The 288358-nt window shown below is 42.7% G+C and overlaps 4 protein-coding genes across 18 annotated transcripts in view; 3 read left to right on the forward strand and 1 right to left on the reverse strand.

Annotated features, from left to right (window-relative positions):
* The first annotated feature begins 62895 nt into the window (after positions 1-62895).
* Positions 62896-89102, forward strand: mrps5 (mitochondrial ribosomal protein S5). 2 transcript variants are annotated; one of them, XM_071393489.1, is made up of 11 exons: positions 62896-62988; positions 67185-67322; positions 70074-70199; positions 70917-71150; positions 76177-76211; positions 83619-83709; positions 84108-84154; positions 84520-84577; positions 87603-87665; positions 88208-88359; positions 88508-89102. In XM_071393489.1, exons 1-11 carry the CDS (start codon positions 62910-62912, stop codon positions 88730-88732), a joined length of 1248 nt encoding a protein of 415 aa, XP_071249590.1. In that variant the 5' UTR covers positions 62896-62909; the 3' UTR covers positions 88733-89102. The 2 variants fall into 2 exon arrangements, with proteins under 2 accessions (XP_071249590.1, XP_071249591.1); XM_071393490.1 differs by having other exon boundaries at positions 88223-88359.
* Positions 89103-100830: 11728 nt separating this feature from the next.
* On the forward strand, positions 100831-143985 carry LOC139571025 (tau-tubulin kinase 1-like). Of its 6 annotated transcripts, none has more exons than XM_071393493.1 (16): positions 100831-101198; positions 102867-102954; positions 103946-104104; positions 104503-104650; positions 105407-105480; positions 105724-105867; positions 106266-106370; positions 109144-109209; positions 109385-109477; positions 109781-109906; positions 114111-114268; positions 117877-118081; positions 118475-118656; positions 129258-129807; positions 138179-140187; positions 140435-143985. In XM_071393493.1, the coding sequence occupies exons 3-16, from the start codon at positions 103997-103999 to the stop codon at positions 140886-140888; spliced, it is 4422 nt and encodes a 1473-aa protein (XP_071249594.1). In that variant the 5' UTR covers positions 100831-101198; positions 102867-102954; positions 103946-103996; the 3' UTR covers positions 140889-143985. The 6 variants fall into 6 exon arrangements, with proteins under 6 accessions (XP_071249594.1, XP_071249592.1, XP_071249596.1 ...); XM_071393494.1 differs by lacking the exon at positions 100831-101198 and adding an exon at positions 101206-102038; XM_071393491.1 differs by lacking the exon at positions 102867-102954.
* Positions 143986-173461: 29476 nt separating this feature from the next.
* On the forward strand, positions 173462-227521 carry LOC139571026 (zinc finger CCHC domain-containing protein 24-like). The gene is made up of 4 exons (XM_071393497.1): positions 173462-173996; positions 181603-181803; positions 218062-218226; positions 225030-227521. The coding sequence occupies exons 1-4, from the start codon at positions 173760-173762 to the stop codon at positions 225141-225143; spliced, it is 717 nt and encodes a 238-aa protein (XP_071249598.1). The 5' UTR covers positions 173462-173759; the 3' UTR covers positions 225144-227521.
* Positions 227522-250508: 22987 nt separating this feature from the next.
* Positions 250509-288358, reverse strand: part of LOC139571027 (zinc finger MIZ domain-containing protein 1-like) — a 201415-nt gene continuing 163565 nt past the window's right edge. For 3 of the 9 annotated variants that reach the window (XM_071393499.1, XM_071393500.1, XM_071393498.1), the window contains 20 exons: positions 269385-269420; positions 265291-265435; positions 262196-262310; positions 261467-261672; positions 261139-261343; positions 260594-260881; positions 260009-260191; positions 259810-259866; positions 259455-259617; positions 258548-258749; positions 258127-258205; positions 257894-258025; positions 256569-256674; positions 256190-256350; positions 255931-255998; positions 255757-255825; positions 255373-255641; positions 255028-255227; positions 254289-254570; positions 250509-253959 (listed from right to left, as the gene is read on the reverse strand). In XM_071393499.1, the coding sequence (XP_071249600.1) occupies positions 253852-253959; positions 254289-254570; positions 255028-255227; positions 255373-255641; positions 255757-255825; positions 255931-255998; positions 256190-256350; positions 256569-256674; positions 257894-258025; positions 258127-258205; positions 258548-258749; positions 259455-259617; positions 259810-259866; positions 260009-260191; positions 260594-260881; positions 261139-261343; positions 261467-261672; positions 262196-262310; positions 265291-265435; positions 269385-269420 (3074 nt within the window). In that variant the 3' untranslated portion in view covers positions 250509-253851. Of the gene's footprint in view, positions 253960-254288; positions 254571-255027; positions 255228-255372; positions 255642-255756; positions 255826-255930; positions 255999-256189; positions 256351-256568; positions 256675-257893; positions 258026-258126; positions 258206-258547; positions 258750-259454; positions 259618-259809; positions 259867-260008; positions 260192-260593; positions 260882-261138; positions 261344-261466; positions 261673-262195; positions 262311-265290; positions 265436-269384; positions 269421-274687; positions 275126-275350; positions 275500-288358 lie in introns of those variants that run through there. The other 6 variants (XM_071393505.1, XM_071393502.1, XM_071393506.1 and 3 more) reach the window with 6 other exon arrangements.

The raw sequence follows: 288358 nt of genomic DNA on the forward strand, positions 1-288358 counted from the left end.
TCCAGTCTGGAGCCTCCAGCGACGGTCTCCAGTCCGGAGCATCCAGCGACGGTCCCCAGTCCAGGGCCCGCAACGAGGGTCCCCCATTTCGGGGCCCGCAACGAGGGTCCCCAGTCCGGGGCCGGCAGCGAGGGTCCCTAGTCCGGGGCCCGCAACGAGGGTCCCCAGTCCGGGGCCGGCAGCGAGGGTCCCCAGTCCGGGGCCCGCAACGAGGGTCCCCAGTCCGGGTCCCGCAGCAAGGGTCCCCCAGCCCGGGGCCCGCAACGAGGGTTCCCAGTCCGGGGCCCGTAATGAGGGTTCCCAGTCCGGGGCCCGCAATGAGGGTCCCGAGTCCGGGGCCCACAACGAGGGTTCCCAGTCCGGGGCCCGCAACGAGGGTCCCCAGTCCGGGGCCCGTGACGAGGGTCCCCACACCAAAGTGGGGTGAGCCAGAGGTGGAGCGGGGTCTACTTCCCGCACCAGAGCCGCCACAGCGGATAGATGCCCACCTAGACCCTCCCCTATAGGTTCAGGTTTTGCGGTCCACTTCTTTTTACGGCCGTGACACACTGCTCCAAAACCGCCATCAAAAAGCCAGACTACGGTTTGCAACTGCACATGAGGACGTTCATTTTGGAGAAATGTCCTCTGGTCTGATGAAACAAAAATAGAACGGTTTGCCATAATGACCATCGTTATGTTTGGTGGAAAAAGGGGGAGGCTTGCAAGCCGAAGAACACCATCCCAACCATGAAGCACGGGGGGGCAGCATCATGCTGTGGGGGTGCTTTGCTGCAGGAGGGACTGGTGCACTTCACAAAATAGATGGCATCATGAGGGAGAAATGATGTGGATATATTGAAGCAACATCTCAAGACATCAGTCAGGAAGTTAAAGCTTGGTCGCAAATGGGTCTTCCAAATGGACAATGACCCCAAGCATACTTCCAAAGTTGTTGCAAAATGGCTTAAGGACAACAAAGTCAAGGTATTGGAGTGGCCATCACAAAGCCCTGACCTCAATCCTATAGACAATTTGTGGGCAGAACTGAAAAGGCGTGTGCGAGCAAGGATATCTACAAACCTGACTCTGATACACTAGCTCTGTCAGGAGGAATGGGCCAAAATTCACCCAACTTATTGTGGGAAGCTTGTGGAAGGCTACCCGGAATGTTTGACCCAAGTTAAACAATTTAAAGGCAATGTTAAAACTTCTTGCAACTATAGGGGGTGCTGTTCCGCATTAGCATTTTTTGGTCTCCAAATTAAACTGCCTCGTGCTCAATTCTTGATCGTACAATATGCATATTATTGTTATTATTGGATAGAAAACACTTTCTAGTTTCTATAGCCGTTGGAATTTTGTCTCTGAGTGGTACAGAACTACTTCTACAGCACTTTTCCTGACAGGGAGTCAGATTTCAGAAATTTTGACCCCTGATCTGGGGTCGGTTTTAAGGTGCCTGTAAATGCTATGGAGAAACCGACACTGCCTACGTCTTCCTCTGGGTGTCAGTACGTCATGACGTTTTGAATGGAGTCGATTGCACAATCAGAGCCACTATAAAACAACAAAACGTGGAAGTATCGTTCTTTCCCTTCGCGCGTCTTACGCAAGATGGACATCGGACTTGCCTCCTTCCAAATGGTTGTTTAGCCAGTAACATTTCTCCGGTCATGTTTTTACTCGTTATAGTTGTTAAAAACATCATAATGTAGTTAATTTGAACCGTTTTATAGCAATTTATATCCGTTTAGTGCGATTTTGAGGAATTTCTTTGTCGTGCACTTTGAAGCTTTGGGCACGTTTCGGGGTCTCGGTCGATGTTAGTGGACATTTCGAAGGACAGAGGACATCTATCGACCAAAAGAAGATTAGACCCAAGAAAGGATACATTGCCCAAGAATCTGATGGAAAATCACCTCATAGTAAGAAATATTTAATATGATAAATCGTTGTTCTGTCTAAATATTTTAAACGCATAATCCGCCATTTTGTTTGTTATCGCTTCACTTGGCGAACCCTGTATTGCACAGTAAGGATAATTTTAGAAATGTAAATCAGCGGTTGCATTAAGAACTAATTTGTCTTTCGATTCCTGTCAACCCTGTATTTTTTAGTCAAGTATATGATTAGCTTTCGATTAAACTAGATCACTCTGAAAGATGACGTCCGACATTTTGAGGCTTGATTTGCTACTATTTTCATTGTATAACCACGGTTTTGTATGGCTAAATATGCACATTTTCGAACAAACTCTATATGTATGTTGTAAAATGATGTTACAGGAGTGTCATCGGAAGAATTCTGAGAAGGTTAGTGAAAAAATTAATATATTTTGGCGATGATTACGTTATAGCTCTCTTTGGCTTGAATCGATGCTCTGGTAACGTTTGCACATGTGGTATGCTAACTTATCGATTTATTGTGTTTTCGCTGTAAAACGCTTAGAAAATCTGAAATATTGTCTGAAATCACAAGATCTGGGTCTTTCCATTGCTATGCTTTGTCTATTTTTATGAAATGTTTTATGATGAGTAAATTGGTCATACACGTTGCTCTCTGTAGTAATTCTAGTCGAGTTGTGATGGTCGGTGCAATTGTAAACTGTGATTTCTACCTGAAATATGCACTTTTTTCTAACAAAACCTATCCTATACCATAAATATGTTATCAGACTGTCATCTGATGAGGTTTTTTATTGGTTAGTGGCTATTTATATCTTTATTTGGCCGAATTTGTGATAGCTACTGATGGAGTAAAAAACTGGTGGAGTAAAAAAAGTGGTGTCTTTTGCTAACGTGGTTAGCTAATAGATTTACATATTGTGTCTTCCCTGTAAAACATTTTAAAAAACAGAAATGATGGGTTTATTCACAAGATCTGTATCTTTCATCTGGTGTCTTGGACTTGTGATTTAATGATATTTAGATGCTACTATCTACTTGTGAAGCTATGCTAGCTATGCTAATCAGTGTGTGGGGGGGGTGGGGGGTGATCCCGGACCCGGGGTAGAGGCTCGTGAAAGGTTAACAAATACTAATTGAGTGTATCTAAACTTCTGACCCACTGGGAATGTGATGAAAGAAATAAAAGCTGAAATAAATCATTCTCTGTACTATTATTCTGGCATTTCACATTCTTAAAATAAAGTGGTGATCCTAACTGACCTAAAACAGGGAATTTTTACTTGGATTAAATGTCAGGAATTGTGAAAAACTGAGTTTAAATGTATTTGGCTAAAGTGTATATAAACTTCTGACTTCAACTGTAAATATGAGATGAGTAATGTAGGTTATGTAAACATTATTAAAGTGCCGTTATTTAAAGTGACTAGTGATACCTTTTAAGTCCGTTTATTTAAGTGGCCAGAGATTTGAGTCTATATGTTGGCAGCAGCTTCTCTATGTTACTGATGGCTGTTTAACAGTCTGATGGCCTTGAGATAGAAGCTATTTTTCAGTCTCTCGGTCCCAGCTTTGATGCACCTGTACTGACCTCGCCTTCTGGATAATAGCGGGGTGAACAGGCAGTGGCTCGGGTGGATGTTGTCCTTGATGATCATTTTGGCCTTCCTGTGACATCGGGTGCTGTAGGTGTCCTGGAGGTCAGGTAGTTTGCAGACCTCACTAACCTCTGGAGAGCCTTGCGGTTGAGGGCGTTGCAATTGCCATACCAGGCGGTGATACAGCCCGACAGGATGCTCTCGATTGTGCATCTGTAAAAGTTTGTGAGTTTTTTAGATGACAAGCCAAATTGTAACGGCAGATTTCCTCCTCTTCGTCTGAAGAGGAGGTGTAGCAGGGATCGGACCAAAGCGCAGCGTGGTTAGTGTTCATCATTTTTAATTAAAGCCAATAAACGTGAACACTACAAAATACAAAACAACAAAATGTGAAAAACCGAAACAGTTCTGTCTGGTGCAGACACACAAAGACATGAAGACAACCACCCACAAAACCCAACACAAAACAGGCTACCTAAATATGGTTCCCAATCAGAGACAATCACTAACACCTGCCTCTGATTGAGAACCATATCAGGCCAACATAGAATGCCCACTCAGCTCACGTCCTGACCAACACTAAAACAAAGAAAACACAAAAGAACTATAAATGGACGGTAAAGGTAAATGGACTATTTCTCAGGTCCAGATCGTAGAATATGCATATAATTTACAGATTAGGATAGAAAACACTCCAAAGTTTCCAAAACTGTCAAAATATTGTCTGTGAGTATAACAAAACTGAATCTGCAGGCGAAAACCTGAGAAAATCTAACCCGGAAGTGATATTTTTTCAGGCTTTTATTTTGAAAAATGAACGAGATTTTTCAAAAGTAGTCAGGTGTCCTCTGAATAGTTCCTGCGCGGGAGAGGGAAGCTCTCCATTTTGTTTTTTTCTCTTATTGAATAGGTTACGGTCCGGTTGAAATATTATCGATTATGTTTGTTAAAAACAACCTGAGGATTGATTATAAAAAACTTTCTATGACCATTACGGATACTTTTTGGAATTTTCGTTGAACGGAACGAGGCTGTAGTTTTCTGAACATAACGCGCAACCCAAATGGCGTTTTCTTGTTATAAAAGTAATATTTATCGAACAAAAATAACATTTGTTGTGTAACTGGGAGTCTCGTGAGTGCAAACATCCGAAGATTATCAAAGGTAAGCGATTAATTTTATTGCTTTTCTGACTTTCGTGACTAAGCTAACCAAGCTAATATAAGGCTAACTGTTCAATTGATTGATACACTCACAAAAGCTTAGATTGCTTTCGTTGCAAAGCATATTTTCAAAATCTGACACAATAGGTGGATTAACAACAAGCTAAACTGTGTTTTGGTATATTTCACTTGTGATTGCATGATTATAAATATTTTTAGTAATATTTTTGTATCTGATACGTTTGGGAATTTTCTTCTGCCTTTCAGCACCGGAACGAGGCTGTAGTTTTCTGAACATAACGCAACCCAAATGGCGTTTTTTTGTTATAAAAGTAATATTTATCGAACAAAAAGAACATTTGTTGTGTAACTGGGAGTCTCGTGAGTGCAAACATCCGAAGATTATCAAAGGTAAGCGATTAATTTTATTGCTTTTCTGAATTTCGTGACTAAGCTAACCAAGCTAATATAAGGCTAACTGTTCAATTGATTGATACACTCACAAAAGCTTAGATTGCTTTCGTTGCAAAGCATATTTTCAAAATCTGACACAATAGGTGGATTAACAACAAGCTAAACTGTGTTTTGGTATATTTCACTTGTGATTGCATGATTATAAATATTTTTAGTAATATTTTTGTATCTGATACGTTTGGGAATTTTCTTCTGCCTTTCAGCACCGGAACGAGGCTGTAGTTTTCTGAACATAACGCAACCCAAATGGCGTTTTTTTGTTATAAAAGTAATATTTATCGAACAAAAAGAACATTTGTTGTGTAACTGGGAGTCTCGTGAGTGCAAACATCCGAAGATTATCAAAGGTAAGCGATTAATTTTATTGCTTTTCTGAATTTCGTGACCATGCTAATTTGGGGCTAGCTGTTGTAGCATTGATTGCTACACTCACAAAAGCTTGGATTTCTTTCTCTGTAAAGCATATTTTCAAAATCTGGCACGATAGGTGGATTAACAACAAGCTAAGCTGTGTTTTGGTACATTTCACTTGTGCTTGCATGATTATAAATATTTTTAGTAATATTTTTGAATTTGGCGCCCTGCAATTCAGCGGTTGTTTAGGGAAATGATCCCGCTAAAGAGATCTGTGCGCAGAGAGGTTAACAAACCTCCAAACGAGCTTCAATGCCATACAACACTCCTTCCGTGGCCTCCAACTGCTCTTAAATGCAAGTAAAACTAATTGCATGGTCTTCAACAGATTGCTGCCCGCACCCGCCCGCCCGACTAGCATCACTACTCTGGACGGTTCTGACTTCGAATATGTGGACAACTACAACTACCTTAGTGTCTTGTTAGACTGTAAACTCTCCTTCCAGACTCACATTAAGCATCTCCAATCCAAAATTAAATCTAGAATCAGCTTCCTATTTCGCAACAAAGCCTCCTTCACTTATGCTGCTAAACATACCCTCGTAAAACTGACTATCCTACCGATCCTTGACTTCGGCTTGACCTTGGCGACGTCATTTACAAAATAGCCTCCAACACTCTACTCAGAAAATTGGATGTAGTCTATCACAGTGCCATCGTTTTGTCACAAAAGCCTCATATACTACCCACCACTGTGACCTGTATGCTCTCGTTGGCTGGCCCTCTCTTTATATTCATCACCAAACCCACTGGCTCCAGGTCATCTATAAGTCTTTGCTAGGTAAAGCCCCGCCTTATCTCAGCTCACTGGTCACCATAGCAACACCCACCCATAGCACGCGCTCCAGCAGGTATATTTCACTGGTCATCCCCAAAGCCAACACCTAATTTGGCCGCCTTTCCTTCCAGTTCTCTGCTGCAAATGACTGGAACGAATTGCAAAAATCACTGAAGCTGGAGACTTATATCTCCCTCACTAACTTGAAGCATCAGCTGTCAGAGCAGCTTACCGATCACTGCTCCTGTACACAGCCCATCTGCAAATAGCCCACCCAACTACCTCATCCACATATTGTTATTTATTGTTGCTCTTTTGCACCCCAGTATCCCTACTTGCACATCATCATCTGCACATCTATCGCTTCAGTGTTAATGCTAAATTGTAATTATTTCGCCACTACGGCCTATTTATTGCTTTACCTCCCTAATCGTACTACATTTGCACACACTGTATATAGATTTTTCTATTGTGTTATTGACTGTATGTTTGTTTATCCCATGTGTAACTCTGTGTTGTTGTTTTTTGTCGAACTGCTTTGCTTTATCTAGTAGTAAATGAGAACGCAGTAGTAAATGAGAACTTGTTCTCAACTGGCCTACCTGGTTAAATAAAGGTTAAATAAAAAAATTACAAATACATTTTTTTAATAATCTCTGATGTCTCTCTGGAAGACAACTCGTGTCCTAATTTCATCCACCTTGTTATCTAGAGATTGGACATTGGCGAGTAATATGCTCGGAAGCGGTGGATGGTGTGCTCGGCTTCTGAGTCTGACCAGTAGGCCGCTCCGTCTGCCTCTCCTGCGGCACCCGTGTTGTTTTAGGTCGGCCTCTGGAATAAGATCGCATGTCCAGGGTGGAGGTCCGAACAAAGGATCCGCTTCGGGAAAGACGTGTTCCAGGACATAATGATGGTAAGTTCACATCGCTTTTATATCCAATAGTTCTTCCCGGCTGTATGTAATAACACTTGAGAATTTCTGGGCTAACAAAGTAAGAAATAATACATAAAAAAACTAATAACTGCATAGTTTTCTAAGGACCTGAAGCGAGGCGACCATCTCTGTCGGCGTCATCTTGCAGCACTCCACCAATCAGGTATTTATGGTAGAGTGGCCAGACGGAAGCCACTCCTCAGTAAAAGGCACATGACAGCCTGCTTGGGGTTTGCCAAAAGACAACTAAAGTACTCTCAGACCATCAACAAGATTCTCTGGTCTGATGAAACCAAGATTCAACTCTTTGGCCTGAATGCAAAGCATCACGTCTGGAGGAAACCTGGTGAAGCATGGTGGTGGCAGAATCATGTTGTCTGGATGTTATTCAGCGGCCAAGACAACCCAGGAGTGGCTTCGGGACAAGTCTCTGAATGTCCTTGAGTGGCCCAGCCAGAGCCCGGACTTGAACCCGAGAGAACATATCTGGAGAGACCTGAAAATAGCTGTGCAGCGACGCTCCCCATCCAACCTGACATAGCTTGAGAGGATCTGCAGAGAAGAATGGGAGAAAGTCCCCGGATACAGGTGTGCCAAGCTTGTAGCGTCATAACCAAGAAGCCTTGAGGCTGTAATCGCTGCCAAAGGTGCTTCAACAAAGTAATGAGTTAAGGGTCTGAATACTTTTTACTTTTATGCTTTTGCAAACATTTCTAAAAACCTGTCATTATGGGGTATTGTGTGTAGATTGATGGGGAAAAACTATTCCATTTTAGAATAAGGCTGGAATGTAGCAAAATGTGGAAAAAATACTTTCCGAATGCACTGTACAAACACACTCCCACACACTCGTGCATGCACCCATACACAGGAACAGTTGATGAACAAGACCCTTTTTGACCTTAGTCAGGCTTAACAAGCTGACAATGTGTAAATCTCCTTCCTCCCTGGTGAGTCAGAGGAGATGAGAGAGGAGGGACTGTTGCCAGGATAGTTTACACCCCCCATTCTCCTATCGAAAGAGCAACAGCTGCGTATCAGCCTTAACCTAATCGATAGGCGCAAAATGCTCATCATCAGCACCAGAGCATGCTGAGTGGTTGTAATCAATAGCAGCTCCCCTGGAGTGCAGTGATGAGACCTGGCCTCTCACAGAGCTGCTGTTAAACCACAGTAACCCAATCACAACTCACTGACCAGCTCACAGTAAACCAAACACAGCCAATATAACCTATACAAAGCAAGGCAATAGACTTACTGCTGGTTCACAATGGCTGGCCCAAGATAAGACACCACACAGGTTTAAAGATCTATACTGAACAAAAATATAAACGCAACATGCAACAATTTCAACTAATTACAGTTCATATAAGGAAATCAGTCAACTGGAATAAATTCATTAAGCCATAATCTATGGATTTCACATGACTGGGCTGGGGCGCAGCCACTGGGTAGTCAAGCCCAGCCAATCAGTTTTTCCCCACAAAATGGCTTTTTTACAGACAGAAATACTCCTCAGTTTCGTCAGCCGTCCGGGTGGCTGGTCTCAGACGATCCCACAGGTGAAGAAGCTGGATGTGGAGGTCCTGGGCTGGCATGGTTACACGTGGGCTGCGGTTGTGAGGCTGGTTGGACGTAATGCCAAATTCTCTGAAATGACGTTGGAGGCGGCTTATGGTGGACATTCCTGCAGTCAGCATGCCAATTGTATGCTCCCTCAAAACCTGAGACATCTGTGGCATTGTGTTGTGTGACAAAACTGCACATTTTAGAGTGGCCTTTTATTGTCACCAGCACAAGTGTAATGATTATGCTGGTTAATCTGCTTCTTCATATGCCACACCTGCCAGGTGGATGGATTATCTTGGCAAAGTAGAAATGCTCACTAACAGGGATGAAAACAAATTTGTGCACAACATTTTAGAAATAAGCTTTTTGTGCTTATTTCAGCTCATGAAACATGGGACCAACACTTTACATGTTGCGTTTATATTTTTGTTCAGTATAGAAATAACCTTAAATTTCAAACAACTGGGCATCAACAAATCCTTACAGTATGTACTTTACGAAAATGGCAGACGATTATTTGCAGATTACTTCCTGAAAGGATTGAGAAAGCTTGTATTTTTGTATATGAAAGAGTTATCCTTCTGGAATAAGGAAGAGGTGGGGCTCTAAACGTTGCTGTGAGAAGATAAATGCATGTTTACATAAAGACTCTGTAACAGATACTGCAGTATACAGTATAATGCTAATTAAACATTCTCATTACAGTACTTTACAAATAATTATAAAATCAATAGTCTTTGAATAGAAAAATGACAGTCCTGTTCATTTAGGAGAAGTGAATGATACGTTTCATATTCTGATATGTTCTTAATATGAATGACAAAGATCATGCAGCATCGGAGAGGCAGCAGAAAGGTTATTCATGTGGATGTAAAATCATAAAGAAACAGTGGTGAATGCCCTGGCGGATTTCTTTCCGCAGATTTTCCGCTACAAAGTTCGCTAACTGCCCCTGGGTCATGAGTCACGTGTGAATTAGCATGCTAAATGCAGCTTTTTTTGAATGTGGATGAAGACTGTGTCACTCTGTACCCTTGAGTGATGCTTAAACCTTGTGAATTCAGAAAAAAATATACAGGATTGCTAGTATCACCTCAATAGAAAGATGTTACATTTCCCTGAGGCAAAGTTCTCTCCAAAAAATCGTAATCATTTGCCTTTGAAATGTTAACTGCCATATGAATCTGCAAATAACCTTTTACTTGTTCAAGGGGGTCGACCTTTGCTATTTTCGTACATAAGGATCTGTTGATGCCCAGGTGTTCGGAATTGAAGGTTATTTCTTTGTTTTGTGTAGGCTCCCTTGTGGGATTCCTGTTGTTGTTGTAATTTTCATTTGGATTTAGTGCCAGATTCAGTTCTAAATTATACCAATCTGCGGAGACATTTTACTACATGTGGGCTCTCTACACACAAAGGGGACTCAAGCCTTCTTACTCCAGTGTAACTAAAGCTTAGGAAGTAGACTGTAAGTGGCTGTGTTTGAATTATTTACACAGGGGGAAAGTGTGTTTAGTGTGGTTACGGGGGAAGGCCTGGAAAATGTGATCTATTGGGGCTTCCTATTTCTGAAGCGTTGGGCAGGGTAAGTGAGGGCAGGTCAATAAAGGGAACATGGGAGCACAAGGGTACTGTGGGCAAACTGGGCATGCAAGGCACATGTGGGGCATTAACTTCTTATGGCTGCAGGGGCAGTATTGAGTAGCTTGGATGAAAGGTGCACAGAGATGCCCAGAGTAAACGGCCTGCTCCTCAGTCATAGTTGCTAATATATGCATATTATTATTAGTATTGGATAGAAAACACTCTGAAGTTTCTAAAACTGTTTGAATTATGTCTGTGAGTATAACAGAACTCATATGGCAGGCAAAAACCTGAGAAGAAATCCAAACAAGAAGTGGAAATTCTGAGGATGGTCGATTTTCAACCAAGATCCTATTGAAATCACAGCGAGATATGGATGAGTTTGCACTTCCTACAGCTTCCACTAGATGCCAACAGTCTGTAGAACCTTGTCTGATGCCTCTACTGTGAAGGGGGGCCGAATGAGAGGGGAATTAGTCAAGTCTGCCATGACCTGACCATTCTTTGACCATGCGCGTTCACATGAGAGGGAGCTCTGTTCCATCGCTCATCTGAAGTCAATGTAATTCTCTGGTTGGAACGTTATTCAAGATTTATGTTAAAAACATTCTAAAGATTGATTCAATACATTGTTTGACATGTTTCTACTGACTATTACGGCACTTTTGGACATTTCGTCAGCTTTTAGTGAACGCGCTTCCTGACGTTGGATTTGTTTACCAAACACGCTACAAAAATAGCTATTTGGACATAAATGATGGACGTTACCGAACAAAACAAACATTTATTGTGGAAGTGGGAGTCCTGGGAGTGCATTCCGACGAAGATCAGCAAAGGTAAATGAAGATTTATAATGCTTTTTATGAGTTTTGTTGACTGCACAATTTGGCGGGTAACTGTATGGAAAACGCTGTTTTCAGATGAATATATCTGAAAAAATATATTTTAATATTGTGTTTTGCCGTAAAGCTTTTTGAAATCTGACACAGCGGTTGCATTAAGAACAAGTGTATCTTTAATTCTATGTAAAACATGTATCTTTCATCAAAGTTTATGATGAGTATTTCTGTTATTTGACGTGGCTCTCTGCAATTTCTCCGGATATTTTGGAGGCATTTCTGAACATGGCGCCAATGTAAACTGAGGTTTTTGGATATAAATATGAACTTAATCGAACAAGACATATATGTATTGTGTAACATGAAGTCCTATGAGTGTCATCTGATGAAGATCATCAAAGGTTAGTGAATAATTTTATCTCTATTTGTGCTTTTTGTGACTCCTCTCTTTGGCTGGAAAAATGGCTGAATTTTTCTGTGAGTTGGTGGTGACCTAACATAATCGTTTGTGGTGCTTTCGCTGAAAAGCCTATTTGAAATCGGACACTTTGGTGGGATTAACAACAAGATTACCTTTAAAATGGTATAAGATACATGTATGTTTGAGGAATTTTAGTTATGAGATTTCTGTTGTTTGAATTTGGCGCCCTGCACTTTCACTGGCTGTTGTCATATCATCCCGTTAACGTGATTGCAGCCATAAGAAGTTAAGGCACTGTGCATGTGAGGAAATGTGGCATATGGGGACACAGACAGGACAGCTGTGCTTGGTTAGTGTTGAGGCAACCCACATGGGAGTTCTTTACTCATGACATTAACATTGGAGGCCATAACATAAACCCTTTCAGAAGTAGAGGAGGACATTTGGCTGGAAAACACTGCCATTGTTTCAGGAGTCAATTGCGTATGTATAAATGCGTGCAACAGATCAGTCACCTACGGGGGATGGAAAGAGCTGACGGAAGAGTCACCTACGGGGGATGGAAAGAGCTGACGGAAGAGTCACCTACGGGGGATGGAAAGAGCTGACGGAAGAGTCACATACTGGGAATGGAAAGAGCTGACAGAAGAGTCACGTACTGGGAATGGAAAGAGCTGATGGAAGATTGTGCTTTCATGCAATCATGCAAAAGTGATCTTTGCAGCCAAGGTGTCTGGTCTTCAGTCAAGTGGAAAATGCTTCACATTAAGGTCTTTCCAATAAACACTGAGGAAAGAGAGAGAGTCACCAGCCAGGTAAGAATCTCGATCATTATCAGGGGAACCCCCATGCTGACAGCGCGGATCAAACTTCTTCCTGAAACTCTCTCCCTCTAATTTTACACATGACTAGGTTTTTCCTCAAGAGCGTTGAGTAGAGAAAATAAGATTCACTGTCAATGGACTAGTAATGGTACACAACAGAGCTGGGCTTTGGCATACATACCTGACTTGTCAGTGTGACATATCACCTTTAAAATTATAAGGACGGGACTCACTCCAGGAAACATTCAAGTCTTTTCTTATTTAAATCAAAAATAATAATGCCAAACAAACAGAAACAGAAGCCTTATGTTTCACCTAGTTGCCTTTGTCAAGAGCATACATGCATTTCACTTTTTAAGCCATGTGGGGAATTTGACAACAGACAGCAGAATGTAGAAAAGTTGTAATTCTGTTGTTTCTATGCAGGAATACATTGAGAATCTTACAAAATAGTACCAACAATACACACTACCTCTGTCAACATCCTTGGGGGCACAGGTCCAATTTAGATTGTTCCACAGCAATGAACCCAGAACAGAATGGATGGTGGAGAACAGTCACTTCTTCCTGGCACGAACCAAGAACACTCCACATTATGACAATACACTTTCCTTTTCATGCACAAACCAATTCATTTTCCATATTGTGTTGTACAGCACTTAAAACAATTTGTTTCATACACATAAAAACTGAGAACAAAAAAACAGTATATTTTCAATGAACAAGTCAATCATTTGTTGTGCATTCATTGGATTTATAAAGAAAATGTTTTTATTTGATAATGTGTTTATCTGAAAGTTGTGTGGTCGAAGCAAGACATTTGATTAACTTTAAAATGGGTCAAAAGAATTGGGGGAGAGAGAATAATAAAATAAAATGATTTTGTGCGTTGAAATGTGAAGGCAACCGCTATTGTGGAGGAGTCTCAATTTGTAGCTCAGAGGCAGGAGTCTCCCGATTGATTTAATTTTTCATTAAAGTCACTCAGGCAAGTCCTGTGTCAATGCAACTGAAATTGACTTTTAAAACTGCTGTGAGAAGTAAAGAGTAAACATGGTAGTACACGGACGCCAGACGCCCCTGGCAGACAGGCAGACTGGTAGACTGAGGTGCACTATGAGGTCACTGAGGGCTCAAGTCTCAAGGCAGCCATTTTACAACATGTTTGCAGGCAAACAGTATGAATGACTGGTTGTGAGATGGCATTCAATAAAGTATGAGTATCTATAAGTGATAGGCTACTGCAGGCACATTACTGTAAATTAATTGCTTCAAATACTCTGATTTGTGTGACAGTTCTTGTATCTTTTTGTCTTGAAACAGAGGAGGGTGTATTCACTGATTGCAAAAAGAACAACATAAGTGCCTAATGAACATCACATATCACCGTATTAGATAACATACATTTATAGTATAAGTTCAGGTTTGCTCTGAGCTCTAGCTGAGTGTTTTCAGCTAAATGCACCCAAACTGTTTCAAAATCATTCTAACCACCATGTAGACATGTACATCCATGTTGCTATTAGTTGAGAATGATGCAGAGAAAATCTAATTGTACCCTACCTAGGGATCCTGACTTTGACATCGGTCTACCAAACTATTTAAGGGCTTAACAGTTTTATTTCCCAGAGCCTCGCCTCACTGTTCTTCCTCCACTCTGAGCAACCCAGCAGGGCTGTTACCCTAGAGTTGACTAGAACGTGTTTATGCACAGGCATTCTGCTTCACTACTTACATTAAGAATGTCTAAGAGCGCACTAGTGGCATGTGAAATGAATTGCGCTGATTTGATATTTATGACAAGCCAAGTTTGAGCAGAAAATAAGATAGACAAGGGCCCTATTAATGTTAGCCCAGTGAGACACTACCCGCCAACTAAATAATGCCGCTCACTTTGTGATTTTAAATCTGATCTCATTCTTTTGACTGGCACATACACGCCTTACGCTTTATTCTTTTAAGCAGTGGTTCTCAACTGGTTTTGCCTCAGGATCCAAATTGAGCCAGGTCTCAGTCGCGACACAATATTTGAATCGTGAAAAAATAATAGACAAAATACAATCAGGAAAACTATTTTTGATGCTATATTGATAGTACATGTTACAATTATATGGCAAGGGAACAACATTCCCACCTCTTTCATTGTCAATAATAAAATGCTGCCCATGTTCTTGATGAAGAATGTTAAACTCACTGGTTTGAGACCACAAAATAGCGCTGCTAATAGCTCTATATTGAAATAATGTGATTGAAAAAAAAAAAAATTAGATAAAATGATTTTACAATTTAAATTCATTATAATTTCTACACACTTTCTATCTGGTTTAAGTCATTTAAGTTCAGAAAGGAGTTTATTTTCTCTCATAAAAATAAAAATAAAAATATTTATTTTTATCTTTACATCTTTTTACTCAGACACCAGCAACCCATTCCAAACCTCCTGCAACCCAAATGTGGGTCTCGACCCAGCAGTTGAGAATCGCTGCTTTAAAGAGACCTGAGCTAATACACAAAGGCATATTCTGCATATTCTAAACACCCATTGATCATTCTGCCTTGGGGAAATAACGCTGTCACGCAGACAGATAGATTCAAATATTATTTATACATGTATGTTTTTACCTCCTAATACAGCCCCTCCTGCCTCTGTCCACTCTCCTCCAATCAGATTCAGCTTTGATGTCCACATGGTCTTAGGGAGCCCTGACAGTACATTAACCACAGCAGCATACACAGCCTCTCTCTCTCTGTGATTTACCACTGACACGAGAGCGGCTGCCTCCATTAATTTATAGATGAGGGAATGGTTTAAAAACGTTTTCCCTAGAATATCACTTTGAATGGAAAAAAACACTCTCTGCCTCAAGCAAAGAGAGAGAAAATCAATATCTAATTTTGGAGTCAAACGTACAGGCAGGGCAGATTCTATACAATGTGATTGCAGGACTTCTTTATCCTTCTGATCATGCAAATTGGACTGTAATGGATTCAATTCCATTTGATGCTTCTCTCCTGGTAGAACATATACCTGTCCTCTCAGTAATTGGCAAATTACTTTGTTTGGGTACGTACACAGTGCAATCACAACAAACACACAGGCAAAAAAAGTTGAATTCTACAGCGCTGGTTCCCTGATGCTATCCTCAGTTTTTGCATATTTCTCTGGCCATGCAGACTAAAATGAAAATAACATATTTTTCCAGTTAAACAGGCCAGGGAATAAGTGCAAGTTCAATAAACTGTGAAATAACCATCCTCTTTTAGATCAAATCAATCAAGCACAATGCTTTTAATGTCTTCATTTCCTACGTTTCACATGCTTCACATGTCATCTGCTCAGCCGAGGGTAGTCTACCTGCACTGGAGACATGAGGAACATACTGTAGCAGTCTTCTGCCCTCTACTGATTGAATCATTTCCACTCCTTATTAAAACTGGGTAGAGTATCCCAGCACCACACATCTACTAAAAACAAGTGAAGGCAAGGACCAGACCAACAGAAAAGCACCTCCTGAACTCAACAGACAAAATGAAAATATAGAACACATTACAATATGCAGAAACATTATAGTCAATATTTAAGCTTTTTTCTCTGTGCAATCAGTCACTCAGTCTTAGAAGTAAATAAATGACAAAATGATAATAGAGGACTCTGCTTGTGGGTGATTACCTCGACAGTGGAGGTTAGCGTGAAAACATTGCTGTAGTGTTCCTGCTGTGAAATTTAACAGAAATGGGAGACATCTGGAATCTGGGACTTCATTAACATGCTAGCTGCATATTTCATAGTTGGCAGGTTGAAAATGTCACATTGTAAGTTTGAATCTTACATTTATGGTTGCATTTGTGCAGTAACATTTGCAGGGGAGTTTCTAGTAGGCAATTGAAACATGTTTCAATACGTTGCATGCTAGGTGACTTTAGAATGAAAACCATATTGGATTTAATTGTTTCCTGTGTAAATCATAAGGTGACAGAAAACAAATAGATTAAATTAGACAACATAGACAGATATTGTAGACAGACAGTATTCTCAAAAGGGCTCCATTAGAACATTTAAAGTTGACACCTCATAGGCATAAGCACAGAGAGTTAGCAGCCTACAGAACATCACTTTCAATAGAGAAATGGTTCTCTGCAAGTTCCCTCATTCTTGGCACTTTCATTATTATCATCATCATCATCAGTTTGTGTGTCATTACCTTCTGATGGCCTAATTACTGTGGAAGAGGATTGCTGATAGAGCCTCTAACCAACCTTTGGTGAAGCTGTCAATGCTGCGGAAAAATATGATTGCAAGTGGCGGAATAAAATAGTGCATCCACACCATGCATTGGGAAACAGGTATTTGATGGATGACACTGTTTACCATCTGAGTTTAAAGAGAGAGAGAGAGAGAGAGAGAGAGAGAGAGAGAGAGAGAGAGAGAGAGAGAGAGAGAGAGAGAGATGCAAGGCTATTGCAGATGATTATACTTTATTTAATGGAAACTTTTTTTTAAATGTAAAGACAAAGTCATCAATCCTCTCTGGCTGTGCGGTGGAGCAGCTTACCTGCCGCCACAGACTTTGGCTGGACGTTATCCAATTACACACAAACACAAACGTACATACACATGCACGTACACACGCACGCACACACACTGAAACCGAAAGGAGGACTAGTAGTAGTGTGACTGAACATACCAATTGGAGGCAAGGTTATTATAGTCAACTAAAACTGAAACTAAAACGGAATCTTGGTAAACTGAAATAAAATACTTAACAAACCCATTTGAAAACCTAAAACTATACTGGAACTATTGTCTTTGACTCCAAAACAACCTAAAATAAAATAAAAACCATCACGATTTATGTTCAGGTTTAGTTTTTTGACAACTTAGCGCGAAAATTTAATTGTGTTTTCAATTTGGCGGGTAAATACTGCCAGGAGATGGCAATGTTTCAAATAGTTTCCAGCAATGTATCAATGTTAGCTTTAACACCAAAGATACTACAAACTAAGATATCAAGAAACTGCCTCTCCAATAGAAATCCTTGATCAAGCTTGTAGACGACGTCATGGCGATGTTAGCTAGCTAAGCTCATGCGCAGAAACACTTAATCGGGTCTAATAGTCGTCTTGCGCAGCGCTGCGCATGTGCAGTGCTTTGATATGAAGTTGATTTTGACAAAAATGTAAACGTGTCAGTTTGTCACTTTCACGAGGTTGGAGGTGAATAAGTAGACCAGAGCCAGGTTTTGTTCAAAAATTGTCAAGGTTCCTGTCTGTGTAAGTGGCCGTTCCCTCTCTCCCTTGGCCATCCTACGTGACAGAGGGAACGCCCGCTTACACAGAGAGGAACCGTGACAATTTTTTTCAAAGGTAAATGCCCTTTATGCAACATCTTCATTATCCATTATTTTTGGCGGACTTCCTCCCCAGACCTTGTGCTGACTATCTTACGATGCTCCAAGGTCTGGGATATCTGAGACTATATCACTATCACTAGCTATCACTAGCTAACAGGGAAAAAATCAGCTAGGTCGCTAACTTGATTTTTCTTACTTGTACTACTAAAGTTCAAAAGCATTGGATTGGTGTAAACATGTGCGAGATAGAGTTTCCATCATATTTTCTGCGCTATTTCTTTTAATCCAAGTCACATAGAGATTTACTTTATAATTTAAACCTAACCGATGATCTGACACATCACTTTGTGTTTCTGCTCTCCCAGGGGCAAGAAGTGACATCCCCCAACAAAACTATACAACACAAATGCCTCCTAGCCTCCCACGCATGCTTTCTGTTCCTAACAATAAAACAAAACTTGAAACTAACTAATATAAAAACGAAACAGAAATATTTTTATACAAATCAAACTATATAAAAACTAACAAATCGGGTCTGTAAACTAACTGAAACTAAACTGAAAACTCGTAAAAGGAATAGAAATAAAAACAAATATAAAAACACACAATTATAATAACCTTGATTGAAAGTTATTGAGAAGGTGATTTACATTGATGTCATCATAGCTCTCTTAAAACAAGGCCTCACTTCTGGATTATTCTTGCATGGGAGCATCTTGACTGAAAAGAGACAAAGGGTACATTTTAATTCTCTCATACCGTGGAGACACACTGCAATAATGCACAACCTGACACACACACACACACACACACACACACACACACACACACACACACACACACACACACACACACACACACACACACACACACACACACACACACACACACACACACACACACACACACACACACACACACACACACATTCATCTCCCTGTCTTGGAGCCATATCCAGGAATATTATAGTTTATACATTTATTATTTTAGCTTTTTCCGCTGTGTTTATACCTCTGTATCTGTGTCTCAGGGGGCCTGGGGGGTTTGGGTGGTAATCAGGGGTCATACTGTACGTGTGAACCCAGCCTCCACTAATAAGATCCTTGCAGTGAGACTGGGATTGATGCCGGCTTTGTAATGCATTGGCCTATTTGGTCGCAGTAATGTGCAATCTAAACTAGTGTCCAGTTTCATTGACTTGATGTTGCCATGTTCCTTGGCTACGACGATGTACACAGAGGGTAACGGCCATTAAAGAATAGAGGCATTTTGAAAAGCTGTAATTTTTGTGTAGTACACAACTGAAGGACCAAGGAGCAGTTTTCTGTGGCTATATGACATCTTGCCATTATCATGCTATAGTGAACATGCAACTGCAGCACTGCTCCAAGGTCAAATTATTCAATTCGAGCAATTTAAGGAAGAATGAGGTCAAATGGAGGATAGAAAAAGTGAATAATGGGAGCGTGTCGTCTTTATAATGTGTGTCTTGAAAGCGCAGTAAGGACAATTCATGTGAAAGTAGGCTAGCCACAGTCAGAGCCCCAAGGGTTTCAGCATAACAGCATTAAGACAGAAATCACCTTTTTAACAAGTAGCTCTAATGAAGAGTAAGTGCAGTGCATGTGCTAGCTGTAATGAGTTGGGGATCAGGCCTGGGTAATGGATGTTTTGGGTATTTACTAATGAATCTGAATGAGCTATTGTGTTTCAATGACTGGCGTTTTATAATTATGTAGGAAGGCAAATGAACAATGGTGTATGAATAATAGACGTCTTATGTAACTGTAAAATGCACAGTAGGCAGAAATATTTGCTAATCTATATGACCTATCCAATTAACACAGGGTAAAGTGTACAGTAAGGCTGCATGTTCACATCAGATCTTTTCACATCAGATCTTTTTCAGAGCTGATCTGATTGGTCAAAAGACCAATTAGTGAAAAAATATATTAGATTCTAAGATTCTAACTCCCTGGGAATCTGTGCCACAGGTCTGGCAGTGGTAACGAAGCCCTTTTCTCTTCCTACTACATCTGACACTGCTCACTGCTCAGAGCCTGCAGGCGACTCCTTTGTTGTGAGCGGATAGCTTTTACCAAAATGATGACTTCAGGTTTGCAGGACTTGTTTTCGCTCACTTTCTCAGATATTCCCTGAGACCATTTTATATTATATCATATTTTTTGCTTTAAAGGTGCTAGGAGATATTCTGGATGCTCTAAACATCCTTATACTGTAGGTCACTGATAGAAGACACAGCACAGGTATTCGAATAGTAGTGTTTGTATGTGTGTGTGTGTGTGTGTGTGTGTGTGTGTGTGTGTGTGTGTGTGTGTGTGTGTGTGTGTGTGTGTGTGTGTGTGTGTGTGTGTGTGTGTGTGTGTGTGTGTGTGTGTGTGTGTGTGTGTCCATGTTTGTATGTGTGTCCTAATGTCAACAACAAAAATATCCCACTAATTGCTCTCATATTGTTTGCGTTAATTATTTACTTTCCCAACAAGCGGAATATATTAACATGGAGCAGATTAATGTGCATTTTTTACATAGTGATAAATCACAGTTCTGATGGAACAGAACGGAAAGATGAACAAGACATATAGTTAAGGTTATAAATGTTACTAGAGCTGCTAAATGAATTGCTGCCATCTTGATGTTGCATTACGGTGGCTTTAATTTCTCCCACAATGACAAAGCCCTTTTTACAGCCAGGCTGTACTGACATGGAACCGACTGTGTCTGAGCAAGTGAGCGAGGCAATTGACTTTATTCGTTGTGATGAGACTAACAGATGGGGAAGATCCATTGCGCTCTGTCTCTAGGCTGGCTTGGTGTGCAAGGTAGCCTAGCGGTTAATAGCGATGGGCCAGTAACTGAAAGGTCGCTGGTTAAAAAAGTCTGCCTTTCTGCTTTTGAGCAAGGAAGTTAACCGCCAATAACAACTGCTCCCAGGGCGCCGATGACGTGGACGTCGATTAAGGCAGCCCCCCGCATCTCTCTGATTCAAAGGGGTTGGGTTAAATACAGAAGACACATTTCGGTTGAATGCATTCAGTTGTGCAACTGAAGGGTATCCCTCTTTCCCTTTCCCAATAGCAGCTATAACAGGACTAGATATGTGCTTGCCTTATAAATGCATTAGCTGCAGAGGGTGAAAAATTGTCTGGAAGTGAGTCTCAAAGCCCTTGTCTGGTGAAAACAGAGCTTTTAAGCCCCTATAAGTGAGTCCATCATCTCTAATCTAGGTGCCACTAAAACAAAGGTAATCAGCCCTGTGAATGTGTGCGTAGGCATGGCCATATCTCCACATGTACTCCGCAGAGGGAAAGGGAAAGTCAAGTGCCTCGAAAGCACAGCGTAAAGCATCAAAGTAATGACTCTTCAGCTGATGAGTATGTCAGTATGCCATGTGGCTGGAAAATAGCGTTGATTTCGAAAATCTCTAATGCTTTATCAAGGAACTCAAATCAAATCAAATTTTATTGGTCACATGCACATGGTTAGCAGATGTTAATGCAAGTGTAGCGAAATGCTTGTGCTTCTAGTTCCGACAGTCCAGTAATATCGAACAAGTAATCTAACAATTCCCCAACATGTACGTACCTAATACACACAAATCTAAAAGGGGTGAATGAGAATATGTACACATAAGTATATGGATGAGCGATGGCTTAGTGCCATAGGCAAGGTGCAGTAGATGGTATAAAATACAGTATATACAGTGGGGAGAACAAGTATTTGATACACTGACAATTTTGCAGGTTTTCCTACTTACAAAGCATGTAGAGTTCTGTAATTTTTATCATAGGTACACTTCAACTGTGAGAGAAGGAATCTAAAACAAAAATCCAGAAAATCACATTGTATGATTTTTAAGTAATTAATTTGCATTTTATTGCATGACATAAGTATTTGATACATCAGAAAAGCAGAACTGAATATTTGGTACAGAAACCTTAGTTTGCAATTACAGAGATCATACGTTTCCTGTAGTTCTTGACCAGGTTTGCACACACTGCAGCAGGGATTTTGGCCCACTCCTCCATACAGACCTTCTCCAGATCCTTCAGGTTTCGGGGCTGTCGCTGGGCAATATGGACTTTCGGCTCCCTCCAAAGATTTTCTATTGGGTTCAGGTCTGGAGACTGGCTAGGCCACTCCAGGACCTTGAGATGCTTCTTACGGAGCCACTCCTTAGTTGCCCTGGCTGTGTGTTTCGTGTCGTTGTCATGCTGGAAGACCCAGCCACGACCCATCTTCAATGCTCTTACTGAGGGAAGGAGGTTGTTGGTCAAGATCTCGCGATACATGGCCCCATCCATCCTCCCCTCAATACGGTGCAGTCGTCCTGTCCCCTTTGCAGAAAAGCATCCCCAAAGAATGATGTTTCCACCTCCATGCTTCACGGTTGGGATGGTGTTCTTGGGGTTGTACTCATCCTTCTATTCCTCCAAACACGGCGAGTGGAGTTTAGAGCAAAAAGCTCTATTTTTGTCTCATCAGACCACATGACCTTCTCCCATTCCTCCTCTGGATCATCCAGATGGTCATTGGCAAACTTCAGACGGTCCTGGACATGCGCTGGCTTGAGCAGGGGGACCTTGCGTGCGCTGCAGGATTTTAATCCATGATGGCGTAGTGTGTTACTAATGGTTTTCTTTGAGACTGTGGTCCCAGCTCTCTTCAGGTCATTGACCAGGTCCTGCCGTGTAGTTCTGGGCTGATCCCTCACATTCCTCATGATCATTGATGCCCCACGAGGTGAGATCTTGCATGGAGCCCCAGACCGAGGGTGATTGACCGTCATCTTGAACTTCTTCCATTTTCTAATAATTGTGCCAACAGTTGTTGCCTTCTCACCAAGCTGCTTGGCTATTGTCCTGTAGCCCATCCCAGCCTTGTACAGGTCTACAATTTATCCCTGATGTCCTTACACAGCTCTCTGGTCTTGGCCATTGTGGAGAGGTTGGAGTCTGTTTGATTGAGTGTGTGGACAGGTGTCTTTTATACAGGTAACGAGTTCAAACAGGTGCAGTTAATACAGGTAATGAGTGGAGAACAGGAGGGCTTCTTAAAGAAAAACTAACAGGTCTGTGAGAGCCGGAATTCTTACTGGTTGGTAGGTGATCAAATACTTATGTCATGCAATAAAATGCAAATTAATTACTTAAAAATCATACAATGTGATTTTCTGGATTTTTGTTTTAGATTCCGTCTCTCACAGTTGAAGTGTACCTATGATAAAAATGACAGACCTCTACATGCTTTGTAAGTAGGAAAACCTGCAAAATCGGCAGTGTATCAAATACTTGTTCTCCCCACTGTACATGTGATATGAGTAATGTAAGATATGTAGACATTATTAAAGTGCCATTATTTAAAGTGTCCAGTGATTGGGTCTCAATGTAGGTAGCTGCCTCTCTGAGTTAGTGATTGCTGTTTAGCAGTCTGATGGCCTTGAGATAGAAGCTGTTTTTCAATCTCTCGGTCCCAGCTTTGATGCACCAGTACTGACTTCACCTTCTGGATGATAGCAGGGTGAACAGGCAGTGGTTGTTGTCCTTTATGATATTTTTGGCCTTCCTGTGAGATCGGGTGATGTAGGAGTCATGGAGGGCAGGTAGTTTGCCCCCGGTGATGCGTTGTGCAGACCGCACCACCCTCTGGAGAGCCTTGTGGTTGAGGGTGGTGCAGTTGCCGTACCAGGCTGTGATACAGACCGACAGGATGCTCTCGATTGTGCATCTGTAAAGGTTTGTCAGGGTTTTGGGTGACAAGCCAAATTTCTTCAGCCTCCTGAGGTTGAAGAGGCGCTGTTGCGCCTTCTTCACCACGCTGTCTGTCTGGGTGGACCATTTCAGTTTGTCTGTGATGTGTACGCCCAGGAACTTAAAACTTTACACCTTCGCCACTGCTGTACCTTCGATGTGGATGGGGGGTGCTCCCTCTGCTGTTTCCTGAAGTCCACGATCATCTCCTTTGTTTTGTTGATGTTGAGTAAGTGGTTGTTTTCCTGACATCACACTTCGTGTGCCCTCACCTCCTCCCTGTAGGTTGTCTCGTCGTTGTTGGTGATCAGGCCCACTAATGTTGTGTCATCTGCAAACTTGATGATTGAGTTGGAGGCGTGCATGGCCACGCAGTCGTGGGTGAACAAGGAGTACAGGAGAGGGCTGAGCACACACCCTTGTGGGGCCCCAGTGTTGAAGGTCAGCGAAGTGGAGATGTTGTTTCCTACCTTCACCACCTGGGGGCGGCCCATCAGGAAGTCCAGGACCCAGTTGCACAGGGCGGGGTTGTGACCCCGGGCCTCCAGCTTGATGATGCGCTTGGAGGGTACTCTGGTATTGAATGCTGAGCTGTAATCAATGAACAGCATTCTTACATAGGTATTCTTTTTGTCCAGATGAGATAGGGCAGTGTGCAGTGTGATGGCGATTGCGAAATCTGTGGACCTGTTGGGGCGGCATGTGCAAACTGAAGGGGGTCTAGGGTGGCCGGTAAGAACTATATTATATTTCAGTAAGAACAGACAATCCTAGCCCTCTAACAATACTGGGCTGCTTATTATTTGAAATTAATGTTGTTGTTATTCACTCATGCTGTCTGCAGTGACAGTCAAAGAGAGAGAGGGAGGGAGAGAGAGAGGAAGAAATTATTTTTCTTTGTTTGTTTTCTGGTGCTCTGATTTAACCTAGCTAAATCCCAGGGATTTTGGTCCAGAGACAAGAGAGAGTGTCAGCTGGTTGTCAGACTGTGGGATGGAGCCAAGGGATGAAAGGAAGGATATGAGGGACAAAGCTTTTTAAGGCACAGAAAGAGTCAACATAGATACAAAATTAAAAGAACCCAATAGATATGCTTGCTGAATTATGTATAGCTGTGCTATGATCACTTGCTATGTAGAGTCTTACCATACCTCATCACCTTATAACTTCTGGTATATAGCTCAGACCTAACCTTAGTATGCAGGCAGTGTACTGTAGTACAGATACTGAGGTTCATATAACCACTTCATCATGCATTCTGCTGCTTTTGGGAGCCTTTTATCAGCAGAAGGCTAAGACAGATGGTCTAGATGGCGCCGACAGATATGGCAGCTCTTATTCTAGCTCCTAAGCAACTTTGCAGTATTTTGTTTTTTGTGTGTCATTTCTTACATTATTATCCCAGAACATTTTTGTGTTATTACATACAGCCGGAAATAACTTTTGGATATCAGAGCGACTGTAACTCACCAGCATTACGACCAGGAATACCACTTTTTCCACATTGGATCCATTGGTCATACCCCCCAAGGCAATTTAATTTATTCCGGGGAGAAGAGGATATTTGGAGTGGACTTCTAGTCCGACTCAGAGGGGGTGCACACAATTACTCGGTAATGTTCAGTCTCTGGACAATAAAGTAGACTAGCTCAGAGCGAGGATCTCCTTCCAAAGAGACATCAGGGATTGTAACATACTCTGTTTCACGGAAACATGGCTCTCTCGGGATATACTGTCCCCGTCCTTACAGCCAGCTGGGTTCTCAGCACATCGCGCAGACAGGAATAAAGAACTCTCCGGGAAGAAGAAAGGCAGGGGTGTCTGTTTCATGATTAACTACTCATGGTGTGATTGTGATAACATACAGAAACTCTAGTCCTTTTGTTCACCCGACCTAGAATACCTCACAATTAAATGCCGACCGTATTACCTCCCAAGATAATTATCTGTGGTTATAGTTATTCCTTTATTCCCCCTCAAGACGATATCACGACGGCCCTCAAAGAACTACACTGGACTTTATGCAAACTGGAAATCTACCAACACATTCACTGTACTACTCGCTCTGAAAAACATTGGACCACTGCTACTCAACTTTTCAAATCTGATCACGATTCTATTTTGCTCCTCCCTTCCTATAGGCAAAAACTCAAACAGGAAGTACCCGTGCTAAGGTCTATTCAATGCTGGTCTGACCAATCAGAATTCATTCTTCAAGATTGTTTTGATCATGCGGACTGGGATATGTTTTGGGTGCCTCTGAGAATAACATTGACGAATACACGGATACGGGGACTGAGTTCATAAGGAAGTGTATAGGAGATGTTGTACCCACTGTGACTATTAAAACCTACCCAAACTAGAAACTGTGGATAGGTGGCAGCATTTGCGCAAAACTGAAAGCTCAAACCACCGCATTTAACCATGGCAAGGTGACTGGGAATATGGCCGAATACAAACAGTGTAGTTATTCCTTCCGTAAGGCAATCAAATAGGCAAAATGTCAGTACAGCGAAAAAGTGGAGTTGCAATTCAACGGCTCAGACATGAGACGTATGACGCAGGGTCTACAGACAATCACGGACTACAAAGGGAAAACCAGCCACGTCGCGGACACTGACGTCTTGCTTCTGGAAAAGCTAAGCACCTTCTTTGCCCGCTTTGAGGATAACACAGTGCCACCGACGCGGCCCGCTACCAAGGACTGTGGGCTATTCTTCTCTGTGGCCGAAGTGAATAAGACATTTAAGCGTGTTAACCCTTGCAGGGCTGCATGGACGGCATCCCTAGCTGCATCTTCAGAGCATACGCAGACCAGCTGGCTGGAGTGGTTACGGACATATTCAATGTTTCCCTATCCCAGTCTGCTTTCCCCACTTGTTTCAAGATGTCCACCATTGTTCCTGTACCCAAGAAAGCAAAGGTAACTGAACTAAATGAATATAGGCCCGTAGCACTGACTTCTGTCATCATGAAGTGCTTTGAGAGGCTAGTTAAGGATCATATCACCTCTACCTTACCTGACACCCTAGACACACTTTAATTTGCTTACTGCCCCAATAGATCCACAGACGATTCAATCGCCATCACACTGCACACTGCCCTATCCCATCTGGACAAGAGGAATACCTACTGTATGTAGGAATGCTGTTCATTGACTATTGCTCAGCATTCAACACCATAGTACTTTCCAAGCTCATCTTTAAGCTCGGGGCCCTGGGTCTGAAACCCGCCCTGTGCAACTGGGTCCTGGACTTCCTGACGGGCTGCCCCCAGGTGGTGAAGGTAGGAAACAACACCTCCACTTCGCTGATCCTCAACACAGGGGCCCCACAAGGGTGCATGCTCAGCCCCCTCCTGTACTCACTGTTCACCCATGACTGCGTGGCCACGCACGCCTCCAACTCAATCATCAAGTTTACAAACGACACAACAGTAGTAGGCCTGATTACCAACAATGACGAGACAGCCTACGGGGAGAAGGTGAGGGCCGTGGGAGGGTGGTGCCAGGAAAATAACCTCTCACTCAACATCAACAAAACAAAGGAGCTGATCGTGGACTTCAGGAAACAGCAGAGAGAGGACGCCCCTATCGACATCGACAGGACCACAGTGGAGAAGGTGGAAAGCTTCAAGTTTCTTGGTGTACACATCACTGACGATCTGAAATGGTCCATCCACACAGACAGTGTGGTGAAGAATGTGCAACAGCGCTTAGCCACTAAAACCCTCACAAACTTTTACAGATGCACAATTGAGAGCATCCTGTCGGGCTGTATCACCGCCTGGTACGGCAACTGCGCCGCCCACAACCGCAGGGCTCACCAGAGGGTGGTGCGGTCTGCCCAACGCATCACTGGGGGTAAACTACCTGCCCTCCAGGAAACCTACAGCAACCGATGTCACAAGAAGGCCAAAAAGATCATCAAGGACATCAACCACCCGAGCCACGGCTTGTTCACCCTGCTATCATCCAGAAGGTGAGGTCAGTACAGGTGCATCAAAGCTGAGAGCGAGAGACTGAAAAGCAGCTTCTATCTCAAGGCCATCAGACTGTTAAATAGCCATCACTAGCCGGCCTCCACCCGGTTATGCAACCCTGCACGTTAGACGCTGCTGCCCTATATGCATAGACTTGGAATCACTGGCCACTTTAATAATGGAACACTAATCACTTTAATAATGTCTATATACTGCTTTACTCATCTCATATGTAAACTCGGCAAAAAAAGAAACGTCCCTTTTTGAGGACCCTGTCTTTCAAAGATAATTCGTAAAAATCCAAATAACTTCACAGATCTTCATTGTAAAGGTTTTAAACACTGTTTCCCATGCTTGTTCAATGAACCATAAACAACTAATGAACATGCACCTGTGGAACGGTCGTTAAGACACTAACAGCTTACAGATGGTAGGCAATTAAGGCCACAGTTATGAAAACTTAGGACAGTAAAGAGGCCTTTCTACTGACTCTGAAAAACACCTCAAGAAAGATGCCCAGGGTCCCTGCTCATCTGTGTGAACGTGCCTTAGGCATTCTGCAAGGAGGCATGAGGACTGCAGATGTGGCCAGGGCAATAAATTGCAATGTCCATACTGTGAGATGCCGAAGACAGAGCTACAGGGAGACTGGACAGACAGCTGATCGTCCTCGCAGTGACAGACCACGTGTAACAACACCTGCACAGGATCGGTACATCCGAACATCACACCTGCGGGACAGGTACAGGATGGCAATAACAACTGCCCGAGTTACACCAGGAATGCACAATCCCTCCATCAGTGCTCAGAATGTCCGCAATAGGCTGAGAGAGGCTGGACTGAGGGCTTGTAGGCCTGTTGTAAGGCAGGTCCTCACCAGACATCACCGGCAACAACGTCGCCTATGGGCACAAACCCACCGTCGCTGGACCAGACAGAACTAGCAAAAAGTGCTCTTCACTGATGAGTCGCAGTTTTGTCTCACCAGGGGTGATGGTCGGATTCGTGTTTATTGTCAAAGGAATGAGCGTTACACCGAGGCCTGTAATCTGGAGCGAAATCGATTTGGAGGTGGAGGGTCCGTCATGGTCTGGGGCGGTGTGTCACAACATCATCGTACTGAGTTTTTAGTCATTGCAGGCAATCTCAACGCTGTGCGTTACAGGGAAGACATCCTCCTTCCTCATGTGGTACCCTTCCTGCAGGCTCATCCTGACATGACCCTCCAGCATGACAATGCCACCAGCCATACTGCTCGATCTGTGCGTGATTTCCTGCAAGACAGGAATCTCAGTGTTCTGCTATGGCCAGCGAAGAGCCCGGATCTCAATCCCATTGAGCACGTCTGGGACCTGTTGGATCGGAGGGTGAGGGCTAGGGCCATTCTCCCCAGAAATGTACCGGAACTTGCAGGTGCTTTGGTGGAAGAGTGGGGTATCTGGTATCTCACAGCAAGAACTGGCAAATCTGGTGCAGTCCATGAGGAGAAGAGGAGTCCATGTCCATGAGGAGAAGCACTGCAGTACTTAATGCAGCTGGTGGCCACACCAGATACTGACTGCAACTTTTGATTTTGACCCCCCTTTGTACAGATACACATTATTGTAACGATCGTCATTGGTGGAATTAGACCAAGGTGCAGCGTCGTACGTGTTCGTGCTTCTTTATTAAAAACCGAACACCAAACAAAACAACAAAAGAACAACGAACGTAACGTCTTGAAGGCTTACCAGAGCTAACAAAAACAACATCCTACCACCTAAAGTAGCAAAACAGGCTGCCCCTGATTGAGAACCATACCCGGCCAAAACATAGAAAACCAAAACCTAGAAATAAAGAACATAGAATGCCCACCCAAATCACACCCTGACCAAACCAAAAAGAGACATAAAAAAGGCTCCCTAAGGTCCCTAAGGTTTCTGTTAGTCACATGTCTGTGGAACTTGTTCAGTTTATGTCTCAGTTGTTGAATCTTGTTATGTTCATTGAAATATTTACACATGTTAAGTTTGCTGAAAATAAACGCAGTTGACAGTGAGAGGATGTTTCTTTTTTTGCTGAGTTTATATACTGTATTCTATTCTACTGTATTTTAGTCAATGCCACTCCGACATTGCTCAATCTAATATTTATACATTTCTTAATTCCATCCTTTTACTTTTAGATTTGTGTGTATTGTTGTGCATTTTTAGATACTACTGCACTGTTGGAGCTAGGAACAACAGCATTTTGCTACACACACACAATAACATCTGCTAAATATGTGTATGGGACCAATAAAATTTGATTTGAAGATTTGATTTGAGCTCAACTTGAGATCAGAGTTAACCTTAGCATAGCCTGCAGTGCCTACAGCTGACGATAAACAGCCAACAGTAGCTAATGTAATTGTTTTGTTGTGGTCTGAGTAGCTGAGTGTAATTGTAGTGCACAGCTTTGGCTCAAAGCTAACAGCTATGTCACATGAAGCCATAGTTGAGGGTTAACCTAACTACAGCGTACAGCTTTAGCCTCTAGCTCAGAGGAAACTTTAACTGAAGCATTTCGCTTACTCTTGCAGACGCATCCATTTACGCAGAATTTTAACAGACAGGACCTCGATGCACAATAGGACCCGTTAAGCATTGGCGAAGTGCTAAGGGGAGAAAACAGTCAAGTTGCTGCAAAGAAAGCAGGGTTTTATGTAGCTTGACACCACTAGAGAATCCTTACTCTTGAGTTAGGCCTACCGCTGTTGGCTATGATAGAGGCTGAAGGCCCATCCTCAAACATCCCTCTAAACAATCATCCTAAGATCGCAGTCTGGAGTTCAATGGCCTCCAAAAACAGAGAAAAAGGTTGCAGGGCCTTTATAATGTTATGAAAGTTAAACTGTACGAAGCAACTGAAACTCATCCCATGAAAAATAAATACAAGTTATGCTGTGTATTTATTTGTCTTCTCAACCCAGAGAATGACACAGGGACAAAAGTATTAGTTGTTGATTAAAAGCAAGACAAAGGTCAAAAACGTTCTCAACTAGAGCACAGGTAGGGCCTAAATGTCACGGGCTCACGCCCATTTTCCTTTGGAAATGCTGCCAATACATTCCCGTATTGTTATCTTGCATAGTCACGTGTATTTCAAGTTAGGTGTTCTAGACAGAGCGTCCCTTTCTCATGCAGTACTTTGGGATAATCCATCCCGAAATATCTGTAAAATAAATGTTAATTGTATCTCCTTTTGAAGTATAATTTTGTTTCATATGAGGATCCACCTGTCGTTGGTACTGGTCATGTTCCATGAAGACTACATTGCAAATGTTCTATTAGGTCAACCAATGGATGAATGCCATGTCATCGACTGTGTACTCTAAAACCCAACTATCGGACCTGAAAATGGTCCGTCAATGTTATTCTTAATAAACAGGAAACATAAATCATAGGAATAAAAATAAATAAAAGTGCAGCTGGAGATTTGAATATTGAAACAATGTTGCAAATGTCGGAGGACAGACAGCAAGGTTTATACAAATATCTGCTGTTGAAAACAAAATGTTAGTCTAAAAGAAATATGAGATAATGTCTAGTTGCTTTTTATAGTGGAGATCAAGTTTATATATTGCTTGGCTGGGCTGATGAGACAGTGGATTGTGCAGATAGATAGGAACAGAGTAAATAGGCATTTTAATATCATAGATTTAGCCGGTGGTAACTTGTGGAATAGACACCGAATGGAATGCGGTTTTAACCAATCAGCATTCAGGATTAGACCCACCATTGTATAATGATGGGTAAATCAATACAATCCAGAGCCACATTATTTAGGACTAATACTGATGAGTTAAATTGAAGAGGAACCAGGTGAGACTGACCTCCTCCACCAGTGGAAATTGAATAGATGTATACAAAATGAACATGGAACTCATTTCAGAAACACTTCAAATATCTATAAAATACCAATAACCCTTCAGTGACATGAAGATTGCTAAGTAACACTGGTCCTGCTCTTTAGAGCCCACTAGAAGCCACCTATGTAGGAGTGAAGATGAAGCTGATGGTCTTCAGCCTGGTAGCCTGGGGATCATTAAGTCCTCATGGTCTAATATCCAGGAGACTGATTGTGTGGGTGACATTTGTGTTTGGAGGCAGTAGGGGTTCACGCGTGTGGACTGTACCATCCCAACTCTCTGCCCTCAGCAGTCAGGCAGTCCTACCGGCTCCATCAACCACAGAGCAAAAACAAATTATCCTTCCAGCTGACCCCCAGTCCAACCCAGCCATCTATGAAACAAAAAGTGTGTGTGTGTGTGTGTGAATGTGTGTGTGAGTGTTTGTGTGTCCTTCCCTTATCCCTACAACCTAGACATGAGTATCTCACCTTATTTGTGATAATTTCAATGAAATTGGTGTCTCTATCAAATCAGCCATGTAAGTCTATGGCGTTCAATAGCAATGAAATAGCCAAGTTAATCGCCCTACCAGTCACCATTTACAAACTTCATTGTACCTCATTCATGGATGACAAAACCCATCGTTAACCCTACTGTTTACTGATAACTTAACATCCTCTTAGAAGGCCTGATAGCACCTTTAGTCAGTCTCTCATTTATTTTTAGTCAAACCATTGAGCCGCTGTAATCCAGGCTGGACACAGCGGTAGCGTCCATCCTCTCATTACCATAATGGCAGACATTGCTTTGACTGAGAGAGAGAGAGGCTCCTGCAGAATCCAACGATTTACCTCTCCGATTTTAAAGCTTTCCGCTCTCCTCAAATCAGTCAGCCACGCCGAAGCCCATGTCCTTGGTGACATGTTTGATGGCTGTAGTTTTTTTCTCTCTCTCTTTCTTTTTCTTCTTTAGCCTGACAGCTTGTTTTGTATGTAGATGAATGCATTTCATAGAGGAAATAAATAGCTGCCAGGCTTCATAGCGCTCACATTAGCTTCTATAGGCCCATTCAGAGAGAGAAGCTCCATCTGTAGCTGTCCTCTTCTACTGCTCCCAAACCATTAATGGTTGCAGCTTGATTTATGCCAGCAGCCAGGGATAATTAAAAACGACATGTTAGGCTATATGAATCACTACATGGATAAATGATCACACATCTTTTTATACAGTATTGATTGCACCATGCTTTGACCACATTCATCTCAACACAATATGATAATCAGTCTTTGTGGATAAGGGGTGACCATTAATCATCTTTTAAAGTTATGTGCATTGTGTAAAATGATTGTGTGCTTGTGTGTGTGCACTTGAGATAGAAAGGGAAAGGTGGCACCAGCATGAGTCATTAGTGGCTCTTGTAGTGTAATTTCACATGCTCCAGTGGACCCTGGAAACCTGATCAGTAACACACACACACACACACACAGTTAGATATGAGGGGACACTAGTCTGTTAATGAGCAATTGTAATGATACTGGATATAGCAAGGCTTTTCTGATCTGATCCTGAGGGTCCCTGAGTTTAGCAGCAGATGGTCTCTCCAAGCCTCAACACTCTCTAGGGATGTGTATGTGATTACTGTGCTGCAGCTTATCACCTCAACCACAGTCAATACCTACTGTACTATCAATCAATCAATCAGAGAGAAAAGACAGACATATCATGTCATGAACTCTGGCCCTAACCCGTATGTGTGTGCAGGTATGCCGGTATGCGTGTGTGTGTGTGTGTCTGACAGTGGGGTGGGAGGGAGGTGAGATGTGACTAATCCCATTCCCATGACACAAACATTCCCATGACACACACACCATACACACACACAATCTCACTCTCCATAAATAATTCAGTATAATGACTAGACAAGAGCTGTTTTATTTTTAACACACCATTCTTATTTGCTACTCACGCACTTGTGCACGCGGACTCTCTCTCTCACACACACACACACACACACACACACACACACACACACACACACACACACACACACACACACACACACACACACACACACACACACACACACACACACACACACACCAGTGGAGGCTGGTGACTTGAAAAAGGACCCACAGTATAGGCGCACAACGCACAGAGATGACAAAAAATCATCAAAGCATTTAATAAAGACCTTTATAGTACGATATTGTGGGGAATGGGAATGAGAGGGCTACTTACACAGTGTTGGAAAGGGCCGAATACAATAGGTGTAGACCTTACAGTGAAATGCTTACTTACAAGCCCTTAACCAATAATGCAGTTTTAAGAAGATAAAAACAAGTGTTAAGAAAGTATTTACTAAAATAAACTGAAGTAAAAAATAAATAAATAATATAAAATATAAAAATACGAAAAATAACTAATAATTAAGGAGCAACAATAAAATAACAGTAGTGAGGCTATATACAGGGGGTACCAGTACAGAGTCAATATGCGGGGGCACCGGTTAGTCTGTATGTTAAACTAACTAGGAAAACTCTGGACGTATGTCAGTGATTAATCTGTTGTAAAAATGTTTTATATGGGCTATGATGGGACCCGTTTTTCCTAATCAGGTCACATGGTTTTAAAAAACTGGCCCTGGGGGGGTGAAAACCTGTCAAACTGCAGCTGCCTTATATTTGTTCATATAAATTACATTTAGACTAGATTAGGAGGGGGATTTCCTCTACCCAGACACATAGACAACAACTGATAGACAATAGAACTCACAGGGCTGAGCTTGCTTTATGCATGTTTGCATCATGCAGGCCTATGCAACATTTAAATCACATCTGTCATCACTATTATGTTGATTGATTAATTCCAGTTAATAATTTTGGATTAAAAACGTATCGGCAACCTAGCCAGCCCAATTTTGTATATAAACTAAATTTGATCACATTTTCTCCTGACACAGCATAGGCTGTATGCAGCTGCTCTTATTAGTAGCCTACAGTTGATCAGAATGAAAAATAGTCTCGTTTTCATCCCATACAACATGTCAGATTTCTGACATGCTGCATGGGATGTTTAGGTGTAGCCTAGGCTGCTGCAACATTTATGTAATGAGTTTCTGTCCGGAGTGATTGTGTTATCATCTTTGCTATATGAGTACCGGAGGAAAGTAGAAAGCTTACTTGAGCTCACGCGAAATAATGTGGTGTGTCAACCTCTCTCTTTAATTTAACTTTTAATGGATGATGCGATGGAAGCCATCAAATAATTCAGAATTGTTTTCGACATCCCAGAAAAGACAGTCGAAACTTCGATAGGTTCAGCAAGTAAAGCATCGTACCGTGCGTGCAATTACTTCTGCAAGCTCCTTATAGTTGCTCTTGTTGGCTGAACGTTCCCTCTCGTCGTGTCCTCTTAAAGCAAATTCTTGCATACCCCAAAACGCAGTGGTGTTGATAAGAAGCTTGCGAACATACAGTTGAAGTCGGAGGTTTACATACACCTTAGCCAAATACATTTAAACTCAGTTTTCACAATTCCTGACATTTAATCCTAGTAAAAATGCCCTGTCTTAGGTCAGTTAGGATCAACACTTTATTTTAAGAATGTGAAATGTCAGAATAATAGTTGAGAGAATGATTTATTTCAGCTTTTATTTCTTTCATCACATTCCCAGTGGGTCAGAAGTTTACATACACTCAATTAGTATTTGGTAGCATTGCCTATAAATTGTTTAACTTGGGACAAACGTTTCGGGTAGCCTTCCACAAGCTCTCCACAATAAGTTGGGTGAATTTTGGCCCATTCCTCCTCACAGAGCTGGTGTAACTGAGTCAGGTTTTTAGGCCTCCTTGCTCGCACACACTTTTTCTGTTCTGCCCACACATTTTCTATAGGATTGAGATAAGGGCTTTGTGATGGCCACTCCAATACCTTTACTTTGTTGTCCTTAAGCCATTTTGCCACAACTTTGGAAGTATGCTTGGGGTCATTGTCCATTTGGAAGACCCATTTGCGACTTCCTGATTGATGTCTTGAGATGTCGCTTCAATATATCCACATCATTTTCTCCCTCATGATGCCATCTATTTTGTGAAGTGCACCAGTCCTTCCTGCACCAAAGCACCCCCACAACATGATGCTGCCACCCCCGTGCTTCACAGTTGGGATAGTGTTCTTCGGCTTGCAAGCCTCCCCCTTTTTCCTCCAAACATAACGATGGTCATTATAGCCAAACAGTTCTATTTTTGTTTCATCAGACCAGAGGACATTTCTCCAAAAGGTACGATCTTTGTCCCCATGTGCAGTTGCAAACCATAGTCTGACTTTTTTATGGAGGTTTTGGAGCAGTTGCTTCTTCCTTGCTGAGCGGCCTTTCAGGTTATGTCGATATAGGACTCGTTTTAATATGGATATAGATACTTTGGTACCTGTTTCCTCCAGCATGTTCACAAGGTCCTTTGCTGTTGTTCTGGGATTGGTTTGCACTTTTCGCACCAAAGTACGTTCATCTCTAGGAGACAGAACGTGTCTCCTCCTGAGCGGTAAGACAGCTGCGTGGTCCCATGGTGTTTATACTTGCGTACTATTGTTTGTACAGATGAACGTGGTACCTTCAGGCATTTGGACATTTCTCCCAAGGTTGAACCAGACTTGTGGAGGTCTACAAATTTTTGTTCTGAGGTCTTGGCTGATTTCTTTTGATTTTCCCATGATGTCAAGCAAAGAGGCACTGAGTTTGAAGGTAGGCCTTGAAATACATCCACAGGTACACCTCCAATTGACTCAAATGACATCTCATTATGTTGACAATTCAACCATAATTCTCATTATTTGGCCAAAGCAAAAATATTAATATTCGACTAACAACTTGATCACAGTTCCAAGTAACAATCAAATTCTGAGTCATTGCATAATTTGGATCAGCATTGTGATCATTGTGATTAGCATCATTACATTGCTTTGATCAGAAGCTTCTAAAGCCATGACATAATTTTCTGGAATTTTCCAAGCTGTTTAAAGGCACGGTCAACTTAGTGTATGTAAACTTATGACCCACTGGAATTGTGATACAGTGAATTATAAGTGAAATAATCTGTCTGTAAACAATTGTTGTAAAAATTACTTGTGTCATGCACAAATTAGATGTCCTAACCGACTTGCCAAAACTATAGTTTGTTAACAAGAATTTTGTGGAGTGGTTGAAAAACGAGTTTTAATGACTGCAACCTAAGTGCATGTAAACTTCCGACTTGTACTGTACCTGTTCTTCAGGTCACTATATCCACCTTTCGACCAAGGATCGACTTTCCAAAAAGCAGGCAAGGCCAGTAAAACAGGTGGCTTGATGATAGGCTGCCTGTTAGCCAGATATACTTTTGATATCAGTTGGTATTGAACGCCCTCACCTTTTCATCCTTCTTCATGAAACTGATCTCAGGCAGAGGTCCACCCTCAATTTAATTCACACTTTTTCCGTGTACCCCAGAGAATGGGGGTTCTTCAACAAAAAGTCCACAACGTTTTTGGCAGCGGCCATTCTGGCGGAGAAAACTGCACACTCGCGCTGTTAGCTAGCTAGCTACTGAAGTTAGCAAGGCAAATTTAAATAAATTACACTAACTGAACACAAAAATAAAGATCTAAAACCAAGAAAACAATTCATAATATACCTCCTCATCTCCTGTAATTTAAAAAAACGAATTTCAATTGAATAATATCAAAAAAATGCTCAACTATTACTCTTCACTCTTAATCTCTATCCAACAATGTCACCAAGCTTCTCAACACATAGAACCCACATAATGCTCTGTGGCACAATCCCAATACAACACATTAGGTTAATTCTCTGATCCTAATTCTATGATTGGATGGACAACATGTCAGTTCATACTGCAAAAGCTTTGATTAGTTGGAGGACGTCCTCCGGAAGTGGTCATAATTACCATGTATGTCTATGAAAGGGGGTGAGGCCTACGAGCATCCTAGGTTTTGTATTGAAGTCAATGTAGCTAGAGGAGGACGGAGCTAGCTGTCCTTCGTCTACACCATGGTGCTACCCCAGGCATTGCTGTTGAAGTTACTGTGGACCTTCATTGCAAAACAGTGTATTTTAATCAATTATTTGGTGACATATGAATATTTAGTATAGTGTTATCTAAAAGGATAACATTTTTAATGTTTCACTATTTATATTTTTATTAAATTTCACTGAGGAGGATTTCACTGTCCTCCCCTTCCTCCTCTGAGACACATATTCTCACTCCTCAAAACTAATTCAATATAATGACTAGACAAGAGCTGTTTTATTTTCAACACACCATCCTTATTTGCTACTCACGCACATGCGGACTCTCATTCTCACACACACACACACACACACACACACACACACACACACACACACACACACACACACACACACACACACACACACACACACACACACACACACACACACACACACACACACACACACACACACACACACACACACACACACACACACACACACACACACACACACAGTTGCAGCCAAGAACCCACATGAAGACAAATGACAGAGAAAGACAGATCACCTGCAGATAAGAGTTAGAACATCTTAGTCATATTGCTATTAGTATAACTAAGTTTGTTATGACTAGATAATATTTAAAAAATGTCAAGCAACACAATGTCAACAACGTGTTCCAAGTCATAGGCTATGTAATATCAGAGCATCATCACAGCATCACAGACATAATAAATGACTAGTCACACAGTTCACAAACAGTCAGTCAGTGGCTCTCTAAGGCTGTGTTGACACAGTCAGCCCAATTCTGATATTTTTTCCACTAGTTGGTCTTTTGACCAGTCAGAGCTGATCTGATTGGTAAAAAGACCAATTAGTGAAATAAATATCAGAATTGGGCTGCCTGTATGCATGCAGCCTTACTCTCCCAAGCTAATTGTTAACTGAGTTAACCCAGCCCATTTTTTATCTAATTTTGAATGATTAACCTGCTTGAATTATTCAACACGCATAATAAGTCCTGAACGCACACTAATAAATAATTGAGTGACAATAATTTAAAAGGACATTTTCTGAGGAATGGTATAGCTTGATGCCTGGCAGTGTATAAATACGAGCTGACATTTTAGAGCAGGGTTCCCCAACTGTGAGCTGAATTTGGCCCAAAGGTGGTTTTATTTGGCCCCAAGTTTTCTGAGCACATCAAAACAAAAAAAGTATATGTTTTTTTATTTTCATTGTTGGACATCAAAGACAGCAGGAAATCAGCTCCAAATGATTTTAATTTAGGAAATCTGTTCCCAAGTATTCCCAGACATTATAGAAAGACACGTGATAGTATACAAATTAGGTTTTAATCAAATATTATATCCGTTTGGGATTCTTGTGGTCAATTTGCAGTCCACAAATGATTTGAAATGATGTTCCGGCCCCCGACCATCTGCTCAAGAAAAAAATGGTCCCGCGGCTGAATCTAGTTGATGGTCCCTGTTTTAATGACAGAGCGGGTCCAGGCTGGGGCGAGGTCACTGTCTCACCACTGACCCTGATTTACACCATGTGTCCCTGGACACATTTATTATTGTTAGCCCCCATCACATCCAATAGAGAGACAGTTACTGTAGATAAACACATGAGCACAGTAATGAAAGGAAGTTCTCCCTCTAGTTCTCTCTCAATTATTGTCACTATTGGGATTACTGGGATAACAATGGTAGAGGAAGATAAACACTTTTTCCTCAGGATTATAATGTAATTGTCACGTTCCTGACCTGTTTTCCCTTGTTTTTGTATTTATTTAGTATGGTCAGGGCGTGAGTTGGGTGGGTTGTCGATGTGTGATTTTTATGTTGGGATTTTGTGTGTTCGGCCTGGTATGATTCTCAATCAGAGGCAGCTGTCAATCGTTGTCCCTTATTGAGAATCATACTTAGGCAGCCGGGGTTTCACGTGTGTTTTGTGGGTGTTTGTTTTCCGTGTCAGTGTTTGTACCACACGGGACTGTTTCGTTTGTTTAGTCTGATCCTGTTCGTGCGTTCTTCGTTATATGTAAGTTCACATGTTCAGGTCTTGTAACGTCGTTTATTGTTTTGTAGTTTATTAAGTGTTTTTTCGTCTTTATTAAATAAATTCGTTATGTCTTCACAACACGCTGCATATTGGTCCGATTCATGCTCCTCCTCAGACGAGGAAGAGAACAATCGTTACAGAATCACCCACCTACAAAGGACCAAGCAGAGTGGGAAAGGACAGCAGCGGCAGAAGACACAGGACTCGTGGACTTGGGAAGAGATCCTGGACGGCAAAGGACCCTGGGCTCAGCCAGGGGAATATCGCCGTCCCAAGGCAGAGTTGGAGGCAGCGAAGGCAGAGAGGCGCTGGTATGAGGAGGCAGCGCGGCGACGCGGTTGGAAGCCCGAGATTCAGACCCAAAAATGTATTGGGGGGGGGCACACGCGGAGTGTGGCAAAGCCGGGTAGGAGACCTGAGCCAACTCCCCGTGCTTACCGTGGAGTGAGAGGGCGTCGTACTGGTCAGACACCGTGTTATGCGGTGGAGCGCGCGGTGTCCCCAGTACGCGTGCTTAGTCCAGTGCGGGCTATTCCACCTCGCCGCACTGGTCGGGCTAGGTTGGGCATCGAGCCGTGTGCCATGAAGCCGGCCCAACGCATCTGGTCTCCAGTGCGTCTCCTCGGGCCGGCGTACATGGCACCAGCCTTACAAATGGTGTCCCCGGTTCGCCAGCATAGCCCAGTGCGGGATATTCCACCTCGCCGCACTGGCAGGGCTACGGGGACCATTCGTGGAGTTCGTGTTCGTGTTCTCCTTCACGGTCCGGTATATCCGGTGCCACCTCCACGTACCAGTCCTCCGGTGGCAGCCCCCCGCACCAGGCTGTCTCTCCGTCTTCTCTCTCCAGTTGCTCCCACCTGTCCAGCGCTGTCAGAGCCTCCCTCCTCTCCAGCGCAGCCAGAGTCTGAGCTGCCTGCCTGCCCAGCGCTGTCTGAGCTGCCTGCCTGCCCAGCGCTGTCTGAGCTGCCTGCCTGCCCAGCGCTGTCTGAGCTGCCTGCCTGCCCAGCGCTGTCTGAGCTGCCCGCCTGTCCCGAGCCGTCAGAGCTGCCCGTCTGTCCCGAGCCATCAGAGCTGCCCGTCTGTCCCGAGCCGTCAGAGCTGTCCGTCTGTCCCGAGCCGTCAGAGCTGTCCGTCTGTCCCGAGCCGTCAGAGCTGTCCGTCTGTCCCGAGCCGTCAGAGCTGTCCGTCTGTCCCGAGCCGTCAGAGCTGTCCGTCTGTCCCGAGCCGTCAGAGCTGTCCGTCTGTCCCGAGCCGTCAGAGCTGTCCGTCTGTCCCGAGCCGTCAGAGCTGTCCGTCTGTCCCGAGCCGCCAGAGCTGTCCGCCAGACAGGAGCAGCCAGAGCCGTCCGCCAGACAGGAGCAGCCAGAGCCGTCCGCCAGACAGCCGTCCGCCAGACAGGAGCAGCCAGAGCCGTCCGCCAGACAGGAGCAGCCAGAGCCGTCCGCCAGACAGGAGCAGCCAGAGCCGTCCGCCAGACAGGAGCAGCCAGAGCCGTCCGCCAGACAGGAGCAGCCAGAGCCGTCCGCCAGCCATGACCAGCCAGAGCCGTCAGCCAGCCATGACCAGCCAGAGCCGTCAGCTAGCCATGACCAGCCAGAGCCGTCAGCCAGCCATGACCAGCCAGAGCCGTCAGCCAGCCATGACCAGCCAGAGCCGTCAGCCAGCCATGACCAGCCAGAGCCGTCAGCCAGCCATGACCAGCCAGAGCCGTCAGCCAGCCATGACTAGCCAGAGCCGTCAGCCAGCCAGGACCTGCCAGAGCCGCCAGCCAGCCAGGATCTGCTAGAGTCGCCCGCCAGCCAGGATCTGCCAGAGCCGCCCGCCAGCCAGGATCTGCCCCTCAGTCCGGTGCTACCCCTTGGTTCAGTGGGGTTGATATGGAGGGTGGTTGTGGTTAGGAGGCCACAGGGGGCGATTAAGGAGGCGGGAAAAAACATTGTTTAAGTGGGGTCCACGTCCCGCGCCAGAGCCGCCACCGCGGACAGACGCCCACCCAGACCCTCCCCTAGAGTTTTAGGTGGTGCGCCCGGAGTTCGCACCTTAAGGGGGGGGGGGGGGGGTTCTGTCACGTTCCTGACCTGTTTTCCCTTGTTTTTGTATATATTTAGTATGGTCAGGGCGTGAGTTGGGTGGGTTGTCGATGTGTGATTTTTATGTTGGGATTTTGTGTGTTCGGCCTGGTATGATTCTCAATCAGAGGCAGCTGTCAATCGTTGTCCCTGATTGAGAATCATACTTAGGCAGCCGGGGTTTCACGTGTGTTTTGTGGGTGTTTGTTTTCCGTGTCAGTGTTTGTACCACACGGGACTGTTTCGTTTGTTTAGTCTGATCCTGTTCGTGCGTTCTTCGTTATATGTAAGTTCACATGTTCAGGTCTTGTAACGTCTTTTATTGTTTTGTAGTTTATTAAGTGTTTTTTCGTCTTTATTAAATAAATTCGTTATGTCTTCACAACACGCTGCATATTGGTCCGATCCATGCTCCTCCTCAGACGAGGAGGAGAACAATCGTTACAGTAATTAATCATTAATGTACAGTCAGGGAGAAATTCTGGAATGCTTTTAGCTTGCAGTTACAGATGCAGCTTTTAAGAAGTTATGATGGCTAGGGATAGGTTAGCTGTTGAATGGGAGACCCGTAGCGGTGCATAGGGTAAAATGGCTGAGGAATATGGACAAACAAAGCCATATTACAACCTATATGTGATAATTGGGATGTTTGCTCTATAACCTGTTAATTCATATGCCTTGCGACCGTTGTCGTGGCAGAATCAGATTTAGCTAGGTAACATAGATAGATAAGATGTTATTTTTATCATATGTTTGTGAGATACTGTGGGCAGTTGCATTTTCCCTTCTGAGCTAGGGCTTAGTCACTTGGGGCCCAGAGAGGGGAGAGGTCAGGCTTGTCTTCATATGTCAATGTATCTGTTAAACTATGTGGTGCTATGTAGAATATCAGAAGGGGAGGAGGACAGAATTGAACATTGTCTTCTTATGGGAATGTGTCTGTAACTATTCCTAAACCATGTGAATGGCGTTATTAATGGGGAACCAGTTAGTTATCTCATACAATGTCTGTACGCCAGTCACTCCCTACTTTTCTCATGAGGGGAAGGAGTAAGGCAGTGTTTGGAACCATTGTATGTCCCCTCTGAGGTTGCCCTTATCTTGATCTGGTATATGACCTAAGAGGCTCACTGTCTTTTCTGAGCTTATCCAGGAGGGGTTGTAAGTTGGATGGGAGTATCTAGACTTGACAATTGATGTATGCCATTGGATGAGGTAATGTTTTGGTAGACAGTGAAGTACCAAGAATGAGATTAGAACCTTGTCTTGGGAGACCAAACTGAACGATAATTTATAGCTGATGCTGTCTAGCTATGGGATACTCCTCTTTCGGGTAAAGGATTCTTTGTAAGTTGAGAGGGGTGTATCTTGGCTATAAATGAAACTAAGAATTGTTTTGTAAGCACTCTCAGAGAATTCATTTATAGACACTGAATTGATCTGAGAGTCAAAAAGGGCTATGGTGAAACTTATATATTATTAAAGATGGACTTTATAATATAACTCTGACTTGTGTGTGGTTGGCTCTCTCATCATTGAGTAATACAGGAAATTACCACCACACCGTAATATATAGGCCTAAAGGCAGAGACAATAAGAAGACACAGTGGCAGAATAAATTCAACAACGCCTTTATTTTTATCACAAAACCGGATAGCAACCTCTGTCCAGTGAAGTCCACAAGGTATATTGCATGTACAATAACAGACAGTTACATGACCTACAGCATGGTCAAGCAAGTTAATGTTCCGACATTTTCGGACCACTAAACAACTATTGATTGAGAACCACAGAGAGTTACCGCAAGTTGCAAAGAAAACAGGAGCTGCCACCACTATTCCAGCACCATTTCAACATCATCAAATCACCTCTGCTTAGTCTAATACGGTGACAACTAAAAGATACCCAAAACTATTTAGTCAAATCAACGCAAGCTATTTATGATGTGGCTGTCCATGGTTCTGATTTGTGTTTGTGTGTGTGTGTGTGTGTGTGTGTGTGTGTGTGTGTGTGTGTGTGTGTGTGTGTGTGTGTGTGTGTGTGTGTGTGTGTGTGTGTGTGTGTGTGTGTGTGTGTGTGTGTGTGTGTGTGTGTGTGTGTGTGTGGGTGTGTGTGTGTGTGTGTGTGTGTGCCTTCGTGCAAGTAGAAAAACATGTTGACTCACCCTACTTCGCCAATGCCATCCTCCTCTCTTTCATGTTGACGAAACGGTCTATCACTCATACAGTACATGCTTTTATTTTTTGTTGTCCTAGGCTACCTGGCTAAATTGCTTGCTCGCTAGACTAACTTCCATTCATGGGCAATGTTAGCTAGTTAACATTAGCCTTCTACACCTAGCTACATATTGAACTTCCATCCTCTCAGGCCAGGGGCACAACAATGTATGAATTAATGGTTGGATCAGAACCGCCATTATAATCATTGACAAGTACGGAGAATTAAGTAAAACCACAAGTCCAAATCCCTATCTCCGTCCATGGCTAATTTAAGATAGGGACAATTTTAGGAAGCTGGCTAGTAGGCCAGAGGACAATAACACAACTAGATGAAACAATTCAAGTTTTTCTGTCAATAACGTTAGCTCTCAATGGGATTTGATATGAGTGACGCCAAATCCAAGCAGGCTTCCCTTGACATTTTATTTTGGTGCGCCAGAACCATTCGGAGTTGAACTTGCTCAGTTTAGCTCAACGCTGATTTGCAATTTATATATTTGGATAAATAAATTGGCTGACTTCCCTTGCCTTCAATGCTACGGGCGGCAACAATGTCACATTGGTTTGGACCAAACAGCAGATGCAAAATATAGTATTTGTTTCTCCCCAGAATGTGATCCAGGCAATAATATATTTCGATTTTGTTTCCTAAAAAAGAAGGTTCAAGCGAGGTTGAGAGAAGCTGATCCTAGATCAGGCCTTTGGTATTAACTCCCCCTGGAGCAGGTACCACTGTTGAGTTCATCATTATTTAGACATGTCCAAGAGCTATTACATGCTACTGTTTTGTTAGACTTCAGTGCGGCTTTTGACATTATCGATCATAGTCTGCTGATGGAAAACTGTATGTGTTATGGCTTTACACCCCTGCTATATTGTGGATAAAGAGTTACCTGTCTAACAGAACCCAGAGGGTGTTCTTTAATGGAAGCCTCTCCAACATAATCCAGGTAGAATCAGGAATTCCCCAGGGCAGCTGTCTTGGCCCCTTACTTCTTTCAATCTTTACTAATGACATTCCATTGACCTTGAGTAAAGCCAGTGTGTCTACATATGTGATGACTCAACACTATACACATCAGCTACTACAGCGAGTGAAATCACTGCAACATTTAACAAATAGCTGCAGTTAGTTTCAGAATGAGTGGCAAGGAATAAGTTAATCGTAAATATTTCAAAAACTAAAAGCATTGTGTTTGGAACAAAAACAAAATCTTGTAATAAATAACGTGAAAATGTAGCAAGTTGAGGTGACTAAACTGCTAAACATGTCGATACAACAGTAGCTAAGATGGGGAGAAGTCTGTCCATAATAAAGCACTGCTCTGCCTTTTTAATAACACTATCAACAAGGCAGGTCCTACAGGCCCTAGTTTTGTCACACCTGGACTACTGTTCAGTCATGTGGTCAGGTACCACAAAGAGAGACCTCAGAAAATTACAATAGACTCAGAACAGGGCAGCATGGTTGTCCCTTAAATGTACACGGAGAGCTAACATTAATAATATGCATGTAAATCTCTCATGGCTCAAAGTGGGGGAGAGATTAACTTAATCACTACTCGTTTTTGTAAGAAGTGTTGACATACTGAATGCACTGAGGTGTCTGTTTAAACTACTAGTACACAGCTTGTACACCCATGCATAACCCACAAGACATACCACCAGAGGTCTCTTCACAATCCCCAAGTCAAGAATAGACTATGGGAGGCGCACAGTACTACATAGAGCCATGGATACATGGAACTCTATTCCGCAGCAGGTAACTGATGCAATCAGTAGACTTAAAAAACAGATCAAAATACACCTTATGGAATAGCGGGGACTGTGAAGAGACACACACACAGGCACAGACACACATATACATGAAAAGACACGCACTCTACACACACGTACACATGGATGTTGTATTGTAAATATGTGATAGTGGAGTAGTGGTCTGAGGGAACACACTAAATGTATTGGGTAAAGTGTTATGAAATGTAATGTCATATTTAAAATAGTATATAACTGCCTTAATTTCGCTGGACCCCAGGAAGACTAGCTGCTGCCATGGCAGGAACTAATGGGGATCCCTAATAAAATACCAAAGTACAAATAGTGTTCCACCCTTACATGACCTCCGTCCTCCTCCTCCTGGCCAGTGATGATGACCTCACGGTGCGGTTGCTCTATGTGCAGTTGTTGCTCGCCAGGAGAGCAGTTCCATTTCATTACACCCACAGTCCCTTAATTCATCCAGCCCATTAGAGTCATGTCCATTCAATTCATCCATTTGAAAAGAGATGTACTTATTCAATAAAATCATCAAGCCATGACTGTGGCTTCTGCTTGTCTACGCCAATGTCAAACCCAGTCCAATGTCCTTTAGATCAGAGGTAAAAGTGAATCATTGCATGACCTATAATGCCTGTTTGTCCCATCAGCGTTGACTGTGCCCAGACATCAATTAATATTTGATGCTGTGTATAGATTTGAATGGATTGTTTGTTGTGTATGGATTTTAACTGGATCCGTCTCTGCTCTCTTTGCCTCTTCGTGTCTGTTTTATTCTCTGTATTTTATTCTCTCTCTCTGGGTGTCCGTATGTCTGCGTCTGCTCTCTCTGGGTGTCCGTATGTCTGCATCTGCTCTCTCTGGGTGTCCGTATGTCTGTATCTGCTCTCTCTGGGTGTCCGTATGTCTGTATCTGCTCTCTCTGGGTATCTGTATGTATGTATCTGCTCTCTCTGAAACTTTCTCTGTATCTGTCTGTTCCTCCTCTACCTCCTTCTGTTTCCTGTCGGTCCTCGCTCTGGGTTTTGTCTCTGTAGGTCACCTCTGCTCCTGTTTCATTCGTCTCCAGTTAGTCTGCTGTCATTTCTGATCCCCCTCCTGCTGTTCTTACAGCCCCGCTCACCTTCCTCCTAACAACACACTCACGTCCCTAACCCCCTCATTCCCCCTCTCTCATTTTCAACCTTTCATTCCCTCTGCTCATCTCTTTTTCTCATTTCCTCTCCATCACCTTCTCTCATATCACCTTTCGTCCCAACCTCCTACGTACTTGCTCTGACTGTGTCTCATTCTGCCCTACAGTGCAGGAATGTGCAATTGTCTATATTACTGATATGAAGAATTATTCTGGTCCATTAGGCTTTTTCTCTCTCTCAGTCAATCCCTCCGATGATGTGATTAATCAGTGACACTGTCGCTCTCATCTGATGAAATATTGAAGCCATTTAAAATATGCTTAATACATGCAAAAAAATCAAACCCTCTTATTCCCCATCTTCCTTCGTAATTAACACTGTGTTGCTGTTCAGTAGGGCTCTCCAACCCTATTCCTGGAGAGCTACCCTCCTATAGCTTTTCATTTCAACTCCCGTTGTAACGAATCTGATTAATCTTATCAACCACCTAATAATTAGAATCAGGTGCGCTAGATTATGGTTGGAGCGGAAACCTACCTAACGGTAGCTCTCCAGGAAGAAGGTTGGAGAGCCCTGCTCTACGGGATCTCTCTTTTGAACAGGCCAATGTTTGCCTCCAACTTTGCTCACTTCAATTAATATTACGTCGCTTTTCACAATTAATATTTAATCTGACATAGAGTTGGTTCAATTATTCATCGGCCATGTGTGATTTTCTTCAAACTTTGTGTTAAATTATGAAGAAATGAGACTACAAACTTTTACAAAATCTATGACGAAGGCCATGAGGCCGACCTTTAAGATTGAATTTAAAAAAGGGATATGAGAAGCGTGCAGGTTTCTCTTTTCTTTGAAGTAATCGCATTGTTCCCACACCTCAAACGAGATAACTCCGATGTGAGAGTGCTTTTTAGAGTTTTTAGTTATGAAAAAAATCAAAGAGAAGAGCTATTTTTAATGCATTCTGTTTTGGTTAATATGCTAATATCAGTTCACGTGCTGTCGGAGTTATCGTAAGTTCAGAGTTCCGACTGGGAAGTTTCACTTGAATGACCCTCCAAGTTGTAATTATAAGAGGGAAACTCAGATAAGTAGTTGTTACCCGAGTTGCAACAATTCACCACTAACCTTTCACATTTTCATCCAAAAGATGAAAGCAAATCCTATTTTGACAATTACAAACTTATCAGTGTGCATAATGTGTAGATATTTTGACCATATTGTCAATCTTAAAGTAACTGTCCAGTGAAAATCTCATTTTTAAAAGCTCATATTCTGTTTGCTCATACCCAAATAATGTTGTTGACTCATCCTTTACTTTTAGTTACGGCCAAAGCATAAATTAGAGTAAAACCCCATCTCAAACTGTATTTGAAACAAATGCTTTAAATTTGCTTGAAACATGACATTATCCTCTTTGGCCAAGACAGGCCCATCTGTGATTTGTCGAATGTCCAGCAGGTTTTTCCTTTTTTTCCCCAAAATTCTCTGGTGTGAAGAAGGTGGGATACACAGACTCAGGATTGCGCACAGGACACAAGCTAGCTAGCTAGCAAGCCAAGCAATCCACAGCTGGTGTTAGCAAAAAGGACAACTCCTACACAACTATCTTGCCAGCCATGTCTATTTCAAATGATGTAGTTTGTAGCTAAACTTTGGATGTCAAGAGGAAACCTAGTTACCTAGGTTGCGGCAGTTAGCTAGCTAGCTTAGCTGCTAGTGAACATGATTAGCTAGCTAGTTAGCTAGCTAACAACTAAAATGGAATAGTGACAATAATGTGAAATAATCAGTCTGTATTTATTGCTGTTATAGTAAAGTGCCCTAGTAGTTCCATCGTGCGTTTCCAAATCCTGAATCCATCAATACTATTTTACTTGGTTTGCTAAACCTGGGGAAAGGGCAAGCCTGTCGGGCAGTTCGGCAGTGACTTCGCCGAGAGAGGATATACGGACATGCCTGGTGCCCAAATTGATGACGTATGTCACGCAGCTGAGAGTCAAGTGGAGACAAAAGGATTCAGGTCAGTAGGTCATGCTGTTGAGCCCTTTCAGCTAACTAGTTCATGCTTATGGCTAGAAACTTTAGCGAGAATGTGAAGCTTGTCTGCTGAAGTTGGGACTTCAGAGACTGTTCAGAAACATTACGTTTTTATCTGAGTAATTGTTCAGTTTTTTAATGCCATACGTCTAGTTGTACATTTTCAGTGAAAATCACTAGCTACAATAAATCTGCTTTAACTGTCACCATGGCCTGATATTGGCTACACTAGCTAGCTACTTCCCTCTGCTTACAATACAGCAGTGCTCGGCAAGCGGAAGCGAAAGACACTGTACCCAGTGTTTTTGTGATGCCGGCTTGCAGCGCAAACTCTCCCCATTGAGCAGTAGACTGTATCATGGTGACATCCAGATGGTTACTACCAATATTAGAAGTTATTTCTCATGTAGGCTGCTATCTTACTCAAAATAAAATCAATTGGGATGGAAATAATTGGCCACGTCAGCTACCACCAGCGACATGTGATACAGCTGCCAAGTGGGAAGCAACTTCTGCCCAGTGGAAACAACTCAAGTCAACAAGCACCTTGATACAACATAGTTGCACTGGTCATTTGCACCGGCTTGTCGTAACGTTAGCTAATTGGCATGTCACGGTGACATCCAGATGGTGACCAATAATAAACGCTTATTTTACAAGTTTTAATTAGTGCCATCCTGCTGTTGCAGCCAGCTAGCAAGCATAAACGAGCTAGCTGGGAAGGGCTCATCAGGATAACTGAACCGAATTAATTCGTCTCCACTCGATTCTCAGCTGTGCGACATACTGTACATCATCAATTTGAGCACCAGGCGTGTCCGTATAGCCTCTCTGTCCCCACGTGGGAGCACATTTTAATATCCAGGTGTATGCGCATCTCATTGGCTGAGCAAATCAGCTGTTTTTGACTGGTATATGCACAAACTACTTTGTTGTTTCGTAACAGGCAAAGCAGGGGCAGAGATAAAAACTGCTTATGTCACGACTTCCACCGAAGTTGGTTCCTCTCCTTGTTCGGGCGGCGTTCGGCGACGCCAGTCTTCTAGCCATCATTGATCCACTTTTCATTTTCCATTTGTTTTGTCTTGTCTTCCCATACACCTGGTTTCAATACCATCATTACATGTTGCGTATTTAACCCTCTGTTCCCCCCATGTCCTTGTCCGGAATTGTTTATTGTAAGTGCTTGTGCACGTTATGTCTGGTGTGCGACTAGTTTTGTACCCATTGTATTGATTGTTTTTGTTTACGGTGATTTTTATTATTAAACTGCGCCGTTGTACACAGTTTTTGCTCTCCTGCGCCTGACTTCTCTGCCACCAGTACGCACCCCTTACACCTTAATTATATTTTTTAAACATTTGATTCATATTGTAATACATTTGAGGTAATATTGTCACGATCGTCGTAGTGAGGAGACCAAAGCGCAGCGTGATGTGAATAAATCTTATTTAATGACAATGAAAGAACATCGAAACAAACTATTTCAAACTATACAAAATAACAAACGTGACGCTAAGAATAACGAGTGTAGACATGCAACATCAACATAGACAATCACCCACAAACTAAACTGGAAAATGGAAACCTAAATATGATCCCCAATCAGAGACAACGATAAACAGCTGCCTCTGATTGGGAACCAATCCAGGCCACCATAGACCTACGTATGCCTAGACTACACACAACCTAGACATACAAAAACCCTAGACCAGACAAAAACACACATACCACCCTCGTCACACCCTGACCTAACCAAAATAATAAAGAAAACAAAGATAACTAAGGTCAGGGCGTGACAAATACTTCATAGAAATCTGGAACACTGGACAGATACCTCAAGCAAACTAACTTTTTTAGCAATGTTAGCTAGCTTATCTAGCTAGCTAGTTTGATTGGTTGAAGATTTCTTCCAAAAAGCACTTGAACACAATCATGTCGGACTTAAGATTTCCTTTTTTTTTTACCCCCTTTTTCTCCCCAATTTCGTGATTAAAATCTTGTCTCATCACTGCAACTCCCCAATGGGCTCGGGAGAGGCGAATGTCGAGTCATGCGTCCTCCGAAACATGACCCGCCAAACGGCGCTTCTTAACACTCGCTCGCTTAACCCGGAAGCCAGCTGCAGCAATGTGTCAGAGGAAACACCGCTCAACCGAAGACCGAAATCAGCCTGCAGGCGCCTGGCCCGTCACAAGAAGTCACTAGAGTGAGATGAGCCAAGTAAAGCCCCCACGGCCAAACCCTCCCCTAACCCGGACGACGCTGGGCCAATTGTGCACAGCCCTATGAGACTCCCGGTCACAGCCGGTAATGACAAAGCCTGGAATGACACAGCCACAGCCTGATGCTTTCTTCAGCACTAATATTTGTAATGGGTGTTTCAGGGATGAAAAAAATCACAGGAAATGGCCAGAGGACCTGCCAATACTTTGTCTCATGTTTTGCCAAGCCCTAATGTGACAGCCTTCAATTTCATTATGGCTGGATATCACTTCAGTTAAATGTACTTTGTGTTTCCAGCTTACAAAGTACACAGACAAATTTTCCTCCAAATGGAACGGGAGGAAATAATTGCTTTTCCCCAGAAAAGCAATTATTTCATATCAATAATGTTAAATAAAATGTCTCAAGCTAAATGGCTATGGAGTGATATCCCTGGAGAGGAAAACAGCATACGCCTGGGAAGATATCAAGGCCAACAGGAAGTTAAAATCATAAATCATAATTTCACCCATGAGACTCCACCTGGTTGAAATAGTTTCTCTATGCATGAGGAGCAAGTGAATACACTAAAGCATCTACAAGCTTGAGGTCAACCGATTAATCGGAATGGCCGATTAATTAGGGACGATTTTAAGTTTTCATAACAATCGGAAATCGGTATTTTTGGACACCGATTTGGCCGATTAAAATAAATAAATAAATGTACACCTTTATTTCATCTTTATTTAACTAGGCAAGTCAGTTAAGAACACATTCTTATTTTCAATGAACAGTGTGTTAACTGCCTCGTTCAGGGGCAGAACGACAGATTATTACCTTGTCAGCTCGGGGGATTCAATCTTGCAACCTTACAGTTAACTAGTCCAACGCTCTAATCACCTGCCTCTCATTGCACTCCACGAGGAGACTGCCTGTTACGCGAATGCAGTAAGCCAAGGTAAGTTGCTAGCTAAAATTAAACTTATCTTATAAAAAACAATCAATCAATCAATCATAATCACTAGTTAACTACACATGGTTGATGATATTACTAGTTTATCTTGCGTGTCCTGCGTTGCATATAATCGATGTGGTGCGTATCGTTGCTCCAATGTGTACCTAACCATAAACGTCAATGCTTTTCTTAAAATCAATACACAGAAGTATATATTTTTAAACCTGTATATTTAGCTAAAAGAAATCCCGATTAGCAGGCAATATTAACCAGGTGAAATTGTGTCACTTCTCTTGCGTTCTTTGCACGCAGAGTCAGTGTATATGCAACAGTTTGGGCCGCCTAATTTGCCAGATTTTACGTAATTATGACATAACATTGAAGGTTGTGCAATGTAACAGGAATATTTAGACTTATGGATGCCACCCATTAGATAAAATATGGAACGGTTCTGTATTTCACTGAAAGAATAAACGTCTTGTTTTCGAGATGATAGTTTCCGGATTCGACCATATTAATGACCTAAGGCTCGTATTTCTGTGTATTATCATGTTATAACTAAGTCTATGATTTGATAGAGCAGTCTGACTGAGCAATGGTATGCACCAGCAGGCTCGTAAGCATTCATTCAAACAGCACTTTCGTGCGTTTGCCAGCAGCTGTTTATGACTTCAAGCCTATCAACTCCCGAGATTAGGCTCGTGTAACCGATGTGAAATGGCTAGCTAGTTAGCTGGGTGCGCGCTAATAGCGTTTCAAACGTCACTCGCTCTGAGACTTGGAGTGGTTGTTCCCCTTGCTCTGCAAGGGCCGCGGATTTTGTGGAGCGATGGGTAACGCTGCTTCGAGGGTGGCTGTTGTCGTTGTGTTCCTGGTTCGAGCCCAGGTAGGAGCGAGGAGAGGGGCGGAAGCTATACTGTTACACTGGCAATACTAAAGTGCCTATATGAACATCCAATAGTCAAGGGTTAATGAAATACAAATGGTACAGAGAGAAATAGTCCTATAATTCCTATAATAAATACAACCTAAAACTTCTTACCTGGGAATATTGAAGACTCATGTTATAAGGAACCACCACCACCATGTTCTCATGTTCTGAGCAAGGAACTTAAACGTTAGCTTTCTTACATGGCACATATTGCACTTTTACTTTCTTCTCCAACACTTTGTTTTTGCATTATTTAAACCAAATTGAACATGTTTCATTATTTATTTGAGGCTAAATTGATTTTATTGATGTATTATATTAAGTTAAAATAAGTGTTCATTAAGTATTGTTGTAATTGTCATTATTACAAATTAAAAAAAAAATAATAATAATAATTGCCCGATTAATCGGGACCGGCTTTTTTTGGTCCTCCAATAATCGGTATCGGCGTTGAAAAATCATAATCGGTCGACCTCTACTACAAGCCCCTATTATAAGTTGATTTCTTACAATGGTCTCGCCATTTTCCCTAATAAAAACCTTTTTGGATCGAAAGGTTCCCATCATTGGTAGATTCTGTTCAGTGAGTTTCCTGAGGGGTAGAAAAAGGTTGGATCCCTGGGGCCTCTCTCTCTTTCTCCCGCTCTACTTCCCTCCGCCCCTCTATCTCTCTTTCCCTACCTCCCCTCCTTCCAGCTCTTTCCTCAGTAGCTACCAGAGTCAGTGGCTTGGTCCAGAGCTGCATGGTGCTAACAGGCACATATCGATCCCAGTCAGGTTGCACCCAGAGTGGCCTCACTAAATCAGACTTCTAAAGGTGGCTTTGGAGATTACAGGCTGATATCAATCAATGTGAGGGCAGGAGGCTTGCTCCCCATCAACACCTTCAGGATCCCTTCAGGAATAGCCTGGCCTGGACAGTAGACTCTGGACTGGATATGGATAGGAGGGACGGTGACTGTGTGTATGGATATACTATACCTGTCTGTCTGTCTGTCTGTCTGCATGTGTGTGCTAATTTAATGTTTCAAAACTGGTTTTGACTCACCTTTTTTAGTCAGTCTTTTTGTGAAGAAGCCCTCTGTGTGTGTCACTTATCTTGATAACCGTAGCAGTTAACCCCCTTCCATAAAAGAAATTCTTGATATTATTGCTTTCACTGTCACTCCTTTGATTGCAACGAAGAAAAGCAATGTAATGCAGTGACAATTACACTGAATAGCATGCAATTGCGAATCACACCGTGGATATTTTACCCGCCTCGCCACACAGCAATTACAGCTGAGCCATACGCCAGGAGTGATGGGTGACCCGCCGCACACACAAAAAAGGACCCAGCCGGTAGCCCGAGGAAGGGTAATTATACATAGCAGGGTGAATAGAGTGTGATTATGGAAGTGTCTATCACAGACCAGGACGAAAGGCCTGGGGAACTGATGAAAAATAGCATGCAGCTCTAAACTAGACTGAAGCTTGAAGTGTCCACCACTCTAGTCCCCCGAGCCTGCTGGGCCAGACAGATGAGGTGAAGTGATAGACTTGTCCCTCTTGTAAAAAAAGAGTCATTACAATGTAATTACAGTGTCATTACAGTCATGCGTCATTGCACAGTGATATTGACAATGTTTCAGAACATATTTGAATGGATATGGTTCATTATTTTGCTCCAAAATAATCAAAGTAGCGATGTGTCATACTTGATCAAAAGATAATCTGTGGAGTATAATTGGCACTGGAAAGATATCCATTCTATCACTTAAATAAAGCACGGATGGCCGGGAGTTTGAGAAACTTGGAACTATTTGTTCATTTAGATTCTTAGTGCATTATGCTTATGCAACACCTGCATCAATATGATAAGATATAGCTCTCCTGCCTCCTACACTGTCCCATATGAGTTGTAGCTTCACTCAGGTCTGACAGTCAGACGAGTAAACACTCACATTTACACTTAGAAAAAGGCTGTACATTTGTAATCAAGATCCCAGGAAGAGCAGATAATGGTGGAACCTGAAGTATTTTCATCAAATGTACTCCATAATTGCCTTATTCGAACCCTGTAGATTTTATAATTCATTTTAAGGGGGAAAAGCTTGAACTGTCCTTGTTGCACTGACAGTGGGAGAGGAACCTTCAAGAATCTTAATTTGTTGCAGAAGCCTGGGTCTGGTGATGTACTGAGGCTTATCCTGTTGGACAGAAGTTTATCATGCTGATGGAGCTGTGTTGAGTTGTATTCACATACTCAGGTTCCTTTCCTGAGCTTTCCTTCTTTCTCTTTGTCCAACAGCAGGCAAGGTAGGTAGGTAGATACATTGTCAAAATGGCAACAAGAAAATGCACATACAGTACCAGTCAAAAGTTTGGACACACCTACTTATTCCAGGGTTTTTCTTTTTTTTTTTTACTATTTTCTACATTGTATAATAATAGTGAAGACATCAGAACTATGAAATAACACATATGGAATCTTCTAGTAACCAAAAAAGTGTTAAACAAATCAAAATATATTTTATATGTGACCGACCGGCTCAAATCGGTCTTATGAAGCAAAATGTTAAATTGTGTTTTTTTTACATTGGATAAAAGTAGAGACTCAGAGCTACAAAACAGTATATCATTTACTACAGTTGAGGAACAATGGGAAAGTAATTTTGCTTTGAAAGTTGATAAACTTGTAAACTCACTTTTGAGAAAATGGCCTTTGAATGTTTTGGTACTACTACTGGAGAGTCCTTCTTTGTCTATGCCCATTCAGCATCGTTCACACCCTCTTAAGTTTTAGCCCCACACATCTCTTTAAGGGATGATCCGAGCGTTCTGTAGTAACAACAGAAGTGAAGCACTCTACCAGCCTCAGAAATCGTTTCCCTTAGAAATCGCTTCACAGAGTTCAAGTAACAGACACATCTCAACATCAACTGTACAGAGGAGACTGTGTGAATCAGGCCTTCATGGTTGAATTGCTGCAAAGAAACCACTACTAAAGGACACCAATAATAAGAAGAGAATTGCTTGGGCCAAGAAACACGAGCAATGGACATTAGACTGGTGGAAATCTGTCCTTTGGTCTGATGAGTCTTGAAATGTTTGGTTCCAACCGCCGTGTCTTTGTGAGACGCAGACTAGGTGAATGGATGATCTCTGCATGTGTGGTTCCCACCATGAAGCATGGGGGAGGAGGTGTGATGGTGCTTTGCTGGTGACACTGTCTGTAATTTATTTAGGCACACTTAACCAGCATGGCTACCACAGCATTCTGCAGTGATACGCCATCCCATCTGGTTTGCACTTAGTGGCACTACCATTTGTTTTTCAACAGGACAATGACCCAATGCACCTCCAGGCTGTGTAAGGGCTATTTGACCAAAAAGGAGAATCAGATGACCTGGCTGCCACAATTACCCGACCTCAACTCAATTGAGATAGTTTGGGATGAGTTGGACAGCAGAGTGAAGGCAAAGCAGCCAACAAGTGCTCAGAATATGTGGGAACTCCTTCAAGACGGTTGGAAAAGCATTCCAGGTGAAGCTGGTTGAGAGAATGCCAAGAGTGTGCAAAACTGTCATCAAGGCAATGGGTGGCTACTTTGAAGAATCTCAAATATAAAATATATTTAGATTTGTTTAACACGTTTTTGGTTACTACATGATTCCATATGTGTTATTTCATAGTTTTGATGTCTTCACTATTATTCTACAATGTAGAAAATAGTAAAAATAAAGAAAAACTCTGGAATGAGTAGGTGTGTCCAAACATTTGACTGGTACTGTACATAAATTCACCTTTCCATTCCATGCAGTGGGTCACCAATAAGAGAGACAAGAGCTGTAACAGGATATTCTGGCTAAGAAGACGTTTTTATTTTCACATTTCACTTCTTGCCTACTGCAGGTGTTAGAAGTCTCATTAAATGCTGAAACCTTTGTAATTAGAACACACAGTGGCAATAAGCATAGCAGGAGCCATGCTCTTTGAGTTGAACCTGTGAACAAGGGCGTATAAGCCGGGGGGGACCGGGTCAACAAAAAATGTTATTGCTCATTTGCTACGTGAGGCTTATATGATTTAATAGAAGTTTCATAATGGTTATATTGTTACAAATGCACTGATATAAGTGGACAAACTTGGCATTTGATAAAATTACTTCACATCGGAATTGTGCCTGTTGTCATAGAAATACAGTAGATAGAGGACTCATCATGGATATAACCCGTATTAGCATGGAGATTGCCACTGAGAGCTTCCACAATTTAAAGTGGGCAACTGTGTGGCGATTCCTATGAGTTGGGAACAATCAGCCAATGAAGAAGTATAACATTTACTACATTAAATGGAGATAGCTTCAATAGTGCTGCCCATGCTGTCACAGACACTATAATGGGAGAAAAAGCACTGTGCACCTCCACCATCATTACTTACCGCACCGTGTAAAGTAATTGATGGCAACAACAAAGTAAGTTTAAGTAAAAAATGTATGAATGTGAATAAACTTTTATATGTTAGTACGAAAGTCAGCAACTATTAGCTTTCTCCTGGCTATGAGCTAGTTTGTCACGGATTCCTCTTGTACTGCTGCTCATTCCGTGCACCAGCTCCGGAGGTCTACGTCACAGGCCTCTAGGCTTCACTGAACTGTTTCATTACACACACCTGGTTCCCATTTCCCCTGATTAGTAATTGTATATTGTATATCTGTTGTATATCTGTATATCTGTTCACCATTGTCTTGTAGGTTACTGTTCCCATGTCCGTCCGTCTTAAGTGTAGCTGTGATTTGTGGTTTCTACTTTTGTGCTGCGTGTATTGTGTACTCGTTATTACGGGTCTCGTCCCGTGTATTGTTATTACGGGTCTCGTCCCGTGTATTTATTAGAGGTTTAACCTCGCTCTTTGTTTGGGTTACTTCCCTGTGTTTTTGTATACATGTTTGTTTTGGGATTCGTCCCTGTGTCTTTCTTGGCATGTTGTATTTTTGGGTGGAGTATTACAATACAACGTGACATAGCTTTACATTTACAGTTGAGTCATTTTTTGCTGTGTCAGGTTTAATCTAACTAGCTAGCGCTGGGTAGTTCTCGCTGTGTGGAAAACTGATGGTGAATGTTTTGAAGCCAAGAACTTGCTACCTACATGACTTGCACAATCACTGTCTCAGTCTTCATTATAGGGTCAGCAAGTTAGCAATGGATGTGCTACCAGACAAGAAGAGAAAAGAAAGATGACATAAGAGTTTTTTTTCAAAGGAGGCAAAAGACTGTTAGTAAGGTTCTTGGAAGCTGGCAAATTGGAGTGCTTTCAGCTTATAGTGCCTTCGGAAAGTATTCAGAACCCTTGACTTCTTCCACATTTTGTTACAGCCTAATTCTAAAATAGATTACATAAATAAAAATACTCAACAATCTACACACAATACCCAATAATGACAACGTGAAAACATTTTTGCAAATGTATTAAAAGTATTCAGGCCCTTTGCTAGGAAACTCAAAATTGAGCTCATGTGCATCCTGTATCCATTGATTATCCTTGAGATGTTTCTACAACTTGATTGGAGTCCACCTGTGGTAAATGCAATTGATTGGATATTATTTGGAAAGGCACACACCTGTCTATATAAGGTCCATGAGGTCGAAGGGATTGTCCGTAGAGCTCCGAGACAGGATTGTGTTGAGGCACAGATCTGGGGAAGGGTACCAAAACATTTCTGCATCATTGAAGATCCCAGAGAACACAGTGGCCTCCATCATTCTTAAATGGAAGAAGTTAGGAACCACCAAGACTCTTCCTAGAGCTGGCCGCTCTGGGCCAAAATGAGATATCGGGGGAGAAGGGCCTTGGTCAGGGAGGTGGCCAAGAACCCGATGGTCACTCTGACAGAGCTCTAGAGTTCCTCTGTGGATATGGGATAACCTTCCAGAAAGACAACCATCTCTGCTGCACTATACCAATCAGGCCTTTATGGTAGAATGGCCAGACGGAAGCCACTCCTCAATAAAATGCACTTGGAGTTTGCCAAAAGGTACTTAAAGACTCTCCGACGATGAGAAACAAGATACTCTGGTCTGATGAAACCAAGATTGAACTCTTTAGCCTGAATGCCAAGCGTCACATCTGGAGGAAACCTGGCACCATCCCTACGTTGAAGCATGGTGGTGGCAGCATCATGCTGTGGGGATGTTTTTCAGCTGCAGGGACCGGAAGACTAGTCAGGATCGAGGCAAAGATGAACGGAGCAATGTACAGAGAGATCCTTGATGAAAACCTGCTACGGAGCACTCAGGACCTCAGACTGGGGTGAAGGTTCACCTTCCAACAGGACAACGACCCTAAGCACACAGCCAAGACAACGCAGGAGTGGCTTCGGGACAAGTCTCTGAATGTCCTTGAGTGGCCCCGCCACAGCCCGAACTTGAACCTGATCAAACATCTCTGGAGAGACCTGAAAATAGCTGTGCAGCAACGCTTCCCATCCAACCTGACAGAGCTTGAGAGGATCTGCAGAGAAGAATGGGAGAAACTCCACAAATACAGGTGTGCCAAACTTGTATCGTCATACCCAAGAAGACTCGAGGCTGTAATCACTGCCAAACGTGCTTCAACAAAGTACTGAGTAAAGGGTCTGAATACTTATGTAAATATGCTATAGCAGTTTTTTTTAAATACATAAATTAGCAACATTTTCTAAAAACCAGTTTTTGATTTGTCATTATGAGGTATTGTGTGTAGATTGATGAGGAATAAAAACAATTTAATCAATTTTAGAATAAGGCTATAACGTAACAAAATGTTGAAAAAGTAAATGGTTCTGAATACTTTCCGAAGGCACTGTAGATGTCTTTAACTTCATCAGAGTGATTATGGGTCATGAAGGTGTGTTCCATGTGTTAAGACTTTGTTTGGTGCTATCATGATCATGGCAGGAACAGAGACTAGGATTTAATGGCGGGAACCAGGTCACAGAGATTTCGCGCCCAAACCCACTCCCGTTTCCCAGGATAAATAACTGTGAGAAACCAGTAAATTATGATAAATTATTTTTATGTATAGCGTGATGTGAAATGGAACTGTTAAATTATTTGGTCTAAATCTGGCTTCTCTATGGCCTTTTCTGCTCTGCTATATACATCAACACTCAGTGTGTCTATGAGTGCGTGCTCTGTTGTAATAACATATCTTATTTACTTGTTGTTTATGCATGTTGTTTATGCTGAAACTGTACACACTACTTTGAAATGCAGTTAATAGGCCTAAAACTGTCTCCCCGTTTTGACTTACTGGCAGGGGCGGTTCTAGGAATTTTCTGATGGGGTGCCAATGGGGGACCAAAAACCAGTCATGGGGGGCCATGGGAAATCAGCAAATTGTATCACAAATAGCATTGAAAATTGGATTGAACTACAATCAACTGTTAATTTCTATGTGCCCTAATTTATTAAAATAAATACATTTGATCCATGTTAAAGTTAGATACATGTTGAGTGTTGACTCCCCCTCCAAATGTAATAGATGGAGCTATACACCTTTAATGATAGTCCATAACTCCCTTGTGTTTAACAGCCAACCAGTATCACTCGAGATTGAAGGTCAAGGGGATATGTAAATGAGCGGTCTTACAGTTTGAAGTGTGCCTGCGTTAACAGTGTTAATCGTTACCATGCTTCAGATATAAAGCTAAAAGTATTAGTACTTCAGTCTCCATTGTGAAGCTAATTCTACTGTGCCATCTAGAGCAGGACACCAAGGAAGATGCCCCCCAAAGGAAGCGGCGTTACTGCATTTCTGCTAAATGTAAAAGCTCTCAAAAACTTTGTGGAGAACAGCAAATACAAGTACAAATTACTCCAGCCATTATCACCGTAGCTGCTGTAGTGTCATTCATCTCAGTCGATAAGGAACATACATAACATTTTATAACAAACATACAGAAATTAGCTATTAGCTAGCTCAGCACCGTGATTAAAACCGAATTTAGTTTCCTTTCAAGTCAAACAGCAGTTGTCTTGCCATCTTCTTGTCTGCACTGCTTTCGTCTACTCAACTGTGAGAGAAGTTGTGCTGTTCGACAACTGCAGCTGTGCTCTTCAAAGTCCTAAAGACAGCCAGCCAGCCAATCAAACAGCCTTCCCACCGGCTCTGAGCCATCCACATGGTTCTAAAGTCAGCCCACAATACTGCTAAACTGCCTTAACAAACGTACCCTTCTAAAACTGCCCCTGTCTACCAGTAGGGTAGGCCTACCTACTGTGTAGCAGAGTTTCACTTTAAGAAATGCAAGTGCAGAATAAAATGTAGCCTATATATTCGACAAGTGGACTAATCTGACATGCAGGCCTACACCCCCAAGTGCAGACAGGGCGCTTCAGCTACTGCAGCAAAACATCCTAGAAAGATGCAGTTTTACCTCAATCCGACGCAAGCACTGGATGAAATTGTAGCAGAAATGGCTGCGAGTGATGGGTTCCCCTACCATGCCATTGCAAACAGCATTGTGCTACACACAAGATCTACCTTATCTGCCAGACTGTTCCATCGTGTGCTGCAGTCCAATTTCATCTTGAGCTCTGCAGTCCAATTTCATCTTAAACTCATTCCTTAACTCTTCCTTCATATAACCTACCCCTGTAGCTTGTCATCATTGACCCCTGACTTGTGAAAGTGACACACAATCTTCCTTACTTTCTTCACTGTGCTGTGCAGGTCTCCTCTTAGCTTGGGTGCAGTTTTATTCATGCTCCCCATCTTCTTCAGCATCAGAAGGCTCACATTTATTTTATTTTATATTGTGGTTATATTTGGATAGGATGTAGGCTAGCCTATGTGTTTTGACGAACATTTGATTTGGTGAAAAGCTTGATTTATTTGTATTTATTTAATTATCATAACATTTCTATGAATAGCCTATGCCTATGTTAACAAAGAACGCCTTGATGTACCCTTAATTTGTTTTATAAAGTGTTTTGTTCATTTGAACCGGTTATTTTTTTGCCTCTGTGATTCAGTCAGTTTCAAATCCAACGACATAAATAAAACATTTAAAACAAGATCTTGAGAGATGACCAATAACTTTAATGATAACAAATGCAATAAGAAAATGTTAGATTTTATTCTCGGGATGGACCATTGGTAAAATAACAGGAAAATATGAAATCCTGACAGAGACGGGCAGAGAGAGAGGCCACAAACCAACAGGTAAGATAGTGTGAATCAACAGACTGTGACACAATCTGAATTATTGTATGACTTAACTTAATGCAAGAGAGAAGCAGTCATGAATATATTATATATAGTTTTTGATAATAATTTCAGTTTGCCTACTTAAAAATTTTTTTTTAAAGTTTTTGACTGTGTATGTTGCTGGTTATTATTCAAGTATAATAACTAGATTTTAAGTTGAAAATATTATGCTAAATTTGAAACCATACAGTATGTAGAGCAGCAGTAGTAACAACCTGACAGGGGAATTGGGAAAAATACTAGGACATTAATCAGTAGCAGGGAAAGAGTACAAAATGGTTGTTTAATTTAATATATCAACATTAACATTCACACTGGTATTCAGTACAGTGTTTCATGGCCATAGTACTAAGACTGATTGGACTGTACCTCTGTAAGGCCCCCCTTAGCCTTGTAAATTTGCCCATTTGTAAATTAAGATTTGTCTGTATTCTTTCCCTTTAAAAAATACAAATCTATAGAAATTAGCATTTAAAACCTGATAAAAAATGTTTTTTAAACGTGCCCCCCCCCCCTCGCACTGAATAATAGGGTTGCAGTATATGCCACCCCACCCAATAATTATTAACCAGTCAGCCATATACCAATATCAGATGTGGAACAGATGGAGCCTATACACGTAAAATCAAAACACTGTACTTCATTAGCTATAACTTTCATTACATTTCATATAGCTTTCATCTAAATGCATTTTAAACATATTTACCTGTAGTTTATCAATAATGTAACGTTATCTCTTTTCCCAATTACAAAGTTACAAACTCAATCATATTCATTCTTAACAGGCACATCTCAGCCTACCTGTTATGCTATTCAGGACCTTTCACAACATCAAGATGGCGGCGTCCATACGGGTGTGCTGTGCCCTCCGAATTACGCTGGGAGGTGAATATATTTCCTAAATTACACATTACTGTCACACAGATGTTTTACCCAAAAAGGGCCCTAGAATATGTAATCGGATTGTATACTGAACTGTGTAGTCTATTGGAATAATGTATATTTTCATAGACAAAGTCTGCACACTATGCTATGGTTAATACTAGCTAGCTATAGCTTGTCATCCTCGGCATGTCATTTAGCCAGACAGCCAGCTAGCTATGTAAAACTAACCATTCCATCATAATGGGATTCTTATCCGTATTTCGTTTGGATCGCTTTCTGATGAATGCCTGGTCCATCGCGTGACGACAATGACTAGTTGCCTAGGCCAGGGGTATTCAGCCGGGGGTCGACGAAGATACTGCACGGAGTACGCAAAAATGTTAATAAATAAAAAAAGTGGAAAAAAGTGCTATGTTTTTATGAATATTGCTAGCAACAACAGAATAAACTAATTTTTAATTACATACCTACACTAGAAAAAACAATTTATTTTAACGATGTCACCTTTTATTTCTCAAATAATATTGAGCAAATTAGAGTTGCTACTGTCTTTGGTATTACACTCACTGGAGTGTCTGACATAGGCTTTGAAAAAGCACCCGCGAATTGGCTACCAGTGTGGCAAGTGCCGCTGGCTACCAGTAAGCTTTCTTGACTTGGACATAAATGTTTGCCAACACATGGCTAACATTTGTTTAACCAGCTAAACAGCTGCTTGGCGAAAATGTGTTTTGAGTTACCTTTCTAGCTACTAGGTTATGTAAGAGTTCACAGTTCTTCTCATTTATAATGTGGGGAGGTCAACATAATGAGAAACTATTTACCAATTAATTTTAAAATGTTGATTGCTTCTCCTTGCCGTTATCATTCCACTGATGAGAAGACAAGACTTTAATAGTTGTTTTGCTAAGGTATTATGGGGGTCGACGGTTTGCCTGGTAGGGGGTGCTGAGGAGTATTTCTGTCTGTAATAAAGCACTTTAGTAGGGAAAACTCATTTGGATTGGCTGATGGTTGGGCCTATGCCCACCCATTGCTGCACCCCTGCCCAGTCATATGAAATTCATAGGATAGCGCCAAATTAATTGACTGATTTCCTTCTATGAACTGTATCTCAGTAAAATCTTGCATATTGCGTTTTATATTTTTGTTCAGTATATATTCATATGTCTATTTGTCCTAATCTTTAGCCATATCTGGTATATACTCACCGGACAGTTTATTAGGTACACCCATCTAGCACTGGGTCGTACCTCGCTTTGCCCCCAGAAAAGCCTGAATTCTTCGGCGTATTCTACAATATGTTGGAAACATTCCACAGGGATATTGGTCCATGCTGACGTGAACAGCCTGTTCCGTCTCATTCCAAAGATGCTGTATTGCGTTGAGGTCTGGGGACTGTGCAGGCCACTCAAGTAAACTGAACTCGCTGTCATGTTCCAGGCAATGTTTTTCCCGCTCCTCAATTGTCCAGTGTTGGATATCGCGTACCCACTGGAGCCGCTTCTTCTTGTTTTTAGCTGATAGGAGTGGAACCCGGCATCTCAGAACGCTGCAATAGCAGCAGGATCAATGAGTTGTGCGTTCTGAGATGCGGTTCTGCACACCACTGTTGTACTGTGCCGTTATGTCTGTTTGTGGCCTGCCTGTTAGCTTGCACGATTCTTCGCATTCACCTTTTTTTTGTATTTTGCATCGTTCTCAGTAAACCCTAGACAAGCCCAGGGAGGCGGACGTTTCTGAGACACTCGAACTTGCCACCGACGTTCATACCATGCTCAAAGTCACTTAAGTCCCATGTTTTGCCCATTCTAACGTTCAATCGAACAGTAACTGAATGCCTGTCTGCCTGCTTTATATAGTAAGCCATGGCCACATGACTCACTGTCTGTAGGAGCGATCCATTTACCTGAACGGGGTGGTGTGCCTAATAAACTGTCTGGTGAGTGTATTTCATCACACAGACAAACAGCCATAGTGAAGGAAGTTTACATAGTGCATAAAACATTGCCACCAGAGGAGCTTGCTTCTCTGCTCTGGAGAGATCGCAGGTAGTTGGTCAGAAGGCTCTGGAGGTCCATGGAATATTCTCTCTGTAGCACATGTAGCGAGATGGATAGAGATACTGAATACACTGGAACGAGAGCGAGCTATAAGGGTGCCTTCCAATCACACAAATGGATGCCAGTGTTTCCCTTATATGCACTTAGTAGCGGCGCATCGCCATTGGAGGGGGGAATAATTTTCAGGTTGCTAAAAGTTTTCAGTGTATACTTACAGTTAACAAGAAATTTGTGGAGTGGTTGAAAAACAAGTTTTAATGACTCCAACCAAATTCTATGTAAACTTCCGATTTCAACTGTAAATGGCTAAAACCAGATAAATTGTCATAAATATAATGGAGCAATATATTTTTAAACAAGATCATCTTTGAGAACTATCACCAAAATAAAAAAAATAGACAGGGAGAATAAAACATTCCAGAAATATCATGACATCGATGCGGTAAAGAGTTCAATAGAATGCAGACCGTGGGGATAGAAGAAAGACGCCGGATCGGCGCACATTCAACAAATCTGGTCTAACAAATTGGATATTCGTCAAACCCATCATGAATTGGATTTGAATTTGATTTGATTCATGTATTGTAACAGGTAAACAATGTGGATAATGAAGTTCGATTTTGATATATTTGTTTTTTGCTGCATAACATTTATAAGTCCCTTTTCAGCTTTAGAAGAAGTGACTGCTAAATTCTAACTCCTGTTCCTATAAGCTGGTAGCATAGCAAGAATACAGAACTCGGTGTTGGTAGCCAAAGTCGTTTTACTGTAATGCAGTTGATTGGTGATGATGGCATGAACATATATTGGGGTTGACATCCATACAAGCATTATATTCAGATTTGTGTGAAATATACATATAGTGCATTTGGAAAGTATTCAGACCCCTTCACTTTTTTCACATTTTGTTACGGTACAGCCTTATTCTAAAATGGATTAAATAAATAGAAAAATTCCTCATCAATCTACACACACTACCCCATAATGACAAAGAAAAAACGTGGTTTTAGAAATAACTGAAATACCATATTTACATAAGTATTCCGACTCTTTGCTATTGAGCTCTGGTGCATCCTGTTTCCATTGATCATCCTTGAGATGTTTTATAACTTGATTGGAGTCCGCCTGTGGTAAATTCAATTGATTGGACATGATTTGGTAAGGCATACACTTGTCTATATAAGGTCCCACAGTTGACAGTGCATTTCAGAGTAAAAACCAAGCCATGAGGTCATGCCCATAGAGCTCTGAGACAGGATTGTTGTTGAGGCACAGATCTGGGGAAGGTTACCAAAAAATGTCTGCAGCATTGAAGCTCCCCAAGAACAGTGTCCTCCATCATTCTTAAATGGAAGCAGTTAGTCAGAATCGAGGTCAGAATCGAGGTAAAGATGAACAGAGCAAAGTACAGAGAGATCCTTGATGAAAACCTGCTACGGAGCACTCAGGACCTCAGACAGGGCGAAGGTTCACCTTCCAACAGGACAACGACCCTAAGCACACAGCCAAGACGACGCAGGAGTGGCATCGGGACAAGTCTGAATGTCCTTGAGTGGCCCAGCCAGAGCCCGGACTTGAACCTGAACGAACATCTCTGGAGAGGCCTGAAAATAGCTGTGCAGCAACGCTCCCCATCCAACCTGACAGAGCTTGAGAGGATCTGCAGAGAAGAATGGGAGAAAGTCCCCAAATACAGTGTAGCGTTATACCCAAGAAGACTCGAGGCTGTAATCACTGCCAATTCTAAAAACAAACTGTTTTTGCTTTGTCGTTATGGCGTATTGTGTGTAGATTGATGAGGGGGGAAACGATTTAATCCATTCTAGAATAATGTAACAAAATGTGGAAAAAGTGAAGAGTTCTGAATACTTTCCGGAGGGACTGTACATGTGATTCTGGATGACAACATAATGATGTTTGTTTTCAACATTAGGGATATTTTCCTAAACAAGTTAAATCCGCTTCGTGTTTTGTTTCCTTGCCACGATACTAACGAGTATCGCGATACTGATATCGTCCCGGACCTATCATTAACACCCAGAATAAACAAGACAGAATCATTTGCATTAGCTAATTTATAACTGTTCTAGGTCATTTTACACTAGTAAATGGCATTACCTCTCTGTGTTTCAGGGGTAGCACCACTTTGGACAGCAGGGGGCGCCCTGCCTCTCTCTCACCTAGCCAGACCCATTGCCTCTCTATGGACTGCTACCCCACCAGCCCCTGCTACCTGGATACAGACCAGACATAGCAGCTTCTTCAACAAACGTAAGTGCTGGTTTTCCCTAACTCTCTAGAGTCGATAGAGCACCAATATTGAAGCTTTCCAATCAATACAATCATTGTCAGCTAAGCTCTTCAAGTGAACAAATCAAATAATTATTTGCTGACATCAGCTCTGACATGTGCTCAACCCTCACAAAAATGTTGCTGATATTCACAATGCTAATCATCTCTGAGTCCGATCTGGTCTACGACTGTAATATCTTGATACTGCCGCAGTATTACCAGAGGCAGCACTATAATATAGGCATAACTACTTGAGCATTTTAATAGGACTCACTTAAAATGGCCTGAGCTCGCTAAGTGATACCTATTCACAGTGGTTGAACCTGTCAAATGCAGAGCTTCCACAGGAAGGTGTGTGTCTATCAGCTCAACACAGCAGTGGCAGGCAGCCACACTATTTCCTGCAGCATCTCACTGAGATAATTACTCATGCTACATCTGTCACCACCAGCTCCGTCTCAGCCAATGCATGGAAACCCAAAAACACCCACCATTCCTCTCACTTTATTAACCTGCCACTTTCAGTTGACACTCTCTCAGCACATATTTCTATTTACAGTGTACATACTCAAGAGAAATTGTTACTTTGATTGCTTTGTATCATCAGACTTTGCTTTGGTGTATACTATGATGTTTCTGGAACACTTTTTTTTAAAGATTTTGTTGGCAAATAATTTTTTAGCAATGGGTTTTCACAATTGACTGACATCCAGATGAACTGCTTTAGGCAGACTGCTTTGGTTCTTTTTTTGATTGGAAAAGGTCCACTTTTCCACAAGATGTGGAATTGCAGAATTATCACTAGATTCTATGTTACTTTTAGTAAGTTACCTTTATCACATAAGTTGAGCTAAAACCTAGGCTGATGTGATGCTGGGTTTACTAATGTAAAAAGATGAGGGAAATGAATTGTCCCAGTGGGACTCGAAAATGATTGTTTCTCTGCCTGACGCCAGGCGTTCTAATAGCTGGTCGTGGCAGCCGAACACAGGATCATTACTACTGCGAATGAAAAATACTGGCTGACTGACTGGTGGCAGAGTAGATGCTGCTGATGCATATATATATATTTAAAATTGCAGAATCAAATGATGGTGTCAGACATCTGAGTGGCCAGCTTTACTGACTGGCCACAGAGAAGGAATCAAGGGAGAAGGGAAAACAGGGTCCCTCTGCTTGTACACAGTGTCAATGTAAGAACTGTTGTGAAAAGGTATCACTGAGTGATGAACTTTTCAACAGACTTCTGCTCGAGGGCTTGGTGCTTTGAAGATAATATTTCCACTAGTTCATGACATTGTTGGAGATGAGCTGGAATGTTTTTGTTTAATACTCAGAACTCTGTTCAGAGATCATGTTTGATTATATTTTGTCTCTGAACAAACGTTACTGGATTAGATATGCCTGTTAGCTGCTTTAGTTTGCGTCCTATTTTAAGTCTTGTAGCAAATAAGTCTCCTTGCCATGGGCAAAGTGAGGGAAAACAAACGTGCATACTGTAAGAGAGGGAAGCCTGGCCTGTTCTTATGCCTTTCAGCGTTTTTATATACCTCATCCCTTTAGTGGCATGACTGGCATCTGTTGTAGCATAGTTGTGCCATCCAAAAGGAGAGATGGAGGACAATAATCAAAGTTGGTGTGCATTGACACCCCAGGAGTGAGACTATTGAAGCGCTGCTACCATAGGTTCCAGTTTTTTGATTGACCAGTAGTATTGTTAAGTGCATTGATCTAGTATGGATTCATTTCCACACTATCTATCTAGGTCTCCCTTTTCAGACTTTCCTCACGGCAAGGACACGAGATTTAGCCTCAAGCAAGGTTTGGCTCTTTGACAATCATAGCTTTTATTAGCCTAGTGCCTTGTTGCTTTGCTGTAGTACAAAGCTCCATTAAATTCTCAAACACACTGGTTACATCTCCCTTCACATGCTTTAATTAACTCCTAATCCATTCTCTGTGCGGCACCGAGCATCTCCTTCTAAATCCTTGAGAAGCAAGCAGCCCGGCTGAAAATAGATTTTATTTGGGAAAAACAATCTAGCATTCTCGCTCTCTGAGTAATAGCAGGTGTTTGTTTGCTGGAATGCATAGTGCGCTCTAGCAGGTTTGATTAGTGCATGACTGTAGATGCAGATTGTAATTTCTGGGCTCTTTTGTTGGAGGTCGATCCCAGGCTTGTTGCAGAGAGATTGTGCTGCTTCTGTAAACTAAAGTCGAAAAACAATTTTGTACATGCAAATAGTAATATTATGCCGACTGTGTTCAGACACTCAGGTATGCGAGGACAAGGGCGGCCTGTAGCGACGTTAAAACTAAAGTTTCCTTGTTTACTCTCTCGGTCTAGACAAGTAAAGCTACATCAAAGAGAAGGTTCAATATATTTCAAACTCTTTAGCGTTGTTCTAATTTTCTATTCCTAGAGTTTTGTAGGTAGGTAAAACATACATAGGCTAGGATGATCCCTGGTCGTGACCCCACTCTCTGAGTGTGTCTCATGGGGATTGAGACATGCAAAAAACACATTTCCATTTCACACCACACACTTGTACAGGTGTGTGAAACAGTACAAATATAAGCACCCCCTTTTTAAATACCTTTTTTTTTATCAGTGTCCTACAGGCAACCAGACGATGGTTTTCAATATTCTGGACAAAGATGCTGCATTGAGGTTGCCAGATTAGTCAGATTTGGCAATTAAATTCCCATTTCTGTGTGTTATCATTGCAGTGACAGCAGAGGAGCTTTGGAGGGGAGTTCTGGCAGAGACTGGTGCCGGTGCTCGAAAGGGCCGAGGGAAGAGGACCAAGAGGAAGATGAAGAAGGATCTGAACCGAGGCCAGAACATCGGAGAGGGTACGATGGATATATTATTTTAGATCTATTTCATTCATAGTTATTTATATATCCCTGTAACCCAAACATTTGACTTTGTTGGAGAAAGATTATACCCACTACGATTGGTTGGTATCATGTATATTTCTGTCTTTAATGCCAAACCTGATTTCGAGTTTGAATATTGATGGCTAAAGTTTGATCTGAATTTCCTTCTGTTAATGGGCAGTAGACTATTAATCTGTTACCAGTAGTATTTTAATTAATTACATTAATTTCTAATGAACAGATTAGTCCTCTTTCTCTTTTCATCTATCTCAGTGCCGTTTAAAAAGTGGAAATTCATTGTGTTTTACTGCTGAGCTGTCTGCGGCCCAGTCAGTCTCCCTCTTTCTTTTCTGGACCTGTTCAAATCCATCAAACCCTACAGATGTGACAATATTGTGTAATCAGTGCCGCATTGGAAGAGAATAGGCGTGACTTCTCTTCCAATGTTCTTGTGATTTTTGGCTGCACCTCGTCACACTGGTTGAAGTGCTGTCTACTCCCTGTAATCATTGCCCCATTTCTCCCGTCAGTTTGTCTGTCTCTGAAGACTATTCTTTATACAGTCTGTAACGTATAATAAAGTTGAAGTTAGTGCTTCGTTTGATTTGAGTTAGTGCAGTGGAGCGTTTAGGACAAATTAATGCTCCTTCCCATAATAAACCCCCTACCCTCTCTCTGTCTCTCTCTCAGGGCGCGGGGGGTTCCTGTGGCCGGGGTTGAACTCGCCCATCCTGAAGAGCGGGACCATACAGAGCATGTCTCGCCGCGGGGAGTCAGAGCAACAGGAACTGCAGGCAGAGCTTCTGCGACAGCGCGACGAATGGGATCGCAGGAGGAAGATGAGGGTGAAGAGGGAGCGAGGGTGGACTGGCAACTCCTGGGGCGGCATCAGTCTGGGGCCCCCTGACCCTGGACCCAACGGAGGTACTGTGCGTGTAAAGCATGCACATTAGGGATGTAATGATTTCCCCAATATACATCGGTCCCCGGTTCAAATGTTTAAAATATGAGCGATCCAAATGTAGCATGCATCGGTAAGAAAATAGATTAAATGTTATGAATTGGCAGTTTTTAGCTCAAATTACTTTTTTTCTACCTTCCGAAAATACCTCATCTTCTGTGACGACCGCGTCCCCTCCTTCACTGTCAAACTAAGCATGTCATTATGTTGACAGTCATTGATCTAGAAGTAATTTTGCATGCTGAACAACCCCAGGCAATATCAATAGCCTAGTCAAACTGCACGCTGACCAACGAGAGGTAGGCCTATTCCTGATCTGGCACATACAGTGCCTTCAGGAAGTATTCAGACCCTTTGACTTTTACCACATTTTGTTATGGTACAGCCTTATTCTAAAATGGATTAAATACAAAAAAAATCCGACGCAATCTACACACAATACCCAATAATGACAAAGTGAAAACAGGTTTTTAGAATTTTTTGTAAATGTATTATTATAATATATTTTTTAATCCAGAAATACTTTTATATAACATTTCAGACACTTTTATTATGAGACTCAATTTTGAAATTGAGCTCATCTGCATCGTGTTTCAATTGATTGGACATGATTTGGAAAGGCACACACCTGTCTATATAATGTCCCACAGTAGACAGTTCATGTCAGAGCAAAAATCAAGCCATGAGGTCGACGGAATTGTCCGTAGAGCTCCGAAACAGGATTGTGTCGAGGCACAGATCTTTGGAAGGGTACCAAAAAATGTCTGCGCCATCGAAGGTCCCAGAGAACACAGTGGCCTCCATCATTCATAAATGGAAGCAGTTTGGAACCACCAAGACTCTTCCTAGAGTTGGCTGCCTGGCCAAACTGTGCAATCGGGGGAGAAGGGCCTTGGTCAGGGAGGTGACCAAGAACCCGATGGTTACTTTGACAGAGCTCTAAAGTTCCTCTGTGGAGATGGGAGAACCTTCCAGAAGGACAACCATCTCTGCAGCACTCCACCAATCAGGCCATTAAGGTAGAGTGGCCAGACGAATGCCACTCCTCAGTAAAAGCACATGACAGCCCGCTTGGAGTTTGCCAAAAGGCACCTAAAGACTCTGACCATGAGAAACAAGATTCTCTGGTCTGATGAAACCAATATTGAACTCTTTGGCCTGAATGCCAAGCGGCACATCTGGAGAAAACCTGGCACCATCCCTACGGGGAAGCGTGGTGGGAGCATCATGCTGTGGGAATGTCTTTTCAGTGGCAGGTACTGGGAGACTAGTCAGGATCGAGGCAAAGATGAACGGAGCACAGAGAGATCCTTTGATTGATAATTTATTAACGAGGACCGGAATCACTTTTGTTGCCCGCACTGCGTGGTCGAAGTGGAAGAAGAGACACTCACTCCCATACGGTCTTAACCATTCGATTATGAGATGGGGGTGAAATCCAAAGTTGTGCTTTGTATTCATTGGCTATGGCATTTTTTAAGATAAATATTACTAGCTCAAACTTTTAATCTGCAAAAATGTTAAATTAATGGGTGATGGTGATTTCAGATCAAAAGTGTATGTGCGGGGGGGCAAAAGGCAAACATTGCCCCCTAACTGACAGTGGGGTGGTAGATGCCCCCCCCACACACACACACACACACGTCCGCTCAGAAAGATCCTGCTCAAAGGCCCAGCTCATGAGCTCCATCAGCAGCAGATTTACATTTCGAATGGAGAATGAATGTGTTTATGCAACAAATGTTAGTGCATTGAATCGTTTCCCTAATCAAATCGAATTACACAATCGTTTCAAACTAAAACATATCGTTCCTGTATTGTATGGAAGCCCATGTTTCTAGATACATATCAAATCGTTTTGAAAGGGAAAGATGCACATTCCTATTGCACATACTTTGAAGGTCTGTTTTTCCATCAAACATCAATCACTATTATTGTGTAGTAGCATTGCTTTGGATCAGATTGAATATTGTTGCTATATTATTGAAGCAAAGAGCTCTGCATTCATCATACACACTCTGACTTGCTTCCATGCGTCACCTCTGGCCTAGCTGTACTATAGTAATGACCGAGAGTATTCCTCCAGCCAGACATATTCACAACACTGGGCCATTTCTCCCAGCATTCTATCTGCTCTGGTAATCAATACCCCTGGTGGTAGTGAAATGGCAGGTTGGGTCACTCTTTTCCTTCTGAAAGCTCCAAATGCCAACAGCCTCCACAACTCGGCGCCTTTCAAACGCTGCACCACACGGTAAAGGCTCAATCCACTGGGGAGAGCACAGCCCGTACCTCTGTCTGGAAAGGGCAAATGTCACCTGGCGCTAGCAGTTTCCTGCTTGACGTCCTGAGAGCCAACAGAGCCTAGCGAAACACAATGAAAGGCCAGACAGACTGACAGGTCTCTTTCCCATTAGAGACCCTTCCCCTCCCACCAACCCTCTCCAACACTAAGGCTAACTAAAACCTGTGATGATTTAAATTCATTATATATAAATAATATTTCTATGAAATTATCAAATTTTGAGATTATTTTGATCAAGTCTTTGACATTTAAAATTATATATTAGGTCTTTGACATTTTTTTAAACTATGTTTGAGATCAAGGCCTGTTGATAGATTCTAGATAACGTGTAAAAGTGATTTTAAAGGAGGAAGGATGAGTGGGGCTGTCTGTAGGTCTGAGGGATAGCCCTGTATGCAGGCCCATTAGCACCTCATGACTGATGGAGAGCAAGATTTAACAGAAGGGACAGTGCGGCTTTGACCACATTTAGAAAGTAATCCCTCTACCACCCACTCACCCCTTCCCTCCTCTCTCGTTTCTCAGCTCTGTCCATCTGGCCCTTCACCCCTCCGAGGGGCATCTTATTTAGGGCTTGGAATACTAAAGTAGTCAAAAAGCTTAAACATTCAGAACTGCAGAACTTGAGAATATAAGTAAGTTGCCTGAGTAACATATTGATGGTGTTCCTCTGTCATAGAGTTCTCTTTCAGTTATGTCTTCACACTGTCTCTGCATCCCCTCATCTCCCTGTGAGATGAACACTGGTATCAAATGGGTATTGTTCACCTGCCTCTCCAACCTTTCCTCATCCCCCTCCCACTACCACTGTTATTAAGGTAACACCACAGACAGAACAATCTCTGTTGAATTGAAGTCGTCCTCACACGGCACGGCCAGGATTTCTTTTATACATACACTACTGTTCAAAAGTAGAAGGTCCGCATCCCGGAGTCGCCTCTTCACTGTTGACGTTTAGACTGGTGTTTTGCGGGTATATTTAATGAAGCTGCCAGTTGAGGACCAATGAAGCGTCTGTTTCTCAAACCAGACACTCTAATGTACTTGTCCTCTTGCTCAGTTGTGTACCGGGGCCTCCCACTCTTTCTATTCTGGTTAGAGCCAGTTTGCGCTGTTCTGTGAAGGGAGTAGTACACAGCGTTGTATGAGATCTTCAGTTTCTTGGCTATTTCTCGCATGGAATTGCCATCATTTCTCAGAACGAGAATAGACTGAGTTTCAGAAGAAAGTTCTTTGTTTCAGGCCATTTTGAGCCTGTAATCAAACCCACAAATGCTGATGCTCCAGATACTCAACTACTCTAAAGAAGGCCTGTTGTATAGCTTCTTTAATCAGGACAACAATTTTCAGCTGCGCTAACATAATTGCAAACCGTTTTCTAATGATCAATTAGCATTTTAAAATGTTAAACTTGGATTAGCTAACACAACGTGCCATTGGAACACAGGAGTGATGGTTGCTGATAATGGGCCTCTGTATGCCTATGTAGATACTCCATAAAAAAAATCTGCCGTTTCCAGCTACAGTAGTCATTTACAACATTAACAATGTCTACAATGTATTTCTGATAAATTCGATATTTTAATGGACAAAAATGTGCTTTTCTTTCAAAACAAGGACATTTCTAAGTGATCCCAAACTTTTAACGGTAGAGTATATTTATTTCCTCCACTCTTCTGGGCAGGGCTGGGTTGGTTATTACATTTCCTGCCTTCTGATTGCGCTCTCTCTGTCTGCTAGTCACCACAGTGATGGATTACCATGCAGTGGTGTGGACGGGAACCTAAATCACAGCTCTGGATAGGAGCTGGGAATGCTTGACCTTTGACCTTCACCCTCCTCTTTCTCATGCTAGGGTTACCCCACCTCCTCACAGATACCTTCACCAAGCCTCGCTCTTAAATCCAGGAAATGTCCTGTCTCTGTTAGAATCCCATGTTAGAGTGTATTGAGGGAATGACTGACACGTTGCTGTAGGCAAACTTGAGCTAAATCATTGACAGATTTACCTTACTGGATTTATTTACCTGCCATCAAAATTGGAAAAATTAATACTGTTATGGTGACCTACCGTAAAACCTTCCATTTAAACTAGCCCCATGTAGTGAATGTCATGTGTTTGTTAACAATTTGTTTTGGATTTCTATGGGTTTACCACAGACATTCTCTACTGTTTTAGCGATTGAGTACACTAATAAGCAAGTCCGATTTACCCATGCCATCAAATAAGTCAATAAACCTTATCCTCTCTCCCTCTGAGAAATCTGCCTCATCACCCCTTTATTTGTCTCTCTAAAAGCAGACTGCTAATTTGCTTTGATTAGCTCTGAGAGTTGCTTCTATGGCTCCTATTACACATGTAATCTAAGGCCCATTTGTTTGGATTGAATTTACCTCATAAACCCAATCAGCACAGGTGAACCTTGTCATGTTTAGTGTCTGATAGAAGGTGATGTTGCAGTTTAACAGTATACAATCAGAGGTATTCACATTGGGGAAACAGGGACTTTATCAGTCCAAATAATTATTCTCATAAAGGTCATATAAAATGTTTTTTTTATTTTTTATTACATGTATTGTTTATTGGAAACTGTAACCTGGGTTAACGTGTAATTTCATGCCACTGGAAGTCACCTTTGTGTTACTCTGTTTTTTACTACCTTATTTTCCTTTCTTTTTTTTAGAGACTTACGATGACTTTGACTCCCGAGTGATCGAGGTGAGTGCTCATCAAATACTAACCAAAAATGTTGGAATCGGTTACCATGGTATTAACCCAGCCCAAAAGGGTATGTCGACGCATCTAGCAAAGTCTGTAGTTTGAAAAAGCAGGGCAGACACAATGCAGTAGCGTAGTGCTATTTGGAGGCTTTGAAGAAAAGTGGGTGGGATCCCTTTGATGGTTGATGTTCCCGGGACTTGGGAGAGCTGGGTTTGATCCGCGGGGGCTGGCTGGGAGTCTTTCTTGAGTGTCCTCTGCTGCTTGCCGTAACTCTTTGCTCGGTGAGGAACAGCACCTAGTTGAGGAGCTGGGTGCCGACGGGCCTCTGAACCTCCCTGATCGAAGAACATGACCCACGGCGGAACTCACCGGGCTAAGACACAGAGATGAACAGGAGAGGATACGACCATGGAGCGCACGCACACAAACACAAGCCCTACCACAGTCATGCTATAGTCAGTGTATTAGACACAGTGTGAAAAAGGGCAAAATAATTGTATGTTTACACTCACCGATACGTCTCACCTCGACATGCATCACTCCTACTCGGGCACAAACTGAAGGGTGGTTGGGGGGGGGGGGGCTACAGGGAATGTCAACCCACCTTCCACCCTCCAAACATAGAGCATAACATGATTCCACTTGCATGCTCTCTGTCTCCCAAAGGACTGTTCTATGCCATGGCTGCATTAGAGAGACTGTAGACATAGCCATGTTGTCAACACCGAGGTCTCACTGCAACTCAACCCACCAAGGAAATGATGTGTCGTTTTCTATTTTGGTAAATGGAGGATAGTACGGTGATATGAATATGGCGGCGATATGGATATTACTAACACGTTGTTATCAGGGGCACCCCTCTGAGAGGATATTGGAATATAGACGTAGTCGATTACAAAACACTTTGATAAACAGATTAACAAGCCAACCGTCCCCCAAAACAAACTCCTCGCCATCCTCATCAATCCTCATTATGTGGCGGAGAGAGAGAAGAGAGGGGCTACAGAGATTCAGGGTTACGTTTAGCTTTCCCATCCTGTCGTAAGCGATCTCATGGTAATGATGGTCTTTCCATTTAGGCTAATTTAATAAAAATTTATGTTGTGGAGGGCCCAAACAAACAGGGACCATCCATAGAGTTTTTCAAAAGAACTGAAGAATTGGATTTGGTAATCCAAAGGTTAATTATGTTAAATTGACCGCAGTATGGGTATAAGGTCAGTTGTTATAATGAGCAGTGTCAAATGTGTATTAATAAGGGATGTATGCAGGCTCTATTATTTTTAATCTAGCTACCTTTTATGTGGTTTACTCATCGCTGTTTCCCAGTGACAGTGTAGAAGTACTACCATAACCTGTCCAGTAGATGGCAAGGTGTAGGACTGTTTAAAGCACTGAAAATATGCATTCTGTGAGCTTAATAATTTTATCTGAATATTTTCTGAAAAACCGGCTCAAAAACAGCCAGATTGATCTGATCCTGAATAAATAAAAAAAAGAGGATTACAGAATGCAGATCATTAAAATGTTTAAAAACTGGACCTAGGGATGTTATACACAGAGCTACTGAAATTCACCTCAAGGCATTAAGCCATTGTAATAAAGTCCATTTATACCTGCCGCAATGGAACTGCACCGCATTTCCTTTTTACTGTGTAATTCCACAGTGATTCCTAAGGGGTAGACGAATTGGTTGCCATTTAATTTTTCATCCCAGAGTTCAGGTGCATAATGCATTGTGGATCGTTGTTGCGGTTTGACATTTCTGCGGGTATCAGGTTTAAGATGGATAACATGGGTCTGAGAAGGCTGCAGCCCTCTCCATTTCACTCCTCTCCATTGCACTCCCCTCCCTCCTTCTCTTTTTCCCAAAGTGAGTGCTAGACCCCTTACTCTCAGCATGATGCTACAGTCCACATTAGATGTTCATCTCCGTGACCCTTGAGCCACTAATAGATGCGGTAAAGAGGTAAATTGAACTCGACCAAAACAATGGAATTTGCCATGGAAACGCTGGAGGAAAAGATACCGAGTCTCCTCATCCCCCCCCCCAGAAGAATGTTGACTTTTTTTTTTTTATATAAATAAATTTTACCCCCTTTTCAACCCCAATTTTCGTGGTATCCAATCGCTAGTAATTACTATCTTGTCTCATCGCTACAACTCCCGTGCGGGCTCGGGAGAGACGAAGGTCGAAAGCCATGCGTCCTCCGAAGCACAACCCAACCAAGCCGCACTGCTTCTTAACACAGCGCGCCTCCAACCCGGAAGCCAGCCGCACCAATGTGTCGGAGGAAACACCGTGCACCCGCCCCCCTTAGTTAGCGCGCACTGCGCCCGGCCCGCCACAGGAGTCGCTAGAGCGCGATGAGACAAGGATATCCCTACCGGCCAAACCCTCCCTAACCCGGACGACGGTAGGCCAATTGTGCGTCGCCCCACGGACCTCCCGGTCGCGGCCGGCTGCGACAGAGCCTGGGCGCGAACCCAGAGACTCTGGTGGCACAGCTAGCGCTGCAATGCAGTGCCCTAGACCACTGCGCCACCCGGGAGGCCCTAGAATGTTGACATTTTAGGCTATTGTTTATATGTGTATTTCTCACTATGTTGAGGTAAAAATCTGAGTATAATTCTTGTATGGATGTCAACCCCAACACATGTTCATGTCATTGTTGCCAATTAACTGCATTACAGTTAAAAACAACTTTAACTACATCAATGATTTCTTTATGCTAGCTATGCTACCATCTTATACGAACGGGAGTTAGCATTTTTCAGTCACTTCTTCTAAACCTGAAAAGTGAGAACTTCTACATGTTATTCAGCAAAACGTAAGCACATTGTGGGCTTGTTATAATAGATAAATCAATTCGGATTTGACGAATATCCACTTTGTTAGATCAGGTTTGTTGAATGTGTGCCAATCTGGTCAACGTCTGCGTTCCATTGTCTCCTTTACCACATCTGTGTGTTTGTTCTGTTCTAAAGACACTACTGCCTGACCAGGTTTCACACACCTCCCTTTTCCAATCTGTCAATCAGGTCCCTGAGCTGTGATTGACCAGTGAGCGGCTGAATGCTGTAGCAAGCCACCTGGCAGATGTTTAGATGGCAGATGAGGCATTTGGATGAAAGCCAGAGTGGCGATGTCCCTATATCTCTGTTTCTCCAAGATAGCGCAATGCTGTGATTGTTTTCTTAACATGGTGGTGATATTTATTTTGAATCTGAACATTAGGCTGAGTACTTGACATTCCCCTCAAAGCCTGGCAGGCTGATTTAAAGCACTCATTCCTTAACATGTGAGCTGTGGTTGCCTGTACAGTATTTACAATCTTCTTCACCATAAAGGTACCGCTATAGATTCCTATTGAAAGAGGGAGAGTCCCGCTCAGAGGGGCACTTGGAGACAGAGAGAAAAACAGTGGGGAAAGTGTTGGGAAAATACAGAGTTAAGATGAAACGAGGGGATGTGAAGGAACGCAATGGATGTTTCTCTTGCGTAAGAGATTTTGCTGGAATGGCCTTAGAGGTCCACGTCGGCCTACTGTTCTGTTTTGTTGCTGTATGTTCTGTTTAGACAGCATTATGACAGCTGTATTCAGAGGTTGGGCCCAGTGCCCAGCTGTCGTATATCGTAATGCGGTCAGCATAGACCCAGGCCTGCAGCAATCAACTAATTAAATATGTCCTGCATGCGTTGCACTGATAATCCTCCCCAGCCTCTGCATGTGCTCCTCTTTACATAAATAATACAGAGCCACAGACACTCGTGTCCCCCGGAAACTGATGGATCAGTTTATGAGTTCCATCTCCCTATAAATATACATGAATTATATGAAATGCTTCCTGGAAAGGGGGAGGATTTCTTCCCAAGGACAATAGCACCATGTCATTAGTTAGTCAGTGGGTTGGGACAGGAGAGTGCACTTCCATAGGAGATGGCCTGGCTCCAATGGCACGGAGACTCGGGCCTCTCACAACTCATTTCATTAAAAGGGGATGAATACCATTACGGATGTATTGTATAACTACGAGCTACACAACCTTCAAAGTATCCCCAAAAGTCAAAGATTTGTTTTAAAAGACGCACCACTCTTGCAGTAGAATGAAATGTGTGCTCTGTTTTATATACCCATGGTCGTTAATCCATTCCATACAGTAGCTCAGTGTTTCTCCAGTATGCACATAGTGAAGTGGTGCACTGTGTGTGGTCCATTAGTCCTGTGCCAACCAACACGGCTCACTGTTTATAGTACTATATTGTTAATTATAAACTGGGCGATTCGAGCCCTGAATACTGATTGGCTGAAAGCTGTGGTATATCAGACCGTATACCACAGGTATGACAAAATGTATTTTTACTGCTCTTATTACATTGGTAACCAGTTTATAATAGCAATAAGGCACCTCGGGGTTTGTGATATATGGCCAATATACCACGGCTAAGGGCTTTATCCAGGAACTCCGCATTGCGTCGTTCCTAAGAACAGCCCTTAGCCGTGGTATAATGGCCATATACCACACCTCCTCAGGCTTAATCAACGCACAGCAGTAGAGTTTAGTTAAATCTTCCTCCACAGTCCAGGGATGTATTCATTCCAACGATTTCTGTTGCAAAATGTTTCTTAAATGGAAGCAAACGAAAGGGTAGGGACCTACCGGAATTTGTCCAATAGAAGCTCTCCAATAGTTTGCTTCCATTTTGGTTCTTAAACAGTAAACGGTTTCCCTAAAACACCACTGATAAGTCTCGCCATGACATTCAGCACCAGCTCCTCTAAGATATCACTTCCCAACACTCCCTCCCTGCCTCGCATTGCACTGGCAAACTTTCATTTTATGACTTCATGCATGTTTAACTATTGCAATTATGTTTTCTGCGATGCAATTTGCCGGGGCACCCGCTAACTCGAGTTAAATAAGTATGAGGGTTCTAGTGACAATGTTGGTTCCTAATTGTATCCGGGTGAATAGAAAACAGTTCTCTGCGACTTCGAAATAAGCAGCAAATTTCAACAAGAATATAATGGCAAAGTGGCTTAACGACACAGCTTGCAACTGGAGCTCTCTTTGTCTGACTCTCTTTCTTGCTATTCCCCCCTCTCTTTCTCTCTCTCCCTCTCTCCCTCCCTCTGTGGGTCTCAACATGTTTTTATAGTGAAATACCCAGCTGTTATGGTTTCCTCCTTTTAAATGGAGTCATAATATGTTGGGTTTAGGTTTTAGCAGGCTTTTAATGTATTGCTGTAATGAGAGCTCTTTTTCTCTCATGCGCACATACACACACACACACACACACCTTCAAACAGACATGATCTGCAATGGGGTTGTCTCTCTGGCAGGCCACTGGCACTGGCAGTTTCCGGTCACATAGGGAACAGCTGACCCGCAAAGGCTCATAACCCACCTAGACAGAGGGGCACAAAGGGGAACTTCTGAAGTCAGTGTTGTTGAGTTAGGAGCAGAGTTGGACCGGTACCAGCTCTACATCTGTTCTGTCCTGGTTCTGTCTGTGACTGCTGTGAGCCCTGGGAGGATCTCTTACTGTCCAGCTGTACCAGCTCCCATGGGGGGAGGGAACGAGTGGAGAGATTGGATAAGGGTACTGGTAGGATAGGTTAGGGTGTGGTGGGGTCAGTAACCTAGTAGTAGTGGACGGGGTAGGCTAGGACTGGGTGAATAAGCTGTGTGTGTGTGCGTTTCACGGTTAGTCTACGCCTGTTTATGACGCACATTTTTTTACCTTATTTAACTTGGCAAAACGGTTAAGAACAAATTTCTTATTTACAATGACAGCCAATCCCGGATGACGCTGGGCCAATTCTGCGCCGCACTATGAGACTCTCAATCACGACCGCATGTGATACAGCCTGGATACAATGTGATTTAGTGTGTGTGTTGGAGGAGGGGAGTTGGTGCATGATAATTATGCTGTACCTCTCTCGTTCTCCCTCTCTCGCTTATGTATCTGCCTCTCAATCTCATCTCTCACTGGTCTCTCTTTTAATCCTGTCTCTTAAACCTCTAAAGAGTCTCTTACCCATCTTGCCACTCATTTTCCCTCTTCTGGGTTTGGCCTCTCCTACAGGGGGAAAGCTGTCATGGCTTCTTTATGTCTCATCAAACTCCTCCACATCACACTGAAGAGCACTGACACTTACTGTACACACTCACACTTTCTGGATGTAGGAAGCCCAGGAGTATACTAGTATCACATCCAGTCTACCACATGGAGGTGCCAGGAGTTTTTCTCCAGTGAAACAAACTCCAGAAAAAAAATCCCCTCCGTGTAACCTCACACTCACATGCACACGCACATTATCAAACATGTTTATTCTTGTTAACTGCTTATATTATGTACAATTATAATTCATTTGCTTTGTTTAACTGATTGAACACACTTTTTAAAATTGGTTTTACTTGCATCTGTGGTGTGGTTTTCCTATAACCTTTTGGGCTTCTAATCTCACCTGCGCACCGTTTTTGCATTTAAAAAAAAAAATCTGTACAGTTTTGTCTCACTTATTTTCTTTGGTGCGAATAAATAAAACCTAAAATGGTGGCAGTGATGGTCTATATCAGAGGATATTGTCTCAGTATGTTTGCTGTGTGTGTGTGTGCGTGTGTGTGTGTGTGTTAAATGTATGTTCTATGTCAATGTGTTTGTGTGTTACAGGTGTGAATGTGTGTAGAGCAGCCGTTGTCTCTCCTCCAGTGCTGTATGTATGGCTAACCCTCAGCTCTGTCATATGCTCACACTGCCCCCTGTTGCCTCCAAGGTCACACTGCAGCTCGTAAATCTGTCCGGAGGGAGGGGAACAGAGTGAATGGACAGGGAAGGGCAGCACTCGTCTGTCTATACCGATCGATGGGAGGCAATTAAATCTTGAGAGGGTGTCTAGGAGGGATGAGATAGGCTATTTCCCCAGGAGCAAGTCCACAGACCGTCTCCAGACACCGGCAGGAACTTTACTCAGTCGAAACATCGGACACAAAGTGGCGACTGGGGCCTTGAAGGAAAGGTCAATCCCTCTTAAAAAGCCAAAGGTTTAATAAGGTGCTACCTGCATTATTTTTGGTAACAATTGATAATTTGTTCGTTTGACTATACTCTGGTCTGTTTTTTTTTTCATAGGACTTTTAGGAGGAAAGCAATTACAAAGAGAGGGAATAAGTTTATCACCAAATCCAATGAACCTGGGGCCTGCCTCCCTTTAGTTCTCCCCCAGGGCCCATCCTCTGTTTTATAATAGGATGTATATGGAATTCACGGACATTCTGCCTCCCATAAAGACATGTTTCACATTGTTCTGGTCTGCAGTAATGGGTGGTTTTTGTTCTGACTGTCCTCTAGTGGTCAGTCTAAGCTATTGTTTGAGTTTCAAGTTTTATTATTGACAGGTGAAGAGCGTGTTCAACATGACAGCCAAAGAGGGCCGGAAGAGGTCCATCAGCTGCCTGGTAGCTGTTGGCAATGGGAACGGGGCAGCAGGTGAGTCCAAAACCCTGCTGAAGAGTAGCTCCAGGGAGAAGTGGTGGCCACTCCTGAGCTAGCTACACTCTCAGGGTGCAAAGCCTCTCTACTTTTTCCTCCGTGTGGCACTCGAAAGCTTTCAGTTCACTGAGACAGATGAGCGAGCCAGAAGTGTCTTTTCATGGATTGGAATGGGATTGGTTTATCTGTAGAAGCTGTCAGCTTAATGAATTATTTAAAAAGAAATCTGCCTGGTTCCGCCTAACAAGTTTACAGCAGCATGAAAAGATGAACGATAAAGCAATCAGATATGGAAACTATGACAGGCAGTGAAGCTGATGTGGATGAAACCAAAAACATAATTCTTAAGATTATTATATATTTTTGTATACTTATTTCCATCTTTTCTCCTGCAGGTTTTGCCTTGGGTAAAGCGGCAGACCGTCAAACTGCACTGAGAAAGGTAAAATGTTTCCCTGTTACCTGGAAAATACCCATACGGGCACTCTACAGCAGGGAAGCCCAACCCTCTTCCTGGAGATTTACTGTCCTGTAGGTTTTCAGTCCAACCCTCTTCCTGGAGATCTACTGTCCTGTAGGTTTTCAGTCCAACCCTAATTTAGCATATCTGATTCAGCTAGTTAAGGTCTTGTTGAGCAGCTAATTAGTAGAATCGGCTGTGTTAAATTCGGATTGGACTGAAAACCCACAGGATTGTAGATCTCCAGGAAGAGGGTTGGGCAGCCCTGGTATACAGTACGAATTCAATAATGGAAGTGGCTGTGTTGAAATGTGGATACACTGACAATGGTCTTCTTACCATAACAGGCAAAGAACCGAGCAGTGCACTATTTGTACTACATTGAGAGATACAACGACCACACTAGTAAGTCACTATTTTTGTGGGAGGGTCTCTGCGTGCATTGAGTTTGAGTGTGAGATCAGAATGTTTGAGGCTTCCTCTCTCATCCTTCTTACTCCTCCACTCCATCTCCTCTTGGCCCATTCAGACACAGGGCTGTTGAATAGGGGTCTGTTCTGGCTAAAATGATTTTTGTGCTTACTGTCTGAACAGCGAACCAGGCTTGTTCTATGCAAACCCGGGTACTGCAGGTGAGCGAGCTCAAATCATATCTTTGCTATTCCGTCAGCATAGACTAATCAAACTATGTCAACAGTAGTCATGTTGCTAAAGGCTTTCTGCAGAGGAGCTGTTGCTACAAATCGGTAGATCAAAGAGAAGTGTTTTCACTCTAGGGGTTTGTGCATATTTCTCTTGCTGTAAGTTTGTGTCTGTGTGAGTGTGTCTCACACACACACACACACACACTGTAAGAGGCTGTTCCTAACAGACTCAGACCTACTGCAGCAGCTACTGTAAATGTTCTGTTCTGTGGGTGATGGGTTCATGATCAAGGTTCGTGATGGGTTCGTGACCCAGTCTAACACAGGCTGGCTCTTTGACTGCCGTCACTAACCCACACAGTTACATTTGCTCAAGGCTCTGACTCATCATCCAAGGTTCATCAGGAGTAGGGTTGCAAACAGAGGGTATATTACTGGTAACTTTGAAAGTTTATCGGTAATCTACCTGAATTTGGTAACTCAAGTTTTTTTATTGTATTTTATCACCTGGCATCTAGGGGACTTTTTGGGTACTTCAGATTGTCACAGGTGTTTGTAATTATCTCTGGCCCGCTATCTGACATTATCACATAAAATTAAATGTATAAAATAAGATGATTACAAAAAAAATGAATGACAAAGCTGTAAAACATTATCTTAAATATAAACCATCAACTTAGTGAATACCATTGGTGTATGAGTGTTTCAGCATAAAATATCCTTTATTTGTTTTTACAAACTTTTATAATCTGTACTATGTTAATATGTATTTGTTGTCAATGTTTTGGCATAAAAACAGTCAATAATTGGAAGAGTTGCAGCGTTAGTAAAAAAAAAAATATTGTTTAGATGCTTTTTTTCATTAATTATGCTATTATCTCTTGAACCTTGTAGTCTATCCACTTGAAACTCATGGACAGATATAATATACAGTGGGGAGAACAAGTATTTGATACACTGCCGATTTTGCAGGTTTTCCTACTTACAAAGCATGTAGAGGTCTGTAATTTTTATCATAGTTACACTTCAACTGTGAGAGACGGAATCTAAAACAAAAATCCAGAAAATCACATTGTATGATTTTTAAGTAATTAATTTGCATTTTATTGCATGACATAAGTATTTGATCACCTACCAACCAGTAAGAATTCCGGCTCTCACAGACCTGTTCGTTTTTCTTTAAGAAGCCCTCCTGTTCTCCACTCATTACCTGTATTAACTGCACCTGTTTGAACTCGTTACCTGTATAAAAGACACCTGTCCACACAAGCAATCAAACAGACTCAAACCTCTCCACAATGGCCAAGACCAGAGAGCTGTGTAAGGACATCAGGGATAAAATTGTAGACCTGCACAAGGCTAGGATGGACTACAGGACAATAGGCAAGCAGCTTGGTGAGAAGGCAACAACTGTTGGCGCAATTATTAGAAAATGGAAGAAGTTTAAGATGACGGTCAATCGCCCTTGGTCTGGGGCTCCATGCAAGATCTCACCTCGTGGGGCATCAATGATCATGAGGAAGGTGAGGGATCAACCCAGAACTACACGGCAGGACCTGGTCAATGACCTGAAGAGAGCTGGGACCACAGTCTCAAAGAAAACCATTAGTAACACACTACGCCGTCATGGATTAAAATCCTGCAGCACACGCAAGGTCCCCCTGCTCAAGCCAGCGCATGTCCAGGCCCTTCTGAAGTTTGCCAATGACCCTCTGGATGATCCAGAGGAGGAATGGGAGAAGGTCATGTGGTCTGATGAGACAAAAATATAGCTTTTTGGTCTAAACTCCACTCGCCGTGTTTGGAGGAAGAAGAAGGATGAGTACAACCCCAAGAACACCATCTCAACCGTGAAGCATGGAGGTGGAAACATCATTCTTTGGGGATGCTTTTCTGCAAAGGGGACAGGGCGACTGCACCGTATTGAGGGGAGGATGGATGGGGCCATGTATCGCGAGATCTTGGCCAACAACCTCCTTCCCTCAGTAAGAGCATTGAAGATGGGTCGTGGCTGGGTCTTCCAGCATGACAACGACCCGAAACACACAGCCAGGGCAACTAAGGAGTGGCTCCGTAAGAAGCATCTCAAGGTCCTGGAGTGGCCTAGCCAGTCTCCAGACCTGAACCCAATAGAAAATTTTTGGAGGGAGCTGAAAGTCTGTATTGCCCAGCGACAGCCCCCAAACCTGAAGGATCTGGAGAAGGTCTGTATGGAGGAGTGGGCCAAAATCCCTGCTGCAGTGTGTGCAAACCTGGTCAAGAACTACAGGAAATGTATGATCTCTGTAATTGCAAACAAAGGTTTCTGTACCAAATATTAAGTTCTGCTTTTCTGATGTATCAAATACTTATTTCATGCAATAAAATGCAAATTAATTACTTAAAAATCATAGAATGTGATTTTCTGGATATTTGTTTTAGATTCTGTCTCTCACAGTTGAAGTGTACCTATGATAAAAATTACAGACCTCTACATGCTTTGTAAGTAGGAAAACCTGCAAAATCGGCAGTGTATCAAATACTTGTTCTCCCCACTGTATATATATATATATATATATATATAGTTATTCAAGTATAAATTACCAATGTTACCATAGATTACTTGTTAATTACCAAAATTAGCAATAGTCACTGGTAGTTTTACAACCCTAATCAGAAGAAATCAGAAAATGCCCCCCTATTCACTATTTAGTGCACTTTTTTGGCGAGAGGTAAAGTGCAGGACAGGCTAGGATGAACTGACAGCTGGGTTGACTTTGATGGTTTTTTTCTTCTGTTTTTAACAGTTTACCATGATATCAATTCCACTTTCAAGAGGACCACCCTACTCATGAAGAAACAGCATAAAGGTAGTGGGGAGGGGGGTGTTGTTTTCAGGGCTGCCCCTAACAGGATGTGTTCCACCTAAAAGAGCAACAAGTTGATGAGAGTTGAACTGACAGTGCACTGAGAATGCTGCTCTCATACCCTATACACAAACACACAGTCTCTCTGATAATGTTCACATACACACACAGTCACAAATCTATTCACTCACACAAAGGAACCCACACATCTCTCTCTCATTTACCCCCTGTCATGTAAACCACCTAAGAGGCAGTTGTAGTTGTGTCAGTGACACTGGCTTTTGGAGTAGTATCCACTCAGACCTTTGTCCTCACACACAACACTAGTGTTAGTGTCTGTTCCACAGTCTTAGACTCAAGCGATGTAGGCACAACCTCTCCTAAATATATCACTTATCAGAGATTAGTTCGGTGTCAGTTAATACTCTTAACCGTGCATGTTTTTCATGTCTATGGGTATATGTGCTTCTGTGAATGTCATTTGTTCGCAATGGAAGATTGACAACACCGTGATAGGCATGGAGGTTGGCTACTAGTCTGGCTAGTCTGTCTCTCTCTAGGTTACGGACTACACTGTCACCGCGCGGTCATCACCATCTGTAAGCTGATTGGTGTAGAGGACATGTACGCCAAGGTAGAGGGCTCCGTCAACCTGCTTAACATCACCAGGGCTCTGTTCACCGGACTGGCTAATCAGGTGAGCCGTTGTCAACATCGTCAGGGAGACCTGCTGGCTCTCGGGCCAATCGCAGGAAATCTTCCTGCAAAAACATAGACGAGCTCTAAACACGTGTTTACGCACACAAACACTGCTTTAGACTAACCCTCTCCCCTTCTCTGTGTAGGAGACCCACCAGTCCCTGGCTGAAAAGAAGCAGCTCCACGTGGTAGAGTTTCAGCCGGAGCGAGGGCCCCTGCCCCTCATCGTGGCCACCCCTAAGAAGGGTGTGCGACCCGACCCTGAACCTGAGGAGGAGATCCCCAACACACGGCTCAACTGGGACGACGTCCGTGCCTCTCAGGGCATGAAACGCTCCGTCTGGGCCGGGGTCAAGAGGACCATCTGGTGACCACAACACAACCATAACAGTGGACCGGTTGAGATAGGTTGGGGCGATGTTTGGCTGGGTTCGGGTTGAGAGTGTTACTAGGAAGGAAGCCTGTCTCTCAGGCATCATAAGACTCGTAAGATTGGACCCCAGTGGAAATAACATCATCAAACCGAGACATTTACTGTATGCATATGTATAGCATCATGACTTAGTATTTCACCAAAGGTTGTGAAATTCGCCCAAAAGAGTTTCACATCTAAACAGTTTAACTCAACCAATGGATTATATCTTTTTTGCACTGTAAGAAGAGTGTTGTTTCAAAATCACTTGTTCATGTGACATTGCTGAAAATCTGAGCTGTCTAATTAAACATTGAAACTCTCCAAAATGGCTTGTGATGTATTGCTTTTGAAAGAGCTGTCGGGACATTTTATGCTAAGATGACAGTTGTAGTGATTGTTTGTGTATACCGTTTCTCCCCAGCGTCTGTCTGTCGCTCGCCCCAGAGGCTCTTGATGTTTTAGCTTTTCAGGGATTTCGGCCTACACTCCAGTATGCCACTTCTAACGTATTCGCCACATTTTACAAACATGACAACGAAACTCAGTGGTAACAATGCACCAAGAAAATGGCTTCAAAGGACTCTAGTGCTTTTAACAGTGAATGACTTGGTAAACACAAAATATTAAGTTCTGCCATACTTTACCCTACTCTGGCTTTCCATGTTCTTTCTCCTTGACTATAATCTGACTCTGTTAATATGTATAATTATTCTCTTTTAATGGCCCCTGTAGTCAATTTATAAGTTATAAATAATTCTGTGTGTGTGTGGCAGGGAGTCTCTTTGGTTTGAAGTATGAAGAAGCATTAATTCACAAATGAGAAGTTCTCCAAAGAAGGGATCCTACCAATAGTGCCATCTGAATTAAGCCGGACAGGCATTTCAATAATGTCCTATTAATGTGATCTTGAATTTGTCTTGACCTTGGTGGTTGACATTGGATTCAAACAAGTAGTAAACTCTTTCAGCTGAAAATGTAGGGTAGCACAGGACTAGGGTTGCAAAGCTACCAGTAATTTACAGAAATGTCTATGGTGACTTTGGTAATTGGGTGGGACTTTAAATCTTCGTCATACTTTTTATTCTTCTTCTGGACACTACTCATTTACACGTTTAATCTCTACGGGATTGGTGGCCTATTTCTGGGCTATTAGGCCTAGTCCAAAAAATCTTGCATGCGGACTAGCCTATAGCCTATGTTCTATTCAGTTTGAGAAGGAGAGCGCGAAGATGAGGAGGACCGGAGGTCAACTTTGATAGCTTTAAAAACATGTTTATTGCCCATGATGTATTTATCAGAGTTATTGACCTCACAATAAGCCAGATTTGAGTAATTTGCATTGTGGTCCTGAAACTTGAAGCAGCAGCTTTGGCACAAATAAATGGGAAAAGGACCGCCCATGGTGCTGAAAGTAGACACATGTGAGTAGGCATAATTCATTTCAAACCTCTTCATTTTAATTAGAATTGACTAACAACAAGGGGGCTTTGCATTGGAGCCTGTTACTTCCTATTTAAGAAATAAGAGGTAGGCCTACCTGTTTGACAGATGCAATTAGGCTATAAGCTGCTATATCCATAGATATGTCGGTCAATTCCACCACACACCATGCACTCTTTAAATAGCCTACCTCCATGTCAGTGAAAGGCTGTTAAGTTAAACCCCAACCCACCCAAAAAAATTTACACAGGTCTACTCCTTAACTTAAGATTTTGAATAAAATAATATAAATGATATATGTAACTTCGGTCCGTGATGCTTTATGCTCGAAACAAGCTGTAAAATACATGGGAAAGAGGTGACTCGATGCATATGGGGCAAACTGGTCTCAGAGCATTTAGTATATTCTGTATGTAAATCCGAGACACCCAATTAGTATGATATGTTAGGTTTCGTATGGTATGTATTAATTTTTGGATGTACATCACCCATTTCTAATGATATGTTACGAATTAGAATTCATATTGTATGTTACGAATTTGAAAAAACGTACATTATGTTATGAATTTGCAAAAGGTATGATATGTTACTAATTTGCAAAATGTATGATATGTTACTAGCTAGCTCACTAACTTTAGCTAGGCTAGGGGTTAGGTGAAGGGTTATCTAACATGCTAAGTAGCTAAAAAGTAGTATGTAGTTTAAAAGTAGCTAATTAGCTAGAATTGTCCATGATGACATTCAAACTCACAAGCTTTGGGTTGATAGACTTTCACGTTATACGCTCACCCATCCACCCCGACCAACCATCCTACAAGCGTAACATATAATACTAAATGGGGTGTTTCGGATTTATGTACAGAATAATATGAAATGCTCTTAGACCAGGTTGCAACAGGATATCAACGTTTAATTTCTTTGACATTCAGAGGCTGCGCTACAACCTATAGACAAGGGGAAGTAACCTAATTTTGTCACTTTCAATTGACTAAGCTATTCACTTTTCCATATGGTTCAATATCATTTCTTATTTAACATTTATTTAACTAGGCAAGTCAGTTAAAAACAAATTCTTATTTACAATGACGACATACCCCGGCCAAACCCTAACCCGGACAACGCTGGGCCACTTGTGTGCCGCCCTATGGGACTCCCAATCACGGCCGGTTGTGATACAGCTTGGAATCAAACCAGGGTCTGTAGTGACGCCTCTAGCACTGAGATGCAGTGCCTTAGACTGCTGTGCCACTCGGGAGCCCTAAACCCAATACAAAAGACCCATGGGTAGAGTAGACATACCGGCACTGCTAAAACCATGTAATGTTTTACAGCTTTGTCATTCTATATATAATTTTAAATCATCTTATTTAATTATTTCATATCTTAAATGTGATAAGGCCACAGAGGACCAGATATGATTACAGACACCTGTGATAATCTGAAGTACCCAAAAAAGGCCAGTAGATGTCACCTTATAAATTCCTAATAAACTGTGAAGTTACCAAAATTCTGGTAGTTTACTGGTAATATACCTTCCATTTGCAACCCTACACAGGACAGGTGCATTGTGTCATGTGCCCTCTCCACCACCAGGGGGTGCTACTACTAGTATATCTGATATTCAGGCTTCTCATTATTGTTTGTCTTTATTTGTAGATGCAGATAGGATTCTTTTTTTGGTCATGAGTGATATGTAAAAAAACAACGTAAATGTCTCTATTGAATTATCTTATAGCTCAAGTTCCTTGGCTTTCATGGAAAATCTGTAGATGTATTGTATTGTAAAGAATTACAATAGCTGTATCATCAGAGGGACTAGGTTGCTTCCTATAGGGAGTACATGTGACTAAAAGCAGATATGTCACACTTATTGTTAACAGTGGGAACTATATCCATTCTCTGATTGAGTTTGTGTAGTGCTAGCTGAGCAGATACCACAGACTGTGTAAAGGATCCATGGTTCACTAGCAGTGCCGGTATGTTTACTCTACCCCTGGGTCTTTTGTGTTGGGTGAGGCCCTACAGAGGCCCACTTATACTTATACCATTTAAATATTTACATACACCTTTACTTGGCCCTGGGGCCCCACATACAGTCCAGCATGCCCGCTCTCTCATGGAAATGGCTGGAGTTAGGGTTAAGTTCGGGGTTGGAGAGAAGGCTGGGGCTAGGGTTAGAGTAGACAGTAGATCATGGTTGGAGACAGGGTTAGCTTAGAAATAGCACAGCCCATTACCTCTGTTTAGTAAACACATCATTTATCCTAACAAACCTGGACACTTAGCACAAGTATGACTTATAACACAATTGACCAACATCATATAAATGCAATCAAGATAATTAAGCATATTTAACAAAACCAGTTAGAGAGCATGGCATGTTGAAATAGTTTTTTTATGCAGTCTAATGAATATCATATAAAGAATTGCTAAACTAAAGAGTAATTTCAGTTGCAAGACTATACCTTTCATTCATTTTGTACCATATCACATTAAACATACAATAGCCTTGATAAAATTAATTGTGCAATAGTTATAAAGCATATATCATTGGTATAAATGTGAACTGGTATGTAAAGTGATGGTAAAAGATGGGGTGCCCAGACAGTGGCTGTTTGGTTAGTCAAGTGTACTTTAAAAAAAGGAATTACAGACATACAGATATCACCAATGGACTACATGTGACAATATTGCATATAAAAAAACAAGAATAAACAACAGGATGATGAGTTCCTTAAAGGCCCAAACCATTTTTATATCATTATCAAAAATAATTTCTGGCTAACAATTAATTTGTTTACTAAAATAGATTTCCATTAAAATGGGCAAAGGTATATTTTTAGCTAAAAACTATTTCTCAAGCAAGGACTGTCTGGGAGTGGTCTGAGTGAAAACTAGCTGTTATTAGCAATTGAACTCCCATTGTTATTGTTATTGGTCTATTAACAAATGTATATAATGGTGTTATCTATATAGAACCTATCACTGCAGCAATGTCTATCTGGTAGTTTTTGAAGTTGTCTGTATTGTCTTTAAAATCAATGGTGACCTTCGCCAGAGCTACTGATGCAGTGAGGTAAAAGAAGGCTGCCAGTCCGTGGATTGCAAAGTCCTGGATAGACACAAATGAGACCCTTCGACATACACACTCTCACACAAAATCACATTAATTGACAAACATACTGACAAACTTACAAAACACTTACCCACTCACACACACAGACACAGACACAGACACACACACACACACACACACACACACACACCCTGCCTCAGAGCTTACCGCTGCCGCCCATCCGCCCTTGTTTTTGTGTCCTCTGGCGGCGAAGATGACGAGCCAGAGGAAGGTCATAATGAAGCAGAACACAGACACAAACAGCCCTGTGGTGTTCTCTGTCTTTACATGGGTGGATGCCAACAGGATCCACACCAGACCCCCGAATATCTGTACACTCGCTCGCTCGCTCGCTCGCTCGCACGCACACACACAAACACTCACACAACCACAACAGCCTGCTCAAAAACGAATCAAAACAATCCAGTCCATACTACTCATCTGTACTCTACAAAGGTCTCCTGAAGCCTTCACTGACTTGGAATGACATCAAGTGCAAGGCTGTGTCCCAATTGTCTTCAATTACTCTTGTTGGGGATCACTGATTTGTTATGGCTGGAGAGGTAAAAGCAATATGGTGTGAATTCAACTCTTTCCCCCTTCAGTCAGTCTTCTTAGTTCCAACTGAAAACCAGGTAGTAATAATAATTGATTGGATGTATATATAAACTCTGCTGTACTCATTTCAAAGAAGTGAGAACTTATCTAAAGCAACTTCTACTGCAGAGCATATTCATTTGAACCATTCTGTGATAACAAGGGACTGACAAATGTCTGTAAAGTACAGAAAAGAGACAGCCATTGTCTTTCATTATCACCAATCTTTAGATAAAATGATGATCTTTCTGTGATGTAGCACTTAGATAAGTGGCATCTACATATTATGCTATGATGAGGCTATCATCTGGCACTAAAATGACCATACATTACATGTGTAAAATGAACTGATTACAAAGTTAAAGCTGCAATCCTTAATTGAAACAATAACAAAGTGGCCACCCTGCCTGTGTTTTGGTAAAAAGCTGAAGGATGGGCTTGGAGAAATGTAACCACTCTCAAATTCAAAGCGAGAGCTATGACTGACCATCCATAATATCAAAATTCCAGTTCTAACCATGTTTTGAGGCTATACAGTGTTTGTTTATAATTACTTTGTTTACAAACAGAGTATAATAAGCTTATATTTGAACTAGGCATTTATAAGTTATATTGTTCAAGAATCAATGCCGTTTTATTCAATTTGTAGGTTATATCATTAAGTTATATGTCCAAAAATTGATGTAGCAACTACAGATTGTAGCTTTAACTTTTCTGACAATTGACAGGAAAAATGTGAAAGAGATCATGTCTATTTGAGTGGAATAGAAGTTGTATTGTGAAATTAGGGATGGCGAACGTTCAGGCAGCTGCACATACTCTATAATATTATAAGCTCTAGTCAGTGCACCCAGTTCAATTCTGTTTGAGAGACGTTTTAAACTCTCTAAATGGTTAAATGAGTAAGAAATAGATGTAATTGTTGCAGTAGTTTGTGAGTGGGCAGTACATAGATACAGTATACAGTGCATTGGGAAAGTATTGAGACCCCTTGACTTTTTCCACATTTTGTTACGTTACAGCCTTATTCTAAAACCGATTAAATTGTTTTTTCCCCTCATCAATCTACACAGAATACCCCCATAAAACAGCCACATCTAATAAGTGTTCTGCTCTCAGCTGCGACTGGACCACTGGCATCGCTCTTTACTCTAGAAATATTGGAATGAATTCACTTCACATTAACAGAGGGAGATGAAGAGATTTGATTGTTAATATTTGGGTATGCATGCATGATGTAATTCAGAGTGTACTGTGAGAAAGGAGTACTACTTAAGAATGGCAAATACTTTTTATAGACTCGTACCAAGCGCTTAAAGGCAAACTTGTGGATGAACCCTTGCCCAAGAATCCTTGCCCTGTGCCCAAGAACGCCAACGTAACCTGTATAAATGACTATTGCCCCATAGCACTCACATCTGTAGCCATGAAATGCTTTGAAAGACTGGTCATGGCTCACATCAACACCATCATCCCAGGGTAGCACTCACATCTGTAGCCAAGAAATGCTTTGAAAGGCTGGTCATGGCTCACATCAACACCATCATCCAAACACACCAAGACAGTCGTGAAGAGGGCACGACAAAGCCTATTACCCCTCAGGAGATTGAAAAGATTTAGCATGGGTCCTCAGATCCTCAATAGGTTCTACAGCTGCACCATCGAGAGCATCCTGACTGGTTGCATCACTAGCTGGTATGGCAACTGCTCGGCCTCTGACCGAGGGTAGTGCGCACGGCCCAGTACATCACTGGGGCCAAGCTTCCTGCCATCCAGGACCTCTATACCAGGCGGTGTCAGAGGAAGGCCCTAAAAATTGTCAAAGACTCCAGCCACCCTAGTCATAGACTATTCTCTCTGCTGCCGCATGGCAAGCGGTGCCGGAGCACCAAGTCTAGGTCCAAAAGGCTTCTGAACATCTTCTACCCCCAAGCCATAAGACTCCTGAACATCAAAGGGCTACCTAGACCCCTCTTTTACGCTGCTGCTACTCTCTGTTTATAATCTATGTATAGTCACTTTAACTCTACCTACATGTACATATTATCTCAATTACCTCGACTAACCGGTGCCCCCGCACATTGACTCCGTACCGGTACCCTCTGTATATAGCCTCGCTATTGTTATTTTACTGCTGCTGTTTAATTATTTGTTACTTTTATTTTATATTTTTTACTTATCTATTTTTTACTTAACACTTGTTTTTTCTTAAAACTTCTTAAAGCATTGTTGGTTAAGGGCTTGAAAGTAAGCATTTCACTGTTGTATTCTGCGCATGTGACAAATTAAATTGGATTTGATTTGATCCCAGACACCCTGGACCCAATCTAATTCGAAAACCACCCCAACAGATCAACAGATGACATTTCAACTCCTATGGGTTAAAGAGCACATTTGTAAATATTACATAGGCCTACACAGGCAACAACTATGATGGTTGGCAAGTCCGAGCCAACCAAGCTAGTTGGTGAAGTTAATAATGACGTTTCCGTTGATGGCACAGGAATGGAAGAACTGTCCATGGTCCTGGCACTTCTATGTTCAATGTTGTGTTGCGAAACAAATCATATGCATGTAGCTAGCTAGCAGAGATTCAATTATGATGAGCGACAACACCTCCTGACACGTTAATCCTCAAAAGGACATTGGAGATCGAATTTCAATATTTTAACAATGTTGCAAAGGTCGGAGAAACAGACAGCAAGGTTTATACAAATCTCCACTGTTGCAAACCAAATAATAGTCTAAAAGAAATGGGAGAGAATGTCTAGATGTTTTTTTTACAGTGGAGATCAAGTGTATAAAATGCCTGGTTGGGCTGACGAGACAGTGGATTGCGCAGTGAGATGGAAATAGGCCTTTCGATGGCATAGCCTTAGTTGGTGGTAACTTGTAGAATGGACACTGGCTGAAACGCAGTTTTAACCTATCAGCATCCAGGATAAGACCCACTCGTCATATAATTAATTGATAATGCCAGAGAAGCCAGAGAAGCCAGTGTTTTGAGGATATATTGGCATGGGTGTTGTTAGGTACGAGGTGTGGTATATGGCCAATATACAGTACCACGGCTAAGCACTGTTGTTATGTACAACGCAACGTAGAGTGCCTGGATACAGCCATATACCACAAACCCCTGAGGTGCCTTAATGCTATTATAAACTGGTTATCAATGTAATTAGAACATTAAACAAGTAGTTTGTGTCATACCCATGGTATATAGTCTTATATACCACAGCTTTCAGCCAATCAGAAAAATCTGAATTCAGGGCTTGAATGATCCGGTTTATAATTCTAGTTCTAGTATACCAGCGAAGTAAGTACGTTTTCTGAGTGCATGAAGTCAATGGCACACTTTATCCGTTTTCATCCAAGTTGTGGCAAGTGAATGATGACCCCGGTTACTTTCAGAAGTAATATGTGATGTAATTTCTGCTGGCAATTGTTACCATAGTACTTGAACATTTGTTGGGCCATGGTGATTTCTGTTTTGTGAAAATCTGTGAAATCTTGATCTAAAACCAAACTCTGGATGTCGCAATTTCCAGACCGTATCAAACTGTTTGTTGAAGGGAAGAATGTGTGTTAATAGAGTTCAAAAGGTACTTGCAATGAGGCAGAAATACAAAAATAATATACTTAATTTAAACCATGGTCGAAAGAATACAAAGGGTAAAAGTGCAAGGTGCTTAAAAATAGGAGCATACATGTTGGCTTCTAAGCCTTCATCAGTGCTGTTAATAGAGTTAGGAAATTATTGTATATGCATCAGTGTCTACTTTTCCAGACCCACTTATTGAAATTGTGGCATTGGTCACATACAGTATCTCTATCTACTATTATCTAATCAAAAGGCATATGAACAAGTGTTAAATACAGTTAATCTGGAAGGTATTCAGACCCCTTCCCTTTTTTAACATTTTGTTATGTTACAGCCTTATTCTAAAATGGATTAAATACAATTTATTTCTCATGAATCTACACACAATACCTCATAATGACAAAGCGAAAACAGGTTTTTAGAATATTTTGCAAATGTATTAAAAATAAAAAAAACAGAAATACTTTATTTAAATAAGTATTCATACCCTTTGCTATGAGACTCGAAATTGAGCTCAGGTGCATCCTGTTTCCACTGATCATCCTTGAGATGTTTCTACAACTTGATTGGAGTCCACCTGTAGTAAATTAAATTGATTGGACACTATTTGAAAGGCACACACCTGTCTATATAAGGTCCCACAGTTGACAGTGCATGTCAGAACAAAAACCAAGCCATAGGGTTGAAGGAATTGTCCGTAGAGCTCCGAGACAGGATTGTGTTGAGGCACAGATCTGGGGAAGGATACCAAAACATTTCTGCAGCATTGAAGGTTGCCAAGACCACAGTGGTCTCCATCATTCTTAAATTGAAGAAGTTTGGAACCACCAAGACTCTTCCTAGAGCTGACGCCCGGCCAAACTGAGCAATCGGGGAGAAGGGCCTTGTTCAGGGAGGTGACCAAGAACCCGATGGTCACTCTGACAGAGCTCCAGAGTTCCTCTGTGGAGATGGGAGAACCTTCCAGAAGGGCAACCATCTCTGCAGCACTCCACCAATCAGGCCTTTATGGTAGACTGGCCAGACGGAAGCCACTCCTCAGTAAAGGCACATGACAGCCCGTTTGGAGTTTGCCAAAAGGCACCCAAAGGACTCTCAGACCATGAGAAACAAGATTCTCTGGTCTGAATGCCAAGTGTCACGTCTGGAGGAAACCTGGCACCATCCCTACAGTGAAGCATGGATACTAGTCAGGATTGAGGCAAAGATGAACGGAGCAAAGTACATAGAGATCCTTAATGAAAACCTGCTCCAGAGCATTCAGGACCTTAGACTGGAGCGAAGGTTCACCTTCCAACAAGACAACGATCCTAAGCACACAGCCAAGACAATGCAGGAGTGGCTTTGGGACAAGTCTTTGAATGTCCTTGAGTGGCCCAGCCACAGCCCGGACTTGAACCCGATCGAACATCTCTGGAGAGACCTGAAAATAGCTGCACAGCAACGCTCCCCATCCACCCTGACAGAGCTTGAAATTATCTGCAGAGAAGAATGGGAGAAACTCCCCAAATACAGGTGTGACAAGCTTGTAGCGTCACATCCAGAAGATTTTAGATTGTAATCGCTGCCAAAGGTGCTTCGACAAAGTACTGAGTAAAGGGTCTGAATACTTATGTAAATGTGATATTTTTTTATATAAATTAGAATTTTTGTTGTTGTTGCTGTTTTTACTTTGTCATTATGGGGTATTGTGTGTAGATTGATGAGGGGGAAAAAACGATTTAATCAATTTTAGAATAAGGCTGAAACAAAGCAAAATGTGGAAAAAGTCAAGGGGTCTGAATATATTCCGAATGCACTCTGTATTTTACATGTGCAGATCATACATGCTTGTACACGTATGTCTCTATTTTACTGTCATGACAGTTATTCAGCCAAGCTTAATGCAGGCTCTGCCTCCTCTCCAATCTGAGCTGCTATTCCTCGCGTACCTAGAACCAAATGCTTTAATTTAACTTTTAGCATGTATTACCTTTTATGTGGCATAAACACAACCCCTCACAATGTTTTAATCTGACTAGGCTACTGTAGGCATGTGCATGTACATCCAAAATATAATTCCAGAATCCCTAAAAATGTCTTAACATTAACCAAAATACAAAATAAATGAGACAAAATGTGATCTTTTTGTGTCGGGGAAATTAATGATGTGAGAAATGGAGGTGGAAACGCTTTTATGTGCAAATATTGACATAATAACCATCATATCAAAGTAAACTTGGAGTCACTTGATGATATGTTGTGTGGTTTTCCCACTACGACTCGGGCATAGCATGATGGTTAAAGCATAGCATGATGGTTATTAGGCTACAGATGAAATAAGTGGTGATGAACTTCACAGGGTGATGAGCTTGATGCTGATTTCAATAAATATTAAGGGTCTTATTCTGGTGACATGATGATCGATGCTTGACTGCCGTTTGACAAATAAAAATAACCTCATACTTTTATCCATAATAATATCATCATATCGGCAGTGGTGGAAAAAGTACGCAATTGTCATACTTGAGTAAAAGTAAAGATGCCTTAACAGAAAATGACTCAAGTCAAAGTGAACGTTACCCAGTAAAATACCCAGTAAAAACACACACAGCTTTTTATCTGCAAGAAGTCCATCTCTGGTGGGAAAATGTGCATATTGTTTTTATGCAGAGTTTAGAATATTCACATGAAAATATGTTGCCAATTGGATGGAAACATAACTAGTGCTAAAGTAAATTGCTTGCATTTCAACCCATTCTGCCATGGGGCTGAGCAAAAATATTGTAGTTTCAAAGGTAATATCTGCCAATTCTACATATTTTTCCCATGTGGTGGTAAGAAACTTTGGCAGTTTTAAAGCTAATTTCCTGCAATTCTACACATTTTGCCATGACTTATGCCAGGTTCATGATATCTGAATGAGTGTGACTAGCAAAATCAATGACTGCCCGCTGGGGGTCAAGGACCCTGGGCGCATGCCCTACTGTACGTGTCTGGTTGTTGATGATTAGGTCAACTACACGGTTTAGATTTGAGTGACTATCAGTGACTGACATAACAAGTGGAAAACTGCTGATGCACTACCAAATGTCGAAATTGCACCTTGTTTATTCTACCTTTCTAACACTCAACAGTAAATTGAGTACCCCCTCCAAAAAAAAAAGTCGGTAATCTGCATATAGGCAGAGGCGCTTCGGTCCTGAAGGCCAAACGTCAAGGTTAAATGTACGAATGAGAACTGGAATTTATCTGTGGAAAAACAGTGCCCTCTTGCGTGTAAAATGAATCTACACAAAGGAGGAGGCCATGGTTAGTGACTCAGTGAGACCATTGTGCACTAGTGCCTAATATCCTACAGACACACTGTTCGTTTGGTGCTGCTACTGAATCTGCTATTTATGGAACATTTCACACAATTCATAATTTCTCAACAGGCGCTTATCGAGCGCCGTGCGCTCCTCACGTTACCACGCAACAACCATCCATGGTCATGCAAGACCGCGCGCGTTGCGTAATGGGAGAATCTCGGTGATGCTGATTCAGAGGAGTAGAGGCGTATAACGGGGAGGATGGAGAATGGTGCAACGATAACCGACACATATGTCATTAACACGACCTCGCACAAGGACTGATGCACCTCTCAAATGCCTCGCGAACCGAGGCCCTACAACGACGTCAGAAGATCAGGTCTGGATACAATGTTTTGCTCTTTGTTGAATTGATGTAGATGATCTTGCGGACATAAAGAACATCCAAGGCATTGGCACTTTGTCAATAATGCTGAATACAAGGTCGCTCGCTTTGGTATGATAACTTGGGAGAGCAACGCCACTTCGACGCGCTGTTTCTAGAGAATAAAGCAGTGTCACTCCACAACACAGTTATTGGCAATGATGCCAGATGACGTAAGGAGCTTGAACAAAGCAATTAGTATATTTTACATCTATATAACAAGAATCATGAATAATTTAGAAAGAATCATCATAATGCAGACTTACGTCAGTGATTTGAGTCGCTCACAACATGAGGTGTAGTCTTTTACAACCATCTAGTCGGGTCCCTTTGCATCGGCTTTCCCGACTATAAACGACATTTCCCAAAGTGCAACTCGCGGATTGCAACGCAGTGGAACGTTGCATGGCGGCTGATTGACTGATATTGATCCAATGGGTGATTCCTGAAATATGTTTTAGGGGCGGAGTAAAGGTACACAACCTGTCCATTGGGCCAGGGGCGCAGGGCGATGGTGAATGTTGATACTTGGAAAACGTCAATCCTAGAATTAGAACTCTGTATGGGCTGTGCGCACCGCCTGCCGCTTGGATGGTAACCCTCCCTATCCGTTGAGAGAGCGCCGAAACTGCAGTGCGGAGAAAATGTAACAGTAGGAGGAGAATGATAGTAGAGTTTATAGGCCTGGGGACTGCTGTTAGTTGCGATGGAGGAGAGGTTGTGTCTTATGGAATGATATCTAAGGAAAGCCTATTGGAAACAGAACGGATCCCACCCTGTGATTGTAGCAGTAAGGTGAGAGCGCAAATTACAAGTAATTCATAGGCCCAACATTAGACAGTGCAGTGGCCTACTAAAATGTTACACCCTTTTCCTAATTCTAAATATAAATGTAGCTGTAAAATGTAGCCTAGTTACATACTTGAAAATGATCACAGGGTTTTCTTAGTAGCCTACTATGATAATGGATTTTGGGTGTTGCAATTGACCAGTCTATTTTTTGTGATGGGGTTCGTTATAGATTTAGAAGAATATAAAGACATGGTTTAAATATTGGCCTACTAAAAGTGTTTTGCCAACACTGGGTGTATGGTATTGGAGTCGTTCAATCCAAAGTCCCCAATGCAGGTGCACTTTACTTTAATCACCCAAGTGTAAATTTACATTATTGAACCTCGAGGTAATTGCATGACAGAGTTAATTAACTTGAACATTGCTTTATTACTTTGCATTGTTGCATTGAGTGTACCTTCCGCACATTAACTGTCTATGGCAGCGGGAAGCTTCCACACTAGTGTAAGGCTCAGGATGTTCTCTCCTGCTTCTGCATTTGATTTGGGAATGCTTTTAGCCCAGCTGTTCTAATAAAGGTAACTGCCAAAATAAAGGAAACACGAGTAAACGAGGGATATAAGTTATATTGAAATCAGGTGCTTCGACACAGGTGTGGTTACTGAGTTAATTAAGCAATTAACATTTTATCATGCTTAGGGTCATGTATAAAAATGCCCAGTTGCCCATTATTTTGGCTACCATGGCTAGAAGAGATCTGAGTGACTTTGAAAGAGGGGTCTCAAAGGAGCATAAGGGATTTAAAGGGTGTCTATGTGTTTGTCTCACCAGATCTCAACCCAATTGAACACTTGTGGGAGATTCTGGAGCAGTGCCTGATACAGCATTATCCACCACCATCAACAAAACAACAAATTATGTAATTTCTTGTGGAAAAATTGTCGCATCTCTCCAATAGAGTTTCAGACACTTGTAGAATCTATGCCAAGGTACATTGAAGCTGTTCTGGCTCGTGGTGGCCCAACACCCTATTAAGACACTTTATGTTGGTGTTTCCTTTATTTTAGCAGTTACCTGTAGGTATGCTGTCTGGCAGGCAGCACAAGCCTAAAGCAGTGTTTCCCAACTACAGTCCTCTAGTACCCCAAACAGCACACATGTTTGTTGTTGCCCAGGACAAACCCACTTGATTCAACTCATTGAGGGCCTGATGATTAGTTGAATCAGGTGTTCCTGTCTGGGGCTACAACAAAAAAGTGTATTTGAGGACTGGAGTGGGGAAACACTGGCCTAGAGAATGTCAGCAAGTGTGTTAAATGAGGGGTGCTGCGGCGCTGTCCTTGGCCAGCACAGTGCTGTAATGAGTGGTGCTGTCCAATGTGCTGAAAAGACAGCTTCAGTCACACCTATGCCTATGGATTCCATTTGTAGCAAAATTGCATGCAATCTATCTAATATTTTAGCGCTAACTGTTGCTGTCCCTAGTGCTGAATCTGTGACCAACACATTTGTTTTAAACGTGGGTCGCAGTGCTTTCCGTGGTGCTGAATTGTTGTTAAGCGAGTATAGCGGTGCTGCCTGTGGTGCGGAATTTTTGTTAAGCACGGATAGCGGTGCTGTCCATGGTGCCAAATTGTTTACTTATGACCACATAGACATATTTGGGGTTCAGAGACGTTAGTGACATGTCGACAATTTACCAGGAGACCGAGGCTAAATCTGAAGGCTGAGGCTAAATCTGCTGCTCTTCCTGACATATTGGTTTTGTGGCCTCATTGTATTGTCAAGCTTGTACCTTGTTTTAAAATGAGTTAGTCAGTTTAGAGTATGCTTTTTTTTATTCATAATGTATGTGTTGTATACTCTATTTGTGTATGTTGTAGCTTACATTACTGTGTTCTTCTTCACAGGTAAATGGCTGAATCAAGTTGGGAGCTGCTGTGTCTCTGTCTGGCCGACCAATGCAGTGCGTAGGGACGGCCGCCCAGCCCGACGAAAACATGAACGGAGCGGGGGAGCAGGTGGACATCCTGCCCCCAAACTGCTTGGTAAAGGACCGATGGAAAGTGGTGAGTTTGGTTTTATCTTCAGAGACATTTTGACCATGTAATTGACTCTCAGCTGAGTGACTGGTGGAATAATTAAGCAATTGATTAAAATGAAACACATAATGCAAGAGTTGAGAGTCCCTGATTTAGAATGTTCCTTAACCTGATGAGAACTAGCCTGGTCACAGATCTGTTGGTGCTGTCTTGCCAAATGATATGGTCATTGTTAGGCGTGACAGTGACCATAAAAGTTGGCAAGACAACACCAACAGATCTGGGACCAGGTTAGTGGAGAACTAGCATTTTCTAAATGTTCACTTCAAAGAACAGGCAGCAAACAGTAAGAAGCAGGCATCCACAATCCTCACTTTTCTACTCTGTTTATTCCACCCTTGTCTCTCCTCTGCCACCATTCCCAGCTGAAGAAAATTGGTGGGGGAGGTTTCGGGGAGATCTACGAGGCGTTGGACCTGCTGACCAGGGAGAATGTGGCTCTCAAGGTAGAGTCAGCCCAGCAGCCTAAACAGGTCCTCAAAATGGAGGTGGCTGTCCTCAAAAAACTGCAAGGTAAGGGCCTATGTGTTTGAGCAGTAACACACAATCACACGTACAGCTGTGTGTCTGTGTGGTTAAGTGGTAACGCCACTAATACAAGCATGTATTAGAACCTCAAAGGTTGTGGGTTCAATCCCTGTGACCTTTGCCACTTTCTCTTCTCCTGCACTATATATCACCCTTTGTGATGAAATTCCACTCTGCTGTTATGAAAAAGAAACTGCAAGGTAAGGGCAGGGCAGGCAGATACCAGGGACAGATAGGGTTCACTAAGGACATGATCAATCAATGACAACATCACCTTGTACATGAATAAGCATGGCAAGGTTAATTAAGTTGTCTGGCTATGGTCTGATGTGATGTGAGGTAAACATCTGTCTGTCTAGCCATTTGATTAGTGTGATGGGCAAGGTTGTAGGTGTGGTGATTGTTTGTTCTGTTCTGGGGTTTGATGAGTTAGGTAGTCAATCAGTTGACATGTCTGCTGCACTGGGGTTTATAATGCTTTGTGCAAAATTATATTCTGGCAGTATTCTTTCACATCGTCAATCTCTTAGGCAGTATTTATTTTGGGGTATTTCTGTGTCTGTCAGCTTTGCTTGTTCTGGTCTGTTGCCCCAAAAACAGATGCAAAAAGAAAGTAATCTTAATCTTAAACATCCAACTGAATCAGTTGTTTAACTGTGATGGTACAAGTAGATTCGTAGCTAGCTCATTTTATAATGACTGTATAATAACATTTACACTAACCTCTCACTTCTTTCACAGGAAAGAATCATGTCTGTAAATTCATTGGATGTGGAAGGAACGAGAAGTTTAACTATGTGGTCATGCAACTTCAGGTAACCATCTATCAGAACAGTCTGATACAATTGCTTTAGGTAGAGAGAATCGTAGCCAAGGCTACAACTAAGTAGAAAAAAATGAATGAAAAATATTTCTCTCCCTCTATCTCCCTGCTCTCCCTCTCTCCGTCCCCCCTCTCCCTCCCCCTGTTTTCTCTCATCTCTCCCTACCCTCCCTCCCTCTGAACCCTCCATCTCCCTCTCTCCCCACACCTTCCCCCTCCCTTTTCTCCACCCCAGCAGGGGAGAAACCTAGCGGACCTGAGGAGGAGTCAACCCCGCGGCACCTTCACCATGAGCACCACGCTACGCCTGGGCAAACAGATCCTGGAGTCCATAGAGGCAATCCACTCTGTGGGCTTCCTGCACAGAGACATCAAGCCTGTAGGTGGCCCTCTCTGTAGCACTTTACCTAAAGCCTGCAGGTATAAGGCATTATGATGTGTGGTTATAATGCATTGTAAGACTAATTAATCTATTCTAGAGTCCATATAGGTCATTGACTCTGTGGGATTCCTGCACTAAGACATCAAGCCTGTAGGGGGCACTTTACATGTCAGAGATAAAGAGGGGTGGGTGAGAGAAAGAGCAAAGATGTGAGATAGAGAGAGTGGGTGTGAGATAGAGAGGTGTGTGTGTGTGTGTGAGAGAGATTGCGAGAGAGAGAGGGTGTGAGCTAGGGTCATGTCTATACAATGACAGAGAGAAACACTGCTTTGGGCTTCACCTGTTGATACGCCTGTGATGTCCTCGACTCTGTTTCTCTGTTGTTGTTTTCCCAGTCAAACTTTGCCATGGGTCGACTCCCCTCCACCTATAGAAAGTGCTTTATGTTAGACTTTGGCCTGGCTCGCCAGTATACCAACACTACCGGAGAGGTCCGACCAGTAAGTAGCCGTGGAAGGATTTTGTTGATTTAATTTATTATGTTATGTTAATATTTAAACCTGTTGAATCATTCTAGCAAGAATATAGGACATGGGGTATAAGGTTTGCTGTTTTGGTGTTGAGTTAGGAGGGGTAGTTCACACAACCTGGGGGTAGTGGCAATGGGTTTTTTGCACAGGAAATGCTTGGTCCTCAGGGCACTGTGGGTAGGAGAATAGGAAAGCACAGGGCATGTGCCTTTTTGTGATGTGATTAATAGTTGGCTAGCCTGATACAGACGGATCTAGAGTTGGCTAGCCTGATACAGGCTGATGGAGATTTGGCTAGCCTGATACACGCTGATGTAGAGTTGGCTAGCCTGATATAGGCTGATGGAGAGTTGGCTAGCCTGATACACGCTGATGTAGAGTTGGCTAGCCTGATACAGGCTGATGGAAGGTTGGCTAGCCTGATATAGGCTGATGTAGAGTTGACTTGCCTGATACAGGCTGATGGAGAGTTGGCTATGCTGATACAGGCTGATGTAGAGTTGGCTAGCCTAATACAGGCTGATGGAGAGTTGGCTAGCCTGATATAGGTTGATGTAGAGTTGGCTAGGCTGATATAGGTTGATGGAGTTGGCTAGCCTGATACTGGCTGATATAGAGTTAGCTAGCCTGATACAGGTTTATGTAGAGTTGGCTAGCCTGATATAGGTTGATGTACTTGGCTAGGCTGATATAAGTTGATGTAGTTGGCTAGGCTGATATAGGTTGATGTAGTTGACTAGGCTGATATAGGCTGATGTAGTTGGCTAGGCTGATATAGGTTGATGTAGTTGGCTAGGCTGATATAGGTTGATGTAGTTGGCTAGGCTGATATAGGTTGATGTAGTTGGCTAGGCTGATATAGGCTGATGTAGAGTTGACTAGGCTGATATAGGCTGATGTAGAGTTGACTAGGCTGATATAGGCTGATGTAGAGTTGACTAGGCTGATGTAGAGTTGACTAGGCTGATATAGGCTGATGTAGAGTTGGCTAGGCTGATATAGGCTGATGTAGAGTTGGCTAGGCTGATATAGGCTGATGTAGAGTTGACTAGGCTGATGTAGAGTTGACTAGGCTGATATAGGCTGATGTAGAGTTGGCTAGGCTGATATAGGCTGATGTAGAGTTGGCTAGGCTGATATAGGTTGATGTAGAGTTGGCTAGGCTGATATAGGTTGATGGAGTTGGCTAGCCTGATACTGGCTGATATAGAGTTAGCTAGCCTGATACAGGTTTATGTAGAGTTGGCTAGCCTGATATAGGTTGATGTACTTGGCTAGGCTGATATAAGTTGATGTAGTTGGCTAGGCTGATATAGGTTGATGTAGTTGACTAGGCTGATATAGGCTGATGTAGTTGGCTAGGCTGATATAGGTTGATGTAGTTGGCTAGGCTGATATAGGTTGATGTAGTTGGCTAGGCTGATATAGGTTGATGTAGTTGGCTAGGCTGATATAGGCTGATGTTGAGTTGACTAGGCTGATATAGGCTGATGTAGAGTTGACTAGGCTGATATAGGCTGATGTAGAGTTGACTAGGCTGATGTAGAGTTGACTAGGCTGATATAGGCTGATGTAGAGTTGGCTAGGCTGATATAGGCTGATGTAGAGTTGACTAGGCTGATATAGGCTGATGTAGAGTTGACTAGGCTGATGTAGAGTTGACTAGGCTGATATAGGCTGATGTAGAGTTGGCTAGGCTGATATAGGCTGATGTAGAGTTGGCTAGGCTGATATAGGCTGATGTAGAGTTGACTAGGCTGATATAGGCTGATGTAGAGTTGGCTAGGCTGATATAGGCTGATGTAGAGTTGACTAGGCTGATATAGGCTGATGTATAGCCTGAGCCACAGTGGAGATTCTTTCTGCTTTTCTTTTTGCTGACTCAGCCTCCACTCATCGATTAGAAGGGCAGGTCTGTACTGCAGATTTAGAACAGCAACTAGACCACACACACACACACACACACACACACACAAAAACACACACACACACACACACACACACACACACACACACACACACACACACACACACACACACACACACACACACACACACACACACACACATACAGTACATATACAGTATACATATACACACACACACACTGTTGTAAATTCTAACATGCAGTTTCTAAGGTAATATTCCTAGGACTACCTGCCTAATGGAATGGGTGTTATTATCAAGGTCAAAACTGTCATCCTCCACTCTTGAGCCAAAATGGTGATGCAGATTCCAGTTATTGTATCAGAGATTCCAATGACCATAAGAAACTACAAATATTAGGAAGATATCACAGGAAAATTATACATTTAAATGATGCCTTATGCTTTGTAAATGCATTAGTTCATAGTTTGTTACTGTAAATTACTGCAACATTGTTTCATATATTATGTTCACAAAGTGTTGATGTTAATAAAGCTTTTACAGTTGTTTTGCTGCAATGTGATGCTGTCCTTTTTTCACCTGTGTGATTTTATGTTTTGCAGTTTTGCTGTTCCTTTTTGGCCTTTTCTGTTCGAAGCGCATGCTTGTGATCCGTCTCATCAGTAAGGTGCTTGATCCCATTTCAGATTTTATTATCTCTCCCTGCCTGAGATATTTTCCATATCCTTCCTTGTCTCTTTTGAGTTTTTAATTTAAATACTTTATTTCCATCAATCTTTTTCTTTCTAGTTGTCAAGAGTGAAATTCTTTTAGGTTTCGTGCTGAAAAGAGAATTTACCAAATTTTATTTTTCCAGCCCAGAACTGTGGCGGGATTTCGGGGCACTGTTCGTTATGCTTCAGTAAATGCTCATAAAAACAAAGTAAGTGTCTTTTTGGGTTCGAAAAATGCAATGCACTACAGATTAATTTAAACCTGAGGGTTTTGTGTAACATCAGTTTGTCAGGAAATCCAAAATAACTGTTGCAGATGTACTTCAGGAATTCTAAAAAGTCATGAAAATAATTAATTTATTAATTTATTCTTTAACTTCTCAGGAAATGGGTCGCCATGACGATCTATGGTCGCTATTTTACATGTTGGTAGAATTTGCAGTCGGTCAGCTACCATGGCGAAAAATAAAAGATAAGGTGAGCTACTATCTATTGCAGTTTCGGTTATTTCCAATATTTCTGTATCCTGGTCCAGTGGACCCAAAGGGGTGCACATTGTTAGCACTACACACCTGGTTAGACTAAACAACTCATCATCAAACCTTTGATTAGTGGAATCATGTGTGTCGTGCTAGGGCAAAAACAAAAATCTCTCCTTTGGGTCCCCAGGAACAGGATTAAGAATCTCTGCAGTAGAGAATGGTTACTGATGTCGACTGGTGTCTTGCTGGGCTCAACTGATTTCTAATGGTATCTACTGTATCTCTTGTGTGTCACCAGGAGCAAGTGGGTCAGATTAAGGAGCGCTACGACCACAGAATGCTGCTCAAACACATGCCTTCTGAGTTTCATGTTTTCCTGGATCATGTTTTAGGCCTTGACTACTTTACCAAACCAGATTACCAGGTACGTACGTTCACTTGAAAAAGAAAAGGAGCTCAAAATGCAAAAATGTTATAACCTAATATCCAACGTTTCGACAGACACGCTGTCTTCATCAGGGTATAATGACAAACACTGCGGGTCACTAGTTTATATAGTGTCAAAGGACACACACAGGTGTCTGTAATCATGGCCGGGTGTGGCCTGATATCATTGGTTAATTCTTAGACATAAATACGTACTGTTCACACCCTGCATGTGGATTCACCTTGTTTATCCCCACTGAACCTTGCTTTTCTTGCGTTCACTTCAATAGCAGAGTGAACAAGACCTGGAAGTGTGGCAATGTGAGACTAACTCCCATACCCGCTCTCTTAAGTTTCAGTAATACAACTACATTATGTAGAAACTAAACAAAAATAAATAACTTTTAGTACTTAAAGTAAAGCCTATTATTTTATAGCATTGTAGGTTTGATTGAATTCCACCTTCTTTTTTTTTCTTCTTCTTGTAACGGCTGTCCTCTCTCTCTTCATAAGAAGAGGTGGAGTAGTGATCGAGCCAAGGCGCAGCGTAGTGAAATGACATACTTTATTAACGAAAACACGAACTTGACTAAACTAACAAAACAATAAACGGTGTAGACAAACCTAGACGACGAACTTACATAAAACAAGAAGAACGCACGAATAGGAAACATAGGCTACACAAAACGAACAAACCGTAAACAGTCCCGCGTGGTGTACAGACACAGACACGGAAGACACCCACCCACAAACAAACACTGTGAACAGCCTACCTAAATATGACTCTCAATTAGAGGAACGCCAAACACCTGCCTCCAATTGAGAGCCATACCAGGCAACCCTAAACCAACATAGAAACAGATAACATAGAATGCCCACCCAAACTCACGTCCTGACCAACTAACACACAAAACTAAACAGAAAACAGGTCAGGAACGTGACATAACCCCCCCCTCAAGATGCGTACTCCGAACGCATCACCAAAAAGTCCAGGGGAGGGTCTGGGTGGGCATCTGACCACGGTGGTGGCTTAGGCTCCGGGTGTGGTTCCCACCCCACCATAATCAATCCCCGCTTCCTTAGCCTCCCCACAATGACCACCCTCCAAATAACCCCACCTAAATTTAGGGGCAACACCAGAATCAAGGACAGCTCTGGGACAAGGTAGCTCAGGACATAGGGATAGCTCAGGACAGAGGGAGAGCTTAGGAGAGAGAGGTAGCTCAGGAGAGAGAGGTAGCTCAGGATAGAGGGGCAACTCCGGACTGAAGGGCAGCTCCGGACAGAGAGACAGCTCTGGACTGAGGGGCAGTTCAGGATTACTAGCCGCTTCTGGCTGAGGGACAGCTCATGGCTGACTGACGGCTCTGGACGCTCATGGCAGGCTGACGGCTCTGGACGCTCATGGCAGGCTGACGGCTCTGGACGCTCATGGCAGGCTGACGGCTCTGGACGCTCATGGCATGCTGACGGCTCTGGACGCTCATGGCAGGCTGACGGCTCTGGACGCTCATGGCAGGCTGACGGCTCTGGACGCTCATGGCAGGCTGACGGCTCTGGCTGCTCATGGCTCTCTAACGGCTCTGGCTGCTCATGGCTCTCTGACGGCTCTGGCTGCTCATGGCTCTCTGACGGCTCTGGCTGCTCATGGCTCTCTGACGGCTCTGGCTGCTCATGGCTCTCTGACGGCTCTGGCTGCTCATGGCTCGCTGACGGCTCTGGCAGATCCTGTCTGGCTGGCGGCTCTGGCAGATCCTGTCTGGCTGGCGGCTCTGGCAGATCCTGTCTGATTGGCGGCTCTGGCAGATCCTGTCTGATTGGCGGCTCTGGCAGATCCTGTCTGGTTGGCGGCTCTGGCAGATCCTGTCTGACGGGCGGCTCTAGCGGCTCCTGTCTGGCGGACGGCTCTAGCGGCTCCTGTCTGGCGGACGGCTCTGTAGGCTCATGGCAGACGGGCGGCTTTGCAGGCTCATGGCAGACGGGCGGCTTTGCAGGCTCATTGCAGACGGATGGCTCAGACGGCGCTGGGGAGACGGATGGCTCAGATGGCGCTGGGGAGACGGATGGCTCAGATGGCGCTGGGTAGACGGATGGCTCAGATGGCGCTGGTGAGACGGATGGCTCAGATGGCGCTGGGGAGACGGATGGCTCTGGCCGGATAATGCGCACTGTAGACCTGGTGCGTGGTGCCGGAACTGGAGGCACCGGGCTAAGGACACGCACCTTCATACTAGTGCGGGGAGCAGGGACAGGGCACACTGGACTCTCAAAGCCCACTCTATACCTGGTGCGAGGTACCGGTGACACCGGGCTGAGGGCAAGCACATCAGGATTAGTAGGGGGAGAAGAAACAGTGTGTACAGGGCTCTGGAGATGCACAGGAGGCTTAGTGCGTTGTGCCGGAACTGGAGGCACCGAACTGGATACACGCACTACAGGGAGAGTGCGTGGAGGAGGAACAGGGCTCAGGAGACGCACTGGTAGCCTAGTGCGTAGTGTAGGCACTGTAGGTACTAGGCTGGGGCGGGGAGGTGGCACCGGAAATACCGGACCGTGCAGGCGTACTGGCTCTCTTGAGCATTGAGCCTGCCCAACCTTACCTGGTTGAATGCTCCCGGTCGCCCGCCCAGTGCGGGGAGGTGGAATAACCCGCACCGGGCTGTGTAGGCGAACCGGGGAAACCATGCGTAAGGCAGGTGCCATGTATGCCGGCCCGAGGAGACGCACTGGAGACCAGACGCGTTGAGCCGGCCTCATGACACCTGGCTCAATGCCCAATCTAGCCCTACCAGTGCGGGGAGGTGGAATAACCCGCACCGGGCTATGCACACGTACAGGAGACACCGTGCGCTCTACTGCGTAACACGGTGTCTGCCCGTACTCCCGCTCTCCACGGTTAGCCTGGGAAGTGGGCGCAGGTCTCCTACCTGCCCTAGGCCCACTACCCCTTAGCCCCCCCCCAAGAAATTTTTGGGAGTTACTCACGGGCTTTTCGGGCTTCCGTGCAAGACGCGTCCCCTCATAACGCCGGTTCCTCTCTCTATTTTCCTCCGCTCTCCGAGCTGCCTCCAGCCGTTCCCATGGACGGTGATTTACTTTAGCCCATGGTCCTTCTCCGTTAAATATTTGCTCCCAACTCCACAAGTCCTGTATACTTGCCCGTTGCTCCAAATTATGCTGCTTGGCTCTGGATTGGTGGGTGGTTCTGTAACGGCTGTCCTCTCTCTCTTCATAAGAAGAGGTGGAGTAGTGATCGAGCCAAGGCGCAGCGTAGTGAAATGACATACTTTATTAACGAAAACACGAACTTGACTAAACTAACAAAACAATAAACGGTGTAGACAAACCTAGACGACGAACTTACATAAAACAAGAAGAACGCACGAATAGGAAACATAGGCTACACAAAACGAACAAACCGTAAACAGTCCCGCGTGGTGTACAGACACAGACACGGAAGACACCCACCCACAAACAAACACTGTGAACAGCCTACCTAAATATGACTCTCAATTAGAGGAACGCCAAACACCTGCCTCCAATTGAGAGCCATACCAGGCAACCCTAAACCAACATAGAAACAGATAACATAGAATGCCCACCCAAACTCACGTCCTGACCAACTAACACACAAAACTAAACAGAAAACAGGTCAGGAACGTGACACTTCTTTAAAAAAAAAAATGTTACCGCCTTTTCTCCCCAATTGTCGTGGTATCCACTTGCTAGTAATTACTATCTTGTCTCATCGCTACAACTCCCGTACGGGCTCGGGAGAGACGAAGGTCGAAAGCCATGCGTACTCCGAAACACAACCCAACCAAGCCGCACTGCTTCTTAACACAGCGCGCCTCCAACCCGGAAGCCAGCCGCACCAATGTGTCGGAGGAAACACCGTGCACATGGCTCCCTTGGTTAGCGCGCACTGCGCCCGGCCCGCCACAGGAGTCGCTGGTGCGCGATGAGACAAGGATATCCCACCGACCAAACCCTCCCTAACCCGGACGACGCTAGGCCAATTGTGCGTTGCCCCACGGACCTCCCGGTCGCGGCCGGCTGCGACAGAGCCTGGGCACGAACCCAGAGTCTCTGGTGGCGCAGCTAGCGCTGCGATGCAGTGACCTAGACCACTGCGCCACCCAGGAGGCTGAATTCCACCTTTATACCTTACTTTTTACATTTCTCTATGATCCTCTTTGCAGTTGCTGATGTCGGTCTTTGAGAACAGTATGAAGGAACGCATCATCACAGAGAACGAGTCTTTTGATTGGGAGAAGGGAGGGACGGATGGAGTGCCTCTGTCCACCTGCACGTCAACGCCCCCTCAACAGAACACACGACAGACCCCCGCTGTGGTCGGGTAAGGAAATCAAAATGAGCTATTTAGGTTTATTATAAACGCATCAAAATAAAGATGAAGGCTGACGTGTCTCTAACCGATTGTGTTTTTTTATTAGTTTCTTTGCGTTGTTTGTAACTTATTTTTTTACTTATTTTGTACGTAATGTTGCTACTACCGTCTCTTATGACCAAGAATATATTCTGGACATCAGAACTGCGATTACTCACCACGAACTGGCAGAATCCTTTTTTTCCTTTAACGAGCCCGACGAGCCCGACGTGAATGACATACTGCTTTCCCGGGAACAGGCCCAGATGCCCGTCATTTGCGTAGAGAAGGCAGAGAAAAAGGGGCCGGAGGGCGGGCTGCCTTTTGAGAATTTGTAGGCGATCGAATAAACCCCCACTGCCTTCCATTCTGCTAGCAAACGTGCAATCTTTGGAAAATAAAACCGATGACCTACGTGGAAGATTAAACTACCAACGGGACATTCAAAACTGTAATATCTTATGCTTCACAGAGTCGTGGCTGAACGACGACATTATCAACATACAGCTGGCTGGTTATTCGCTGTATCAGCAGGATAGAACAGTGGCGTCTGGCAAGACAAGGGGCGGCGGACTATGTATTTTTGTAAATAACAGCTGGTGCACGATACTAGAGTATCTCATGATAAGCTGTAGACCACACTATCTACCTAGAGAGTTTTCATCTGTATTTTTCTTAGCTGTCTACATACCACCACAGACTGAAGCTGGAACTAAGATCGCACTCAATGAGCTGTATTCCGCCATAAGCAAACAGGAAAACGTTCACCCAGAGGCGGCACTCCTAGTGGCCGCGGACTTTAATGCAGGGAAACTTAAATCTGTCTTACCAAATTTCTATCAGCATGTTAAATGTACAACCAGAGGGAAAAAAACTCTAGACCACCTTTACTCCACACACAGAGACGCATACAAAGCTCTCCCTCGCCCTCCATTTGGCAAATCTGACCATAATTCTATCTTCCTGGTTCCTGAATAGTGCTCAGATGGAGCAGGTGCTAAGCTACAGGACTGTTTTGTTAGCACAGACTGGAATATGTTCTGGGATTCCTCCGATGGCATTGAGGAGTACACCACATCAGTCATTGGCTTCATCAATAAGTGCATCGATGACGTCGTCCCCACTGTGACCGTAAGTACAAACCCCAACCAGAAGCCATGTAATACAGGCAACATCCGCACTGAGCTAAAGGCTAGAGCTGCCGCTTTCAAGGAGCGGGACTCTAACCTGGAAGCTTATAAGAAATCCCACTATGCCCTCCGACGAACCATCAAACAGGAAAAGCGTCAATGCAGGACTAAGATCAAATCGTACTACACCTGACGCTTGTCGGATGTGGCAGGGCTTGCAAACAATTACAGACTACAAGGGAAGCACAGCCGAGAGCTGCCCAGTTACACGAACCTACCAGACGAGCTAAACTACTGATATGCTCGCTTCGAGGCAAATAACACTGAAACATGCAAGAGAGCACCAGCTGTTCAGCAAGACTGTGTGATCACGCTCTCCGCAGCCGATGTGAGTAAGACCTTTAAAAGGTCAACATTCACAAGGCCGCAGGGCCAGACGGATTACCAGGATGTGTACTTCACTAACATTTTCAACCTCTCCCTGTCCGAGTCTGTAATACCAACAGCTTTTAAGCAGACCACCATAGTCCCTGTGCCCAAGAACACTAAGGCAACCTGCCTAAATGACTATCGACCCGTAGCACTCACGTCTGTAGCCATGAAGTGCTTTGAAAGGTTGGTCATTGCTCACATCAACACCATTATCCCAGAAACCCTAGACCCACTCTAATTTGCATACCGCCCAAACATATCAACAGATGATGCAATCTCTATTGTCCTCCACACTGCCCTTCCCCACCTGGACAAAATGAACACCTTTGTGAGAATGCTATTCATTGACTACAGCTCAGCGTTCAACACCATAGTGCCCTCAAAGCTTATCAATAAGCTAAGGACCCTGGGACTAAACACCTCCCTCTGCAACTGGATCCTGGACTTCCTGACGGGCCGCCCCCAGGTGGTAAGGGTAGGTAACAACACATCCGCCACACTGATCCTCAACACAGCGGCCCCTCAGGGGTGCATGCTCAGTCCCCTCCTGTACTCCCTGTTCACTCATGACTACACGGCCAGGCACGATTCCAACACCATCATTAAGTTTGCCGATGACACAACAGTGTTAGGCCTGATCACCGACAACGACGAGACAGCCTATAGGAAGGAGGTCAGAGACCTGGCCATGTGGTGCCAGGACAACAACCTCTCCCTCAACGTGATCAAGACAAATGAGATGATTGTGGACTACAGGAAAAAGAGGACCGAGTGGAGCAGGTTGAGAGCTTCAAATTCCTTGGTGTCCACATCACCAACAAACTAACATGGTCCAAGCACACCAAGACAGTCATGAAGAGGGCACAACTAAACCTATTCCCCCTCAGGAGACTGAAAAGATTTGGCATGTGTCCTCAGATCCTCAACAGGTTTTACAGCTGCACCATCGAGAGCATACTAACTGGTTGCATCACTGCCTGGAATGGCAACTGCTCAGCCTCCGACCGCAAGGCACTACAGAGGGTAGTGCATACGGCCCAGTACATCACTGGGGCCTAGCTTCCTGCCATCCAAGATCTCAATACCAGGTGGTGTCAGAGGAAGGCCCTAAAAATTGTCAGACTCCAGCCACCCAAGTCATAGACTGTTCTCTCTGTTGCCGCATGGCAAGCAGTACCAGAGCGCCAAGTCTAGATCCAAGAGGCTTCTAAACAGCTTCTACCCCAAGCCATAAGACTCCTGAACATCTAATCAAATGGCTACCCAGACTATTTGCATTGCCCCCCCCCCCCCCCCCTTTTGCACCGCTGCTACTCTCTGTTGTTATCATCTATGCATAGTTACTTCAATAACTCTACCTACATGTACATTTTACCTCAATTACCTCAACTAAACAGTGCCCCCGCACATTGACTCTGTACCGGTACCCCCCCTGTATATAGTCTCGTTATTGTTATTTTACTGCCGCTCTTTAGTTACTTGTTACTTTTATTTCTTGTTCTTATTTGTATTTTACATTTTTTATAACTGTGTTGTTGGTTAGGGGCTCGTATGTAAGCATTTCACTGTAAGGTCTATTGTATTCGGCACATGTGACTAATACAATTTGATTTGATTTGATTTGAACAATGTATCAACAAGATTAAACAGCAGAAAGGAATTCAAATGGGATCACACTTAAGAACATTTTGGACACATTAATATTAAATATTAAAACGTCCAGCTAGCCAAGAGATTGTACAATTCCCATTACCTGTAGCCTAATTTACATTAATAAATCAGGAACAAATAGTCCAATGCTGGGTTGTGATAATTCATTCAGGATTAGAATGCAGCTATGAGAATTTGTAGCACACTGTTTTCATTTGAAGTGGTACAGGATATTTTCGACAACACAAATTTATTTAATTGCCTGGTCGTTTTGTAAAAGAGAATGTGTTCTCAATAACTTACCTGATTAAATAAAGGCAATCAATAAATAAATGATAAAAACATCAATGTTCTGTGCTTTCCCAGGGTGGTGAACGTGACTCTGATTCCTGGGGAGCTGCCGAGGGAGAACACAGATGACGTTCTACAAGATGAGCACCTGAGTGACCAGGAGAATGCTCCACCTGCAGTACCTAGCAGGCCTTGCGAGGGGACACGACCCCAGGCGGAAGGCGAGGCGTGGAACGACACCGACTTCAACCGCAACCAACTCAGGATCAGCATCAGCAAGGTACAGGAGGGACCATCTAATACATCCTCTGTGTATCTCACTTTGGTGATTGCAGCACTGTAAAACATGGCCTTACATTCTTTAAATATACTCAAAGTTAGAAATAAATGAAAAGGGCTAGTTTACTTTCTTGTTTGTTTTTAATTGCCATCTATTATGTTCAGAGGATATAGACATACCTGGTTGTAGATAGTGCAAGAGATATATTTCAGGTACTGTGTTTACCATGAATTTACAGTGCTCAAACATGGTAAAGCAAATAGTAAAGCATTTACAGTACAATTCAAGCTGCTATATACCTATAATACTTATTTGAAATGAGTCAACAGAATAGGTCTAACTCTTGACAGAGCTTTCTAACAGTGGTAACCCTAGAAACCCTCATTCCCCCAGGGACAGTTGGCTGTGGAGGAGGAGCCTGCTAGAGGGGTGTGTCCCGAGGCCCCTGTGGGTGGAGCTCCCCCAGAAATGACTGGTGCTCAGGTCTGCGCTCTGCGGTACCGGAGGATCAACAGCCCAGAGTCAGACCGTCTGTCCGCTGCAGATGGGAGACCAGACGTCTATGATAAACGAGGGTGAGGGCTCTATAGAGTGCAGACAAGTTATAATACACTTTTGTGCAGATGTATACTTTCTGTACACCATACATGCATGAAATTGATTTTATAAAGACCTTTTTGCATCAGCACCAGCCTTAAAATCAAATCAAATCAAATGTTATTTGTCACATGCGCCGAATATAACAGGTAGACCTTACATTGAAATGCTTACTTACAGTGAGGGAAAAAAGTATTTGATCCCCTGCTGATTTTGTTCGTTTGCCCACTGACAATGAAATGATCAGTCTGTAATTTTAATGGTAGGTTTATTTGAACAGTGAGAGACAGAATATCAACAAAAAAATCCAGAAAAACGCATGTCAAAAATGTTATAAATTGATTTGCATTTTAATGAGGGAAATAAGTATTTGACCCCTCTGCAAAACATGACTTAGTACTTGGTGGCAAAACCCTTGTTGGCAATCACAGAGGTCAGATGTTTCTTGTAGTTGGCCACCAGGTTTGCACACATCTCAGGAGGGATTTTGTCCCACTCCTCTTTGCAGATCTTCTTCAAGTCATTAAGGTTTCGAGACTGACGTTTGGCAACTCCAACCTTCAGCTCCCTCCACAGATTTTCTATGGGATTAAGGTCTGGAGACTGGCTAGGCCACTCCAGGACCTTAATGTGCTTTTTCTTGAGCCACTCCTTTGTTGCCTTGGCCGTGTGTTTTGGGTCATTGTCATGCTGGAATACCCATCCACGACCCATTTTCAATACCCTGGCTGAGGGAAGGAGGTTTTCACCCAAGATTTGACGGTACATGGCCCCGTCCATCGTCCCTTTGATGCTGTGAAGTTGTCCTGTCCCCTTAGCAGAAAAACACCCCCAAAGCATAATGTTTCCACCTCCATGTTTGACGGTGGGGATGGTTTCTTGGGGTCATAGGCAGCATTCCTCCTCCTCCAAACACGGCAAGTTGAGTTGATGCCAAAGAACTCCATTTTGGTCTCATCTGACCACAACACGTTCACCCAGTTGTCCTCTGAATCATTCAGATGTTCATTGGCAAACTTCAGACGGGCATGTATATGTGCTTTCTTGAGCAGGGGGACCTTGCGGGCGCTGCAGGATTTCAGTTCTTCACGGCGTAGTGTGTTACCAATTGTTTTCTTGGTGACTATGGTCCCAGCTGCCTTGAGATCATTGACAAGATCCTCCTGTGTAGTTCTGGGCTGATTCCTCACCATTCTCATGATCATTGCAACTCCACGAGGTGAGATCTTACATGGAGCCCCAGGCCAAGGGAGTTTGACAGTTCTTTTGTGTTTCTTCCAATTGCGAATAATCGCACCAACTGTTGTCACCTACTCACCAAACTGCTTGGCAATGGTCTTGTAGCCCATTCCAGCCTTGTGTAGATCTACAATCTTGTCCCTGACATCCTTGGAGAGCTCTTTGGTCTTGGCCATGGTGGAGAGTTTGGAATCTGATTGATTGATTGCTTCTGTGGATAGGTGTCTTTTATACAGGTAAGAAACTGAGATTAGGAGCACTCCCTTTAAGAGTGTGCTCCTAATCTCAGCTCGTTACCTGTATGAAAGACACCTGGGAGCCAGAAATCTTTCTGATTGAGAGGGGGTCAAATACTTATTTCCCTCATTAAAATGCAAATCAATTTATAAAATTTTTGACATGCGTTTTTCTGGATATTTTTGTTGTTATTCTGTCTCTCACTGTTCAAATAAACCTACCATTAAAATTATAGACTGATAATTTCTTTGTCAGTGGGCAAACGTACAAAATCAGCAGGGGACCAAATACTTTTTTCCCTCACTGTACCAACAATGCAGTTTTAAGATTTTTTTTATTTTTAAAGTAAGCAATAAGAGTAACAAATAATTAAAGAGCAGCAGTAAATAACAATAGCGGAGCTATATGCAGGGGGTACTGGTACAGAGTCTATGTGCGGGGGCACCGGTGTCGAGGTAATTGAGGTAATATGTACATGTAGGTAGAGTTATTAAAGTGACTATGCATATATAATAACAGAGGGTAGCAGCAGCGTAGAAGAAGGGGGGGGGAAATGCAAATAGTCTGGGTAGCCATTTGATTAGCTGTTCAGGAGTCTTATGGCTTGGGGGTAGAAGCTGTTTAAAAGCCTCTTGGACCTAGACTTGGCGCTCCAGTACCGCTTGCCGTGCGGAAGCAGAGAGAAGAGTCTATGACTAGGGTGGCTGGAGTCTTTGACAATTTTTAGGTCCTTCCTCTGACACCGCCTGGTATAGAGGTCCTGGGTTGCAATAAGCTTGGCCCCGGTGACGTACTGATGTACTGGGCCGTACGCACTACCCTCAGTAGTGCCTTGCCGAGCAGTTGCCATACCAGGCAGGGATGCTCTCGATGGTGCAGCTGTAAAACGTTTTGAGGATCCATGCCAAATCTTTTCAGTCTCCTGAGATGGAATAGGTTTTGTCGTGCCCTCTTCATGACTGTCTTAGTGTGCTTGGACCATGTTAGTAATGTGGACACCAAGGAACTTGACGGTCTCAACCTGCTCCACTACAGCCCCATCCATGAGAATGGGGGCATGCTCAGTCCTCCTTTTCCTGTGGTCCACAATCATCTCCTTTGTCTTGATCATGTTGATTGAGAGGTTGTTGTCCTTGCACCACACGGTCAGGTCTCTGACCTCCTCCCTATTTTTTTTATTTTTATTTTACCAGGCAAGTCAGTTAAGAACAAATTCTTATTTTCAATGACAGCCTAGGAACAATGGGTTATCTGCCTTGTTCAGGGGCAGAATGAAAGATTTTTACCTTGTCAGCTCGGGGATTCGATCTTGCAACCTTTCGGTTACTAGTCCAACGCTCTAACCACTAGGCTACCTGCCGCCCATGTGTCGGTGATCAGGCCTACCCCTGTTGTGTCATCAGCAAACTTAATGATGGTGTTGGAGTCATGCCTGGCCGTGCAGTCAGGAGTCAATCAATCAATCAATGTATTTTTAAAGCCCTTTTTACATCAGCCGATGTCACAAAGTGCTATATAGAAACTCAGGCTAAAACCTCAAACAGCAAGCAATGCAGATGTAGAAGCACGGTGGCTAGGAAAAACTCCCTAGAAAGGCAGGAACCTAGGAATAAACCTAGAGAGGAACCAGGCTCTGAGGGGTGGCCAGTCCTCTTCTGGCTGTGCCGGGTGGAGATTATAACAGTACATGGCCAAGATGTTCAAATGTTCATAGATGACCAGCAGAGTCAAATAATAATAATCACAGTGGTTGTAGAGGGTGCAACCGGTCAGCACCTCAGGAGTAAATGTCAGTTGGCTTTTCATAGCCGATCATTCAGAGTTAGAGACAGCAGGTGCGGTAGAGAGAGTTGAAAACAGCAGGTCCGGAACAAAGTAGCACGTCCGGGGAATAGGTCAGGGTTCCATAGCCGCAGGCAGAACAGTTGAAACTGAAGCAGCAGCACGACCAGGTGGACTGGGGACAGCAAGGAGTCATCAGGCCAGGTAGTCCTGAGGCATGGTCCTAGGGCTCAGGTCCTCCGAGAGACCCTCCGAGAGAAGAGAAAGAGAGAAAGCGAGAGAGAGAATCAGAGGGAGCATACTTAAATTCACACAGGATACCGGATAAGACAGGAGAAATACTCCAGATATAACAGACGGACCCTAGCCCCCCGACGCATAATTTCTGGAGGCTGAGAAAGGAGGGGTCTGCAGATATTGTGGCCCCGTCCTACTATACCCCCGGACAGGGCCAACCAGGCAGGATATAACCCTACCCACTTTGCCAAAGCATAGCCCCCACACCACTACAGGGATATTTTCAACCACCAACTTACTACCCTGAGACAAGGCCGAGTAGCCCACGAAGATCTCCGCCACGGCACGAACCCGAAGGGCGCCAACCCAGACAGGAAGATCACGTCAGAAACTCAACCCACTCAAGTGACGCGCCCCTCGGTACGGCAATGAAGCTCACCAGTAAGCCAGTGACTCAGCCCCCCCATAATAGGGTTAGAGGCAGAGAATCCCAGTGGAGAGAGGGGAACCAGCCAGGCAGAGACAGCAAAGGTGGTTCGTCACTCCAGTGCCTTTCCGTTCACCTTCACACCCCTGAGCCAGACTACACTCAGTCATAGGACCTACTGAAGAGATGATTCTTCCATAAAGACTTAAAGGTCGAGACCGAGTCTGCGTCTCTCACATGGATAGGCAGACCATTCCATAAAAACTTAGCTCTATAGGAGAAAGCCCTGCCTCCAGCTGTTACTTTGAAATTCTAGGGACAATAAGGAGACCTGCGTCTTGTGACCGTAGCGTACGTGTAGGTATGTACAGCAGGACCAAATCGGATAGATAGATAGGAGCAAGCCCATGTAATGCTTTGTAGGTTAGCAGTAAAACATTGAAATCAGCCCTAGCCTTAACTGGAAGCCAGTGTAGAGAGGCTAGCACTGAAGTAATATGATACATTTTTTTGCCTCTAGTCAAGATTCTAGCAGCCGTGTTTAGCACAAACTGAAGTTTATTTAGTGCTTTATCCGGGTAGCCGGAGAGCAGAGCATTGCTGTAGTCTAATCTAGAAGTGACAAAAGCATGGATTAATTTTTCTGCATAATTTTCGAACAGAAAGTTTTTGTTAACGTAGATGGAAAAAAGCTGTCCTTGAAACAATTTTGATATGTTCGTCAAAAGAGAGATCAGGGTTCAGAGAAACGCCGAGGTCCTTTACAGTTGTATTTGAGACGACTGTACAACCATCAAGATTAATTGTCAGATTCAACAGAAGATCTCTTTGTTTCTTGGGACCAAGAACTAGCATCTCTGTTTGTCCGAGTTTAAAAGTAAAATATTTGCCGCCATCCACTTCCTTATGTCTGAAACACAGGCTTCCAGGGATGGCAATTTTGGGTCTTCACCATGTTTCATCGAAATGTACAGCTGTGCATCGTCCGCATAGCAGTCATGAGTGAACAGGGAGTACAGGAGGGGACTGAGAACGCACCCCTGAGGGGCCCCCGTGTTGAGGATCAGTGTGGTGGATGTGTTGTTACCTACCCTTACCATCTGGGGGCGGCCCATCAGGAAGTCCATCATCCAGTTGCAGAGGGAGGTGTTTAGTCCCAGGGTCCTTAGCTTAGTGATGAGCTTTGAGGGCACTATGGTGTTGAACGCTGAGCTGTAGTCAATGAATAACATTCTCACATAGGTGTTGCTTTTGTCCAGGTGGGAAAGGGCAGTGTGGAGTGCAATAGAGATAGCATAATCTGTGGATATGTTGGTGTGGTATGCAAATTGAAGTGGGTCTAGGATTTCTGGGATAATGGTGTTGATGTGAGCCATGACCAGCCTTTCAAAGCATTTCATGGCTACAGACGTGAGTGCTGCAGGTCGGTAGTCATTTAGGCAGGTTGCCTTAGTGTTCTTGGGCACAGGGACTATGGTGGTCTGCTTGAAACATGTTGGTATTACAGACTCAGACAGGGAGAGGTTGAAAATGTCAGTGAAGACACTTGCCAGTTGGTCAGCGCATGCTCGCAGTACAAGTCCTGGTAATTCGTCTGGCCCTGTGGCCTTGTGAATGTTGACCTGTTTAAAGGTCTTACTCACATCGGCTGCAGAGAGTGTGTTCACACAGTCGTCTGGAACAGCTGAGGCTGTCATGCATGTTTCAGTGTAACTTGCCTCAAGGCGAGCATAGAAGTTATTTAGCTCGTCTGGTAGGCTCATATCACTGGGCAGCTCTCGGCTGTGCCTCCCTTTGTAGTCTGTAATAGTTTGCATGCCCTCCCACATCCGACGAGCGTTGGAGCCGGTGTAGTACGATTCGATCTAAGTCCTGTATTGACGCTTGGCCTGTTTGATGGTTCGTCGGAGAGAATAGCGGGATTTCTTATAAGAGTCCCACTCCTTGAACGCAGCAGCTCCTTGAAAGCGGCAGCTTAAACCCCAAAGAGCAAGCAATTCAGAGGCAGAAACACAGTGGCCAAGACAAACTCCCTGGAACGCAGGAACCTAGGAAGAAAGCTAGAGAGGAACCAGGCACAGAAGGGTGTCCTGTCCTCTTCTGGCTGTACCGGTGGAGATTTAAGAGTACATGTGACCATTAAGACCAGATCGTTTTTTCAAAATGTTCAAACGTTCATGGATGACCAGCATGGTCAGATAGTAACCATGATGGCTATAGAGCAGCCATGCTCAACAGGCGGTCCGGATCCGGACCCAGAATGGGGTCAATACGGACCGCAGGTCCCGACACACAAAGAAAAGAAGAGAGATAGAGGGGGATTAGTGGGAGAATACGTTAGATCACAGTACACCAGATAAGACAGGCTGACCCTAGCCCCCTGGCACATACAAGCTATTGCAGCATAACTACTGGGGACTGAGACACATGGGTCAGGAGACACTGTGGCCCCGTACAACATCACCCCTGGACGGGGCCAACCAGGAAGGAGTTAACCCCAACCACTCTTCCAAAGCTCAGCCCCCATACCACTTAAACCTAGAACTGCCTGACCTTTCAGCCTATAAGTACCCACTAGAGAACCTTGCAGGTCCTCCTCTTTAGCATATGCATCAGATGCATATAAATCTGCAAGATGCAGCAAACATTATATTTGTGTAAATATAGTGCATTTGGAAAGTATTCAGACCCCTTGACTTTTTCCACATTTTGTTACGTTACAGCCTTATTCTAAAATTGATTAAATCATCCCCCCCCAAATCAATCTACACACAATACCCCATAATGACAAAGCAAAAACAGGTTTTTAGATTTTTTTGCAAATGTATAAAAAAGAAAAAGCTGAAATATCACATTTACATAAGTATACAGACCCTTTACTCAATACTTTGTTGAATCAACTTTGGTAGCGATTACAGCCTCGAGTCTTCATGGGAATGACGCTATAAGCTTGGCACATCTGTATTCGGGGAGTTTCTCCCATTCTTCTCTGCAGATCCTCTCAAACTCTGTCAGGTTGGATGGGGAGCGTCACTGCATAGCTATTTTCAGGTCTCTCCAGAGATGTTTGATCGGGTTCAAGTCCGGGCTCTGGCTGGGCCACTCAAGGACATTCAGAGACTTGTCCCGAAGCCACTCCTGCATTGTTTTGGCTGTGTGCTTAGGGTCATTGTCCTGTTGGAAGGTGAACCTTCACCCCAGTCTGAGGTCCTGAGTGCTCTGGAGCAGGTTTTCCTCAAGGATCTCTCTGTACTTTGCTTCGTTCATCTTTCCCTCGATCCTAACTAGATTCACAGTCCCTGCCACTGTAAAACATCCCTACAGCATGATGCTGCCACCACCATGCTTCACCATAGGGATGGTGCCTGGTGTCTTTCAGACGTGACGCTTGGCATTCAGGGCAAAGAGTTCAATCTTGGTTTCATCAGACCAGAGAATCTTGTTTCTCATAGTCTGAAAGTCTGTAGGTGCCTTTTGGCAAACTCCAAGCGGGCTGTCATGTGCCTTTTACTGAGGAGTGGCTTCCGTCTGGCCAGTCTACCATAAAGGCCTGATTGGTGGAGTGCTGCAGAGATGGTTGTCCTTCTGGAATGTTCTCCCATCTCCACAGAGGAACTCTGGAGCTCTGTCAGAGTGACCATCGGGTTCTTGGTCACCTCCCTGACCAAGGCCCTTCTCCCCCGATTGTTCAGTTAGACCAGGCGGACAGCTCAAGGAAGAGTCTTGGTGGTTCCAAACTTCTTCCATTGAAGAATGATGGAGGCCACTGTGTTCTTGCGGACCTTCAATGCTGCAGAAATGTTTTGGTATCCTTCCCCAGATCTGTGCCTCGACACAATCCTGTCTCGGAGCTGTACTGACAATTCCTTCAACCTCATGACTTGGTTTTTGCTCTTACATGCACTGTCAATTGTGGGACCTTATATACACAGGTGTGTGCCTTTCCAAATCATGTCCAATCAATTGAATGTATCGCAGTTGGACTCCAATCAAGTTATAGAAACATCGCAAGGATGATCAATGGAAACAGGATGAATCTGAGCTCAATTTCGATTCTCATAGCAAAGGGTCTGAATACATATTTAAATAAGGTATTTCTGTTTAGTTTTTTTATACATTTGCCCAAAAAAAATAAAAACCTGTTTTCGCTTTGTGAATATGGAGTATTGTGTGTAGCTTGAAGATTTTTTTTTTGAAAGAGTCAAGCGGTCTGAATACTTTTCAAATGCACTGTTTATTTAAAAAAATAACAATAGTTATTTGTTTAGATAGAGTCATGGATATGTTTTGTGTAATTCTACAAAGTCCTAGAAAAAACGTAGGCCTATAGCCTATTTTAGTTTCCCTTACAATAAAAACATTACAGTGTAATCAATTGGATCAGCTTTATTTGCAGATTCGATTAGTAATAGAGTTATAGTAATTCATAAAGTCCAGTTACAGCTTCTTTTGACAAAGTAGAAACAAAAAAGACAATAATAATACAACCAGCCAGGTGCACAGGTGAAATGATTTGCTGTATTCCTGAACAAAGCACCAGTTCATAAACAACTGTAAAATATGAATTGCATAAATAATAATAGCATATTTTAAGTTTATTTTAAGTTTATTATGTTACTAGTTTTTACTTAGAAGACAGATCAATGCTGCGTGGTACAATGTGGTACTGAATGCATGGACAGCATGGATATTCTTGGAAAAAGTTAAATTTGGAAATAGAGCTGGAGTTATTTGACAGCGGTATGTGTAATAGAAACTGCAGAATATTCTCTTTCTAACATGCTGAACACACTGCTGACGTAGCGTGCGTGAGCATTGCAAAATAAAATGTACACATACAGTATATGTTATTCAATCTTTGCACTCACACTGCTCGCTTGTGTCAATGAGCATCTGCGTAGCCAGGCGCTAAAATAGAACTTGGTTTTATTTGTGACGCGCTGAAAGTCCCGCCTCTCCCATCTCCTCCTTGGTTTTTAGAAGCATATACCCACGTGGGTGATTGAAAGATAACACTCCAGTCCAGTTGGTAGTACAGTAGTAATCCACCTTAAAGTTGGTTGCCAACCGCAATATAAAGACCAAAGAAGAAGAAGCCTGAAGGAGGAGAGATTACAGGAATCAAACTTTTACCCTTTTTTCTGTGGATTAATTGTCAGAGTAGAGGACCTTGTGCAGTTCAGGTAAAATAACAACCCAATGTTTATATCCCAGAATAAATGACCTAGCAACAGCAAGCTAGACAGCTAAATTGCCATAAATGTTTAATGTTTTTCGACCTCTCCCCAAATTAATATAGTTGGTTCAGAGTTTATTTTTCATATTTCAACCTGTGTGTCCTGATCGCATCTGGTGTGGGTGAACAAAATCAACATGCGCGCGATGTCCGTGTGCGGTCTGGTCAGCATGTAATACTATATAGAAATCACAATGTTTTACCTGCATGTGACTCTGAAGGAGGATTTGATAAAGTGATGCTCCTTTACATGCATCTGTAAATTACAAGATGCACCCATCTCTTCATGTACAATTTAACAACTGATAGGCCTAATATTGTCACTCATTAGATTATTGTCAATATAATCTTGTCTATAGGCTAAGTCTTATTATGTGTGAAATTAGTTTTGGTATAGTTTAGGTGTAGTTTTGATGTGCAGGCTGACTTGCATCGTTTGTTTCCCCCTCATCAAGTTGGATGCAGTCAAAGATATGTTTAGCATTATTCTAATGTCCCACTGCAACACACAGCATGTTTTGGTTTCCCTTACAATACATTTGATTAGTAATAGTAAATCTATTACTAATCTGTTTTATTTACAGTAAATAAAACAGTCCTGTAACAGCTTCCTTTTACAAATTAAAATGTAAAAGAGAATGGTATTAACCCGCAAAGCGTGCGGTCAAATTATTAACATGAGCGCCAACGTTGATAAATAGGCATAACACAAACTCATCATTACACTATTGTTGTTTGAAATTAAATCGCCCTCTTCACCCTCCTTATCATTCAATTAGGCCTAATTTAAATTCAATTGTGAAGTAAGGTGCACAAGTATCGCCCATTCATCCATTTGTCATTCATTAAGTGAGGAGATAGAGAAGCATTAGCCCCTGGCTGGGTACCAGCGTCCTACAGCACATTGTCTTGGCTGATAGAGAGGAATAGGTGGGAAAACAACTGGTAAAAAGGCTCCAAAACATTTCTGTTTGTGATTTAAAAAGTCTGGCAAATTAGCAGTGTAAAATACAAACATTTAGGAAAAGTCAGGGAAGGAGCAGGACATAGTTTCTTTTTTGGTTGATTCTTTTATTTATTTACAAAATTAAATAAACATTTAAAGGCGGTTCTAGTGTTAAGGGATGTGAACAGACACTAACTTACTACCCTGAGACAAGGTTGAGTATAACCCAGGAAGATCTCCCCCATGCTTTCACACACACACACACACACACACACACACACACACACACACACACACACACACACACACACACACACACACACACACACACACACACACACACACACACACACACACACACACACACACACACACACACACACACACTGAAAACGCATTAAAACACAACACACATACATACACACAGTCAAATTACCAAGGTTTTGGACAGTGATTTTTTTTGTCTCCCCACCAGGTCTCGTATGGACATCCTGGGATCCCCGTCCCGCTACGTGCACTCCTCCCAGCCGGCCCAGATGCACTCCCTGGAGGGAGGAGGTGGGGACCGGCAGGGTGGCGGTGGGAGACCAGGCCAGGAGGTCTCCGTTGCCTCCGCGGCTGACCCCGAGGCCCACAGTAACGCCTTCATCCGGTCTGTACCACTCGCCGAGGAGGAAGACTTTGACAGCAAGGAGTGGGTGATCATTGACAAGGAGACTGAGCTCCAGGACTTCCTGGGTCTCCTGGGCCCGGGTGCCGAGCCCACCACCTCGGGGCCCACCACCGATGAGGAGCCCGAGGAGCTGAAGCCCCTGGATGAACTGGAGGAACGGAGGAGGTTACGGGGAGCTGTAGGTGGAGAGGTGGTGGTGAGGCCTAAGATGCGAGCAGGAGGCATAGTGGCACTTCCGGAAGGGGAGGGGTCTAATGGGGCTAGTCCTGGACACTCGGGTTATCACACTCTGCCTCATAGCCGTGGACAAAGACCACGGCCGCAGTCGGAGCACTTTGGAGCTCAAGGACAGGTAAGATCAAGGGACTGCGGGGTGGAGAATTGGTGTGTGTCTTGGTGTGTGAGTGTGTTTGTATGGGTTGGGGTCCATTTGAACTGAATTGAAATTCTAATTAAATTTAAATGTACTTGGCCACCTGTCTGTCTTCGTCTGCATCTGTGTTTGTCTTTCTGCGGGTATATGTCTATGTTATCTTGGGCCGTGGGCCATTTCCTGTTATTTCCTGTGTCGACAATGTAACTAGACACAATTTGAATGAATCATATACTTATTCTTAATCTTCTCAGCCATTGGTAGTTACTTTTTGAAGGTCAATTTATGTACACCCAGTGTTAATTTGACCAATAACAGTGCATTACATAGCTTACTGTATTTTTGCTTCATCTATCCACTGACTAAAGCCTATAATTACCAAGCTGTCATAAAGTCAATGGTTAATGTTTTATTTATACCGGTAGTATTGTATTTAATAAGTCATCCAGTGTGTGCAAGAGGACTGCAGATTCCTATCTCCTATGAAGAATGAATTCCCTCCATTCGGGATACACAGCTGTGCAAGTGAAACACACTTCATGAAGCACAGCAGTGTGGAGGAACAGTTATCTTCAATGGTTAAATTCTGGCCATAGTTTTAATAGCATTAATTTTGGCAGCTACTGAAATGGGTGGAGCGAAAGTTCCTTGTAGTTTGCGTTTTTTATTGATTTAACCATGATTGTCTCATTGATACAAAGAGTTATTTTGCAAGAAAGACCTGTTCAAGATAGCAGCCAATTCAACCATTTTGTGCTGATGATGCAATATTATGCTGTTGTGTGAATACATGTTCTGATAGAAGATATGTTATGGGTTAAGACAGTAAACTGCTCCAGACAGTACACAAAAACTGTTTCACAAAACAAGTAGGGATATGTTTCTCCTCTCTCTCCTCTCTCTCAGCGCCAAGTCAATCTCAGCCCCTCGGAAACCCCATTAAATATCTTGCCAGAACAACTCTGGCCCTGTGCCTGCATATCCATATCCAGTGACAGTCGGCAAACACTGAAATGCTCAAACATCTCTTTTTATCCATTCAAAATAAAACCCAACCCAAACCATTGTGCTTCGGTCTCGTTTATCCCTCCCTAAAAAAGAGATTGAAAAAAGAGATCCCTCCCCTTATATTTCTGCTGTATGTGCGTGTGTGTGTGGTGTGCTCACTACAACATGCACACAGACACACAGAGACCCAGACATTCCCCTGCCAGCAGAGATAGAGAAGAGACGGAGTCTTCTTGGCCACCCCCCCCGCCTGATGCCTTTCTCCTCCACTCTTATTGGTCTTTTTCAGTTGGAGGAGGACAGGCCCCACCCCCACCACTCTTTCCCGAGGCCCAACCAATTGAGGAGATTGGCGTCGTACGTGTTCTCGTCCTCTACCCTGGAGACGGAGCAGTATCCCCATGGTAATTCGGAAGCTGGGGCGTTGATCCAGAGAAGCCGCTCCGCCGAGAGCAGCCCCGCCCGTCTCCCCTCGCGGCGCCACATACCCCTGGTACCCGGCAGCCCCGGGGTGTCGCGACCCAGACACTCTGTCCTCAACCTGTCCCGACTCCAGATACAACAGATGCTGGCCAAACTAATGAATAAGACGTGATCGGATAAAAACCCCAGTAAGGGTTGTAGCTAGCATTTTGTGTAACCACATGCAGCGCTTTTTCCCGAACCACAGCAACAACAATACATTCTGCTCCCTCCTCCACCTCGTCACAGAAATAAACACAATCCTGGCTATATCTAAGTGGACTGGAGGGTTTAACAAAAGGGAATATTACAACAAAAATTACTTTTTTATTTATTGTGCAATAAACTGGGGCCCTGCCCGGCCTGTACACTGTGCTCCAGATAAGCCTGTGGGCCTGTAGATCAGGAATAGTATGATCGGGTTTCGTCCTTCTGGAGGAAATGCAGGCAAGGTCACTGGATACGAACCCCAGGCTCCTAAAATGGCCACTCCACGAGGCATACAGCTCAGTGGATATTGTGGATGTGGAGGGAGAGAATAGAGCTGGGAAGATAAACCGAAGATTATCAACACAGACCATAACGATCACTAATCGCAGGCATTTTGCTGATATTGTTCATTACGATAAGTAGCCTATACTAGAGAAATGTGAAGTTTGAAATGAAATAAGTTTGCTAATATGGGTGATTGTATGGAGCGATTTTAGTGCCAACAGAGCCAAATTCTTAGTTAGAAAATTAATGTAACATGCAACATTGGCTTCAGAAACCGCCAGAAGTTTCTACCACAGAGAGAGTTTGATTCTGTCTGTTCTCCTCTACCTGTCCTGGCTGGCAAAGTACCAGGATGTTGTCTCTGGTTTTGAATCTGAATTCAGAGAACTGAATTTGAAAACTGAATCTGAACGCATCTGAGAAGTTGAATATATGAAACTTTGATCAACTTGAAATAATAGTTTGTAAACGTCATACACAGACAATGAATGCAATATCGGAATATCTAAATATTGAATTTGAATATTCAATTAAATTGAAAATGAATTTTAAATATTCATTCAATTCAGTTTCAAATCATGAAATACAAGTTCAATTTATTAATTAAATGATTCAATTTGTGCATTACAAATTCAAAAATATTCAATTCAAATGCAATATCCTAATACAAATAAAAAATTATGGAATTCAAATACAATTTCTGTTGGCACTGAAATCACTCCATGTGATTGTTAATGGCACAATTGATGGCTACAACCAAGTTAGTAGTAGTAGTAGTTTAAAGGAGAATAAAACAACTGTGGTGCAATTTCATGTTATAAACTTATCGTTCTTTTTATAGTTTTTGCATCAATTTAGGCAATTTTTCGCGATATGGATTTTTGTCTATATCACCCAGCTTTAAAAGAGAGACAGAGGGAGAGATAGGTATTGTGAGAAAAGAGAGAGAGGAGAGAGAGAGAACGATCCACGTTTCAAAAACTTGTACACCACAGACACGGTACACTCCACTTTACTGTACACTCCACTTTACTGTACACTCCACTTTACTGTACATTCCACTTTACTGTACACACCACTTTAATGTACATTCCACTTTACTGTACACACCACTTTACTGTACATTCCACTTTACTGTACACACCACTTTACTGTACACAACACTTTACTGTACACATCACTTTACTGTACACACACTTTACTGTACACTGACATTTGTTTTTTGAAAGATGCTGTTTTTATTCAAGTGCTGAGTACTGTAGCTTTGTTAGAGGTAGACTTTTAGGAAAAATCGTTTTCTGCTCATTTCTGCTCTGCCCAGGCTTTCATCTGCACATGCTTAATGTGCTTTAGGACTGGCTTTTGTGTGTGTGTGTGTGTGTGTGTAGGGGGGATAAGTATTATTCCCCTCCTACTCATTATTATCATCATCCCCACAAACACTACTACCCTCTTCATCCTCATGTATTGTTCTTGTTTGATCAAGTTTAAGGTTTTGTTATTTAAAATAGCAAAGCATAGCAAAATGTTGAATGGCTATTCCGGATGCTGCTTTATCATAGTCAATGTGCCAGGATGGTGAGATGAACAGAGATGAATTCTATATGATTGTTTACTGTCTGAGGGTCAATTATGGGTCAGTATAGGCAATAGATTGATAGGCAATAGATTGATAAGCAATAGATTGATAGGTAATAGATTCCACCATTTTAGTGGAATGCTGCTTTGTCTTACCGCATATAAATGTTTATAACATGTATGTAGAATGCCTATAACATGTCTATAATATTGTATTATTCATATGCACACAAACAATTGCATCTGGTTTTTTCATGTCAGTTTTGACAGTTTTACCAGTGTTACCAGCAATAATTATTCATTTTTCATAATTTTATAGTTTATAATGTTTATTATTGTCAATCGTTTAATTTCTCTTGCCTTTGATACTGCTGTTTGGACTCTGGATAGAAGACACAGATCTTGTTGCTTCAAGAACATGCCTTCATTTTGCTGCACCAGTCACAACTATAGATTGTGTGAAATGTCCATATTGTCAATATTTGTTGCTCACTTATGTAATTGTTTAAAAGGAGGGGATTACGGATGAAATTCAATTGAACCTGTCCTAGCAATGTTTATGCAATGTTTGTTTACAAACGTATCTACTTGTGAGACGAGTCTACCTGGTAATTTTAGTAGATTTGACTTTTTTACAAAGTAGAACGGAATTTCCGAACTCCTTTAGTAATAATTGTTTCATGACAGGATAGGAGCAGAAGAAGGGAGACAGAGTAGAGGGAGCAGAAGAAGGGAGACAGAGTAGAGGGAGCAGAAGAAGGGAGACAGAGTAGAGGGAGCAGAAGAAGGGAGACAGAGTAGAGGGAGCAGAAGAAGGGAGACAGAGTAGAGGGAGCAGAAGAAGGGAGACAGAGTAGAGGGAGCAGAAGAAGGGAGACAGAGTAGAGGGAGCAGAAGAAGGGAGACAGAGTAGAGGGAGCAGAAGAAGGGAGACAGAGTAGAGGGAGCAGAAGAAGGGAGACAGAGTAGAGGGAGCAGAAGAAGGGAGACAGAGTAGAGGGAGCAGAAATAGCTCATGCGAGGATCAAACTGGGATCCATTCTGCAGGGGGATGAAGGCCTTCCGTGCATTCGGAAAGTATTCAGACCCCTTGACTTTTTCCACATTCTGTTACATTACAGCCTTATTCTAAAATGTATTAAATCGTTTTTTTCCCTCATTAGTCGACACACAATACCACATAATGACAAAGCAAAAACTGTTTTTTAGAATTTTTTGCAAATGTATAAAAATAAAAATAAACAGAGAATATCACATTTACATAAGTATTCAGACCCTTTACACAGTACTTTGTTGAAGCACCTTTGGCAGCAATTACAGCCTCTTGGGTATCAAGCTACAAGCTTGGCACACCTGTATTGGAGGAGTTTCTCCCATTCTTCTCTGCGGATCCTATCAAGCTCTGTCAGGTTAGATGGGGAGCATCGCGGCTCAGTAGGTTTTGTTTGTTTGATCGGGTTCAAGTCCGGGCTCTGGTTGGGCCACTCAAGGACATTCAGATACTTGTCCCGAAGCCACTCCTGCATTGTCTTGGCTGTGTGATTAGGGTCATTGTCCTGTTGGAAGGTGAACCTTTGCCCCAGTTTGAGGCCATGAGCGCTCTGTAGCAGGTTTTCATCAAGGTTCTCTCTTTAGTTTGCTCTGTTCATCTTTCCTTCGATCCTGACTAGTCTCCCAGTCCCTGCCGCTGACAGCATGATGCTGTCACCATCATGCTTCACCGTAGCGATGGTGCCAGGTTTCCTCCAGAAGTGACACATGGCATTCAGGCCAAAGAGTTCAATCTTGGTTTCATCAGACCAGAGAATCTTGTTTCTCATGGTCTAAGAGTCCTTTAGGAGCCTTTTGGCAAACTCCAAGCGGGCTGTCATGTGCCTTTTACTGAGGAGTGGCTTCTGTCTGGCCACTCTAGAAATAAAGGCCTGGTTGGTGGAGTGCTGCAGAGATGGTTGTCCTTCTGGAATGTTCTTCCATCTACACAGAGAAACTCTGGAGCTCTGTCAGAGTGACCATCGGGTTCTTGGTCACCTCCCTGACTAAGAACCTTCTCTCCTGATTTCTCAGTTTGGCCGTGCGGCCAGCTCTAGGAAGAGTCTCTTGGTGGTTCCAAACTTCTTTCATTGAAGAACGATGGAGGTCACTGTGTTCTTGCGGACCTTCAATGCTGCAGACATTTTTTGGTACCCTTCCCCAGATCTGTGCCTCGACACAATCCTGTCTCGGAGCTCTATGGACAATTCCTTCAACCTCATGGCTTGGTTTTTGCTTTGACATGCACCGTCAACTGTGGGACTTTATATAGACAGGTGTGTGCCTTTCCAAATCATGTCCAATGAATTGAATTTACCACAGGTGGACTCCAATCAAGTTGTAAAAACATCTCAAGGATTATCAATGGAAACAGGATGCACCTGAGCTCAATTTCGACTCTCATAGCAAAGGGTCTGAATACTTATGTAAAAAACGTTTATTTTTTATTTTTTTTACATTTGCAAACAAATCTCAAAACCTGTTTTTGCTTTGTCATTATGGGGGTATTGTGTGTATATTGATGAGGGCTTTTATTTATTTAATCAATTTTAGAATAAGGCTGTAACGTAACACATTATGGAAAAAGTGAAGGGGTCTGAATATTTCCATGAATGCACTGTATATGGTTCCAGAGGCGAGAGTATTATCCACATGCTTTAGGCCAGTAGTAGTAGGATTTAACTATAGAGATCCAATAAACATTGATTGATGCTCAATGTTAAATTCAAGTCTTCCTTCCATCAAATCTAAGCCAAAATGACACCTATGTCGATGAAACTTTGCAAGTAAACTTGATTGGAGGTACACAACATATTCCCTCCCTCTCATTATGATCCATTTGTATTCTAATTCCTAATTGGATTTAACAGTACCCAACACCGCTCTGTCATTTCATTTGACCGTGGGAAAGGAAGAGCTATGCTGCATAAACACCACAATGCAGGTTTAATTGAATTGAGACCATATATAGATTGTATAATGAGCAAAAAATATCTTATAATACACTTGCCTTTTTGGTCTTCCATCAATTTCACTTTTTCAGAGATCTAATAATGAAACACTGAATGTATTTCTCAACCTCTGGTTAAGCTCAGTTCTGAGGCTGTATGTATCCAGCATCTCAGAATACAAGTGCTGATCTAAGGTCAGGTACCCCCTGTCCATGTAATCTTATTAGTTAGGATTTAAAATGGAAAATGTATCCTAGATCAGCACTCCTTATCTGAGACGCTTTGTGAATAGGGGCCCTGATCTCAGTTCAGTTCTCACAATAAACAATAATGGTTGCCACTTTGCTTGAACTATATTTTGTCAAGTCTGATTTGTATGTGATATGTCCTTGTGTACGTTGGTCTAGAGTTTATCTTCTGCACTTTGGTTTATTTCCAAACCAAAAAAGGATACTCACGGATCAGTGATTACCTTAGTAGGCTTAGTAACCATGTGTTAAAAACATGCATGTCAAACATTTTGTTTGGCTGTTAACGTTGAAATGCGTATTGGGAGTTTTCCTGCCGAAGCATTTTCATGTAAAATTACATGCAATCATATACTGTAATGATGCTGCTTTAGCCTGTATTATGTTGCCCCAGTCTTGTGTGTACGTCAGAGGAGGCTGGTGGGAGGAGCTACAGGAGGACGGGCTCATTGTAATGACTGGAATGGAATCAATGGAATGGTACCAAATATCAAACACTTGGAAACAATATTTTTGACTCCGTTTCATTGGGGACTCTTCTATGAAAGTCCTTCCTGACGCAAATTCTTCCTAGGATGTATAATGATTCGCAGTACTTGCAAACCTGTGCTTATTATCTCCTCCAGTTCATTGCAGATAATGTACGTGTGGGATGGGTTGGCATGGGAATGTGTAAGATAATACAGTACCAATCATTTTTTTCTAACACTTTTGAGTGAATGTAAAAGATGTCAACCATTATTTGAACAACATCGTGATCTGTGAGTTTCTTTCTCAGTAAAGGAGGACGGGACAGTCCCTATCGCCTTTTGTGAATATATTATAAGCATTTGTTTTTCTATCGCAATAACCCTGTAGAGTCATGTATTCTATAATGTATTTAAAAGCATGTATATCAAGCAATTTTTTTCAATAAATGTTTAAAAACATGTATATTAGTACATTGCTGGAACAACATTGCAACACTGATGTCAGCATGTCATGTGATCTTGTATATCTGCTTCACACCTGTACATACATTTGATAACACACTGTTTTTAATCATGGCTACACCTTGGCCACACTTGAAATCAAACCTGGTTTGAGCAATTTAAAAGAAAACAGAGAACATAACATGTACATACAGACAGTATGGACTTTCTGTGCCTTTTCTATCCGTGGATGTAAACTATACTAGACAATCCTCAGACGCTTGTATACAACCAAAATATGATTAAAGGATTTGGGGAAGTACTTTGCGGAAATGTTGTCTTTGCTTGAGCTGTTTTGATGCAATGATAGTAATTTTAAACGTATCTGAATTTTTCTAATAGATTCATATTTTCAAGGTCATACACTGGTTCTGCTCTGCAACTGTTTACAGGTGTCTGCGTTTATTGACATTTACTAAAGTCTTTGTGACGGTGTTCTTCAAATATGTTTGTTCTGTTTCATTTCAGTAACACATTGTTAGATAATACATCTGATATTTCATTATTATATACTGTATGTATTATGTCCTAGGCTTCAGGGAAAGTGTTTCCTTTTCTTTAATACTCATGTACTACAGCCAGCCTCTCTCTTTGTCATATGTTATAGGCCCAGGAGCAGATCAACACATACCAGGTTGGCAGTGTGGAGGACCAGAGAGAGAGACCTGACCTTACCATGCTGGCCCAGCATCGCATACATCGGGTGGACTTCCTCTCTGCCATGCTCACCGCCACCCTTCCGCCTCTCCAAACCTCTTTTGAGGTTGGTTCCGGAACCCTTGTTGAGCAGGATCGTGATGGGGATATGAATGGGGCCGGGGTTGGGTCCAGCGGTGTCGGGAGCCCCAAAAGCAGCGAGCACAGCCAGGAGGGTGATGATGGAGCGCCCTCTACTCTCCTTGCAGACGAGCCTCCTCTGGACTACCCTCACCGGGTCTCTACGGGAGTGGGGTTGGGGGGTGATCCGGACCTGGAGCTGGAGGAAGGCTCCAAGACCCTGGTGCTCTTCTCCCCTGGAGACATGAGGAAGTCCCTTGCCGTGGTGGGAGATCTGCCCCCGGACAATACCGGGAGCCACCAGGGGACCCTGGCTGCCGTCACACCCCAGTGCGAGAGAGCCCTGGGAGCTCTGGGAAGCCTGCTGGACGTGTCTGAGCCAGGTACTCTGTCCTCCCAGCTGAAGTCCGAGCCCAAATCGTCTTTGACAGCCGTCACTGCCATCCTGGTCAATATGGCGTCCAATGTGGTTGCTCCCACTAGCACCTCCCCTCCTTTCACCAAAGTGGAGCGTACATTTCTCCACATTGCCGAGACCACCCACCATAATGTGATGAGCTCCTCGGGGGCCCTGCAACCCAGGCTGCTGCTCCCCGGGCTGGTTGAGGAGCCCACAGCTGAACAAGAGTACTGCTTGGAGGGAGATAAAGAGGAGGATGTCTCCGATGGAGAGAAAGAGAAAGGTAGGGAGAGCAGATCCGATGGGGACCTTTCAGAAAACGACGTTGAGAAGGGGACGGAGAGGGAGTCTGAAAGTGAGGTCCCAAAGACATACAACGTACACAGGAGGGAGAGTGGATCAGAAGGCGACGTCTATGAGAAAGTCGAGGAAGGGGACGAAGAGAGCAGGCTTGTGGAGAACATTCCAGAGAGCGACGAGGAGGATGAGAAAGATGAGGATGAGGAGAAGAGAGATGGTAGGTCCAAGGGGGAAGTTCCAGAGAGAGAAACCCCAGGTTCCCCAGATGGAGACATGGCTAAGGAGGAGGAGGAAGAAGATGTTGCAAACAAAGAGGTTGACGAGTTAATCTCTCCAGAAAAAGAGAAGGAAGAAGAGACGGAACTTGGGGCGGAGGCTCCGCCAGAGATACAGTCAAACCTCTCCTCTCCCATTCTCTGTCCCTCCGAAGAACCTGAAGCCCAGGATGTCCTGGTCGTTTCCACAGAAACCAAGTTATACTCTGAACAAGAGGATACCCCTATTGCTGTTTCTCCTGAGAAGGCGCCTGCCCAAGACGTGACATTGGCAGAGATGGAGAACCAGGTCCAGCTCAAACAAAACATTGAGGCTTCTCCACAAGAAGATCCTAAGGACTCTGGTGATCCAGAAACATTGGCAGTGCACCAGGTGGAGAGCAAAGAAGTGGCAGAGACTAGCAAACAAACCAGGCCTCGCAAACTGAGCCGAATCCCGGTTCTCTCCCGGTCTGAGGAGGACACTGGCTCAGACCAGGACCAGTCGGCGGCGTCCCAGTCACTCAAGACTCGTCAGAAGGCCAAGCAACCTCACCTAGCCCGGCTGGTCATGGAAAGGACACAAGGTCGTATGCTAAGACTGGCTTCTGTTTCCTCAGCTTCGTCTGCGGATGATGGCTGTAAAGCAGCAGCAGAGACTCAGTCGGAGGAAGACACCCATGATGAGGACGACTCTCTGCCCAGGAAGGAGAGGGGTGTTGGCTGGGAAAGGGAGAGGCGTGGGGGGCGTCAAAGAAGCAGGATACCCCGTCCCGTCACACCTGTTAAGCTGCAGGGTCCCTCTGTTACAGCATCTGATGCCATCTCCCAAACTGGCACCAATTCTAGTGTCCACAAGCCACAACTTTCAACTGTATATACTAGGTGGGTTCAGTTATAACATATCTGACAGGAAACACATGCTCTTATCAATTCTCAATCTATAGGGGCTCAAGCCAAGGCTGTGTTGTTCACCCTGTCCTTTGAATAATATTCTGAATGGATAATAATATTCATATTATTTGAAAGACTCCATGTTATAAATTCAAAGCATCATTCTAGAACATAATTGAGGATTCAAAGCATCATTCTAGAGCTTTGACTATTTCTGTGTTGTGTCTCTGTCTTTCAGGCATCAATCTCACAAACCCAGGACCCCAAGCATGAATGTTCCACTGCACCAGAGATCCCAGACTCTGCAATCCCGACATGGACCCGGGGCTGACTCCTCCCTATTCTCCACCTCCCGAACCCCCCTGCGTGGGGTCATCTTCCGAGCCCCTCACTCTGCATTCCCCTCCCCCCGTAGCCTCAGCACCTCCCCCCGCAGCTACTCCACCTCCCGGACCGACAGCCCCTCCCCTCAGCGCCCACGACGGGGGGCTGCAGTCACAGAGGTCCGTAGGCAGCTCATATCTGTGCGGGCGCAGACTGCACTTCCGCTAAAACCCAGACCGCCTCAGACCGAGGACTCCTCCGCCACTGGGATGCCCAGAAGGCAAGGCAAATTTTACCCATCGTCATCTACATCCACACCCACTAAGGGGAAGTTAGATGCTTCTGAGAGCAAGACAGCCACCAGATAATATAGGCTAGCCCAGGGCAATCTATCTATCAGTCTATCCAAACTGCACTTCACACACCCGTTTATCTACTGTATGTCAGAGTAACTCCACAATCACAAACGTGTTTGTCGCAAATTGTGCAAAAACGCTTTGTTTTAACTCTCAGCTTAAGAATACAAAGAGGGGTCTGCTTCAAATTACAATTAAGCCCAAGAACAAAGCAAGTAATAGGGAGCACTAGGCAGCGGTGTGACCCCCAACGCTGCACAGACTAGGGAAATGGGTGTTACTAACCTCCTTCTGCAGCTGAGGCCTCCCTGCTCCAGTCTAGGAACATGTTCCTTAGCAGGGTTCGAATTACACATTGACTCTTGACGGCTCTGCACGACAATGGTGCCCAATGTCCATGTCGTTGACAAATGTGGGTTCCCCTAGCCCCTCTGTAATTAAATCCTGATCCTGGAGGAATCTAATGGAGTCTGACTCAGTACAGCAGCCCTCAAAAGCCTTAATAAGACCTGTTCTAAGACCTGTTCTTATCTGCTCCTCCCATCACAAACGCTTCCAGGGACAAAACAAGAACTGTAACAGGAGAGCAGCAGCCTCATCTGATCTTACTGACTAGTTTGCTTAAAAAAGTGCTTTAAATTAGAATGATCATGTGTGATATGAACATAATATATAGCTAAATTATAGGATTCACTTTATATAGGTCAGATCTCAGAAGTAATTTAGGTAACACTTTATTTGACGCTATTTCTTATGAAGGGTTATCAACTGTTGTATTGCTTTACAAGCATTCATAGCACCTTAAAGATTAAGTCAAATAAACTGTACAATAAAGCAATAAGGTGCCAGAGACTGTTATATATCATTAATATCTCTCATGCCTTATTACCTGTATTGTAAAGTTTCACAATGCTCACTGACTGCATCTATGAGCTGCATTCATGATCTTAAAGCGTTATAACACATAAGGGGGATCAAGTAAAGTTTTACCTTTATGTACATAAGAATCAGATATGAAATGGTGATTGATTATAAAAAGGCAATGTGCAGTTTACACTTGGCGTTATTATTTCTCTCTCACACCCAATCAGGGACTATCACAGCTGGTAAGTCTGCATTTGGAGTGAAAAAGTGTGCCGTATCTATGATAACCATTATAGAGTATTTATTATACAGTCTTATTAAGCCCTACGAATGCATCTATAAAGTGCTATGAATGTGCTTATTAGACAATATAACACTTCACGAGGAACTGCTTCAAGTGTTACTAAATGTTACCTACAGTAGGCCTATATCACCATTTGAAATAACGGTAATACTACATTAAGTAAAGTATTACAGAAAATAAGTGTCATTATTACTCTTTCTTTGTTCATTGAGATAGAACAGGATTTTGGGGGGAATCGAAATTAATGCGTTTTGCAAGATAAAGTCGATGTATCTACTTGTGGCTTTGTAATGGTCCGCATGTGTTCTTGTCTACCTCGGGAGATGGTTTCACCCAGATATGATCACAAGTGGCTTTTCTTTAAGGGAATTCACTGGATGTACCCAGAGATTAACATTACGTCCCAAATGGTACCTTATTCCCTATATAGTGCACTACTTTTGACCAGGGCTCATAGGGGTCTGTTAAAAAGTACTGCACTAAATGGGGAGTTGAATGGGGAATGTTGAATGTCTCCAAATGAACATGATTCAGCTAATACGCATGAATGGGGGGTGCTAGCTATACAGTTTCACAGAATCCTTACTTCAGGTGTAAAATCATCAGTCAATCATTCACATTTCAGAGATTTAGCTAATTCCTTGTTTTTTTCAGTTACAAAGAACTGTTATTCTGAACATGTGTGTCCCCTTACTACATGCTGCATATTAAAAACGTCACTGTAGAATAGTATTTATTTTGCACTTTAAATGTCACTGTTTATTTGTCTTTTCTCACTGTTAGTCTGCACTTCACATAAAACGTGTTACCATTTAACTTACGGAAATCATAATTTCTCTCAACAAATGACAAGGATAATGCAACTTACAATATAGCGATACATCTACAATAGTACAATGCAATGTTTTAAAATGTATTTATTTTGCTTTGTACAATACCCCAACAACAATACCCCAACAAAATGTTTTGTGCAATTTAGTAAGACATGCAATCAGGTAGAGCTGCTATGTGATGTGTCACTCATTCACAGTTTAATAAGAAGCCATTTCATTGGCTCACACCAATAAAAGTTTGCTTTTAATTGGTCCATCTATAGTGTGCACCAATCAGCACTTCTAAGAAATTTGCCATGCCTTGCCATTGAAATATACTGGTGTTCCATAATAATTTACCCATAGTGTATTGTACATAATATAGTTACTTCTTGAGACAAGAAGTTATTTTTATTTGATAAATCAAGTATTTAGAAAAAAATTGTAATTGCATTTGTTTCATTTACTTTCATTTTCAGAAGTGTCAAATTGTTGAATGAGACCTCAAGCTTTAACAATACTGCTTCATTCAAACTAACAAGTCAAAATGTGTTTAAAATTTGTGTGGTGTTAAATATACAGCATTTGTTTAGTTTGACATTATTCAAAATAATGTTTGGTGAGAGAGAGAATTTATGGAAAGTTATCAGAACAAATACTTGCAGCAATGACAAACTACAACATTCATAATTAAATATGGTATGTAAATTGAAGTGCAACGAAATGCTAACCAATCAAGGGTATTACGGACTACATGTACCTACATTTGAAAGAACATCAAGATAAAGTATCCAATGTAAACAGTGAACTATTGTACATGTACTTAATCTTTAACTTTGATTAAAGATCTATCTAAAAACAAAAGTAATGAATCGATGAATACATAAAATGATGGTAGGAAGAGGGAGAAATGATATTATTCTGTTATGGGTACATTCAAGACGTTTTCTGTCCTCAATCCACGTTTACTTATCTGGACTATTGATCTTCCCAATCTAGGATGGACTTTGCATGAATGTGTTTCATGAATTAAATCATTATCAAATAAACTGCTTATTATATGAACTAGCTTGCTGACAAGTTATCCATTTCATCAATGATGACCGACAATAAAGACCTGCTTCGTTCATGTTGGTATTGACCATTGTCTTGGTTTGAATCGATTGTCTTGTTTAGCTCACCAACATAGATACCCTCCATGTAGATTTTTTGCATTATGGTGGCATATACATTTCATATTGGTTTTCCAAACTGGTATTACACCTTTTATATATGTAACATTCACAACATTCAAACAATCGTTGCAGTGAAATTATGCACTGAAATGTGTCTAACATATGGCTATGGTTTAAAAGAAATCAAACAAATGGCTAATATTCTATGTTTAGATGTTCTATGATTTTATTAACATGTAAAGGATAGAGTGCCACCTAGTGAAAAAGATGCACCTTTGCTTTTGTTCTGTTCACATCATAATCAAGTACAGTCACGTCTAATATTATTGGCACCCTTGATAAAAATGAGCTTAAAATAGATATTCCAAATACTGAGCTATATTGTAAGCTTTAAAAAATTGGGAAATTATCTTATTTTATACTAACACAGTTGCTCAGAGACAGACATTTTCTTTAACAAGTAATTTAAATTAAAGGTTAAAAAAAGATATGGCAAAAAATGATTGGCACCCCTGTTTTCAATACTCTGCCACCCTCCCCTTGCGAGGATAACGGCACTGAGCCTTTTTCAAAAATATTTTCTAAGATTAGATAACACATTGGGAGGGATCATTCCTCCACACAGAATCTTTCCAGATCCTTGATATCTCTCATCTGCGCTTATAGTCTCCACTCATCAATTCAAACCACAGGTTTTCAATGGGGTTCAAGTCCAGAGACTGATATGGCCATTGCAAAGTTGTGATTTTGTGGTCAATTAACCATTTCTTTGTGGATTTTGATGTGTGCTATGGGTTATTGAGGCAACCAGTTTTTTTTGTTCTAAAATGTCCTGGTACTTGGTAAATGAAGTTCATGATGCCGTTGCCCTTTAAACCTGTTCAACTCTGAGTGGTTGTTTTGGACCAGTGAGTTTGGGGGATATATCATTTGAAAGCTACAGTCCTTGTCTTTTTGAAAATTGAACTCAGGTCTTACTGCTGGCAATGTCATAAGAATCTTCCCCCACCGCCCCCCTCCTCATGAAGGCCATAAATCATGTGCTATGGTCATATTCATAGTATATGCAATGTAGGTCAAGTCACCAAAAGTGCCAACATTTAGTATGCATGGAAAGGGTACACCCTGATGGTCATTGTAAAGCGATGCATTTCCTTCTCCATCCACATTACTTTGTGTGCATCCTCCACATGCGTCGTTGTTCTAGCTCGTTGTTTACAATAGGAAAAGTAAATAGGAAAATAAGATTGACGTTTCCTCACCTGTCTGTGTCTTCTTTTTTTCAACAAACTCCAAAAATTAAAAGGCCTGATGACTAAGGTCATTTTAATATGTCAGGCTTGAAAATCCATTCGGCCATTTTGGCACAGTCACTCAAATAAAATAAAATCAAATGTTATTGGTCACATACACATGGTTAGCAGATGTTAATGCGAGAGTAGCGAAATGCTTGTGCTTCTAGTTCCGACCGTGCAGTAATATCTAACAAGTAATCTAACAATTTCACAACAACTACCTTATACACACAAGTGTAAAGGAATTAATAAGAATATGTACATATAAATATATGGATGAGCGATGGCCGTGCGGCATTGGCAAGATGCAGTAGATGGTATAGAGTACAGTATATACAGTTGAAGTCGGAAGTTTACATGCACTTAGGTTGGAGTCATTAAAACTCGTTTTTCAACTACTCCACAAATTTCTTGTTAACAAACTATAGTTTTGGCAAGTCGGTTAGGACATTTACTTTGTGCATGACACAAGTCATTTTTCCAACAATTGTTTACACACAGATTATTTCACTTATAATTCACTGTATCACAATTCCAGTGGGTCAGAAGTTTACATACACTAAGTTGACTGTGCCTTTAAACAGCTGGGAAAATTCCAGAAGATTATGTCATGGCTTTAGAAGCTTCTGATAGGCTAATTGACATCATTTGAGTCAATTGGAGGTGTACCTGTAGATGTATTTCAAGGCCTACCTTCAAACTCAGTGCCTCTTTGCTTGACATCATGGGAAAATCAAAAGAAATCAGCCAAGACTTCAGAAAAACAATTGTAGACCTCCACAAGTCTGGTTCATCCTTGGGAGCAATTTCCAAACACCTGAAGGTACCACGTTCATCTGTACAAACAATAGTACGCAAGTATAAACACCATGGGACCACGCAGACGTCTTACCGCTCAAGAAGGAGACACGTTCTGTCTCCTAGAGATGAATGTACTTTGGTGCGAAAAGTGCAAATCAACCCCAGAACAACAGCAAAGGACCTTGTGAAGATGCTGGAGGAAACAGGTACAGAAGTATCTATATCCACAGTAAAACAAGTCCTATATCGACATAACCTGAAAGGCCACTCAGCAAGGAAGAAGCCACTCCTCCAAAACCGCCATCAAAAAGCCAGACTACGGTTTGCAACTGCACATGAGGACAAAGATCGTACTTTTTGGAGAAAGGTCCTCTGGTTTGATGAAACAAAAATAGAACTGTTTGGCCATAATGACCATCGTTATGTTTGAAGGAAAAAGGAGGAGGCTTGCAAGCCAAAGAACACCATCCCAACCGTTTTTGCACAGGGGTGGCAGCATCATGTTGTGGGGGTGCTTTGCTGCAGGAGGGACTGGTGCACTTTACAAAATAGATGGCATCATGAGGAGGTAAAATTATGTGGATATATTGAAGCAACATCTCAAGACATCAGTCAGGAAGTTAAAGCTTGGTCGCAAATGGGTCTTCCAAATGGACAATGACCCCAAGCATACTTCCAAAGTTGTGGCAAAATGGCTTAAGGACAACAAAGTCAAGGTATTGGAGTGGCCATCACAAAGCCCTGACCTCAATCCCATAGAAAATGTGTGGGCAGAACTGAAAATGGGTGTGCGAGCAAGGATATCTACAAAACCTGACTCAGTTACACCAGCTCTGTCAGGAGGAATGGGCCATAATTCACCCAACTTATTGTGGAGAGCTTGTGGAAGGCTTGTGGAAGGCGAAACATTTGACCTAAGTTAAACAATTTAAAGGCAATGCTACCAAATACTAGTTGAGTGTATGTAAACTTCTGACCCACTGGGAATGTGATGAAAGAAAGAAAAGCTGAAATAAATCATTCTCTCTGCTATTATTCGGACATTTCACATTCTTAAAATAAAGTGGTGATCCTAACTGACCTAAAACAGGACATTTTTACTAGGATTAAATGTCAGCTATTGTGAAAAACTGAATTTAAATGTATATGGCTAAGGTCTATGTAAACTTCCAACTTCAACTGTACATATGAGATGAGTAATGTAGGGTATGTAAACATTATATAAAGTGGCATTGTTTAAAGTGACTAGTGATACATTTATTTCATCCAATTTTATTATTATTCAAGTGGCCAGAGATTTGAGTCAGTATGTTGGCAGCAGCCACTCAATGTTAGTGATGGCTGTTTAACAGTCTGATGGCCTTGAGATAGACGCTGTTTTTCAGTCTCGGTCACAGCTTTGATGCACCTGTACTGACCTCGCCTTCTGGATGATAGCGGGGTGAACAGGCAGTGGCTCGAGTGGTTGTTGTACTTGATGATCTTTTTGGTCTTCCTGTGACATTGGGTGGTGTAGGTGTCCTGGAGAGCAGGTAGTTTGCCCACGGTGATGCGTTGTGCAGACCTCACTACCCTCTGGAGAGCCTTACGGTTGTGGGCGGAGCAGTTGCCGTACCAGGCGGTGATACAGCCCGACAGGATGCTCTCGATTGTGCATCTGTAAAAGTTTGAATGAGTGTGAGTGTTTTCGGTGACAATGTTTCCATGTGGTGGATACCACTCCATTGACTCTCTTCCAGATATTATTATGAGCCGTCCTCCCGTCAGCAGCCTCCTCTGCTTTACATGTTACGTTTATATTTTTGTTCAGTGTATATTCAAGCTGGAGAAGGTAAAAACAGAATGTTGTGATTCAACAAGTACAGAAATTGTTACAGTAAACGAGAAGCTCAAATATGAACTAAACACAAGAAGTCAACAAATAGGCAACAACAAGGTGGACATCATGAGTTTCTAGTTCATCGGTTTTTTAAATCGCTTTGGTGCAATTTCACAAGTATGTGGTACATTTTCACTACTGTAGTACAAAACACAAAACAGATCATCAAGAAGGCAGTTGTTTCAAAAGTCTAAGCATATTTTTAATTGATTAAGTACAACACACAAAATCATATAGTCACTTTTCCCCAAATTTAATCAGTGTTTCATCTAGAAAGCTATATTTCACATTGCAATACATGTTCATATAAAGTAATTGCCTTTCACAATGGGAATCAAACCAGCAGTACCCAGTGGGACCTCAATGGGAATCGAACCCACAACTCTGGTGCTGCTAGTGTGAACCCACTGGGAATCGAACCCACAACTCTAGTGTTGCTAGTGCCATAGTCTTATGAACTGAGCAACGTACAGGACCACTACAATACATAAGTACAATACAATACTGTAACATGCAATACACGATTACAATACAGGTGGAAGATGTATAATTACCTCCTTCAGGCCATGGATGAGGCATGCAATGACATAATTTTTATGTCAGACTTGGATTCGCCATACCAAAGGGTTTTTCCCCAGGTGCATGAACAATGAGGATATTTACTGCCATTTCGATGAGAACCTATGGCCAACTGCTCAAGCCAGGCTTGATGCAAACTAGTGCCTGCTGAGCATAATGTTTCTTTCATTTGATTACATTGTGAAACATGGCTTCAATGATCACACATTTGATCACACATGCAATAGAAATGATGGAAATTTGATGTTCAGTCAATTTGAATGGTTTGTGGAAATGTATTGCCTCGTGAAAACAGTGTAATGTACTGTAATTTGCAGTACTGAGGAATACTAAACTCAGCAAAAAAAGAAACGTCCCTTTTTCAGGACCCTGTCTTTCAAAGATAATTCGTAAAAATCCAAATAATTTCACAGATCTTCATTGTAAAGGTTTTAAACACTGTTTCCCATGCTTGTTCAATGCACCTTAAACAATGAATGAAAATGCACCTGTGGAACAGTCGTTAAGACACTAACAGCTTACAGACGGTATGCAATTAAGGTCACAGTTATGAAAACTTAAGACACTAAAGAGGCCTTTCTACTGACTCTGAAAAACACAAAAAAAAGATGCCCAGGGTCCCTGCTCATCTGCGTGAACGTGGCTTAGGCATGCTGCAAGGAGGCATGAGGACCGCAGATATTGCCAGGGCAATAAATTGCAATGTCCGTACTGTGAGACGCCTAAGACAGCACTACAGGGAGACAGGACGGACAGCTGATCGTCCTCGCAGTGGCATACCACGTGTAACAACACCTGCACAGGATCGGTACATCCGAACATCACACCTGCGGGACAGGTACAGGATGGCAACAACAACTGCCCGAGTTACACTAGGAATGCACAATCCCTCCATCAGTGCTCAGACTGTCCGCAATAGGCTGAGAGAGGCTGGACTGAGGGCTTGTAAACCTGTTGTAAGGCAGGTCCTCACCAGACATCACCGGCAACAACGTCGCCTATGGGCACAAACCCACCGTCGCTGGACCAGACAGGACTGGCAAAAAGTGCTCTTCTCTGGCGAGTCGCGGTTGTATCTCACCAGGGGTGATGGTCGGATTTGCGTTTATCATCGAAGGAATGAGTGTTACACCGAGGCCTGTACTCGATTTGGAGGTGGAGGGTCCGTCATGGTCTGGGGCTTTGTGTCACAGCATCATCGGACTGAGCTTGTTGTCATTGCAGGCAATCTCAATGCTGTGCGTTACAGGGAAGACATCCTCCTCCTTCATGTGGTACCCTTCCTGCAGGCTCATCCTGACATGACCCTCCAGCATGACAATGCCACCGGCCATACTGCTCGTTCTGTGCGTGATTTCCTGCAAGACAGGAATGTCAGTGTTCTGCCATGGCCAGCGAAGAGCCCGGATCTCAATCCAATTGAGCACGTCTGGGACTGTCACGTCCTGGCCATAGAGAGGTTTTTATTCTCCATTTTGGTTAGGCCAGGAGTTTGCATTCTATATTTCTATTTCTTTGTTTTTGGCCGAGTGTGGTTCCCAATCAGAGGCAGCTGTCTATCGTTGTCTCTGATTGGGAATCATACATAGGCAGCCTTTTTCCCACCTGTGTTTTGTGGGTAGTTGTTTTCTGTTTTGTGTCTGCACCTGACAGAACTGTTTCGTTTTGTTCTACTTTGTTATTTTGTTTCAGTGTTCAGTTTGATTAAATATCATGAACGCTTACCACGCTGCACCTTGGTCTCCTTCTACTTCATACGACGAGCGTGACAGGGACTTGTTGGATCGGAGGGTGAGGGTTAGAGCCATTCCCTCCAGAAATGTCTGGGAACTTGCAGGTGCCTTGGCGGAAGAGTGGGGTAACATCTCACAGCAAGAACTGGCAAATCTGGTGCAGTCTGTGAGGAGGAGATGCACTGCAGTACTTAATGCAGCTGATGGCCACACCAGATACTGACTGTTACTTTTGATTTTGACCCCCCCCCCCCTTTGTTCAGGGACACATTATTCAATTTCTGTTAGTCACATGTCTGTGGAACTTGTTTAGTTTATGTCTCAGTTGTTGAATCTTGTTATGTTCATACAAATATTTACACATGTTAAGTTTTCTGAAAATAAACGCAGTTGACAATGAGAGGATGTTTCTTTTTTTGCAGAGTTTACATTCAAAGAGCAATTATCAAACATGTATCTTTAATGTGTTGCTATTGGGTTAACTGGTTGTTAAAATAACCTAATTGAGAATATATCATTATGTTGTGTTTGGTGATTAAACCAATATGTTGGATAATTGGTTATGTGGTGAAAGATGTCTACAAACAAAATGAAAGGTTTTGAATGTAATACTGGCTTCGTTACCAGTGTTACCAGTTTGCAGTTTTGTACTGAGAGTTTTGAAAATTCACCACTTACTTGTGAAAATAGTACCAAAGCTATTGAAAAAAAACTTTATGAGGAAAGTCTTTACAATCAAACCAGTATTGGATGAAGCTAGAAAGTCAAATTTAGTTGTGTGTGCGTGTGTGCGTGCGTGCATGTATGTGTGTGTGTGATCACATACTGCAAAAACAGCTGGGGGAAAGTACATCTGACCCTTGATGGCACCAGAGAGACCTGTCTGGTTTCTAGCCTCAATTTCACCTCAGAGTTGGTTTGCCCTAAACTTCAACCCAGCAATGATGGTGCAAAGGAGGAAGAGCACTGCATTAACAGTTTTGGACATGTAGAAGAGTGCTCCATAGAAGAATACCATTGGTTTTGAGGAAATGTTAGCAAACAGCAATTCAACAATGTCACGCCCTGACCGTAGATTGCTTTGTATGTTTCTATTTTTAGTTTGGTCAGGGTGTGATGTGGGTGGGTATTCTATGTCTGGGTATTCTATGTTGTAGGTCTAGGTTTTCTGTTTCTGTGTGTTTGGCCTGGTGTGGTTCCCAATCAGAGGCAGCTGTCTTTCGTTGTCTCTGATTGGGAGCCATATTTAGGTAGCCTGTTTTCCCACTTTTGTTTGTGGGTGGTTGTTTCCTGTTTAGTGTTTTGTTTCACCTTTCAGGACTGTTCGTTTGTCGTTTTTGTTGTTTGTCAAGTGTTTTCGTATTTTATTAAAAAATATGACCACTTACCACACTGCACCTAGGTCCTCCTCTCCTTCTCCAGAGGACAATCGTTACAAACAAAACATGTAAAGGGCGAACAACAACATACATCGAGATTCAGGGAACCATACTGGATATTTAATCATTAATATGCTTAGTAATATTATATCAGTATCCCTGATCAAAATATTTGTCTACTGTCAATCATTGGAATTAAAAATAAATTGAGTGTCACACCCTGATCTGTTTCACCTGTCTTGTGTTTGTCTCCACCCCCCTCCAGCTGTCTCCGATTTTCCCCATTATCCCCTGTGCATTTATACCTGTGTTTTCTGTTTGTCTGTTGCCAGTGTGTCTTGTCTCGTCAAGCCTACCAGCGTGTTTTTCCGTAATCCAGTTCGCTTTAGTCCTTGTTTTCTAGTTCTTCCGGTTTTGACCATTCTGCCTGCCCTGAGCCGTTCTTTACCCTTTGACACTGTCCTGGATTACTGACCTCTGCCTGCCCTTGACCTGTTGTTTGCCTGCCCCCTGCTTTGTAAATAAACTTCTGTAACTCGAACTGTCTGCATCTGGGTCTTATCCTGAGTTCTGATATTGAGTGCTGATCATTGTAGTGTATACTTACCCCTGGGCTCCATGGTGTGTGTTGTTACCATTGGGGGCCAGAAAAATCTAGGTGTTTATACAATTTTGAAAACATTACAATACATTCACAACAGAATATCTACAACACAAAATCCATGTGTATGTGTGTGCATAGTGTGTATGTTATCGTGTGTTTGTATGCATGTGACTGTGCCTATGTTTGTGTTGCTTCACAGTCCCCGCTGTTCCATGAGGTGTATTTTTATCTTTTTATTGAATTTTACTGCTTGCATGAGGTACTTGAAGTGAAATAGAGTTCCATGTAGTCATGGCTCTGTGTAGTACTGTGCGCCTCCCATAGTCTGTTCTGGACTTGTGGACTATGAAGAGAACTCTGGTGGCATGGTATGCATGGGTGTCTGAGCTGTGGCCAGTAGTTCAAACAGACAGCTTGGTGCATAGTAACAATGGACAGTGATACTCCCTTCTACTCTAGTCACCTCGTTTTGGTCCACATGGAGTTTTGGAGTACCTGAACACAGAGGTATAGACAAAAAGGAGGTCCGGAGCAGGCCTCTATTAGTTCTGAGTGATGAAGTGTGTTTTTGGTAACAAGCGACCACTTCCAAAATGGATAGAGAACAGAAAGTACAGTATACCAACATTCCTCAGGTCAACGACTTGAACAATAATGGTGATACCATTACCAGGAAATGTAATTTGTGAAAACAGGCTATTGCTGATTGTGTCATCATTACTGAGAACTACCTATTCTGCTTTACTGAGTTGTAAGGAATCTCACCTGGAGTGACAGACAGGTCGAACCATCCTGTCCAGACATCTGATCATAACGATATGGGATGATGGTGGACCACCCTGTCTTCACATACACAGACTCAGCACCTGAAGATAAAACAGCAGAAAAACAGATTAAGATGGGATCAAGCCCATCCGCACACAGCAGAAAAATCCCATGACATCTGCACCATAGGAAACATTGCTAATAGAGGTATTGTTATTGATAAGACAATGTTTGCTAGTCCGTATGATGCTCCTGTCTTCAGCGTTTCAGCACCCAGTCCCTGGCGTCACAGAGAAGTGCACTGAACCATGAGACTTCATCACTTCATAGAAACATATCACCCTTTTTCAGAGTCTGAAAAATATGAGGAGGTAGAGGGAGAGAGAGAGGGACAGGAAGAGATGGGGATCCATGTGTGGGTATGAGTGTAAATATGTCAAGGACCAAGACACCAAAGATAAGGACTGTCCTTCGCACTGCTGGCTGCCTATTATCTACTTAGACATCACTGTTTCTATCTCTCTTACTGCTGCTGTTGGTGTACACATGCCTCCTTCAGTGGTAGACATTGACTATTTACATATATGGACTTGTTTAATCCAAGGCTCCCAGTCACCGATGTGCTTCTCCCCTCTGCTGGATCATAGTAAGCATTACACAAAGATAAATGGCTGCAGAGGTGCCAAATGTGATAGCTGGGTCCATTCTGCACGGACACACGAGGAGGCACTGAAGCCCATGCAGACACAACAGCAAAACACATTAAGGCTAAGAATCTAAATATGCCCACCACAGAAAAGTCACCATGAAATAAAAAAAATTATATCTAAACTTTATTCAAAAAGACAATGTTCACTTTGAGAGATGAAACATGTATTTTTATGTTATCTCTCTCAGAACTGAAACATTTTCTTCTACAGTGACATTTGAACCCTTCAACTGAACCATATATGCCTTTTTCATTTTCAGGTGTTTATTGATTTTGTATATTATTATAAGTTCACTGTAATGTCCAGAGTTCTCAACTGACATGTGAATGTAGAGGTATTGTTATTGATAAGACAATGTTTGCTAGTCCGCAGCAGTAAGAGAGATAGAAACAGAGAGATAGAAACAGTGATGTCCAACTTCCGGCGCCGAAAAGAGATGGCTGCCTCGCTTCGTGTTCCTTGGAAAATATGCAGTATTTTGTTTTTTTACGTGTTATTTCTTACATCGGTACCCCGGGTAATCTTAGGTTTCATTACATACAGTCGGGAGGAACTACTGAATATACGATTAACGTCAACTCATCATCGTTCCTACCAGGAATATGACTTTCCCGAAACGGATCCAGTGTTTTGCCTTCCACACAATACAATGGATCTGATCCCAGCCGGCGACCCTGTGCGACGCCGAAAAAGGGGAAAACGTGGCGGTCTCGTGGTCAGGCTTCGGAGACGGGCACATCGCGCTCCACTCCCTAGCATACTACTCGCCAATGTCCAGTCTCTTGACAATAAGGTTGATGAAATCCGAGCACGGGTAGCATTCCAGAGAGACATCAGGGATTGCAACGTGCTCTGCTTCACGGAAACATGGCTAACTCAAGGGACGCTAACGGACTCGGTGCAGCCAGCTGGTTTCTTCATGCATCGCGCCGACAGAAACAAACATCTTTCCGGTAAGAAGAGGGGCGGGGGGGTATGCCTTATGATTAACGAGAAGTGGTGTGATCATCATAACAACACACAAGAACTCAAGTCGTTCTGTTCACCTGATCTAGAACTCCTCACAATCAAATGTAGACCGCATTATCTACCAAGGGAATTCTCGTCAATCATAATCACAGCCGTATACATTCCCCCCCAAGCAGACACATCGATGGCCCTGAACGAACTTTATCTGACTCTTTGTAAACTGGAAACCACACACCCTGAGGCTGCATTCATCGTAGCTGGGGATTTTAACAAGGCTAATCTAAAAACAAAACTCCCTAAATTCTATCAGCATATCGATTGTGCTACCAGGGCTGAAAAAACACTAGACCATTGTTATACTAATTTCCGCGACGCTTATAAGGCCCTCCCCCGCCCCCCTTTCGGAAAAGCTGACCACGACTCCATTTTGTTGATTCCAGCCTACAAACAAAAACTCAAACAACAAGCTCCCGCGCTCAGGTCTGTTCAACGCTGGTCCGACCAATCTGAATCCACGCTTCAAGACTGCTTCGATCACGCAGATTGGAATATGTTCCGCATCGCGTCCAACAACAATATTGACGAATATGCTGATTCGGTGAGCGAGTTCATTAGGAAGTGCATTGACGATGTCGTACCCACAGCAACGATAAAAACATTCCCAAACCAGAAACCGTGGATTGACGGCAGCATTCGCGTGAAACTGAAAGCGCGAACCACTGCTTTTAACCAGGGCAAGGTGACCGGAAGCATGACCGAATACAAACAGTGTAGCTATTCTCTCCGCAAGGCAATCAAACAGGCCAAGTCTCAGTACAGAGACAAAATCGAGTCGAAATTCAACAGCTCAGACACAAGAGGTATGTGGCAGGGTCTACAGTCAATCACGGATTACAAAAAGAAAATCCGCCCCGTCGAGGACCAGGATGTCTTGCTCCCAGACAGGCTAAACAACTTTTTTGCCCGCTTTGAGGACAATACAGTGCCACTGACACGGCCCCCTACCAAAACCTGCGGGCTCTCCTTCACTGCAGCCGAGGTGAGTAAAACATTTAAACGTGTTAACCCTCGCAAGGCTGCAGGCCCAGACGGCATTCCCAGCCGCGTCCTCAGAGCATGCGCAGACCAGCTGGCTGGTGTGTTTACGGACATATTCAATCAATCCTTATCCCAGTCTGCTGTTCCCACATGCTTCAAGAGGGCCACCATTGTTCCTGTTCCCAAGAAAGCTAAGGTAACTGAGCTAAACGACTACCGCCCCGTAGCACTCACTTCCGTCATCATGAAGTGCTTTGAGAGACTAGTCAAGGACCATATCACCTCCACCCTACCGGACACCCTAGACCCACTCCAATTTGCTTACCGACCCAATAGGTCCACAGACGACGCAATCGCAACCACACTGCACACTGCCCTAACCCATCTGGACAAGAGGAATACCCATGTGAGAATGCTGTTCATCGATTACAGCTCAGCATTTAACACCATAGTACCCTCCAAACTCGTCATCAAGCTCGAGACCCTGGGTCTCGACCCCGCCCTGTGCAACTGGGTCCTGGACTTCCTGACGGGCCGCCCCCAGGTGGTGAGGGTAGGTAACAACATCTCCACCCCGCTGATCCTCAACACTGGGGCCCCACAAGGGTGCGTTCTGAGCCCTCTCCTGTACTCCCTGTTCACCCACGACTGCGTGGCCATGCACGCCTCCAACTCAATCATCAAGTTTGCGGATGACACTACAGTGGTAGGCTTGATCACCAACAACGACGAGACGGCCTACAGGGAGGAGGTGAGGGCCCTCGGAGTGTGGTGTCAGGAAAATAACCTCATACTCAACGTCAACAAAACAAAGGAGATGATTGTGGACTTCAGGAAACAGCAGAGGGAGCACCCCCCTATCCACATCGACGGGTCAGTAGTGGAGAAGGTGGAAAGTTTTAAGTTCCTCGGTGTACACATCATGGACAAACTGAACTGGTCCACCCACACAGACAGCGTTGTGAAGAAGGCGCAGCAGCGCCTCTTCAACCTCAGGAGGCTGAAGAAATTCGGCTTGTCACCAAAAGCACTCACAAACTTCTACAGATGCACAATCGAGAGCATCCTGTCGGGCTGTATCACCGCCTGGTACGGCAACTGCTCCGCCCACAACCGTAAGGCTCTCCAGAGGGTAGTGAGGTCTGCAGAACGCATCACCAGGGGCAAACTACCTGCCCTCCAGGACACCTACACCACCCGATGTCACAGGAAGGCCATAAAGATCATCAAGGACAACAACCACCCAAGCCACTGCCTGTTCACCCCGCTATCATCCAGAAGGCGAGGTCAGTACAGGTGCATCAAAGCAGGGACCGAGAGACTGAAAAACAGCTTCTATCTCAAGGCCATCAGACTGTTAAACAGCCACCACTAACATTTAGCGGCCGCTGCCAACATACTGACTCAACTCCAGCCACTTTAAAAATGGGAATTGATGGAAATTATGTAAAAATGTACCACTAGCCACTTTAAGCAATGCCACTTAATACAATGTTTACATACCCTACATTACCCATCTCATATGTATATATACTGTACTCTATATCATCTACTGCATCTTGCCATCTTTATGCAATACATGTACCACTAGCCACTTTAAACTATGCCACTTTATGTTTACATACCCTACAGTACTCATCTCATATGTATATACCGTACCCTATACCATCTACTGCATCTGCCATGCCGTTCTGTACCACCACTCATCCATATATCTTTATGTACATATTCTTTATCCCCTTACACTTGTGTGTGTGTGTAAGGTAGTAGTGTGGAATTGTTAGGTTAGATTACTGTTGGTTATTACTGCATTGTCGGAACTAGAAGCACAAGCATTTCGCTACACTCGCATTAACATCTGCTAACCATGTGTATGTGACTAATAAAATTTGATTTGATTTGATTTGATTTGATTTGTATTGTTCATGTTATCCATTTATAGTCTACGTGTAATATCAGGACTGAGGGTTCATATCAGCTATGAACCCATGAACATAATCAACTGAGCATGTTTCAAACTATCATTCTACAACAAAGAGCTGCTAAAGCCCTAAGAAAATCCTTATTCAAATGAAAGCTGCTCCGTAAAGAACAGGTGTAGGCTAACAGTGAAATGCTTACTTATGGGCCCTTCCCAACAATGCAGAGAGAAAGACAATAGAGAAATAATATAAAAGTAAAACACATAATAATAAATACACAATGAGTAACAATAGCTTGGCTATACATAGGGTACCAGTACTGAGTAAACACGAGGTAGCAGTACCGAGTCACTGTGCAGGGGTACAAGGTAATTGAGTGACAGATAATAAACAGTAGCAGCAGCGTATGTGCTGAGACAAAAAAGTTAATGCAAAAAGCGTCAATGCAGATAGTTAAATAGTTCACCAAATAGCTCCTCGAACTAACTATTGATCAGTCTTATGGCTTGGGGGTAGAAGCTGTTCAGGGTCCTGTTGGTTCCAGACTTGGTGCATTGATACCTCTAGCCTTGCGGTAGCAGCGAGAACTGTCTATGACTTGGTTGACTGGAGACTTCAACAATTTTTAGGGCCTTCCTCTGACACCGCCTGGTATAGGGGTCCTGGATGGCAGGGAGCTCGTCCCCAGTGATGTACTGGGCTGTACGCACTACCCTCTGTAGCGCCATGCGGTCGGATGCCAAGTAGTTGCCATACTAAGCGGTGAGGCAGCCAGTCAAGATGCTCTCAATGGTGCAGCTGTAGAACCTTTTGAGGATCTGGGGCCCATGCCAAATCTTTTCAGCTTCATGAGGGGAAGAGACATGGTCGTGCCCTCTTAACCACTGTGTTGGTGTGTTTGGACCATGATAGATCCTTTGTGATGTGGACACCCGCTCCACTACAGCCCCATCGATGTGAATGAGGTGTGCTCAGCTCTCCGTTTCCTGTAGTCCACGATCAGCTCCTTTGTCTTGCTGACGTTGAGGGAGAGGTGGTTGTTCTGGCAGGTCTCTGACCTCCTCCCTATAGGCTGTCTCATTGTTGTCGGTGATCAGGCCTACAGTACCACGAAAGTGTCGTCGGCAATCTTAATGATGGTGTTGGAGTCGTGTGCGGCCACGCAGTCATGGATAAACAGGGAGTACAGGAGGGGGCTAAGTACGCACCCCTGAGGGGTCCCGTGTTGAGGGTAAGCGTGGCTGATGTGTTGTTACCTACCCTCACCACCGGGGGTGGCCCGTCAGGAAGTCAAAGATCCAGTTGCAGAAGATGGTGTTCAGTCCCAGGGTCCTTAGCTTTGTGATGAGCTTGGAGGGCACTATGGTTTTGAATGCTGAGCTGTAGTCAATGAACAGCATTCTCACATATAGTGCTTTCAGAAAGTATTCATAACATTTCAAAAAATATCATTCTACTTTGACATTATGGGGTATTGTGTGACAAAAAAGAATCCACATTTTAATCTATTTTAAATTCAGGTTATAACACAACAAAATGTGGAAAAAGTAAAGGGGTGTGAATTTCTATTTATTCATTTTTTATTTGAAAAGTGAATGCTTTCTGAAGGCCCTGAAGTGTTCTTATTTTCCAAGTGGGAACAGGCAGTGTGGGAGTGCAATAGAGATTGCGTTATCTGTGTTGTTGGGGCGGTATGGGAATTGGAGTGGGTCCAGGATGTCTGGGATGATGGTGTTGATGTGAGCCATGACCAGCCTTTCAAAGCATTTCATGAGTACAGATGTGAGTGCTACGGGGCGATATACATTTAGGCAGGTTACCTTGGCGTTCTTGGTCACAGGGACTATGGTGGTCTGCTTGAAACATGTAGGTATTACAGACTGGGTCAGGGAGAGGTTGAACATGTCGGTGAAGACACTTGCCAGGTGGTCAGCGCATGCTCGCAGTAAGCGTCCTGATAATCCGTCTGGCCCTGCAGCCTTGTGATTGGTAAACTGTTTAAAGGTCTTACTTACATCGGCTACGTACAAAGTGTTCACACATTCCTCTGAAGCAAACATAGAAGGCATTTAGTTTGTCTGGTAGGCTCGTGTCAGTAGGTAGCTCATGGCTGGTTTTTCCTTTGCGTGCCGTGATCATTTGCAAGCCCTGCCAGAACCAACGAGTGTCAGAGCCGGTGTATTAGGATTTGATCTTAGTCTGGTATTTTATTCATGTTTTCATTTATTTCATTTGTATTTCATTATAAAACATGCAATCCGCCTGTAGTGAAGCTGCTCAACATTTACATTACATTTTAGTCACTTAGCAGACACTCCCATTCAGAGCGACCCACAGGAGCATTCAGGGTCAAGTGCCACACTCAAGGGCGCATCGACAGATCCTTCCCCCAGTCGCCACGGGGACCCGAACCAGCAACCTCTCGGCCACTGGCCCAACGCTCCTAACTGCCAGGTTACCTGCGACCTCCAACCATCCAAGACCCCCCCACAGTATGTTTCTCCGTACGTTATATGGTACGTACTGTATGCAGAGTGTGTGTGTCAACGACCTATGCACCAAAAAAAATGACTGCACTTCCTATTATATACTCAGACCTAGCTGTCTATAACTCATCCTGCTTCTGTTTGAGTGTATATGCCCCACTCAGTGGCAAAAGCAGCTATTACATTCTATGGACTGGTTGTAACACAAGGTTCAAAAGTGCTACAATTGATTGATTATTAAGTTATATGAAATAAAACCAAATATAGTGTTACTATAGAGGAGCCGGAAGCCTATTTAGTTTGTGTGGAGCAGCAAAAGTTGAGATGAGTCAGAGGTTCAGGTACAAAGATATACAGATGACCAAAATTATGGAAGATATTTGACAAAATAATAAAATGACTTGAGGACTAATGCAAAATGCTTCAAACACATGGCAAAATTCATAAACTCACACATTTGAGTATGCCTATGGCAGAGCTAAAGTTACAGCATCCTAGACAGTTTCCTAGACAAGCAGTTGTCCTTGAGTAAAGGGGTCAATGTAAGCTTATTATACTCTAATGTTTGTAAACAAAGTAAATGTAAGCAAACACTGCCTCAAAACATTGTTAAAACTATGCATTTGAGAGTGGTAACATTTCTCCAGCCCCATTCCTTAGCTTTTCAAAGAAACAGTGACGGGGAGAACACTTTATTGTTTCAACTGCAGATTGCCCATTTATTGGCAATACTATTGCACAATAAAAGTGCTCGTTAATGAAAAAAAGTTATCATTTGCATTGACATTAGTATTTCTGATAATCAACACCCCTTTCACGAGATAAACCAAATAATGAGAGGCTAGCAACCTATGGTTATTGAAGCTGTGAACATGACAGGTGCCCGCTATTCTAGGACGCCAGTTCAACAGCATTAGTGAGTAGGCCTAGAGGCAGGTGTTTGTGTTCACTCAAAATAATACAAGGCAAAGCCTACCCAAGGCAAAGCCTACCCACAACCAGTACAAACTGGTTGAATCAACATTGTTTCACCCTAATTTTGTCAATGTATTGTGACGTGAAATATATGTGGAAAATACATTGAAACTGTTGTTTTGAAGGTCAAATATCAACCACGGGATTATGTCATCAAAGTAACCAAATTTCAACATAGACAAAAATGTGTTGAATTTGTTACCTTTAAAGAACTGCACCTGCTGATTTGGCCTCGTTTTTTGGCTTGCTGATCAAGAAATGTTGGCGGCCATGACAGAAGCCAAACGTCAGTTGGCTAGAGGGTGTAGATTGATGTGGGTGTTTCTTTGGTGTGTCCTTGCCACCACCAAGACACACCCATCTGTCAGAACCTTGCCCGCCACTGTCTCCCCCCACTCCATCACAACAAACAAACCTGCAGGTTGAGTTCAATAACTACAGGCAGATGTATGGTAAGATGCTGGAAGAAGCTTTGAAAAGGTCAGTAGCCTACAGAGTAATATGAGAAGAATGCAATTGCTAAATTTATGTAGATATTCTAAACTAAGTGTCTTGATATCTTTCAAATGGAGTAACAGGTCCATGTGGAATAAACAACCCTTTACATAATACCATATAAACAGTGTTCTGCATCCAATATTTATTTGTGCCCTAGACATGGGTTACACCTCGGAGGCTAATGTGAATGTTTTGTCTAAATTACACAAGACAAAAGATCCCGACAACACGGAACCACCCACGGGTCCCCGCACAGGCGGATGATCTCCGGGAGCCAGGGTTGTCTGGGCCAACGGGGAGCCACCAAAATCAACAACAGACCCTCCTGATGGACCTTCTCCACGGTGGCGGATGAGGACGGTGACGAGGGGGGCTACAGGCGCTATTGTGCAAGAAATGCAGTCTATAATCTAGATCAGTAGCGTAAACAAAACAAAAAAGTTTGCCCAATAAAATACTACTTGATTAAAAGTCTACAAGTATTTGGTTATAAATATACGTAAGTAGCAAAAGTAAATGGAATTGTTAAAATATACATAAGTATCAAAAGTAAAAGTATAAATAATTTCAAATTCCTTATATTAAGCAAACCAGGCGGCACCATTTAAAAAAAAAACACACACATTTGTGTTTAGTGAGTCCACCAGATCAGAGGCAGTAGGGATGACCAGGGGCGAGGAAGCAGAGCCAGTCTGTATGACACTGCAATATATTGTCCATTGTTCATTCATTGGCATGGTGTCATCATTGTCTAAATGTCCTGGACCATAGGCAATATAATAATAACGAAGTACAATGTTGTGATCCTTTAACCCAATTAAAGCTGCATGATTGTGCATGGATAGGATATCTCAATATTGAGCCAGTCAAATTAGGGCTAGCCTAGATCTCTCGGCTTGTCCCCTTGTGTGTTGTGCTTGATGTGTTTCTCCAAGAAGTCTTGAGCCTCCTTGGCAGTGGGAAATGTGTGTCTTGTGTTCTGGAAGGGCCAGATGTAGGTTGACCTCTGTTTCAGCAGCTCGGCACTCAGATCTGGGTAGATGCTGATCCTCTTCTCAGCATAGGTAAGAGCCTCCGATTCGTCCAGACTACACTAGGTTTTTCAAAGAAGAGAGCTAGATTGGATGGAGATATTTGGACCGTTGTGTGGATGAAGAGAAACTGGGCAACTGCTGAATCCAAGAAGGGATGAAGTAAATGGAGTCGCATGACTACAGGGAGGAAACAAACTGTCACACGAAACAAACAGAAGATGCAAAAGAGGTTGCTGACAGACAATGGAGAATCTACACAGGAAGTTTCTCTCAGGAAGTCAAGGCTCTATCTCCTACTGTTCTGCACCGATAGGCCATTTTGGGTTGTGGCACCAATGGAAGCTGATCGTGAGACGTGCCAATGTAAAACCCACGAGAATCTCAAATTCATGGCTAACAGCCTTTACAGCTGTGGGCTTTTATCATCCAAAAACTCCAGTGAAAGGCACAATGAAGATGCATCAGATGATAAGTGTGTTGCCAGGTCACATCAAGTACAGAGACATAACCTGTCTCTGCCAAAGATGAGGGGGTCATGGCCTGTCCCTGCTTTGAGTTAAAATAAGAAACTCTAGAAGCTGCTGAGGCTCCAAAATCTGTGTGCACCATTGAAACCACATGGCAACCAGAGTCCATTCACTCTCAACATATTGTTCAGTGGTGTGTGGTGTCCTACGACAATGAGCCATACCCAGGAATCATAACAGATGTGGAGGAGGATAACTTCCAGGTCAAGTGCATGCACCGTAATGGAATAAACAAATTATTCTGGCCAAGCCCACGTGACATGGTACCTGCAAACCACCAGGTAGTATGCCTGATCCCAGAGCTTGGAGGTACATAAAAGGTACATAAAATACCCCTTTGGAAACCATTGAACTACAACTGGAGCAAAGGGACTTGCAGTATGCGGAGGGGGGATGGAGTGGAATGGAGAAAAGGCGAGAGAGGGGTTGAGGGGGAAGGGTTTTGGAAGGGAGTGAAGTGGAGGAGAGGTGAGGAGGTGAGAGGGAAGAAGGGGAGGGGGGGGACTTTTTAAAGTTTTATGTATGCTTATATGTATGACATATTTTATAAATGTTGTTAAAAACCTTTTGAATAACCATTTTATTTAGCTTGAACCGTGAGTCCAGAATTGTTAGGAGAAAATGAGTAGGTCTGTTAATCATAAAATTGTCTGTTTATCATAAAATGCCTGATTAGTGTTATTAAATGTGAACTAACAGTGATTTTCAAATACAATCCAATTGTTTTACATGTAGCTATGTTGTTCTAATGCAATACTTGTGTTTTAATAATCTGTGTTTATGTTGTTTTACAACATAGGTGGACAATGTTTTTAAAAAGACAAAAAAGTAAATGACCCATAAATGTCTTCTTATGTAATCATATAAAGTGTGCATGTTCAAGATACTGTAGCATGCATATGTCATCGCAGGTCTGTGGAGATTTTCACAATTGCTGTAATAATCTGTGCAGCATCTCAAAAGTCATTGAACAGTAGCATCATGTACTTTAATGTATTCTCAACTGCAATCCAGGTAATTTGGTTCTGCTATGAGATGAATGGCAGTGATAAGTAACCCATTAATTTAAATAAACGAAATATCTGACATTGTATTCCCATTTGAACCTTGCTGTGCTTTTAAATGGTTGAAAGGGCAGAGATAGACATTTGGGTGACAACTAAACCAGAAATCAGACATTGTTTCTTCATTGGAATTTGGTTGTGCTTTTAGATGGTTTAAAGCATAGTCATAACACATTCAACTAACTTTTGTCTGTCTTTTTGAGTGAGTGAATAGAGGCTGTAAAGTTGAAGGACTCTTGAAAGATTAGTCCAAATGAGGACTAAAAGAGATCCCAATCAAATCTCAATCAAATCTCATTGATCAACATCTCTAACAAATATTATCCAATTATCCACATTGAAATGATGTGGTGTGCCCAGTGGGTAATGTTTGAGTGATAGCATAGGCATAGTATGCCTAAAGTTTAGCAATAAATCAGTCCGTTTGTGTGGGGAGAAATTGTGAGAGCTCACAGGCACATGTCACATAGGCAAAAAAAAAAGACATTTATTTAATGTATGAATCAATTTACAGTTTGAGCATGATGTTTTGTATGGTGTGACTGGATCTAAACGTACTCTCTGAATCATTGATTGGTTTATTTCCCATCTTTAATCAACATACAGATTAATTAAAGAGATTCTTCTGTATTTTTGCGTACTTTTTAGCCAGTAGTTCTCAAAGTAGCACTCACGAGCCAAAAGTGGTCCCCCAAAATTGCGTACTACGTTACCTATGTGCAGTTATGTGCACCACATCATTGCTCTCTGTCTCTCGCTCTGCTGTGTGTGCATGATGTGCTTCTTGCTAGCCTTCACTCAAATGGCGAGGTGCTGAAGATCATTGGTTGAACTCGAATTGCTAGGGGGCTGGCCCACATGGGGGAAAATGGTGCTGCACAGCCTCCAGAAAAACAGTCGCTTTCAAACTAGGGATTTCGAGGCTAATTGAGATAAAACAGTAATTCTGTTCATAGAACATAGTTCCAGAGAATATCCTTAAGAAAGATTAAGATTATTCCATCCAACTTTATCTTCTAATTATCGATATTATACAATAGAACACTGAAGATATGTGGGATAGACCTAAAAAAAAATAGATATTATTGTCTATACTAAGATCCTCCAGTATTTTCCCTTACACCTCCTCTGCCCTTCAAGAATAAGTGCAAATAGGGGTTAGGCCTACCTGTAGATGCAGTTTATCCCAGTGATGCCACAAGAGGATGTGAGGATGTGCAGCTGTTGTCAGTGGGGTTGGAGGGGGGGGGGGAATACAGGGCATTAACACAAGGCTCTTTGTCATTAGAGCAGTGTGTATCGATTGGTTTTCCTTTAACTATTTTGGCTATTAATTCATCACAATTGATTTTATCAAATGTGCTCAGGATATATTTTGTTGTCACTTATCTTCATCATCATTTCTTATTATACATATAACCTGTAAGTGCCACTGTTGTCGCACAGTAGGCCTATCAGTAGGCAGATCATTTCTTAAGATGATACTATATTTTTTATCACAGATATTCCCTCTAGCCTCTTATGCCTTAGATGAACAGTCAACCAGGGTAATTGTCAGCCAGTAAAAAGCAACAACAATCAAGCCACACAAAGCTGTATGCCTTTACCCACTGGGCACAGACATCAATTCAACATCTATTCCACGTTGGTTCAATGTAATTTCATAGAAATGTTGGGGAAACACCACTGATTCAAGCAGTATGTGCCCAGTGGGTAGGGTGTAGAATGCAGGTTCAGAACACTATTGTATTTAGAACTGCTTGGGGTGGAACTCAGAACACTTGACTGGAGGGCTCTAAGTTTATGGTTCCAAGGCAGGAACACAAGCTTGGGCGGATAGAGAGAGCAAGTTGTTGTCAGAAGCCTAGGATTCTCACCTCTATCTATTGCTGTATACACACAACCGTTGGTTTATCCCATTTCTCTACGATTAGACTTAATTGGGTGAGTGTGATTGAAGTGACACAACACCAAGCATCAGCTTTTAAATACAGCCCAATGTTTATCTGTCACAGTTTGGTGCCGGTTTCTAGATAATGTCATTTTATTTTTGACGTCACAGGTAATCCAGGCGTGTAAATGGGAGAGGTAATTTATATGGTTGTTGGGGTGAACGTTTCCCAAATGTAGACCTCTCATTAAATATTTAATTAATTAATTAGACGAGGTCTAATCGCATTCCATAGGGAACGCGTTCTGAATAATTCACACTGAAATGACTGTTTAGCAACACGTGTTCCATGTCGTAAGGTATGGTATATCCATAAACCGTAGACCGTTCTTATTAAAAAGGTCTCCCTTACACCACATACCCATTGCACACAATCATACATATTCACAATATTTACAATTCCAACGCAATAAAAACACAATATTTACAAGCAATTTAATAAAAGTAACTTACAAAACATGATCATGAAAACAAACACATTCTTCAGTAAAAAAAAAAAGAAGGTAATCACCCAGCGGTCTAACTGCTCTAGCAGCACCAAAACGTCTAACTTAAGAGAGTTCTGGAGATCATTCCCCAAGTAAGGTGCAAGAAAACTACACGCAGATCTACCTAACTCAGTGGCAAACGAAGGGATCTCCAGAGTTAGTCATCTCTGAGACAGGGTCTGGTAGCTCGTACTTTACATATGTAGGTTAACAATGAAGGAAGGTATGGTGGAAATTTGTGCAAGAGGGCTTTATAAATAAAACAAGTGCAATGCCTCGATCTACGAGACTTCCACAAGAGCCAAACTACTTCCTGATACAGAAAGAAGTAATGTGTACCTGTCGCCCGTAATAAAGTGCAGTGTGCTATGATAAACTGCGACCAATGGTTTCAATATAGCGGCAGCCGCATCATTCAGATGATATCACCATAATCTATAGCCTGTAATATCGTCGGAATGATTTGTTTTCTGCTTTTTAACGAAATGCATGAACTTTTCCTGTAAAGGAAGCCCATTTTAAATCTTTACTTTTTAACTAACTCATCAATATGCTTTTTGAAATACTAAACTTTTCGTCAATCCAGATATTTATAAACGGGGACACGATTATTAATGTGGACACCGTCCAATCCTATATATGCATAATTCATCAGATACATTTTGAAGCTTTTTGGAAAATAAAATGTAATTAGTTTTACCTGCATTAAGTACCAATTTCAGTTCAACCAAGGCGATCTGGAAAGCAAAAAAGGCAGATTGTAGTTCTGAAAGCGCCGTGTCAACACAAGGGGCAACAGAATACACAACAGTAGGGTAGTATTTTCAATTGTTTTATTTAACCTTTTTTTAACTAGGCAAGCCAGTTAAGAACAGATTCTTATTTACAATGACGGCCTACCAGAAGGCCAAAGCCCTCTACTGGGACGAGGGCTAGCGACTGGTATGAGCTGCAACAAACACTCAAACTGGACAGTTTTATCTCAGTCTCTCCATTCAAAGACTCAATCATGGACACTCTTACTAACAGTTGTGGCTGCTTTGCGATGTATTGTTGTCCCTACCTTATTGCCCTTTGTGCTGTTGTCTGTGCCAAATAATGTTTGTACCATATTTTGTGCTGCTACCATGTTGTTTTACTACCAGGTTGTTGTCATGTTGTGTTGCTACCATGCTGTGTTTTCATGTGTTGCTGCCTTGCTATGTTGTTGTCTTATGTAGTGTTGTGTTGTCTCTTGTCATGTTGTGTGTTTTGTCCTATATTCATATATACACTACTGTTCAAACGTTTGGGGTCACTTAGAAATGTCCTTGTTTTTGAAAGAAAATTTTAAAAAAGTGTCCATTAAAATAACATCAAATTGATCAGGAATACAGTGTAGACATTGTTAATGTTGTAAATTACTATTGTAGCTGGAAACGGGTGATTGTTTATGGAATATCTACATAGGCGTACAGAGGCCCATTATCAGCAATCATCACTCCCGTGTTCCAATGGCACGTTGTGCTAGCTAAGTTTATAATTTTAAAAGGCTAATTGATCATTAGAAAATCCTTTTGCAATTATGTTAGCACAGCTAAAAACTGTCGTTCTGATTAAACAAGCAGTAAAACTGGCCTTTAGACTAGTTGAGTATCTGGAGCATCAGCATTTGTGGGTTCGATTACAGGCTCAAAATGGCCAGAAACAAATAACTTTCTTCTGAAACTCGTCAGTCTATTCTTGTTCTGAAAAATGAAGGCTATTCCATGCGCGAAATTGCCAAGAAACTGAAGATCTCGTACAGCTCTGTGTACTACTCCCTTCATTGAGCGCAAACTGGCTCTAACCAGAATAGAAAGAGGAATGGGAGGCCCCGGTGCACAACTGAGCAAGAGGACAAGTACATTAGAGTGTCTAGTTTGAGAAACAGGCGCCTCACAAGTCCTCAACTGGCAGCTTCATTAAATAGTACCCGCAAAACATCCGTCTCAACGTCAACAGTGAAGAGGCGACTCCGGGATGCTGGTCAACAACATACCATCTCAGCAACACATGAAACACAGCATGGTAGCAACACAACATGACAACAACATGGTAGCAACACAACATGGCAGCAGCACAACATGGTAGCAGCACAAAACATGTTACAAACATTATTGGGCACAGACAACAGCACGAAGGGCAAGAAGGATAGGATGGTCATCTGAATCAGGGTTAGTTTGGCAACTGTGGTGAAAGCGATTTCGATAGAGGAAACCGAGTCTAGATTTAACCTTAGCCTGCAACGTTGATATGTGCTGAGAAAAGGACAGTGTGCCGACTAGCCATACTCCCAAGTACTTGTATGAGGTGACTTCCCCCTGTAATTCAGATAAAGACCACAAGATGTCTCAATTATTTTCCCAGCACTGTCCTTGGCTGTCCTTCTTGGTGAACAAAACTTTTCTTCTGTGTCAGTCACAACTTTGAGAAATTTCAACAAAATTATTTTGTGTAAGTTGATCTAATTTATTGAACATTTGAAAAAGTTGTAGATATATTCTAATGAAGTTAGATCTATAATATATTTTTTTAAATATACAGTAGGAAAGCCTTAAGATAAATTATCAAATTGTTTAGAGACAGAAATGTAGCTACTCTTTTAGTAAAGTAATACTATAATATGTTGGATGAGTGTGTTGGGGGCTAGTTACCTCTTTATGTCGATGAATGTGTATCTACCTGTCATTTAGACAATGACTCACCCAGTTAGCACTTGTTTATGCTAACTTGATAGCTAGCAACTTCACTAGCAGTAAATGCTAGCCAGCTAGCTAGTTAGCATAAGCTGCTAGGAGTACTAGGTAGCAACCTTACTACCAGATCGTCTGAGGTAAAATACATTAAGATAAGATAACTTAATTTCAGTTGTAAATGTTTCCACTAGTGACTGATAGCTTTACAGTTAATGCAACTTTATAGCCTTTTAGCTATTTTATACAGCATTTTATGTCATATACAGTTGAAGTCGGAAGTTAACATACACCTTAGCCAAATACATTTAAGCAGTGTTTCACAATTCCTGACATTTAATCCTAGTAAAAATGTTCTGTCTTAAGTCAGTTAGTGTCACGTTCGTTAGACTGATTGGACCAAGGCGCAGCGTGCGTAGAGTTCCACATGTTTTAATCAAAGAAACTCACCAAAACAAATACAGAAAACAAACGAACCGTGAAGAAATTGCAGTGTTAACAAGCACTACACAAAAACAAGATCCCACAAAGCACAAAGGGGAAATGGCTGCCTAAATATGATCCCCAATCAGAGACAACGATAAACAGCTGCCTCTGATTGGGAACCATACCCGGCCAACATAGAAATATAAATCACCTAGATGACCCACCCTAGTCACACCCCAACCTAACCAACATAGAGAATAAAAAGCTCTCTATGGTCAGGGCGTGACAGTTAGGATCACCACTTTATTTTAAGAATGTGAAATGTCAGAATAATAGTAGAGAGAATGATTTATTTCAGCTTTTATTTATTTTATTATCACATTCCCACTGGGTCAGAAGTTTACATACACTCAATTAGTATTTGGTAGCATTGCCTTAATTGTTTAACTTGGGTCAAACGTTTTGGGTAGCCTTCAACAAGCTTCCCACAATAAGTTGGGTGAATGTTGGCCCATTCCTCCTGACAGAGCTGGTGTAACTGAGTCAGGTTTGTAGGCCGCCCTGCTCACGCACGCTTTTTCAGTTCTGCCCACAAATGTTCTATGGGATTGAGGTCAGGGCTTTGTGATGGCCACTCCAATACCTTGACTTTGTTGTCCAGAGGAACCGGACCGTGGGTCGTCGCCATAGGAACCGGACCGTGAATCGTCGCCGGATGCTCCGGACCGTGGATCGTCGCCGGAGGAACTGGACCGTGGATCGTTGCCGAGGACTCCGGACTGGGAACCGTCGCTGGAGGCTCTGGACTGCATATCGTTGCTGGAGGCTCCGGACCGCCGACCGTCGCTGGAGGCTCCGAACCGCCAACCGGAAGAATGCTTGGGGTCATTGTCCACTTGGAAGAGCCATTTGCGACCAAGCTTTAACTTCCTGACTGATGTCTTGATATGTTGCTTCAATTTTCCTGCCTCCTGATACCATCTATTTTGTGAAGTGCACACGTCCCTCCTGCAGCAAAGCAGCATGATGCTGCTACCCCCGTGCTTCACTGTTGGGATGATGTTCTTCAGCTTGCAAGCCTCCCCCTTTTTCCTCCAAACATAATGATGGTCATTATGGCCAAACAGTTCTATTTTTGTTTCATCAGACCAGAGGACATTTCACCAAAAAGTACGATCTTTGTCCCCATGGGCGGTTGCAAACCGTAGTCTGGCTTTTTTATGGAGGTTTTGGAACAGTGACTTCTTCCTTGCTGAGCGGCCTTTCAGGTTGTGTCGATATAGGACTCGTTTTACTGTGGATATAAATACTTTTGCACCTGTTTCCTCCAGCATCTTCACAAGGTCCTTCGCTGTTGTTCTGGGATTGATTTGCACTTTTCGCACCAAAGTATGTTCATCTCGAGGAGACAGAACGCGTCTCCTTCTTGAGCAGTATGATGGCTGCGTGGTCCCATGGTGTTTATACTTGCGTACTATTGTTTGTACAGATGAACGCGGAACCTTCAGGTGTTTGGAAATTGCTCCCAAGGTTGAACCAGACTTGTGGAAGTCTACAATTCATTTTCTGAGGTCTTGGCTGATTTCTTTAGATTTTTCCATGATGTCAAGCAAGGTAGGCCTTGAAATACATCCACAGGTACACCTCCAATTGACTCAAATTATGTCAATTAACCTATCAGAAGCTTCTAAAGCCATGACATAATTTTCTGGAATTTTCCAAGTTGTTTAAAGGCACAGTCAACTTAGTGTATGTAAACTTCTGACCCACTGGAATTGTGATACAGTGAATTGTTGGAAAAATGACTTGTGTCATGCACAAAGTAGATGTCCTAACCGACTTGCCAAAACTATAGTTTGTTAACAAGAAATTGGTGGAGTGGTTGAAAAACGAGTTTTAATGACTCCAACCTAGTGTATGTAAACTTCTTACTTCAACTGTAACTACATAGCAATCTACATTTTTAAGAGAGAGATTTTCAATTGGCATCTCCCCCTGTTTTCAGTCACAGGTGGGGACTGGATTAGGTATGAGCAGTGCATGTGGTTTGCTCATGAGTTGTGCTCCAGCAGTGCAGGAGGTGGGCTCATTAGTTGTGCCTCAATTTGACTGGGGATAGCTTTGTTTGTGACCTACAGGTACAAATTAGAATCGTGCAATAGCAGAGCATAAGAGAGTTACCACATCAATGTTACACTAAGTTAATTAGTTAAGTCATTGTTATTTAATGTTATATTCCAATGTTATTTTAATGTTATTATTTATATTCCATTCCAATATTATATTCCAAATAATATTTTTTTAATGAATTAGACACAACTATTGAAAACCTTTTGCTCCTGAATATAATTTTAAAGACTGCTGGGATTTAAAATCTTGCATTATTCAAATAATATTTAGTGTAATTTACATAATGGATTGTATGGAAAGGAACCACAAAGAAAGAACAAATAAAATTCATGTGCAGATAAGTCAAAAAGAGGGACTTTACATCACATCTCCTCACAAAGAATTTAGAATAAAACTGATTAAATGGATTTGAACACACTTGTGTGAAGCCCTATGCCATAGTTACCCTGGTACTTTAAAAAAAATCCCCTTTTCTAAAAACTACATTTCATGAAATAACAAAAAGTGTAAACTGTAGCCATTTAGTTCCCATTATAGCTATTCGCCTAAGTATGACCTTCATCCACATAGCAATTCTTCCCCAAACGTTGCTTTTTTGTGTCAGCAATTAGACATTGTTCTTAGGGGGGGGGGCTAGTTACCCCTTTGTACCCTATCTATGTCTGCAAGTGGAGGTTATCATTTCTTACAGCCAAACCCATATTGTTTATATAGATAGTAAAAAGAGCAGAGCCCAAAATCGACCTTTGGGGTGGACACCTTTAGACAGTAATATCAAGGAAACCTGACTTAATTAACACCATAGGAAGAAACACATTGTGTCAAGTCTGTCAGTTAGTTTCAAACCAATTGCAGGCTGCCTGACCCAGGCCACTTTCAGAAAGTCTACAATTAATAATGAATGGTCAACAGAGTGAAAGCCTTCAAAAGGTCTGTGAAAAGGGCAGCACAATGCTGCCTTTGTCCATACCATTTACAATGCCATTTAACACCAAAGAAGCAGCAGAAATAGTGCTACAGTATGATCTGGCCTGAAGCCAGACTGATGGACACTTATACCTTTTTGAAGCTAGAAAATATCTAAGCTAATAAGCCTAGGCTACGTACAAAATCCCAGCAACTCATTTGCGTCAATTAATATTAATAATTAATATATAAACCAATGAAATTCCTGGTTAAAGATCCAATAACGAACCAGGTAACAAAGCATCTAACAGAAAAGTTAAATACTTTTTCACATAAATTAAAACTCTAACTTTTTTATTTTGATACAAAATATTTTATTTCACAGTATCAAAGGTCAACAGTGAACCCTACAGAGATTCAAAAGGCATCAAGTAAACAAGATAGAGAGCGAGAGAAAAAAACGGTTTTGTTCGTAGTGAATTAAAACCCTCATTCGCTTGCGTGCCTCATGACGCACCCCAGTGTGCGTTGCATATCCAATGAGACTCTGGGTGGTTGTCCCACTGCAAATAAAGGGAGATAACGGGCTCTTAGTAGCGGCGGAAAACTTTTTATACTGACATGTTAGAGCAATGACTTTTGCGTAACGGTAAAAACTGGGACTAAGCTCCCAGCATGATATAGGGTTCTTACGGGAAGAGGAATAAGGAACGATTGCCACGGCCTGGTGGGGGTAAAGAAAGCAGTGAATCCGTTGAAGTTCAGAAAGAGAGAAAGAGCGAGCAAGATTTCCGAAAGTTGAGAGTAATCCAGAAACACAGCGGCGGTGGAAGAGCTAGTGTACCCATTTGAAAGATGAGCTTGATGTCTGCCATAGACACCAGTGCCTCCGTGTACCAGCCTGCGCAGCTACTGAATTGGGTCTATCTCTCTTTGCAAGACACCCACCAAACTAGCGCGTTTGACGCCTTTAGACCCGAACCCAACTCGTCCCACCCGGAGTTGAACTACTGCAAGACTCCCGCCGCGGACTTGAGCTCGTCCCTCAACTCCAATTATCTCAACAACTTTTTTCAGCTCCAGCGGAATGAGGTTAGAGACTGAACCGTCTGATTGTTAAATGTTTAGTCTATTGCCACGTTAAGTAAATAGTTAATAGCCTACGATCTGTTTTTATTTGCATACATCCCATCGTATGTTGAACGCTGTTTTGCTAAATGTTTGAGGGTTTGCAACATTGACTATTCTGGTAGCCTACATAAAACCGCCATGGATATTACGAATATAGACAGAAATACGTGCTCATCAAGTTGTCAGACATATTACGGCAATATCTGATTCGATCATATTCAAACAGAAATAACGTCCATTTAGTAACAGACCTGAGTGCAACATGGATAATTCAGCATGCACAATTTTAGCAGAACTGGTTTTCTATTGCGCACAATTAATACTAGACTATGGCAACAAAACCAAAAAAGTAGACTATTTATTAAATGAATGCAATAACCAGGGATGGAATGACAAGAAGCACCGGTTCTAGTTCTTGAAGTGTAAAACACGGACTATAACCGTTTTAAACGCCTCAAAGCAAGCAGAATCAGTCCAGCAAAGTTATATGTGCCTTTCAATTGGCTGTTAAGATGTTGAGTTAACACTTTGAGAGAAGTGTCTGACTCGGTTTAGGCGGTTTTAAAGGCGATTGTTTTGACTCAATGTTCAGTGCAGGCAAGGCCAGACTCGAGCGTGCCACACGTAGGAGCGTGACGCATCTGGGTCTGTGGTCTGCATGCTGATGAGAGAGAGAGAGAGAGAGAGAGAGAGAGAGAGAGAGAGAGAGAGAGAGAGAGAGAGAGAGAGAGAGAGAGAGAGAGAGAGAGAGAGAGAGAGAGAGAGAGAGAGAGAGAGAGAGAGAGAGAGAGAGAGAGAGAGAGAGAGAGAGAGAGAGAGAGAGAGAGAGAGAGAGAGAGAGAGAGAGAGAGAGAGAGAGAGAGATCTGTACATACAGTTGTATAGGTTAACCCACTTCTACCCTACAGGTTTGACTAGTTGTTTTACATTACAAGGATCTATTTCCTCGACTTATGCAAATAGATCAGGTTGTGCAAACAAACACAATACTTGTTTAAACACTTTCTATATTTATGGCATCATGGATATTTACAGGAAAACATGCCTTCAATGCAACTGATGGTCCAGACCATATGTGACTGCAAATGGCACCCTACTCCCTACATAGTGCAGAGAGAGAGCGAGAGAGAGAGAGAGAGAAAGTCGACAAAGACCATCAACAAAGTCGACAAAGACCATCAACAAAGTCGACAAAGACCATCAACAGAGTTAAAGAATTCTGTAGTAAACTGTAGAATACTATACTACACATTGTAGTATCCCTCGATAATGTGTAGTACTTAGAATAGCATTTTGTAGTATACTGTAGAATACTATAATAAATACTATTGTATTATGCACAAAAAAACACTACATTATTTTATATATAGTAAATACTACAGCATTTCATTTGCAAATACCTTGCCCATTCCCCTTCCCCATATCCCAATTTGTGCCACCAGTAAGTGACAAACCTACATGCCAAGTATAGACCATATATTGTGTTCCCTACAGGTTATAGAAAATAGCAGAAGCTCTGAAGTCTCCGTTCAGAACCGAATCCTAGTTACCTACAGGTTATGGAAAATGTGCTCTTTTAATATTTCACCAGTAAGGTTTCTTAAGGAGAAAGCCCCCCACTTATATTTCAAAGATAATAAACAAAAGCACTGTACTAAATATTACAGTAATGTCCCCAAAAAGTAAATACTACAGTATACTACAGGTCTGCAAAAACACTACAGTAAATACTACAGTATACCATACTACAATCTGAAAAAACACTACAATACTACAGTCTGCAAAAACACTGCAGTAAATATTACAGTACACTACTGTCCTCAAAAACACTACAGTAAATATTACAGTGCACTATTGTCCTCAAAAACACTACAGTAAATATTACAGTGCACTACTGTCCTCAAAAACACTACAGTGAATATTACAGTGCACTACTGTCCTCAAAAACACTACAGTAAATATTACAGTACACTACTGTCCTCAAAAACACTACAGTAAATATTACAGTGCACTATTGTCCTAAAAAAAACTACAGTAAATATTACAGTGCACTATTGTCCTCAAAAACACTACAGTAAATATTACAGTGCACTACTGTCCTCAAAAACACTACAGTAAATATTACAGTACACTAATGTCCTCAAAAACACTACAGTAAATATTACAGTGCACTATTGTCCTCAAAAACACTACAGTAAATATTACAGTGCACTAGCGTCCTCAAAAACACTACAGTAAATACTACAGTATACTGTACTACAGTCTGAAAAAACACTACAGTAAATACTACAGTCTGCAAAAACACTACAGTAAATATTACAGTACACTACAGTAAATATTACAGTGCACTACTGTCATCAAAAACACTACAGTACATTTTACAGTACACTACTGTCCTCAAAAACACTACAGTAATTGCTACAGTATTTATAGTATAGTCAACTGTAAATACTACAGTATACTGCTGTAAATACTACAGTGAATACTACATTAATACTTCTATTCCTACCATTGTATACTTTTTATAGAGGCTTTTCAGCCATTTAACATAAACCAGGCCTCTGAAATATGGGTGTGGTTTTCATACATTAAAACCCATTGTGTAATGTCATACAATCCTACGATCCCCCTTGAGTAATGTCTTGCACACACACACACACACACACACACACACACACACACACACACACACACACACACACACACACACACACACACACACACACACACACACACACACACACATACACCTATGCATGCAAGTGTGTGCACACACACAGATGCAATCACAATGCACACACGCATGCATGCGCGTGCACACACACACAGTCTGGAAACAGTTGAAGCAGAGGGGGATTTTTTTCTCCACCTCAATGCAACGCCAAGTACAACAACCCATTCCAGAGGCTTGATATGTTGGGATGAGTAATGTGCATTTGTTTTTGTTGTTGTTGTTGTCACTGACTTAAATGTAGTTGTTTTTTATCAGGTTTCCATCCAACCTTTTTAAAAGCACATGTCAAACAGCAAATTTGTCGGTAAACTTTCCAAGTGTCGACAAAACCAAATATGCTAGACAAGGTGGGATCTTTTTGTGTCTATAAAATGTAATATGCGAGAAATGTCGGTGGAAACACCTTTATGGACAAATATTGATATAATAACCATCATATTGAAGTAAACTTGAATCACGAGATGATATGGTGTGTGGTCCTCCCAAAACGACTCGGGAAAGCATACAGTTTATTAGGTTACAGATTAAATAAGTTATGATGAACTTCACAGGGTGGTGAAAGTGCACAGGGAAATGATGATCAATGTTCTGATCCAGAGCAAATAGGGTAAAGCCTTGCTCAAGGGCACATCGGCAGATTTCTTTCACCTAATTCACCTAGGGATTTGAACCAGCAACTTTTCGGTTACTGGCCCAATGCTCTTAACCGCTTGGCTACGTGCCACGCTATAAATCAGAAATGTTTCTGACAAAACCATCAGTAGATTTGAAAATCCGATGAAAACCAATTTAACTATATTTTTTATTCGGTACATGAGAATTTAAACGCAAAATGTATTTTTATGTGCACTACGTCAGCACGCAAAGCTTTTTTATCCGCAAAAGGACAATTTGATGGAAGCATCTCTGGTTGGAAAATGAGCATATTATTTTCATGCATATTTTAGAATATTCGCATGAAAATCTGTCGCAAATTGGATAGAAACCTAGCTAGTGTCTCATCAAATAAAATAAGTAATAAATTAAAGGCCCAGTGCTGTCAAAATTCAGTTTTTTCTGTGTTTATATCATATTGTACAACAGCTGATGAAACTAACACTGTAAACATACAGTTGAAGTTGGAAGTTTACATAAACCTTAGCCAAATACATTTAAACTCAGTTTTTCACAATTCCTGACATTTAATCAGAGTAAAAATTCCCTGTCTTAGGTCAGATAGGATCACCACTTTATTTTAAGAATGTGAAATGTCAGAATAATAGTAGAGAGAATGATTTATTTCAGCTGTTATTTCTTTCATCGCATTCCCAGTGGGTCAGAAGTTTACATACACTCAACTAGTATTTGGTAGCATTGCCTTTAAATTGTTTAACTTGGGTCAAATGTTTTGGGTAGCCTTCCACAAGCTCCCCACAATAAGTTGGGTGAATTTTGGCCCATTCCTCCTGACAAAGCTTGTGTAACTTTGTTGGGTTTGTAGGCCTCCTACCTTTCACACGCTTTTTCAGTTCTGCCCACACATTTTCTATAGGCTTGAGGTCAGGGCTTTGTGATGGCCACTCCAATACCTTGACTTTGTTGTCCTTAAGCCATTTTGCCACAACTTTGAAAGAATGCTTGGGGTCATTGTCCATTTGGAAGACCCATTTGTGACCAAGCTTTAACTTCCTGACTGATGTCTTGAGATGTTGTTTCAACATATCCACATCATTTTCCTGCCTCATGATGCCATCTATTTTGTGAAGTGCACCAGCCCCTCCTGCAGCAAAGCACCCCACAACATGATGCTGCCACCCCCGTGCTTCACGATTGGGATGGTGTTCTTCGGCTTGCAAGCCTCCCCCTTTTTCCTCCAAACATAACGATGGTCATTATGGCTAAACAGTTCTATTTTTGTTTCATCAGACCAGAGGACATTTCTCCAAAAATAACGATCTTTGTCCCCATGTGCAGTTGCAAACCGTAGTCTGGCTTTTGGAACGCGGTTTTGGAGCAGTCGCCTCTTCCTTGCTGAGCGGGCTTTCAGGTTATGTCGATATAGGACTCGTTTTACTGTGGATATAGATACTTTTGTACCTGTTTCCTCCAGCATCTTCACAAGGTCCTTTGCTGTTTTTCTGGGATTGATTTGCACTTTTCGCACCAAAGTACGTTCATCTCTAGGAAACAGAACGCGTCTCCTTCCTGAGCAGTATGACTGCTGCGTGGTCCCGTGGTGTTTATACTTGCGTACTATTGTTTGTAAAGATGAACGTGGTACCTTCAGGCATTTGGAAATTGCTCCCAAGGATGAATCAGACTTGTGGAGGTCTCCCCAAAAATTTCTGAGGTCTTGGCTGATTTCTTTTGATTTTCCCATGATGTCAAGCAAAGAGGCACTGAGTTTGAAGGTAGGCTTTGACCCACTGGAATTGTGATACAGTAGATTATAAGTGAAATAATCTGTCTGTAAACAATTGTTGGCAAAATTATTTGTGTCATGCACAAAGTAGATGTCCTAACCGACTTGAAAAAACTATAGTTTGTTAACAAGACATTTGTGGAGTGGCTGAAAAACAAGTTTTAATGACTCCAACCATAAGTGTATGTAAACTTCCGACTTCAACTGTATGATATAAAAAAAATCTATGTTATTTCCTGATAGTTGCTGGTTCAAAATACAATTCACACAGGATCTTCTAATCAGCAGGTTGGCATGGACAGGATTTTCGTCTTTCCATGGTGACATCACCATGCGGTAAATTGGTTAATAGACCACTCCTAAAGAGTCATTGCTAAATTCTTGCTTGAGAAATAGTATTTTGCTAGGGGGGGGGCAACTTGGCCACTCGCTGCCTCATAGTATATGAGGCAGGAGAGGGGAAGAGAGGGCCTCTATGGTCACTTTATATAATGGCTAATGTACTGTATGGTTGACCTGTCTTCACTGATTTGATAGTAAGGCATATCAAGGCACAGAAATCTATATATAGAGTGTACACTATCTATACTATTCTGTGTCTATAGGGCCAGGAGTTTTTTCCCACCACTTGACCATGGCCCTTTTTCCTGATCGGGTCACTTTGTCAGTAAACACTCCTGGCCCTAGATAATGTGGCATAATATGTTTGTCAGATAGAACTGGCAACTTCCACAAGGAAGAACAATAGCAGAATATCAACAGGCAGTAGATAAAATCAATGGCAGATGGAAAGCCATGGAAAACATAAAGAAAGAAAGCTAATATTTTATTTATCCAGGGTAGAATCTAGTAAATGAACACGCACACACAAACGGATGCACGCACGCACACACACACACAGGAGCTGATAAGAGTTGATTTGAGCTGCCTCCCGGGCTGGTTAGGTAAAGACTAGGACCGACCTCTGCTACACTGTTGCCAAGTGTAAGATTTCTGTGCTATGCAACATAAGACATCAACAATAACAACATAGGTTCTCCCAAGGAGAGATATCATTCACAAAGACTCCAGTAACTTTCCATAACTCTGACAGTGTTGCCATATAGCTTGGATTCCTTCCATGTCTCAGTTTTAACAATGGACTATTAGGGCTATACATTGAAGAGGAGAGGTCATCATAACTAGGACCTGGAGTTTTTCTTAGGAAAAGCTATAAATAGGCCTAGAAATTAGGGTTAGGTCTCATGGTCATGAAAAACTATGGGCCCTATTACAAGGGTCATGTCACATACAGGAAAAACTCCTGTCCCTCACCGTAAACAGAGGTTGAACCTACTTACCTAATTCATTGTCACTTCTATGCCAATATTTCAATGGAGGACAAAGTGAATAAAAAGGTTTTTAAAAATGTATTCTCTCCTTCAGTTTGCTAATGGAAATTGATATTCAGAGTGCGTTAAGCAGACACTGGAGCACCAATCTCACGCAACAATTGACTGGCACAACTTCTCAGAGTGAGCCACAAACCATCCTCATGGCGTGATACTTCAAACAGATCTGGGAACATAATAGCCTGGTCTCCGATCTGTTTATGCTGTCTTGCCAACTCCTATCTAGCCATTGTCACGCAATACAACATAAACAGATCTGGGACCAGGCTATGAACACCATGTCTCTCTCTCTCTCTCTCTCTCTCTCTCTCTCTCTCTCTCTCTCTCTCTCTCTCTCTCTCTCTCTCTCTCTCTCTCTCTCTCTCTCTCTCTCTCTCTCTCTCTCTCTCCTCTCTCTCTCTCTCTCTCTCTCTCTCTCTCTCTCTCTCTCTCTCTCTCTCTCTCTCTCTCTCTCTCTCTCTCTCTCTCTCTCTCTCTCTCTCTCTCTCTCTCTCTCTCTCTCTCTCTCTCTCTCTCTCTCTCTCTCTCTCCTTGTTTACTGTAAGTCATCCTTCTCTAAAGTCCTGTCTTCCTTTGTGACATCCCCAGTACTTTTCCAGTTCATAAGCAACAGCTGGACTGAGCGCCAGATGTGCTGAATTTAATGAGAGAAAAGACGGAGGGCATAGGACAGTCAACGGAAATTGGTGATTAAACTCAACAGCATCGCAAATGAAAAAATATCCATATTGTTTCATTAGTGGTATCATGTATCCATAGGTTGTCAAACTACTCTGTAAGCATGATAGAGGGGAGTTGCAGGTGTTCTTCAGAAACATACTCATAAAGCTCGGTGCTCTGCCACAAAAGTAATGATGGAATAAGAAATCCTTAAAATCCTGACATTAGGAAGAACAGGCGGCACTTCAAACTTTGCATTAAGTTACTACAATAAAGGCATCATCACCTCATTTTCATATCTTCCTTTATTCTACATTTCTTGTCATGTTTTTTTCCCTGCATAATATGCCAACCATGTTTTCCTGTCTCTCCTTGTTCCAGGCATTGAATAACAGGGTATATAAAAATGTCTCACCATACGACTCGCTCAACAACATTGTTGATGGACTCAACTCCTTGACGGACCACTTCTCCGACCTCTCCCTCTCCTCAGAGCCCCGCAAGCCCAGCAAAAGACCCCCGCCCAACTACCTATGCCACCTCTGCTTCAACAAGGGCCACTACATCAAAGACTGCCCCCAGGTAGGACACAGACAGTCCTTATTCATTCACATGCATGTTTGTTTGTTCATTCATTCATCCATCAATCCATTTTTTGGAGTCCTACCTCTAATTCTATTGTTTCAGTATCTTTTGATTTCAAAATGCTACTGGCTGCCATCGAGAGTCAACATGGCGTCCTTTGAGTCATGTGACCATATTTCCAGCCAATCATGTCCCTATTTAAGTTGACCAATGGCTGTGCGGCGGTGGCATCTGTGTGATGCTCTGACCTAATTGTCAGACAGACATTCCTATGTCCTCTGTGATCATGAGTGTGTGTTAGTTGCGCAGACGGACAGACTACTGAACTTCACTATGAGGGAGGAAGAGTAGGGTGAAGTTTGCCCCTAGTTGCTGATCTTGGGTCAGTTTAGCATTTCCCCCACTAATGGTTAATGTTAGGATTGGGGGAGGGGAGGGTGATCCTAGATCTGTACCTAGGGGAAACCAATCAGAGTAAGGAACCAGCAGGGAAGGTAGGTTATATAACGTATGTTGTATGTATACAAAATACATTTTATCATCAGCAGAATTCATTGAATCATTAGCCAGGAGATTTCATTTGTTAAATTTCTTCTGTCATAAAGCTAATCGACCTGGCCCGGGTATCTTGGAAGGATATTGACCTCATCCCGTCAGTCGAGGATGCCTGGTCATTCTTTAAAAGTAATTTCCTCACCATCTTAGATAAGCATGCCCCGTTCAAAAAATGCAGAACTAAGAACAGATATAGCCCTTGGTTCACTCCAGACCTGACTGCCCTTGACCAGCACAGAAACATCCTGTGGCGGACTGCAATAGCATCGAATAGTTCCCGTGATATGCAACTGTTCAGGGAAGTCAGGAACCAATACATGGAGTCAGTCAGGAAAGCAAAGGCTAGCTATTTCAAGCAGAAATTTGCATCCTGTAGCTCTAACTCCAAAACGTTTTGGGACACTGTAAAGTCCATGGAGAACAAGACCACCTCCTCCCAGCTGCCCACTGCACTGAGGCTAGGTAACACGGTCACCACCGATAAATCCATGATAATCGGAAATTTCAATAAGCATTTCTCAACGGCTGGCCATGCCCTCCTCCTGGCTATTCCTTCACCCAAATCCAGATAGCAGATGTTCTGAAAGAGCTGCAAAACCTGGACCTGCACAAATCAGCTGGGCTAGACAATCTGGACCCTCTCTTTCTAAAACTATCCGCCGCCATTGTTGCAACCCCTATTACCAGCCTGTTTAACCTCTCTTTCGTATCGTCCGAGATCCCTAAAGATTGGAAAGCTGCCGCGGTCATCCCCCTCTTCAAAGGGGGTGACACCCGAGACCCAAACTGTTACAGACCTATATCCATCCTGCCCTGCCTTTCTAAAGTCTTCGAAAGCTAAGTTAATAAACAGATCACTGACCATTTCGAATCCCACCGTACCTTCTCCGCTGTGCAATACGGTTTCCGAGCCTTTCACGGGTGCACCTCAGCCACGCTCAAGGTACTGAACGATATCATAACCGCCATCGATAAAAGACAGTACTGTGCAGCCGTCTTCATCGACCTGGCCAAGGCTTTCGACTCTGTCAATCACCTTATTCTTATTGGCAGACTCAATAGCCTTGATTTTTCTAATGACTGCCTCGCCTGGTTCACCAACTACTTTGCAGACAGAGATCAGTGTGTCAAATCGGAGGGCATGTTGTCCGGACCTCTGGCAGTCTCTATGGGGGTACCACAGGGTTCAATTCTTGGGCCGACTCTTTTCTCTGTATATATCAATGATGTCGCTCTTGCTGCGGGCGATTCCCTGATCCACCTCTACGCAAACGACACCATTCTGTATACTTCTGGCCCTTCCTTGGACACTGTGCTAACTAACCTCCAAACGATCTTCAATGCCATACAACACTCTTTCCGTGGCCTCCAACTGCTCTTAAACGCTAGTAAAACCAAAGGCATGCTTTTCAACCGTTCGCTGGCCGCACCCGCCCGCCCGACTAGCATCACCACCCTGGACGGTTCTGACCTAGAATATGTGGACAACTATAAATACCTAGGTGTCTGGTTAGACTGCAAACTCTCCTTCCAGACTCATATTAAACATCTCCAATCCAAAATAAAATCTAGAATTGGCGTTCTATTTCGCCTCAAAGCCTCCTTCACTCACGCCGCCAAACTTACCCTAGTAAAACTGACTATCCTACCGATACTCGACTTCGGCGAGGTCATCTACAAAATAGCTTCCAATACTGTACTCAGCAAACTGGATGCAGTCTATCACAGTGCCATCCGTTTTGTTACCAAATCATCTTATACCACCCACCACTGCGACCTGTATGCTCTAGTCGGCTGACCCTCGCTACATATTCGTCGCCAGACCCACTGGCTCCAGGTCATCTATAAGTCTATGCTAGGTAAAGCTCCGCCTTATCTCAGTTCACTGGTCACGATAACAACACCCACCCGTAGCACACGTTCCAGCAGGTATATCTCACTGATCATCTCCAAAGCCAACACCTCATTTGGCCGCCTTTCCTTCCAGTTCTCTGCTACCAGTGACTGGAACGAATTGCAAAAATCGCTGAAGTTGGAGACTTTTATTTCTCTCACCAACTTTAAACATCAGCTATCTGAGCAGCTAACCGATCGCTGCAGCTGTACATAGTCCATCTGTAAATAGCCCACCCAATCTACCTACCTCATCCCCATATTGTTCTTATTTACTTTTCTGCTCTTTTGCACACCAGTATCTCTACTTGCACATCATCATCTGCTCATTTATCCATCCAGTGTTAATCTGCTAAATTGTAATTATTTGCTCCTATGGCCTATTTATTGCCTACCTCCTCATGCCTTTTGCACACACGTATATAGACTTTCTTTTTTTTCTACTGTGTCATTGACTTGTTTATTGTGTTATTGGCTTGTTTATTGTTTATTCCATGTTTAACTCTGTGTTGTTGTCTGTGTCACACTGCTTTGCTTTATCTTGGCCAGGTCGCAGTTGTAAATGTCAACTAGCCTACCTGGTTAAATAAAGGTGAAATAAATCAAAAATAAGGTATTTGTAACTGCTTAAACGTCAGACATAAGATGTCTATTGGTCACATCGGTGTGTTGTGTAACTATAGGGGCGATCAGGTTGGTAGTATGCACAACTTTCAAAGAAAAACATTCCTTTGTATCTGTTTGAGTGTGTAATCTTGTTGAAACAGCTTTGAATGCATAATCAAAGTGGCTAGTGTTTCAACGGCAAGGTTTGGACCAAAAAAATTGTTTGATGGGAAGAATATCCCATAGTTCATACTTTTCCCCTCTCGGTTTTCAAATATTTTAGTATTTTATGACGCAGGTCTCTCTGTAAAGAAGACAAGTCTAACCATGGCAAATTAGCAGCGAGTTCCAGCTGTGAGGTCCCATGGGTAACAGAGTGTGACCAATGGGGTCCAAGCTGAGCTCTCCTCTGTTTAACAGAATCAGTACCGGAGTGAATTCATCACAGAAAACGTTTACCGTTTAAGAACCAAACGGAAGCAAACAGAGCAAAACAAGTGTTTCTATTGGACAAATTCAGATAGGTCCCTCCCTGTTTCATTCTGTTTGCTTTTTTTGCAACAGAATAATTTTTTTTTAAATACAAATATTTCACCTTTATTTAACCAGGTAGGCCAGTTGAGAACAAGTTCTCATTTACAACTGCGACCTGGCCAAGATAAAGCAAAGCAGTGCGACAAAAGCAACAACACAGAGTTACACATGGGATAAACAAACGTACAGTCAATAACACAATAAAAAAATCTATGTACAGTGTGTGCAAATGTAGTAAGGTTAGGGAGGTAAGGCAATAAATAGGCCATAGTGGCGAAATAATTACAATTTAGATAAAAATAGCAGATTCGTACCACCGACTATTTACATGGGACAAGACGGGACAAGACAAACATGCTCCTACACCTGCATTGCTTGCGGTTTGGGGTTTTAGGCTGGGTTTCTGTACAGCACTTTGAGATATCAGCTGATGTAAGAAGGGCTATATAAATACATTTGATTTGATTTGATTTGAAACACATGTCTGACTGCTACGCCATCTTGGATTTGTGTCAGCATAATGAAAACACCCAGGACTCTATGTTACTAATGTTACTGATATACCCCTAGAAATAGAATGTGTGGAACAGGCTTGGAACATCTGACATTGGCAATTTGACTAGTAAACTCATTCTAGTTTTGTGGATCTACTGACCTATTGATTGGATGATGTACTGTATGTATGCGAGACATCGATTTATGTTTTTTAGTATCCAAAACTACCACAATATATGATAGCCTACTTCTAGTAATGATACATGTGTAAATGCACCCTAAAATACAGTATAAATAATTGTACATGGATATGACGCAAGCATTACAATATTGACATCATGCCACATTATGCACACTATGATGGCGAAACATGTCACAATAGTACAACTGAAATAGCATTCGGAAATGCTAGTGATACTGAGATAGAGATTATGGACCACAAAATGACTATTGTGGTTTTCACATACGGGCACTTTGAGGAACGTTCGGTCTCCCTTTACGACGTCTTGTAGAGTAAAAGCAAACTGCATGGACTGGGTTTAAAATATGTTATTTTGAAACAGGGACACTCAATGGTAGTTTTTCTCTGAATTGTGGTGTGGAAATGCTGTTGTTAGAGAGGTCCGTAGTGATGACAGATATTCTTTCTCTTTCGCTCACCCTCTCTTGCTCTTATTGTGTGTGTATTGTAGAGCTTTCTAGTTGTTTAGACCTGACCGAATCAACGCTAATCCTTGTATTAGGAATGACTTCATGAATTACGTTGAAGTTTATTGTGTTGATGTTGTAAATCTGTGCTTAATGGTTATCACTGTGTATTTAAAGCATTGAACCGGTCGGTTGGAGGGCAGCAGTTGCAGGGCACTAATTGCAGTATAGTTTAGTGAGTCAATGGAAATGTTAAGCTTTTGTTTTATTACGACCAAACCCCCTCGACATTAGACTGCTATTAAACCAATCTGTCAGCAGGACAGCTAGCCTACAAGGGCAGAACTCAAATGTGTGTGCGTGTGTGTGAATGGGTGTAACTCAAATCACAGCGGTTCTGTCAGGTCTCCCCAACTGTTTGTTAAACTGCCAACGGATACACGGAAAACATCAGATCTCCTGTGTGTGTGTGTGTGTGTGCGTGTGTGTGTGTGCGCGTGTGTGCGCGCGTGTGTGTGTGTGTGTGTGTGTGTGTGTGTGTGTGTGTGTGTGTGTGTGTGTGTGTGTGTGTGTGTGTGTGTGTGTGTGTGTGTGGGGGGGGGGGTTTCAACCACTTCGTCACAAATGGCACCCTATTTGCCGCCATTTGGAACACAGACCATATCTTTGTTACATAGCCCTCTCCTGGGCTTTATCTACTATTATTCACCCCCCTACACGTGGCTACACTGACACCCATCAACGCACACATACATCATATATATTGAAGACACTCCAAACACAATGCGTATGTCCAATACTTGAAAATATTTGAGGTGTGCTTGATTTAGCATGTAGTTTACACATTGGGGACTACTCCATTGGTTCCATTGTACCAAGTGAACTAAATCATAATTTGATCAACTAAATCAAATGATATGTCCATGAATCAAGCATAGCTCAAGTATTTCAATATCGAATCACATTTTATTTGTCACATGCGCCCGAATACAACAGGTGTAGACTTTACCTTGAAATGCTTACGAGCCCTTTCCAACTATGCAGTTAAAAAAAATAATAAACAGAAAAATAGTAACACAAGAGAAATAAAACACACAAGAATGGCGCTATATACAGGGAGCACCGGTCCCAGATCAATGTGGAGCCTCCTCCCTTTAGGCTGTCTCATCGCCGCCAGTGATCAGGCCTACCACCGTCGTGTGGTCAGCAAACTTGATGATGGTGTTCGAGTCGTGCGTGGCCATGCAGTCGTGGGTGAACAGGGAGTACAGGAGGGGACTAAGCACACCCCTGAGGGCCTCATGTTGAGGGTCAGCGTGGTGGAGGTGTTGTTGCCTACCCTTACCACCTGGGGCCGGCCCGTCAGGAAGTCCAGGATCCAATTGCAGAGGGAGGTGTTCAGGTGTTAATTTGAAAGTATTAGACGGACGTATTTATTTGACCCAGGTCTGAATGAGTGTCCCCTTCCTGTGTGATGTTTATCAAGCGGACACACTTAAGGCGCAGGACCTGACTTCACAGGCCTCCCGCTGCTGGGTTTTTGATCATATTATTATGACTCTCTCTATCTCTCTCTCTCTCCTACTCTACATCTTGCAACCTCGCTTCCCCCCCCCCCCCCCCCCCCCTCCCCCTGCCCCGTAATTCTGGGAGATCGATCTATGTAATATCCTCCTAGGTACAGTGTTGTAGTCTCCCCCAGAGTGGCCTTTCTCTTTCTGTTTTTCTCCGCCCTCTGTAGTTATTGAGGGGCTGGAGTGGAGACCAAAGCCTCACTATTCCTGTTCTCTTCCCCCCAGAGAGGGCTGCCCTTGTGGGGTCTTGGTTAGTGTGGATCAACAGGGTCCTGGTTGGTTGGTGTGGCTGAGAGGGAGGGGGCTCCAACAGGAAACAGAGAATGACACAGCTGAGTGGAGCTGCAGAGAGACACAGGAAGGGGCTCTGTGATAGGTCTTCCTGTGGTGTGTGTGTGTGAGGAGGATGGGCTGTTTGTGTCGGGGGGGTGGGCTGTTTGAGGCATGTTTATGTATGTGAGTGCATGCGTTTTTGTGTGTGTATTGCAATGGTATAACTAATCTCTTTGTTCCTTTATCCTTCTCTGGTTTGACGAAAGAGGAAACGCTGGTGGCATTTTCATAGGACTTGTCCTCCGGGGGCAGCCATATCTCTCTCTTCTCTCTGCTCACTCCTCCTCTCCTCCTCTTCTCCTCTCTGCCTGCTGTCACAGGGCAACCGAGGTGTTATGTAAACAGGCTTTTATTTGGAGAATGAGGTCGCTCACCGGGTTATGACCAGAATGCCCCCTTCACTGGGGCCTGGCTGCCCCATCTGGTGCACAGCCAAGATGTCTTCCACTTGTGTTTATGATTTGTTTGGTGGCCTCAATCGCCAGCTCCGCCTCGCATGTTTCCCTAATGAAAATGATGCATTGATTGACGTCCACTCGCCATGTTTCCCCCCTGTACAGGGATTAACACATGGAAAATGTCTTCGCTGGAATTTGATGTGTGTGTCGGGGGGGTTCTATAAAAGCCAAACCGCTGAACCACTATACCTCATCCAGTGCCCACCCCCCAGCTCCCCCCTCTTCTCCCGCTTATCCCCCTCTCCCCTCCCTGGCCAATGCCTTCAAGCTCTGTGCGCTGCTCTACACACTGACATCAGCCCACTCCTACACCTAGCATTCTATTCTCATGACCAGCACTCTAGAATCTAGAGAGGGTGGTGAGTACGGCCCAGTACATCACTGGGGCCGAGCTCCCTGCCATCCAGGACCTCTATACCAGGTGGTGTCAGAGGAAGGCCCTAAAAATGGTCAACCACACACATACTTACACTGACACACCAATACACACATCTATCATGACACAAGGCGAGACCCAGATGCAGACACAGGAGGCAGATGGTTGGAGTCTTCTAGGGTAAGGCAAGAGAATGGTCGTGGACAGGCAAAAGGGTCAAAACCAGTTCAGAGTCCAAAAGGTACTGAAGGGCAGGCAGAATAAAGGTCAGGACAGGCAGGATGATCAGGCAGGCGGGAAAGTAGCCCAGAGTACGGCAGGGGTAAAAACCGGAAAGAGTATCAAAAAGAGAATAGCAAACAGGAACAGGTGAAACAGATCAGGGCGTGACACATACGCCCACACACACATAACACATGTACACATGCATACTGATGCCACACACACTTACACACACACACACACACCCTTTCACACTCACCACATACGCTGCTGCTGCTGTCTATTTTCTATCCTGTTGCCTAGTCACTTTACCCCTACCTATATGTACATAGCTACCTCAATTACCTCGTACCCCTGCACATTGACTCGGTGCTGCTACTCCCTGCATATAACCATGTTAATTTTACTAGTTATCGTCATTCGTTATTTACTGTGTATTTATTCATCGTGTCATTATTTTTAAAAAATGTATTCGATTTTTTTTATCTTATCTTCAACTCTGCATTATTGGAAAAGGACCCACAAGTAACCATTTCGTTGTTAGGCTACACCTGTTGTTGAAGAAGCATGTGACAAAACATTTTATCTGGTTTTATTTAGATTGGCTAGACAGAGAGGGCAAACATTTTGAAATGTGGGCAATGCAGTACCACTGTAGACTGTGAAATGGTTGGCATCACATTTTTTGGTCTAACCTCACATCTGTAATATTTGGGGTCAGTTAAGGTTTGGGGTCAATTCCATTTGAATTCACTCAGTTCAGGGAATGATGATTTAAATAATTTACCATGCAGACTTTTCAACTGATGAATTGAATTGAAATGGTCCTCACATTTTGAAATGGAATTGACCTCAACCCTGGTTGGTATAGCATTGATGCTAATGTTTCAAAAGTTTTGCTGGTCTTTTACTGCTTTCTGAGAGGATGTCTCAAAACATTCTGTGACGTAGGCACTGAACATACAGTGCCTTTGGTAGGGAATAGGGTGCCATTTGGGACGTAGTAAATCTCCCTCTAAAACTATTTCCTAGGGCAGCAAATGCTGCCGGTCGGATCTGCTGTCGGAGAGAAATAAAGTATGAAACCACAACAGTGGAAGCTATACACTGAGTATACCAAACATTAGGAACACCTTCCTAATATTGAGTTGCATCCCGCCTTTTTCCCCTCAGAACAGCTTCAATCCGTAAAGGTCATGGACTCTACAAGGTGTGGAAAGCGTTCCACAGGGATGCTGGCCCATGTTGACTCCAATGCTTCCCACAGTTGTGTCAAGTTAGCTGGATGTCCTTTGGGTAGTGGACCATTCTCGATACACACGGGAAACCCAGCAGTGCTGCAGTTCTTTACGCAAACCGGTGCGCCTGGCACCTACTACCATACTGTCATGACTTCCGCCGAAGTCGGCTCCTCTCCTTGTTCGGGCGGCGGTCGACGTCACCGGTGACCCCATCAAATGCACATAGAATGTGTTATAGATCTGTCATTCTCATTGAAAGCAACTCTAAGAAGTGGTAGATCTGTTCTATGTGCACTATTTCTATGCTTCCCATTTTTAAGTATCGATTTTGCGTCTTTTACTTTCGGGTTTTGCACACGAGCTTTTAAACAGCTGAAAATACAATATTTTTGATTATGGAAAATATGTTTCGCAGGGGTTTAGATGGCACAAAGATACTCTACACGTTTTGTCACAAACTGAAATTAGCAACCAGGAAATGGCGGAGCGATTTCTGCATAGTGCATCTTTAACCTGTCTACTCACCTTCATCTACACTGATTGAAGTAGATGTAATAAGTGACCTCAATAAGGGATCATAGCTTTCATCTGGTCAGTCTATGTCATGGAAAGAGCAGGTGTTCTTAATGTTTTGTACGCTCAGTGTATTTCGACACAGTCCAGTGCCGTGATCACTATTTGAGCAAAAGGCATATTATCCCGGCTGGATAAAGAGAGCTTTGTGTGTGTGTCAGATCAATGAGCTTCATGTGATTTCTTTATCAACACTGACACTGATGCTCGTCTTGGCCTTGTTCCTTTTCTCTTCTTTGATATCTGTCTCACTGATCAACCTTCATCCTATTCAGAGCTAGATAGATTAAGATAGGAAGAGTTTCTTGGTTTAGTTTATTAGGATCCCATTAGCTATTGCTCATGCAGCAGCTAATCTTCCTGGGGTCCACAACAATAGTAGTCTACATGGTATCTGTGTAACTTTTGGTAATAAAGTTGACCCTCTTATGGCCAAGTCACTACCACGCGGGTGAAGACGTCTCCAAACATCATGGTATTTGTTACCGAATGTGGAATGTGACCACATTAAGCAATAATATCTCCTATTCTCAACACCCCTGATGTTGAGCATACATCAGGCACGCCACACCACACACACACACACACACGCACGCACACAAACACACACGCACACCTCAGATTACTTTGTTCTCTCTGTTATGGGGGTGATGATGGCAGCCATTTTTCCACCTGGGTGTGTGTGTGTGCGCGTGCGTTGGTGTGCGTTGGTGTGTGTATACCACTGTGAAGGGATCCTGGGATCATTACATCACACCACAAGGCTGTTTGAACAGTCTTTAATATGGCAGTGTAATTTCTCTTACCTGCCCTGGGACAAGGGTGCAAATGAGCTTTTGGCTAACCCTGGCACATTTACATGGATGCTGCATTATTGTAATATTGATGTTGATTAATGTGCACTGTCCCTATAAATAAATCAAATAAAGAACTTTCTTCTGGGGATAAACATTTAAAGAGTCCAATGCTGTCACTACTGGCAGGGTTGTCCAATGCTGTCACTACTGGCAGGGTTGCTTGTGTATAATGGAAACTCCTTCCTAACGGTTGCGTAAACGTTACTAGAAAAAAACTTGGTGGTTGAAAAAGAAAATGCTTCAATTACAGATTTCTGGCATTCGACAATAGAGCAAATGCAGAGATCTCTCCAAAAACAAGAGTGGAAATGCTCATTTTTCTCTGTCTTACTGTGGTGATTGTGTAAACAGTTGTGTTCGAATAATTCTGTTTGCTGTTGTATTGGTTGGATAGAAGAGTTGGGGAGCTGGCCTACATAATCAAATACACATTATATGTAATTGGATGACTCTGTGTTTCACGGTTGGAAAACAGTTAGTCTGGCCCCTAGTGTGGTTACACTCATTTTCCTAACGTGTGTGTCTGTGTGTGTGTGTCTGTGTGTATGTGTGTGTCTGTGTGTGTCTGTGTGCACACGTGCTCCTTTTGTTATTACCATAACCTCCTACCTACATTAATATACACACAGATTTGATTTTGTGTGTACCTTGAAGTAGTTTGGCTACTCTTCGTTGGCAAGACGACCACTAGTTGGCTAAAGTAGAAAGCTGACTGGCACCCAAGGCTGTTATGATGTAGCCCAGTGAAGCCCACCCCTGATTAGGCAATTTTGTGCAATCGTGACATGCCTGGATTCTAACCTTTATTTAAAGCTTTTTCATCAAACTCTCACTTTTCTTTTCATGTCAGATGGTCCAGCACCATCCTCAGACATTTGCTTTTCATTTTGGTGTAATTCTCTTATGTCACATGATTGCACAAAACGCAGGGCCCTACGATGATGAAGGCAATAGAGGCACACACAAGGGGACGTAGCTATATACTGTAGCTATCCCTGGGGGTGATGTTAACTGCTTGGAGTCTATCTCTCTCTCTCTCTGTCTCTCTCTGTCTCTGTCTCTGTCTCTCTCTTTCTGTGTGTCTCTCTCTCTCTCTCTCTCTCTCTATCTTTCTCTTGTTTTGATATGGACAGACAATTTGATACAGACAGAAGGTAAACATTACATCTGCCTCCCTCAACAGTACTGTAGTGAGAAATGAAGACAGACTTTAGGTCGTATTCTGGTGGTGTGAAGCCAAGTTGAGTTTGTTTGCCGGCCCGGTTGACAAGCCAGTGGATAGATAGGGACTATGCTACACCCTAACTGTACATCCCAAATGGCACCATATTCCCTATACAGTGCACGACTTTTGACCAGACCCCTGTGGGCCAAGGTACTATATAGAGAATAGGGTGCCATTTGGGACAGACCTGAGAGGAGATAGAGTCAGAGAAAGCACACACAGTGAGAGCAACTTCCTCCAAGAGGAAATCATAGTTAAAAGAATGATAAAAGTCGGGTTTCCTGCCTCCCGGTACAGCTGGTTTGGCTCTGTACAGGAATCCCACTCTTCCTCTGTGTGTGTGCGTATGTGTGTGCTAGTCTCCCAGTCTTCCTCTGGGTTTTGCTGAGACAACAGTCCGTCTGTCCACTTCCTGCTGCCTAACAGTCTGCCTCTATCTCAATTTGTCTTTCCACGATTGCTCACATCCTATCTCCCCACCTCCTTCTCAACTGTATTGTGAATTATGTTTGGTTCTCAGAAAATACTGAAATGTAACTTCTCACATACTCTACGCTCTGATTTTGTTTACACACTCACCTCAGCCTCAATCCATTGCATATATCAGGAGTCAACTGTATTAAACTGACTTCGTGAGAGAGAGCAGAAGCTATACCCTTCAATCTGTTCTGTACTGTATTCTCTCCCCAAACACATCCCAAGGATTTTCAAAGGCAATTATGTATTAACCTGAGATTATTATTTTTCCACTCACTTTTATTTGGATAGAAACTTTAATATTCTGTACTGTAGTCGATCCCAATCCCGCTCTCAGTCTTTATACTAGGGCTGTGTCTCAAATGGCACCCTATTCCATATATAGTGCCTTACTTTTTACCAAGGCCCATAGGGAATAGGGTGCCATTTGGGTTGCAGACTAAGTCTACAGTAACAGAACAGTGGGACGGACAGGAATTAAAACACAGGAGAATAAACAGCAGAATAAAGATGGGCCAGTACCTCCTCTTTTAACCTTATGTAATAAGCTTATAAAAGGAACAGGGGGAAGCTAGTTTGTGGACCTTTCCAATTTATTAGTGTGTGCTATTGTCCTAAGACTTTATGCACGATATCTCATTCTCTCTGTCTCTCTGCCTCTCTCTCTCTCTCGCCTTTCACAAATAGGACGCTTAACATAGGAGCAGTACTTTTTAGACTACGACCACAGTGAAGCTGAAGGCTCATGTAACAGATGTGTAAGTCTGTGTTGTGTTGTCAAAGAAGTCATTTTCAGTGGAGTTAAATTCCACAACTAAGCTATGCCATTCTTTTCTGATCAAACACAAGACAAGGCATGTTTTAGACTACATCCGCGCTGTGGAACGTTCATGAGGAATCAGCATACTAACAGCCAAATACACTGTACATATTGTCAAAGAAGATTTCTGGTTGGCTTTTTTAGAAGTCCTCATAATTTATCTCTGATCAAAGACTAGACAATGTCAGTCTTTTTTCTGGACATGGCGATGGCGTGTTAATGTATAGGCTCAGCATACCCGAGAAAATAAATGTACAGGATGAATGTTCACACATACGGAAAATAACATTCCAGGTAATGTGTGGAGAGGGAGGAGTCACAGGTCAGGGTTAGAGGTCAGGGTTCAGGTAATAACAGCAACACAATGTCCATTTAGGGTACTTTATTTTACTTTATTTTATTTGACTTTACTTTGCTCTACTTTACTTTAAACTTGTCTTGTCTTGACATTACTTGACTTGTACCAGTACATACTGTATATCACAACATTACTGTATGACTTGACTGTGTGTGTGTGTGTGTGTGTGTGTGTGTGTGTGTGTGTGTGTGTGTGTGTGTGTGTGTGTGTGTGTGTGTGTGTGTGTGTGTGTGTGTGTGTGTGTGTCTACAATCTTGTCCCTGACATCTTTGGAGAGCTCTTTGGTCTTGGCCATGGTGGACAGTTTGGAATCTGATTGATTGATTGCTTCTGTGGACAGGTGTCTTTTATACAGGTAACAAACTGAGATTAGGAGCACTCCCTTTAAGAGTGTGCTCCTAATCTCAGCTCGTTACCTGTATAAAAGACACCTGGGAGCCAGAAATCTTTCTGATTGAGAGGGGGTCAAATACTTATTTCCCTCATTAAAATGCAAATAAATTTTTGACATGCGTTTTTCTGGATTTTTTTGTTGTTATTCTGTCTCTCACTGTTCCAATAAACCTACCATTAAAATTATAGACTGATCATTTCTTTGTCAGTGGGCAAATGTACAAAATCAGCAGGGGATCAAATACTTTTTTCCCTCGCAATTTATACATTTTTCTGCTTTCGAGCTGTAACCCTGCAACAAGTGAAGTGCAGTGCATGAGAAGTAGTTTGAATTCAAAACAGATTGCCATCAAAATTGAGAAGTGGCCTGAGATGTGACTAGACATCTTAATGACATATGCGCCCGCATGCTGTATTAACTAGCATTTCTCTCTCTCTCTCTCTCTCTCTCTCTCTCTCTCTCTCTCTCTCTCTCTCTCTCTCTCTCTCTCTCTCTCTCTCTCTCTCTCTCTCTCTCTCTCTCTCTCTCTCTCTCTCTCTCTCTCTCTCTCTCTCTCTCTCTCTCTCTCTCTCTCTCTCTCTCTCTCTCTCTCTCTCTCTCTCTCTCTCTCTCTCTCAATTCAATAAACTTGGGGGAAGTGCAGTGCTCTGTCTCTGGCTGGGGCTCGAGTGAAAGTGAGGCAGGGAGAGATCACTGAAGGTCGTATTTAGCTGAGAGTAATCAACACAATGTTTAGCATATTTACAGTTTCTGTAATACACATGGTTCACATTCTTGTCAATTCAGTGGCCTAATTTAGACACTCAAGGTGGGGGTTGATGGTCACTCGACTTGATGCTGAATGTTATGAATAGACAAATACAAATACAAATTGACAGCCAGCCGCTAGACTCCCACTATTGCCTCTAGACTGTCTCTGTCACACAGCTGATGACACCATAGAAATACTATTACTAGAACTGGGGAAAGCCTCTCAGACCATAGCAATTTGACTGAGACACTCATGGATGCACTCAATATGGCCGCCGGTCCACCCATCAGACCCATTAACTTGAATAGGAATAGGTATTCTATTCATTCGATTTCTATGTCTGGCACTGCCTCTACATGGGTGGTTATTTCGTTTTTTCATAGACATAAAGTACAGTGAAAGGGCCTTTATAGCCGTACATCGAGAAACCATATTGGGCAACACCCTCAGATTTAGATGCAAACAGGACATGCAGAGGCATACATGCATATATATACACACACACACACGCACACACACACACACACAAACACACACACACACACACACACACACTGAGGACAATACCATGTAACAGTTTCTCCAGTCGTCCACTCTTAACTCCCTCCCTGTACTTTGAAATAAGATAGGTATTTGTGCACCTCTGTCTGTCTCTGTGTTTCAGCCCAGCCACTCAACCTGCCCTTGTCATTCACTGGCCTGGCAACCTAATGCTGTATGCTGCTGTAGGGTGAAGCTGCCCATCGACGCTGATCTTGATTAAGTTTAGCATTTTCCGCACTAATGGTCGTAAGGATTGCAGGAGGGGAAGCTGATCCTAGATCTGTACATATGGGAAACTTCACCCCGGAGCCCATATGCTGCTGATGTACAGCTGTTGACCTCATCACAGCTGATCTATAGTCAGTTTAGGTTCTTAGGTTCTTGAATGGGGGTAAGTGTATGGGATGAGGTAAGCTGATCCTAGATCTGTGAATAGAGTAAGGCTAGTGTGTGGGTATGGAGTACGGCCTGCTGGGATTAAGATTTTGGTACTTTCAGTTTATCAGTGGATAATTTGGTTGCAGAATTATAACACCAAGTTAGTTTTTAAAATGATCAAATTTACTTTAACATTTTCAGAAGACACTATGAAAGCCATTTTCAAAGCACAAGTAAAAACACTCTATGTGAACAGCAACAGTTCCCCAAAACACTGTCATTCAGGATTGTGTCAGGATTAGGGAATTTGGAAATCTGAGAATGTGGGAAACTGGGAAGAGGGTTTGGCAAACAAGGAGCTTGACGGGAGAGAAGTCTCTGCAGCTGTCTGGGGCAGGGCTTGTTACTAAGGAGAAAAGCATGGTGCACACACATACACACACACACACGCAAACAAGCACGCAAACAAGCACGCGTTGAACACACACATAGGGCATGCACGCATGCACACAGACACAGACAGTGGATCAACATTACAAAGCAAAGTGTCCTCGATGAAGAAAACGTGTGGTAGTCTCTTAGTATGTTTTACTGTGAAACTTCTAGCAGACTTGTCTTAGTTGTTGTGTGTCAGCCGACCAAGAATGTCGGCATTCTCTGAATGGTTGTCTGTCTCATAGGGGACTAGTGAAACTCTATGTGGAAACTTTATTATTGTAGGAATCAACTCTGAAGTGACTCTCTCTCTTTACTAGTTGCAGCGTACATTTAAATGTTGATATTCCACATGTCAGAGTGTCATCTCAACTAGCCTGGTCCCAGATCGGTTTGTGCCATCTTGCCAACTCCTATGGTCATTTTTGGTGTAAAACAAACAGATCTGGGACTAGGCTATAATCAAACTCCCCTAAAGCATTTCTGATCCCATCTGTCCAGAGGGCTATCAGCTGTCTTAAATAACACTAGAACACTATACACATTCATACCAGAGTCCCACACACCCCCCCCCCCCCCCCCCCCCCCCAACCCATAACCATAGCCAAACAACAAACAGATCAGCAACTCAAAAATTCAGATTTGAAAATATTTATATTATGGCAAGAACAACATTATTCAATGGGATTTAGGCTCTATCTAGACAAACAGATATATATAATATAATATAATTATATGGGCTTCTTATTGGTTGGCTAAGGATATGTAAAGACTACTGTTTCTCCTTTTGATTGGTCGGCTTAGCTGTCTAGTCAAATCAAATCAAGCTTTATTTAAATTATATAGCACATTTCAGACACATTTCAGACAACGCAAGTGAAAATAAAAGCTGAAATATTTACTACACAACAAACATAAGATAAAAAAACAAAACAAGGACAAACTGAACAACTAAAATGCAAAGCAAAAAATATGTCTTTCAAGATCTCTTTTAAATATGTCCACAGTTATATGTCCTCCCCCCCCCCCCCGCCCTCTGGCTATTCCAGAGGCTAAGGGCATAATAACTAAAGGCTGCCTCTCCATGTCTATTGGTCTTAGGCTTTGGTGAGGGTTCATTGGTTGTTTTATCTGTCTAGTGAGGATTGATTGGTTGGCTTACCTGTCTAGCACCACACATGACCGGTCCCATTCCATGCTCTTGACTTGCTGTCTAGATCAGCTCTATAAAGTGCAACCACTTAGTCATCCCTGACCTTCTTGGGTGAAGTCCCAAATGCCACTATATTCCCTATATATATAGTGTACTACTTTTGACCAGAGCTCTATGGGCCCTGGTCAAAAGTAGCCCACTCTATAGGAAATTGGGTGCCATTTGGGACAACCCTGCTGTAAAATCTCAATGAGAGGCTGTTTTATGAGATCTCCCCATCCCAATGCCTGGAAATAGACTAAACACAAGTGGCATACTAGGACACTACAAAGTATACTCAACCCCCCCCCCTGTTCTCAGACCATTACATTAAACAGACCTCGGAGAAGCTGTGGTGTAATATCAGAAACACACACAGACACCATTCGCTAAGAGGAGGCCATGTTACTATTTGCATCACTGTTTGCGGATAGGAAAATGCACTTATCCTGTACTTATTTCTGGAAGGGTTGTCTTCTGAAGGCCCATGGCTGTATCACAGTGTAATAGATAACAACAAACTCAGTTACAGTTAGATATGGCCTCGTCTTAGATAAATTAGCCCTGTATCCCAACAGTGAGTAATGTGAGTAATTTCAAAAGTTTGTGTTCTTAAAGATACATACAGTATCATGATTTAATTTTTGTTATTGTCTCATACTTTTGTGTTTGCATTTGTCGCTTTGTGGGATTTTCTTGCTGAGTTTTCAGCTGTTATCGTGACTGTTGTATATGTTGACACTTAACGAACTGTACAAGGCTATAAACAAACAGGAAAACTTACATCCGGAGTCTGCTTTTCTGGTTGTCGGCGATTTTAATTCTGCATCATTAAGACACGTGATGCCCAACGTCCATCAACAGGTCTCCCTCGCCACTAAGGGCGATAAAGTCCTAGAACACTGTTACTCTACCCACCAGCAAGCATACAAGGCCCTCCCTCGTCCGTCATTTGGCAAATCAGATCATGACTCCGTACCCCTGCTTCCTGTTTACAAGCAGAAGCTTAAATAGAAAGTAACCATGACTCGCTCCATTGAGAAATGGTCCCCAGAATCAGAGATTATGCTATAGTACTGCTGTGCTAGCGTTGATTGGATTCGAGACCACCGAAAACATCGACAAGCTAACCACCCCCGTCACCGGCTTCGTCAGGAAATGCATCAGCGACATTGTCCTCACAGTGAAGGTTTTCTGCTTCCCCAATCAAAAGCCCTGGATTAACACCAAGGTTGGTGCTAAACTTAAGGACAGGGCTACCACACATAGGGCCATTGCATACAACCCTGAGGCTATGGCTGAGGACAGGAACAAGTACAATAAGTTCTGCTATGAACTCTGCAGAGTCATCAAATGAGCAAAAGGACAATATAGGAATAAGGTGGAATCATGTTACACAGGCTCCCTACGCCCGCCGCATGTGGCAGGAGCTACAGTCCATTCCGGATTACAAAGAAAGCCCCAACTGTGATCTGCCCAATGATGCCTCTCTACCAGATGAACTCAATGTATTTTATGTACGCTTTGACAATAACAACATGGTGCCGGGTGTGAGGGCCACCACCGACCCAGAGGACTGGGTGATCTCGCTCTCCGAGGAGGTCGTGAGTAAAGTCTTTAATTACCTGTAAGGCCACGGGGCCCAACGATACTCCAGGGTGCATTCTCAGAGGATGCACAGAACAGCTGGCAGACAGTCACAGTTATTTTCAACCTCTTCTTGTCCCAGTCTGTAATCCCCACATGTTTTAACATGACCATCATCATTCCTGTTCCCAAGAACTCTAAGGCTTCATGCCACAATGACTACTGCCCTGTAGCACTCACTTCTGTAATCATGAAGTGCTTTGAGGCTGGTTATGGCACACATCTACTCCATCATCCCAGACACGCTAGACCAACTCCAATTTCCATACCGCCCCAAAAGACCCATATACAACGCAATCTCAATTAAACTCCACACTGCCCTCATCCACCTACATAGAGGAATACCTATGTGAGAATGCTGTTCATTAACTACAGCTCAGCGTTCAACACCATTGTCCCCCCCAAGCTCGTCACCAAGCTTGGGACCCTGGGACCGAACACCTCCCTCTGCAACTGGATCCTGGACTTCCTGACGAGCCAACCCCAAGTGGTGAGGGTAGGCAACATCGCCTCTGCCACACTTACCCTTAACACGGGGGACCCACAGGGGTGTGTGCTTAGTCCCCTCTTGTACTCCCTGTTCACCCATGACTGTGTGGCCACGCATGACTCCAACACCATCATCAAGTTTGCTGATGACACGATGGTGGTAGGCCTGATCACCGGCGACGATGAGACAGCCTATAGGGAGGAGGTCAGTGACCTGGCAGTGTGGTGCCGGAACAACAACCTCTCCCTCAATGTCAGTAAGACCAAGGAGCTGATCGTGGACTATAGGAGAAAGAGGGGAGAGCACACCCCTATCCATATCGACAGGGATACAGTGGAGCGGGTCGAGAGCTTCAAGTTCCTCGATGTCCAAATCACTAAGGACTTAAAATGGTCCACTCACGCACACAGTCCTGAAGAAGGCGCGACAGTGCCTCTTCCCCCTCAGGAGGTTAAAAATGTTTGGCATGGGCCCTCAAATCCTCAAAACGTTATTCAGCTGTACCATTGAGAACATATTGATTGGCTGCATCACCGCTTGATATGGCAATAGCACTGCCCTCGATTGCATGGCGCTACAGAGGGTGGTGCGGACAGCCCAGTACATTTCTGGGGCCGAGCTCCCTGCCATCTAGGACCTCTATATCAAGCGGTGTGAAAGGAAAGTCCGGAAAATTGTTAAAGACTCCAACCAACGATAGACTGTTCTTTCTGCTTCCGCATGGCTACCGGTGCATCAAGTCTGACACCAACAGGCTCCTGAACAGCTTCTATCCCCAAGCCATAGCACTGCTAAATAGCTAACAAAATGGCAACATGGACTATCTGAGTTGGGTCTTATTTTTGCACTGTCTCTATGCACACGCACAAGGCCTTACACACTCACTTATTTGCTCACACATACATAATATGCCCATACTGACTCTACACACACGCACACCCACTCACATACAATCATCATAGACGTTGCTACTCTGTTAATCATATATCTTGATGCCTAGTCACCTTATCCCTATACATATCTACCTCTATCACTCCAGTATCCAACACATTGTAAATATGGAACTATTGGAACTGACTGTAACGGTCGTCTGTTGAAGAAGGTGTGGACCAAAGCGCAGTGTGGTAAGTGTTCATGCTTTTATTATTAAAACTGAACACTGAGACAAAATAACCAAAAAATTAACAACACGAAACAGTTCTGTCTGGTGCAGACACAAAACAGAAAACAACTACCCACAAAACACAGGTGGGAAAAGGCTACCTAAGTATGGTTCTCAATCAGAGACAACGATAGACAGCTGCCTCTGATTGAGAACCACACCCGCCCAATACAACGAAATAGAAAACATAGAAAAATGAACATAGAATGCCCACCCAAATCACACCCTGACCAAACCAAAATAGAGACATAAAAAGATCTCTACGGTCAGGGCGTGACACTGCCCTCGATTGTACAGTTGAAGTCAGAAGTTTACATACACCTTAGCCAAATACATTTAAACTCAGTTTTTCACAATTCCTGATATTTAATCCTAGTAAAAATTCCCCCGTCTTAGGTCAGTTAGGATCACCACTTTATTTTAAGAATGTGAAATTTCAGAATAATAGTAGAGAGAATGATTTATTTCAGATTGTATTTCTTTCATCACATTCCCAGTGGGTCAGAAGTTTACATACACTCAACTAGTATTTGGTAGCATTGCCTTTACATTGTTTAACTTGGGTCAAACGTTTTGGGTAGCCTTCCACAAGCTTTCCACAATAAGTTGGGTGAATTTTGGCCCATTCCTCCTGACAGAGCTGGTGTAACTGAGTCAGGTTTGTAGGCCTCCTTGCTCGCACACACTTTTTCAGTTCTGCCCACACATTTTCTATAGGATTGAGGTCAGGGCTTTGTGATGGCCTCTCCAATATCTTGACTTTGTTGTCCTTAAGCCATTTTGCCACAACTTTGGAAGAATGCTTGGGGTCATTGTCCATTTGTAAGACCCATTTGCAACCAAGCTTTAACTTCCTGACTGATGTCTTGAGATGTTGCTTCAATATATCCACATAATTTTCCTCCCTCATAATGCCATCTATTTTGTGAAGTGCACCAGTCCCTCCTGCAGCAAAGCACCCCCACAACATGATGCTGCCACCCCCGTGCTTCACGGTTGGGATGGTGTTCTTCGGCTTGCAAGCATCCCCCTTTTTCCTCCAAACATAATGATGGTCATTATGGCCAAACAGTTCTATTTTTGTTTCATCAGACCAGAGGACATTTCTCCAAAAAGTATGAACTTTGTCCCCATGTGCAGTTGCAAACCGTAGTTTGGCTTTTTGATGGCGGCTTTGGAGCAGTGGCTTCTTCCTTGCTGAGCGGCCTTTCAGGTTATGTTGATATAGGACTCGTTTTACTGTGGATATTGATACTTTTGTACCTGTTTCCTCCAGCATCTTCACAAGGTCCTTTGCTGTGTTTCTGGGATTGATTTGCACTTTTTGCACCAAAGTACGTTCATCTCTAGTAGACAGAACGCGTCTCCTTCCTGAGAAGTATGACGGCTGCGTGGTCCCATGGTGTTTATACTTGCGTACTATTGTTTGTACAGATGAACGTGGTACCTTCAGGTGTTTGGAAATTGCTCCCAAGGATGAATCAGACTACTGGAGGTCTACAATTGTTTTTCTGAGGTCTTGGCTGATTTCCTTTACCATGATTTCAAGCAAAGAGGCACTGAGTTTCAAGGTAGGTCTTGAAATACATCCACAGGTACATCTCCAATTGACTCAAATGATGTCAATTAGCCTATCAGAAGCTTCTTAAGCCATGACATCATTTTCTGGAATTTTCCAGGCTTTTTAAAGGCACAGTCAAATTAGTGTATGTTAACTTCTGACCCACTGGAATTGTGATACAGTGAATTATAAGTGAAATAATCTGTCTGTAAACAATTGTTGGAAAAATTACTTGTGTCAAGCGCAAGGTAGATGTCCTAACCGACTTGCCAAAACTATAGTTTGTTAACAAGAAATTGGTGGAGTGGTTGAAAACGAGTTTTAATGACTCCAACCTAAGTGTATGTAAACTTCCGACTTCATCTGTAGCTCCTTACTTTCTCCTGTTCTTCTTATTTCTTCTAGTTTTTGTTCTACCTTATGTTATTTTTTAGTTCTACATTGATATTGATTACTGCATTGTTGGGTTTAGAGCTTGCAAGAAAGGCATTTCACTTTAATTGTGCATGTGATATTATAAACTTGAAACTTGAAATGTATGCACGTGACCATCCCTTATAGGGCATATAGACATACATGTCTGTATGTCTGTATTACAGTACATGTCTGTATGACTACTCCCATGAATGTCTACTAACTTATTTAGACATGAAACCCACTGGGGAGAGGTGTTATTGTAAGTAAGCTGCTTTTTATAGGGGGAATTGAATACCGAGAACATAGCTACTACAGCTAAAATAAAGGGCTCTCTGAACATGAAACCTATGTAAGAACAGCATGCTGACCCAGTTCAGAGTGGTAGGCCTATAGGACACCTACCGGGTCAGACTGTGTGCGTGTGTCTGTGTGTGTCTGTCTGTGTCTGTGTCTGTGTCTGTGTCTGTGTCTGTGTCTGTGTCTGTGTGTTCGTGTGTGTGTGTGTGTGTGTGTGTGTGTGTGTGTGTGTGTGTGTGTGTGTGTGTGTGTGTGTGTGTGTGTGTGTGTGTGTGTGTGTGTGTGTGTGTGTGTGTGTGTGTGTGTGTGTGTGTGTGTGTGTGTGTGTGTGTGTGTGTGTGTGTGAGTAAGTGAATAACAAGTTGAGCCAGGTCACTGTGGTAGGCCTGGAGGTCCAGACTAGGGTTTTTGGGTGAGTGAGTGATGTAAGTAGGTGATAGGGAAGTCATATCATGCATGTCTGCCATAACTACATAAAGAATATAGATGTGGTAGAGATATTCATAATGGTCCCACTTTAGATGATGTACAACTGATAACATACGTATTACATTGTTGTACCAAATCAATGAATATACAGTGTAATAGTCATGTAATCGTATGTTAGTACATTGTACCCACCACTTCCAGTCCATAGACCTATAGTTTGAGCTGTGTTGGTTTGGAGGGGAGTTGTTTTGGCAGAATAGAATAGAAGATGAGAATAGAATTATGTGGATATACTACATACAAAATAGCTCTATACAGAGTAAGTACATCACAGTATAAATGCACATATCAAGACGGTACCACATAAAGAGTTAGTGAAATGCTCTGTAAGCTATATTATTGCACATGGCCTCCTGAAAGTCGCAGTGTAATGCCATCTTGTCACCAGGCTTGTATGAGGAGAGTGATTCATGTTAGTGGTACGGGTTGCCTAATTGTAAACGTCATGTCATTGGTTTGTGATTTTTGGTGGTGGTCCTGTGTTTCTCAGTTGGTAGGAACGTGGCTCTAGCCATGCCAGGGTTATGATTTTGATTCCTACTGGGGTCACACACTAAAATGTGTGCACTCACTGTGACTATAAATCTATCCATTTTCTGTTCATGATAACTCTGATAATGAATGAGATCATTGATTGTTGTAGTCAATAAGTGTCAGTTAGCCTACTCTTTCAATGTACTTTAAGACAGCAGTGTTTTTAGTTTTTTTTGGTTATGAAAATAAGTTTCCTGAAATCTAGGACATGCACGGATACACACACACCATTATGCAATATACTCTATCTTAATAACATTTCCATTTGTTACTGTGACTAGATGGGATTTTATTGTCCATAAATCAGAGAACATCGCCCACATCCAGGAACTGTGATTTACTGCCTGTTATGTTCTTGAGCATTCAGTGTAGGCCTACATCCCAAATGGCACCCTATTCCCTATATAGTGTACTACTTTTAGCTAGAGCCCTATGGACCCACATCCCTACATAGGGAATTGGGTGTTTAAACAGAATTTTCAATAACATAATAGGCAGTAAATCAAGTCCATATTGAGGTCTATAACCATTGTTGTGAACTTCAGCTGTTTCAGCAGACAGGCCCTGGTTTATTGGACCATTACTTCAAATTGCATGACTGAGAAGAGGTTTGGAAGTGTTTCATAAATATACACCCTTTGGTGAGGATCCAATTTCTCTTCAAAACTAAAAGTACACTTGATGACCCTCAATGGCTGTGTGTGTGAGTTTGCGTGTGTGTGTGTGTGTGTGTGTGTCTCTGCGTGCGTGCACACACACAATCTTAATAATTTTTCCATAAATGTTTAATTAAGATTGATTGGAAAGTTTAGTAGCCAAAGCACCAATCGCCTCAAAATGTAATATGTAACCTCCACTTACACAACATCAATCTTTTTAACTTTACTTTGGCAGCTGGCTTACTCATTCCAAGTTATGGTAATAGCAATGAACTGCTCAGATGCTGTTTCCATGGTCGCACACGGGAGCAAGTGTGTGTGTGTGTGTGTGTGTGTGTGTGTGTGTGTGTGTGTGTGTGTGTGTGTGTGTGTGTGTACGCCTGCCTGCATCCAGTGACTGTTGCTACTGATTGTCCAATGTTTATGTTTATATTTAGCCACATTGTACAAGATAAGAGTGCTTATCTCATCACTTATAGCTACTGCAGCTGCCTGTTGACTGAATAAGAAGCCAATGCAAAGCTTGCCACTCGTCAGCGTCAAATCATCACTGCATGCACTGTGTACTGTATATTTTGAATATTCATGCATCAAATCTATTTTTGTGCGGGGTTGACTTGGTTGGAGGTCATTTTCAGCGTTTGTCTTTTGTGTCTGTTCAGTCATGCATAACATCAGGAGATGTAATCAGACTCAGAGACACACATAACATCAGGAGACATAATCAGACTCAGAGACACACAGAAACACACATTGCCACGGCTCAGTTTCACAAATTATACCATACAGTTGAATGTCTTATAGACAGCCTTATTTCGGGGCTGTATCTATATTTGGAGGCTGGAGGTCGGATGTGAGCCGGCTATATTGGTCAGTAATCCATCACATGCTAGCTTTGACTAGCAGTGAACTTGAAATGCCCAAGCAAGTCTCTGCCCGGCAGCAGTAGGCTACATGCTGGTAACTGGTGGTGGACCAGTTTATTTATTGTGAATTGTGAGATTTGTCATTCACACCTCTATCGCCTCAGAGATGCCTGAGGTTGTACAGTTTTACTCTGTGGCACTATTTTGTAAACTATTTGACATTATTTTAGTTGTTTAACATACACTCTTATGCAAAGCGACGTACAGTCAGTGAGTGTATTGAAATAAAAAATCTGATATACAACAACCATATTTTATTGTCTCATGTAAAAACCTTCTTCCAAAATGTGTGTTGAATTGTACCACTACAATCTTAGTATAAGAGTCAAATGCAAAGTTACAAAAAAATCCCATAACCACTTTGGAAGGATATCACTCAGCAATAGAGAAACAAACCACATGATTTATACCAAATGGCACCCTATTACCTAAATAGTGCAATACTTTTGACCAGACCTCTATGGGTCCTGTAGTTCTAGGCTACTATTACTACGGGACTATTATGATTACGGTTCTACTATTACAAAAATACCTATTATGTAAAAGTGCAGGAAATATCTTCTTGTCCTGTCTTTAAAGGAGGATCAACTTGATATACGCTTTGATCTTTGCTGATATTTCACTGAGAAGAACCAGTTCTCAGGTTTAAACCGCATCCAGATTCCTGTGTTTTCCTTGTAGCCTCCACTATACTGGCACTAGCTTAGCATGTAATACTATAATTATGTTAGCATGCTAATATGCTAACGAGCTAATATGCCGGCATTGTAATATACCAGCACGCTTATATGCAAACACGCTAGCTAAACTCACATTACAGTTATTAGCTGTCTTATCACAAGTGCTACGGCGAATCAGCTAGCCAAACAAAAACACAAAAGACTAACTCAGAGAGAGGGGACTGAACTGGATCTGTGTGTCTTTTGAAACGTATCTTTGACTGTTACTGGGCCAAACTAAATACAGATTGTGAGAAGAAGGGGGGAGGAGGGGACAGAAGCGGGGTCTTGTCTCTCTATGTTAGGTAATTGAACACATGCACATACAGAAATACTGTACATACGCACACAAGTACACACATACACACACACTCTCTGAGTCACCACTGTTCCTTTGTTTACTCTGATGGTTTCCAGATGCGAGCAAGGCCAGGGAGACCTCTGATCCCAACGCGTGCGTGTGTGTGTGCGCGCGAGTGTGTGTGTGGGGGGAGGGGGAGACTGCCCAGACAGTTCCTCAGTGAATTACATCTGACTCTGTCTCTATATCTGTCTCTGACTCTGACTCTCATACTCTGCCTGCCTTCCCAGCTAGTTCCCCAGTGTAATATATGTGGGGGTCTCTCTGTCTCTCGGCCTGTCTGGCCAGTCAGTTCCATAGTGTGGGTGTCTTTGCCTCCCCAGCCAGCCCACTTCAGGGGGGATTGTTTTTATAAAACAGAGCAGCATTGTTGTGGAGGTGGTAGATTTATCATTCTATCACACCTGTTCCTCTCCTCTCTCTTACAGCCAGAACTGCTTCTCTTCACAGCCATTAAAAAGGGACAGCTGCAAAGGACAGGGAGAGAGGGAGATAATTTATCTGGCAGTGCATTGGGGAATTTATGAATAACCTCCCAGAATGCACCTGGCTGAGGTTCTGGAATGGGATTGGGCCGTCGACCAGGGCACCGGAAACATCCAATAAAAAAGGCTGTTTTTGTGGCCACGGTTACACAGCTGAGGAAAAGACAGTGTCATTCTGTGTGTGTGTGTGAGACTGAAAGAAAGGCCATCTGCAGACTCTGTGTTGGCCCTGAGTCCTGATTGGCTAACTCTCTATTGAGCCCTCAGACAGAGATGCACTTTATTACTCTGTGTGTGTTGTGGTTAGGACCAGGAGTTTTTCCCTACCCATGTTACCTGAACATGAAAAACATAATCAATTTGCTCCTTGTATTGAACGTTTTTACATTAACCGGTGTTATTAAGTTATCCGTTGTTACACTCTTCATCCGGCCATCAGTGCTCTCTCAAAATAATGAAATACCTCTTTGCACCCCATTACATCCTCAAATCTGTATGTAGGTAACTGAAGCCTGAAGGGCGTAGTTGCCGTTTTTCACGCACTGTACAAAAATAACAAATGCATGACGACAGCATCTTATTTATTTACTATTTATTAAACTTATTTATTATTTACTAGTTAGTGACTGGCATGTTCATGTTCGTGTCTCCAGTCATGATGGACTTCAGGGATGGTCTAATCCAGTCATCAGCGCAGCATATGATAGGAGTATGTAACCAATGATAGCACATTTAAGTGTTACAATAGTGGAGTTATGTAGGCCTACCAGTTTGTCATAGTTTGAGTTTGGTGTTTTAATCAGTAATATAGGACTGTTTTGTGAGTTCTGATGTATTGTCTGAACTGAAGTAACGAAGCAGAAGGAAGTTGTTTTCTTTCTGTTGGTGTTTAGGATATTGTTTTCTTTATATTGTTGAGATGTGGACAGAGGAATGGTATATATATATTCAGTGGCCTTTTTTTTATTACCCGCCTCTATGGCTGAGTTGCATTTCCTAACTTAACCAATAATATTGGTATAATATTTCCAAATTGCAACCAGAAAAGTGGTTTGTGCAATTACTACTACTGACCATTGGAATCCCCCCCCCCCCTCTCTTTTTGTCCCTTTTTTAAAATCCCTTTCTTTCTTCTTACAATCACAGAAACCACAGTCTGTTAGTTTGGTGAATACACATGCCTTTCAAACATGTCCTTTTTTGACAGGCCTAGTTATACTGTATGTGACTGAGAGCTAGCCTCTCTAGGTCTAGGGAATACTGGTCCAAGGTCAGATATTAGCTAATTTCCCTAAAGCGAAGGGTTCGAATTAGGTCTAGTAATCTGATCCCAGATTTGCTACATTTATTTTAGGAACTGGGGTCAGAGATGGGGCTAGAGGGCCTTTGAAAATATACAGTCTTATAATGATAATACATTAATTATCTCATAAGAACATTTGGTAATACTGCATAAGGCCTTATAAATGTGCTTATAAGGCAGTCTTTAGATTGTATTCATTAGAAGTGAAACTGTACTTTTCAAAGTTAGGTTTAGAGAGCTAAATGTACACAGTCCTTTTCCATCAGCATGTTATAGTGTATATGAGATGTGAAGGTCTGTGGTGTGGCGCTCTGGCCTGGGTTTCTATAGTGGTCAATAACGGGCATCTTTTCCATGACTTCCTCTCTCTCTCTTTCTTTCTCTCCAACTCTCTGTCTGTCTCTTTCACTTTCTCTCTCACTCTCTGTCTTTCTTGGCGCCACCCAATACCTCTTCAACCTCAGAGTACCATGAGTTCAATGCCTGGTCGGAATACCTCTTCATCTTCTAAAAAGTCAGAGTTTAATGTGTGGTCCAAATACAATCTGAACTGTACAAATGTTGAGAGCTGAATTTACTCATCTGAACCTAAAAGTATGAGTTAATTAAATCTCTCAACATCCCTATTAGTAATATATTTTAATGAGTGGTCTAAATCAGTGTTTCTCAATGCATTTCTGAGTAATGCACATTTTAGTTCTAGCCCAGCTCCATCACACCTGATTTAACCACTAGGAGTCAGGCCAAACACTTGGCCCTATCTTTTCCTAGTCAGGTCACATAGTTTGGCAGAAACTCCTGACACTAAGGTGGATGTGAAAACATTATCGTGTGCAGAACTCCGGATACAATTTGTATGTTCTATTGGCTTTCTCACTATTTTCTTTCTCTCTGTCATCTAACTATAGACAGTATTAATGATACTCAAACGCAGGGGCGCAACTTTGGTTTTAGAAGTGGAGGGGACATAATTATTTATATTTATTTTTTTATCCAGTCGGATAAACACTCCAAACAGCCTACCCGACCACACGGAGGCATCTTGTTTTGTATCACATTCCAATGATAAAACTGTGGGGGACAAAAATGCAATTTCAGAATGTGGGGGGGGACATGTTTTCTACATTCCTCCACATCGCAATGACTCCGATTTACTCCACTTGTGGCCACAGCTAAAGTTGTTGGTTGTTTAGCACTATTTTATCTTTCTCTCTGTAACTTAATGGCTTAATTCAAAGCAGAGCAGCGATTTTTACAACAAATCTGTGTTTTTCTCTCATGTTCTGCCCCTATGGTGGCCATCTGCTTTCAATTTCCCACCCCGCCTTCCTCGCTCCACTTCCCTCCCCCTCGGCAGTCCGGGAGGGCTTGATTGTTGGGCCTCTCTTCTACCCAGCTGGCACTGATGACTGTAGGCCTGTGGTATTTGTCCAGTTTGTGTGTGGGGGGGGGGGGGGGGGCTAGTACATCTGCAGGACCCCTTAGGGAACACAGCTGGAAGGAAAGCAGTGAGTTTTAAATCTACATCTCTCTCACCCGTCTCTTTCTATCTATACTGAACAAAAATATAAACGCAGAAACATGCAACAATTTCAAGGATTTTATTGAGTTACAGTTAAAATAAGGAAATCAGTCAATTGAAATAAATTCATTAGGCCCTAATCTATGGATTTCACATGACCGAGAATGCAGAATTGGTCACGGATACCCCACCAAAAAAAGATATGGGCGTGGATCAGAAAACCAGTCAGTATCTGGTGTGACCACCATTTGCCTCAAGCAGCGCGACACATCTCCTTCTCATAGAGTTCATCAGGCTGTTAATTGTGGCCTGTTGAATGTTGTCCCACTCCTCTTCAATGGCTGTGTGAAGTTCCTGTATATTGGTGGGAACGTGAACACACTGTCGTACACATCGATCCAGAGCATCCCAAACTTGCTCATTGGGTGACATGTCTGGTGAGTATGCAGGCCATGGAAGAAGTGGGACATTTTCTGCTTTTGTGTACAGATTCTTGCGACATGGGGCCGTGCATGATCATGCTGAAACATGAGGTGATGGCGGCAGATCAATGGCACGACAATGGGCCTCAGGATCTCGCCATGGTATCTCTGTGCGTTCAAATTGCCATCGATAAAATGCAATTGTGTTCGTTGTCTGTAGCTTATGCCTGCCCATTCCATAACCCCACTGCCACCATGGAGCACTCTGTTCACAACGTTGATATCAGCAAGCTGTTCGCCCACCTGACGCCATACACGCTGTCTGCCATCTGCCCGGGAAAGAATTAATGTGCCAGTGGCCATCGATGGTGAGCATTTTCCCACTGAAGTCGGTTACGATGCCAAACTGCAGTCAGGTCAATACCTTGGTGAGGATGACGAGCACGCAGATGAGCTTCCCTGAGACGGTTTCTGACAGTTTGTGCAGAAATTCCTCGGTTGTGCAAACCCACAGTTTCATCAGCTGTCCAGTTGACTGGCCTCAGATGATCCAGCAGGTGAAGAAGCTGGATGTGGAGGTCCTTGGCTGGGGGGGTTGCACATGGTCTGCGGTTGTGAGGCCGGTTGGACGTACTGCCAATTTCTCTAAAACCAAGTTGAAAGCGGCTTATGGTAAAGAAATGAACATTCAACATTCAATCTGGCAACAGCTCTGGTGGATATTTCTGCAGTCAGCATGGAAATTGCACGTTCCCTCAACTTGAGACATCTGTGTCATTGTGTTGTGTGACAAAACTGAGCATTTTAGCGTAATTTTATTGTCCCCACACAAGATGCACCTGTGTAAAGATCAGATGTTTAATCAGCTTCTTGATATGCCACGCCTGTCAAGTGGATGGATTATCTTGGCAAAGGAGAAATATTCACTAACAGGGATGTAAACAAATGTGTGCACAAAATTTTAGAAAAAGTAGCTTTTTGTGTATATGGAACATTTCGGGGATCTTTTATTTCAGCTCATGAAACATGGGACCAACACTTTACATGTTGTATTCATATTTTTGTTTAGTATACCTATCACTCACTCTCTCAACTTCAATCCTTCTCTGTCCTTTGCTTTTTTCTTTACTCATCTGTCTCTATCTGTCCCTCTCTCCTTCTCTCACTCTCTCAACCACTATCCTTCTTTGTCTTACTCTCATTACATCTGTGTTAACTGTATGTCTACCTCTGTCACTCTCTCCTTCTCTCTTTCTCTCTTTAGCCTACCATTTACTGTCTGATCTCAATGTTCTATTTCTGTTCATTAGTCCTGTGCTGTTATGGAAGTCTATCTGTAGGAACTGTGAGTAGAAGTACAGGGGAGTGTATGAAAACCTGTGTATGTGTAAGGTAATGGGGATATGTGTGTGTCTCTGTGTGTGCTTGCCTGCATGTGTGTGTTCCTGAAGAATGCGTGCTGATGGGGATGTGTGTGTGATGAGTCACAGCCCTGCCTGCTGTGTTGTGGTTCTCAGGATGTGGCTGACTGCACAGCCCACTGGTTGTAATAGTGTTGCGTAAGTCCCACCCCTGTGGACACACAGAAACACACGCGGTCTGTTCCATCTAAACACACTGGCCGTTATCTTTGCCCACCAAGGTCAGAGGCAGGGACATAAACAAACATTATCTACCGTACAGACACACACACACACACACACACACACACACACACACACACACACACACACACACACACACACACACACACACACACACACACACACACACACACGTCTTTAAGTACTTTTGATCATTTGCAAACCCCATATTATTATACACAAAGTCCCTACTCTCGGTTTTCTTGTATTATTGATGGAAAAAACAGTAACAACTGATCAGAGTATTGTCCTCTGCTGACGCTAGTGGAATGGTCCTATGGTACCTAACTAACTGACACTAAATGTTTTTAGTACATTCATCCCCTAGTGTTTGTGTGCTCAAGTGACCACTGGAATGCAGGAATATGCGTCCCAAATGGCACCCTATTCCGTACATAGTGCACTGCTTTTGACCCGAGCACTATAGGCCCTGGTCAAAAGTAGTTCACTATATAGGGAATAGGGTGCATTTGGGACGCAGCCTAAACCTATGGTCCTCCGTGGTCTCAGACCTCCGTGTCAGGCTTGGTGTGTTAGAGAGACTCTAACGACATCCTCCCACTGTGTTGATTGACACCAGCACTGCAAAGACAGGGCCCAGGGGTCTTACTGAGGTCTGCAGTCTTCGTGCCAATTTGACAGTTGTTCACGACCCAACATTTGACCATGTGTTTGTCATTGTATGGAAGTATCAGGAGTTTATGTTGACCATGTGACCTGAAGAGGAGAAATAGAAACTCTGAGCTCTAGTTCTGTCACGTGGTCAGGAAAAAGTCCTAGAACTACTTCTAAACATCCACCTTTTGTTCCGACATGGTTGTGGTTCTTCACTCGTTGTCCCTGATCACTGAACAAGGAGTTACCTTGGCCATGTGACCAGACTAGGAATAACTCCAAGCCCTAGTTATGTATAAAATCTGGTCTGGCACCATCGGCTGTGTGTCTCTGCCTTTCCCACCTGTAGCTCCTAACGGAGGATGTCTTGATGTTGAACAGGGAGTCTGTTGTACGGGTGTTTTTGAGTTGATCTGAAACCTGGTCAGAGTGTAGCCAATCCAGGTCAGGCTGTCTGTGCTGTAAACACAGTATCATGTGCATCTACTGGCCCAGAAACAGAGCTATAGATACAGCTCTACATGGAGAATAAAGACATTAGAACATAGAGAAATCTACTGCATGGAGCACCGAGGAGTGATGAGTAGTGGGGTTTCTACGGTGCTCAATAAAGCGCCTACATGAGGATCTCATAACACATTCATAACACATACCTACATTCAGGGGTGGTCTGTTGTAGCTCAGTTGATAGAGCATGGCGCTTATAATGCCAGGGTAGTGGGTTTTATTCCCGGGACCACCCATAGGTAAAATGAATGCATGCATGACTGTAAATTGCTTTGGATTAAAGCTTCTGCTAAATGGCATATATTATTATATACTGTAAGCAGTATAGCAGTACATAGCCAGTGATAGAGCTACAGCTCTGCAAGGAGAGTAGAAGGATGATCAGTCTACTACATGGAGCATTGACAGATAACTTGTGATGGTCAGGAGTAGGGTTCCAAAATTCTGGGAACTTTCAATAAATTCCCTGTTTTTCGCCAAATCCCAGATTGGAGGAAAAAGCAGGATGTTCTTGAATCCCCCAACTAGTATTTCTGGAGAACCAGAGAATTTATTGAAGGTTCCCAGAATTTTGCAACTCTAGTCAGGAGAGGACATCAGAGTTTTCCCAAAGCATCTCAGAGTAGGAGTGTTGATTTAGGATAAGTTTAGCCTTTTAGATTACAATGATACCATGAAATGTAAAAAAACAAAAACACACCATGCAGTGAAATGTGTTGTTTTACAGGGTCAGTCATAGTAGTACAGCAACCCTGAAGCAAATTAGGGTTAAGTGGACAAAGGACACAGATTTTTCACCTTGTCGGCTCGGGTATTCAAACCTTTCGGTTACTGGCCCAATATGTTGCAAATAGCAGATTACATTTGACAAATATCTGACAGCCTCTGCTTACTGTAGTTGGTTAAAACATTCCTTGTTAGATCGTTTGGAGGGGACGGTTCGGGGCTGGCTCCAGGCATAAGCGACAGAAGCGACATAAGCGACATAAGCGCTCATATCTCTTAGGTTCCCCGGGGTCTCAACTTACTGTTGAGAGTTAGAATAATAGGTGCAAGTTTGAAATTTGGTTGTGCATCAGCAGTTTTTCTCTTGTTTTGACAGTCACTCACAGCCACTCAATTAGCCATGACCTCCAGGGGGCCCCCATTGATTTTGTTAGTCACTCTCACTCAGATATCATGCGTATGGACTGCCGGTCTTAGAGCCAGGCCATGTCACCGTTTCCAGCTGTTCTCTCTCTATCGCTCGCTCGCTCTCTCTCTCTCTCTTTCTCACTCCTCATTCCCTCCCTTCTTCCATCTGCTCTCTCTCTCCTTCTCTGTCACAGAGGGAGATGTTGTGGTGACGGTGGTTAGGTCAATGTCATGTTGTTGCTGAACACCTGGACAGTAACAGCCTATCATAGTGAGCTGCTGGACAGTGGCGGCCTATCATAGTGAGGCCTTGGCTGCTCGTCCTCAATGACGCAAGGCGCTGGCGTAGGTTTACACTGGACCAGATGCTGATGATTAGGCTTTGCATTACTCACACTGGACGGACGGGACCAGAGGTATACATCTACCACCTCTCTCAACCCCTCTACACTCCTATACATACACGCATGCACACAAACACACACACACATATCTTTCCACCTCCCTACAGACCTCTACACCTCTTTATAACACTGTCTACCCCCTGAATTCTCTCGCCTTTCTGCCCTCACGCTGAAATCTGGGACCAGCTTTGGGCAATTCCCTCCGCCTTGTAAGAAAACAAGCTTGAACAACTAATCATGGGCTTGGTGGTTAGTTGACTAGTTGAATCAGGTGTGCTAGTGCTGGGCTGGAACAAAAAAGTGCATTCTTAGGGATCCTTGAAAATAAGTATTTGTTTTATTAGACTAGAGTAGGTTGCTGTTGTAGTAGCCTGGCCTAGATGAACCACTGCCAGTATGGATGTGCGTCACAAATGGCACCCTATTCCCTATATAGTGCACTAGGTTGTAGTATACAGGGATTTGCATCTGATGGGTGGGGTTCAGAATCCAACATGACATCAGCCGAACACATCAGCCGTCAGCCAGTGGAAGATCAGCCAACGCCAGTCAAGCTCCCTAATTAGTTCGTTTTGGCAGGACATACACACGCATAGTGATTTATCCCCGCAATGACATCAATCGTGCTTTTGTTTGCGACACTCTAGGGGGAAAAGGAGACTTTTACCCCTTGTTGCTGTTGTAGTAGCCTGGCCTAGATGAACCACTGCCAGTATGGATGTGCGTCACAAATGGCACCCTATTCCCTATATAGTGCACTACTTTTGACCAGAGACATTTGGGCCCTGGTTAAAAGTAGTGCGCTATATAGAGACTATGGTGTTATTTGGGACGTAGACCGTATGAACTCGGTAGTATGATGAGGAGGAGCCCCTCCCAGGGATATTAGCCTCTCGCAAGCTTTATTTCATGGCTGGCGGAGTGTGTGTGTGTGTCTATGTGTGTGAGACAGAGTGTGGCCGAAAAGCCTTCTCCTCGCTCAGTCTCAGTTTCTCAACTCTCCAAATGTTACAATATGCTACATGCATAGGAAAAATATAAGCACCCCCCCAAAAAATAAAGAACAAAAAGTGTAGCATTAGTTAAACTTTTTGCATCAGTCTTTATCTCTTTTGTGTTCTCACCATCTCTTTCAGGGACCTTGACCTTCTGTATACTGAGATTCACCCACATGATATACACTACATGGCCAAAAGTATGTGGACACGCTTCAAATGAGTGGGTTCTGCTATTTCAGCCACAACTGTTGCTCACAGGTGTATAAAATGGAGCACACAGCCATACAATCTCCATAGACAAACATTGGCAGCATAATGGCTCGTACTAAAGAGCTCAGTGACTTTCAACATGGCGCAGTCAAAGGATGCAACCTTTCCAACAAGTCAGTTTGTCAAATGTCTGCCCTGTTAGAGCTTCCCCGGTCAACTGTAACTGCTATTATTGTGAAGTGGAAACATCTAGGAGCAACAATGGCTCAGTCGCAAAGTGGTAGTCCACACAAGCTCACAGAATGGTGGGGCCAAGTTCTGAAGCGCTCAGCGCATAAAAATTACGCTTCACCATCTGTCAGTCCGACGGACGAATCGGAGTCTGGCGGATGCCAGGAGAACGCTATCTGCCAGAATGCATAGTGCCAACTGAAAAGTTTGGTGGAGGAGGAATAATGGTCTGGGGCTATTTGTCATGGTTCGGGCTAGGCCCCTTAGTTCCAGTGAAGGGAAATCTTAACACTACAGCATACAATGACATTCTAGACGATTCTGTGCTTCCAGGTTTGTGGCAACAGTTTGGGGAAAGCCATTTCCTGTTTCAGCATGACAATGCTTCCGTGCACAAAGCAAAGTCCATACAGAAATTGTTTGTCGAGATAGGTGTGGAAGAACTTAACTGGCCTGCACAGAGCCCTGACCTTAACCCCATCAAACACCTTTGGGATAAATTGGAACACTGACTGCAAGCCAGGCCTAATCGCCCAACATCAGTGCCGACCTCACTAATGCTCTCTATTTTGTCCTCCCAGGCACGGCCTAAAGGTGAGGGTCTAACTCCATACCAGGGGAAGAAGAGGTGTTTCGGAGAGTACAAATGTCCCAAGTGTAAGAGGAAGTGGATGAGCGGTAACTCCTGGGCCAACATGGGACAAGAATGTATCAAGTGCCATATCAACGTCTACCCACACAAGCAGGTAGGACAACGTATGTGTGTGCACGTGCGCATATGTGTGCAGTTGTGCATGGGGTGTTTGTGGGTGTTTCTGTGTGTGCGCTCGTGTGTGTGTGTGTGTGTGTGTGTGTGCGTGCGTGCGTGCGTGCGTGTGTGCGTGCGATGGAGTAATTTTGTATGTTGTAGAAAAAATATGCAAAGTGTTCTTAATCATTATTACAAAACTCTCAGAATATGGTTTGACAACTCAACCTCTTTAGTCAGGGGTTTGTGTATAAACGGAGGGGTGTGTTGAAGCTACATTTGTTTTAATGGTGAAATAACAGGCCTCAGCCGAGGTTAATAAGGTCCAGATACAGGGAGGGAAATGTGGTCACATTAGTGGTCTCAGAGGATGCATCCCAAATGGCTTCCTATTCCCTATGCAGTACACTAGTTTTGACTATGGTATAGGGTGCTATTTTGGATGCAACCTGTGGCTGCTTACATTTTTAAGGCTGTTCCCAACTTGCCTGAATAAAATATAGTAAAAAAAAATTGTGCTTCAGTGTAAAGTAGGAGTGCTGATCTAGAATCAGTTTGCCTTTAGGATTACAATGATTTAGATTATATGGACGGCTGGGACCTGATCCTAGATATAAATGCTCCTAAATAATCTTAGGTTGTGTCGTGTCTACACTTGACACTTACATGCGACTTTTGCTATCCGATCGCATTGAAAAGATGGGTGGCTTTGTGGTCTGATTGTGTTTAGATCTGGCTCACCACTTCAGGAGGTGGTCAGGGATGCATTGTGTGTGAATTTCTCCTTAGTCTGGACCAGAGTATGTGAGCAGAGCTGGAGAGGAGCAAGGAGCAGAGCGTGCCCAATTTGAGTGGAGGGTGGGTCGAGATTCCCAAAGGCTTGAGCATCGGTCTTCTCGCCCGCTCCAATTTCGCTCCAGTAGCACCCCACGAGCTCAGGGCATGCCCGGCCCAGTATGCATTTGTAGTCTACTTGTGGGCTGCGGTAACCCCTTGCTTTACCTACTGTCATGGAGTTTGCTAAATATTTTCATATAGAAACTGATAAAATGCACAGGAGGAAAATCAAGGGGACTTACAAGATGAGGACCAAGAGCAAGAGAGGGAGTGTGGTGATGAAGAATCTTTGTGGAATCTGAAAAGACACGTATCTCGAAGCATGATTGTGTACTTACTACGTGCACATGCTAAAAGAAAGGAACGAGTTGGGTAGATAACTAAGTGTGTCATTGTAGAAAAGTATTTATAAACCAAATATCTGATCTCTTAAACGTTTTGTTCATTTTTGTTCTATTATCTATGCAATAGGCCATCATTGATTTTGGACCAATAGGCTTGGCATATTCTCACGTTCAAGGAGCTTTCTGTTTTGATTTGGGTTATTTTACCTAAAAACCTTAGGCCTACCTATAGAAAAATAAAATATATAACTCTGCATCTCTGCCCAGCCTGGCAAGAGTGGCCAAACGGGTGTTTAGCATCCCCAGTGGTTCTGCAAGTGTGGAGAGGATATTCTCCGTTATTCTCTGTTGGTTAAATTGTGATGTTAATGAATGGAGCGAATTTGGAGTGGTATTTGTTTTTTTCTAGGAGCGCTGAGCGGTTCTTAGCAGAGTGGTTGGAAATTACATGGAGCGCTGGAACGGGATTTCCAACCACTCAACTCTGCTCACATGCTCTGGTCTGGACGCATTCAGGCTACCGAAAGCGCATACAGTTGGTGACACGTTTTCATTACAATGTTGGAGGAAATACGTTGCTAACATGCGAGGAACGTGTTTGCTGGCCTCATAAATGCTAGCCAGCTAGCTAATATTTATTTAAAAAAAATAATTGTTTGGGTAGTTATGCAAACCCGTATGCAATCCCTTTAGCTTTGCTTGCTGGCTAGCTACAGAGGTTAGTAGCTACAGTAGTTCGCTACTGGCATCTGTTGTTGTTGAGTTATTAACATATTTGACCTATTCTACCGTTTGTAGAATGCATACTAGCATTTTAATATAGCACAGGATAAGGGAATCCAGACACAGTAGACACATTTAAATGTAGGTATAGATGCATGACATGTTCGGAATTCCATGATCAGAAATCTATCATCAGAATACTAAAGCTGCATGAACTGTCAAGTCTAGGCACGGCCTTACACTACTCAGACACTTTGTGAATATGGGCCCAGAGCTCTGTCACTTAAACTATTAATCTCTCAAAAGCAATAAACTCCAAGAAACAGTTTAACTAGATGTTATAAGTAACTGTCCAAATATGTGACATCCAGAATTGTATTATCATTATCGCTGTCATTAAATATTTCTTCATTCAATTAACTTGAAAATGTGTAAATGTTTTGTTTGTAGAATTGAAAGAGCTTTAGACGTAATTCCCCGGTTCCAAACATTACATGTAAATAACACACTCAATCTAATCATATTTTCATTTCAACAAATTCAGTCAATTCCACCACTTAAAATACAGTTTTGGCTGCAGGGGACCCAACTTGTAGTTCCCTGGGCCCTGGTCAAAAGTAATGCACTATATAGGGAATAGGGTACCATTTGGGACATAGACCTACCCCGCATACTATGGAAAGAGTATGCACGATTCGCTCTGCTAGCAATAATGCTAAATTGGACAGAAAGGAGATGCCTTTTCTCAAGGAGGCTACGTCTTCACTCGCTCTGATATTAAAGGGGAAACCTGGTATTGCATTTCTGCAGCCCAATCCCGCCAAGTGGTGAGGTGACTGCTTTGTTATTGTTGTTGCTTGAATGCCAGATTGCCCCTTTAAACCATTATTGAAAGAGTGCAAGAAAACTTTATGGGAAAGTGAAAGTAGCTGTTGGGCTCTGTACAGTACATTCTATTGTATTTCTCAATAGTGATGATTGGCCACTTTAGCGATTTCTCCCTTCCAGAGTTTGGGATAATCGCCCAAACTCAAATGTACCTCTAGTCCCTACCCACAATTCGTGCACTTTTTGAGATCTGAGAGGGTTGGATAGCAATTTGATGAACGGTTATACAGTGTCCGACATAATTATTGGGACAGTGAAGCGTTTTTTTCTTCTTTTGGCTCTATACTCCCCACATTTGGATTTGAAATCAAACAATGACTATGAGGTTGAAGTACAGATTGTCAGCTTTAATTTCATGGTATTTACATCCATATCAGGTGAACTGTTTAGAATTTACAGCACTTTTTGTACATAGTCCACCCATTTTAGGGGAGCAAAGGTATTGGGACAAATTCATTTATATGTGTATTACATCAAGCTTGTGACTTTACAAATATGTTGGATTATTTGGCTGTTTGTATTGGTTGTGTTTCAGATTATTTTGTGCCCAATAGAAATGAATGGTAAATAATGTATTGTGTCATTTTGGAGTCACTTTTATGGTAAATAAAAATATAATATGTTTCTAAGCACTTCAACATGAATGTGGTTGCTACCATGATTTCAGACAATCCTGAATGAATCGCGAATAATGATGGGTAAAGAAAGGTACAGATGCACAAATATCATACCCCCCCATAAATACTAACATATTTTAACCCGCAAAACACCAGTCTCAACGTCAACAGTGAAGAGCCGACTCCGAGATGCTGGCCTTCTAGGCAGAGTTGCAAAGAAAAAGCCATATCTCAGACTGGCCCATAAAAATAAAATATTAAGATGGGCAAAATATCAGAGACACTGGACAGAGGAACTCTGCCTAGAAGGCCAGCATCCCAGAGTCTCCTCTTCACTGTTGACGTTGAGACTGGTGTTTTGCGGGTACTATTTAATGAAGCTGCCAGTTGAGAACTTGTGAGGCGTCTGTTTCTCAAACTAGACACTAATGTACTTGTCCTCTTGCTCAGTTGTGCACCAGGGCCTCCCACTCCTTTTCTATTCTGGTTAGAGCCAGTTTGCGCTGTTCTCTGAAGGGAGTAGTACACAGCGCTGTACGAGATCTTCAGTTTCTTGGCAATTTCTCACATGGAATAGCCTTCATTTCTTAGAACAAGAATAGACTGAGTTTCAGAAGAAAGTCCTTTGTTTCTGGCCACAAATGCTGATGCTCCAGATACTCAACTCGTCTAAAGAAGGCCAGTTTTCAGCTGTGCTAACATAATTGCAAAAGGGTTTTCTAATGATCAATTAGCCTTTTAAAATGATAAACTTGAATTAGCAAACATAATGTGCCATTGGAACACAGGAGTAATGGTTGCTGATAATGGGCCTCTGTACGTTCCATTCAAAATCAGACGTTTCCAGCTACAATAGTCATTTGCAACATTAACAATGTTTACACTGTATTTCTGATCAATTTGATGTTATTTTAATGGACAGAAAATTTGTTTTTCTTTCAAAAACAAGGACATTTCTAAGTGACCTCAAACTTTTGAACGGTAGTGTACGTTTTTTCAAGTCATGTTTAAAAAATGATCTGAGCGGTAGATCTCGGCCTGCATTTTGAATCAGAAAGTGATCTTGGCTCATAAAATGTAGGTTACCACTGGTGTAGGGGACTAGGGGCACAAGTGCATAGGGCGTAGGAGATAGAGGATAGGGCATAGGGTCTAGGGGTTGCTTGCTGCTTTGGATTTGGACATACAGCTACACTAGGATTTGCATGGATCTTCATCCACTCTTCAATGCCATTGAGGGTTCTACTAAACTGTAGCTATGGTCACGGTCACAACACCATAGATATTCATATAATGATGGAATGCTTCAAGCAATATCAGGCGACTTCATCAGATCAAACCGATGATTAAATGTATTAAGTCACCATTAAGCGCAGCATTCACAGTGATTATTCTCACCAAAGTCAGTCTTTTAAAACGGCAGAGAAAAGTCTCTGTTCAATGGAAACAGCTTGTGGGGAAAGCATTCTCAAACGCTCTTTTCTGTGTGTGTGTGTGTGTGCTTGCGTTCTTGTCTGTGTGTGTTGTGGCTAGCACCACACTCGCAGGCAAATTCCACACATTTGCAATGTCACCCACTTCACATATTTCCCCCTGTCAGCGTTTGAGAATGAACCACTGACCCCCAGGTACTGCAGACACACGCACGCACGCACGCACGCACACACACACACACACACACACACACACACACACACACACACACACACACACACACACACACACACACACACACACACACACACACACACACCCACAGCTTGGCTCCAACAGAAAGGACTGAGGGAAATGAATTAAACATTGTGTATTTTTCTTATCTTCCGACGTTGGTATCTGATTCCCAGATACGCTTTAAACTGCAAGTCTTCATGTCCTCGACAGTTCCTGTTAGGTGGTGAGGTAAAAAGCTATCCTGACCTGAGCCCTGACCTTCTAAATAGCATCAAATAGCACATTAGTCCCAGGAGTCTTTGACTGATTCAGGCTCAAGATCAGAGTGAAACAATAAGATCAACCATCACAGATGAGTTACCTTACATTATAGTATTCTAGACCGTCTGTGTGCTTCTATAGTTTTCACATTTCATGACTTTAAGACAGGCATCCGGATATCTATGGCCGGATGGAATCTGGTTTTGGATTGAAAAATATGTGTGGCATTCATTCAAAATAAACTAATCATGAAAACAGTTTTATCCATTTAATAAATACACAGACAAACCGGACAGATGCAGTCCTTCAGTCCAAAACCCAAGATGTTTAACTATCAGATACTTTTTCCTACGAAACATATACTTTGTCATCAAGTACATCATATTTTGGAAGCCAAACTTAACATTGTGGGTTTGTTTGATATGTATTTCATGTTATTATCAATAAGCCTTTAAAGCTAGTGGCAGACAGTCAAGGCGAAGGCTGTCTGCATTGTCTTCTTGCTCTGGTCCTTGGCAACCTGGGCCTTTATCCATAAAGTGTCTCAGAGTAGGAATGCTGATCTAGGATCAGATCCGCTCTGTGCATATCATCATATTCATTGTGATCTAATAGGCAATACTGAGCTTAGATCAAAGACACTTTATGAATACGGGCTCTGGTTTTGACAAGTTATAGAATCAGTCTGAGACTGTCTGTCTGGAAAAAATAACAGTATCATAAAAAAACTCTGTAACAACAATGGGTGGGAAAGCAAATGATTGCTGAGGGATTGTATGTGATCGACATCCAACAAACCGTTGGCGCTGAACGATACCCTCTGTTGTCCTTCATATACTTTCCAACAAACCATTACTCCCAGTGGTGTAGCTGGTATTTTCATGCAGGTTTATATCAGCAAACATGTGCCTTGGACCTCTTTCTGGAATTATAGCATGTAGGAGGGGGCTCTGGTCAAAGGTAGTGCACTACATGGTTACCATTTGGAACGCAGCCTCTGTCATTATATCGTGTTAGCGAGAGAAGGAGATCTGTTAGGGTTATTTGCCTCAGCTCTGAAACCAATAACAGAAAGTACACTGACTCCAGGTCAGAAAAAATCCAGGGTTAGTTCTTGTGGCCTGAGATTTTGGAATATAACAGAGCTGGTTTGAGTCCCAAACAAACTGCTGGCAGATTGAAGGCTTTGTGTTGGGTGTGTGTGTGTGTTTGTTTGTGTGAGTGTGGGGTGAATTGTCAGTGTGTGGTTAGCACCCAGTATACTGTAGAACTGAGGTTAACTCTTCCCCCTGCCATGTTTTCACCATTGCAAACGGTTTATATAGTGTGTATACTTGTACGTGATGAGTCTCACTCTTCTCTTTCTCTACCTCCCTCCCTCCCTCTCTGCCATCCATCTTTCTCTACCCCCTCTCCCCATCTCTCTCCCTCTCTCCCTACGTAACTCTCCTCCCTGTTAGCGTCCATTGGAGAAGCCTGATGGCCTGGACGTCTCAGACCAGAGTAAGGAGCACCCTCAGCACCTGTGTGAGAAATGCAAAGTCCTGGGCTACTACTGCCGACGCGTGCAATAACACCTTAATATATACCCCCCCCTTGCTTCACTCCTCCCCACCCTCTCATCCATCCTCCTTCTCCTCTCCCCATCTCCATCACCTGTTCCTCACCCCTTCCACTCCTCCTCCCCCTCCCTTGTTCCTCCTCCCCCTCCATTTCCCATCCCCTCTGAATTAGCCGGTAAACCTCCTTTTGGGGAGGTTTGTCACTAAACACAGTTCCTGGTCATTATCCCTACACCTACTGGCCCTTAATGGTAAAGGAGTGAGAGAAACTGATCCAAGATCTGTACTTAGTGATTAAAAGCCCACAAAGTGCTCTTTCTAAACAGTGATAAAACCCCACAAAGTGCTCTTTTTAAACAGTGAAAACTTGCCTAAATAATTGTATGTAAATATCCTCAATCATGACAGGGCCTTGTAGCCTTGTGTACCCCACGCAATGTGTGTGTATAATGTGATATTGTTCTCACTGACAGTATTGCCCTCTCTTTGGTTTCATTACCTCACTTTGGGCTCTGTTGATTTTGTGGTTACAGAAGAGTTTTCCCTGCCAAGTGAAGTGTGTGTGGATGTTCTGAGTATTAAAACAGACAGAGACAGGGCTTCTAGTGATGGTAATGTAACAAAGGTCCCTAAACCTTCTATCGTCATGGGCTCAAGTCGGGGTCAATGTCTGGTCAAAGGTCAACCTATACATTAATAACTGTGAATGAATTATGAATTGATTATTGATTGATTAACTGAGGGATACCGCACCATACATCCCTGGCTTACATGTTATATGTGGTGTATTTATTATTTGTCGTCTGTTTGTCTGTTGTGCAATTTTGAATTGATTTTAACTGGGATATATACAAGTAACTGTCAAAATCTAGGAAACACCAACATAAAGTGTCTTAACAGGGCCAGCTTCAATGAACTGTGGCATAGATTCTACAAGTGTCTGGAACTCTATTGGAGGGATGCGACACCATTCTTCCATGATAAATTCCATAATTTGGTGATCTGTTGATGGTGGTGGAAAACGCTGTCTCAGGCGCCACTCCAGAATCTCCCGTAAGTGTTCAATTGGGTTGAGATCTGGTGACTGAGACGGCCATGGCATATGGTTTTCATGCTCATCAAACCATTTAGTGACCTCTTGTGCCCTGTGGATGGGGGCATTGTCATCCTATGGGGCATAGCCATGGTAGCCAAAATAATGGCAAAAATCATGGCCTACCCAGCATTTTTATACATGACCCTAAGCATGATGGGATTTTAATTGTTTAATTAACTCAGGAACCACACCTGTGTGGAAGCTTCTTTCAATATACTTTGTATCCCTCATTTACTCGTGTTTCCATTATTTTGGCAGTTACTTGTATATGAATGTGTAGTAGAATAGGTGTGTATGTTTTTATATCAAAGTATTATTGTGTAACTGCTTCTACTTGTCTATAGAAACTACTTTAGGTTGAGAATCGTTCTTCGTTTAGATGTAGTACAGTGATAATAACATTGATGTTTTGTATTTAACATGCTATGCATTTACGTCAGCAATGAAATTAGTGTTTAGGTATTAATCGAGACTTACAAATTGACCAGCTTTGAAAATTCTTGTCCAAAGCCAAATGCAATAAGAGCCGTTTCTGTTATGATAAAGACTGAATATCCAGTTCCTCTTAGCCAATATAACATTCATATTTAGACTCTCAAGTGTTAGATTGAACCTATCTGCAATGCTGTAGTCTTTTTTTGCCTACCTAATTTGACACTTTACTTCCAAATAATCATTTTATTATTGTAATGAGTTCCTTGAAAAGTAATTCCGTCCTGTACTCTATGTATGCTAACAATATTCTTATTAAGGACTCAGCTTCAGTAGTCTATTTGGTGTAGGATGCCGGTAGATTGACATGGTCGATTTTAGTTGATTAGAACTGGTATTTAATCTGGTATATACAGTAAATAAGTAATCCTTATGCATTTCAAAGTGGTTTTGTAGTATACATATTGCGTTTGCAAATTCACATCTTTTGTAGGACTCACAGCTGGCCAATAGAGCTGTTCCAATCTTGTAACGCTACTTTAAGACAGCTTTATTTACCTAGAAATATGACAGTGAATCTAACTAATATCTTTTTCCAAGGGGTTTAACCCCTTCATAGTGTGTCAAACAGGTGACAGGAGTAAAGGATGTCTGGGGAGAGAGATAGGTGAAGGGATGTAGGTAAGATGAATATAATGGTTGGTGAAGAAAAAATAAGTGGGAAAGTTGTCTTGTAACTGACATAGCCATGTTTTGTTTATCAGAGGACGTTTTGTAAGTGTGATGATGGATTAAGTTTACGTTTCTGTGTGTTTGATACCACATCATGATTTAAACATTAAATAATGTCTTTAATAGAGGAGGTAACTAACCATTATCTCTGTTTTCAAAGATATAGGCCTATACTTTAAACTTTATCGTTGGAGAATCTAGAGGGAAGAATATCTTTGATCTAACATTTTGTAACATTAGGTATAGTTGTATTTTAGTGATAGAGGTTATTGACACTTTTGTAACATTTATTTTGTGAGTATAGCTGAAGAGAAGTTTGCTACCAATTTTCAAAGCTGAGGTGTATTTTTCAAATCAAACACATTAGTTTCTCAAATATTTAGAATGTGTTTAATGGTTCTATAAAGGTTGAATTAATAGTTGTATATTTTATATTATCTTAAAAGTACCAATGTGCCTTGTAAAAAGAGAATAATTATTTAGAAAAATTTGAAGGAAATGAAATGAGGAGAATTTAACTTAGTTTGGAGCTGGATTAAACTAAGTAACTCTGAGGTAGTGTTTTGCCAAGTCTGATGCAAGTTCAAGATGTGAATACAAATGGGAAAACAATAACATTACCCCGTTAGAACTGAGAAGTTTCAACTGGCTAATGTCTTCCTCTACACCATTTTTTTGAGTTTGGGCGCAGTAACTAAAGCATCTGGCAAAAACAATCACACACACTGTAGCTAGTCTGTTGTCATGGAATCAACAACGATGTTATTTTGAAGTCAGTACACTAATGTGAATGAGGTTTGCACTAAAAGCTGTATACCTCATCCTCGTTCTCCGGGATTAAATCTGATCTCATTTGGGTTTTTAAAGGCGATTTCCGATTGAGACGATATGCAGTGTTTACTGTGAATGGGATCTCCACAAATGCGGGAACATTGCCTTTAAAAGCTGCAATGCCTATAACTCGTGATCGGATTGAATCCCGTCCTTGAGATGATAGTCTGTTAATGACTTAATGATTGATTTAACAAACACAAGTAGGAGTTTAGTCTGTTATCTTTCATACCATGTGTGGATACTGAACAATGCCTTATGCATAATTTGTCAAAACTTGGACATCACACTCAGTTGGTTTTAGTTATATGGGAAGGTGAATGATAGTTAGCCTGGTTCCAGATCTGTTGGTGACTCTTGACAACCCCTATAGTCATTGTGACAGCACGATCAGATCTTGAACCAGCCTACAGGATAGTAGTCTACTCATAAAATATTAGGCTTTATAATAGTGAGGAGATGCATCATAGCCATTCTATGGATATTGTATTATCATCTGAACAAAAAGGGTTTATTTAATCATATTTGATGTGAATCGTGTATTGATATTGAGGGTTTCGTTCGTTGATTACAGGTCATAGCAGATTATTATTTTCTCCCCACATAATGTTGGGATCAATTCTATATTTTCAGTACTGTAGCTAATACTATTTATCTGTTTCTCTGTCATATCTAATAAGTGTTATAAAACCAACTACAACCGAGCAGAACACTGCTGATATCCTATCTTTACAATATATTCTAGTCTTTATTCTCTTCCCAACAGTAGTGTATCAGTATATTGTATGTTTCCATTAGCCATCTCCGTTAGCTTGGGTATTAGCCAACTAAACCTAGGCCTGGATTCAATCAGATCAAGCGTTAACCAGCAATAGCCGGCAGCTGCACAGCTGATGGGTTGGAGGAGTCGGAGGTATAACTGCATTGGAGCTGTCCAATCAGTGAGCAGCTGCTCTTGATCATTGTCACGAAGCCACACCCATCCCACTTGCGTTAGAAGATCAGAACGAGAAAGTGTAGGCTATATAGATTAAATAATTATGCTCAAATTGAAAATCATTCAAAAAAATGATGAGGCCTCCTGAGTAGCGCGGTGGTCTAAGGCATTGTAGTGCTAGCTGTGCCACTAGAGATCCTGGTTCGAGTCCAGGCTCTGTCGCAGCCGGCCGCGACTGGGAGACCCATGGGGCGACGCACAATTGGCCCAGCACCGTCCGGGCAGGGTGGGCACAATGCACGCTGACACGGTCGCCAGGTATACAGTGTTTCCTCCGCGGTTGGCTTCTGGGTTAAGCGGGCATTGTGTCAAGAAGCAGTGCGGCTTGGCTGGGTTGTGTTTTGGAGGACGCATGGCTCTCGACCTTTGCCTCTCCCGAGTCCGTACAGGAGTTGCTGCGATGGGACAAGTCTGTAACTACCAATTGGACACCACGAAATTGGGGAGAAAAAGGGGTAATAAAAAATGAATAAAACTAAAAAAGATTTCTATCAGCCTAATCGAGGTGTAGATTTCATCTCACATTCCAGTCAACGAACTTGTGAACAATGCTGCATCTCTTACTGCGACTCCTTGAAGCCAATGGCAATGCCATTCTCCACTTTAGGTACAGTACAATGTCATTCTCCACTTTAGGTACAGTACAATGCCAGGAGCGGCTTGTGAATTTGACAACTCTACCTCAGTTCCACCTCCGACACCGCTAAAACAATCGCTATGCAGATCTAATTGAATAGAACCCCTAAAGTGCTAATACTGATCAAAATCGATATGCATTAGGCTTATGAGTGCTCTGACTTTTAAGGAATATAAGGATAAGAATATCCTTAAGAATATAAGGAATATCATGAAGAATATAAAGAAAATATAAAATTGCCCAATATATTTTTGTGGGATAGTCTGATTCCGTCCAGACAAGTTTGTGAAGAAGAAGCCATGTGTTTGAGATGGCATAACGAGCCAATGGAAGCAGTTCATACAACGTGTTTATGTATTTTTAACGTATACAAATGCATTTTCAGATGTGTTTTTTGTCTTGAATTTAGGGCTGGATTCAATCGGTATCGCCGAAGTATCGTAGAAGATCAGCGTAAAAATGTAAAGGTCATTTCTGATTGAGCCGACATAATCAGAGTGTAACGTGAATGCAGTCTCCACGAACAGGGGAACATTACCTTTTAAATGTAATCTGCGCCATAATGCAGAGCTTCCATGATGCTTCTGCGATACTGATTTAATCCAGCCCTGACATATACTTGACTTTTAAAGTTCCTTTTCAGTATGTTATTTTCTATGAAAGATTTGTGTATTTTGGAAAAAATACTTTATAGATGTAAAAAAACAAACAAAAAAAACGTTATTTTCCCTGGAAAAATACATTTTACAACTGACTGTTTTATGTATATATTAGATGGCCATAATTTTTAAGGATCTTAGCTCCTCTGAAATGTAATGCAATTTTGAAGCTTTCTATGTGAAAAGGGGCCTATATTGCTGAGAAACAAATAAAGCTGGGAGTTTTTTGTTGATGTTTTACAATGACCTGAGGGGTTTATCCTACAGAAATATTTATGAAAAGATTTTTACAACACTTTAAAAAATATATAAAATAAGCAACAGTTACACCAAGAAGGAAATATTGAAATACATAGATTTAAAAAGTTGGTACATAATTATGAATACACTTTACTCAATTATAAGCCATTGTGTGTGTTTTTTGCGGTTAGAAACGTTATCAGTATTGCATAACCCAGAATGATACCCAAGTGCTTTAACTAATATGTCAATGAGTTACAATTTGTGTCCTTTGAATAGCATGCATTCATGTTGTATTACGAGTATTGCATTATTATGAAAATGGCAGACATAATTACCAATGTTTTGTTATTAAAATTCTATATCATTGATTAAGATGTTACTAGGTTAAGCAATAATACTGTTTTGTTAACATGCAGAAGAAATCATCTTTATGTTTGAATGACTGATACTCGCCACTATATAAGCACATTCAACTGTGAGTTCTAGTTTGCCAAAGCAGCTACAACAAGGAACTATTGTGAAATAATAAATTTTATTCATAGTGTAGTTAAACCTGGACTCAGGGGTAGACGTAACATAGTAAACATAAATCTGTCTCCCTCCGTGTAGTATAATATGTTATGTTTCGAATGGTATGTTATGAATTCCAATTTGTTGTGGGTAACGTTAGCTAGGTGGCTAACTGGCTATAGTTAGCTAGGCTAGGGGTTATGTTTAAGGTTAGGGGTTAGGTTAAAGGGTTAAGGGAAGGGGTAGCTAACATGCTAAGTAGTTGCAAAGTTGATAATTAGCTAAAACTGTCCATGATGAGAGTCGAACACGCAACTTTTGGGTTGCTAGACGTTCACGTTATACGCCTGCCCATCCACCCCGACCAACCACCCTACTTTCGTTTTTGCCTTAAGTAACTTTCTGTCTCATGTAGCCATACCAAACGTAACATGTCATACTAATTTGAGTGTCCTGAATTTATATTTAATATGTTACGTCTAGTCTATGAGACCAGGCTGTAGTTCAGAGTGTAACTTACTTCTGTTAATCAAGTTTGTGAGACAAAATTACTATTATAGAGTTTGCATGTGCATGTGTTTTGATTTTAAATGAAAAATGTGTATTACTTTGTGCAATGTATTTAATTTTAGCACTGTAACGTAGTTGGCTACATACTGTAGTGGGCTATATAGTGTCGGTCCTTAATAGCACCCTATTCATTTTATAGTGCACTACTTTTGACCCAGCACATAGGGCTCTGGTCAAAAGTAGTGCACTATTTAGAGAATAGGGTGCCATTTGGGATGTACAATAGTCTCAGCATTCTCAACAACTTCAAATTGATTGTTACTAGTCATAAAAATGTATCGTTCACTGATAGTGTATACCAATTTATACATACTAACTGAATGTAGTGTTTTAACACTTAAGTGGTCGATTAGACATTCATGTTTGTTCTTTGGCGTCTGTAACGTTTTGAGATTGTATGCTATAATTGGATTGAGTGAGTTAGGATGATGAGTGAGAAGTTGTTGTGGAAAATGAAAATAACACTTCTGTTGCAACACGTCCCTGAAATGGCATTCCCAAATGTGCCTTATTTGTTAGTTAAGAAAACAACAAACTACTTTCCCACTGGGCACAGACATGGAAACAACGTTTATTCAACCAGTGTGTGCCCAATGGGTTAGTGCTTTAGTGCTATTAGGAATTTTGATGAATAAAATAAATGTTAAATTCGAAACATCTGGATAGTGTTATTTTTCAGTGCATTGTTGAATTTGTACTATTCCATATACTGGCGTTCCTTCTTAGTTCACCTCGCCCACTGAAAAGCTAGATAGAATTTCACCATATTGCTTAAATACAACTATCCAATCCTCGCAGATCTACACAAGTACCCAGGGGTTAGGGATCAGGGGCTACAATACAGCTTTAGGGCTCTATGCAATCCGTAGCGCTGAAGATCCGCTTTATAGCACAATTGACAATTATGTTCCCGTGGTCACGGAGACTGTATTCATGGTAAACACTGCATTCTGTATGTCGGCTCAATTGAAAATTACCTTTACATTTTAACGTAGATCTTCCACGATACTTTGGCGATACGGATTGAATCCATCCCTTATTGTCCATATGTTACAACGAATAAAAATACATTTGTTGTTTACTCAATTCTACTCAATGGTGGGGCTCAGGGCTGGTTCAATTACTGTTTAAAATACTTCAAACACTTTGAGTGTTTGCTCTAGCCTGCCTCGAGTGTCGATGGACATGGTTTGATGGGACTATTCGTTGGTCCATTAAGCCAGGCAAGCTCAATAAAGCACAGATCAAGTATTTCAAATGATTTCAAATAGTATTTGAACCTAGGTTTGGTCTGCACTGCGGAGGTCCGCTGGTTGTGTAAAGGAGAAATTAGGACGATGCCTCAGGAAGCTGTTGTCAAGTCCTGGAGGTCCCATTCTAGTTCAGGCTAGTGTTGAAAAGATCAGGGGTAGGGAAAGTGACTGGTTTATTTCAACACTTATACTATTACATTGTCATTTGTATGAGTTATCAAGACTTCCAGCTCTGTACTTATAAAAACCTTTTCTCTAAACTTTGTTTCTCTGGGTCATTTACTCTAAATTTGTGAATATAGACTAGATAATAAAATACAAATAGTTTTACCAAAGCTGTGGATAGGTTTTTTAACTAAGCCTACAGACTAGATCAAAGCACACATTCATGCTCGCTTCATGATATACACTGAGTTTACAAAACATTAAGGACATCTGCTCTTTCTATTACATAGACTGACTAGGTGAATCCAGTTGAAAGCTATCCCTTATTAATGTCACTTGTTAAATCCACTTCAATCAGTGTAGATGAAGGGGAGGAGACAGGTTAAATAAGCATTTTTAAGCCTTGAGACAATTGAGACATGGATTGTTTATGTGTGCCATTCAGAGGGTGAATGGACAAGACAAAAGTGCCTTTGAACGGGGAATGGTAGTAGGCGCCAGGCGCACCAGTTTGCGTCAAGAACTGCAACGCTGCTGGGTTTTTCACACTCAACAGTTTCCTGTGTGTATCAAGAATGGTCCACCCAAAAGACATCCAGCCAACTTGACACAACTGTGGGAGGCATTGGAGTCAACATGGGCCAGCATCCCTGTGGAACGCTTTCGACACCTTGTAGAGTCCATTCCTGACGAATTGAGGCTGTTCTGAGGGCTAAAGGGAGGCTGCAACTCAATGTTAAAAGGTGTTCCTAATGTTTGGTATAGTCAGTGGAGACGCATGTGATACAAGAACTTAATTGCTTGTAATGATTGTAAACATCTTATTATTTAACATGAGTATATAAGTACACTCTTAGAAAAAAAAGGTGCTATCTAGAACCTAAAATGGTTATTCAGCTGTCCCCATAGAACAGCTGGGAAGGACCCGTTTTGGTTCCAGGTAGAACCCTTTTGAGTTCCATTTAGAACTTTTTACATAGAGGGTTCTACATGTAACCCAAAATAATTCTACATGGAACCAAAAAGTGTTCTCCTATGGGGACAGCCAAAGAACCCTTTTGGAACCCTTTCTTCAAAGAGTGTAGGGCTAGGGCACTGGCCGTAGTCTGTCAAGCCAAGTTTCCATGCACGGGCTTGGACACACATTCCAAATAGCAAACACTTCACAAGAGGGTGGGGACCCAAATTATATTAAGTTTGTTATAACATCCCTAGCTCAAACATAGAAGCGGGGATAAAGTGTCTCTATGGCAACAATGTAACTGGAGAATTCAAACAAACGGTTGGAAAGTCAGAGCGCATGGTTTCGTTTAAGAGCCAGGGTAGCTTTTTCACGTTCGGTTCATTATTTACTTTCATAAAGTATTAGCTTGATAAGCATCACCACCACCCAGGTTGCATTTAGACAGGAAGCCCAATTCTGATCATTGTTTCACCAGCTCTGAAAAATATCTAAAGTGATTGGTCAAAAGACCAATTGGTGGAAGAAATATCAGTATTGGGCTGCCTGTCTAAATGCAGCCATAGTCTGGTTTTTCACTCTCTGCCCTGGTCACTCACTGAATTTCACCGGGGGAGAATTGTTCCGTTTACAATAAAGACATTAGAGCTAGAATAGAGGGAAGAACTGAACCATAGAAATATAGTAACTACAATCATAAATAGAATGTTTACATCCTATTTATATGGCAAGAACGCACACAAAAGAAAGTTGGTGTACTGTACATCAAACTAAATGTGGTTTTGGGAAAATATTTTACAACACACAAAGTTGATAAAATGTTGTATCTGCATTCTTAACAACTAATTGCTCATTCACTACTAATGATTGTAGCATTCGTCACTAAGTGTTTTCCTGTATACTACTGCGGTATAACTGTAGATTGACTTGTATTGACTTGCATTCTGCACACACATTCAAATCACAAATAGTCAATGCACTTCTACTATAGAATCATTGCTCTCTTTTCTAATAAGAGTACTTTACTTCCAGTATGTTGGCCTTCTCAGCTTTGTTCCAAGCCAAGTGAGATGAAACAGATGATATCCCAGTATAGGGAGGTTTCATGGACAAATAGAAGCCAAAGGCGTGATGTCACATCCTGCACTGCAGGACAGGAAGTCGTGCTGGTTGTCTGGCTGTCTAAAAAAAGACATTGGCTCCTTACCAGGAAGTGTTAAAGGCAGGAATAATTAGTGATGGTGGCACACAGGGCACAATGAGCAACGGAGTAAAATCAAAAAACATGGATTTTTTGGGCAATAAATGTACAACATTATTTTATACATTCTATATGTCTCAGGTCCATCTTCCATGCCTAAATAGTTTATAGATGATTTTCTCTACAAAAATATTACAGCGACATCCAGAGAGATGGAAAGAGGTCTCATAATTTTATACATGCCATTATGGCGTCTGTGACAGCATTGGCAGCGCCATTGTGGCTATCTCCATTTTAAAATAGTCATTTGTCTTTTTCTTTTGTTTTGAAAAAAGTTTCAGGCTTATGTTGGTGATTTACCGCCACCTGCAGTGCTGGAGTCCTGAACCAAATCTTTTGTCATTCATTTATTATAGCCACTAGATGGTGGGGTTGAAGCCATTTACAAACCATAGCACCCAATTTGAAGAAGACAATGTTCTGATCATTGGCTGATTCCTCCCAACCCATAGGAATCCACACCCAGTTGACTACTTTAAAATGGTGGATGACCTCAATGGCCATGCTAAAATGGGTTACATCCATGTCGAGTCCTCTATCCATCTCTATGGGGACATGTAGGATACTGTAGTATTTAGTACAGTATTTTTGTTCTATTATCTTTGACATAGAAGTGCAGGCTTTCTCCTTGAGGAAAGATACTGGAGAAATACTAAAATAGCACATTTTTCATAACCTGTAGGTAGGTAGGACTGGGGTCTGAACAGATAGTTTCTATAACCTGTAGGGAACGCAATATATGGTCTATACTTGGCATGTAGGTTTCTCACTTATGGGTAGCACAAATTTGGATATGGTGGGTATATGCAAATTAAACTGAAGTACTTACTGTAGTTCAAAAAGTGTAGTATTTTTGCAGACTGCAATGTTTCTGCAGGCATTACTGTAGTATTTATATAGTATTCTACAGCAGTAGTTCCTAAAAGTAGAATGCACATGGTGCAATTTTGAAAGTGGGTAGGTAGTGCATCATCAGTTTTCCTCATGTCAGTCATTGCAGACCTTAGAGAGCTATTTATAACTTGGCAGAAATCTCCAGATCAACTAGCCCATGTCGGCTAATGTTTTTAATCACTCAAATATCACATGAACACACATAAGACATGGCAAAACTTGTAGAATTGCAGGAAATGTGCTTTAAAACTGCAAAATTGTCTCTGCACCCACTGAAAAAAGGTGTAGATAGCTATAAAATGGCAAAAAAAAGTCTCCTATGACATGGCAAAATGTATAGAATTGCAGGAAATAAGCTTTAAACCTGCAACATTTTCTCTCTGCCAAGAAGAGGGGTGTGAACAGTGTGTCATGAACAATAATTGTACCCATAGAATTAGACGAGGCATGCACGCGTGTACAGGGGGGTTGTTCCCCAATGCTGGAAGGGGGGCATGAGTGAAAAAGTTTGGGAACCCTTGTTCTACAGTATTGTACAACATTCTATATTAAGTACTACACATGATCGAGGGATACTACAGTGTGTAGTATAGTATTATACAGTATACTACACAATTATATAGTAAGCACTACACGATTGAGGGATACTACGGTGTGTATTATACTATTCTAGAGTATACCTACAGTTTGCTACAGAATTCTATAGTAAGTACGGGAGTATTCTATACTAAACTGTAGTCTTTTTTTATGTGGGTACATGCAGAGAAAACCTATTTCTCCAAACTTTGTTTCCATGGATCAAGTCCTCACATAAAGACTAAATAGATAGGAACACTGTGGGGTAACGGGCTCCAGAAGGGCATAGAAAAGCAGATAGAACACATCTGGATTGGATAAAGGTCTATTCCCCCCACCATAACTGGAGCCAGACTGTCATTATCCAAGAGAACATACCCTGAGCTGCAGTGTCCATCTATCAACATGGGGTAAAGGTTTAGTCTAAATAAATGTTATTATGATAAATGGGATGTTGACTTGCTTGGAAAGTAGGTCATTTGTAACTATTGAAATAACCTGTCTGTGTAGTCAATACCGCCATCTAGTGGAGTGGAGACACTACTTCAACAACTTCAATTACACTGAACCAAAAATATAAACGCAACGTGCAGCAATTTTTACTGAATTACAGTTCATATAAGGAAATCAGTCAATTTAAATAAATATATTAGGCCCTAATCTATGGATTTCATGACTGAGAATACAGATATGCATCTGTTGGTCACAGATGAAAGTAGGGGCATGGATCAGAAAACCAGTCAGGATCTGGTGTGACCACCATTTGCCTCATGCAGTGCGACACGCCTCCTTCGCATAGAGTTGATCAGGCTGTTGATTGTGGCCTGTGGAATGGCGTCTCACTCTTCAATGACTGTCCGAAGTTGCTGGATATTGTCTGGAACTGGAACATGCTGTCGTAAACGGCGATCCGTTTACTCTGGTGAGTATGAGCTTTTCCTAGCCACCATGTTTCTACACCTGCATTGCTTGCTGTTTGGGGTTTTAGGCTGGGTTTCTGTACAGCACTTTGAGATATCAGCTGATGTAACTTCTTATATAAATAAATATAAATACATTTGATTTGATTTGATATGCAGGCCATGGAAGAACTGGGACATTTTTAGCTTCCAGGAATTGTGTACAGATCCTTATGACATGGGGCCATGCATTATCATGCTGAAACATGAGATGATGGCGGCTGATGAATGGCACGATTTTTTTAATTTTATTTTATTTCACCTTTATTTAACCAGGTAGGCTAGTTGAGAACAAGTTCTCATTTGCAACTGCGACCTGGCCAAGATAAAGCATAGCAGTGTGAACAGACAACACAGAGTTACACATGGAGTAAACAATAAACAAGTCAATAACATGGTAGAAAAAAAAGAGAATCTATATACAATGTGTGCAAAAGGCATGAGGTAGGCAATAAATCGAATAATTACAATTTAGCAGATTAACACTGGAGTGATAAATCATCAGATGATCATGTGCAAGAAGAGATACTGGTGTGCAAAAGAGCAGAAAAGTAAATAAATAAAAGCAGTATGGGGGGTGAGGTAGGTAAATTGGGTGGGTAGTTTACAGATGGACTATGTACAGCTGCAGCGATCGGTTAGCTGCTCGGATAGCAGATTTTTAAAGTTGTTGAGGGAGATAAAAGTCTCCAACTTCAGAGATTTTTGCAATTCGTTCCAGTCGCAGGCAGCAGAGAACTGGAAGGAAAGGCGTCCAAATGAGGTAATGGGCCTCAGGATCTCGTCACGGTATCTCTGCACATTCAAATTGCCATCGATAAAATGCAATTGGGTTCGTTGTCCGTAGCTTATGCTTGCCCATACCATAACCCCACTGCCACCATGGGGCACTCTGTTCACAATGTTGACATCAGCAAGCCGCTCGCCCACACGACGCCATACACGTGGTCTGATGTTGTGAGGCCGGTTGGACGTACTGCCAAATTCTCTACAACGTTGAAGGCAGCTTATGGTAGAGAAATGAACATAAAATTATCTGGAAACAGCTCTGGTGGACATGCCTGCAGTCAGCATGCCAATTGCACGCTCTCTCAAAATTTGAGACATCTGTGTCATTGTGTTGTGTGATAAAACTGAGCATTTTAGTGGCGTTTTATTGTACCCAGCACAAGGTGCACCTGTGTAATGATCATGCTGTTTAATCAGCTTCTTGATATGCCACACCTGTCAGGTGGATGGATTATCTTGGCAAAGGATAAATGCTCACTTACAGGGATGTAACAAAAATTTGTGCACAGCATTTGAGAGAAATAATAATTTGTGCGTATGGAACATTTCAGGGATCTTTTATTTCAGCTCATGAAACATAAGACCAACACTTTATATGTTGCGTTTATATTTTATAGTTTTGTTCAGTGTAAGTGTTTTACATATTAAGGTCGACTAACTAGGGTCAGACTGAGGAGTTAGCTGGTGAGCTAGGGTACCTGTATGGAGCCAGATACCTACCAAAAGGTTGAACATACGTATTCGCTAGGATCGTAAGAAAAGTCATACATGACACATGAAACGTAAACGTTAAAATAGATCTGTAAACGTATGTTACTACTATGAATTAACATTTACACGTTCAATTCTTACTTTATTTCTCCCTTTACTCGGTTACATATATTTGTTATGTGTGCAAACTTTTGTCAGTAATGTGGCATCTGCAAAGGACATGAACCGAACGTAGTTAGCTGAAGTTAGCTAGTCAATCAAGCAACTCTAGCCCAGATGTTAGAGTTGCCTTGCAGCTTGTAAATTCATTTCCAAAATAAAACTCTAAAGCTTGTTTTCGAACGGCATTCAATGACGACGTTATACCAGTAGATGACATAGTATAGGCTTGGGCCTTGATAAAGTGGGGCTATTGTGGTGATCATGTAACCTAATGATTCACACCTTTTCCAGTATTTGGGAGCACGGACTGAAGGCCTTATATTAGGCATTTTGACTGTTGTATTAGTGAATTCCACTCTGTATGTGGGCTTGTTATAGCCATTTGCGTTGCACAACGCCATCACAACCCCATATCAATAAATTAGGCAAAAAAATATTGAATAAGTCTTGGCTATAACCTGTCCTGAGCGAAATAGCCAAGGCGTCCCAAATGGTTATATCTATAGCCTATTCTTATCGCCAGATCTGTTTCCCCTATCTGCCACTGCACGTGCTTCTTCAACTATTTTGTTAAATGTTTATGTAGGGGCTATATTTAGAGGCCCGTGAGCTAGGGTCTATTTTTAAAGGGAGTCCTATAATAAAAACAATTATATAATACAAATAGAGTTTAAAAATTATTCTGCAAGACACCAGTACCCAAAATGATAGCCTAAATTGTAATGCCTACAAGTTGAAGGTCTATTTTTTATTTGGATATAAGCCTAAATTAAACATTGAATTATTAAAGTGAGAGGCTAAAGAACTTTGGAGAATTTAGATAATTTTGAATACACATGGATTTCAATAAACAAATGGATGACTGTTCAATTCTCTTTGATTTAGTTCCTTTTGCAACTCAGACAAATGATTGAATGGATGACATACTGACTGACTGAACTGAATGAAGGATGAATTAAATGTTAAAATATGTTGGAATGACAAGTTGCACGCATCATGCATTTTTACATTTTACATTTACATTTTAGTCATTTAGCAGATGCTCTTATCCAGAGCGACTTACAGTAGAGTGCATACATTTTATTACATACTGAGACAAGGATATCCCTACCGGCCAAACCCTCCCTAACCCAGACGACGCTATGCCAATTGAGCGTCGCCCCACGGACCTCCCGGTTGCGGCCGGCTGCGACAGAGCCTGGGCGTGAACCCAGAGACTCTGGTGGCGCAGCTAGCACTGCGATGCAGTGCCCTAGACCACTGCGCCACCCGGGACCAATGCATGCTCTGCACATTATTTGGAGGAAGGAAAATAGGAAGGAAAATAGGAAAATAGGCCTACATTAGGGTATAATGACTCTATGACTGCATGCCTCCAGAAGGGCATCTTCTGGGCAGCAGTGTCGCGATGGAGGGAATAGACCACTGCAACAGAGTTATTGTAAAGTGTGGGAATAAGCTTATTCCAGACTTAGCCTCTGTTTAACCTCACCCTTGCTCATTTCAAAGTCCATATGTTCATGACCCAATTCATATACACTACCGTTCAAAAGTGTGGGGCCACCTGGAAATGTCCTTGTTTTTGAAAGAAAAGCACATTTTTTGTCCATTAAAAAAACATTAAATTGATCAGAAATACAGTGTAGACATTGTTAATTTTGTAAATTACTATTGTAGTTGGAAATGGCAGATTTTTTTTTTTAATAGAATATCTACATAGGCGTACAGAGGCCCATTATCAGCAACCATCAATCCTGTGTTTCAATGGCACGTTGTGTTAGCTAATGCAAGTTTATCATTTTAATAAGGCTAATTGATCATTAGAAAACCCTTTTGCAATTATGTTAGCACAGCTGAAAACTGTTGTCCTGATTAAAGAAGCAATAAAACTAGCCTTCTTTAGACTAATTGAGTATCTGGAGCATCAGCATTTGTGGGTTCAATTACAGGCTCAAAATGGCCAGAAACAAAGAACTTTCTTCTGAAACTCGTCAGTCTATTCTTGTTCTGAGAAATTAAGGCTATTCCATGTGAGAAATTGCCAAGAAACTGAAGATCTCGTTCAACGCTGTGTACTACTCCCTTCACAGAACAGCGCAAACTGGCTCTAACCAGAATAGAAAGAGTGGGAGGCCTCGGTGCACAACTGAGCAAGAGGACAAGTACATTAGAGTGTCTGGTTTGAGAAACAGACGCCTCACAGGTCCTCAACTGGCAGCTTCATTAAATAGTACTCCACAAAACACATTGGTTCCGGAGTTCCAAATTAAGCAGCAGCAGCTGAAAAGATGAGCTCCTACAAATATTGAAATTTAAATGTTTTTTTAGAGTAAAGTACATCGAAAACTGCAAACTGAATAGGAGACCAAACAAGCAGCAAACAAAGAAGAAAGGCTTTTGAAAAAGTAACAATTTTTCATAAAATTATACCGTTTTCTTAGCTAGCTAAGTTGTTTACCTGTTGCTAGGCAGTTGCTAGGGACATTCCTGAAAGAAGCTAGCTAGCTAACAAGGAGTGTCTAGTTGGCAGAAGAGAAGAAGGGACAAAGAAGGGACAAAGTGGGACAAAATAAGGACAGAAGAAAAGGGAAAGGGGACATTAAGGTGAAGCAGTCCTCTAAAGACACAAAAGACAATAATACAAGAAATAACACTTCTATTGCCTCTCCCTCTACGATACGCACTTCCGGTTTGGTTTGGAGCGAGTAGTTGCATTCCGCTTTGCTCCACAGGTAGTATTACAGGTAGTATTACATTTCATTTCATTACAGTACAACAGTTTGATTTGTTTGATCTTAGCTGGCTACATAGCCGTCTTTGTATCCAAGATTACTTATGGTAGGTAGGCTACCTAATTGTGTAGTCTAGAGTAATTGTCGAGGTTACCTAGCCAGTTAGAGGTTACCTAGCCAGCTACACTTTCAAACAAAGTCAACAACACAGCCACTGCTAGCTAGCCTATTTCACCAGCCAGCAGTACTATATCATTTTAGTCAATAAGATTTTTTGCAACGTAAGCTTAACTTGCTGAACATTCGAGACGTGTAGTCCACTTGTCATTCCAATCTCCTTTGCATTAGCGTAGCCTCTTCTGTAGCCTGTCAACTATGTGTCTGTCTATCCCTGTTCTCTCCTCTCTGCACAGACCATACAAATGCTTCACACCGCGTGGCCGCTGCTACTCTAACCTGGTGGTCCCAGCGCGCACGACCCACGTGGAGTTCCAGGTCTCAGGCAGCCTCTGGAACTGCCGATCTGCGGCCAACAAGGCAGAGTTCATCTCAGCCTATGCTTCCCTCCAGTCCCTCGACTTCTTGGCACTGACGGAAACATGGATTACCACTGATAACACTGCTACTCCTACTGCTCTCTCCTCGTCTGCCCACGTGTTCTCGCACACCCCGAGAGCTTCTGGTCAGCGGGGTGGTGGCACTGGGATCCTCATCTCTCCCAAGTGGACATTCTCTCTTTCTCCCCTGACCCATCTGTCTATCGCCTCCTTTGAATTCCATGCTGTCACAGTTACCAGCCCTTTCAAGCTTAACATCCTTATCATTTATCGCCCTCCAGGTTCCCTTGGAGAGTTCATCAATGAGCTTGACGCCCTGATAAGTTCCTTTCCTGAGGATGGCTCACCTCTCACAGTTCTGGGTGACTTTAACCTCCCCACGTCTACCTTTGACTCATTCCTCTCTGCCTCCTTCTTTCCACTCCTCTCCTCTTTTGACCTCACCCTCTCACCTTCCCCCCCTAGTCACAAGGCAGGCAATACGCTTGACCTCATCTTTACTAGATGCTGTTCTTCCACTAATCTCATTGCAACTCCCCTCCAAGTCTCCGACCACTACCTTGTATCCTTTTCCCTCTCGCTCTCATCCAACACTTCCCACACTGCCCCTACTCGGATGGTATCGCGCCGTCCCAACCTTCGCTCTCTCTCCCCCGCTACTCTCTCCTCTTCCATCCTATCATCTCTTCCCTCTGCTCAAACCTTCTCCAACCTATCTCCTGATTCTGCCTCCTCAACCCTCCTCTCCTCCCTTTCTGCATCCTTTGACTCTCTATGTCCCCTATCCTCCAGGCCGGCTCGGTCCTCCCCTCCTGCTCCGTGGCTCGACGACTCATTGCGAGCTCACAGAACAGGGCTCCGGGCAGCCGAGCGGAAATGGAGGAAAACTCGCCTCCCTGCGGACCTGGCATCCTTTCACTCCCTCCTCTCTACATTCTCCTCTTCTGTCTCTGCTGCTAAAGCCAATTTCTACCACTCTAAATTCCAAGCATCTGCCTCTAACCCTAGGAAGCTCTTTGCCACCTTCTCCTCCCTCCTGAATCCTCCTCCCCCTCCTCCCCCTCCTCCCTCTCTGCTGATGACTTCGTCAACCATTTTGAAAAGAAGGTCGACGACATCCGATCCTCGTTTGCTAAGTCAAACGACACCGCTGGTTCTGCTCACACTGCCCTACCCTGTGCTTTGACCTCTTTCTCCCCTCTCTCTCCAGATGAAATCTCGCGTCTTGTGACGGCCGGCCGCCCAACAACCTGCCCGCTTGACCCTATCCCCTCCTCTCTTCTCCAGACCATTTCCGGAGACCTTCTCCCTTACCTCACCTCGCTCATCAACTCATCCTTGACCGCTGGCTACGTCCCTTCCGTCTTCAAGAGAGCGAGAGTTGCACCCCTTCTGAAAAAACCTACACTCGATCCCTCCGATGTCAACAACTACAGACCAGTATCCCTTCTTTCTTTTCTCTCCAAAACTCTTGAACGTGCCGTCCTTGGCCAGCTCTCCTGCTATCTCTCTCAGAATGACCTTCTTGATCCAAATCAGTCAGGTTTCAAGACTAGTCATTCAACTGAGACTGCTCTTCTCTGTGTCACGGAGGTGCTCCGCACTGCTAAAGCTAACTCTCTCTCCTCTGCTCTCATCCTTCTAGACCTATCGGCTGCCTTTGATACTGTGAACCATCAGATCCTCCTCTCCACCCTCTCCGAGCTGGGCATCTCCGGCGCGGCCCACGCTTGGATTGCGTCCTACCTGACAGGTCGCTCCTACCAGGTGGCGTGGCGAGAATCTGTCTCCGCACCACGTGCTCTCACCACTGGTGTCCCCCAGGGCTCTGTTCTAGGCCCTCTCCTATTCTCGCTATACACCAAGTCACTTGGCTCTGTCATATCCTCACATGGTCTCTCCTATCATTGCTATGCAGACGACACACAATTAATCTTCTCCTTTCCCCCCTCTGATAACCAGGTGGTGAATCGCATCTCTGCATGTCTGGCAGACATATCAGTGTGGATGACGGATCACCACCTCAAGCTGAACCTCGGCAAGACGGAGCTGCTCTTCCTCCCGGGGAAGGACTGCCCGTTCCATGATCTCGCCATCACGGTTGACAACTCCATTGTGTCCTCCTCCCAGAGTGCTAAGAACCTTGGCGTGATCCTGGACAACACCCTGTCATTCTCAACTAACATCAAGGCGGTGACCCGTTCCTGTAGGTTCATGCTCTACAACATTCGCAGAGTACGACCCTGCCTCACGCAGGAAGCGGCGCAGGTCCTAATCCAGGCACTTGTCATCTCCCGTCTGGATTACTGCAACTCGCTGTTGGCTGGGCTCCCTGCCTGTGCCATTAAACCCCTACAACTCATCCAGAACGCCGCAGCCCGTCTGGTGTTCAACTTTCCCAAGTTCTCTCACGTCACCCCGCTCCTCCGCTCTCTCCACTGGCTTCCAGTTGAAGCTCGCATCCGTTACAAGACCATGGTGCTTGCCTACGGAGCTGTGAGGGGAACGGCACCTTCGTACCTTCAGGCTCTGATCAGGCCCTACACCCAAACAAGGGCACTGCGTTCATCCACCTCTGGCCTGCTCGCCTCCCTACCTCTGAGGAAGTACAGTTCCCGCTCAGCCCAGTCAAAACTGTTCGCTGCTCTGGCACCCCAATGGTGGAACAAACTCCCTCACGACGCCAGGTCAGCGGAGTCAATCACCACCTTCCGGAGACACCTGAAACCCCACCTCTTTAAGGAATACCTAGGATAGGATAAAGTAATCCTTCTAACCCCCCCCCCCCCCCTTAAAAGAGTTAGATGCACTATTGTAAAGTGGTTGTTCCACTGGATATCATAAGGTGAATGCACCAATTTGTAAGTCGCTCTGGATAAGAGCGTCTGCTAAATGACTTAAATGTAAATGTAAATAGTAGCCTATACAGAATGTTGCACAGGTTTTTATTCTGGTATAACTCAGAGATTGTTTACATAGAAATAGAGGTTTCTCTATGACAAGGTAAGCACACCTAAAGTACCTGGCACATGAACACAGGACTCACTGTCGAACAATGATCATTTGTATCCAAAGCCATGTTCCCCAGTGCACAGTGCTCTAAAGTTCTCTGTCAGAATTTTTTTCTTTCAAGTTTCTTTCCAGCGAAATTCTTAGTTACATGATTGTACAACTAGCAAAGGAGTTTTGAAATTGAGGGTGCAGTATTTATGAAGTTTGGCAATGAGGACGAAAGCTAGCATAGGTCAGCTAGCCAGCTAGTTTAGCCAGGGAAAACCAGGGAAAATGATCTCAGGCCTAGTGCGCATGTGCGCTAGCTGGGCTAATTCAGGAGACAGATTGTATTTTTTATACCCTGATATCAGGAGTTGGTGGCAAAAAGTTTGATTTAACAATTCAGATAACTTATTTTTGAGGAGAGCAAATCGATATACATTCACGAAATCAGCTGTAACGGTCAATTGTAAAACAACGCTTAAAAACAATGTTTTGAGTGAACCCTGAATACAGAAAATTAATGGTGAATTAACTTCAAGACACAGTAGACTCCTCTTCCTCACCACTCTATGCAGCCGATGGCAGCAGGATGAAGTTGGTGAAGAGCAACTGCAGAAACTTACAATCGACTGTAGTCAAAACCTATGATCACATGTTGTATGTCAAGTTCATGCAGTCAACATGTACTGACTGTAAGCATAAGTCGGGCAATTTTTTCCCCCCATAATAAAACACTTTGAAAGCCGACTTGACAAAAGTGATCCGCTCGAACGCGCCAATGGTCTAATTAAGCAATAAGGCCCGAGGAGGTGTGGTATATAGCCAATATACCACAGCCAAGGGCTGTTCTTATGCACAACGCAACGTGGAGTGCCTGGATACAGGCCCTTAGCCGTGGTATATTGGCCATATATCACAAACCCCCGAGGTGCCTTATTGCTATTATGAACTGGTTATCAACGTAATTAGAGCAGTAAAAGTATATGTTTTGTCATACCTGTGGTACACTGTCTGATATACCACGGCAGTCAGCCAATCAGCATTCAGGGCTCGAACCACCCAGTTTGTAATTATGCAATAAGGCACGAGGGGGGGTGTGGTATATTGGCCATATACCACAAACCCCCGAGTTGCCTTATTGCTATTATAAACTGGTTACCAACGTAATTAGAGCAGTAAAAAAAAATCATACCCGTGGTATATGGTCTGTGGGCCTGTCCGGGGGTATCATCGGATGGGGTCACAGTGTCTCCTGACCCCTCCTGTCTCAGCCTCCAGTATTTATGCTGCAGTAGTTTATGTGTCGGGGGGCTAGGGTCAGTTTGTTATATCTGGAGTACTTCTCCTGTCTTATCCGGTGTGCTGCGTGAATTTAAGTATGCTCTCTCTAATTCTCTCTTTCTCTCTTTCTTTCTCTCTCTCGGAGGACCTGAGCCCTGGACTACCTGGCATGATGACTCCTTGCTGTCCCCAGTCCACCTGGCCGTGCTGCTGCTCCAGTTTCAACTGTTCTGCCTGCGGCTATGGAACCCTGACCTGTTCACCGGACGTGCTACCTGTCCCAGACCTGCTGTTTTCAACTCTCTAGAGACCGCAGGAGCGGTAGAGATACTCTTAATGATCGGCTATGAAAAGCCAACTGACATTTACTCCTGAGGTGCTGACTCGCTGCACCCTCGACAACTACTGTGATTATTATTATTTGACCATGCTGGTCATTTATGAACATTTGAACATCTTGGCCATGTTCTGTTATAATCTCCACCCAGCACAGCCAGAAGAGGACTGGCCTCCCCTCATAGCCTGGTTCCTCTCTAGGTTTCTTCCTAGGTTTTGGCCTTTCTAGGGAGTTTTTCCTAGCCACCGTGCTTCTACACCTGCATTACTTGCTGTTTGGGGTTTTAGGCTGGGTTTCTGTACAGCACTTTGAGATATCAGCTGATGTACGAAGGGCTATATAAATAAATTTGATTTGATTTGATATACCACGGCTGTCAGCCAATTAGCATTCAGGGCTCGAACCACCCAGTTTATAATGATGCACTTAGCGAATGTTCTCTCTACATGCTTGTTTGGAAAACATTTAAAAGTTGGCTCGTAAATAACGATGCATCTGGTACGATCAGCGTAATGCTTAAGTTACATCGCAACTGGGAAACGATGCCTAGGTCAGTCTCATTGAGTAGCTATTAATATAGAACACAAATCAATGCTTACCTGCTGTTTTGGGCACAGCAGCTGCATTCAGCTGTAATACAATGTAAATAAAGGAAATGTCAGGTAGATAAGGTAAAATGTATTTATTGATTCCCCATGATTATTTCTAGTCTGTCTGTGTCTATGGCTAAATATGGTATTGATATCCAGTTAGCTAAATAACAGTCTCAATTGCTAGAAGCTAGATAGATAGCTAATAGTGTTGCCTCTTTCTGTACATGAACATGCTTGGTTGACCTCGAGCGATTTAGCAAACTTAGCTAGCAGTCATTCTTATCAACAATCCAATCGGCTCATGAACCAAGTTTGATCAGAAAGAGGTAGAGTGACTTTGTATTTAAAACCAAAGCTTGTCTATGATATTGACAAGATAGTCAATTGACCGCTCTAACAATGGAAATACATGTCCTCAAAGATATAAGGCAGGCGGGAGGCGGCGAGATCAGGTGGGACCATTCTAGGCAATGAGAGGCCAGATATGTGTGCGAACAACAGGACATCAAGATAGAGGACTCATCTTTGTATCTGTGACGTTATAGCGTCTGTGACAGAATGGGAAACACTGATGCTATCTCTATTTTAAAGTAGTACAATTTCTTGTTCATTGGCTGATTGCTCCCAACTCATATGAATTCCCACCCAGTTAACTATTTTTAAATGGTGGAAGCCCTCTCTGACAACGTCCATGTTAAAACGAGTTCTATCCATGATGAGTCCTCTATCTATCTCTATGAAAACAGGCACAACTCCATTATAAAGTTGTTTTTCTTTAAAGTCGTCCAAATGCCACATGCATTTGTAACAACCTAACCTTTACTAAACTTCTATTCGATCAAATAAGCCTCCCGTAGCAAATTAGCAATTACATTTTTTGTTAACCTCCATACAACAATTCCTCACGGGCGGAGTAAAACCTCTCTCTTCGTCTCTTCCTCTCTAAACTATACTGAACAAAAATATAAATGCAACATGCAGCAATTTCAAAGATTTTTACTGATTTACAGTTCATAGAAGTAAAATAAATAAATGAGGCCCTAATCTATGGATTTCACATGACTGGGCAGGGGCACAGCCATGGGTGGGTATAGGCCCACCCACTTGAGAGCCAGGTCCACCCACTGGGGAGCATGGCCCAGCCAATCAGCCAGGCTCAGCCAATCACAAGCATTTCGCTACACTCACATTAACATCTGCTAACCACGTGTATGTGACCAATACAATTTGATTTTTCCCCCACAAGGGCTTTATTTCAGACATAAATACTCCTCAGCACTCCCCCCCCTCAGACGGTCCCACAAGTGAAGAAGCCAGATGTGGAGGTCTTGGGCTGGCGTGGTTACACGTGGTCTGCGGTTGTGAAGCCAGTTGGATGTACTGCCAAATTCTTTAAAACAGCACTTGTAGGCGGCATATGGCAGAGAAATGAACATTCAATTCTCTGGCAACAGCTCTGGTAGACATTCCTGCAGTCAGCATGGCAATTGCATGCTCCCTCAAAACTTGAGACATCTGTGGCATTGTGTTGTTTGACAAAACTGCACATTTTAGAGTGGCCTTTTATTGTCCCCAGCACAAGATGCACCTGTGTAATGTTCATGCTGTCTAATCAGCTTCTTGATATGCCACACCTGTCAGGTGGATGGATTATTTTAGCAAAGGAGAAATGCTCACTAACGATTTTTGTGCGTATAGATCATTTTGGCGATCTTTTATTTCAGCTCATGAAACATGGGACCAACACTTTACATGTTGCGTTAATATTTTTGTTCAGTATACTTTAACATTATTTAGCTAACCTTAGCTACCTCTATGATGATTTGTTCCAGAGATTCGTTGTCAGTTGTGATGTCAAAATACACTACTGGGTTCTTGACGGGTCCAGACGAAAACAACCTCGTCGCAGCAATCGCCAAAGAGCAATATTTTATATGATTTTTAATTTACAAAATCTTTGCATAGTTGTCAACATGAAGTTCTGAGAATGGGGGTATGTGTGATTACACATGACGTTGCAAAGACCCCCAACAGCGACACCGAATGATGATGTTGTGCAGATAGATTGCTAGTCCATGAAAATGATGAATACATCTGTCTACAAAATTCAATAGTATTTTTATTTTTATTGTTAGAATGTCTTATTCCTCTCCCCATCAAAGCCTTTACTCCAATATTGAACTCTGTATTTTAGGTCTAAATAACTTTATATGTGATAGACAGGATGCTTCCTTTTTTAAGGTAGTTTCAAATTGTGCATGCATGTAATAATCATATTGTTATGAAAGCTCTTAAACTGACTTGACTGCCAGTTGGTCTTCATAGATCTAGCATTCTCCACTGTGATTGCGTCTGGTGGATGACGATACATTTACTGTCATTAAAGTTACATAGAGGATAGAAGATGTAGGCTATTGGAAAACCAAGACCATGATGCATGAGTTTCATTTGAATACATATTTATTAGATAAATATTAGGATGTCACGTCATCTAACTACATACAGTTTTGCAAGACTAAAAATCACAATTCTTTTTTTCTGACCAGTTTAGTATATGAAATGACTGTACACAGAATGTACAAAACAAAAAAGACAACTGCCACCTGGTGTGTCAATCACTTCAGATTGTACCTCGGAAGTAATATTTTTTGCCTAATCGTGTAAAAACTGTAAATTTGACAAAATTGTACAAACTGTAAATTTTGTATCAACAATTTTTAGGAACCACTCATGGTTCCCACAAATCCCGATTGGTACCTCAAAATTATCTTTATTATTTTGTTGTTGTAGCACCTTTATAAAGTACACAGGTAATAGAGAAATACACAGAAGTTGAATTTTACACAAAAAGAAACAGATGTGTATTTTTTTTCCTTTTCCAATGGCCGTGTTTGAGAAGTAGATAATAAAGTATCTTACATAAATGAACAAATGTGGTCGGAGAGAGAGGACTGTACAGACTATCTCAAACACGGACTCCTTTTCCCACAATTCAACAGTCTCTTCTGACAGGAGGATGCAAACTTTACAAATTCTAAATACACAATGCGTATCATTGTCCCCTGCGTGGGGAAAATGTCTACATTTCTGTAAGTTAATGAGTCTCTATTTGTCATTTACATAATGTACATGCATTCCTTAGACCCTCCAGACCCGTTTCTTTCTCTTCTCTTGCATTTAAGTGACCGAGTAGAGAGGGTCGGGGGGATCACAACATCTCCCATTTCCTTTCCATGAAAATACATTGCATCCTCTAACACACTCCACTTGTGTCCATTGACTGTCCAGCTACAGTTGTGTGTGGAGCCTGAACCTCGGACAAGACTCAAACCTCTATGTGGCGTATAGAGAGTAACGTTGATAGACCAGACTTCAGCATCATGTCTACACAGATCTACAAACAGACGGGGCAGGGGAGTCAAAATACCTCGCTGTGGCAGTGCATTGTCTTCAACAAATAGACAGACCAAAGGATCAGTTGTGTTCAGGTGATTCAACCAGCATTGGGGATCATTCCTAAGTCCTAACAATATCCACGGATTGATCTAGAAATATTCAATTTCATTTAGTAGGCTACATAATCTGATGTAAACCAAATTATGATTATTCTCACAAAGTCACTTAATAGATAAACAAAGTAATAACTTAAAATAGGAGAACAATATCAAAAACGCTACGAGGATAGAATAATACACATGATGATCTTGTGTTGTACAAAAGAGGGTAGCACAAAAATGTCAAAGAACTCACATTCAATTCCAGAGGGTATTAGACTTTTGACTTAAAACAAAAAAAGACTGGGGGTAAAGTCACTTTTCCCTCAATACATTAGCAAATATATTTAAAGCATACATTGTCAGGATGACAACCATTTTAAATTATTGTCTTTATAAACCATTGTGGGATCATGTGTGCTTTTCCTTTTTTTTCTTCTTTTTTTTTAAGATGACAAAATACAGTTTAACAGTAACAAGACACAGAAAATGCAGTGCAACCACACATTTATTCAGAATAATTTTTGATGGGTTCCCTAGGAGTATGCTTAAAGCATAGAAGGGCATCATTCTTACATTATAGTAATGTCCAGGCCAACTCCTACAAACTGTGGGATAACTTTGGTGATGTTTCATGGCAATTTTACAATGAACAGTCAAAGTGGAACAAACATGAAAATAAAAAAGTTGGACAATACATTACCATTAACCAAAATCATTCCTTTGCAAGAAAATGTCAAATAAAATCATGATAAAAATAATGCAATGACTATAAAATAAAAAAGACAATATTCTTTCCCTCTAATTTAGAACAGAGGCCATTGGCACACATGCACTTCTTAACACATGGTAGAGCCAAACCATACAGTATAGTTACAGGAGCAATTGCAGGCCTGTAGAACAGAGGAAGACTCACCTTAAAGAGGGAGAAACAGGCTAACTTTAATTCTGGCTCTATTACAAGGGCCGAATATATTTTGCAACACTAGATGTTTCTGTCTATTATAGACTAAACAGGGACTCTTCTCTTTTCTCTTTTTCTATCAATCTCATCCTCACTCTTTCTCTTGCACACGCACACACACGCACACGCACACACTCTCTCTCTCTCTCCCACACGCACACAATTCTATATCATTCTAACCCAAAACAAATGTATTGGTAAAATTCATTTTTGTACAGCCCACAGCCCGACATGGCATTGTACTGCAATATCAGGGAAGAGAAACTTTAACAACATTGGACGGGGCGATGGGCAGACAGAATAGTTAACAGTGCTGATTCTTCGATAGACTGGGTTGGGCTAGCTATCCTCCCCCACAGGCCTTGGTCTCTCCTCTCAGTGCTCTGCCTGTGATGTGGTGTGGGGCTCTGTCTGTTGTGCTTCAGTAGAATGGATGGAACGGACCCAGTGCTGACTGACTGATGTCACGATGGAAACACACACTGTGAGCTAAGGGTCACAGGTTATAAGAACACACTTTATTTAGGTCAAAGGTCAGGGGTTAAAGGTCGTGGTCTCAGGGGATCAGGGCTTGGAAGAACACACATCAAAATAGGATTGATAGAAACACTGGCCAGGACAAAAAGATGACTTTTCTTTCCTATTCTTGTATGTTTTTTTTTCTTCCTTTTTGTATAATGGGGGAAATAAGAATGATAAAACAATGCTACAACACTTTTTCCTAAAAGCCCACACAGAGAGTTCGGCCTGTGAAGTCATACGCATAGAACGTGATTAATAGCTGCACAGTTTTCTTTCGATATAATATCATTTAAGGACTAGACAGCCGACATTGGCTGTCGACGTGTTGTTGTCGGCCAGAGGAGCTCCGCAGCTCCGCGATTCTTTACATGAGGAAGAGTGTGTGTGAGGAAGTGAGGACTTGAGTGCATTTCCTGTTTCCTGTCTCTTTCACACACAGTGTCCACTCCCTGACATCCAGACTGTCATCCTCATCTCATGTTCTGACAGATGACCTCATGCCACCTACACGTCTATGCCACAATTGACAAAACATTGTGTGTGTGTGTGTGTCCGACGAGGTGTGAACCCGGGTGTGTAGGAGGTGTGACCTGACTGGGGGTTTGAACTTTGAACCCTGGGTCTGAAGTGCACTACACATTGGGTAAGTCCACTCGGGAAGTGCCCCCACTACCAGTCCATATGAGGATGACGGTGTGTCTATGGACTCTATGGAGAGTCCAGCTGGTTGGACACACAGCCTGTGGTGTGTGTGTGTCTGTGGAGAAGATTTGGGTTTGGCTCGAGGGGTGAGGGAGGCGAAAGGTTAATTGTTCTCAAAGAGGGAGAGCAGGTCATCGTTGCTGTTGGAGGGGAGGTCCGGGGGGTCCAGATAGGACAGGAGCTCGTCTGGGTTGGCCAGCTCTGGAAGCAGCTGTAGAGAGAGAGACAGAGAAAGAGAGGGAGAGAGAGAGAGGTGGATGAGGCAGGGAAGGAGGAAGAGCCAGAGAAAAGGAAGATGGGGGAGTGAGAGTGATAAGGGAAGAGAGACAAGAATTAGGATACATATTGTCAATAGACTTCTCATTTCTATCCAAGAGTCTTTTTAAACAACTAAAGCTATTAGCAAAGCAGCTGACATGCTCCATCAAACCAAAGCTAGGTAATGAGAGAAGCAGGGACGATGCTAATGCTAGCTAGATGACGTTTGCACCTGTTTGCGCATGCATCCTAAGCACGATGTCACAATGATGTCACACTTACATCTAGGGAGGGCTCGGGCATGTCACCACTGATTTGACCTTCGATGCCCGAGGAGGGGTTAAAGTTCAGATCGCTGTGCTGGTGGCTGTTCTGGCCTTGCTGCAGCTGGGGAGGCGGGGCCTGCTGGCGAGGTGGCAGCAACGATTGGCCGCTGTGATGTAACGACTGCCCTGATTGGCTGCCACCGTGATGTATCAACTGGTTGTTGGGGTGAGGAGGCGCGTGCAAGCTCTGCTGTTGCATGGAATTATGGGACTGATCAGTGCTGGAAGGATGAGACATCTAAGGAGGGAGAGAGGGATGGAGGGAGAGAGAGAGAGAGACGGAGGGAGAGAAAGAGAGAGAGAGACGCAGGGAGAGAGAGAGAGAGAAAGAGAGAGAGATAGAGAGAGATAGAGAGAGAGAGAGAGAGAGAGAGAGAGAGAGGGAGGGAGGGAGAGGAAGTAGAATGTGTTTAAAGAAAGCTCTGAGCTGACATGTAGAGGATGACATGAGCAAGGCTTCTAAGACAAGCTGAGCACAATGCCAAAGCTAACCTGATTGAGATCAGTGCTTTTTATGAACTACAAGGTCTTTGAGATGATATACAATAAGTATTCCTATTCCTTTCATATGACATTTGTTGTACCCTCCACCTGGGAAATGTTTGGGTGTGGGTGTACTACTTTTCTATGAGGATCTTCAGCAACTCTGGTATGAGTGCCCCTGGTGGTTGGTAGTGGAGGTGTAGGGGACTTACAGGGCCGTTGATGCCGTGGCTGAGGGGCTTGTCCTGGGATAGAAGACCCCCAGGGAAGTCTGGGGGGTGGGACAGCTGAGGGGTGTGGATAAAGTCACTCATGGGGGATCCTCCTCCTCTCGGTCCACCTCCACCACCTCCCCCGCCCGAGGGGTTACCGTGGGCGAAGTCAAAGTTCCCGTGACCGTGGTAAGTGTTGCCTAGCAGCACAGAAAAACATAAATAAGGGGAGGGGACTCTTAAGGTTGTTATGACTGTAGTTGCTCTGGATAAGAGTGTCTACGAAATAAACAACATTTAACATGTTCAAAATGTGTAATATCTGAATTCTGAAATTGGTCTTACCTGGGCCTCTCGGGCCACCGTACTCCCCTGGGTTGCCCCCGGCGCCGACGCCCCCGTGCTGAGCAGGGCCTGATGGGTAATGGGAGGGGCCAGGGCCCAGCTGGGCGATCATCTCCATGACATTGGGCATGGTCATCTGGGAGGGGCTCATGGTCTTGAAGCGTTTGGCCAGTGGTCCATCAGGGTCTTCTTTAATATGGAGGTCAGATTTGATGGGCACCGGGCGCCAGCTACACGATGGGTCAATGTTCACCTCCTCAAACTCCGAACTACGGGAAGAGAAAGGGGACCTTTTTATACAGTCCCATATAACAAAGGATGGAGGAAGTGGAAAAGTCCAGTATTACGAAGACACTGTGGTAATAATAATATTGGGGCACATACTTCTGGATGGCGTTGAGGATTCCCCACATGTACTGGTCCACCTCTAGACCCTCTAACAAGGCAGTTTTACTGTGAAGAGAGAAAAAGAGAGAGAAACAGGCATAATTTTAACTCATCCAAAAAGGAGACATAACTTTATTGACAAAACATAGTTTGGAAATGGTCATCACATACTTGCATACAGGACACCTCCACATCCCCCTCTCACAGTTCAGCTGCAGATACGACTCCAGATCAAAACACTGTGGAAGACAAAACACTTATGAGTCTTCAGGTCTCAGGCAAGGTTACTCATCACATTAGCGTAGTTTACCGAACCACCTGTGCTATAAGGTCCTAGAGTTTTTCCTGGTCTAGGCACATAGTCAGGGAAAACTGGTGGCCCTATCCAGCCATCTACCGTGTGAAAACATACCCCTTTCTCCCGTCCTACCTGTACGTGTTTGCAGTCATGCCCCCTGGCGGGCAGCTGGATGCGCCTGAAAGTGATTGGGCATTTGAGGGAGACTTTGATGGCGGTCTGCTCAATTCCATCCTCCCCATTTAGACTGGTGTTACCCGACGAGGCCACAACGCTGCTGAAGTTCCTCTTAACTGGAGGGAGAGACAGATTACAGTTAGATTAGAGTTAGGCATATTAATGTAAAGGTAGTAAGATGGGGTGAAGGCTATATTAGTATAGTAGTAGTATAGTACAACATGATAGTGGTAACATGCTCTTGGTGATGCAGTGTTCTGCAGGCAGGAGTCAGAGTTATAGTAAGACACGGTATAGACTATTGCAGTATAGTTGTGCAGTAACAGTAGCATACTCTTGGTGATGCAGTGTTCTGCAGGCAGGAGTCTCTTCTTCAGGAGCCCTTGCAGGACGGAGCGGACTGAAGGCCTGTGGACCAGCTGCAGCACAAACAGGTGCGACTGCACATAGAGGAGGGAAATAAATAAATAACATAAAGACATAAATAACATAAAGACATAAATAACATAAAGACATAACATAAAGACATAAATGACATAAAGACATAAATAACAAAGACAAAGACAAAAATATAATAAATAACATAGACATAGACATAAATAACAAAGACATAAAGACAAAAATAACATAAATAACAAAGACATAAATAACATAAAGACAAAAATAACATAAATAACAAAGACATAAATGACATAAAGACAAAAATAACACAAATAACATAAAGACATAAATAACATAAAGACATAAATAACATAAAGACATAAATAACATAGACATAAATAATATAAAGACATAAATAACATAGACATAAATAACATAAAGACATAAAGAGAAAAATAACATAAATAACATATACATAAAAAACATAAAGACATAAATAACATACATAACATACAGACATAAATAACAGAAAGACATAAATAACATAGACATAAATAACATAAATAACACAGACATAAATAACATAGACATAAATAACATAAAGACATAAATAACACAGACATAAATAACACAGACATAAATAACATAAAGACACAAATAACATAAAGACATAAATAACAGACATAAATAACATAAAGACATAAATAACATACATAAATAACATAAAGACATAAATAACATAAAGACATAAATAACATACATAAATAACATAAAGACATAAATAACATAAAGACATAAATAACATAAAGACATAAATAACATAAATAACATAGACATAAATAACATAAAGACATAAATAACACAAAGACATAAATAACACAAAGACATAAATAACATAATGACATAAATAACACAAAGACATAAATAACATAAAGACATAAATAACACAAAGACATAAATAACACAAAGACATAAATAACATAATGACATAAATAACACAAAGACATAAATAACATAAAGACATAAATAACACAAAGACATAAATAACAAAGACATAAATAACACAATGACATAAATAACACAAAGACATAAATAACATAAAGACATAAATAACACAAAGACATAAATAACATAGACATAAATAACACAAAGACATAAATAACAAAGACATAAATAACATAAAAACTGGATGATGAACACATCCAGTGTATCCTCTACATACATTTAAAATATCCCTTGTATCCTTTGCTCTGCATTTCTATTGAATTGTGTACTCACACAACAGCACGCGGTGACGGTGATCTGGATGGTGTTTCTGCCGGGCTGACACACTTGCTTCAGGTGCAAGGGTTTATGGGACGTCTTGTTGTCGCCCCGCTCGATGGTCAGCGGTGTGGCATTGACACTGACCTGGAAGGAAGGAGGACAGTGTGTCTGTGTGTTTGTGTGTGTGTGTACACATGTGTGTGCGTATCTGTATGCACGCTGCATGCGTATGTGTGTGTGCTGACCTGGACGGAGGCAGGCCAGTTGGTGTTCATCTGTCGGTCCTCATGGTGGTAACACTTGAACTGCAGCTCCAGGTCTGACCTACAGGGGCAAAGAGAAAAGGGCAGAGGTCAATACAGTCAAATACAAAACGGTTTTTCCTAATTCTCTGGGACACCCAGCCAGGACAGCACAGTTTTGTTCCAGCCCAGCACTAGCACACCTTATTCAGTTGGTCAAGGGTTTGTTAATATGCTTAGTTGAAAGTTGTTTCAATTATCAGGACTGCTATTGGCCAATATTGTACAGGGAATGCGAACAATGGCAACATTTTTTGTGACGGTACAGAAATAAGACTGGCGTCTCACCTCCATATGAGGGTCTGGTGTAGAAACAGTCGTAGGTGTATGTGTCTGTGTGTGTGTCCGTCTGTGTGTATCTCACCTCCACATGAGGGTCTGGTGTACCGACGGTCGTAGGTGGTAGACGTGGTTACTGACGGCGAGGTTGTGTTCCAACCGGAAAGGTTCCAACACCACGCCGTCCCGGACCGGGAAGGTCAACCGCAGCTCCTCGTTGGGATTGGCTGATGGGAGCGGAGAGACAGGACAGGAAGATAGGACGTCAGCTTTCCTTTTAACTGTATCTGTGGCAGTGGGGTAAGAGTTGTATATTGGTTTATTAACAGTCAGACATACAGGAGACAGTGGCTGGGGCACCAGGATACCACTGTGAGGTACTAACTAACTACCACGTGATATTTAAGTATTTCATTTTTAATACAAAAAAAATCAAAAAAACAGTTTTTGCTTTGTCATTATTGGGTATTGTGTGTAGATTGATGAGGGTAAAAAAACCTATTTAATACATTTTAGAATAAGGCTGTAACGTAACAAAATGTGGAAAAAGTGAAGGGGTCTGAATACTTTCCGACTGCTCTGTATCAGGGCAGCATGTAGTAGTGATCAGGGTTGGACTCAATTCTATTTCATTTCCAGTCAATTCAGAAAGTAAACCAAATTCCAATTCCAAATTCTCCCAATTTAAAAGGATTGCAAAGAATTGGAATTCCAGTATACTTTCTGAATTGACTGGAATTGTACTGGAATTGACCCCAACTCTGTTAGTTATGTAGAGAAGTAATCATGTAGTGAAGTAGTCGTGTCTCAATGGCTTTGTATCTCATGAAAATGAAATAAAACCATCAATGTACTGCAAAAACTTGGTTGTGCAGGCATTGCTGTATTTTCAGCCAAAGGTATCGAAAGTGTTACTGACGGCTTGGTCAGAGCTCTGCTGTACTGTCTGTAGACTAGCCACTGTGTCTGGATGCTCCAGTGTAAGTACTCACTGGGAGGTGGAAGCGCTGCCATATTTGGTTTCATGTCAGGCGGGAACGGGGGCTTGACATCCTGGTTGGGCGAGAGGTACGGGGGCATACTGCTTCCGGGGGTCATAGGAGGAGTGGGGTTACCAGGCACCGGGGAGTGGGGGTAGTTACCTGGCCTGGGGGCCTGCAGAGAAGGAGAGAGGTAAAGGGAGAGGGAGAGGGAGGGGGAGAAAGGATAGAGGGGGAGGGGGAAAAGGAGAGAGGAAGAAGAGTGATACATACGGGTTAAAGAAAAACCATGAGAGATAGAGAATTCAAAGAACTCTGTTGGCATCTACATTTGCTTAGACAAAGGATAAAAAAGGAGGGCACATACCCCGTTGCCTTGGCTATATGAGTATCCACCTCTGTTCTGACCGTTGAATGGCTCTTGCTGTGAATGAAACAGACATCAATGGTTAAATGTACAGCTGCACAATGGGAGCAGGAGTAAATGGTCAAATGGTTATGTTAGTGTGAGGAGAGGTCTAGAGCTTACAGGTAGATAGGGAGTGTTAGTGTGAGGGAGCTCTCACCCTATAGTACTGCCCCATGGGCATGCCTTGCGGGTGGTAGTGGCCTTGCCCCTGCCCCCCGGGCATCCTCTGGCCGGGGTAGTTTGGGGAGGGCATCGGCCTGGATGGGTTAGAGGTGGGGTACTGACTCTGCTGGGGAGGGAACTGACCGTTAGGACCATACTGCTGACCCACGTAGTTTGGCTGTAGGGAAGAGAAGGAGAGAGGGAGAGAGAGGGAGAGAGAGGGAGGGAGAGAGAGAGAGAGAGAGAGGGAGGGAGGAGAGAGAGACGAGAGAGAGAGAGAGAGAGAGACGAGAGAGAGAGAGAGAGAGAGAGACGAGAGAGAGAGAGAGAGAGAGAGAGAGAGAGAGAGAGAGAGAGAGAGAGAGAGAGAGAGAGAGAGAGAGAGAGAGAGAGAGAGAGAGAGAGAGAGAGAGAGAGAGAGATAATCAATCAGCAACTTAATTATTCTATTAACATTTGTAAGAAAGGCATGCACTGCATGTTGGGAGGTACTATGAGAATATAATACTCAAAGGAAACATACACCCCCCCCACTCTAAACACACACATATCCCTCCCCCACACACACCATCCAACTCACCTCCCCAGGATAGGGCCTCTTCATGCCCTGCATAGGCATGGCCTGTCTGGGGCCTCCAGGTCCTCCGTAGCCCTGCTGGGGCATCCTCTGGCCATGGGCCCCGAAAGGCCCCATGCCTGGGGCTTGAGTTTGATTCATGCCCATGGTAGGCCCACCCATGCTCGGGTTGTTCATGGCCTGGCCCATGCTGCCTGGGTTCATGCCTCCAGGGGGCCCTCTGGGGCCGGGCTGGTTCATGAACTGGTTGTTGTAGGCCTGGCCTGGGCCCATCTGGAAGGAGGAACACATCTGGACGAAAAAGAAAGGAGGAAGAAAGGACAAAGAGTTACAGTTAAGTATGAAGCTGCAGGTTTGACTCCATGGTTTTAGTCTGTATTTAGTGTACAATGTATGTAGTAGTATCTGGTTTTCCTCAGGCCCAAAACAAGATATTATAAGTAAGTAACTACATTTGTTTCTAACTTTTAGCAACCTGTATTATGGCAATGGTGTGTTTGTGTGCGTGTTATGATAACAGTGCTTGTACATGAGTGACGTGTCCGTACCTGTCCATACTGGTTAATCTCTTTGTTCTGGGTCTCCTGCTGCATGGCTGCCACGGTAGCAGTTGCTGTGGCGGTTGCCGTAGCAGCGGCGGCGGCAACAGCGGCGGCAGCAGCTGCAGCTGCTGGTTGGGTGAAGTCGCCAGGCTGGCGGGAGTGTTGGGGCATGCCCATCCCCCCTGGGGGAGTGTTAGGACCACCTGGGTAACTATATAACGGACACAATATGAATTAGAGCTGTGCATACTGTATGTGTTAAAACCATAGAGTAAGAGTGAGATAGTGAATGTGTCAGTCTCAACTTCATTGATGTGTGTGTATGACCTCTTACCTCCCGCTGTAGCCCCCTCCACCGGGGTATCCTTGCCTGCCATACATCCCCTGCTGCATGTAGCCCTGACCCTGGCTTCCCTTGGCCGGGAACTGCTGCTGCTGGCCGGGAAACTGGGGGGAGTTGAGGCCTGCCGGACCCCCAGACATACCCTGGCCCATGGGGTTACCTCCTGGGTTCATATGGCTGGAGCTGTTGGCCAACACCTGGGTGAAGAAAGGTCAAATGTCAAATCATCTCACTGATATTGTTTGTCTAACAACTGATCATTGATATAGTGTTTGATTAGACACAGCAAACAGTGTTAGGTCAAGCACAGAGATCCTAATATGTCATTCTATGATGTCAACTCACTGTGTGGGACTTCAACAAGAGATCTTTGATATAGGCCTAGCTTTTGGTGATACACACACAGCGAACCATATTTCAACCAACATCAGAATTCCAATAAACCCCTAGCCTCTAGCCCCTGGGAGCTTTTGTCAATCTGGTAAAAGCAATATGGTGATGATTCCACCAGGTCCAATCAGAGGGCAAGATGGAACTACCGCCATATAACACCTATCCAATCATCTCAGATCTACACAAAGTGCCTAAGGAGACTTGGGATTGAGGGTCTGTCTTCGGTAGTTCAATTACTAGACTCAATACAAAGGTATACGAGCATGTGTTGTGTGTCGAAAACATCAAATAGTGTGTACTGAAGTGTGTGTGTGTTGTGTGTCTCACCTGACTCTGTGACGTGTTGGTCACACCCCACACGGTGGTAACAACAGACAATGACCCCGGGGGCTGGTTGGTGTTCTGTTGCCATGGAACTGAGTCGTAGGCAAATGACCCATCACTACAGAACAAATACGAACACACACATTAACCGAGAGATAGGCAATATGGACAAAAATCCATACCGCGATAAATTACCTGAATTGATGTGATAACAATAAATACAATGATAAGTTTATAACATTGATGTGCACCACATTTTTTGTAATTATCCTTTAAAGCCCTCCAGACAAAAACTAAATTTTCTTGTGTTTTATAAATATTTCCACACTATGAGGTTGGAATAATACTGTGAAATTGTGGAAATTATGATAATTCCCTTTTAGTATAAGAGCTGTTTGAAAAGACCGCCTGAAATTTCAGCCTGTTTTGGTGAGATTGAATTTTGGCCAATGAATTAGGAATTAGAATTCTAAATAGGATTTGGCATTCCATGGTGACATCACCATGCAGTAAATTAGTTAATAGACCAATAAGATAGAGAGTACCAAACCTGTCTTCCAATAACCAGTGTGGTAAAGTACTTAAGTAAAAAATACTTTAAAGTACTACTTAAGTATTTTTGGGGGATATCTATACTTTACTTTACTATTTATATTTTTGACAACTTTTACCTTTACTTCACTGCATTCCTTAAGAAAATAATGTACTTTTTACTCTAAACATTTTTCCTGACACCCAAAAGTACTTGTTACATTTTGACTGGAACACACACTTATCAAGAGAGCATCCCTGGTCATCCCTACTGCCTCTGATCTGACGGACTCACTAAACACAAATTCTTCGTTTGTAAATTATGTCTGAGTGTTGGAGTGTGCCCCTGACTATCCGCAAATAAATAAATAAATAAATTGTGCTGTCTGGTTTGCTTATTATAAGGAATTTTAAATAGTTTATACTTTTACTTTTGATACTTAAGTACATTTGATCAATTCCATTTACTTTTGATACTTAAGTATTTTTAAAACCAAATACTTTTAGACTTTTACTCAAGTAGTATTTTACTGGGTGACTTTCACTTTTACTTGAGTCTTTTTTTATTAAGATATCTTTACTTTTACTCAAGTATGACAATTGAGTACTTTTTCCATCACTGCCAATAACAGGTCATTTTCAGTTTCCCCCTCCCACTCAGACCACACCCAGACAGTCCTAGCAAAATTCTTGCTTGGGAAATTGCTCTTTGCTAAGAAGTTATTTTTGTTTCTCTTTGACCATTTTTTATTGAAAACAATTACAGTAAGATACTTGGTTGTTATCCAGAAAATGATTTGAAATTGAGATAAAAACAGCTGCATTGGACCTTTAAACTACTACTTCTAGTTTGATGGTTGTAGCCATCGATTGTCCCATTAACAATCACCCATATTAACACACTTATTTCAGCACAATCTTCACATTTCTCTAGTATAGGCTGTTTATTGTAATGAACAATGTCAGCAAAATGCCTGCGATAAGTGATCGTATCGCACGCACGCACGCACGCACGCACGCACGCACGCACGCACAGACCCTGTCATCACTGCAGTGCAGATACAAAGACATAGTAACGTGACAGCCGTGGATCTCATTTGGCCAAGTACATAACACAACAGAGGATTGCATATCCACCCAGAATGTGAAATGTGCTCATAATCCTTGGAAGCCTTTGGCCACGTATATGTTATTTGGAATATTTGGCATTAGAACTCCAAACAAATTGGAGGCTAGAATATGAAGAACCAAACTAAACTCTACGGGGAGAGACAGACGGAGTATCTTTTCACACACACACACACACACACACACACACACACACACACACACACACACACACACACACACACACACACACACACACACACACACACACACACACACACACACACACACACACACACACACACACACACACACACACACACACACACACACACACACATAGCTGTGGTGTTGGAAGGGACCCAATATACTAGTATCTTCAAGGAGGTAGAACACCTCCCAAGATGCCCAGCGCAAAGCAGAATTGTGGCAGCCAGGTTTGGAATTGGGACAAGCACAGAACATTCTTCTGAACATTACTTCACTGCAGCCCACTCCCTCCGTTTGTGCATGCCTGTGTCTGTGAATCGATACAGTTACATTATCAGGGAAATTCTTTTTTCTATTTTATTTTACCTTTATTTAACTAGGCAAGTCAGTTAAGAACAAATTCTTATTTTCAATGACAGCCTAGGAACAGTGGGTTAACTGCCTTGTTCAGGGGCAGAATGACAGATTTTTACCTTGTCAGCTCGGGGATTCGATCTTTTGGTTAAAAGTCCAACACTCTAACCACTAGGCTACCTGCCACCCTTTTTGATGATATATTGTATAATTTTGACAATATCTCAAAATAGTTTTTGTGCTAGTTGGCTGCACCTGCACTAAAACACCAGTAATTTTCTTTCATAGCTTGTTCTCCACTTTTATTTCCATGACCGATCGAAACCCGTTTTCACATGGCTCTCGCTTGTCCCTCTGCAGCAGACATACCGTGAGCAATATGTTTGGAACATCGAATCGCAGTGCACATTGAATCATGAGAGAATCGCAATACAGTATCGGCACCTAAGTATCGTGATTATATCGTTTCGTGAGGTCCCTAGCAATTCCCAGCCCAGCGTGTATGTCTGTTCCTATCCTCCAAGCTAGCTCTGCTAAGCTTGTCTTAGCTCACTTTCATGAAGAGAAAAACTCAGTACATGTATTTATTTGAGAAGGGACTGGGAGGAGAATATTCTAGGTTAAATGCAACATAGGGCACGATTTATATAGCTTACTTTGAGGGGGGAGAGGTGGGAGGAAACTGAGATTTAGGTAAACATTGTTAAAGTTAACACGAACGATCCAGTTTAAACCAGGGAACCAATGAGGGAGTGTGTGTTTAAATGACATGTTCACACCTGTTGTGTAAGTGAAAATGAAAGTGACAATGTCTCCCTTTGTGTAAAACAGAAAACATATACAGCAAAGTACACACTGACAGACGGACGGACGGGGACACACAAACACACACTGACCCATGTGAGAGTCCTCCAGGGGGTTTCATGGTGTTTATGTTGGGCTGCATGGGGACTTTGCCCTGAGGGGACTCGTTCTGTCTGCTCTTCTGGTGACGCAACAGCAGGAGGCGACCCAGCTCCTCGCACCACGATGACAGCAAGGCTACGGGAAAGAAAAACACACACACACACACTCATGTGTCAGTCTAATAATGTATGAAAAACACACAGACACTCATGTGTCAGTCTAATAATGTAGGAAACACACACACACACACACTCATGTGTCAGTCTAATAATGTAGGAAACACACACACCCACCCACCCACCCACCCACCCACCCACCCACCCACCCAACCCACCCACCCACCCACCCACCCACACACACACACACAGTCAGTCTAATAACGTAGGAAACACACACACACACACACACACGTGTCAGTCTAATAATGTAGGAAACACACACACTCACACACACTCATGTGTCAGTCTAATAATGTAGGAAACACACACACACACGTGTCAGTCTAATAACGTAGGAAACACACACACACACAAATGTGTCAGTCTAATAATGTAGGAAACACACACACTCACACACACTCACGTGTCAGTCTAATAATGTAGAAAACACACACACACACTCATGTGTCAGTCTAATAACGTAGGAAACACACACACACGTGTCAGTCTAATAACTTAGGAAACACACACACACACACACTCATGTGTCAGTCTAATAACGTAGGAAACACACACACACTCATGTGTCAGTCTAATAATATAGGAAACACATACACACACTCACGTGTCAGTCTAATAATGTAGAAAACACACACACACACACACACACACACACACACACACACACACACACACACACACACACACACACACACACACACACACACACACACACACACACACACACACGTGTCAGTCTAATAACGTAGGAAACACACACACACATGTGTCAGTCTAATAATGTAGGAAACACACACACACACACACACACACACACACACACACACACACACACACACTCACGTGTCAGTCTAATAACGTAGGAAACACACACACACACACACACACACGTGTCAGTCTAATAATGTAGGAAACACACACACACACACTCACGTGTCAGTCTAATAACGTAGGACACACACACACACACACACACACACACACACACACACACACACACACACACACACACACACACACACACACACACACACACACACACACACACACACACACACACACACACACACACACGTCAGTCTAATAATGTAGGAAACACACACACACACACACTCACGTGTCAGTCTAATAATGTAGGAAAACACACACACTCACGTGTCAGTCTAATAACATAGGAAACACACACACACACACACTCACGTGTCAGTCTAATAATGTAGGAAAACACACACGTGTCAGTCTAATAATGTAGGAAACACACACACACGTGTCAGTCTAATAATGTAGGCAACACACACACACACACACACGTGTCAGTCTAATAATGTAGGAAACACACACATACACACACGTGTCAGTCTAATAATGTAGGAAACACACACACACACGTGTCAGTCTAATAATGTAGGAAACACACACAGGTCGGTCTACATATACAACTTTACACTTTAACTACAGTCTGTCGGTCTGCTAAAACAGTCTCCAATATGTCAGTTTGAAGTAAGTCAGTTTCTATTACCAAACATTAGGATCCTATGATATTATTTTTACTTCAGCAAAATGATTTGGACTCTCTGAAAGTCTCCACAGCCACTTCTGCCATCAGAAAAACAAACAAACAATTGCCCATCAAAAATGCTTGATCAGAACTATCTCAATTGATTCCTCAACTCTCTGACTATGTTCTGCCCACTACATTTGAGTGCTGCCTCTCACTCTTCAAGTTGGACTGCAGTTCTGCCTCCTGCCACATTGAGGCACCCTAACACAGTAATCCCAGCCTGTCTGTTGCTGTCTGATTGCCAGTGTAGATCTCAGTGACTGATGGAAAGAATCACACAGTGTTTATCTGCAGTACATCAGCTCTGATCGCTCTAGAAGAGTCCTCTGGCTTTCTGAAGAGGAATGGTAACATTGCAGAGCGAGAGAGGGGGGGGTGGGAAAAGAGAGAGAGGGAGAGCTCGAGATGGAGAGATGGAGACAGAGAGAGAGAGAGAGAGAGAGAGAGAGAGAGAGAGAGAGAGAGAGAGAGAGAGAGAGAGAGAGAGAGAGAGAGAGAGAGATGGATATGGGTTAGAGAGCGTATACCCGTCCTCTCCCCTCCTCTTTCTCCCCTCCACTCGTCCCCAATGACTAATCAGATTGCTCAGCGTTCTCAGTCATCTTCAACGCAGGTAACTGTCTGCTCCACCATGCAGGCAGGCAAACATCATTATGAATGGTGTACGATGCACTGTACATAAGAAGAGCTTTGGACTTAATGTCTAACATCTTAACACAGAAAATCATCTCAAAAGGTGCTTGAGATCAAACAGCAAAGCCTTAATTGAGCCATGAATAAAGGAGAGGAGAGAGAAGAAACGAGAAGAGGAGAGTTGACCACAGCAGAGCAGACTGAGCCACATTGAGCCAATCTCTGAGAAGTCAGTCTCAGGCTCCCAGCAGGTTTCTGCCAGAGCCAGAGGGAGGAGAGACTCAGCCCTCCTACTTAAAGTGGAATTATTCCACCCTGCCATTACAGAGAGCTTATCTCCCCACTTAATCACCACCTCCGTCCTCCCTCCGCACGCCCAGCCTGTCGCAGGACCTGGCAAACTGCTATTTACACCCATAGTGTTCTGGTCAAAAGTAGTCACGGAAGGGTTAAGTACTCTGCTAGTATCCTCACTCTTTCTCGCTCTCTCTCTCTCTTTCTTTCTCTTTCTTTCTCTCTCTGTTCTACAGTAATTAGCATTCGGAGTTTCCTTGTAATGGAGGACTTGCCCTCTATCATTAGTTAATGGAAACAGCAGCCTGTTGCCCCGGGTTACACTTCCTGCTGTTCACACAGGCTGGATGACTCAGGTAATTTAGCTAGTGGATATTCTCCTCCTCTACAGTTAAAGGTACAGTCCACATGACGACATCATTATATCTTTCTCTATGTTGACACTGCAATGTTTCAGCACTTGTACATGATAAACAGCAAGTTTAAAAGACCAGACCACACATTTCCACTGAACGTACAGTATGGATGAATGCAGAAAGCAGTGATGTCACAGACTAGCCTATATTACAGGCTTGGCTGTGCAGCCCACATTACTCACAACACTCTGATATAGACACACATGCAGATCAGCTCACGTACAGTACACTACAGATAGAGGTAGTACTACATAGTACACACAGATATGAGACAGTACACTTTCTCAGAACATGAAAACCGTACATTGGACGCCGAATACACGCATTGTCAGAAGCCTATACACATACAACGTGTGATACAAGACAAAAAAAGCTATTTCTATAAAATCATAATCTATATAAAGCTCCAGCCAGTATGCTGTGTAATGTGGGCAGGATAATGTGTGCAAAATAAGAAATATGAAGAGAGGACATCAAATCCTCTTGAAATCAAAAGGTCTGCATCCAAAATGGAACCCTATTCCCTATGTAGTGCACTACTTTTGTCAAAAGTAGTGCTCTTAAAAGGGAATCGGGTGCCATTCGAGATGCAGACAAAGTCATGCTTCTGCAAAACCGTAATGGAACCCATTTAGCAGCCAATGATATCCTTCCCAGCTAATGACCCTCCTCCACTCCACTCTGAGAGCCTCTGCCCAACCAGAAGCACATCCAATGGGTTTATAATCCCTCTCCATGACTCTGGGGCAGATTCAATCAAAACCACACTGCAGGAAAAACCAGCACAGGGTAAATAATCACATTCATTTTATAAACGGTCTGTTTTTTATTTGTTTACTGAAACACAACTGTTCAGGTTTTCTCATAGTGCGAGTTTGATTTGGTCTCTGTGAGCATACGGAGCATACAGATGGAGGGGTGGAGGTGGAGTAACGATAAGCGGTCGGATGCTGGAGCCAGAGAGGGATGGATGGAGGGAGGAATGGAGCGAGGTTAGCTACCTGAGTCACTCTGACATCTCCTGCAGGTGTTGGTTTCTGTAGGGTTCAAATTACACATTTTACTGGGGAGGGAGGGGTTAATCACGAACAAAACACAAAATGCAGCAGCAACAGTCAAGTTAAACGTGCAGTCTGCAATTTCTGTGTCTTGTATCCCTATGTGTGTGGCACTGGCACCAAACCCACAAACAATCGAGGCTCAAAGTAAACACACACACAAAACAGAAGTTAGGCCCGTATAAGAAAAAAAAAACGCAGGCTCGTTTGAGCCAATCACTCGCAAAGAGCCTACCCTTCCACCCTATAGGGTCAGACTACATAGATATATATATTTGCTTTATATGCATTTGATATGAATACTTGACTGACAAAGAGATCCAGAGAGATGGATAGCCATGCAGTATGCTCTTTAAAAAAAGGCAAAGAAGAAGTCATAGTTCTGTAGTGATAGAGATGAAGAGTCTGTTAGTCCTACCAAGTCAATATATTTGTCTGAAATGCTTCATTGACCACACAAAGATATGTAGAGAGGTGGAGAGCCATGATGGATGATGCCCTAAGTAGAAAAATAAAAATACATGCACATTTATTCTGGTTGACTTCAACACAATACAGTTTTCATTCTTTAGAGGGCACACAGATAGGATTACATCACGCTAGTTTCCAGATTGAAATGTAGCCTAGAGTGAAGGCATAGGGGTCATGACCTGTGTACAGTATCTGACCTGCATTCAGACTGTTAAGATACTGACATATGATGCTTTGGCAGGAATTACCCATGATACACTATGATTAGAAGTATGTCCTTGTCCAATTACTAACCCTGGGGTCAGGACCTTCCCATCTGCACTATAGCATTTTCACCGCACAGTAACTTTAGACTCACTCACATATACATGCACTAGCTGTGAGGATCCTGGAGGTTTCAGTGGTTAGAACACATTAGATGGATACGATTTACAATATCCTGAGGCTAAAGGGATACTCCGGGATTTTGGCAATGACAGATGAACTTGCTAACACTAGTAAGCAATTGTGCTAGCGCTAGTTAGCGACTTCCCTCAGACTGCACATAGACATAAAAATGGTATCCACGAGTTCATTTGACTCTGGAGAAGTAGATAAAGGGCCCCATTGCCAAAATCCCTAAGTAACCCTTTAAGTCAGCGGCCTAGGCTTCTTACAGAAGAGGAAACAGGGTGGCCACACACACTAGCTGTGAGGATGCTGGTGGTTACAGTGGTTAGACATAGAGCACATTAGATGTACAGGAAACAAACAACAGTGCAGCTCAACAGATCAACAGTGTTCACTGGGAACTGCACCCTGTGTGTCTTAATGAATCCACCACTGTCCTCCCAGTACTACACAATCTTACTGGACGAGCTCCCAGTACTACACAATCTTACTGGACGAACAGCCAGTACTACACACTCTTACTGGACGAGCAGCCAGTACTACACAATCTTACTGGACGAGCTCCCAGTACTACACAATCTTACTGGACGAGCAGCCAGTACTACACAATCTTACTGGACGAGCTCCCAGTACTACACAATCTTACTGGACGAGCAGCCAGTACTACACAATCTTACTGGACGAGCAGCCAGTACTACACAATCTTACTGGACGAGCTCCCAGTACTACACAATCTTACTGGACGAGCAGCCAGTACTACACAATCTTACTGGACGAGCTCCCAGTACTACACAATCTTACTGGACGAGCAGCCAGTACTACACAATCTTACTGGACGAGCTCCCAGTACTACACAATCTTACTGGACGAGCAGCCAGTACTACACAATCTTACTGGACGAGCAGCCAGTACTACACAATCTTACTGGACGAGCTCCCAGTACTACACAATCTTACTGGACGAGCAGCCAGTACTACACAATCTTACTGGACGAGCTCCCAGTACTACACAATCTTACTGGACAATCAGCCAGTCTCTCTGAAGCAGAGCTCAGGTTACTGAGTTAAACTGTAGCAGCCAGTACGTACACAATCCTGGTCAGCTGGTACGTAGCAGCCAGTACTACACAATGCTTACTAGGACGAGCAGCCAGTACTCCAAGCATAGTCTTACTGGAACGAGCTCCCAGTACATAGTCCCCTGGAATCACTACTAGGACATAGTCCGCCTGGAGCCACTCCAACACATAGTCTTACTGGAACGAGCTGCCAGTACTACACAATCTTACTGGAACGAGCTCCCAGTACATAGTCCACTGGAACCACTCCAAGACATAGTCCCCTGGAACCACTCCAAGACATAGTCTCACTGGAACCAGCTGCCAGTACGACACAGTCTTACTGGAACGAGCAGCCAGTACTACACAATCTTACTGGAACGAGCTCCCAGTACTACACAATCTTACTGGAACGAGCTGCCAGTACTACACAATCTTACTGGAACGAGCTCCAAGACATAGTCCCCTGGAACCACTCCAAGACATAGTCCCCTGGAACCACTCCAAGACATAGTCCCCTGGAACCACTCCAAGACATAGTCCCCTGGAACCACTCCAAGACATAGTCCCCTGGAACGAGCTCCCAGTACATAGTCCACTGGAATCTTACTCCAGGACGTAGTCAGCCAGTACTACACCAAGTCTTAGTCCCTTGGACGAGCTCCCAGTAATACACAATCCTACTGGACCACTCCGAGACATAGTCCCCTAGATCACTACAAGACATAGTCTTACTGGAACGAGCTGCCAGTACGACACAATCTCACTGGAACCAGCTGCCAGTACGACACAGTCTCACTGGAACCAGCTCCCAGTACTACATAGTCTCACTGGAACAACTCCAAGACATAGTCTCCCTGGAGCCGAGCTCCAGGACATAGTCCCCTGGAACCACTCCAAGACATGTGGCCCCATGTAGCCGCTCCAAGCCCTAGTCCGCTGGTACGTACTCCAAGTCATAGTCCCCTGTGAACCACTCCAAGACATAGTCCCCTGGAACCACTCCAAGACATAGTCCCCTGGAACCACTCCAAGACATAGTCCCCTGGAACCACTCCAAGACATAGTCCCCTGGAACCACTCCAAGACATAGTCCCCTGGAACCACTCCAAGACATAGTCCCCTGGAACCACTCCAAGACATAGTCCCCTGGAACCACTCCAAGACATAGTCCCCTGGAACCACTCCAAGACATAGTCCCCTGGAACCACTCCAAGACATAGTCCCCTGGAACCACTCCAAGACATAGTCCCCTGGAACCACTCCAAGACATAGTCCCCTGGAACCACTCCAAGACATAGTCCCCTGGAACCACTCCAAGACATAGTCCCCTGGAACCACTCCAAGACATAGTCCCCTGGAACCACTCCAAGACATAGTCCCCTGGAACCACTCCAAGACATAGTCCCCTGGAACCACTCCAAGACATAGTCCCCTGGAACCACTCCAAGACATAGTCCCCTGGAACCACTCCAAGACATAGTCCCCTGGACCACTCCAAGACATAGTCCCCTGGAACCACTCCAAGACATTGTCCCATGGAACCACTCCAAGACATAGTCCCCTGGAACCACTCCAAGACATAGTCCCCTGGAACCACTCCAAGACATTGTCCCATGGAACCACTCCAAGACATAGATATACTGTACAGGTCTACATTTCTGATAATCTTATATAATGAATCACACTCATATTGCAGTGCTTTAGGATTTTACATTGTTGCATGTAGAATAGTGGAAACAAACATGCATGTTCTGAGTTGTAAAACATGGAGAGAGAAAATCTAATTCCAAAGTTTCCCATCAATGAAGCCATCATGGAGCGTCCATTCCAGTCAGTCTAAGTCTTTCTATGCTTTCAGACTCAAAACCCTCCTTTTATCTCGAGCCACAGCAGGGGACCCTACTTAAACCCAAAGCCAGACTGGGATTGCCTGACACACACATGCATACACACACATAATCTCAGATGCACACACGCAAACACACACATCACAGAACCATTAACACATCCAAACACCTTCCGATGTCTCTTCAAGCAGACAGCTCAACTCACAGATACGCTCACACGTGGTGCACACACACACACAGGCCGTGTCCGAAATCTGGCTTGTCTACTACTTACCTAAACTCCATCCTGTGTACTGGGTCGTTCCACTAATTAGGTGCCTTTTGAGTAGTGTAACTTGGTGAAAGAAAAGTGTTCAACTTAATAAAAAACACTTCTCATCTCATGTTAAATAAAAAAATGACTATTAGGTGCTTATTAAGTGGTAAATAACCTAACAGGGCTGACTGTAACAGGGTTGACGATTTCATCTTAAATCAGCCATAAATCCCCTTGTGACAGAGGGAATGGAAGCTTGTTGTGTGCAACAGGGAGGGGCAATTGAATGCAAGCTTGACTAAACATTTCTAGCCTGGGTAACAGGGTTGACGTGTTCTGCTCGACCCGCGCAGTTTTCCACCACAAAACACCAGAAAATGGCAAAAAAGAGTAGAACCAGCTCACCTGCTTTTACACTAGGATTTGACTATTAGCTGTTCAATGTCTCTTTTTGAAAAAAAATTAAAAAAAGAGTGGTTTCACCACATTAAAACAAGAGTTCAGTTCACGTAACAGGGTTGACCTTAAAATGAGGGACAGGTTGTTGTTTTACCTTAAAATGTATGATTAATAACATTAAATAAATAATAGTCTTCAGAAATGACTTTGTCAAAACAACAAAATAACTAGGGGTTTACAATGATGGTGAAACTTGGAGAAATGTTGGGGTTAAGTGGGTTCCTAGAAGTCACAGAGGTTGATGGAGGGACCTTAGTCGTTATTCATATTCAAAATCAGATTTATAGAATTTTCCATGTGGTCAATATTCAAGGGCGCTTCATTTAATATAACATGCTTTCAAAAAATGCAATATTTGTGCACAATTTCCACTTAAAATATCAAAGGAACGCAAAAGGAACTGATTTCATGGAATGACCCTACTAATCGTACTACATACTATTTAGAACATACTGTTTAGTAACAACAATGCAGTAAGCTACAAATATCAACATACTAGGCTCATCCTACTGAGAATACATCATCTAATGCGCAACTGCGTTGATTCCCGCCATTCGTTCATTTTGGTACAGTGTGTCCCCTCAGCTGATTATCAGCTGTTGTCAGACACGTGGGTCTCGAAAGACAATTCTCTTCCTCAATAGTGTGCAGCGAATTGTACTAGATGAAAAGGCGAAATTAGTATGACATCCTGGCATTTAAAGCATACTCAATACGGGTATTCGGACACGGACTCACATTCACACACCGCTCTTAGACTTACCCAGAGTCAAGAAAAGTCCCAGTGTGTCTCATCTCATTGTCGTCATGGCACAGGGAGAGAGAGAGAAGGCTCTGATGTCAGAACACAGCTAAGCTCCCACAGAGGCCAATGGCAACGCTCTAGCTTATTTTATTTCTCCCTTTTTTTAAACTCTCTTTCCTCTGCCCTTTCTTTTATCTTTCACTCAGTTTTTGCTTTTTTTCTCCCTGCTGTCTCTCTCCCTCTTCCCCTGCCTCTGTTTCCCCTCCCCTTCTCTATCTCTCTTTCTCCCCCGCTCTCTCTCTCCCTCGCTCTCTCTTTATCCCTGTTGTCTCTCCCTCTTCCTTCTGCCTCTGTTTTTTTTCTCTCTCTCTGTCTCTCTCTCTCTCTGTCTCGCTCTCTCTCTCTCCTTCCTGTCCAGTGTCGGCACAATGCACATCTATTATTTAGAAGCAGTCTCCCGGTCTCCCCGGCTCAGCCAATCAGAGAGCTTGCGCCATAGTAATGGGTTCCTGCCTCCTGCTGTACCTGCTACCAGCTCCAACTGGCTCCACAGATGACAGGATGGAGGGAGGGAGGAAAGGAGGGAGAGAGAGGGAAGGGAGAGGAGGGAGGGGAAGAGAAGAAAGTGAGGGAAAAGGAAAGAGTCAGAGAATGAGAGGGGTAGAAACAGGGACTCCTCACCTCTGTCGTGTGGTGCTGTTATTTATGCCTCTTGTTTTTATTCACTAGTGATCCATTGCACTGCCCCTGAAGCTCCAATCGCGCATACAAACACACACACAGGCACGTATGTACATATACACACACACACACACACACAAACTCTCTCTCGCTCTCTCTCAGACACACAGACAGCCCGACAGACACTTAGCTAGCGGGGAGGAAGGAGAAAAAAACGCAGCCAGCTCACATTTCTGACTTGCAGAAGTGGGTGGGACCTAACATGCTAGATAGACAGTATCCTGGCCAAAGGCCAATGCATCAGAGACAGAGGGAGACACAAACAGAGATAGAGAAACACAGAGAGAGAGAAAGAGTGAGAGAGAGATGAGAGAGAGAGAGAGAATGAGAGAGAGAGAGAGAAGAGAGAGAGAGAGAGAATGAGAGAGAGAGAATGAGAGAGAGAGAGAGAGAGAGAGAGAGAGAGAGAGAGAGAGAGAGAGAGAGAGAGAGAGAGAGAATGAGAGACACAGAGAGAGAGAGAGAGAGAGAGAGAGAGAGAGAGAGAGAGAGAGAGAGAGAGAGAAAGAGAGAGAGAGAGAGAGAGAGAGAGAGAGAGAGAGAGAGAGAGAGAGAGAGAGAGAGAGAGAGAGAGAGAGAGAGAGAGAGAGAGAGAGAGAGAGAGAGAGGGCACGCAGGCCTACAGAGGACCATCATTGACACACGGAGGTCTGATGCAGCATTTCACTGTGTGAAAAGTGCAATGTGAAACAGTTCTTCACCCAAGGTGTGTACGCTGTGATATCCTCCCTTCGCACTTTTCCTCCACAAAAGAGACCGGCTAAGTCAGCACTGTTCTATTGAAGTTCAGCTTTGGCATTAGCAAAATGACTTTTTACATTTCACTGTAAATGTGAACCAATGAATCACCTAATGTAAAATATTATAACATCATAACCACGTAAAATAAGCATCTTCCTCCGTACCCTTTGAAAACGGAACACTTATCTGTTTCAGGGTTTTACTAGTTTGAAAAGTTGACGGTACTTTTATGTTGCAAAGTGATTTCATCATTATCATCATCTCGTCTAAGGAGGTAAAGCTTAGTGTCAGACACACACACACACACCCACTATAAATAGCCCTATAGCAACATCAGTTAATAATGCAGTAGTAGGACTGCGCTCTCTCTATGTCTCTCTCTCTCAAAAAAAAGGAGAACTAAAAAGGAGAACAAAAAAGGAGAACTGCCACTCTGCCTCAAGCAGCTACAGGGAAACAGAGAACTTACAGGGGGGGGCGAGAGAGCAGAGAAAGGGTGAGTGTGTGAAAGACAGAGTTAAAGAGAGAGTGTGTGTACAAAATATGTTTTGCTTGTGAGTTACAGCCTGCCTCACACTGGAAGCGATCCGTCACTGTTGACACGCTGCATTTGTTGCTTTCCCTGACGTGCGACAGCAGATTTCCCAGGGAGCATGCTTTGTTGATTTACTCAGTGCTAACAGCATTCCATAGTCCTGCCTGGCCTGACTGGCCCAACATTCTCCACTCATAGTCCTGCCTGGCCTGCTCAACATTCTTTACGTCTGAGATCAGAGAGGGGGACGTCAGTGGAGGGACACTCCCAACTAATACAGAACCCTGGCCAACTCTCTCTCTGTCCCCATATTCCCTTCACATCCAAGTTAATTTACATTATTTTTTCTCTACCTCTCTTTTGTACCTTCACAGCCAAGTTATAACCTCTCTCCATCTCCTTCTCCCCTCCTCTACCCTCTTCTCCCTTTCCCCTCCACTCCAAACAAATATATCCTTAACAGCTTTCTCTCCCTTATTTGCCCAAGTTACACCTTTTCACAACCCTCTCGATTTCACTTTAGAGACGACAGTGATAGATTTGTGACAAGCAGCAGAGAGAAAAACAGGAGGAGAGTTATCCCCTCACTTTAGTGCTTTATACAGTCTCTGAGCTGTATGTACAGCTCTATCGCTCAGTAGCAAATGTGTCAGAAGGAAATCAAGAGAGAGTAGCATTGCTGTTGGCTAACTTGGCTGCAGACTGCAAAATCAAGATATGCAGGAACTAAAACTTTGGCTGCACACTTGTCTTAGTCATGCAGTCTCTTGCTCTCTCCATATAGTCTACCCCTCCCCCTAAACACAAAAGACAGTTTCGTTGTGGTATCTATATGAATAAGGTCACATAGCCGTTTCAAATTCAAGCCCCGAATGAGTGATATTAAATACTTCTCTATTGCAAAACAGTCAATATTCAATAGAATCCAATAACTTTGTATTTATTTGCCAGAATAAATACAATTTTTTAATTTAAGGGAAAACAAGCAAGATCCTGCATCTTTCTACGACCTTTAATATCCTCTGCCAACAATAACCAAACATTGTTGACATTCTGCTGTACTGTAGGGTAGTAATCACTAGCCTACATGTTATGCCATGACTTTAAATCATCCTCGGTCACACCTTGAAATCAACCCAAGAACAACTCCAAACTCGCCCCTCTCCGGAATTCAGAAAAGGAGTTGTCGGAAATATTACTTCATGCAAATATGTAAGCAGTGAGCATTATGAGCGAGAGGTGTAAATGTCTGTCGGCGCTGTCATTTTGAGGGACACTAATGTGTTTGTTGAATGTCACAGAGACAGCTTCAGGAAAGGACGGACATGATCTGAGACAGGTGAATGATTGACTGACTGCTGCCACTAGAGAGGAACCAAGAACTAGTTTGGTAACCCCAAATATCCACTGGTCTGCACAGTACAACACCTACATGTGAAACACCTCATAATGCTCTGTGCCTTACGTCTATCCACTTCCCCTTGTAGGCATATGTCTGAGGAAGGCTATAAATAACTAGCAAATGAGTCAGTCAGATGAATAGGCTACCTTTTTGATACAGTTAATTACCAATAAATATATTTTTTCTATGAAGACCTAACCTTTTAGGTAACTTTTTTAACATTTTAAGTTATGTTTAGGCTACCATAGCGTTACCAGTTGATCTTGACAGTGGCACATCCTCCACCTCAGAGCTAGCTCTCTCCTGTGAGGAATGGGATTAGGGTTAGCTCTGGTCTTTGTAGGGCAGCATAACCATTATCTAATGACTGTCCAGCAGGGAAGTGAACAGTCTGCAGGTAATCCACAGCAATGGCTAACGGCTAACAGCGAACTGCAGCTGGGTAATCCCAGATACAGCAACTGCAAGCAGCTATCGGCTAACAGCTAAAGGCTAACAGCTAAAGGCTAACTGCAGCTAGTAATGCAGCCACAGCAACAGATATTCATTTTATATATTTATTTAACCTTTATTTAACTAGGCAAGTCAATTAAGAACACATTCTTATTTACAATGATGGACTAAGGCCTCATGTGGGGATGAGGCTGGGATACAGTAACAAACACAAAGCTAATAATAGAAGAGGAACCAAGGTGGCCTATTGTGTGGGGTAGCTATGCTAACAGCTAATTCTATCACAACAGTGTGGATAGAGGCAGCTACACTCCCCTACATATTTATTTGGGCAGTGAAGTTAAAACTTTTATTTTTGGCTCTATACTCCTGCTTTGTGGATTTGAGAACAAATATTTCATATGAGGCGACAGTACAGAATATGGATGCTAATATGATTACAGATGATCATGAACGAATCGTGAATAATGATGAGTGAGAAAGTTACAGATGCACAAAAGATCATGCCCCCAAGACATGCTAACCTCTCACCATTACAACAACAGGGGAGGTTAGCATTTTTGGGGGGGCATGATATTTTTGCCTCTGTAACTTTCTCACTCATCATTATTCACAATTCATTCATGATTCTCCGTAATCATGGTAGCATCCACATTAATGTAGTTTTCAGAAACATATTCTATTGTTATTTACAATAAAATTAGTCCAAAATGACACAACACATTATTTACCATTCATTTCTATTGGGCACAACATAATCCGATACACAACCACAACAAACTGCAAATGCATCCAACAAATTTGTAGAGTCACAAGCTTGATGTAGTCATTGCGTGCTATGAATATGGGACCACATACTAAACTTTTGACTAAATGTAATACACTATAAGTTGTCCAAATACTTATGACACCTTCAAAATGGGGGAATAGATACATGTGTATGAAAATACACTCAAATAAAAGGTGACATTCTGTACTGTTGCCTCATAAAACATCCAAAATGCTGGAGTATAGAGACAAATTAAAATATTTAGCTACACTGTCCAAATAAGTACATAGGGGAGTGTACTGTACGCTCACAGTAAACTAATGCTAGCCCAATAGGATCTCAGTCTCTTCTCTGACTAATCGCAGATTAATGCGGCAGGTTAATCTCTCACTCTGAGAGGTCACAAACGCCAGACAGCTCATCCTTACCACCACACACACGCATATACACACACAAACATAGGCGTACACACAAAATAATATGACTATGCACACACGCTACATAGTCCTAGGCAAACAGGCTGCTTACATTAGGCCTAATACAGCCACTAAAAATAGAGGTAAAGTTAACGTTTGTAATATTTGAAATATCTGACATTTTCATTAATACATGGCCTATAAGGGTACAGACAATTTCTTTCCATTTGAACATCTCCACTGTAATAACCATCCTGTCACTGTATGATTGATCAGCATTCAGAGCGGAGCTGGAGGACCAGGCTGGCCCCTCCCCTCCCCTCCCCAGAGATGGCCAGAGTGGACCTCAGACTCCTGCTTTCCTTCTGAGCTCTCAGGTGTCAGATTTGGGACCCTCTGTCGCCAGCCTGGCTGTCAGGGGATTGTGCTGGGGCTGCACTTTATGTGCACGGAGACACACACACACACACATACACGCCCGAACACACACACACTTGCACGCAAGTGCACACAGGCACACGCACACAAAACACACACACACACACACAAATACAGGCAGTGCTGGTGATGGGCTGGTGCATCATCTATTCCAGCTTCACATAGAGGCCTTAAGAGTGTCTGTGTGTGTTTGTGTGTGTTCTGCGACCGTCGCCCTCTTGTCTGGTTCCTCAGACAGACGTCCTTGCAACCGAGGTAAGATGGATGCTGGCTGTCTGAGTGAGACCAGTCTGAGGCTCATCTGCCTTCATCACATCTCCCATCTCTCTCTCCCTCTCCCCATCCCTCCCAGTCTCTCTCTCTCCCCCTCCGTTTCTCTCTCTCTCCCTCCCTCCCAGCATCATATCTCCATCCCTAACTCTCCTCTCTCCCTCTCTCTCTCCCTCCCACCCTACCCTCCCCTCTCTCCCTCTCCCCATCCCTCCCAGTCTCTCTCTCTCCCCCTTCGTTTCTCTCTCTCTCCCTCCCTCACAGCTTCATATCTCCATCCCTAACTCTCCTCCCTCCCTCTCTCTCTCCCTCCCACCCTACCCTCCCCTCTCTCCCTCCCATCCAGCTTTCCTTCTAGGTGGTGGGCCGCTTTAGTTTTCGAGATGATCGATCTCTGTCGAGGAAGGAGCTGTTTTTTATTTTATTTTTTACATATTGTGTATATTTATTTATTCTGAACACATTTCCGTTTGTTGGCAATGTAAATTCTTGTAAATGTTTTCAAAATACTTACTTTTATGTTCGCTAGCTGGACAAGCAAACACCGCCGAGTACTAAACTGTAAACCAATCAAAACTCGTGTACTATCTCTGCTGATCACGTCTGCCAATCACATAATCTGTATCTAAGGTAGAAGTGGTGGTGACAACTGGAAAGAGATGTCCGTCCGACAAGCTGCAATCTAACTGTCTAAATGTGATACCATCAACGCAAGCTGTACAATTACTCCTAACTTAGAGCACAGGAACCTTAGTAATGAAGCTAACTTGCTAGTTAGCTAGCTAGTTACAACTAGTATATCTGTTGCTAACTACCAGGAGCAGATACATTACCTTCAGAAAGTATTCACACCCCTTTACTTTCCCCCCCAAAAATTATGTTACAGCCTGAATTTAAAATGGATTAAATTTAGATTTTGTGTCACGGATCTACACACAATACCCCATAATGTCAAAGTGGACTTTTGTTTGTAGAATTCATTTTTAAATAATAAAAAATGAAAAGCTGAAATGTCTTGAGTCAATAAGAATTCAACCCATTTGTTATGGCATGTCTAAATAATTTCAGGAGTAAAAATGTGCTTAACAAATCACATAAGTTAGATGGACTAATTCTGTGGTCAATAATAGTGGTTAACATTTTATGACAACCCCATCTCTGTACCCCACACATACAATTATCTGTAAGGTCCCTCAATCGAATAGTGAATTTCAAGAACAAATTCAAGCACAAAGACCAGGGAGGTTTTTCAAAACCTCACAAAGATGGGCAACGATGCTGAATATCCCTTTGAGCATGGTGAAGTTATTAATTAGGCTTTGGATGGTGACCCCAGTCTAAGATCGTTAGTACTTTGAGGCAGGTTCTCATTGAGGATTTGCCTGTATTTGGCTCCATTCATTTTTCCCCTCTATCCATACCAGTCTCTGCCGCTGAAAAGCTTCCCCATAGCATGATGCTACCACCACCATGCTTCACGGTAGGGATGGTGTTAGACTGGTGATGACCTGTGGCAAATTCTCTCCAGACATAGCGCTTTGCATTCAGGCCAAAGAGTTACATTTTTGCATCATCAGACCTCATCATTTTTTGTCTTATGCTCTCAGAGTCTTGCCTTTTTGAAAACTCCAGGCATTCTGTCCTGTGCCTTTTTCTCAGGAGTGGCTTCCGTCGGGCCACTCTTCCATAAACCTCAGATTGGTGAAGTGCTGTAGAAACTATTGTTCTTCTGACAGGGTCTCCCAATTTATTTTTTCACCTTTATTTAACCAGGTAGGCTAGTTGAGAGCAAGTTCTCATTTACAACTGCGACCTGGCCAAGATAAAGCAAAGCAGTTCGGCACATACAACAACACAGAGTTACACATGGAATAAACAAACATACAGTCAATAATACAGTAGAAAACAAACGTCTATATACATTGTGTGCAAATGAGGTAAGATAAGGGAGGTAAGGCAATAAATAGGCCATGGTGGCGAAGTAATTACAATATACCAATTAAACACTGGAGTGATAGATGTGCAGAAGATGAATGTGCAAGTAGATATACTGGGGTGCAAAGGAGCAAGATAAATAAATAAATACAGTATGGGGATGAGGTAGTTGGATGGGCTAATTACAGATGGGCTATGTACAGGTGCAGTGATCTGTGAGCTGCTCTGACAGCTGGTGCTTAAAGCTAGTGAGGGAGATATGTGTCTCCAGCTTCAGTGATTTTTGCAGTTCATTCCAGTCATTGGCAGCAGAGAACTGGAAGGAAAGGCAGCCAAAGGAGGAATTGGCTTTGGGGGTGACCAGTGAGATATACCTGCTGGAGCGTGTGCTACGGGTGGGTGCTGCTATGGTGACCAGTGAGCTGAGATAAGGCGTGGCTTTACCTAGCAAAGACTTGTAGATGACCTGGAGCCAGTGGGTTTGGCCACGAGTATGAAGCGAGTGCCAGCCAACAAGAGCGTACAGGTCGCAGTGGTGGGTGGTATATGGGGCTTTGGTGACAAAACGGATAGCACTGTGATAGACTGCATCCAATTTGCTGAGTAGAGTGTTGGAGGCTATTTTGTAAATGACATTGCCGAAGTCGAGGATCGGTAGGATGGTCAGTTTTACGAGGGTATGTTTGGCAGCATGAGTGAAGGATGCTTTGTTGCGATATAGGAAGCCGATTCTAGATTTCATTTTGGATTGGAGATGCTTAGTGTGAGTCTGGAAGGAGAGTTTACAGTCTAACCAGACACCTAGGTATTTGTAGTTGTCCACATATTCTAAGTCAGAACCGTCCAGAGTAGTGATGCTGGACGGGTGGGCAGGTGCGGGCAGCAATCGGTTGAAGAGCATGCAGTTAGTTTTACTTGCATTTAAGAGCAGTTGGAGGCCACGGGGGGAGAGTTGTATGGCATTGAAGCTCGTCTGGAGGTTAGTTAACACAATGTTCAAAGAAGGGCCAGAAGTATACAGAATGGTGTCATCTGCATAGAGGTGGATCAGAGAATCACCAGCAGCAAGAGCGACATCATTGATGTATACAGAGAAGAGAGACGGCCTGAGATTGAGGGCATCAAACTTAGATTGTAGGACGGCCGGGGTGTTAAGCATGTCCCAGTTTAGGTCACCTAGCAGCACAAGCTCTGAAGATAGATGGGGGGCAATCAGTTCACATATGGTGTCCAGAGCACAGCTGGGGGCAGAGGGTGGTCTATAGCAAGCGGCAATGGTGAGAGACTTGATTCTGGAAAGGTGGATTTTTAAAAGTTGAAGCTCGAATTGTTTGGGTACAGACCTGGATAGTAAGACAGAACTCTGCAGGCTATCTCTGCAGTAGATTGCAACTCCGCCCCCTTTGGCAGGTCTATCTTTTCAGAAAATGTTATAGTTAGGGATGAAAATTTCAGGGTTTTTGGGGGTCTTCCTAAGCCAGGATTCAGACACGGCTAGGACATCCGGGTTGGCAGAGTGTGCTAAAATAGTGAATAAAACAAACATAGGGAGGAGGCTTCTCTGGGGACTAGGATTGGAGCTAGGCACTGCAGGGCCTGGATTAACCTCTACATCAACAGAGGAACAGAGGAGGAGTAGGATAAGGGTACAGCTAAAGGCTATAAGAACTGGTTGTCTAGTACGTCCGGAACAGAGAGTAAAAGGAGCAGGTTTCTGGGCGCGATAGAATCCATCTTAGCCAAGGAACTCTGTAGTTCTGTCAGAGTGGTCATTGGGTTCTTGGTCACCTCCCTGACCAAGGTCCTTCTTGCCCGGTTGCTCAGTTTGGTCGGACAGCCAGCTCTAGGCTGGGTAATCAAAAAATATATATATCTCCCAATGATGGAGACCTCTGTGCTCTTGGAAACTTTCAACACTCTAGAAATAGTTTTATACCCTTCCCCAGATATATGCCTCATCACAATTCCATCTCGGAGATCTATGGACAGTTCTTTGGACATCATGGTATATTTTCTGCTCTGACATGCACTGTCAACTGTGGGTCCTTATATAGACATGTGTGTTTCTTTCTAAATCATGTCCAAACAATTGAATTGGCCACAGGTGGACTCCAATGAAGTTGTAGTGACATTTTATGGATGATCAAGGTAAATTGGATGCATCTGAGCTAAATTCGGAGTGTCATAGCAAAGTGGTGTGAATACTTATGTACTGTGAATGAGATATTTCTGTATTTCATTTTCAATAAATTTGCAAAGATTTATAAAAACAAGTTTTCACTTTGTCATAATGGGGTGTGTTTTGTTTTACACTTTACTTGATACCTAGCGTAGTAAAATGTTAAGACACGGTCATAACCATGTCACAATACGTCATAACAGCTGACATAACCTGTCATAATATGGTCATAACACGGTGACACATATATTTAGACCTGTGACATATATTACGTTATTTTATGGCTGGTTATGACACCTACATAAGTGTCAAAACTCACAAAACCTACCATGGTAGTTATTTTGTGGCTGGTTATGACACCTACATACGACTGTTAAAACCCACAAAACCCTTCCACACAAGGCAAAACATTCTATTACACCATAGACAACTTGTCAACGGTATTTTTATGTTTTATAACATTTTCTGAAATTGACCATGTTGAATTAACATTGTAATTGCGCACCCAATGATGTCAGACATGCACATACCACAATTCCCTGTTGCTGATGACTGGGATGAATGCAGGAGCATATTTCAGGAGCAGGACAAGACACCGTCTTTTTGACTGATGACTGATATAAGGGCAAGTAATAGGCCCGTGATAGGCCTATCTGGCTTATATGACTCTGATGGTCATAATGCTTCTTGACAGTGTCATAAAGTGTATTTCCTTAGTCCAAGTAAAGTGACACAGGTGGTCATAATGCTTCTTGATAAGTGTCATAAAGTGTAAAAACATGACTTCATTACAACAATAAAACAAACTTTAGAATGAAAGGAAACTTCTTCTTGGCAGGGAAATGTAGGTGTCATAACCAGACATAAAATAACGCAATATATGTCACATCAGATGTAAACATATGGGTCATGACACTGTTATGACCATATTATGTCAGATTATAACAAGTTATGTCAGCTGTTATGACATATTATGACATGGTTATGACCATATCATAAAGTGTTATGACACTAAGTGTCAAGTAAAGTGTTACCAAAAAAAAAACATTTCATCCATTTTGAATTCAGGCTGTCACACAACAAAATGTGGAATAAGTCAAGGGGTATGAATACATTCTGAAGGCACTGTTCGTGTTGGCTATGCCATATGTATTGGCTAATATCGATATGCAACTGTCATTTTTAAACCTCCATTCTAACATACATGACAGGCACACATCTTTCTATCTACATGCCCTGATTTGGGTTTCTTTGCAAAGTGTCTGATTGAAAGTTAGATAATTGAAATGAGAAATATAATCATGCCAAAACATGATTCAACAATTGAATTCTCTGACAGAGCGATAGCTAGCTAATGAAACACAAAATGGCATTTACAGTAGCTGGCTAGGCTAGTCAAACTGTAACATTGGCTAGCTTTCAATAAATTGTCTAAATGATCAATGGAGTTAGTTACCTCTTCATATGATCAAGACAATTCATTTTGCATGCTGCATATTTCAAGTGCCCTCAAAACAGATATTTATCTTATTTCATTTGGGGAGCTAGCTAGCTATATCGGTTCTTCTTCATCAGACAGCAGCTCGTGTTTTTACATGAAGCTGTGTTTACATCGTAGATAGAAGCCGCACATTGGCTGCCTTCATCACGAGGGGTATGTACGGGAGTTCTGATTGGTTCCAAGTTTAGTTGTTTAGCAAAATTGCCTGAGCGGCCGTGTGTTCAAATATATTTTTTATGAGAGAAAATGTGCAAGAAATGAAGGTGCTAACAAATCTTATAGTCATAAGAATGGTTTACTGTCATGTACAAAAAATCTGCTCCTCCCTCGACGGGGATCGATCAACTTCGTGTTTTCAGGCTTCAGTCCACCACCTATTCCGCTGAACCCACATTTTGGTTTGTGTCCAAAATGGAGCCTTATTCACTGTAGCACTTTTGACCAGGGCCCATAGCGCATAGGGGGCCATTTGGGATGCATCAGGCCCAGGCCAAGGCCCAGGCCCAGGCTCAGGCCCAGACTGGATTCTTTCAACAAGATCCCAGAGCCATCACAAGGCCTGGAGATGATTTAAACTGTCATACAGACCACACAGTTCAACTTGAGCACTGGGCGACAGTCACATTATACCATCAGTACAGAAACAGGTGAAGGGAATAGACCTAGCCATATAAACTAACGTCTGCCTGTCTGTCTGTCTGTCTGTGTGCTTGGGTTCTTCTAATAGGTGGATCAACCACTAAGGAATTATACTATTTCAAGAGAAGAAAGAATAGAAACAGTTGATTTTGAAAATGCTCTCTACGGATGAGCACTGAGACATGAGAGATGAAATGGAGAAATGTAATTCTGTTGTGTGTACACATATAAATACATTTAGACTCAGTTTTTCACAATTCCTGACATTTAATCTAAGTAAAAATTCCCTGTCTTAGGTCAGTTAGGATCACCACTTTATTTTAAGAATGTGAAATGTTAGAATAATAGTAGAGAGAATTATTTATTTCAGCTGTTATTTCTTTCATCACATTCCCAGTGGGTCAGAAGTTTACATACACTCAATTAGTATTTGGTAGCATTGCCTATAAATTGTTTAACTTGGGTCAAACGTTTTAGGTAGCCTTCCACAAGCTTCCCACAATAAGTTTGGTGAATTTTGTCCCATTCCTCCTGACAGAGCTAGTGTAACTGAGTCAGGTTTGTAGGCCTCCTTGCTCGCACACGCTTTAACAGTTCTGCCCACACATTTTCTATAGGATTGAGGTCAGGGCTTTGTGATGGCCACTCCAATACCTTAACTTTGTTGTCCTTAAGCCATTTTGCCACAACTTTGGAAGTATTCTTGGGGTCATTGTCCATTTGGAAGACTCATTTGCGACAAAGCTTTAACTTCCTGACTGATGTCTCGAGATGTTGCTTCAATATATCCACATAATTTTCCTTCCTCATGATGCCATCTATTTTATAAAGTGCACCAGTCCCTCCTGCAGCAAAGCACCCCCACAACATGATGCTGCCACACCCGTGCTTCACGGTTGGGATGGTGTTCTTCGGCTTGCAAGCCGCCCCCTTTTTCCTCCAAACGTAACTATGGTCATTATGGCTAAACAGTTCTATTTTTGTTTCATCAGACCAGAGGACATTTCTCCAAAATGAACGATCTTTGTCCCCATGTGCAGTTGCAAACCGTAGTCTGGTTTTTTGATGGCGGTTTTGGAGCAGTGGCTTCTTCCTTGCTGAGCGGCCTTTCAGGTTATGTCGATATAGGACTCGTTTTACTGTGGATATAGATAATTTTGCACCTGTTTCCTCCAGCATCTCACAAGGTCCATTGCTGTTATTCTGGGATTGATTTGCACTTATAGCACCAAAGTACGTTAATCTCTAGGAGACAGAACGCGTCACCTTCCTGAGCGGTATGACGGTTGCGTGGTCCCATGGTGTTTATACTTGCGTACTATTGTTTGTACAGATGAACGTGGTACCTTCAGGCATTTGGTAATTGCTCCCAAGGATGAACCAGACTTGTGGAGGTCTCCAATTTTTTCTTGCCTGATTTCTTTTGATTTTCCCATGATGTCAAGCAAAGAGGCACTGAGTTTGAAGGTAGGCCTTGAAATACATCCACAGGTACACCTCCAATTGACTCAAATTATGTCAATTAGCCTATCAGAAGCTTCTAAAGCCATGACATCGTTTTATGGAATTGTCCAAGCTGTTTAAAGGCACAGTCAACTTAGTGTATGTAAACTTCTGACCCACTGGAATTGTGATACAGTGAATTATAAGTGAAATAATCTGTCTGTAAA

The sequence above is a fragment of the Salvelinus alpinus genome, chromosome 3 (genome assembly GCF_045679555.1).
Source record: "Salvelinus alpinus chromosome 3, SLU_Salpinus.1, whole genome shotgun sequence".
Lineage (NCBI taxonomy): Eukaryota > Metazoa > Chordata > Actinopteri > Salmoniformes > Salmonidae > Salvelinus > Salvelinus alpinus.

What these genes read in the sequence shown, in the direction of transcription:
- mrps5 (XM_071393489.1), top strand. Translation starts at nt 62,910, where the DNA reads ATGCTATTCAGGACCTTTCACAACATCAAGATGGCGGCGTCCATACGG. An exon ending in CCTCCGAATTACGCTGGGAG is followed by an intron (nt 62,989 to 67,184) that starts GTGAATATATTT and finishes TCTGTGTTTCAG; the next exon opens with GGGTAGCACCACTTTGGACA. An exon ending in TAGCAGCTTCTTCAACAAAC is followed by an intron (nt 67,323 to 70,073) that starts GTAAGTGCTGGT and finishes TTATCATTGCAG; the next exon opens with TGACAGCAGAGGAGCTTTGG.
- LOC139571026 (XM_071393497.1), top strand. Translation starts at nt 173,760, where the DNA reads ATGAGCTTGATGTCTGCCATAGACACCAGTGCCTCCGTGTACCAGCCT. An exon ending in TTCAGCTCCAGCGGAATGAG is followed by an intron (nt 173,997 to 181,602) that starts GTTAGAGACTGA and finishes TCCTTGTTCCAG; the next exon opens with GCATTGAATAACAGGGTATA. An exon ending in ACATCAAAGACTGCCCCCAG is followed by an intron (nt 181,804 to 218,061) that starts GTAGGACACAGA and finishes TTGTCCTCCCAG; the next exon opens with GCACGGCCTAAAGGTGAGGG.
- LOC139571025 (XM_071393493.1), top strand. Translation starts at nt 103,997, where the DNA reads ATGCAGTGCGTAGGGACGGCCGCCCAGCCCGACGAAAACATGAACGGA. An exon ending in ATGTGGTCATGCAACTTCAG is followed by an intron (nt 105,481 to 105,723) that starts GTAACCATCTAT and finishes TCTCCACCCCAG; the next exon opens with CAGGGGAGAAACCTAGCGGA. An exon ending in TAAATGCTCATAAAAACAAA is followed by an intron (nt 109,210 to 109,384) that starts GTAAGTGTCTTT and finishes TTAACTTCTCAG; the next exon opens with GAAATGGGTCGCCATGACGA.